This window comes from Sebastes fasciatus, chromosome 5 (assembly GCF_043250625.1).
Source record: "Sebastes fasciatus isolate fSebFas1 chromosome 5, fSebFas1.pri, whole genome shotgun sequence".
Taxonomy (NCBI): Eukaryota; Metazoa; Chordata; class Actinopteri; order Perciformes; family Sebastidae; genus Sebastes; species Sebastes fasciatus.
In genome coordinates this window covers 9,466,740-9,755,097 of record NC_133799.1, presented here as the reverse complement: position 1 = coordinate 9,755,097, position 288,358 = coordinate 9,466,740, and the positions used below count along the sequence as shown (strand labels likewise).

The 288,358-nt window shown below is 40.6% G+C and overlaps 2 protein-coding genes across 11 annotated transcripts in view; one reads left to right on the top strand and one right to left on the bottom strand.

Moving 5' to 3' along the window:
• Positions 1–5,180, bottom strand: part of dmrt2b (doublesex and mab-3 related transcription factor 2b) — a 6,075-nt gene extending 895 nt beyond the window's left edge. Inside the window, exons 1-3 of one of the 2 annotated variants that reach the window (XM_074634972.1) lie at positions 4,227–5,180; positions 1,512–1,614; positions 1–80 (exon numbers count right to left, since the gene is read on the bottom strand). The exon at positions 1–80 is cut by the window's left edge and continues 895 nt beyond it. In XM_074634972.1, the coding sequence (XP_074491073.1) occupies positions 1–80; positions 1,512–1,614; positions 4,227–4,646 (603 nt within the window). In that variant the 5' untranslated portion in view covers positions 4,647–5,180. The remainder of the gene's footprint in view (positions 81–1,511; positions 1,615–4,226) is intronic. The other variant, XM_074634973.1, reaches the window with a different exon arrangement.
• Positions 5,181–78,231: 73,051 nt separating this feature from the next.
• On the top strand, positions 78,232–283,757 carry lrp8 (low density lipoprotein receptor-related protein 8, apolipoprotein e receptor). 9 transcript variants are annotated; one of them, XM_074634971.1, is made up of 19 exons: positions 78,232–78,510; positions 79,505–79,630; positions 175,887–176,009; positions 203,120–203,248; positions 225,231–225,605; positions 229,528–229,650; positions 231,418–231,540; positions 233,726–233,845; positions 235,395–235,520; positions 244,172–244,343; positions 248,269–248,493; positions 249,129–249,247; positions 250,839–250,978; positions 257,753–257,894; positions 261,649–261,801; positions 264,264–264,677; positions 269,026–269,094; positions 272,767–272,939; positions 276,471–283,757. In XM_074634971.1, the coding sequence occupies exons 1-19, from the start codon at positions 78,444–78,446 to the stop codon at positions 276,507–276,509; spliced, it is 2,958 nt and encodes a 985-aa protein (XP_074491072.1). In that variant the 5' UTR covers positions 78,232–78,443; the 3' UTR covers positions 276,510–283,757. The 9 variants fall into 9 exon arrangements, 8 of the variants coding, with proteins under 8 accessions (XP_074491072.1, XP_074491067.1, XP_074491069.1 ...); XR_012593882.1 differs by having other exon boundaries at positions 78,233–78,510; positions 272,749–282,413; positions 282,514–283,757; XM_074634968.1 differs by having other exon boundaries at positions 78,233–78,510; positions 272,749–272,939.
• The last annotated feature ends 4,601 nt before the right edge of the window (positions 283,758–288,358 follow it).

Here is a 288,358-nt window from a genome sequence, read left to right as displayed (position 1 = left end):
CGTAAAGTGCATTTGGTCGCGTTGTGTCTGCTTTGACCAGCAGGAGGTGTCGCCCTCCGGCGGTGCCCCCTGTTTGAGCCCTGCACAGAAAGCAAAGCCACATGCTGCTGTTATGTATTCATATATTGAATTCACTTATGAATAATTAAGTTGTTCCAACCAATTAATTGTTATGTTTATGTTTGAGTAGTGTGTGTTCTTTATTATTTTAATTATGCTGTTGGTTAGTGGTGTCATTGTTGTTTTACTGAGAGCACAGAGAGGGCTATAAAGAAGACAAAGCCTCCAGCAGGATTTGACTGCAAGCCAGCAGGTATTAATACACACTCTGTATTACAGTAATGGCCTGTTGTTGTGAAATAGTGAAGCCACACAGTGATCTGGTTGGCTTAGATAAATTAAGTGTGTAGTGTGTAATGCTGGTTAATGACATTCAAGAAGAACAAGCACAGGCAGTGTGGGCCCAGGCAGGGCTTGAATATGCAGTTGCAGTTAGAGCATAATGTACTGTATATAATGCATGTGTGTGGTAAAGAGTAGAGTGTGAAGGTGTGTGTGTGGGGACAAATATGTGTTTGTTTAGTGACATTGTGGGGACCAACATCTGTATGGGGACCCACGAAGTCAACCCTTTATTTTGGGTTAAGACTTTGGTTGAGTTTAGAATCAGGATATAGCTAAGGCTATGATAAATGTTTGGGTTAGACATGGACGGATTACGGTTAAGGTTACAGTAAACCTCCAGGGAATCAATGTCCTAACAAATCATTCAAATATTAATCTGATTTAAGGTCTTTACACACCAGGGGTCGTTTTTTTTTTTCGTGTCATTAATTTGCACACACATACAGATATTTTTTCAAACTGTTGTTTCTGTCATGAGTACTTTCACACAGAACTCAAATATTACGTGACAAAAGGCGACATTTGTTTCCCGAATGAGGTCAATTTATCTGAGCTTTCACCACGAATAAAGGTATCGACCAATCACGTTGTGTAGAACGGACATATTCAAAACATACACCATAGAGCGATACAGGAATGAGTCCTAAAATGCAGAAATGAGTTAGCATTTCAGCACTCGCCGACACCCATTCCCGAATTTTGGGCAGTATTGGACGCATTTCCAATACTGGTATCGGTATCTGAAAAACTCTGTTTTTGTGTTGTTTATTCATCAGTCGTCACGCTCCCGGTGCGTAAAGGCCTTTATGTAGTTTTTGTGCAAGTGAATTTTACTGCACTTCTACTCAAAAGGAAGTTACTTGTGACTTGTAAATGTTTTTGTACCAATCACAATGCACTCTGGACAAGTAGTTTAATTTGATAGTTGGTCAATTTGTGATCTCTCATGGATTCTGACAAAATCAATGCATTAAAAAGCAATGAAGTAAAAAGTTAGAGTGGACTTTCAGGGTTTCATCTGATTTACTAAAAAAAAATGCACTTTCTATGCAGTCTAGGAGAGAGGAAGTATGTTAATGAGAGGAGAGATGTTAATTAAACTTTACCCTGCAGGATGCTCTTAGCCAGTATGCTCGGTTCTGCTGCTCTCGTGTAACGCTGATACGCAGTCCTCCGCAACGGACCTGCACACCTGACCCCCCTCTTACCCTGCAGAGAAACATGGGAACAGGAATTAGACATTTGGACATAATCACATTATACTGAGGCCATGCCCCAAAGGTAATTATAGGGAAATAATACATTATGTAAGAGGCAAGTAGAGCTCTTTGTGATTCTAAGATTTAAGAATGAGAGATATTTGGCTATTCATTAGAAGAATATAGCTGCTAAGTGTAAATGCAAGTCATTTTGTATAGGGGAGCATCTAAATATCCTTTTCTATTCTATAGCCTACTTGCTATCTTGGGTAATATTATGTTTTAATAAAATATAAACAACAATATTTATTTATATGACAAGGTGCTGAAATATGTATTTAAAATCTTAACACTTTATTATTTCACATTTTGCCTTCAGTTATAAATGCAAATTTATATTACAACACATTTTATTACTGGAATGAACTGCAAAACAAACTCACTACTACTTAATGATATTTTTAATATTTGTGAATGTTTTATTTAGTGTGTCTGCTTTGTGTGACTGAATTGTCTCGTTCTGATGATGTGTGTGTGTTTATAGACTGTATAGTACGATATTTCTTGTTAAAGATATCCTGATCTCAGCCAGACTTCCTGATCAAATAAAACTTAACAAACTAACCTAACAGCTTACTCCAGTCTTTAGAATAACACCCACTAGAAAATAACTTTGCTCTGCTAACTCTGCTAGAAATGCTGAAAAACATAACCATATGTGCTTTAGCCTTTAGTTATGTACATACATATATGCTGGTTTTAAAATATCAATCTGTCTTCTGTCCTGGCCATGAGATGATCTTTCTGAGTTGAAAACATTAATAATAGTGCAAATTCAGCCATGCAGCTTTATTTCTAAGCACTTCTATGTAAATTGTAAAGTAATTATCTGCGATTTCTCTTCATTAAATTAAATACAGCCAAGGATTATTTAGTGTTAAATATAAATATATACTCTGACCTTCAGTCATGTTTGAGTACTTTCAACATTCTTTTAAATATTTCATCAATACTTTATTTTACTCTTTGCCTGTTTATACCCCCTGGCAGCAGGGTTTCCTTTATATTACTGTAAAATTAACATTATTATACTGTCGCTGAAATTTACAGCGTTGTACTGTTAATGAAAAATATAGTTTGAACTGTTTTATTTAATTAATTTCACAGTATTTTACAGTTCATTTACTGTTTAAAGATACATTACATAGCTGTTTTTCACCTTTCTTTTACATTATCTTACTGATTTGTTTTAATGCACTATTTAGGTTGTATTTTTTACATACATTTTAATAAACATTATTTTTTGCCTAAATAAATAGACTTAGCAGGTTACAGACATAGGAATAGTCACACTAAATACAATTAAAGACACTTGTTAGGAAAAAGGCTATAATAGACTTGTTGACACTTTTCCAAAAATGTGTGTCTACAGCTGGCTACAAGCACAGAATGCAAACCATAACAACATGTGAGTGAAGAACAGAGCTAATTTACTGATTTTACATGTTTTTTAAGAATGCATTATAGTTCAGTTAAAAAACGGCCTATGAGCGTAATTTAATGGTTAGGTTAATACTGTTGAAATCTTGCTGTAAATTACCAGCAAGAAACAGACCTCCACTATTTATTTATTTATTTAAAAAGGATCCCCATTATCTGGTACCAATGGCACCAGTTAGTCTTCCTTGGGTCCGAAATCAAGTACATTACATTTATCACATACATACTATATATACAACATCATATTTGTGTTACACTAATAACATTCAAATTTTCCAAACATATATATAAATTTCACCTTCATACACATCTTCCACAACCATTTAGCTTCAAGGCCCATCATCAGGGAAAAGGAACAAAAGAAAAACCATACATGACCAACACCGGACTATCGTTCAGCTGCTTAGGTAATGTAGATATATGATTATCAGGGGGTATAAACAGGCAAAGAGTAAAATAAAGTATTGATACAATATATATTGTATATTTGTAGAAATACAATTTTTGTATCCTTACGTTTTATCTATTCTTTTGTTATTATACTGTTTACTTGCACCAAAAAAAAAAAAAAGAAGCAAATTCCTAGGAGAGTATTTATCTATATTATCTCAATCTTTTTGGAATTTTTGGAATTTTCTGACATTGTGAATATTTTAGTTCTGTATTGTGAGAAACACATTGCACACTTGTTTTCATGTGGTAAAACGTGAGACACCACGATTTTTGTGCATGACAGAGATTTTAAAATATCAATTTTTGGAGAACTTAAAGGGGAACTAGGTTTATTTTCAAGATTCATACATGTTATTAATATGGTCTGAGACAGTCAAACAAAATATTAGTAAACATGAACAACTTTTTTCCCAAATCCAAAAACTAGAGTACTAAAACTCAAACTTGTGATGTCATCACATCCGATTAATGTATTTATGAGTTTAAACTGTGCCACGTTTTGTTCCAATACAATGCCAACCATCATGATTGTCTTTTCATACAATTGACGCTGTGATATCTCACGAATATTTACTGTTTTAGTAGTGAAATTATAGTGTGGTTATCACTTTTATCCTCTATTTTACTATAGGTTTTCTTTCTCCTCCATCACTGACCTACCTGCCCCACCTGCCCCTCATGCTCTCTCCTCACCTCCGCAGCTTGCTGCCTCCTCAGAGCGACCTGCGCCGCCATGACGCGCTGCCGCTCCACCACCAGCAGACAGCAGGCGCAGCGGCAGTCCCTCCAGCGGCAGAAGCGCTTGTGGCCTTTCAGACACGACACGACGCCGTGGTTCCGACAGCGGGCGCATTTGGGACTCCGGGTCATCTTGCGCGGTTTCTGCTGCTGCTGATGGCGCTCTGGAGGAGGAGGAGGAGGAGGAGAAGACAGGGACACTTTTTTATTCTCCCCTCCGTCCCCAAGGCTGCTGCTGCAGCTGCATCCGTCAGGACTGGTCACGTCAACAACTTCTTCGGATTTGAGCACATGATGAAGTTTTGCTGTGGTCTCCAGCTGCAGGCCTCCTCCTTCCAGCTGAGAGGACATCTATGACTAATAACACCCACTTTTAATCCGTGGTGGTGGTGCACTATATGTTGAGCAGACTTTTACGCAAAAGATGGAAAAGTTAACTCAAATTAAACGTGATTACTTATTGTATTAGAATCAGGCCTATACTTTAAGAAATACATTAATAGTCTGCCAAAAAATTCCTGGGTAAAAAAGTCAAGGAGAACTGATAAATCACAACAGTGTTCTTGTTTTACGCACGGATTGAACTCTTCTGCACTAATTGAAATACATCTTCCATCAGACATAAACCAAAACGACGCATTGAGAGTGATCCAAAGAGGCTCTGCCCACCACCACAACTTTACTAGCAAACTAATAACACCACACAGCCTTGAGGTGAGGTGAGGTGTCCTGCTGCTCCAGCCTGCTGCTGCTGCTACATGACCATAGTGTGTTCAGGGTGGAAACTTTGCCGCCTACCGCCAGGCGTTTGAAATGTTAAGCCTCTCTCAGCTGCTCCTCTGACGCTGTTTCCAAGAACACAATGCTGAGCTCCTGACTCAGGACCAGTGCGTAAAGATTTGGGGGAAGCCTGTTTGCAGCAAAAGCAACTCCCTCTCCATATAAACCCTTTACACTGTACTTTAGCCTACCTGCCCTGCCCACCTTCATAGTGCTTCTCATCTTTCAAGAGATTTGGGATCTTGCCACACCCTCATCTCCAAATACTGCTGGGCGAGAGATCAGCATTTATGTAAAAAAAAAGAAGAAAAAAAAAAGAAAAAGCATTTAAAAAAGCAAAGCAAACATCTATTAGTAGTACCAAAGGTCAGAAGGAAACATGGTGAGGCTGCTTTTAGCTGCTACGCTGTTCAACTGTGGAACAAACTTCCAGATGAGATCAGAGATGCACCAACAGTGGCCACTTTCAAATCTAGACTCAAGACCAAAAACTGGTCTCAGACGCTTTTTTTTTAATTGATCAAATGCTGCACTTTACTGTCTTTTGATTGTTTTTATTATCCTTTTAATTTTTTTCTTTTAACTTATACTTTTATATTCTTTTATTCGTTTTTATCTTATGCACTTTGTGCTCCTTTATCTTGCTTTTGACCCTCATCTCAAAATACTTCTGGGTGAGAGATCAGCATTTATGTAAATTGTCATTTATTTGCCATTTGCACCTTATACATGGAATTCTGAGCAGTTTACACCGAGTCAGCTTTAAGAAGAAAAAAAAAGGTAGAAAAGGCACAAGGTAATTACAGAACAAAATAAGTAGCACATTCAACTACAACACAATAAATAAATCAATTATTAAAACATAAAATGCCCTCAGTGTAGTCAATAAATAAACTAAACTACCCTCTGCATAGGAACGATACCCCCAGAATACAAATATACTGTATATATGCTCCATGACCATGTTAAAAGAACTTATAGCTCTCATAAAAATATTTTAAAAAATAAATAATTAATATATTTCAGACAATTACACAGTGGGATGCAGCATATTGCACAGCATTACAGTCCATTCAGTTCAGGTGTACTGTGTCAATAATGGTATATGGAGGTGAGGTGTGGGGTATTTGTGTCCCTCTTTAACGTCCTTTGCCACCAGTCTTATTGTAGATGGGAAGAAGCTGTTGTGAAACCAGAGGTGCTCTGTGAGTGGAGATGCAAAAGCATTAAAAAAAATCAACACATTTTAACAAGGAGAGTCAACCACCATAACAATCATCATTATTATAATAATAGTTAAGGCGAGCTTAACATTAGGCTTGCTTTAAAACACACACTTCTGTTATGTGTCCGTTAGGGTGCATATATATGTGATCTGTGTGTTTTACCAGTCTGGTACAATATGGACTAATTACGCACGCGCCTTGGGGAGAAGTGGTGAAATGAGAGACAGACAGAGAGAGGGAGGAAGAATTACATTTTCATATTACCTAGGAGTCTTCTTCACACTCATATTTATTCATTATACTGTTAAATAATTCAATGATTTAATGTCTCTCTTGATGTTTCTAGTGTCACCAGTTCTGTGCCTAAAACAGAATAATGGAAACCATTGAAATACTCACATAATAAAGCTTGTTTAGATAAGTGTTCTTAACACCGGTTTACTAGGACTGAATTACTCTAATTCTCACCTTTATTTTGGAAAATTAATTGAATTGTGTACTGATGTCAGGTAATTCATTATGTTCATTATGTTAATATTTATAATTTTTTTATTATTAATACAGGCTGCCCTTAGACTGTCATGTGTGGAGCAGATTATGCATACAGTGAATTTCATTGGAGGTTGGTGATATGCTGCACTCACCTCCTCAGCAGAGTACACTTTATGCTAATACAGGCAAGGGCAGTGAGTGGAGTGTTGTGAGCCAAAATACAGTAGCATAGACTCCACTGAGCTGGTATGAAAAGTGTGCTCCCTACTGGTTCACTTCTGTAATTACATCCAGGGTAGTTCTTCCATTCAGGGTTAACTCATTTGTTTGATTTCCACTTTACCACCATCCAAGGCTACACAGGGATTAGGCATTTAAATAACTTGTAAATTAGATTTCCACAATGTGGCCCAACACATCATCATGTTGTTCTCCACCGGATGCTTCAGTGCTTTCTATAACCAGATCCTGATGGGACTATCTCAGGTGGTTCTTCACTACAGCACCTACAAGTTTAGGTCACAGAACTTTAGTTTCACAATTACCACTTCATGCTTCAGGCTAACAATGATTAACTCATTATGTATATATGGCTATACTAGTTAAAATATATTTTAAACAAAAAAAAAACAGAAAAAAAAATTAAAGGGACTGTTTGTAACTTTTTAAGCGTATAAATGTACCGGGTCGGGACACATGCACGCGCTCGCGTATGCGCGCTCGCATGTGGCTGAAGTCTCTCCTCCTCTGCCTGCTGCCTTCACTCACAGCATGCGCGTTCTCGCATACTCGCTCCACCTCTAGACGTGAACGCGCGCTCATTCCACACTGAAGAAGAGTTCGTTTAGCTCTGAGAATATCTATTGAATGTACAGTGGACGTTTGTGCAGAAATAAATGCTGCAGCTTCACCAGACCAACAGAGGTTTCCCGTGTCTTGTGAAGTGACGGAGCTCCGCAGAGAGAAACGTTGTTGTCTCCGACCGGGTGCTGGTGTCTCCCTGCGGGTGCAGTTGGGAGACGATAACGTTTCTTTTCCTGCTTCAGCCCCGGAGGCTGAAGCAGGAAAAGCCAACACTAGGATCAGCAGTGATTCATGGAGAGACCTCCGTCTGGTCAGCTAACATTACTGTCAAGCAGCTGAAATATAGAGTGATATTGTGGTTTTAGCTGACGTGTGTTGCCTCACTGTTTTGAGCGATGCTTGTTCATGTCTATTTAGAGCGAGCAAGCGCGAGCCCGACGCTGACTTTCGTTGACTTAACGGCCACAGGTGTCGCTGTTAACAAGCATTTCTGAAAGTTACAAATGGTACCTTTAAACTTTTAAAACATTTAATAAAAAAAATACAAATTTAACTTAAAACTGAACAAACTTAAACTTCATACATACATGAAATTTGACCTCTGCATTTAACCCATCCTAAGAATTGTAGAATGGGTTAAATGCAGAGGTCTCGCTCAAAGACACTACGACATGCAGACAGCAGGAGTCAGGGGTCGAATCGCCGACCTTGCGGTCAAAGGACATTCCGATTCTGTTATTGTGAAGCATATTTACTGCGAGTGTATCTGTAAATTAATTGACCAAAATAAAGACGAAGAATCAAACATACTGTGTGTGTCAAGGTCAATGTCTTGGCTGACCAATATTCATTCCATGTGTAAATTTAAAAGGTAAAACAAATGCAAATGGGAAGCAACCTGGGAGCTCACCGGGTAGAGTGTGTACCATTAAGGCTGAGTCCTTACTGCAGGTTTGAGTCTGGCCCAGGGCCTTTTGCTGCTGGAAGCGTTTTGAATATACCGTATATGGCTGACACTGTATATATTATTTCCACACAGCAGGCTCAGGGGCTCAGATGGCAAAGGCCCAGTCACTTGTGGTCCAGAGTTAGCCGTGGCCAGACGTGCCCTGCCATGAAATTTCAGGATGTTGTTAGCTCATAAAAGGTTAAAAGATCGGATATCAAAGACGTAGGCAGGAGCCACAGCCAGCTGAGCTTCAGAATATGGTCACCAAAGTGATTCAACCAATAAATGCAATGTAGCTGATGACACTTTGTCCTTTTCAATAATCTGGAGGTCTGACACAGTTTGGTACCACTGACATTAGAAAAAGGTATATAAGAGGTATAAAATCATCAGTCTTTGCAAATATTAGATAGATTCAATGCTTCTAGGGTTGTATAATAACACCTGGACTATCTTCAAATCTCTGGACAGGATGGACTTTTGCAGGGAAAGTATTAAGTATGAATAGAACATGTATTTTACAGTAGTATACTGTGTCTTGTCACTGTCAAACAGAATTCTGCAGCATAGATAGAGCAGTGGGGTAAAAGGAGCAAACTTGCCCGCTGCCAGGTTCAACTGGCGGCGGTGTACCTCCAGTTTTCCAGAGCGCTCCAGCTAACACTCAAAGGGAATCTGCAGCAGATACTGAGAGCATTTCACTCTTGGTAAAACTCCTCCTCGTCATGTGAAAAGCAGCAGCCATGCTGACCCCATATGTATGAAAGGACACAGTCAAAGGAAGCAAGGAAGGCAGTATCAAAGGAAGCTTCCCCCAGGGGACTTCAGTACCCACAGGGAAATGGTAATAACCAAAGGCCTTTAACACCAAGCCTAGAATTTTTTTCCCAATGAAAAAAAGATTGAACACATGGTGTCTTGCACACAGTCTCCACAATTCACCAAGAAGATGATGTATATTGCACTCTTTTTCTGCTGCAAATGTTTTCTGACAAAATTTGCACTGGATTTCATGTGAACATTACATATTCATTACCTCCACCAAGGCCGAAGGTCTAGGAAGGAGGTTATGTTTTCACCGGCGTTGGTTTGTTTGTTTGTTTGTTTGTCCATTACCAGGATTACTCCAAAAGTCTGCGATGGATTTGAATGACATTTTTTAGAAGGGTGGGGTGTGGCACAATGAACAATCCATTACATTTTGTAGATTCTGCGTTTTTTCACGTTAAACTCGGTGAAATTATAGTTGAGTTCGACCAATGCACACTTCGTGATTGTTGGAAAGAATAACGACGACGGTTTAGGTGAGTTTTAATTTGTTTCTGTCCAGTTTGAATGAAGTGTTTTACGATGCTCCGCTACGTGCAGCTGATCTCAACATAAACAAATAGAAGTCTGATTGTATAGAAGTCTATGAGAAAATGACCCTAATTCTCACTTGATTTATTACCTCAGTAAACATTGTAAACATGAGTTTATGGTCTCAATCACTAGTTTCAAGTCTTCTTCAATACAGCATGATGTTCATTTAGTAAATTATGCTCCCATTTAGAGTCCAATAGACCATAAAGCAGGGTATGCTTTAGGGCGTGGCTACCTTGTGATTGACAGGTCGCTACCACGGCGTTGTCCGGTCTGAGAGTTGTCCGTATTTTCGTCTTACAACTTTAACCCTTTCACAGTGTTTTCAGTTCATGAAAGTTAATAATAGCCTTTTTTTGTCGCCTAAAAATGTCTTATTCAGCGTTTGGTTGTACTTGGCTCCACCCTCTTGTGTCACTTCTGGTTGCAAAAAAATAAGATGGCGACAGACAAAAACCAAGATGGCAAACAAAATGATGAACTCAAGGCTTCAAAACGGCAGTCCACAAACCAATGGATATCCACTTCTTATGTACAGTCTATGTTGTAAATGCTAAATGGGAGACATAAAGTAAAATGTCTGTGCATGGCAAATACATTATGGTTGAACTACTTGATTGCAAAACAGGAAAAATTGTCTTCACGCTTGAATGAAACCAACTTTGACAGGTAGAAGGGGTTTCAAAATCAAGGCATCGTACGCCAAAGCCAAACATTTTGTACACTCGATCATTTGCACAAAATCCTTCTGTTTTTTGCAGAGGTATAACAACATTGTGCTACTGCTACCTGCGCTACTGAGAGGGAACAGTCATTACCTGCATAAGTACTTGTCAGAAAAACATAAACACAGGTTGTTCAAGGCCTTTAAGCAAAACGCAAACGCTCGCAATTTTCTGTTGAGAACAATCTACAGATGGATGAATGGGTGCTGGGTACATAATGGGTGGGACACACACATGCATGATGTTGTGCAGTATGTCCGTGGAAACCAGGTAAGTACCCCCCTTATTAATACCATCAGCTCTGTACTGCCTGCAGTGGAGTGCATCTCTCAAAGCCTGTTGACTCGCAGACAAATTGACTGTCATCAGCAGTGACATGGTGCTCTGGCATTCCCGTCACACGCCCTCCTCCTCGCCGCACTCGGTTGTACGTCCTGCGGTTGTACTGAGAGTTGTGTCCATCTACTTCGATTTTCATAGCAGAAATGGAGTTTGACAGACTCCTTGGCTCCCACCATTCGACCCGTCGGCGTGTCCTCCTCCATCTGCCTCTCCCTCTATGACTGACACCCTCAATCGACCTGCGAGGGAACTCAAACAAAACAGACAGACAACCTGTGAGTTACATTCAAGGACAAGAGCGCCGCTCCAACTTTGTGTAATGTGCTGAAGTTTAGAGAAAGAAAACAGAGGAGATGCATGGAGACAGGGTGCATTTTCAAACCAAATCCTGAGCTGAATGTCAATTTTACTTCAAAGAGAAAAATAAAAAGACACTAGGCTCTGTTTCACGGTGCCTTTACACAAAGGCTTTAGCACCTTTATCCACCTACTTCCAAAGAGCAGGAGACACCTTGGCAGTTATCAGCGTAAGGCAGGGGCCATTAAGCTGACAGTTTTTCCAAGGCAGGTTTAACCTGCACCTTAGAGAGTGTTTGAGTTTGTCAAGCCTGTTAAGACGGAACAAATGCTCGCTTAAATAAATGCACTTCTAACTTGTCATATAAGACACAATCAGGTTGTTTGGGAAATCTTTTTAAAATGCCGCGCACGGCATTAAAAGTGTTTCTGTATGCAACAAAACAAACAGTTACATGAACCAGAGGGAGGATAGTCTCTGCTGATACTGTAAAATCACCTACTTTATAGAAGAAGAAGAAGAAGAAGAAGAAAGGCACTTTATTAATCCCCAAGGGGAAATTCAATTTGTTACTTCATAGTTACTACAACAAACTTTTAAGTGGTTATGATACAGTCTCAATGTAATACTGATGCCTTTATATGACATACATACGCAAACAAGACCATCAGCGAGAAGATTGGCTATTTCTATATAGTTATTTTTAATGCATGTCACCATATGTTTACGTTTTCTCAGGTAAAGTTTCACAGCGAATTGTATGTTAGCAGTTAAAAGGAAGCAGGAGGAGATTTTTCTTTAGAGAATTTCATTTTTTAATGTTATACTTTGTGGTTATGGCTGACACCAGGGAAGGATCAGCAAAGAGAAAAATAAAAGAATTGACTGATAAACAAATAAAAGCTTGAAAGGGACTGTGATAGAGGACGGGTGAAAACACAGGTCAACCTTGGTCGCTTATTTTGACAAATGGAAAGAATTGCAGGATTTGAAAGGATTCAAAACTGATCCTGAATCATCCCTCCTCCTCCCAGACTGGTATCTAATATGTCTTTTTTATTTTGAAATACATTGCCAGTGTTTCCTCAGCGGAGGATAAGGGTTTTGTTGTAGCGCCAGGGGTCACAGTTCATGTAAACACTACTGCTTCTGTCCACAGAGGCCACCAAAATCAATACAAAATGAAAGTTCCTTGTAGTTCCTTAACTTCAAATAAGGTTTTTCTAAAAAATATTAAACTTTGGCAACAGATTAAATGGATCTATGTCTCAGGCTTTACTCTCCACAAGAGCTGCCAAATGCCTGGCTGACAGTACAGAGGGAAGATCTGTGTGAGATCAACTTGTGGTGAAGGAGCAGCATCTCTGAGGGGCAACAGTTTGCAGATAGACCATGATGCATCAGTGAGACCTGATCAGACTCACCTTTGGTCAAATTTCAGAACATTTCTAAAGCTTTTGAGCACTGATGAAGCTTTTTTACAGTATCATCACGCCTTTTTCTCTTTCCTCTTCTCCACCTTCTTCTTCTTATTATATTTGTATGTATTATTTATAATCAACTGATGCTACAGTCCCTATAACCACACTGGGTGGAGTTTAACTGGCTTGACAATCAGAGTTATCCACTGGTTAATACACTAAGTCCTGGACCTCTGGCACATTTCACAATTGAATCAATTGATCAATACATGTGTTTTGGAGACTTTAGTTCCACTGTCGTTGGGGGTTTTCGTTAGTTGTTTTAAAGTAGGTCTATATCATAACTAGATCTGGTGACAGCACAATGACAATGAAGAGATGAAGCTTTATCTAAAGCACAGAGTGTTCCTGATCTATCTTTTCAGATATATTATGTTTGCACAAGTGTGGGCAAGAGAGATGTGAACAGCAATCAGATAGTGAAGCAGAAAATATATCCGGTCAGAGATATTCTGATTTTTAAACAACTTGATAAAGATGTTATAGTACAAACAAGCTTCCATTGGATTTCCATTAAGGATTAGATCACAAGTCAGTCAGTACAGTCATGGCGATGGGTATGCTCCGGTTTTATTCAGGAGTTGGTGTATTCTGTAAAACAGAAAATATGAAAGAGAAGAGAGAGAATGGGACTCTGTCTTTAGATTGAGTCATGTATGAGGAAAGAACAGATGAGGGCTTTGGCTGCTTCTGTGTGTCTGGGTGGGTCTGTGGCTGTAGCTGTAAAGCTGTGTGACCATAGTAACAATTGCGTCTCCATGATGTGATGCTTGATGACCTGAAGAAAACCCTCCAGGAGCCAGAAGTTGCCCCCTCACGCTCCATTTGAGCCGACACTTTGCGCTGTTAGCTTCAACAACTCCGTCTGCCCTTAAGTCCATCCTGTGCTTTATTCTTCTATTGTTCTGCTTTTCTTTTTTATTTTAGAGCTTTAATTGTCTTTCTTTCTTTTGTAAGTTATCTTCAGCAACCACCTTTGTATCTTTCATGCTTCTTTGTCATTGTTGAATTGAATACAAATCATCAATGTAGTCATGCTTAATTGTTGAATTCAAGAGAAAGAAAATTGAGAAGCAGTAAACTGCATGGTGGATATAATTTTAGCAGCTCTCATTTCATCAGCCTCTGAGCCAAACTAACCAATTATTTTCTAATTTAGATGATACAAGAAGATGCAGAAGAAGAGCCAGTAAACACAAATTCTGATCATAAAATTAATATGTATTCATTATCAGTCAACAGATAATTTTTGATTGTCCTTTACAGAATGAGCTACAAGTTTCACATCTTCACATAAGGTCATGCTGTTTTATATTTGAAGCAGAATGATGAATTGAAAATTGGATTAGGTAACAAATTGAAGCTCTAAAGATAGAGGGGTTCGTATGTTAGTGATTTTGGGCCGTATGAATACAAATTATGACCAAGTATGCTACAACATGTAGTCATGGAGCAGAGACACAGTTTAGCGTTTCTCTTCATGGCAATACATAAATCCGTTTGCATGACTCAATCCAAATGAATCACAGTGTGCTGTCAAAGATTATGTATTCACTGGATCGCACTGCCGAGCAAATTAATGTAAATGAAATGAATGAGATGTGACAAGTTTGTCATGATCTCATGAACATAAATGAAGAGCAATAAGGCGGTGTAAAATAAACAGACCTAAAGCTCATGATAATAATAAATTGTCCACTCAAAAGACACATGCGTTCACCAACACGGCACTCTGAATTCCCCTTTAAGGTGACTTTCCGAACACAAACAAAGCTCCCTGCGGACCGTCAATGATCAGGGGACGTTCCACATCACACAAACTCACAGACCGTGATCAATGTTCTATTTAACACGTCTGGTTTCAGGCCAAATCAATGCAAGACAGGTGATCCCTGACCTGCGCGCAGCAGTTTGTTACCTCTGCTGAATGAATTTAACCCTCCTTTGCAGTTATATCTCATCATGATCCTGAAGTCTGCACAGGGAGCACCCTGAAATTCTTTGTGTCTCTGCGTTGGCTATCGATTTAGTCTGTTTTCAGGCTCAGGTTAATGAGAGCTTTTAAATAATGCAGACACAGCAACGCCGTGAACACAGCATCCCCTCAATGGATGCCCCTTTCTTACTTTTTTTTTCTTTCCTCACCTCCCTCCCTCTCTCATTATCATTCCCTCCTTTTCCCCATCATCATTTTCCCCTGCAGACAACATCTAAGCATCCATAGGGGTGAGTTGAGGAAGGGTATCCCCCCTCCACACTCCTCATCCCTCCAATCTCACCACCTCTGATCCATTGTCTTCGTGACTGGCGTGGGATTCAAAAGGCACACCTTACTCCCAGAGATGAGATATACCCCATGCTGCAATAACAGCAGAACATGAGGCTCCCAATTTAGTCGCTCCCCCTACCTCTCCGTATCAGATTGGATCTGTTTCTACAGGTTTATTGGCTCTTTTGTCTTCCACGTTGTCTCGGGCTATCTCACTGGAGGTGTGGTTTTATGAATTGTAAGCAGCATCCCCTCAGACACAGAGCAAAGCGCTGTATTGTGTAATTACTGTAGTGTAATGAGCCTCCAGATGAATAAGCTCTTTTAAACAGCATTTCATAAAACACAGTTCTGCGAGGCGTAAGCAAAAATGCAGTTGAATAAGTTTCGAACTAATTAAAAATAACGACAAGGGCTCCATTTCTCATGCTTATATACCTCACACTTTTCCCACAAGAGATGATAAATATTCAAATCCTCCAAATATTACTCCAATATATTTATGACAAGGTCTGAAAAGTAGAAAGAAATACACTCTATTTTTTGCTTGAAATAGCAAAAGGGAAATGTGAATTCTGAGTTATTTCTTAGTCAGGAACTCAGTTTGAATTTTGCTTACAGTGGAGGTGACGAGGTCCCAGATTCAGCAGAGGCCTCTGACAGATGCTTTGCAATGCAAATCACATCATTATGACAAAATGTGAGATTATTCTTGGATGTCTGTCGGCAACCGGGGAGCTGTAATAAATGGCTTCTAATGTCATTTTATTCTGGTGAGATGCACAAGCTACACAAGTACACGAAATCTAATAAAGATAATCACGGCTCTGCAGGCTTTAAAAACCAGAAAACACGGTCCAAAACATCCAAGTTGTTCACAAACAGATGGCCTTCATATATCTCTCTCTTCTGAAAGTGTCTTCAGCGACTTATTAGAGAATATTAATTGACATTTGGCTTTAAATTGCTTTTGACAAGCGAGAAAGCAGGTAGTGGGAAGACAGGGGAGGCTGTGCAGATGAGTGGATGCTAATTGTGAGCCGTGTGTTTGATCGTGAGCCGTGCGTTGGAGGCAGGCAGAGGTGGAGGTTTCTCTGCACAAGCTGCACTATTTTAGCGTCTGCCTTCGCTGCTCTTCTCAGATTGTAAAGTATAGTATCTTCTCGTCTCTGCTCTCTGCTGACTGCCTGTGACAGCTGGGGAGAATGTATGGAGAACAGTCGCTGGGGGTACATTATAGATGCTCTCACGCTTCGCTGTTTCTTCCATTAAATCTACTCATGAATCAAATTAGCTTTCTTTCCTCGTCCGTCACTTTTTGTTTTCAAAGCCCACCAAAGGCGCTATAGCCCCGTACCGTGGCCCCCGATAAATGCTATAACGGAATGAATAAATGGAGTTCATCATAAATGGAAGAAATAATAATAATATAGTGATATTTGGGGGGGAGAAGCGCAGCCTAATCAGCATCTAACTGTGGCTGCTGGAAAACATATTAGCATACAGAAATATTCGTTTCCACTTTATTGCATCCTAATTGTTGATTTCTCTGACTGGTTGGCTGTCTCCCCCTGGATAATGATGCCATACTGTCCTCCATATGGAAGAGTCAGTAAGAGATAGAGAGAGAGAGAAGGAGGCACTGAAAAAATGAAAACTATAAGCCGTTCATTTACACACACACACACCAACATCTTTCTTTTGACAGTTGAAAAACAAAGTGTATCCTGGCTTCAGTGTGTGAGCAGAAGAGGGTGAGAAGAAATGGAATGAATACAGTGTAAGATTGGACATCACAGTTCTTTACTTTGAAAACAACGACAGACGAGGCTCATCCGGAGCCGCTAGAATTCCTCCAACTTCAAAAAGCAATGAAGTCATAAATATGATAGACGTCAACTGAACCAAACCATCACTGCACTCCCACAATGCATAAAGAGAGCCACTGTATCATTTCAGTCTAGAGATGCTCTTTACATCATAATCTTGAGTCCCTTTCTTTGTCAAGATATGTTATGTCCAGTGTTTAAAGCAGCAGTAGGTAGAAGAAGTTATTTTTATAAACGGTCACTATATCCTGACAGTAGTGCATGAGAAAGGCAATCTGAAAAAAATCATGTACCTGTGTCCTCCGGTGCTCCTAATGGCATCTGCAAGATTTCACAGACCGGAGGAAAACAACCAATCAGAGCTGATATGGAGCCTGCCGTCTCTGAGCGGCTCTCAATTACTAGCAAACTCCGAACAGTCAAACTAGGCAGTGCTGATCAAATATGAATCAATATTATGTTACTCCAATGCCTATTTCTCGCCTAAAATGTTTTCAGAAACATCTTGTAGTGTACTGTTTAGTACTCCCGTCATAAGTACTATGACAGGGCTTTGTCTCTTGAATTTAAACATATGTCGATTTGAGGGACTTGCTGAAGCAACTAATTGTGTCATTTTTCTTGGGAGGACAGTCTCTCAATATTAGATGGGGCACCTAGCAAAGATTTTTTACCAGGTAAATGAGACAAACAAGAGGACCTTTAATCTGATTTATGAAATGTGTATTGCCAGCTTTGTTCTAAATGGATGCACATTCCAGGTAATATTTCATTAGCCAAAGTACATACCTATATAAATTGTATAGAAGGGCAGGCACCCGTCTAACCAAGTGATTTGAGACATCTGATCTCACATCTGGATAACTCAACTAAAACAGTAAACAGGAGGAAATTGTGTACAAGCAGCACACATGTGAACATCGTCCAGACCGGTCGCACGAAAAGGGCGTATGAATGACATGAAAATGTGCAAGGCAAAAGCATGCAATAAGAACGCTGTACTTGCTTGTGGCGTGTCATTTGTACGCCATGTAGTCTGTGCTGTCAATGTAAATGCAGTCGTGTAAATACACTACACTCCGAGTTAAGACTGCTTATGGTGGGCACGATGAGAAGTGGATGGGTCCAACAAACACAGGACTTTCAACCAGGAAACTGGTGTTTTGTTTAGTAAAGTTACGTTAGTGATGTGTGACGTGTTTTTAGTGACTGGCGTTTGTGACGTGTTCTCTGAACTTATAGTTATGTTGTTTCCGTACGCATTGTACTTAGATTATGTACTTATTTTAAGGCCAATCCTGATGTTTTTCCTAAACCTGAGTGAGTGGTTTTGTTGCCCCCTGCTCATACTGCACCTTTATACACACTTGTAATGCTGCATCACGCCTCAGCAACGCAAAACGTGACACTGATACGCTATCATCTGGTGTACAGGTGCGTGTATTACACACTTTGGTGTGATACAGGGTTGCATCATCAGGAATAGCAATGCACTTGCTAACAGCCACTGAACCACTGCTTTCACTCCTCTCACTCCTGCCTTCCTCTCAAGGCCTCGGCGCGCCCCGCCTGGCAGACGAACCCTCACCTGGGGTGCTGGGCTCGGCAGCTGCATGGGGGCCTTTGATGGATCTCGGTTTCAAAGACATCAAACTCTCTTGCTAAGTGTGGGATCATGTGGGATGATCCAAGATTCTGGCACATAAAGAGAAAATAATAATTTCATCATGATTTCATAATGTTTGAAGTAGTTGAGGTGAGCTTTATCGATCTTTCAAGACTCTTAAACTGCCTTAGGAGTGAGCACTTCAATCATGAGGAGAGATCAAACACTCGTTGTTTGTTATCGGTTTTTGATGCTGGATTTATATTCTAAACTTGCTCAGTCTCACTTAAAGAGATCATTAGGATGCCTATACATACATGTCCCTATCAGTTATTTCAACCAGGAGAGGCAGATTTATCACTTATTCATCACTTAATTCTGTATTTAGTTATGATAAAGACTAATCCTGCTCAGTTTTGGCTTTTAATAATGGAATAACGGTGCCATGCAGGTGCATTTATGTAGATAATAAACTGACTCTCTGTATTCAAGTTGAGACACTGAATTCTTGCGATTCTGTAGCAGAACCTGAACTCTGACCTCCTCAAAGAAGGGAGGGGTTAAATGAAATGCTCCCACAAGCAGTAATAGATCGTCACACAACAGATTTAAAGTCATTTTATTCAAATGAAGCCGCAGACAGACGGCCGAGCTGCCGCTGCAGAGTGAATCTACTGATTGAAATATCCCCGCTGTGAGCCAAGTCAAACAGTGGAGAACGTATTGCACCTGTGTACGTCTGCTAATCTGTCATACAGACATTAGCATTTAAATAAAGTTCTACAGCTTCTGTTGAGGGAGATATTATAGTTGATAGATGTGGCTTATTCTATCAGGAACACAGCAGGAAGGGTGGGCCACTCCTCATCAGGAGAGACACGGCTGGCTATTAGAAGTGACAGGTATGTCAGTTTGTGTGTATGTGTGTGTGCAGGAGTGTAATCCTACTGACTGTTAACACTCCTTCATCATCAAGATGATGCCAATGGACAAAGGGGCCAGGGAAGCTACGATGCTACAATGCTTTACTTTAACCCCCCCTATTTAGGATATACATATAAGCAGTATTTAAACATTTAAAAAATATTATTTTAGTTATAGCACACTATAATGTTGTTGTACATAAATTTAAGGAGTTTATTAAAGAGGACCTATATGTTTTAGTGCTTTTCCCCTTTCTTTAGTGTGTTTTACAGTTATATATACAGAAACGCTGCTCCTGAACTGCCTGAAACGCCTTGCTTGAAGTCCCACCTTTTCTTCTGTAACGTGGTGATGTCACCAAGTAACACATTTGCATAATACCTGCCTAGTGGCTTGTTTTGCACGCCCTCCTGCAGTTTGGCAGGAGCTCAAACAGTGCGTTTCAGACACAGGGTGAGAACAATAAAGCATTTTTGAACATTAAATCATGTAAACATGGTCTAGTAGAAACCCAAAATACAAGTATGCACCTGGAATTAAGCGTAAAAGGTCCTCTTTAATGCATTTGTCAACAAATATAACTCCTCTTTTTGAAGCAGCCATAACTGGTGCATTAACAGTTCATGAATTATTGATTACACAATATAGGATAGCTGTGATCCTATTGAATGATATATGAACAAGCGCACATGAACAAATCCTTACAGAGGGTTATAAAACATGTATTAACTGTTTATACACATGCACAAATCATTCACAGGCTGGTTTATGAATGAGTTCAATAATATTGTGTTAAATAATATTAATAAATAAATAAATAATATTTATTCTTGACCTCTGAAATAGTAGAAAAACAGTATTCTTTACTCAAAGTTCATTTTTTTCCCCAGATCTTTCAGCTGTATCATGTGGCCTTCATCAGTTGATGACATTTATAAATAAATACAAATGGCATTCATAAATATTATTCTCATTAACAAACACTTCATATTTCATATTCATACACAGTATGTCATTTTATATGATTACATCATGTAATCGTTCATTAACTGTGTATAGCAGATACAGATTAGTTGTTGACATTTATATTCACAAACACCTATATTTGCTTCCCTATGTGTTATAAACCATGTATCAATTTATTTGTTATTATTTATTTACCGCTTATAAATACTAAATAGGGAGGGTTCAACTGAAGTGTTACTCAAACATGCATGATTTTACTTGTGTATACTGTTTGATACTGTGTGTGAAACTGTGCATACATGTACAACTAAGAGTGTGCTAGTGTTACATGTGAAAGGATGTATTCATGTGCTGATGTTGCCTCAGCAGAGATATTGGACCAACTGATATATAGTCTTGATCCCATCGCAGGCTTTCTGTTTCATCTTTAATGCGCAATGGAAAAAAGAGAACAAAAAGCAATGAAATTAAGGCAAGAGCTATAAAACTGAGAGAGTAGCGGAGCAGGGGAAATCCACAGGGAGAGAAAATGATAAGAATGGAGAGATGAAGGGGCTCGAGGCTGCGGCTGGTGGTTGAGCTGCTCGAGGAGGAGGCTGTAATGGCTCGCTAATAACTTGGACAAGTTGGCGCTGCTGAAATATGGATAAGACAAGAACTGCAGTCCACTCATAAATACCTTTAGAAAGACAGGAACAGAAGGGAATAACGGGGTACGGATGAAATGAGGAATGGTGGAGGACAGAGTGGAGGATAATTACAGATGCATGGAGAACAGATGTGCCATGATGGGTTAAAGAGGCATAGATGGGGATAAGACTGTGGTAATACAGCAACTGCTGGTGTGGATAAAATAATACTGTAAGTCATAATATATCCCTCTAAATGGATTATGATTGTATCATATTGAATACTGGTAATTCAGTTAAATATCATATGAATGGGAAATTCCCCTACTTTTTCACATCAGGATCAGCTTACTGGTTTAATCACGGAGAGTACTACATAGTATTATGTCCTCTGTGGCTCTGGAGGAAGCTTTCTTAAGTCTGAGAAAACTAACCACAGTGGTTTAATTGGGATTATCCCGGTTTGGGTTTGCAGACGACACATTTTTAAAGGTCCTGAAAACCTATTTTCCACATCACATTCTTACTCTGAGCTCTGGGGTCCTACATGAAGAGAAACTGTGTTGGTTATTTCAATCAGAATTTAGTCAAATTTCAATCTGACATATTGTGGGTTGCGTTTGGTCACTGTTGATTACATCTGATCAAACCGCACCTTCACAGTCCTGATGAAGCTCATTGGCTGAGTTTTTGAGAGTCCAATAAATAATACCTAACTTTATCTTTGATCGTTACCTATTTTAGTCATAACTATTCATTATAAAGTGTGATTTAATGCTAATTTTTCAGGGGCTTTAAAAGAATATAATTATACTGTAATTATATTTATACTCTAAGTATACTATAAATTATACTGTAAGGATATATTGTTTGTATATTGTCTGTTTTTTTTGTTTTTTTTGCTGCAGATAAATCTCTCACGAGTCCCCAAACCTAATTTGAATGTAAAACCAAACTGTTTTAAACATTAACTGACAATAATAGGCCTTTCTCACAGCACAAGCATCAGGCTGTTCTCATCGTTCGTAGCTATACCTACAAAAAGTAATGCACTGTAATTTGTATATACCACAAAATCAATTTGTATCTTATACACGTAATTGTGAACCAGGAAATATAAAGAGCGACAAACGCCGCGTAGGAAGGAGGTCTGGGTTGATGGGCCAGTCAAAAAACACTGCACTTTCGCCCAGGAGCTGTTCTTGTCTCGTGTGAAACCAAAAGTCAACATTGATTTATTTGTCACATAACTTCCATACTTAAGTTACGCCACTTCCGCTGTTATTTTAACCCAAATCACGATCTTTTCCTAAAACTAACTAAGTAGTTTTGTTGCCTAAACCTAAGCAGGTTGTTTCCTGTGAAGATGGGATTTTATTTTGAAAAGACTGGAGAGGAAATTGACACATGCGTAACGTGTCGCTGGACAGATTGTAAGAAAATGCACGAAAAATGAGGAATAACTTTTCCTAAGAAATCATACGAACTGTTGAGTGAGGATACATCGGACATATTGGTCCATGAGTTACCGCATTGTAATAATGTAATAATTGTCCTGGATTTTTTTGTTCCAATACAAATGTGCCTTCTACATGAATTGTTACTATACATATATTTCATATTATAAGTATTAAAATGTTGAAAAGTAATTCCATTATTAGTTGTCACAATGGATAGAAGAGGGTTAGTTCAAGGAAAAAGTGTCAGGAAGCAGAGAATGGAGAGAGAGATGGCAAATAAGGGGACAAGAGGGAGGGATGAGGATAAAAGAGAGGAAGGTAGATTTGTATGTATTTGCATGTCTGTGTTTGTGTATGTGTGAAAAAGAGGGAGAGTGAAGGCAATGAATGCATGAAAGACTGAAAGTTGCAGGAACATCCATGACACTGTGTACCGGGCTGCATGTTTCTACAAGGTGACTCATTTTCCACTTCAGTGGTATGTCATGTTCAACACAGCACCCCTGCAGGCATGATCTAACACACACGCTCTCTCTCTCTCTCACACACACACAAACACACACACACATAAAGTCCAAACACATGTAGAATACACTCCTCAAAGTCTCAAACAAGGCTCACAGACAAATAAAAAAAGCGGAGTTACTGGGAAAGGAAAGACAAATCTGTCGTTTTCAACAAAGCTATTATTTCAGTGCTGAGTGTGAGATTGCCTCTGACTGTGATCTATGAGACAAAGTCCTGACTCTCTTACATCCCCCGGGACGTTTATGTCCAGCGTGCTGTCACTCTTATATTACAACATTTGTTGCCTGGTAATGGCCGTACTTCCAGTGGAAGCCTTCGATGTACTCATATTTTATCTGCACAATTTACATATTTATATCCTTTTTTTTGGTGCTGACAGGCTTACTCTAGGGGTTTCTCCCACTCTGTCTCTTCAGCTGACTCCATCTACCACTGCTGCCTAAGGCACAGTACAAAATTATTTAGGTAATTAAATAAATATAGGTAATTAGGTGATAATTAGCAAGTAACCTATTTGAAATTTCTTTGGAATGACTGCCAAATTAACCCAATATTTACCTCAAAATGTATCAATAATTACTTTATTATAAACATTATTTAATAATTATATGCAAAAATAGCATATAATCGTTAAAATAGGGCCTTTAGGTTTGAGAAGCGGCGGAGATGGAAAACCAGAACTAATAAAAGACACTTCTGATCGGGCACAAATCTCACCACTGTGTGACTTATTGTCTAAACACATATGTAACCTGGTAGCTAATGTTATGATTCAGGGAGTTTTTTAAAGAAATTTCAAATAAGTTGTTTGCTAATTATTATCTATTTATCAGCAGACATGGAAATAAAGCATATCAATTAACTTTGTATTCTTTTCCTGGAAATGTATTAAATAAATTACCAGCTATTTATGACTAATTAGTGAATAATGTTTATAATAGATTTAAAATAATAATAATAAAAGACCAGAGTCAAGTCCCAAGTCAAGACAGCCAAACAAAATCATTTTTGATTATTTTTGAGGTAAATATTGGGGTAATTTGGCAGTAATTCCAAAGATCTTCATCACTCAGTCACTCACTCAGTGACATACTTTTGCGTTAGTAGGGCTGGCTCCTCTGTGGTTCAGCCAAAAAAAAGGAAAAACAAACAACTAAATGAACTGTATTTTTATGTTGCTTTTATCCAAAGAGGTGTACAATTTGACTCTTGATGATGACAGATGCATATCAGTGAAGACGCTGCCCTAACTATCAGGAGCAACTGGGGTTTGTTGGAGGAGTCCACCAACTTAGCGTTAAATGAACAACCTGTTATACCACCACAGTCACCCCCACATATCAATTATAAAAATAGAGATATTGGAAATAGAGACACTGGTCATACAAATTTCTCTCTCCTCCTCCTCTGTGCATGCTTGGTGCGTATGTGTGTGTGCGTGTTTGTGTGCGTGTTTGTGTGTGTGTGTGTGTAAGTGTGTTTTAAATGCTAATTTGACTGGAGGCCTGCACAAAAAAAAAATCTTAATTTGACCAGTTAGCTGTGAATGTGTTTATGGCTCTGCCTCATCCCCTCCCACCCCAAGTCCAATTTAGTTTTAGATTGGTTCATTCTACTTTATGTTATGAGGGGTGCACCCATCACAGTTAGATGTCTAAATAAACATTTGTTATGGTGGGGGTTACAGTGATTTTGCAGTTTGGAGGTCACGAGGGAAGAATGAGATGACATTATTTGATAGGCAGACAGGGAGCTGCGGGGGCGGATGCTTTTGTTGCAGTTGTCAAATCAGAAAAATGGGGTAGGGCACATTTGCATCTGCAGGCATCTGTCACACACTCAGACGACAGCATAATTAAAAAACATATGCACACACATACACAAACACACACACACATGCCCAGAGTCAATTTGCTCACTAAGTTTGTACACTTCCTCCTCTGCTTCCTCCTTCTTTCATCTTTCCTTCACTACCTTCTACAACAACAACCTAAGATGTGTATGATAATGAAGGGCGTGTGTGTGTGTGTGTGTGTGTGTGTGTGTGTGTGTGTGTGTGTGTGTGTGTGTGTGCGTTTGCCCAGCATTTAGCCAGTGTAACAAGACACTAATAATGGAGTCCACTCAGGCCTGTCTGACACCATTGTTATTAGCCCCCTCCTCTCAATTACCAGCCACTAGTCACCGGGGTGTACACTTTGACACACACTGACACACACACACACACATGCTTTTTCACTCATGCGTGCACGGATGCAAATGAGAAACAAGAAGATGAGAATATTTCAAACGGGGAAATTGGGATTGGAGGGTAATCGCTGTCCAACAAAGTCAAATGTGACAACGAAAAACTCAACCTCCACTTTGGCCGCTGAGTGTTATCCAGCGTCGGCTGGCAGGGTGTATATGGGAAATTATGCTAATTAGGTTCAGGCGGCATTTCCAGATGACTGACAGGCTCCCTAACTGGCAATTAGCATGTGTTGGTTTCTCATTGGCCAGAACGGTGTGACTGTCTGGTGACAAGTGGAATGGATATACTCTCCTGGCTCTCGGGCATTTAATCACACCTCTCTATTTGTCTCTGTCCATCTTTCCCTCAGTGTTGGTCTCCCTCTCAGTGTCTTTCAGTCTTTCTCCACCTCCTGTCTTCTACCTCTGTGTCATTCCTTTTCTCTTCCTTTTGTCTTTTACATCCTCTTCTCACTCCTTACCCAAGTATGGGTCATTTTCCAAATACAACCAATAGCATCTCGCCACGCTTCACAATTTGTATCGCAGTTAAAAATGTGTATACAGTGTTCAAGCCAAAGGTTATTTTCTTAGACTTGACAAAGCTTCTCCAGAGCCACAGAAGACATTGTGCAACTTTTTTAACACGCTACTGTATAACGTATCCTCATACAGCTGTTCGTATGGTATCTAACAAAAAGTTATTCCTCATTTTTTGTGCGTTTTCCTTCTAATGTCCAGTAATATGTCAATTCCCGTTCGTTACATGAATGCACAGTTAGGTTTAGGCAACAAAACTACTCAGTTAAGTTTATGAAAACATTGTGGTTTGGGTTAAAATGAATCCGGAAGTGAAGTAACTTAAGTACGGAAGTTATGTGACAAATAAATCAACATTGACTTGTGGTTTCATACAGGGTACGAATACTGCTCTCCTGGGCGAAATTCTGTTGTTTCTTGACCCACCCATTCACTCCGACCTCCTCCATATGCAGCATTTGTCGCTCTTTATACTTCCTAGTTCACGGTTACATGGATTACATACAAATTGATTTTGTGGGATTTATACGAATTACAGTGCATTACTTTCCGTAGGTATAGCTACGAACGATGTATGAGAACAGCCTGTACTGTAAGTTGTAGTCCCCCTGATTAGTAAACTGACCTGAATGTGTAAAATCTAAAGTGCTCCTTTAAACCAGTGCTCTGGTTCCTCCTTAATGGTCTAGGTTAGAGCAAAAGGCAAGAAAAGTTTTACGATACAATACGATACGATATGATACGATACGATACGATACGATACGATACGATACGATACGATACGATACGATAACGCTTTTATTATTTTAATGTCCTGCTGGTTTTAAATTGGTCTTAGCGTTTTATTGTGTTGTTTTTTTATGTTTTTCTTGTTTTATTGTGCAGCACTTTGGTCAACTTTTGTCGTTTTTAAATGTGCTTTATAAATAAATTTGGATACGATACGATACGATACGATACGATACGATACGATACGATACGATACGATACGATACGACACGATACCATCGTAAAACTTTTCTTGCCTTTCTCTTTCATCATATTAATCATCATTTATATGTTGACCAATCACAAAATCACAATCGTCTTCAGTAACATACATAAAGTAAGGCCGTTTAATACAAAACTCCTGCATTAAATCCCACCTTCATCAAGGTTATAATGTTTAGTTTGTTTGAGATTCAACTTTATGGTCATGTTAGGGGGAGTAGTTTGTCTTGTGGTTTAATTGCATTGTGTTACAGAAAGACACTATGTTAATATTGTCTTCACCCACTGGATATCAATAAGTATAACCCACTCTTGAAGCTTGAAGCTAAATGCAGAGAATTTATATTACAAAAAATATATTAAAAATGTCAAATAAAACTAAGACTCGCAATGTCACCCTTAGGCTTAAAATCAAAATAATTAAGCATTTTCAGAATTTTTTTTTTTATTTGACTGAGATACTACACACTGCAATAGCATGTAAATGCAGGCTTCTGCAGGCCTAAACCCTCAGAGCTTAGAGGGTTAAGCATCATGCATACTTAATGTTTCCTTATAGCGTCCTATGGTTTAATATCATATACATGAATAAATTATTCATCACAATATGACCAAGTGCGCATCTGCTTCTTTAAATGGTCAAAGGAAAAGGAGGAGATAGAGAGGACAGAGGACACAGAGAGAACAGTGTGTTGCCTCTTCAGCGGTGAACATATTATCGAGGATAAGACATGCCTATGGAACACTGGATTTTATCAATGCAATCTAACAAGTCCAAAATCCTGTTTTTAGCAAGCAAGCCTAATAATTCACTTGAGCGTGAGTAAACATTGATTGTTGTAGCTGTGCTCGCAGTAGTTTGTTGGGAGCGTGCTGCTGCGAGCAAACATCTTAATCAGAGGAACAACACGATGTACTCCGTGGCCGCCGTCCTCCTCATCTGTCTTTATGACAATGGAGCAGATTCCATACAGTTGCAGCCCCGGGCTGGATTACAACACACTGAGTCTGCACTGGTGACTGTTGTCAAGTAGAAAATCTGAATTAGCATAATTAATAATAATCTGGATGAGAGTCACATCCAGTGAAAGTGAAGCACCGCTTATATGTGAGAAACTAGTTCCAGTGCGTGATTATTAGGACACTAACCGGTGACATGTAAATTGTCTCATGATATTACTGAGCATACAGTTTATCTGCATGATCAAGTGTTCACTTTACATACCAGCATTAATGGAAATGGAAATATTAGCGGATAACCGTGTTTCATGGACAATTTGAAAGGCATTTTAACGAAATCTACCACAGAAGAAACAGCAGGAAAATAAGATGTTTAAAACGCTTTTCACTCTTTGATTCTCTTTGATTCTGCAAAACATCTTCATCTCTCTCTCCTCTCTCTCTAAACCTCCATGCTTCTCTCTGTTGCACAACCAAACTGCATATGCAGCAGCGGAGTGTGTTTTCATTTTTGGTTTCAAGTTGCCTTCCGAGGGCTAAGCAGCATGCATTTCACACCAAAGTCTGTGTGCTTAAACTCCCTCTTCTATCAAATCTGCTGAATCTCCCCGAGCGTTTCAGTCAAATCCCCCAACGGCAAGAGCAAACATTTGGGTTTATGTGCAGTTACAGGCTCACCACCCTATGTCTAAGCCCACACACTGCATATCATTTCAGTGTCACACTCACTTGGAAGGAAAAGCCCTGACGCTATCTGTCCGTGGAAATGGTCGTGTCATGGTGGTAAATTGTGGGTTTAGTTTATATTATGTGAGAGAAACCAATGCAAGTTAGGATAGCAACTTTAGCACAACCAAAGAAGACACATTTGGTTTCTATACAACAGCAACTCTTTGTTGCCTATTGGCTGTGCTCCGGCTGGTGGGCGGTGCTTGGTATTTCCTTAACTGATCTCAACATGGCTGCCGGGTCACAAACTTTCTAATTTTACAGCTAAACAGTACACTACAAGATGTTCCTTAAAACATTTGAATTGAGAAATAGGCATTACAGTAACAGAATATCACAGAATATTAATTCATATTTGATCAGCACAGCCTAGTTTGATCGTTAGGGGTTAGGGGTTGGGGTTAGGGTTAGGGTTAGGGTTAGGGGGGTTAGGGTTAGGGTTAGGGTTAGGGGTTAGGGGTTAGGGTTAGGGTTAGGGTTTGGGGGGTTAGGGTTAGCGTTAGGGTTAGGGTTAGGGGTTAGGGTTAGGGGTTAGGGTTAGGGGTTAGGGTTAGGGTTAGAGGGTTAATCATGTGCCTCTGTGTCTTCGCACCGGAAGACACAGAGGCACATGATTTTTTTTCAGATTACCGGTCCCATGCAATTCTGGATATAGTGACTGTTTCATAAAAATAACTTTTTTTAATCATATTTGCTCCATTTCTACCCACTGCAGCTTTAATGATCCATATCTATGTTGCTTATAGCGACTGATAACGCCTATTTAATGTCCTGATAACAGTGGAATCGGGTGCAGCGATACTACTGAAGGTCAGTGAGAAACTGGCCCTTTAAGCATGACTTGATAATGCTTTGGATGTATACATTTTCAATATTGTTTGTAGCACAAACAGTTTATTCCTTACAAATGTTTTGGCAACATATTGTTTTTAGTCCTGCCAGTAAATTGTGTTTGAATTTGAATATATAAGACAAAGAACAGGCATTAAAGAGAGAGAGTGACCGTAGTGTCTGACACGGAACGAGAAACAGAGGATTGGGAGCTGCGGTACACAGAGATTGGCCAAAGCATAAGCCGATTTAGGACTTGTTGAGGTTAGAGATGGACCCGTTGCACTGGCGCGTATATATCTGAGAGGACAGTGCCGGAGCAGATGGAAAAATAAAATGAGATAGAGAAAATCAATCCTATCAGACAGCAGTGGTGGTCATGTCATTTCAAATAAGGATCATATAGGGTACTCTGCAGCTCCGCCCTGAGCCTCTTTCTCTTTATTTCTCCTCCATCTCTCCATCATATTCATACAGATGTATAAAATATGTGGCAAAACCTTTGTACTCTTACACATTCAAAAAGGAGATGGAGAAAAACGATTTCTGGGTTCTTTCTGTTACATAGAAAAGACGACAGGGTGGTCAAAATAACTGATCTTTTATCACTTTCCATAAAGCTCAGCAAAGATCACTTCATTACCGCGTATCACCTTTTTAGAGCCACTGCACTGTCCAGGTTGATTTATTGTGTTCAAAGGGATCTTAAACTGCTCAGAGGAAAATGTTATATATTACTGATATAAAAACTTTGGCAATTGGTTTTCAGGTAACTTTAAAGGATAAAAGAAATCCCGCATCAGCAATTGTTGGTCTCCCTGCTCTTCCTCTCTCCTGAAATGTCTTTAACGTCTGACTACATGTGTTGCTATACTGTCACTGCCAGGTCTTATACTTGAAAAAGCAATCCTTGATCTCAGTGGAACTAAATGGGATAGAGATCCATGTAAGCTTTAAAAACAAGCAGACATACAACATGAGTCAAGGAGGAAATAAAAAAAAAACTACATCTATCAACTGTAATATCTGCCTTAGATGTAAAACTTTATTTAAATGCTAATTTGTGTTGACAGATTATAAGTACAGTATATCCTTTACTGTTTGACATGGCTTGCCAGTAGCAACACGGTCTTCTATGACATGATTTGATTGCTTTGAGATACGTTGTTATATAAGATATATAGATAAGTTGTTTATGTCTTTGTTGCTGCTGGTATACATTGAAATATGAATTGATGTTTGGTGTCTAGATTCTCCACAATGCTATAACACACTGCACTTGTTATATTCTCGGGAAAGCAGAGAGAAAAGGGGGGGAAATGTGGAAAAAAAGAAACTGAAAAGAATAATAATCTCATCTAATGTTGCACATTACATATTTATCATGAATGTCTGTTTTGATCAATCATATACTGTAGATCCCATAGTCAGGAGTATTTTGCTGCACTCAGCGACATCTAAACAAAATAACGCAAAGCTATCCAACCTACAGATTCTAGATATGTGTGATGAATGGTTGTCAGTTTTTATAAAAATTGTCAGTGAAGCCCTTCAAAGTGAATCTGGTCCTCTCATCAGATCTCTTATCCACTGAGTGTAGGAGGGTGGCGTTTCATCTTTCCACTTTAGTACAATCAGCCTTCTGGCAATCAGACAAGCAGAGGCAAAGGAATTTAATTTATACTGTGAAACATTGACTTCTTTTACTTCAAATATTGCTGCAGTGGAGATGGATTTAGAGGAGTCCCAAAACAGACATCTGTTCAATGCAAGATGTCAAGTCCAAATCATGTGGAAAAGTTCCCCTGTTTGATTTTTGCACCTGTAACCTATAGGGCACCAGTCAAGATTGGCAAGATCTTCCTTGGAAAAGTAAAAGCAAAGAAGTCAGAGTCTCGTTAACATCATCTAAGTGTACCATGTGTCATAATCTAGTTTGAGCTCTCCATCCCAGTGACAATAAATAAAAGAAAAAAGGACAATAATTACATGGAATTATTTTATCTGAATTACCGCACCCTTGTCCTGGGGGTCTATAGTAAGACTGTCATGGAAAGTAACATTACTTGGTAAGTGAGGGACCTCAGCCAAGTTAATTGGAGCTCAATTTTGAATCTGTAAACATCTGTGTGTAGGACTGTGTCTGAACTGCACCCAGAACTTTAAAGTTTATATGTCAACATTTCCATAGATCAGAAAGAAAAGATGTAGTAAGAACACAGAGCTTTTTAAACTGTGAAGGTTGATCTTTGTCTACTGGAGGCAGCTGATGATCACTACATGAATAGTGGCTGCCCAAAAATAATGGTGAACCTTAGAAATAGCCATTGCTTCCAATAGCTTCTGAGAAATCCTTGAATTCTAGAAATTTCATTACAGCCTTCAATCTGAAAAATAAAACACACTGAAGACACTTGGGAAAATGAAGCACAAAGAATCAAAGACATAAAGTGGGAAGTCATCTGCATCTAAGGGCACTTTGTGCATATTTCCAGCTCTAGACATTTCCCTGAGCTTCAGTGCGATTTCGATTGCAAGGGATTTTAATAGCAAAAAGACTACAAAAAAGATGGGAATAATGGGTGTCCTTGCCATGTTCTGTGGTGGAGTAAATAATTAGTTTTGTCATTATTGGTTTGCAATGAGGAGGTTGTGAGACATTGTTGTCACTTTTTGCGAATTTAGTTAAAGGGTAAATCATAAATAGTCCCACCCACCTGAACCAATACTATAAGAGTTTTAAAGCAGCAGTAGGTAGATTTGGAGCAAAAATTATTGAAAAAAGTTATTTTTATAAAACGGTCGCTATTATTCTGACAGTAGTGCATGAGACAAGTAATCTGAAAAAATCATGGGCCTCTGTGTCCTCCGGTGCTCCTAATGGCATCTACAAGATTTCACAAACCAGAGGAAAACAACCAATCAGAGCCGAGCGCTAGCTTTGCTGTCTCTGAGCAGCTGTCAATCACTCGTGAACTTCGGTCAAACAGTCAAACTAGTCAGCGCTGATCAAATTTGAATCAATATTCTGTTATTGTAATGCCTATTTCTCGCCTCAAATGTTTTCGGAAACATCTTGTAGTGTACTGTTTAGCTGTAAAATTAGAAAGTCTGTGATCTGATAACCATGTTGAGATCAGTTGAGGAAATACCAAGCTACACTATAAGATATTTCTGAAAACATTTGAGGCGAGAAATAGGCATAACAGTAACAGAATATTGATTGATATTTGATCAGCAATGCCTAGTTTGAATATTTGATCGGAGTTCACGAGTGATTGACAGCTGCCTCTGTTGAATGAACAGCCAATAGGCACGCTGAAAACAGAGCCATGAGGAGGTGCAGAAGTCTTGAACACTTGAATTACAACATGCTGAAAGGTTATTATGGAATTTTTTGCGTAATGATGCCAGAAATATTCAACCTACTGCAAGTTTAACAAAGGGAAGAAATTCCCATGAGTAGGACGGTTGAGTGTGTGTTTGCTTGGTTTTTGTGTTTAGGCGACAGATAAAACTCTATATGTGCTTGCATGCGTATACTTTGGTATCAGATCTATATGCTTCTGAGGCATGACATTTCAGTGTTCGGGTATTTTTAGATGAAACACGTTTTTCATCCTGCAACACAGTAGAGCACAAATGAGCTAACAATGGTGGAGGTTTCTCTGGGAGAGCTTGGAAGTTGGCACAGCTACTTTTGTTCTTCTTCTGCCACACAAACACACACACATACACAGATAATTACATTATGTAGGATGGTTAGGAAGTAGAAACAAATAAAAGGAAGGAAAGGGAGGATGCATCCTATCATGGGAGGTGAGAGTTGGGCACCAGAAAACAAAACATTGGTAGAGAGGTGGAAAGTATTGAAGAAGGGAAGAGTGGAAGTGTCTTGTGAATCGAGTCATTGGTGGAAAAGTGGATATGTGTTTGTATGTGTGTGTGTGTGTAATTGGCTGCAAAAGTTGTGGCGTGTGTGTGTGACGTTAAGGGTCATCCCAATTCGTCTGCGGCTCAGTTAAATGTCAGTCGTTGACGAGTGCAGACAGTGCCGACGTGTCCTTTGTGGCTGTCACTCTGATGTGACATGCAAAGATCGCAATCTTGTTTACTCATCGACCTATACCGGCCCAGCAGTGTGTATGTATATGCATGTGAGTGACTGTTTGTGTGGTTGACGCAGATGCTTTTTGTCCCCACAACGCTGTGAAGTCAACAGAAACAAATAAATGAAAAAACAGAAAAAGACATCACACTGCTATTATAATTCAGCCTGCTGTCATAGCATGCTCCCGATGTCTCCGAACACTTTGTGCTGCTTCTCTGAGGCGAACTGAGGGGAGTCACATTCCCCCGCTGTATAAAGAATGACACTGGGGCATTTCATATATATGGGAACACATACAAACAGCATGCTGCGGGGGACAACAAAGATGTGACAAGGGACAAGGCCATCATGCTAACCTCAGGGCCCAACTACATATGTCAGTCACACACTCATGCTGTCAACATCAACACCATCATTTACTGGAGGAAAAGGGGTCACACAAGCCACAGATGCAAATGTGTCAGCTTGAGTCTATATGTGTAGAGTATACAAAAGCTGTGTTCCCATTTGATTAAAAAAAACATTTCGTGGTCATTGGTTAGGGTTAGGCAAGTAGAGGTTATGGTTAAGGTTAGGGAAAGTCTCCAGGAGATGAATGAAAGTCAATGTAACGTCCCCAACAGTGCACTAAATAACCATGCGTATTTGTGTGTGTGTGTTGCACACATATACACATATAAAGAGATAGCCATTCACCAATGTGACCTCCACAGCTTTTCCCCTTGCTGCTGAATGAACCATTGAATGGAAGTCACTAAAGCAGAATTGCTCCATATAAATCTTAGAAGATTAGGTTGTAAACAGACATATATGTTTAACATCTGTGTCCTTGTTAATGCATCTCTTTGTGCCTGGGGAACACTGCCATGCTTTGAGCAGTAGTCCGACTCAAAGCACAAAGCAAGAGGGATACACAGCCTCTGAAGTTGTCAGGGTCTTCCCTATGGGTCATCAATATATATATTTATGTGTGTGAATAAACACCCAATAGTGTTTTTGTGCGTATGATTATGTGGAGGAACTGTGTGCTATTTCACATGAGGTGATGTGTGGCTGTATTTTTCTGCCAGAAAACTCAACACTTCCCTAAGACAAGACCACAGCTGCATCTATTCTTTATTATAGCATGAATTATATTGGTGAATCACAAGAGAATCAGTTGTTTCAGGAAATGCCCCCAAATTAAATTTGTTTACATTCTAGGGACAAAGCCCTCTAGTGGCTATCTGACTTCTTCCTCATTTGCCCAGCAGACACTAGTCATGGCAATATTCGAAACCGCATACTATACTAGTACGTACTGTTTTTGCCAAAATGTAGCATGTAATGTGCAGTATACAAACAAAAGCAAAATCTACAGTATGCCAAAAATACCCAGACGTCAAACTGATTTGGAAAAATTCTCCAGTATGCATGGGACCATTCTACCTCGCCTACTGTAACCCACAATGCAACGCGCTGGAACGGTACAGTCTATAATCAAACCAACAGTGGCCAAAAATGGCAAGATCTGGTTTAAAGGCTAAAGCCTCGTCTAGCATAGTGCAAATACATCACTTTAACTGTTTCATACTGCATACTATCGAGGAACACAGTATGTACTGTATACTGGCTGATTAGACCTCTTCTCAGGACTGAGTGGGCGTGTACAGACTAATTAAGTGACATCTTCTTGCACCTGTTAGGGCGGGACATATTACACCTTTATCATTCTTATTGGTCGAAGAAGTGACCTGATCATTCCCATCAAAGCTCCAGCTCTCGTCCAACCTGAGCAGAGGACTAATCAGCCAGAATAACTGAAAACACCTGTGTGAGGGCGTTCAGAGGCTTTAAATTGGGAGACCGCTGTTCATTTCCTGTTTCCTATTGCCAGTGTTGGTTTCTCTTCACCACAACCACAATCTTTCCCTAACAATAACCATTTTGTCCTGAAGTGTCATTCTGGGGGGCATGGGTCAATGAATAACAACTAGACTGTTGGCTGTAAACAAAAACAAAAAAAGTAGTCCCGGAGTCACTGACTTTCTAGATAGTCAATAAGTTGTTACTTATTTTGCAACAATCTGGGTTCCCTTAAATGTAGTCAGTTAGGTATGACCATGACATTCTTCAGTTGCCAACAGAGAGTCCTCAATTATAATTCATGTTTCAACCTCTTGAACTAGACTACAACATGTAGCTAGACAACCCGTCATTCCAGGTTCTTCACACACAGCACAACATCTCTCTATCACCTACAGCTGTTTGGATTCTTGTGGCTGATTAGCCGTCTGCTCAGGTGAGCTATGCAAGCACAGAGAAGAGGTTTAATCAGGACAAGAGAATACACCTACACTGACGGCCTTAAATGTGATGATTAGTTGAGTTCAGCGGAGGCTGACTGGCATTTGTCCCCAGATAGCTGCAGTTGAGTTTTTAACAAGAACTGGTAAAAATAAGAGGCATAAAAACATGATAATGATCGCAGACTGTCAACTTGTGCAGTATACTATTTTCCTAAGAATAATGCAGCATTGAATGCCCTATGAAAAAACACTGGTCATTCAACTAACATCTCTGTTCTTTGTGAATGTGTAGAACTGATTACTTACTTACTTACTGGAGAGCTTGCTGGCACCATACTGTATCCTTTCCCGTTGCATCTTTCATGATGAACTAGCCAGCCTCTTGTTGACCGTTAATGAGGAACCTGATTTAAAATCAACCTGTTATTTCAAGGAAAGGCTGTTCTTTCACTCTTTGAAATGATAATAGGGCCATGTGGAATAACAGATGCAGGTGAGGAGGGAAGGATGGGAGGATGCAGACTGACTTGAGGATGCAGGAGATGGGCTTTTGGATGCAGAATAGGAGGATAAGTGTGCTGCTTGAAAAGGGACAGACACATTTAGGGAGTGATCGAAAGAGTAGAAGGACAAAAAGACAGATGGGGTGGACTGAATGAAGAGCTGGAGGAAAGAATCGAAAAGTCATTGGGGGTGGCTATAGTTAGAGAAATGGATAGGGTGCAGGAAAGGAATAATGAAAGAGATGAAGGGAGTGAGAATGAAAAGAGACGTGATGAGACGGAGTGGCCTAGAGATATTGGGAGGAGTGGACTGTGGACTTATTTACATCTACCCTCTCCTCTGTCTTGCTTTTGAAGATAGCGACTGTCTGCGTACCCAAACCTTGAAGGAGGAATAACAATTTTGTTGAATTTGCATATGTTATCATTTAATGCATGGCAGTACACTCAATATTTATGAATAAAAACAATTTTCTACCAAAGTTAGACATGCAACATCCAGTGCTTTCATCTGCTTTTAGTTTATAAGTCAGTAAGATAGTTTAGTTCACTAAACTCAACCCTACACTTGACCTTAGGGTCAACAGATCAGACAACATATGAGTCATATGTGACTTTTTTTTAGGGAGAACACAAAAGAACTATTTTGATGTATAGGTGTAATGATTGTAAGAGCCGAATCAGCTTGGACATGTACAGTACACAAACAATTACTTGATTTTAACATATGTTGAATGAATGTATCCTTACACGATACCTGCACAATTCTACTCCAGACGATTGCTATGGCTCACCATGCATTTCCTATCCTGCAAACTGGCCCTTTGATCAGATTCAGCACCACGGACAGCAGCCGCAGCATCAAATTCATCAACGCTAATTTAACAGCCTGCCCTGGACTCAGCAGCTCAATGTTGTCACAGACACAGATTAGGTGCACATTGTCCAACATTGCCATAGATTTAAATCCCTGATCCCACTCCATAATGACAAAGAGAAGCCTGTACGCATCCATTAAAAGTTCATCCTACGGGTCTTGTGCTCAGCAAAGTCATTAACAATGATGCTCAAGAAGACTGCGTGAAACGGCCAAATAAAGCTGTAAAAAATCACCTTCCTACATGGGACCTTGACAGCCTCTGGGCCCCTGTGCAGCTGCACCAGTTGCATTATTTACGCCATTAAGACTACTTCACAACTGTGTCTTTTAATATTTCTGAGGAACTTTTTTTGTAAGGGATATATCTTTAAATGGCTAAATGCAACCACATTTCAAAAGATCAGACTTAAACATGCAGTGTGTAGGATTTTGTGGCATCTAGCGCTAAGGTTGCAACCAACTGAACTTCTCCTGTGTGCTAAGCATGTAGGAGAACTATGGTGGTCGACGCGAAAACCTGAAAACGCAAAATCGCCCCATTTAGCCAGTGTTTGGTTTGTCCATTCTGGGCTACTGTAAACACATGGCGGCCAGCTCCGTGAAGAGGACCCACTCTTTATGTAAATATAGACGAAACACAACAATTCATATTTTCAGGTGATTACACACTAAAGAAAACATTAAACACACTAAACATTAATAATATCCCTATTCCATTTCTGTCAATATATCCCCCTAAATGTTACATATTGTTCCTCTAATACTTCAACATAATGCTAAATTTGGCTATGTACCAAAATGTGTTATTGTATAATAGTTATTGAAAACCAGGCCACATCCACAATACTGTTTTAGATAGTAGCAAGGGAGTATTGAATATTGTAACTTTTAAAAAAGCCATAAACTAGATAATTAAAAAATCTTGTGCACCTTGTTTACAGGTATCTGAGTCCTTCATGTGATGAGTTCTCCATGTCTTTGAATGTTAAGTTAGTGAGGGTTGCATTGTATTTCAAAACAGAAATTATTATTTTATTTTTTTTTAGAGATTCAAAGATGTTTTTCCCCAAAGGCTCTCCACTCTAGCAGAAGTGGAAAGCAGGCATAAACGAAAAATATTAAAATGCAGTTCAGGAGTTCTTGAGATACCACTCCAAAACATCGTGATGCAGGTTTTAAAATAAACACAACTCCAACTGAGATGAACTTTGTATGCTATTTTCTGAATGTTATGCAGTCTGATGTGGATGACAAAGAAGGTCACGAGTACCTTGATGGGATCCTCAACATGCTGCCAACACAGATGAGAGGCTTTGGAGTATGAAGGAGAGATGACAGCAGCACCACCCAGGTTTATATTTATCTCTATTTGGGCACTTGTACTGTACAACCTCATATCTCTCTCAGCACAGCACTACATCCTATTCTTCATGATTTTGAAAACGAGAGTTGTACGCCGAGCAAACTAAGGTCAAAGCCACCAAGTGGGCTACATTCAACTGACAAAGTTAAAGAAATGTTTACATCATGTCCGTTTGCAGCTGAAACTTTTTAGCTCCAGTGTTGCATTTATCACCATATTATAATTTAAAGCTGAAAACAGCCTGCCATGAAGTCAGACCAATAGATAAGAAATTTGGCTGTATCTAAATGTAATAAATTCTGTTATTAATTCGTCTGTAATTGGTCGATCATAAAATTGTGAATATATATTACAAGAGTCCAAAGTGCAACCCAATCTCACAGGAAGTCGTATAAATGATACAGCATTACAAGGACATTTCATGTGTCATAAGGACACATTTTAGGTTTTTCAAAAGCCATGTGTGCGCCGCTTTTCGCGTGTCAATTGTATGCCACGCAACAAAACTACTGTAACATCCTCAGTTAGATTTAAGCAACAAAACCACTTTGTTAGGTTTAGGGGAAAAAAGCATGTAAAAATACGTATGGAAACAACTTAACATAAGTACGGAAAACACGTCACAAACGCCATTAGCGTAACTTACAAAACAAAACACCGGTTTCAAACACTGATCTCCAGGTTGAAAGTCTTTCACAGACTACATGGTGTACAAATGACACGCCAAAAGCATGAACAGCGTTCTTTTTTCACGTTAAATGCCTTGCGCATTATCCTGTAATTCATACGTCTTTTTGTGCTGCAAAGTGACATCCTTAAATTGCTGACCAACAAAAAGTACAAAGGTACACTATTTGTAATAATATAAACAAGAAAAAAGCATAAAATCTCCATAATTGGTAAGCTGCAAACAGCAAATTTTTAAAAGTGTAGATAATTAAGTTTCTGTCGATCGACTAATCGATAAATAAAAAAAAAAGCTCTGGCATCAACTGGAGTCCGAAACCAGTGAGTCTCCCGAGCAGCACAATACCATTTTGGTGTTATGAGGTTTCCACAAAGCAAAAAAGAGGTCGGCTGAATTGTGTTTTTAACTATGACATTTTACTTTATCTATGTGAAGCAGGCACTCAGGCTCCCATACATTACTCTCCCCCTCCACACTTGTGCCCACTTCCACTGCTGATTTGCATCGACAACATATTCCTAGCTGCTCTGCATCCACTTTTCCCTCGGTCCCCCTCATCATCCCTCTGCACTCGGAATAAAGGAACTTTTTGCCCTCTAGTTGTGTGTCAGCCCTCGAAACGTGTCTGTGCCGTGCAGTCTTAATTATATCGCATTAGCCGCCATATCACGCGGAAAGGCGTCTGAGTAAAAGGAGTCACTAAACACATTTGGCCTGTAGCTTTAGTCCTGTGGGTGTTGGGAGTCTGGCTCCTATGCATGAGTGTGTCAGTGAGTCAGTGTGTGACGACGTGGAGTTGCATGTGAGCAAGTGAGAGTATAGGTATGTGTGTGTGCGGCTTCCTTTTTTATGATGTGACATTTGAACTGCATATCCGAGTGTATGCAGACAGTCATATAAATGCATATTACTTGGCTCAAGGGTGTGTGTGCGTGTGTGTGTGTGTGTGTGTGTGTGTGTGTGTGTGTGTGTGTGTGTGTGTGTGTGTGTGTGTTGTATCTCCAACCAAGTGCTTGCATATTGCCAGTCTGTTGGCCCATGATGTATAGCATTTGATCCACATTTCTCAGTCAAACTTATGCAGGCAGTGTCATACAGATGTGCATGGCCCAGAGGTTTCTATCCGGTCTCATCCAATCCGCTGCTGCCGTGCAGCTCTGTGCACAGATGTAAACCAAACAGCTCATCTGAAATTAATTTTCTCTCTGTCCTTTGAGATTTAGCCCAGCGGTTTTACAATGCTATAACTGATACGGTTTGTTTCAACGTATAATCTCCCCTCCTGTTAAAATGATCTTTCAAACATGCTGTGTAATCTTCCTGGGGATTATTCTTATAATAACGGCATGGATATATCCTGCTGCCTTCGTAACCCCGCTGCCACCAACTGTCCCCTCTCACACGGAGAGATAAAGGGAGACATACATCTTATGAAAGGACTACTTGTTCCAACTTCCCTTTTGACGTCATTCTGCATTATGTTGTTTTTGGGTCATTAAAGTATAGTTTCATGTGGTTTATTTCCCAGCGTGATGTATCCATGTGGATAATGCCCAATGATCCCGCCACTATTTTACATAGTGTGGCGGTGTCCACCAAGTGCGTGAACAGAGCCTTTCACACAGGGCTATTTATGTTTATGTTTGTTTATGGGTATTTGTTTCACACATATAAAAAGACAATAAAATACAATTCACATTAAAGGAATGTAAAAATATGTGTGAGGGTGTGTAGAAACTTCTAATGGCTTATATAAAAATCACACCCAAAGGACATACAATAGGTAAAAATACTATCATGACAAAAATCCCCAGTACATTTTAAATATTAGTGTTCAAAACATTTCATATATAAAGATATACAGTGTAAAGTGTTGGAGTAGAGTTCAAACAGTAACTGCCATTTTTACAGTTTTAAGTGATCATTTTTTTCCAAATCAAATGTTTTTTTCAGCAGAACATTTCTAAGTCTCTTTTTACAGAGGAATCCATTTAAATGGACATTTTCATTCCGCTCCATGAAATCTGATAGAAAACTGACCACGGGATGTTTTATACAAAGGAAGATGAAGATTCTCAGCCTGTCTGGTTGGGTAATTATGGAATTGAGAGTTGTCAAACAATGAGGTAAATCTGCATCCTTATATCTCGCCTTAAAAACAAATGTACAGGTTATTTTCTCCTCCATACTGTCTTTACATGCTGGGTCTGTTTTTGTAGGAGCAGCTTGGGTCTCTAGAGCTTGAAACACACTTGTAACACTTATATTTACCGACTTCAAATACATTTTTAATGAGTAAAGACCAACAAAGCATATGTTACCGCATCTGAATGAGCTGCAGATGTTAACTCAATATGCCCATGAACATGAAACATATAGGCAAAACTCCTCAAAACTATATTGGAAATGTGTCTGATGAAGACTGCTTTAGATACAGACGGTTCCGGCCTCCAAGTTATGCATTAATTCCTGATAATGGACACCTTGTCATGCATTATCGCTTACATAATACACTGTATACTGGACAGTCTCTGTCTACAATAACAATATTATCCCAATAAAGAACAGTTAAAATGCAAAAAGAACAAATGAATGCTCCTGGTAACTCCTGAAATCTTCTCAATCTATGAAAATTATGTTGAACAAAAAACATAGCAGATACAGTAAAAGACCTCTGACCCATTCTGGAAACACTATTCTACTCTATAAATAAGGTTTTAGTGTGTAGTACCTGCAGCTTCTGCACAAACTGACCCAGTCACAGTGTCACAGCCTTTTCCACCAGCCAACCCTCCTTCAGGGCCCGTGGAGAGATTTGTTAAAAATCTAAATGGAAGGCTATTCCAAGGGGTTTTCTGTTGAAAGTCATCTATTGTGACTGGGTGGACACATTAACGCTAAGAGGGAGATGTATGAATCACTCCTACTGCGCTGAAATAAACTCTATTCCAGTGTTTCTCGCTGTCTCTCTGCTTTTCTGCGTCTGCTAACAATGAGAAGTTTTCCTCTACTTCGCTCCCCATGCGGTATTATTAGTCTTAGTCTTGGCTCTTTCTGTTTGCACACAGAGCCCGCTGACTAATTCAGAGTTGAAATTGTACGCATTTCCATTCATGAATGTTCCCTCATTAGTAGAAAGCCGTGTACAGTTTTGAATGAACTGCTGTAATATTCTGGCAGCTGTTTACTTGCTTTTCTGCAGTTTATGTTGATTAGTCTCTACTGAGAGACAGACAAAACACTCTGGAGGATGTCAATTTGTATTTTTTTCTCTCCAACACAGACTCCTTAATTAAGCACAGTCAGTCTCCTCAGCGTTGATTTACTATAATAAGAATTAAGATCTTTATTCCATGAATCCAGGACGCCAGTGAATGCTCCTCAGAAATCACTCGGGTTGCCACCTGCTTTTGTTCTTGTCAAGATAGGTGTGATTAGAATCGCAATTTGGAATTGTCAAGTACCATGATGGAGAGGAAAGAGTGCCGAATAGTGTCAATTAGAGAGCTTCCATTGAGGAATGAAAATATTGACTTCTACATTTGAAAAGGGAACAGATAGACCTATTTTAGCATTCTTACAAAGGTTGAAAAGACATGTTCAGTTGCCACATATGAGCCCAAAGAAACAATGTTTCTTCTTAGATGTTTTTTATGGCTAAAATTAACTTGAATCACTCATTCTTTCTGGAAATGAAATGCATGAAAACGTATTTATTCATCTATCTTGTAAGAGATACTGTAATTAAGCACGTATTTGTATTTTGGGAATTGTAAATACTCATATTATTCATATTGTATGTATGATATGATATTGTTGTAGCTTATATATATTCTAAAATAGTTTTACACATCTTTGCATGCTAAAATAAAAGTACGTATTATTTCACTTAAAACTGCTATAATCTAACTGCCTTAATTTACATTTGGAGGGTTTGGACTGTTATTTATTTTGTTTTTGTCTTTGATTATTACTGGATGACCAACATGTGATGGTTTTGTTATTGTTGTTTTTTTGTTTTGTTAGATATGTCTTTTTTTACTTTACGTTTTTGTATGGGTTCAGTTTCTCTCAATGTATGGTATACTTTACTCCATATTGATACTTGAAAAGTAACTAACTGGACATTTGTGTGTTGTTGAAAATAATCAACACATTTGGGGAAATAATCTATATTTCCATAGGGGAAAATTACTATACGTAATATGTAATGCTTAAAGAACCCACACATTATCACCTGACTCTACCGTTTGGCTCTACGGAGCGTTTAAGCATCTTTCAGTTCATTGTTTTCAGTAAAAAAAAAGCTTTGATACCCACTGTACTTTACCTGCACCAGCACTAAGTAAAGTGAAAGAGTCAGATATTACCATCAGGAGCCAAACAACAGAGCTATAAGGAGAGCAAATGTTGGACATATGTTGGATGTGTAAATGTGCAGCTGTTTGCCAAATGAACTTTATAAGGTGATAATATGTCAGTGTTGGGTTTACAGCTTGTTCCCGTCCCCTGATGGCCAAAAAGGAACAAGTTTAAGTATTATCTATCTATTTATCTCTTTTCCTCTCCTCGACCTCTCTTCCTGCTACTCTGTCATTCCACTATCATTCATCTCCGAGAGGCGTCAACGTCTCCACATTATCTCAGGGCCGCTTGAGCTCCAGCTCAGTGATGGATGGAGGGAGTGTTTGTGCTGGCAGATGAGTGGAGGGCTAAGGTCTCCTTTGTCCATCTGCTACCTGTCATTCCTTCATCAGGCCTTTCATATGATGTTTCTTTCTCTCTCTCTCTCTCTCTCTCTCTCTCTAGCCTCCTCTCCCTTGCCGACTTGTACGCTTTCATTATGTTGTGGCAGGGTTAAAAGGTGAGAGCGCTCAGGCCTCCTTCATATCGCCCGGCGCTGCAGTGCGACTCATCATCGATCTGGCTTTTAAACGGACTCGCAGGCCCACCCGTGGGTTCTGTAACAATGACACTGAAGAGTCACATGGGGATCAAGAGATATGGTCAGTGTTGGCAAACTGATGGACTGTCCGAGTACTGTGGCAGCGGCCGTCTGTGGGGAGATAGCGCGGTCACGTCAACTCCAACAGACATGCCTCTTGACAGATGCTACTGTAGTGGCGCTCTGATTTTATTCTGTTTAATTAGTTTTTTATCTTTGCTGTAGGTATTTATGGGTGTCAACAGTAGAGGAAAACGCTTAGTGAGTAAAGTAGGATGTGAAAAAACAAGCACACAAGTGACACATTTATGTTTTTATTTCTTTATTTCTTTCACCATCTATGCATGGCGTTCATGATTGATCGCTGACAGCCTTTGCCGCCTCAAATACTCCCTGACTCCACTTTTCCTGACACATTGCGTGTTACTGTAGAATAATTATTCCAAATAAACTCCAGCATTGGGAATGCATATTTTATTGATATTTTGCAAAAAGCAAAAGCTAGTAGCATTTGCACTCTATCACTTGATGTGTGTATTGATCAAGTAAGCGGTTTCCACTGACTCTCCCTAAAGCCAGTTTCAACAGGCCATGATGCTGACCTGCCCGCTGGAATGTCCATCTGCCCGCTCTGCCCTTAACCTTGTTGCTTCTCTTCCATGTTTATGGATGAGACGTGCTAAAAAGAGACACAAACTGAATTTAAATCACCAGCATTCAACAGAAATCTTGTAGGCCTCTCTACGAAACAAAATATTGAAATCAGAAACATCAGTAACACTTCATTTTACAGGTCAATTAGGTGATAATTAGTAACCTATTTGAAATTTCTTTGGTATTACTGCTAAATTACTCCAATATTTACCTCAAAATGTATCGAAAATTACTTTATTATAAACATTATTACATTATATTACAACATTATTATGTTACCATCCATCCATCCATCCATCTTCAACCGCTTATCCGGGATCGGGTCGCGGGGGCAACAGCTCCAGCAGGGGACCCCAAACTTCCCTTTCCCGGGCCACATTAACCAGCTCTGACTGGGGGATCCCGAGGCGTTCCCAGGCCAGAGTAGAGATATAATCTCTCCACCTAGTCCTAGGTCTTCCCCGTGGTCTCCTCCCAGCTGGTCGTGCCTGGAACACCTCCCAAGGGAGGCGCCCAGGAGGCATCCGTGCTAGATGCCCGAACCACCTCAACTGGCTCCTTTCGACGCAAAGGAGCCAGGACTCTACTCCGAGTCCCTCACGGATGACTGAGCTTCTTACCCTATCTCTAAGGGAGACGCCAGCCACCCTCCTGAGGAAACCCATTTCGGCCGCTAACCCTAACCCTAACCCTATTATGTTACCGTAACACGTAAATGACCGAACGTATCCCAACAGAATCTCAATGTTCTGGCATCCCTCCCGAATCGGTGTGTAATCTCAGTTTACAACAAGTCCAGTAAACAGAAAACAGGCAATATAGTGGAGATACAAGATTGCTGCAGGTTGCTGGAAAATTAAAAACATGAACTGGTTGTAAGAGATGCAAGCTGGCTGACAAAATACTGAGAGTTGTTTTGGCCTGAAAGGAAACAGACTACTCTGTTACCAGCAGTTGAACATCCTGTTGCTAGTAGCAACCACTACTGACACAGTTAGAATTCATCTCCCTTGTTCAGTCATTCACAACTTCTCTCTCCAGCCACTTTCCCACCTCCCCAATCTTGTCCATTGTTGTTCTCTACCTGTCCACCAGATGCCCTCAGACTGCCCACCTGACACAGTTCTATAGCAGTTTGACATCGTTACATCCAGCCTTTTGTCCGAACTTGTCAAGCAATCAAAAAGTGACAAGTATGTTTTATTGTTATTATTTTATTGACTCCCCAATTGCTTTGTTGGAGCATTATCTGTAGGAGTTTTTTTCTATTCTATTCTATTCAATTCTATTCAATTATATTATATTATATTATATTATATTATACTATATTCAATTATATTATATTCAATTATATTCAATTATATTATATTCAATTATATTATATTATATTATGTTATTTAACAGTTCCCACATGTAATTTGATTGGACAAGAGGCATTCCATTAGTAGTGATATAGAGTACAACAGCACTGGGACTTTTAACTATGTATCACCGTATTTTACAGACGTTCTAATAACTGTTAATTACATTAAAGGTCATTATCTAACAAACTTTGCACAAATAACATTTGATTTAAATTATGAATGGTTGTCAGAAGAGGACGAAGGGAATGAAATAAGCCTGGATACTTCAGTAACAGCTGCGACAGACAGCTTCTGGTATACTGCTGTTCCCCTGGGAGTGAAACCAGCTGTCACAGATGTTACCCAGGGTGTGACACGTCTTACACCAACCACAGCCTGAGAGCCACTGCCATTTAGAAACTGTCTGATACAGGACTCGAGGAGAGGGAGATCATGTGGGCAGGTGAGATGCTGGCCAACACAACAGATGTTGAAAATGTGAAAGACCCCACACATAACAACATGTTATGTTAAATTTAACAGTTTTGTTCCTATAGTGAGCTGAGCAATGATTTGGCAAAAACAGCACACCACACACCAACAGATTTATTCATGAACAACAAGAGTCACAACAACAAAAATGGAAAACTCGCAAAATCTCTCGCGATCAAACGTGACTTTAGTGTAAACAAATATGGCGGACGACAGGCATGAAGAATTAGCCGTGTTATTTTTTGCACTACTTTGTACTGAAAATTCCTGAAAGGTCCTCGGGGGACCCCACATACAAGAAATATATCCGATCGTAAATATTGAAAATGTTTAACATTTACGATTTGAGATCTGTGCTGCCAGGATGGACTTCCAAGCCAATCGGGGATGTGAAAAACACTCTTAACATACCTCACGCCACACGATTATCTGGAAAGATACCATTTAGAACCATCCAAAAACCAAGGCTTTGCTGACGATCATGAGGAGGGGGGAATCGGGCCCAAAATTGGCTTGATTCTTATGCATTATATAAACATACGGAGACTACGATGTGAAGTGTGATTTATGAGTCGCGGAACATAAAAAATATAAACAAAAAACTTGTTTGTCTTGCAGATCTGAAAGCTCACTAGAATTTACTGGAGACCATCCATGGAGAGCAGCAAACAATGGAGCAATGTACTGTCTGATTAAGCTGTTAAATGGTCGGGATCACACATGCCACCAAAGCGACTGTCAGCAAACTCTTATTTCACTGATGGCACAATAAATGGAAACATATAACAAATAAAACGTGCTTGTAGAGCTGTTGTATAAAAGCAATATCACGCTCAAGGTCGTGCTGTTGTACTGAATATCAGCATGGTTGCGATTCGACCGTAGGTACGAGACCGCAGGCAGAGTGCCGAAGATAATAGCACTCCCTCTCGTGTGATATTGCTTTAATATTTCCATTATATATCTATTATGTCTGTTTTGTGATAGCTGATTTGTTAATTTTGCTTGTCTGCGATCATTTTGCTAGCTAACCATTATGCAAATGTTAATTAATATTGGGCTTTCACTTTTACTCTTGTGGACTCTGTGTTTATGTTTAGCGTACTAGATTAATTACTATGCTGTACTTCCTATGGGAAGTTAATTTTAGTGGTGATACTTGAGGGATAATTCAACTAATTTACACCAAACTCATGTTTATGGTCTCTCATATTTCTCTGATTTGTAATCACGATCACTGAATTTGTTGTCCAATTCACTGTTTCACAATTGCGTCTATTAAATACAGATACAGATACAGATAGCTTTATTTATCCCCGAAGGGCAATTCAGTTTCTGCAGTCCACCGAGACATATACACACATTCATACTGCACAATCATCAATGACAGAGGGAACACAGTAGGTGGCATATGGGGAGGTGCAGATCAATAAAAGTACAAGATTAAAAGTAATTCGCAATAAAAACAATAAATCCAAGAATAAAAACAAGACTAGATAAAAAAATAAAGGAATAAATAAATAAATAGAATAGAATAAAGTGCCAGTATTTGCACATTGCAAATTACATTCCAAGAATGTACCTAATTGCAAACACGGACAACCATTATGTGGTTAGTGCGAAATAACTGTACATTCAAAGTAAATCAAACATTTTTGTTGTCGTTTTGTTGTCGTTCATTCAAGATAGTTACTCTGCGTTCAGCAGTTTAATGGCAGAAGGAATGAACGACTTGGAGTAGCGGTTTGTCTTTCTGTGAGGCGGCAGATAGCGCCGTCCTGAAGGCAGTAGTGTGAACTCACTGGACAAGATTTGGTTGTGATTAATAATGTTTTTGGCCTTCTGGAGAACACGTTTCTCCCAGAGAGAGTTTAAGTTGCTCTGCTGGGCTCCGATGATTTTGGAGCAGACTTTCACAATGTTATTTAGGCAATTCCTGTCCTTCATAGACAGGAATTGCCTAAAGACGTCAAAAGTCAACTCCCGTCTTCAACCTTTACTGGAAGTGTGTTTAGTTTACTGCAGAACTTTTCACAGTTAACCACAGGCACCCACAGAGAGCAATTTCCTCTTTGCTGCTGTTATACAATGACCCACTGACTTTTGTAAGGAAAATAAATCATGTTAAGAAAAGATATTTTAGTAAATACAGTCATAAGAATTTTTTAAATATCATCCATAACAATGAAGAATGGCATTGTTTTAAAGGTTTTAGAGGAGTTTGGACTCCTGGCTCCATTCAGCAGTTTACACACAATCCGTGACAATTTTCAACAATAATGTTAACTACCCACATGTAGTGCTGTAACATTACATTATCAGACCAGACAACATGATGCTGGGGATGTGGGTGACATTAAAAGAGACGTCAAATGTCTGGTGACTTCCAAAACCAGTGCTCCCATAGCTCCACGCTTGAATATGAATGCAATTTGTATTCTATTGTCCTATTCATGTGTGAGTATTTGTATTTTATGTATATTGTATGTCATGCTAGCGCAGACAAGGGTTCATACTCCATGTATATGTATTGTATACATTTAGCCCGGATTAAATGAAAACAATCTTTCTATTCCAAACATAGGCAGGCTTTTTTTCCAGACTATGTTTTTCAATCTCCATATAATTGTCCTCGGTCAGCCCCGTCTCTGAATACACTCATATGCAGACGTTCCCATGTGCAGTACATACTGTATAATGTGCAAATGGTTGCTGTTGAGAAAAAAGGTCAATCTATTTTTAGATTTTCATTCTTAGAATTTATAGATAAGCCAGCAGAGGAACTTTGCACCATCACAGATAATTATTTTCCTAAAATGTGAGATCAATTTTTTTGATATTCACTATTTGCCTGCTGCCCACATTGCTGCGATGTGAGGTTCATGGGCTGCAAGACAAAAATGTTGAGAACCGTAGCTCTAATCAGACTGCTCTCTAAAGATGTCTTGACTCATTTCAGCTACAGGCTTTGAGTCCTTTGCATTTGCACAGGCTCTGGTAGTACAGTAACCACAACATGTAAACACACACCCGTCCCTAAATTGACTTCCTCTTTCTCTGTTTCATTCTCCCTCAGCGTTTTACCTTATCGCAGTTCCCCCTTTCTGCCAGCTCTGGCATGGCACCTATAAAATCTTATTATTAATGCACTTTTAATAATATGCAGTAATGTCTGTAGCAGCTTGCTTTTGTTATTACAGTATATACAAGTAAAAAGTTAGACCTAACCATATTGTAAGCTCCATGACAAACTGAGCTCTAAAACATTACCTTCCTGTGATGTTTAAGAAATTAATTTTGGATAACATACTCAATAATAACACATGATTATTATCAAAGCACTTTGTAGACTGCTTTTAAAATGTGCTATATAAATAAAGTTATTATCACAATATTGATCAGTTACATTAGTACCATTAGTTAACTATTTTATCTTTAACTAATGGTTTGTTGATGACTTACATGTTTGAGATGTATTCATTTATTCAGTAGTCATTTAAAAATGTAAATTAATTTGTTTTTTAATGATTATTTCATTAATACATAGTGGCTAAAAGATGCTGTGTAAGTGATCATAATTATAAAACAGTACCTCAGCAGCTCAGCAGTCAACGGCCAGACAACTTCATTAATATATCTACAGTGACAAGTCTACTTTTATGGGGGCCTGGTCATGTTAATGCATCATACCTCAGTGGGCTACCTCCGGGTCTGAAAAGTGAAGCCAATGCAAAAGTGCCTTAAACTTGCATTCTCTCTAACAGCCAGCAGGGGGCGACTCCTCTGGTTGCAAAAAGTCTAATTGTATAGAAGTCTATGAGAAAATGAGCCTACTTCTCACTTGATTTATTACCTCAGTAAACATTGTAAACATGAGTTTATGGTCTCAATCACTAGATTCAAGTCTTTTTCAATACAGCATGATGTTCATTTAGTAAATTATGGTCCCATTTAGAGTCAAATAGACCATAAAGCAGGGTATGCTTTAGGGCGTGGATATCTTGTGATTGACAGGTCGCTACCACAGGGTTTCCGGTCAGGGAGTTGTTTTTGTCTTACAACTTTAACCCTTTCACAGTGTGTTTTCAGTTCATGAAAGTTAATTATAACCTTTTTGGTCGCCTAAAAATGTCTTATTCAGCGTTTGGTTGTACTTAGCTCCACCCTCTCGTGTTACTTCTGGTTGCAAATAACCGAGATGGTGGCACCCAACATGCCGAACTGAAGGCTTCAAAATCGCAGTCCACAAACTCATGGGTGATGTCACGGTGACTACGTCCACTTCTTTTGCTGTATACAGTCTATGATCATATACCATAGTGCTGCAAAGGAAAAGACGTACATTTGAGTGACATGAGTTGCCAAATTTAAACCACCGGTTATGACTTTGCAGATCTACCCTTGTCTCTACTTTATAGCTTTTAGAGAGAGTTGTACACAATATTAATTAAAATATTGATAATGTGAAAAAATAGTTTACATTGAATTTTGCCTTTTGATTAAGCTCAAATGAGCATGTGCACTCTTTCAGGTTTGAGAGCATTGTGGGCAGACATGCGGCAGATTATTTATAGAAGAGTCAAAGCAGCTGGTTTGCAGCATGCCTGTACTGCTAATGAGGCCTCCAGTGTGTGTGTGTGTTTGTGTGTGTGTAGATTTGTAATGTGCTATGTGTTTAGGTGTGTCAGTGTTATTACTGAGAATGGTTTTGTCTGCATGTGCATGTGAAAGAGGAGGCCTGTGTGTTTACTATATGTCCAAGTCCGTGTGATTTGAAGGTAGTGGAACCAGTGTGTAAATATCACAATAAACCTGTAAATCTTGTTACTCTGTGGGACTATTTTGACATTGGTCGCTGAATTCATTCAGGACACACATAAAAGATTTGCAGAACTTGTGAGTTTTAAATGCAAATGACAAACCAAGGACTGTGTGAAAAAGGCCTGTATGAAATTCTAAAAATGTACTGGTTACATGCATGACAGCACAATGTCAGTGCAAAATGAAAAAGCTGTAACTCTTGCCCAGCTGTTTCTGCCAGGTGAAACCATGACTCAGACTGACTCATGGTATTTTGGATTCAGGGAAAGTTCTCTTTAAAGTAGTGTCAAAGCCTTGCATCCTGTATCCTCTGTAATATGTTTGTCAGTGCACCGTGTGAGCACACCTGCTGCTCCTTCACATGTCTGTCAGTGAATCCCTGCTCCGGCTTGTCATTGTGTCAGTTTGGTACTCTCTGTTCCTCTTTCTGACCAGCAACACAGCCAATTACAGCATCTCTCAGCCTTTTCTTCTCTAAGCTCCCTAGTCAATTCCCCATGGTGTGTCATTTTTATTTCTGTCCTAGATCCACCTTTGTTCTCCTCTCTCCGTTAATCGTCTCTAGGTCACACTCGGTGTTCTCTTTTTTCCTCTCAGCTCCCCTCCTTTCTCCACTTATATTATTATGGCATATAGCATAAGGACAGGGTGAAACTGGTATCCTGGTTTAGTTAAAGGGAGGGAAAAAAACATTTAAAAAATCCACTGACATTTAAATTCGTGAGCTTTAGAGGTGCTGGTATGCAGTTCTTTTAAAGCCTTTGGGCAAAGACAGGCGAGCTGCTAAGATAAACTAAGTTAAGCTTAACTAAGATAATTAGCTGCTGGCTGTAGTTTCATATTTGGTTGTAGAAGGTTTCCTTTCTTGATATGATGACATGACCGTCATATCAGATGGTTGACAGCTTTGGCTCATGTACGAAAAAAAACTCAATTTAACCGTCAAAGAAAAACAAGAACACTGCATGTGAATCCTGTTCAACAACAGACTTTTACATGTCTGTTTGTCATCTTAATCTTGTGAATTTTATTCTCCACAGAGATTTTAAGTCATGGATTATATCCGTGCCTCATCCTTCCTTCCCCACACGTGTTTCAGTGCAGGCTGAGGCATGAACAGATGGTTGGTGTGTGGGGAATGTGTGTGTGTGTGTGCAAAGATATGTTTGCAGTGTGTCCATGTGTGATGAAATATTTGTGAATATTCACACTGTTCTTTTTCCGCATTCTCATCTTCACACTTAAACTCCTTTTCTGCTTTGTCTGGCTAAAATCACTCTGATCGGGTAATAAAACACACGACAGAAGAACAGATACTGTGCGTCATGGTTTGCAACATTTCTGCCCCAAATCAGAATTATTTCTTATACAATAAATGGATTTGATAATTCCGTCACACAGAGGGTTCAATGTTTTAAAATATTTAATTGTGATTAATAGCATGATTGTCCATAGTTAATCGTGATTAGTCGCACATTAATCGCATGCTACGCTTGCTTTATGGAAAATGTATGTATACATTTATTATTGGAAATCAATTAACAACATAAAACAGTGACAAATATTGTCCAGAAACCCTCACAGGTACTGCATTTAGCATAAAAAATATGCTCAAATCATAACATGGCAAACTCAAGCCCAACAGCAACAACAGCTGTCAGTGTGTCAGTGTGCTGACTTGACTATGACTTGCCACAAACGGCATGTGATTATCATAAAGTGGGCATGTCTGTAAAGGGGAGACTCGTGGGTACCCATTGAACCCATTTTCATTCACATATCTTGAGGTCAGAGACCTCCTTGAAAATGGCCATGCCAGTTTTTCCTCGCCAAATGTAGCATTAGTTTAGAGCATGATTTAGCCTCCTTAGCCACAAGCTAGTATAACACCGTTTAGGTTTTCTAGTTTCATATGATATCATTTACTTCACTCTAGCTTTAGAACTGAGCCTCAAGTTGCGTTAATGCGCTAAAGAAATTAGTGGCGTTCAAAAAAATGTGCGTTAATGCCCTATGTGCAATCAGATTAAAATAAACATAACATATGGATTTCAACCATGCACTGTATTTCTGTAATCAGCTAAATACACTAACGCTGTGTAAACCAAGAGTTTGGGATTGTTGATACAAGAACATGACTGATTACAAGGCACGTTTTTTAGGTTAGTAACAATGCATTGATGGTGTTAAAAGGGGTATTTGTGGTCAGGTTTAGTGTGCAGTGTTACATTTGCAGAAGTGGACTGACGCTCATGAGATACAGCAGTTTCTTTGTCTTGATATTGTTTTATGTGGGTCAAGAATTCAGTGAGTATTTTGCAAAAACTTCATTTGTTTTTTTCCTTTTGGGGTTTGATGCTGTTTTTCAATGTTTCATATCCCTGAAAATAAACCAAATCCTTCACAGTTTTTTTGCCAAATGTCAAGAAATCATGTACCATCATCATTACAAAAAAATCCATCTTTGCAAAAGGCTTGAAAAGTTGACATTTGAATGATGCACGTTTTCTGGCGAGGCCTGGGTGATTTGGCAGCGGTTCTGGATCCATTTCCTCTGAGCCCTTATTTTCACATGATGATTTTATATCATCAAAATTCATCGCTTTTCAGAAAATTTCCTCCCGGCAATTTCTCAGTCCATCTCTTTTCATCTGACCATCAAATGGGATGGACAGAGACGGACTGAAAAGGGAGGAAGATGGAGCTAATTTTCGCTCCTCGGTCTAGATTTTAGTGGGCAAGAAGAGGAAAAAGAATTCAATCATTATGAGAAGATAACCTTTAGACTGGCGGTTTGCTTGCAGAGTAATTGTTCCCCTGAAAACTTGTTTCTCTGCTGATGCTTTGCGTTTTGTAGAATACAAACTTAGCACTTCTGTCTCTCTGTCCTACTATCCATCTGTCTCTCTCCTCAATGTATTTATCACTCCAGTTTTCCTCTCTCTTCCACTTTCTCTCCCAAAATGCTCACTTTCTCTGTCTCACACACTCCGTCTGTCTGCTGTTCAAGCATAATTGGGAGTTTTGCAAAATTTTGGTCACAGTAATGGCTGCACATATCTACTCATCGTTATCCTCTTTCTCCTTTTTCCGACATCGTTTTACTGTTAATCCCCAATTCTTTCTCTCTCTATTCTTTCTCTCTAAACATGACAACCTCTTTTGTTTCTCTCTCTGTTTCAACCCCTCTCTTTCTTACCATCAACCACCCTCTGCTCTCTGTCTTGTTTGATGATGCTTTTGATGGAAGAGGAGTCGGAGGAATAGCTGATGGCTTCCTCTTTCCTGTGAATGCAAATAGTTTCATCTGTTATGATGAAAGAAATACAGTGGTACTCTGCCATGCAACGCATTACTATTTTTATACTGATTTGAATATGATGACTGTCATTTGAATATAAAGCTGCTAAGCTGTTTCCCACACGCTGAAAATATATGCAGTAAAAAATTGTGTTTTGGTTGAAGTTCGTTTTTGTGATTTTGAAATTCGATAATTTTAGGCATTTTCATTCCCTTCCTCATAGAAATCTAAAGAGGAATCAGACTTCTTTTTGCAACCAGAGGAGTCGCCCCCTGCTAGCTGTTAGAAAGAATGCAAGTTTAAGGCACTTCTACATTGGCTTCACTTTTAGGTAGATGGTAGGTGCGGGACTTTGACATCTAGAGACAGGGGTGTTCATCCCACTAAAGCACTTTGAATAAAGTTATGGAAATTTATAGTTTTAGTTTTGCTGTTAGTTTCCTAAACAAAACAATAAAATGTTTATTGTCCTCCACTCAGAAATGTGCTTTGCTTATCTACCTCATTTGGATGTTTTTGCCCTTCACTGTGCAGAGTTAAACACTGGAGGCCTTTTTTCACATTGACATGTTGAAATTAAAAAGTTTGTTTGTGCTCGACTTAAATCTCAGTTTAAGACGTGCAAATATGAGCATGATATTGTGACATCTCAGCTAGTTTGGAAGCCAATCGTGGTCCAATATGCAACTTACATGTGCTGTGGAAACTTGAAACCACCGGTGCACAAACACTGAGGATGGAGACGTCTTGTGACCAGAAAAGTCAAACTTTTGAAATGAACTACATTTTGCATATTCATAGAATCTGGATTTTTCAATGTGGGAGAATGAGTAGGTTTAATATTAAGAATTTTTAATCACATCAGTCACAAATTATTATTGAAAGCTGTGCATGTTTATGTCTTAGAACATGCACGGAGGGGATCTTTAAAATTCTTTAATTACCACAAGCGGATATTGTAGGTAAACAAATTAGAGACATGGACGGTGAACGTTTTGCCGATCTTCAATATGAACATCTTGCAACACTTGCAACAAATTATAGATAGATAGATAGATAGATAGATAGATAGATAGATAGATAGATAGATAGATAGATTCCCGAATGGAAACTGAGGTGTTACAGCAGCAATTTACATACCTCACAAAAACATGCATCTCTCACACAAATGAAACGAGGTAAGTACAAAAAACACTGTATTTACAAATCTTTATATACATACCAACTACTCTACTTTAAACTAGATAAAGAAATAAACACAGTAAAATAGAATTAAAGATATAGATTTTATAGGTCATTAAAAACCTTTCCTCATTATGCTGATGAAAAACTTAATCCAATTGAAACTGTGTATCTTTCATAACATATTTGCTGTTGCAAATTAGTACATGAGTGTAATCTTTGGGAGACGGTATTGAAAGAGCACACCAGGAGGCACGACTTGCTTTTTGATAAAATGAACTAAAAGTCTTAGATCTCTTATTTCAACTCGTGAAAAAGTGTTGCTGACTCACTTTCCTCCTCCACTCTGAAACATCCATAATGTGACTAATAGAGGTCATTTTAAACCAATATGGATGTGTACCTTCAAAGATAACTCTGATAAGTGAGTCATTTTCAGAATATGGTTCTCAATTTCAAAGCGACACCTCAAGAGGCAGCAAATGCAAAGATTCAAAGGAAGATTATTGTCTCAGCGAAGCGAGATTAGCCTCCGGTCAATTTGTCAAGGAAAAATAAAAAAACACAGAAAACAATCAGCCAAACCAGAAGAACAGCATGGTGGGCAATCAATCTCTTTTATTTCTGTTCTCTCCACACTTGTAGTTATGTGGTCATTCTGTTCTCCCCCCAGCAGTATTAATGTATCACTGGACCCATGGTACTATTTTTCTTAGTTGTCAACGTTTCAGAAGTCAATAATGCCTCCACCTGCAGCAAGTGGTGCTTAAACACCCCTATCATGTATGTGATTAGTTAAACAAAGGGGCTTTCATTCATCTCCATCCAACATGTCATTAACAGTTTAGTTGATTAAGATGACTATGCTGTAAAAGGAGCAGTATAACACTATTCTTTTTAAACATATAGGTGTGTAAGTTATAGTGAACCACCATGTTTGCGGATCCACCGCTGCACAGAGGAGATACTGTGGCCCAATACGAGTAAAAATAGATTGCATCAGATGTCACATTATTAAGCTTCAATTCTGGGGCTGATTTTCTGCTGGTGTAGCGGTGGGATTGGGGCTAGGAGAGCTAGGGCACGAGGGTGGATACCTGGATCAGTGCCCTGGCTCAGTGCTAAATCCCATCGCTCATCCCTATCAGTATGGAAGAGACGAGAGACGGTCTTTAACCCCCCCTCCCTCCAGAGAAAGACACAGAGGCAGAGTGAGAATTAAATGTTTAAATGTGAAACGGGCTATTAGTGAACCACTAAAATACAAAATGGTTTAAGATGCATGCAGATTGAGGATGTCTTTGACGGACCAGAATGCGAGAATTGCATAACAATGGCCCAGCTTTACACAGCTTATAGGGGTGAATTTAAACAGCAGCCTGACCTCTGACTCCGGTCCACACTTCACAGATTCCTCTTTCCCACCGTTGGAGGGCTGAGATGACTTAGTGAAGAGCCAAGCTGCCAAAATGCTCCTCTGGTTTTAAATAGCTGGCTGAGGCTCTGGATAGCTATCTGTCAATCTCTCTACCTCCACTCCTTCGTTCTTTCATTGTTTCCTTCTCCGTTTCTTCCTCTTTTGCAACATTGGTCTGTCCCTGTTTGTCTGCCCTTTCCTTTCCTTTCTCTTTGCACTCTCCTCTTTTCATATGTGTCTCATTAGCGGATGTGCCCTGTTTGCCCGTGGCAACTTGATGCCATCCGGTGACTCTGTATCTCAGCAGGCATCCAATCAACACACTGCAGGTGGCTCATGATGGAGCACCGTGCTTTTCTTTCTCCCCATCCTCCTTCCTTCCCTCTCCTCCTCCTCATCAATTTGCACCATTAGGGCCTAACGTTGCCTCTCATCTAGTGTGCCACTTTTTAATAATAAGTATGGGTACACCTCCCCTGTTGTCACATTGAAATTAGTGAGATATGGTCGAGATGTGGAGCCCGTATGCAGCACTAATAACAAGATGAGAAGAAATCTGTAGCTCCTTTAGGCGACAGTGTTTAAATTTAAATGCAATTCTAGACCCAGAACCTATACTGTATGTGGCTCTTGAGTAAAATCAGCGTGGATGTTTAAAAGCTGCAGGACTTGTGATATTGTCATGCAATAATGAAAGTACCAAAGAAGCAGGACATGCAGTAATATCTGTGCCATATATCTGTTAAAGCAGCTTTATTTGGCTCGGTTCAGACAAGTTGCGGCCAAAACAAAGTGTGACAGAGACAGATTAAATTCATCAGCTACGTGGAGCAGAGGACCGTGGAAATCCCATGGTATTATTTTCAGGGTTTCGCCCAGGAGACCGGTGTTTGTGTCCCGTGTGAAACCAGAAGTCAACCTTGACTTACTTGTCACTTAAATTCATTACTTAGTTACGTCACTCCCGGAGTTATTTTAACCCAAACCCCAATCTTTTCCTAAACCTAACTAAGTAGTTTTGCTGCCAAAAAAAAATACACAAGCTCAGCTCAAAACAAGTCAGGTTCTCATACCTGTCTGCTTAACATTGTGCTAGCTACACTGCATGCTGTAGTTTTTGGTGTTAATGTATTGGGTGTGGTGGAGGAACTGACCTCTCTCCGTATCTGCTAATATTGTCGAGTGTTTCTAGTATTTTCTCCTCCTTAAATGTAAATACGTTGGACGAAATATGAGAAACATCTTCAAAGTACATCCTCAAAATCCACCCCAGAACTGAGTCAACACAAAACTTCTAAAGTCTATGTACATTTTCAGTAAGGTAGCATTTATTGCAGGGCTATTGCATTGCATTACATCATAATGCAAAATAAAACATCAATACATCATTTCTGTTTTATTTTTCTGGCCACCCAGTGTATATATTCACAGAGATCAAGAATAGATGGAACCTTCTTTCTGAAAGTGTTTTGCCATGATTATATTATTTTGTAGGACCTTCACAATAATGATAATAATGTTGATAATGTAATCAAGGACATTATCAGAAGTCCAGAGCTGGCACAGCTTGATTGACCAGATCGTTGCAAATTATAGCATTTTTGTGCAGCCAGTCACTGATTTTTCCTCATTACATGAATACACTGAACCAAGCTGTCTCCCTCTTTACAGCATATTTCTCTCACTACACTACATCTCCTCCTCTACCTCTCCAATCATCCAGCATGCACACACACACACACACACACACACACACACCTGTACAGTAAATACAGTTGTTTGAACCAGCGGAAACATTGCCCCACTTCAATCATTCGCATGATGCTCAGTAGAGACACACATGCAGGCACATCTGGCATCTGTGCTGCAGACCGAGCGTTGAGACTTTCAGGTGATGCTGCTATTTATAGAATTTTTTTCTGTACTGAATCTCTCTTAATAAGTTCTGCTGGCTGCATAACCCAAATATTAAGCCTGAAGCTGGATATCATGGCCTGTCTGCAGCATCTAGTGGCACTGACGTCTTTACTGGTAAAAGGTCTGCGGGTTCATGCTGCCAGAGCTTTGTGCATGTTTTTTTGATAGAATTTTACTGGTTCAAAAATCATGTGGCAAAAATTCTTGATCTTACTCAGTGGGCAACTCTGGGCTCTGAGAAGTGAAGCCAAAGCAGAAGTGCCTTAAACTTGCATTCTCTCTAATAGCCAGCAGGGGGCGACTCCTCTGGTTGCAAAAAGAAGTCTGATTGTATAGAAGTCTATGAGAAAATGAGCCTACTTCTCACTTGATTTATTACCTCAGTAAACATTGTAAACATGACTTTATGGCCTCAAACGTTAGTTTCAAGTCTTCTTCAATACAGCATGATGTTCATTTAGTACATTATGGTCCCCCAGTCAAATAGACCATAAAGCAGGGGATGCTTTAGGACGCGGCTACCTTGGGATTGACAGGTCTTAACCATGGCGTTGTACGGTCTGAGAGTTGTCCGTGTTTTCGTCTTACAACTTTAACCGTTTCACAGTGTGTTTTCAGTTCATGAAAGTTAGCATTGACATTTTGGTCATTTAGAAATGCCTTATTCAACGTTCAGTTGTACTTAGCTCCACCCTCTCATGTCACTTCTGGTTGCAAAGAAACAAAATGGCGAAAGCCAAAAACCAAGTTTGGGACGGCCAAAATGCCAAAGGCTTCAAAACGTACAAGACACCCTTGAGCGCCTGTATGAGATGCACTGGGCTTTCTATTTATTAACTACAATGTAAACCCATCCACATCAACATTAAACGCTCAGAGAAAGTGCTGTGGTGACGTAGTTTAAAGAACAAAAGAGACAGACAAGGAGGGTGGGAGTTGAGGTGGATGGGTCCAACAAACACAAGACTTTTATCCAAGAGACTACTGTTCATGTCCTGTGCATCACGTTACAATCAGCTGTTCGTTTGTGTCTCGTTTTCACAACGTTCAGGATCATTTTCACCGTACAAACGTAGTAGTTTTAAGCCCAACCATGTTGTTTTTTCCTAAACCTAACTATAGTGGATTTATTGCCTGAACCTAAGCAAGAGTTTTTGTTTAATTCACAGCATTAAGCACGTGTTTACTGCGACCGAAAAGTGACGCCGAGGCGTCCGACAAAGCGTAAGTATGTGACGAGTAGGGATGTGAATGTGTTGTATATACAGTCTATGATCTTACCCCCATAAGGCTGGTCATTTTAACAAAAATGAATGCTCTTGCTGATGTTTTGGATAAACTCTGTGCATGTAGGATTGTGTTCCTGTCAGTAAACTCTTTGTCCTTCCATTAATCCTGCGAAGGTTGGACTGTAATAAACCCTCATTGCGCACGACTTAATCTGTTTGGACAGTTGGCAAAACGATAATGATGTTGTTGTGCGATGTCCACTGGGTGAGAGGGACAATCAACAATCACACTTGTGAGGCTTGTTGAAGAGGTGAAGGACTTTTCAACCATGGTGCCAAGAGCTGAATTCAGATAGTGGTTATGTCGGCTGGGTTATTATCTCAAATTGAAGCAAAGCAAGTTGTTGGAAATGCTTTTAGAAACTATCTTTTTGCACCCATTAAACTCTCTCCGTCTTTCTCTCTCCCTCTCTCACACACACACACACACACACACACGCACACACACACTGCTGCCTATTTACTTGGGAGCTCCAAACTAAAGACAAAGCCTCTGTCAAGTGGGATTTAGCAGCGACATGGGCAGAGTTGGCTGGAACTGTGAGTGACATCATTTGGAAAGCGGCGCCTCTTCTGCATGAACAGGAGGGTTATAAAAGAAGCTGGAGGAGCAGTGTGATGTGTTAGACATGTTCAGTATGTGTGTGTGTGTGTGTGTGTGTGTGTGTGTGTGTGTGTGTGAGAGAGAGAGAGAGAGAGAGAGAGAGAGAGAGAAAGAGAGAGAGAGAGAGAGAGAGAGGAAGGTGTTTATATGCCCCGCGGTGCATGATTCTTGTCTGTCTGTCTGTGAGACTTTCAACGTGAGATAAGCCTGATGGATGCCGTTACAGTTGTCTAGCAGGTTTGTAATCATAGTCATTACTGAGAGTGAGAGATACAGAGAGAAGGAGAGAGAGAGAGAGAGGAGACAAAGACACCCAGCACATTCCAGGTTGTACACAATATTAACAGCAAAGCAGTGTCACCCTTGTCAGAGATCTCGCTGTGTTCTGTTTACCTATTATATCCTCCCTTCATGCTCACACTAGGATAACGCTTGATCGTGTCATTCAGTGGTTGACTCCTATGGAAGGATCCCACAATGCAAATATCCTGATATAAAACTATTTAGACAAAGTGATTAATTGCAATATCCCAGACTACTTGCGATAACAGTCGCTGTGGTTTATGCATGTGCTTTCAAATGAATTCCTCTCCACTTGAATTTTGCAGTGACAGACTCTCTTGTTTGAGATGAATGAGCTCTCTAAGACCTCAGAGTGAGAGGAACAGGAATAGACCGACTTGCATGTGCCAGTAAATGCGGCCAGCGCTGAATCTGAAGCCTACGTTCTGCCCTGTCTGTCATCTGCAATTCCACGGAGGCCCTAAAGTTGTCACAGTCTTTCTATTAATCTCAGTACACACAACACTTCCTGGATGCTCACTGAGCTGGTCCATTATGATGGAAATCAAACATGGCCCGGTGCTGCAGTCCATCAGTCAATATGCATAGAGGCAAATATGATGGAAATGCAAACAGCTGCAGTGTGATAACAGGTTATTGGGTTTCCCCCCAAAGAACTCAAACTGCATAAGCAAGGAGTCTTGTAAACATTTTTGGTAAACTTTTTTTCATTTTTTGATGATAATGGATAATAAAATGTACAACCATTTCCATAAATACATTCTTGTATGTACCACATTCCCAGTGCTAATGTTTTCAGTTAAATGATTCGCCTTTTTGTTGTTTTCAGATGCAAATTCTGCTCCACTCACATATATGAACTCTGCTGTACTGGGTGATTGATTCATTGATTGATTAGATGAATGAATGAATGATGGATGGATGGATGGATGAGTGGAAGAATGACCCTAAGGTCATAAAGGACAACCAAGGGCAGTTGGTCGCTCCATGTGTCTCTCATTGTTTTTGGTGCTTGTACACACAATGACCCACGTACAAGTGCAACACAGCGCAACTGAGTATTGATTGCCCCAGAGCAGATCTCACAAAAATACTGCTTGCCTGGAAATGTTTCACAATAAAGACATTACATAATCACAACAGAGTAACAGAAGACACAATGAGCTGCTGGACCAAATATTTTTAGGCTGAAGGAAAAGCAGCTTTCTCAAATAGAATTGCAATGAAATATTATTAATTTTCCTTAAAGGCAGAATGAGAAGGAATTTCTTAAAAATCAATGTATAGACTGAGACAAAAATAATCCCTCTCAATCATCATTTATGACCCTCTGCCTGTATTTCCTTATTCTCCCGTGTTTGGGACATTTGTGGCCGTAGTGACCAGACACCAGATCGTACTGTAAGCACGCATCCATGAGGAAGTCATGAAAATGGCGGACACAGTGCAGAAAAAACACAAATATAGCGAGACGAAACACCAAGTGGACAAAGCTCTTTCCAAAACGAGAGTGAATCTGGGTTTGGCTTGCATCCGGCGACCAGTCTAACCCTAACCCTAATCCTAACCACAGTCAGGTGATGTTGAATCGGGCAGGAGGGGCCATCTTTGAATGTTGTGTTTACAAACCGCAACTGACAAATCCTACTCATTCTGCCTTGAAGTTAAGCAATTTTAAGGGTGTCACACACATTAGTCACCAGGAGGAATCAGTGATGAGTACGTCTGGTCTCCAAATGACATTTCGTGACAAGAACACACGCAAGAGGTGACAAGGGAATGATGAACTACCATGCGCGAGACAAGATTTTTGTTGAAGCAATCTTGTAGTCATGCTTGTTGATATTGTCGTTGGAACAAATAGCCTGTGTCCACGTGTCTTCTTTATTTAAAGCCTGCTTCCTCTAGGTGCACCAACAACTTTGATCCATGTTGCAAATGCAATGTAAAGTTCCTATACCCCTCCACTAGGTTCGCCCTCATCCCGTGTCTTGAGCTCTCATTGGCTTTAGCTCCCCAACAGACTCCCGACAGGTCAAGATATTATTAGCATTCTAGATATGTGGAATGTGTCTATGATGCATCAGCGAGCGCACATAGTGTTCAAGCGCTGATTTGTGAGCGCAGAGCCAACGCTGATTTGCCTCTGATCTGGAGCTGCTTTTGTCGGGAAGCTTCAAAAACTGTCAAAAATATCAGGAAATCAGGGCTAAAGTCGTGTAGTGTGAGCTATAAAACACATTCAAGGCTCAGTGCCCTGCAGGCACTCTGGTTGGGAGTACCTGGTCCACAGCACCTGGTGACAAGTTAAGAGGATAATGGAGGTTAGGAGGGCAAAGCCTCTCGCATAGAAGGGAACTACCAATTCGATTCAACGATGTCAAAATCCTGAGATAAGCAACCAGTTTATCTCAGGATCTTGATATTGTTGAAAACTGCAAAGCCCAGGTTGAGGATCCCAAGGTTAAGTTACAACAATGTTTGTCTTTGCATTATTTAGATAAGACTCTGAGCCAAATATAGTTTTTGGATTCTGTCTGTAGTTTCTCAACGAGCTTTTTCCTGTTCATTATTATTTAGTTTTATTATGCGTCTCGCCTGCCGTTATGATTGATGTTGAAAATGAAATGCTGCCACAGGGAACACGCTTCATATTGTCTTTGTAAATGCAATTAATATTACAAGACCTGTTTATGATGGGAAGCACAAGCAGGTACAGCAGCAGCTCGCCCTACACCTCGCCATACTTTGTGTGTTTTTGTATTCTCTGCGCTGTGCAAACACCATATGGTCAGGAGTTTTCAAACCAAGAGAAATTTAGTCAGTCGTCCTTGGGAACCAATCTAATGAAACAAATGTCTTTGCTGTCACGTGGAAGACCCAGGAGGAAAACATCTCTGACCCATTTTTATGCTCCAGACCATTAGTTTAAGAAACCGGGGCATATGGTGTTGGTTGTAGGGTGTATTTCGTGTTTGGGCTGGAGAAAAGGGAGCTTGAGTTAAACAGTTTTGTTCAGAGGCAGATGTGTGCTGTGGTATTACGTGGCCTGGAGCCTCGGCTCCCTGACTCAAATGAGCCACAATTCTCTCTTATTTCCTCTTCAAATTACTGTCAAGGACAAGCCAACATGTGCTGCCATTAGCACCCCAACACAGACACTTCTGCTGCTAAAACCAAATATGATAAATGGAACATCTGTTTTAGTTTTGTAAGTTCAAAAATCAAGAGAAAACCGTTTTGGCTGTAGCAAACAAGTGGATGTTTACTGTGTTCTTTTCCCACCAATCTCCTTTCTTTAAGGTATTCAGACTGGGTTTTAAGGGTTGACAAAGGCCATCTTGCCAAAGCTTCACTTGACCTATTTTAATCGCCTCTTGTTGGGCTTAGGCACCATGGTGCCAGCACGTGGTGGTCTAAGCTGACCCCTATCATAGAGCACAGGAGGGACTCAGCAGAAGAACAGACCAGAGGCCCCATTCTCGCTGTCTAAGTCCTTCCACTTAATCCCCCAGGGAGGTTGTTTGTGAGCGATATCCCTACAAGAGTATAGCAAAACCCCCTGCGGAGAAAACCAACCGAGGTGTGTTTGCCAGCGCTTCACTGCTCTCGCTCTCCTTTCTTTTTTCTCACTTTTCTCTTTCTCCAATTGAAAAACTCCAATCTTTCTCCTCTCACATACAAACACACACACCTCATTGTCCGCATCACAAATACATGGCGTGTACATATCCACACTTTTACACAACCTCCATCAATCTACCTCCATGTACCCTTCATGCCTGGCTCATTGGAGCAAAACACACACACATAAGGATGCACGTGCATGCACACACACCTGCCACCCCCTGGTAAGTGACATCACTCAATTTTATATGGTCAGCTGAGTCAGCAGCTTTCTCTTTCACTCTGGCGTGTGTTCGACCAGAGAACGTCTGTGATTTCCTTTCTCAGTCCAGCTCTACATTTATCATTCTTCTTCTCTGCTCGACCATCTAAGAATGATTCAAAATACTCTGTTAGAATTCAGACCGAACACTGAGGGCAACAATATCAGGTCTTGAAATGTATTCCATTACAGATGTGCCACTAGCCTGCAAATATCCAATTGTAGTTCAGCTGCCCTGTCTCCTAAAAATGATGTTCCCATACAACTAAACTGCATTAAATTACATTTCGAGGGAAACGTATTTATGATTGTCTTTGACGTATCACAAATATGTTTGTAATGATAGTCTGCGGAAGGCCGCAGCAAGTGACGTAGTACAACGAGCGTCGCACAGAGCAGGTGACATACAGTACTATATTGGGCAACCTTTAATGAAAGTTATGTGGTATTATAACGAGTATAACAAGCAAGAAAGTCTACTACGGATGAGCAGGATGGGTGGTGGATGGGTCAAACAAACACAGGAGGCCGCTGTTTGTGTCCCGTGTGAATCTGAAAATCAGCATTCACTTACAAAGTCAAAGTTAAAGGGGCTCTAAGTAAGAATCAGAAATTGCTTGTAAACAATGACACCTGTGGCCATTAAATCAATGACAGTCAGCATCCTGTTGCTTGCACTACATGGACACAAACAAGCATAGGTCAAAACAGTGAGGCGACACACACAAGACTGATTGACGCCTAAAACCACAATATCACTATATATTTTACATGCTTTGCAGTAATGTTAGCTTACCTGTCCAATAGGAATTTTGCCATCTCGGGGTCCGTTTTGATACCCAAAATCAAACGAAGGTCCCTCCATGAATTGAAGGCCCGGCCGATGTTGATCCTAGTTTTCCCCGAGACGTCGGTCACATTCCTGTTTTGCAAGACGGGCTTCACTAGATATAACTTTGTTTTTTTGTGCTTCCGTGGAGTTTGTGTTGGAGTCTGAGTTGTGGTGGGGGCTAATCGTTTGTTGGTGTTAGGTTAGGTCACAAACTGTTCCCACATTGGCAATAAAAGAGATTAAAAAATGTTTATACATATAAAAACTTACATACAGTCCTTTTAAGCCAAACCATGATGTTGTTTAATAAACTTAACCAAGTAGTATAGTTGCCTAAACGTAATGAAAGACCTAATGAAATAGTGTTTATGTGTTTTTTTTTGTTTTTTTTTTCAATTTACAAAGTTGACCACGTTTAAAACTGTAAAACTACGATCGTAAATCAGGAGAAAATATGTTTCCCTCCAAATGTAATTGAGGATGCAGTTTAGTTGTACGGTAATAGAATTTTGTAGGAGACAGGGTTTAGTTCAGAGATAAAGGCTTAATTCAAAACAACACCCATTAGGGTTCAGTGTTTTGTTTAAGGACACCGGCAGAAGAGTATCAAGAAGTAAGGGATCCTCACATACCATTATAAACAATTAAGCTGTTTCAAGAGTCCATGGCTCATATAGGAAACTTTCAGCTACAGCGAGAGATAGGAAGACATTACACACAAGACAGGAAGGATTAATTTCTAGTACCACTTTTTTTTACGATGCTATAGAGAGAAAAGAGACTATTACTTCTTGTTTATTGCTCTTCTCCTGACGCTGTTTACTGCTTGGACAGAAGGATTAGGCCTGATCTCAATTTCCCGTCTTCATCCCCTTGTTCTTAATTCCATTTAAATGCTCGTCTGAACACAAGCCAGGTCGTCCCTATAGCCTACTTTCCATCTCACTTCATTAACATTGTTGCTGCTCTCCGGTTAAATCCCCGCTGAATAGCAAATAATTGGACGCCCCTGGTGTTTCAGTGGGCAAAGACACATTGCGCACTCATGGCATCATGACTTCTGACCTCTGCTGCATGTTCGCCTCTTCTGCCCTCTTGTACCAAAAACACAAAGACACAAGGATGTGCAAAGAAAAGAATCAACATGTGACATGTGGGTTTTGTTTGTGATATTGGGGTTAATGCATGAATTAAATGATTTCTTTTTACATTTACTGTGACATATCCAAAGATTCTGCTTTTTTTTTGGTGTTGTTGAAGTTCTTCCAGAGAATTGAAAAGATGTTTTACAGGAATGTGTTGACGTTTTTGGATTTTTCAAAATATTAGAAACGCTAGCAAATGTTTTTGAGCTACTGAAATATCAATATAAACTGTTTCCAATAATATGAAAACATCCTGGGGTAGATAATGTACAAACTGAAATTACCGTATTACACATCAATGTACCTATTTGGACGTAAAGCAACAAAGTTTCATGTGCGTACATGGAAATTAGGCACAGCGGGTTAGGTAAAATAATTGCAAATGTCATTTATGATTTGCATTTAGATGAGTAGTTTTTCATTTTGTACTGATATTATAATAATCAGGCTTGTGGGAAATAATAGTGCAGGTGAGAGACAGCCCTGCTGACTGAACAAGGTTCAGTAAAACAGAAATAAGAACGTGTTCATTTATATAGTCGTGCTTATAGATGACAATAATAGCTTTATTTGCTGGTGTCATTGTTAGTTAAAATGGTTGGAAGCAAATAGAGGTTCATAGGTAAATACACTGCTTGTAGCAAAAGCAAAAAAAAATGTGTGTACTGCTCGAGTATTGAGTTGGTTGAGTTGCAATTTGAATATTGACATTGGCATCTGATTGCTGTGGATGTATTTCTTATAATATTGAGTAACAGAGAGAAAGAAAGAAGTACATTCTTGTCAAGTCAACGTCAAAGTCATGTCAAAGAGTTCTACTGACAACAAATAAAATAAGTCTACCCTCACAAGGTAAACGTGGGTGATCTAAGAGTTTACTGAGCATGGGAAACGCCTGTGGGTTGTGTCTCAGTAAAACATGAGTCATCCAAGCAGTCAGCTGGATGTCTTCTTCTGAATACATGTCTCCTAATCACGCTGTTACCTCTAAGATTAAGAGTTTTTAAGTCCTGTTAGACATGACACGGGGATGTACAAATCAATATCTGGTAAGCCAGCTCAAGCTGTGAGAACTTTTCACTCCTCTCCTCTCCTCTCCTCTCCTCTCCTCTCCTCTCCTCTCCTTTCCTCTCCTCATCACTGATTCTCTCCTTTCCCTCTCCTTTTCTTTCCTTTCCTTTCCGCAACTCTCCTCTCTTTTCCACATCTCTGACTCCTCCTCTCCTCTCCTCATCACTGAATCCTCTCCTCTCCCCTCCTGTCCTCTTCTTTCCTTTCCTTTCCTTCTTTCCTCATCTCTGGCTCCTCTCCTCTCCTCTCCTTTCCTCTTCTTTCCTTTCCTTTCCTTTCCTTCTTTCCTCATCTCTGGCTCCTCCCCTCCCCTCCTGTCCTCTTCTTTCCTTTCCTTTCCTTCTTTCTTCATCACTGACTCCTCTCCTCTCCCCTCCTGTCCTCTTCTGTCCTTTCCTTTCCTTTCCGCTCCTCTTTCATCCACATCTCCTTTCCTCTCCTCTCCCTTCTTCTCAGGTTCACTGCTTCCAGACGACCCCCTGCCGTGACCTTTCACCTCTGCCTGCCTAATGATCTGACCTCTCCTTTTAGATCCCTCCATACCATCTCTCCATCTCTCTCTCTTGTCTCCCGGGGGATCATGCGGTTGAGGACTCAGAGGGAAGAGGGCAGATTGGGTCTGCCCTCCACGGCTGCTTTGTCTCCTTTCACCTTCACCCTCTGTCTACCTTTTCCTGTCGCCCTCTCTTTCTCTCTCTTCTCCTAAATATATCTTACCTCTATCTCTTGGTTACTTTTCTCCTCTTTGCCTCCCTCTATCTCCATTCAGCAGAGAGTCCAATCTGAATAAGCAATACCGCTCACTCTTTACCCTAATGTGTAGGTTGGGACCCGATGGAGCAGGTTATGTTGGAGGAATACTGATGGCAACGAGGGGAGAGAACTAAACTAGTCACACAGAGGCGTCTGGCAGGTGGACAATAGGGAAAAGGAAAGCAGTCCGTATTTAATTCAAACAGCCAAGAGCCTGAGTGTGAAATTGGCTCTGATGCTCCAAAGATAGAGGAGAATAAAGCTTATTCTCTGTTATCCTAACAACACTATTAACATTCATGAGGCTTATTCAATACCTGCCCTAAAAATAGGCCTCATAAATGTGAAATGTGTTGTTTACTCTTTACTTTTTGGCATCATTTTTGAAGCTGCGAATTAAAAAGCCAAAGAATTTACGGGCTTACCCTTTAACATCCGACCTATGTTTGCATCACGACGTGATCTCGCTCCTGATTAAATTGTCTGCGTCAAAGTCACAGCTCAGTCTGGGGGGTGGAGTAAACAGCCCTATTAGCTGTTAACAAAGCCTCCTAGATATGAAACCATGCCTGCGTTTGGTGCTGAAGCCAATGAGAGATTATCCAGACTGCAAATACATGGGCGACGGAGATGCCCTTTGTACCACACAACAGAGGGCATTTCATGGGCAGAGCGCTGATCCCCTTACTGGTGTTCAATTGAGGCAATGTAATCCCAAATTATTTAACCAGATTACTAGAGCATGGGAAAAAATACTGCCTTTGAATTATGTATGTGGGGGTTTATGTGGTAAGATATGAGTTCCAGTGTCAGTGTAATTATGTCCCTCTAAAGCCAGACACCGCTCTGCAATGGGAGATTGTCCTCAAACGTTATCGGCATACAGGTGAAGTATGAGAAAGCACATATATAGATGTGCATTCAGCATAGCAAAAACAGTGAGGGATACTGAGAGACAATAAAATGAAAACCGCAGTTTTCAGGAATATGATCATTACTTATTTGGCAGATACCAATCTCACAAACAAAGAATATTCTGGCAATTTCAACTAAAAAACAGAGATCATACTGCCAGAAAAATAAGGCAGCGAGGTTCAATGAACCCCGCTCATGTACGCTTTGAGCCATTACAGGCTGTTTGGCAAGAAACGGCGCTGTTGGGTTACACCCAGATCGAATTTGCCTGCCAAATGAACGCTTCTACATCCTGAAGAAAACAAGTGAAAAACAGGGCTTTATTTGTTCCAAAAAAATAGACAAAAATCTGAAGACGACATAGCACAATTGTTCTCAAACAGCACTGTCAGCAAAGTTCTTGCAGATTCCGTTGCACTCATTGTGGAATATGCCATCACTCTCAATCAGTTTGTCATATTGTGCTTTGTTACACTTATAGTTGTGTCTATTTTCTCTCCTCAGTGACTGGAGACAGCTGCTGACCCCTCAGCGTTTGATTGGAACACTAGTTCTGACAGCTCCAGCTGTGGCCTGGCTGCTCTCACTCATCCTGGCAGCTTGACCCACACACTTTTTCACCGCCCCGCCATCTAAATCCAGTGTGAAGCAGAATTAGATCACGAGTTAGGAGGCGACAGTGATGCCATTCACAACAAAACAAAGGAAGAAGAAGCATGGAATCATGTGAAAGTTTTACGGCAGCACACACACAGTCACGCTGCTTTTTCTAGGGAGGGGTTAAGTCCTTCAGCTGAGGTCAAGAGTTAATCAATCTCAACCATAGAAATTGTTTTCCATTGTTATTTGACTAGTACAAAAGAAAATGGTGTTAGATGTTATGGTGACAACAGAACACACATCAGTGGGGTCGTTAAGTGTGGTTGCAGCCACCGCCAGGAAGAGAACGGACACAAGTCCGACGATGGATAGATGGCAAGTTAGCTAGCTAGCAAATTCCACCATAATGCTACACTGGTTAGAGAAAATGAGTCAAACACAGTTGTCCCTCATCTGCCGATAGCAAATAGTCCGTGGAGGAAGCGTTAAGTTGTACTCCTTTACTCTGCTTAGTAAAGTTACCACTCCACTCCTCGTTTTAGTCATTACTGTAAAACCTAACCTCAATGAGTTAGTGATATGCCGTAAGTCAGTTAAGTTTATGCAGAAGTCAGCCTGCTACAGCGGTTGCAATGGCAACAGTACACATAGAAATGTCCGCTGCTTTGACCATCCTGCTACGTTGATTTGAATGGGAATGTCCGTTCTACTCCTATTCTATTTCTATGATCTCAGCCTTAACAAGTCTGAATACATAAAGCTGACATTTCTGAATAAATTGAAAAAGTCGGGCGTAACCCTAATATTTATTACTAAGTCATTGGGTGGGATCAAAGACAACTGATTGAAGACATTGGCGATGGCACAACAGTTATGCTTACTTGTTACTTAATCGCAGTAGAGTAATCTGATTACAACACATTGACTGTGACCCACACTGAAATACAGCACAAATATCAGATGGAAGAGTGGCACTTAACATTTTTATTGTGAGACTATGACCAGGAAGATATATTATTTAAACAATATATTATCTTATTAATGATTAAAGGGCAACACCACCCAAATTAAGAATTCTAATATGTTATTTCCATGGCCTAGGAAAGTTCATTCAGTATTTGTGAACATGAGCTTCTCTCTGTCAAAGCCAGAAACCAGAGAAATAAGTCTCAAACTTGTGATGTCATAGGCTATAAAGTCTGAAGCTGCTCCATAGACAATGAATGGGAGACTGATTTTGTGGGCCCACAAAAAGTGTGTTTTCTTTATACTCGAATTAGCTTTATTCTGTTGTAGAGTGGTCAGTTATGAAACAGAAAATGTTCACATATACTCAGATCATTCCTCTGGGTGCTCTCAGTGTCATCAATAACATCTCTCCCTATTTATTGTCTATGGAGCAGCTCCACACTTTATACCTGATGACATCACAAGTTTGAGTTTTAGCACTCTAGGTTTTGGATTTGAGAGAGAGTTGTTCATGTTTACTACGATTTTTTGGACTGTCTTAGATCTTAGGAATAACATTTTGAAAATGGGCATAGTTCCCCTTTAATATAATACTAATCATGTCCTGTATGATCTTGAAATAATAAAGTTTAGTACTGGGATAACAACATTATTCAAAATAAAACTCACTGAAGGAATATTTTAGTTTAATTAAAATGAAAGCAAAACGTAATCATACTAAATTGAACAAAGTCAAACGATTTGCATCATAATTGAAATGCCTCTGTAATCACTAATGAGCCGTGTGTAATGGAGTACATCTGACTGGAAGCTTCCCAACCCTGCCCTGCCGCTGCTGCCATATTGTCTGATGACGCAATGATGTCCAGATCTCATCCATCGCCTCTCTCCCTGCAGCAGGCACCTGGCCAGCTATCGACCGGACCTCACTCATGGTTTTTGGGTCACAAGCTGTGACAGGAAAGCGGATGACTCTCCTGTCCTGTATCCAGCACTGGGCCACACACACACACATACACACATACGGCGATGCTCCGCAGGAAAGACAGAAGATTTGCTGACCACTAGCTCTGTTGCAGCACTATCTGTCTCGGGGGGCCAGAGAGAGGGGTAGAAGAGTGAGAGAGGAAGCGTAAAAGAAAGACAGAGAAAGGATGGAAGAAGAAGGGAGGGAGAAAGGGATGATGAGGGAAGAAGAGAATGAGAGGAGAAAAGGCAGAGATTGAGATTAAAAGAGGAAGGGAAAACAATCCCGGTTACGGGCGCAGACAAAGAGAGGCAGAGAGAGAGAGAGAGAGATAAAGAGACAGAAGAGGAAAGTAATCATCTTAAAGGTCTGAAGGTCTCAGTCGGACTCACTCACTGTCCTGCGGCAACGATGAATGCAAGAGCTAGATCCAGCTGTGTGTGCAGGGATGAAAGATGAACACAATTTCAGCATTGACCTCCAGGGGTAAGAATCAGAAACAGTTGAATGTGAGTGTAGAAACACGATGACAGTGTGGTGCTGCGATGTGACTGCCCTGCTGCTCTGCCTCACCTCAGAGACACAATGACAGACCGCACACATGTCCTCCCTGTTGGACTGTCTCTCTATTTCTCGGAACCTGCTGAAGTCATTTTTCCTGACTGATGAATTCAGCAAAATCTGTCGCATTCATGCTTTTCCCCACTTCTGGGAGTGGAGAAAAGAATATGAATTCAAACAGCAATGCTGTAAGCAGCCTACAATAGGATGTTTTCATGTAATTGGCAAGAGCCACTGGTTTTCACTCATAAGTCATTTTACCACTGTTTACTTTACTTGATGCTCTATCTTCCTCAGCATAGAAACTCGAGATAATTGAATGATACTATGAGTTTTTGTTATGGCCATCGGTTTTAATACTTTTTTCTGAAAATTCATGTCTTTTCTGTCAGTTTGGTAGTTAATAAACAATAGCCTATGATACCCATGAGCCTCAACTGCTAATGCTAGAGAAGAAGCCAGTCAGAGGTGTGAATCAGAACACTTTGTTGTGAACTGATTAAAACATGCATTAACTGTTTTCTTGGCGACTTGGGGGGGAAAATACCCCAATACCAAGCACCGCCCACCAGCAAGCACAGCCAATAGAAACGCTCAATAGGAACGCTCTCTCTCTGAAATGACCTGTGATTGGTCAAAGTCTTCCGATTCCGATTAGATTTTTTAAAGCCTGAAAACAGAGCCATGAGGAGGTGCAGAAGTCTAGTTTTCTCTCAGAACACTTGAATTACAATATGCTGAAAGGTTATGATGACATTTTTTGCTCAATGATGCCAAAAAAATTCTGCCTACTGCAGGTTTAAGAAATCAATAATTTGATATAAAAATGGTCCGCCAGAGTCCAACATCAGAGGAGCCATCAGACAATGAGCAGTAGCACTCTTTTAGAGTTGTGTTTCTGTGTATAACAGTCTATCTGTAACAGAGGGCTGTACCACTAGTGTTGCTGAATGAAGAATCTGTATAGTTTCATTCAGACTGAAGTCCCTTGATGTGGTTATTTTCTAAATGCAAAACATTTCGCTCTGGCCTAATCACTAAGTGTTGATAAAGAAGAGGAAAATTACATTTTTGTCAGGATTGCTTGAGTTCTGTCACTGCTGGCAAGCTCATCACCACCTGATGATGGTAAGTCAAATATTCACTCTTCTCTTTGCTCTGTTTAGGATTTCACCAACTCCCGAGAGAAATATCTGGCTCTTCTGCTGCTAAACTCTCCACTATGTTCACCAGCTGGTCACTGACTTTGTCTGTCTGTTACTTGGTGCTGGGCAAGAAGTCTGCTGCATCTGAAAATGACACTGATGAGAATGGCGAAAAGTTAACTTAAACAGCTGCAGGCCGTTAAAGCAAAATAACAAGCTGAAAGATGCTAAACAGCTCCATGGAGCTGAAGAGAGCTGCAAAATCAAGTGTTAATGCTCTGTGTTCACATTACATGTAGTCATTTGACCCATTGTTCAGATAAAAAATATCAAAAAGTTTTGCTTTAAACTGCTGAATCTGCTATTAGAACCAGATATTTCCTAAAGCAGTTACCCGAATTATGTGCTGCTGACACTTCACACTTACATGTACCTAAATCTGCCTTGTCTATGCAGAAAATAACCATGGCTCCTCATGCTTTGCAACTCTATGGTAATGATGTTAATTATACTTAATTTGGCTTGTAAATCGAGGCACTCCTTCACTGTCAGCTGATTAACTCTCACAGTACATGGTGTTTCTCGTCTCTTCTAAAACTACTTGCTTGCAGTAAAAAAAAAAACAATACGTTATAATTTTTATTCAGGAAGCCGGTAATTTTATGCATCTGGCCTTTTTATCCAGTGACATACATTATGGAATTTCCCAGCAATATTTCAGCACGTTTCTGCTGGCAGCTGTCTAGCGAGTCTGGACAGACAACTTGCTCTCGCTCTTCTGCTCTAATTCATCCCCATCCCTGAGCTCCTTCTTACTGCAGGGCTGCGCTGCACTGTAGGTAGTCTACAACACACATGGTGTAATCCTCCGGGCTCGATGGATGAAAGATGACATGCCGGACACGTATAGTAGTTGTGCATACATGAAACATATTGTGCACAACTCAAAGATGTACAATAAAACTCGGGAGGATGTAACACCAGCTGTGCACGTTTTATTTTTTCTAGTTCATGTCACAGACCATATGATAGTGAATAGAAGCATATATATCAACATAAATAATGCATTCACAAAGTAGATTTTGCAAACATTTTGATCCCAATAAGACTCAGCAACACAGGCCTTTCCTTTTGTGGTGTATTTTTCCCTTGAGGGGAACTCTGCAACAACAAACATTACAGTCATTGTGAAAATGATGCAAAGACTTATTTGTGCACCTGTGCCAGCTTTTTAATGTTTCATTAACACTCTGTTTAATGAAGAGGCATACTGTATAAGAGGCAGAAATGCTGTCCCCTCCTATTTATAAGGTAGTTTTATTCATTATTCATGTGTTGATTCATGTATTAAAGTCATTTCATGCACATGAGCCATGTTGAACTGCAGCAAATCAAGGCTGAACTCTGGTGCACAGTACAGCAGTACAGACCTGCCCGTTCCCTTTCATTGCACACACTTTTCATTCAATTCAAATTCTCTTCATACTCTGAATATGTTCGGTCACTTCACCATCTTTAGGTATCTCTGCAGATGTGACTGTGCATGCCCCCATCATTAAATTATGGTCATTGGTTGCCTCGATGATTATGATTATTCTAGCCAACTGAAAATCTGCCAGCCGCACATCGCAAAGGATGTATGACACATGTAGTGCTTATGGATTTTTTTCATCTAAAGAAATGCCATTACAGTCACTGAACTGTTTAATAAGCCTCCTTTAGAAGAAGTGAACTGAAAGTAACCCTTATTAAATGCCTTCAAGGGTAAAAAAAGAAAAAAAAACGCTTCAGCTTGAGGCAATTGCAAACCAAAACGTGGATAATATAGCCAATGGTGCGTCTGTTTGCTGTTTCTCTGATAGTTCATGTTGTTTCCCATAGCAACAGATATAAAGGATGCTGGAGCATAAGAGCAGCAGTGCTACTGTTAATGTTTACACATATGATAGGATTAGGGATTTAAATTTCCTACATTACGAACATTTAAAAGGAATTTATGTAACATATTACGTGACTAGTCTAAACAGTGAGTGCAAGAACAAGATGGACAGAATGCAGGTGGAACAGCAAGACAGCTAAAGAGAAAAAAACTAAACTGAAACTTTATTTGGTACAATCTGGATGCATATGGAACATTTTTGCTTGCATGGTCAAGCCACAGTGACAGTTGCCTATCTTCATTTCAGAAATTTCATCACGCTTATCCCAGTCCCATTGCAGCCAATAACTGGGCTCTTTGGCAAAAATTCAAAATAGGATACCTTGTATAGTTAAAGATTTCACTTCACACAGTTTGACATTTTGGAAAATGCACTGAGGCCTATACAACTTCTGTCCGAAAGACAGACGAGATGATACCACTCTCATATCTGTCTGTTAAAGCTACAGCCAAGAGACGATTAACTTAGCTTACCATGAAGATGTGCTATGTGTTCCAATACCCATACTACCCAACTACAGTATATGCCAGAAAAGATTTAGTAGCTATGTCAAGTATGTCAAATGCAGTAAGCCAAAAATAACAGAATGTCCTACTACATCCAGTTGCATTTTGCAGCAAGCCAGCATGCTTTTCTGACCCACAATCCTCTGCGCAGCGGATATATGAGCAAGAGGGTCAAATTTCAAGGTGCAATGAATGACGAAGTAGTATGTCCCAATTGTAGGCATACTGCATGCAGTACGTACTCTGTAAGGACAGCTGCAGTACCTCGTCTGGAAGTTAATGGGTTTTTTGAATGGATTTTAGTTAGATGCCTGAAATAAGGTCTGTGGTTAACAAAAGCTTAAGAGATTTTAACGTTTTGTTCTACGATGTAAAATACGTCGGTAAATATCCCACGCGTGAATTTTGAAGCCTTTACGTGTCTTAAAAAGGGCAGTTGCTAACAAGTGGCTAAATGAGACTACTAAACGTCATCACGTCATCGTCCTCCTACAGCCTCGTTGTGTATACTCGCGTGTGGCTACGCTGTTCAGACAAGACTCACACAAACTACACGGAAGCACCAAAACCACAAAGTTATATCTAGTGAATCCCGCGTGTTGGCCGCGGTTGGAGGACGCGGGGGAGACCGTAGCTTTGGTCTCAAGGGCCGGAGTGTCTGCTCCTCTGCCTGCCTGCCTTCACCCACAGCTCTCTCCAATCTCACGTGCATGCACGCACACTACACACTGCAGAAGAGTTAGTAGCTCTGATAATATCTAGTGAATGGGACGTTTGTGCAGAAATAACTGCTGCAGCTCCTCCAGACCAACAGAGGTTTTCCGTGTCTTGTGAAGTGACGGGGCTCCGCAGCGAGAAACATTATCGTCTCCGACTGGGTGCCGGTGTCTCCCTCCGACCGCGGTCGGGATGCTGAACCAGGAAAAGCCAACACTAGGATCAGCATTGGTTCATGGAGAGACCTTCGTCTGGTCAGCTAACATTACTGCCAAGCAGCTGAAATATAGAGTGATATTGTGGTTTTAGCTGACGTGTGTCTCCTCACTGTGTTGAGCGATGCTCGTTCATGTCTATGTAGAGCGAGCCCGACGCTGACTTTCGTTGACTTAACGGCCACAGGTGTCGCTGTTAACAAGCAATTCTGATTCTTACAAACAGTCCCTTTAATGTTATTTAGTTAGTTAGTAATCTTTAGATGTATTTTTTTTTTACTTTGGACAGAGCCAGGTTTGCTGTTTCCCCCTTTGTTTCCAGTCTTTAAGCTGATTAGCTACTTTCTGGCTGCAGCTTGTCTGCTAACACTAAATAGCTAATTGACAAAAACACAGTAGCAGAGTAGGCATTGATGTTTTTATTCAACTCTCAGGTAAGAAAGTGAAAATGCCCCAAAATGTTTTCTATAACAAAGCTTTTTGTAGAAATGCATTGCAGGTTGACAGGCAATAGAAAAGTACAAAAAGTTTGGTACTCTTCTTCTCTGCAGAAATGACTCTCCTGGCTGGTTAACAACCGTGTTTTATGTGGTTTCTTCTAACATTACCTACTACATTAACCGCAGGGCTTCATCTCCATACAGCTATCCCGCCCATCAGCGTCACTGATTCAAATGTGCGGCCGAGGCAGCAGAGAGAGAGAGAAAGGAGCGAGGCTGCCTCTGATCACACACATCCACACTCAGTCAGGAGCAGCAGCAGAGGCACACAGAGAGAGAGAGGAGGAACACACTGAGCTGAGTGAGTGAGAGGTCGGGGATCCTTCACTGGTTTTTCACGTTGCATGAACACAACCCCCAGGATCTAAAGATGTGGACAGAAGTCGGAAAGCTTGTGCTATTACATTTGTTACTCATGGAGCTCCACTGCGCTAAAGGTAAGCTCCACTTGCATGAATTTGCATCGCACATCACGGACGCGGCTGCAACGCTTTGGGGATCTAATAACTGCGAGAAAACGGCGCTCGTCTCTCTCAATGTGGTCCTCCTCAGTGCTAATAATATGCCTTTCAAAGTCATCATAATGCATGCAATAGCTCACACCTGGATCGCCACTGTGAAGGCGATCACTGGTGGTGACATGAGGTGACAATACGCGGAAGAAAAGATCCGTACAACCTCCAGCACACGTGTCAAATGCAGTAGGCTGTGGATGTTATTGCGAGGAGAAAAAGGATGCCTGTGGTGATGTGGAAGGCTGCAAGGGTTTGTGTGTGTTTGGTGTTTTTTTTTGTAGCTGCAGCCAAAAAAATAGATTTGCTTAAACAGATCTGGAAGTGAAGTGCCAGCAGGACACTGGTGGTAGGCAGTCAGCACCAAAGATACATATACAATCATACAAGCCCATCATAAGCACATTATAATTAAGGAAAAGTGTAAATCATGTTGTGGGAATGTTGGATATTCAAGAAAAACACTATTATTATTATTACTGGAGGAAGCCTACCCACAGATATTGGAAGATTTTAGTGATATTTACCACTTTACAACCCACAATACTCAGGACAGAATTAATAACCTGCTTTATTGCAACAAAGGCATGTAATCTATTTGAGTCTATATTGCAATATACCACTTAAACCTCACAAATAAGAAACACAGCCATGTAAACAGTCGGTAGTCGAGCCCCCTTTTTGCCATAGGCTGGTCTTGATAAAGTACTCACACATCCTCTGTTCTCTAAACGTCTATCATACCCCCACCATGTGTCTGCTTCGAAATAGATTTATTTGAAAGTGACTTTTTACATTTTATCTCATATTCTGTTAATCTAACATCTACATGTATTCACTACATGTATTCTGATCTCTTAGTGAAACAAAGAAGTGATTGACCACGTGCTTTTTTACAATTTTTTTTATGACAACATAGGAACTAATACGGAGTCTGAGTGTGAAACCGGGCAGTTTCAGTGCAAGAACGGACGGTGCATCCCGACCCTGTGGAGATGTGACGATGACGATGACTGCTCGGACAGCAGCGACGAGGAGAACTGTCGTAAGTAGCCCAGATTCTCGTTACACTGGCGGATAAACATAACCTTTGCTTGCCGCCCCATGGACCTTGAATACACCTGCCGTCATGTATGCCACAAACATGATCCTCCAAACATGTTCATGTGAAGGATCTATAAATTTGGCACACATTCGGCACTTATTTGATGATGATCATGCATTCTCTTCTGTTTGACATGAGCTGGTACATAACTGGATAAAAGTATATACTTCAGATACCTGCTTAAATCCATGTAACTTTTGAATGAATGAAGTCATACTGAGAATAAGCTGCTTATCAATCTGCTTTGGGCCCCTCTGGAATCTCCCTTTCAGTTGTTAGTCTGCAGACGTCGGTGCAGAAGCTGCTGCTGATCCTGGATCATTGGTCAGGTCACATGGCTAGAGGAATTTAACTAATTTCTTACTAATTTCACCTCCTAAGAAAACCTCTGACACAAGGAGAGCCGTGGCCTCTCTGGGTCAGAGCGGGGCCATTTCATGATATTATTATTATTATTATTATTATTACTCTTATCTTGCTGTAACTGTGGAGATAATGTCAGTCCTGTTATCAGCTCACCCTGCTATACTGTCTCATAATGCTCTGGATATATAATAGCATTGTGTCCTATCTGAAATAGTATGATCAAATTGCAGTGTTATGTGTCATGACAACTCACTGCTGAGTAATGCAGCATGCTCTAATGCAAACACTGTGGCTCTTAGATATGGCTGATGATCTCAAATTTACTGATTTTCTGTTCTCAAGGGTGCTTCTGCTTCTGTGGGAAAGGGTGGGAGGTTGTAATTGGAGTTCCAAATGCAGAATTGCATATATATATGATATTGGGCAATCACATAATTCAGGAATGTGTGAAAAAGACCCGTTGTACGTGGTTCCGGTTTGACTGCCTCCGACTCTGTTCCGTTCAGGAAATTGCACGGACAACCAGCCGAGTAATCATCCCTTATAAATTTGTCATGGTGCTAATTGCTTGAATGGTTATATTAGCGGCCAATTGATTCGTCGCTTATCTTGGGGACCAGCATGCCAAACCTGTGATTCTCTCATCTCGCACGCCTACCATGAGGGTGGCCGCTGAATATCTCGGGAGTTCCCCCCCGGATGGATGCTGTGACATTTACAGGCACGTCTCATTCACTTGCAGAGCCTGATTGGGATTATTGGACGTTTAGTGGGCGATACTTGATGGAAGTGGAATTAGATTTTAATGAGCTCTCCTCGCCTCTAACAGGTGGGGTTTGTTGTTTGGTTGAAGAGTTGCTCAAAGAGAATTTGAAAATGGTACTTGAGCCACGAGGTAACGGACTGTTCTTTTAACTGAGCCACTTTGTCTGTGGCTGAAATGTGCTCTGCCTCTGTCTTCTCTCCTCACTCATTTTTGCTACATATCAGATGTGGTTATGCTTTCCTGTCACTCTCTCGATCTCTCCCCCTGCTCAGTCTCTACCCTTTATCCACTTTTTACCTCTTGCTGTGCCTTCTACTCTCTTTTGCTACCTCCATCCCATCGCTCCCGCTCTCTCGTCCTACCCACCTTGCCCTCTTTATTCTTTGAGTGCTCCCTCCAGCCCTCAGCCTGTGTTGGAAGTTGGGTGCTTCTTTCTAAAAAGCTGTCTCACTTCTCCAGCATTGTAGCACCCACTAAAGGGCTTTCCTCCCCCCCGTTTTTAAATCTCCTGTGGGCACCTTGGCAGTGCGAATGCCAAAGAGGCTATGCCCACTCGTCTTACGCCCACAAAGAGCATCAGCTGACAGGTTGGTAGGAGATAAATCCAACAGCGTGGCTCTGGTTGCCGGAGTGATGCTCAGTGGCTGGCGGCGTGCCAGCCCTTCGAGCAGATGCCAACGCTGCCACTGTGCCCCCCCTCCCCAAAAACCCAATATCACCAGCGGAGCTCAGCGGAGAGGAGGAAGAGGTTGAGGAGGAGAAGGAGGACCAGAAAAGATGGGACAGATTTGATTGAGAGGAACAGGACGGTGTAGAGCAGAGCTCATGAGGAAAATGGGAGCATTTTGGAGAATGGGCAGGGGGGGCAAATGGACACAAGAGATGAGATATTGCATAGTTGTGAAGAAAAATGAGGGTAAGGTTAGCCTTGTTAAGCCAACAATTTTCACCTCACTCATGGTGGTATTGCAAAGCTAAATGGGCTTGGAACAGGTGTTATTTAAAGTAGGCTGTGCATCAAATGAATGACATTGCTGTCATTTGCTAAGCATCCTTCCAAATGAATGATGTCCATAATGGAAAAAGCTGTAAAATGTCTCTAAATAGAGCTAAATGATAAGACCTCAAATCTTTATCATAATAAATTGTCATATTTACTTTAATAATTATACATTTTATAACATTGATAATGCATCAAAATATGATGCATTCATGTTAGGGCTGTCAAAGTTAACGCGTTAACGCAAAATCGTTATAACGCCATTAATTCCTTTAACGCATTAATGCAATCGACCTTTCGGAGGTTGTAGTGGGCTCAGTTTTAAAGCTAGTGTGAAGATACTTGTATCATATGAAACTAGTAAACCTAAGCTTTGCAAAAATCCGTTGGTACCAACCATGTCATACTAGCTTGTCGCAAAGGAGGTTAAATAACGCTCCGAACTTCAGCTACATTTTGGCGAGGGAAAAACTGGCATGACCATTTTCATCACACTGACAGCTGTTGTTGCCTGTTGGGCTTGAGTTTGGCATGTTATTATTTGAGCATATTTTATGCTCTTTCTGGACAATATTTGTCATTGTTTTGAGTTGTTAATTGATTTCCAGTAATAAATATATACATACATTTAAATAAAGCAAGCATATTTGTCCACTCCCATGTTGATAAGAGTATTAAATACTTGTCTAATCCCCCTTAAAGGTACATTTTGCACAAATAAAAAATGTGTGATTAATTTGCGATTAGTCATGGACAATTAAATATTTTAATCAATTGACAGCCCTGATTCATGTATTTAATTTTTTTTTTTAATAAAATACATCAGAATCCATCTTTCTTGAGCCGGCTAACTTCTGATGTTTGTCCTAACTAATTAGTTAAATATTCTAGACATCTTCACTAGACTGTGAGCTGATGTATCGGTTAAACTTGTGGTAAGCTGCAACTAGTTGTTGTTGTTGTTGTTGGAATTGAGGCAATGCATTTATAACCCACTTTAATTGGTGCTTCATTTGGTTTGTGTAGTGCAACACCTGCTTAGAGTACTTGTTGAGGATATTTTCAGTGCATTAGAACATGGCATGATACCATTGTCATTGTGACATTAGCTTCTGTCATCCTTCTCGTCTGTTAAGGCAACAATGCGCACGTAAACACGCCATAACTGTTTTGCATGTGTGATTATGAGCTATGAGTATCGTGCGCCTATCAGTCAGTAGGCACAACACCCATCTTGTTCAGGTCCCTCACTGCAAGGATTACCCCTATAGCATCCTCCCTTTAGCAGCTGTGTTAAAATAAGTCTTGGTAGAATTGGTTGTCTTTTGTACCTTCGCCTCTCCTTTCTGTCACTCTCCCTTTCTCTCTTCCTCCTCCTGCTCCTCTCCTCCCCTCTCCTCTCCTCTCCTTCATTCTCAACATGCCTCTTGGTAGATTTCGCTCTTGTTGCCCTGGGAGACAGTAAATTGGTGGTGATGGTGGTGGAGGGGGTTTTGTGCATGCATGTGCTTTCTTTGTAGTGAACACAACACTCCTGAACACATGTATGCTCACGCACGGCAACTCTCCACCTCTGCACGGCTCTCTGTATGACCTATATTTGGGTTGTGGAATATACAGAAAAAAGGCCTTACCGTTTTTCCAGCGGATTTAAGTGGATTTAAACATGCCTAATCCAAAGTGCCACTGTAAAAATCATCTCATATCTAAACCTCGTGTTAGCTTTCAATTGTTCTCCCCCTCTCACATCGCTGCACAGAGTCTTCTCTTTCAAATGGCCTTGGTCACACTGCACTGTAAAAACACTATCAGTGAGAATTTATTAACAAACATAGTAAAATCAGTCATGGTTATTGGTGGTGCTATGATTACTTAATTAATCAATGAGTTGATTGATGGAAAATTAATTGGCATCAATTTTGATAGTTGTTTAAGACATTTATTAAACAAAATGCCAAATATTTTCTGCTTACAGCTTCACAAATTCAAAGGATCTGCTTCCTTTCTTTGTTTGATATCATTGTTTATTGAATGTCTTTGAGTGTTTAACTGTTTGTTGGATAAATGATAATTGAAAGAATTGAATAATTGAAAGGGTTAGTTTCAGCCCTACTAACACAACAGTGCTAAACATCACATGACGTTATAGGAACACATTCTGAACCCTAAACCCATAATAAACCACGAAACCCTACTGTTTCACAACAGTTTTACAAACAAGGAGATGGAAAGAGAATACATAAGGGTGGGAAGAAAGCGCTTGTTGAGTTTAGTGTATCCATATGTGTGTGTATATGTGTGTGAGTGTGTGTGTGTGTGTGTCACAGCAGGACAATGAGTCTGAGCAGGTCTGAGAAGGGGAGCGTCTCTGCAGTCTGAGACCAGCTTCCCATAGAGAAGACATCACAACACATTTCACGCCACTGCTCTGTGTGTGTGTGTGTGTGTGTGTGTGTGAGGCCAGGCGTTCTCTCTTGTGCACACACACACACACACTGCACTGTAATAAGAGACTTCAGAGAAGCGCTTCAGGCATAAAAGGCATTGTACTGATAGGCTCACAGAAACACATTTTGGTCACCTGCTGTCACACTCACACACACACTGCTCGCTGTCGCACAGCTGGGGTCAGACTTTTAATGGGAGTATGAGGTCACTGGGACCAGTAGCTTAATCAATTGCACACACACACACACACACATACATACATACATACATACATACATACAGACATACAATAAGTGTGTAGTAGCAGGACTGTGTGGCAAGACTCGTATAAAATATAATTAGACACATACTGCTTCTCAAAAGGACAAAATACGTGCGCGCGCATACACACGAACACTAACACACACACACACACACACAGAATGAGCTGAACTAAGGGGTTCAACACACACATTGATCATGTTAATACTCAGTACTTCTTTCTGAGCTGGTATTATTTCTATTCTGCTGTTTCTAACTTCCATCAATCACACATACAGATAAGCATGTACATACTTCCGCCCATTAACAATCACACATACACACACACACATTGGACTGAGACCATAGTGTTGTTTGCTTGGATGTGTGTGTGCATATGAGGAGTGTACGCAGCTGCAGTGCTCTAGTCTCCAGAGAAAGAAACCCACTGCTGTGCTCTGTGACTACTGAGGCACTGTGGGACTCGGATTTGTGTGTGTGTGTGCATGTGTGTGTGCAAGCAAGTATGTCTGTGGGTTTCATCTGGTCGGCATTGTGTGCAGAGAGAAAGCATTTCACAAAACAGATGACAACACACAAGGCAGACATTTAACTGAAGAAAAGAAAAAGCAGTTTTTTGGGGAAATTGGCTCGTTGGTAAACTTACCAGACAAAGGATGATTCTGTTTTATACAACTTGGGTCTTATTTTCATAGTTTTGGACATGATTTTTAACTTCCCTGTGCAATGAAGAAGATTTCAAATATGCTCATTTTTGGTTAGCATGAATTTATTCTTCTTTTCTAGAGATGCACCAAATCCGACTTTTTCAGTCCCGATACTGATACAGATACCCGGGCTTTGGGGATCTGGCGACACCGAGTACCGATCTGATACCAGTGTTTAATTAATAAGCTGTGTGCCTCACTGTGTGGAAGTGACTGTTCTTTTATGTGTGTAAGGTAACATCAGGCTTGACTTAAACATTGTTTTCTTAACTTTGTAAAACAAAATGTAACTAATAAATATTTTTTTTTAAAATTTTATTTATACAAATTAAATTTGTATTTATTATTAAAATAATGAATCGTACACCAGCAACTTGTTAAAAAATCTGTAAAATTAACAGAATTTTTATTTATTATTAAAATAAAAAAATTACACCACTAACTTGGTAAAAATCTTCAACATTATCAGGAATTAAAATTCAAGTGTAAACCTTTTTAATGCACCAACAAATTGGTCAAAATATAAACAGGAATTCAAATTCCAGTATATAATGTACAGTATATAGTATATAAACATAGAATAGAATTGAATAGATCTGCCCCATTGTCACCGATACCCGATCCAGCTATTTGAGTCAGTATTGGCCGGATATCTGATCCGGTGTCGGTATCGGTGCATCCCTATTCCATTTGGGGCCTAAAGAAAACGTTGTTTTAAGTGATGAATACATAGACACAAACACCATGCTTGTGTCCCTTGATGCCCCATGCCAACACTTTAACTACACTACTGTATGTTTGATGACAGTTGGAGACTAATATTGAAGGAAATGAGAACTTTTGGCAGCCCTGAAGCTAAGCGCTGACGCTAAACGCACAGCGCTGCATCTGACAGGTCTGACAGCTCTGTGTAGGAGTTTTGAAAAAACGTTACATGTTTTTAATGATGGACTATTTTCTCTGCTCCCTAAGAAATGAACCGTGGTGGCTAATGACTAAAGACTGTCCCTCTGTTGACATATTAAAGGGTAAGACTGCCAGCTGGCCAATCCTCCTCTAACACATGATGCATTCCTTGAAGATTGAATATTAAACATAATCAAGTAGACATGTGCAACATTGCTAGCCTGACAGATGACAAGGCCAAACTACGGCAGGGCACCACCTTTGTCAGACACGGTATCATGGCTCTACGAGCTAACAATACCTGGTGTGCTGAATAGGTGTTGGGTGCAGCGGTGCAAAACAGCAGCAGGGTAATTTTAGCTGAGGTCAGTGCTTGCCCGAGGCGTTTGCTCTCTCTTTCTTTCTCCCGCTCGCTCATTTTTGCCCACTTTCAACCTCCTGCTCCCTTTTTCTATCTTCCTATTTCTGCATGTGTTACCCCTCTCTGTCTTTCTCCGGGCCTTTTGGAGTAATGGCTTTCTATTGACATGAAGGGCAAGGGTATGAAATGCAGCAAGCCTACAAGGAGGAAGCAGATGCTGTGAGAGTGTGAGAGAGAGAAAGTGAGACTGCACTTTCCATCTACATAGTTCTAATCCAATTAGTGAGTGTCTCAGTGGGTGAGAATCTGCACCGTGAGAAATGTGTGTGTGTCTGTGTGTGTGTGTGTGTGTGTGTGTGTGTCAGAGAAGGCAAAGATAGGACGGACTAGTGAGGTTGCCTCTGCCTGAGGACTCATTTCTCTTTCTCTCTGTGTATGTTGATACACGAATAATACTAAGGTAAACGCCACACTGTCCTCTTGTTCTCTCTCTAGTCTTTGTTTATCTCCCCTCACTGCTTCTTCCAAAATAAGGGCATATTTATCAGAACAAGGTTTTCTTAAAACTCAACTACTGGGTTATTTATGGGGGATATTAGTAAGTATCTAATCAGGAAGGCATAAAGAAACTGGATAACATTTCTTAAATATCAAGTTCTGTTTTTGATGTGTAGGTTCGGGATGGTTACTTCGAGGGATGGTTTAAACTCATTGCACAACAGTTCAGAAGCTGAAATACTTTGAAATATTGCAGATTTTCACCAAGTAACATTCAAAAGCACCAGTCATTAGTTGGCACACTGGAATGATGCCAAGTTTATTTTTTTTTTATTTTCTGCTGATAACAGAAAGCTCACATCAGCTACCGGCTCAAATTATTCTAATCAATTCCTGTGTGAAGGGGTCAGCTGACATGATGACAGGAAATTATTGCTTAACTGTGCAGTCCCCTTCCACCTTAAAAAGTCTTTCAGCTTGTTTTAGCTCATTGTTTTGTTTTTTACGGCCACAACTTTACCGTTTTGTCAAGTCATCGTTCTCAACCATGTTTTTTCCAGACACAGCATGCAGCTGTTTTCAGTAATAAACCCACACTGAATGCTACCTTCTCAGCACAAAAAAGGCAGACAGACAAAGTTAGTAACTAGCTAGTGACCCTAAACGTTCTCATCCCAACTCGTCACATACCGCCCGCTGTCACACCCCTTGGCGTCACTTTCTTTTTGGCATCAAAACCACTATAGATACCCTTGGTGTCACTTTAGGATTAGGCAACAAAACCACTAGGTTTAGGTTTAGGAAAGAAATACATGGTTGGGAAATTGTTTTTTTTAATGCCAGAATCGATATATTAACTTAATTTGTGTCTATGCAGAGGTAGAAGAAAGTTACCACTTTTCTTGTTGTGGTCTGAGTAACGTGACGTCATATCTGTTCTGTATCCGTCAACCAAAACAAACTGCAGTGAGCCAAAACGAAAAAGTTGAAAACGGTGGAGGGTCTATAGTATAACTTTTAAACCTTTATTAGAGAAACTGAACATCACACCTACGCTCACATCCACTTTCTCACAAACACAATAGCAAGAGTGCAGCAGACAGACGGTCGGGGCCTGCAGCATAGTCGTGGTGTCAAAGACCGTCAAGGTGCTTTTGTAAAAAAAAAAAGAAAAAAGGCAGTGTTCAGGAAATAATAGACGGTGAAAGATTATTGAAGGTGAAACATACAGTGTGGACAAAGAGGGAAGAAGTTTGTGAGAGGTTTCAATAAACTGGGACAAACTTTGTTCTGCTTGAGAATGAAGGGGAGATGCTGCTATAGCCTGAAAAGTGATATTCATCTCTTTGTTTCAGTAGTTTGTTAATTCTTGTTCCCTCTCTCTTTCTCTCTCTCCCTTTCTGTATACAGTACCCCACTCCCTCCTGTCTTTTCTGTCAGAATTAGCTCGTCAGTTTTCGACAGATTACCTTGTTGTGTTGTTTGTCTGCTCTGCCGCAAAGTCACTTATTGTTCAAAGTCAAACTCTGATAACGCTACAATCCTATTTCCGCACCGCGTGTGTGTGTGTGTGTGCATGTTTAGCTGTGTCTCATTCTCGTGTGTCTCTCTTTGTGCCGGTGTTGTTGTGTTTTGCTGTAACCCCCCCCTCCCAACCCAGCCGTGTCTGACAGGGTATCATGGCATTAATCCCCAGCTCAGATTAAGCGAATATCTTCATGTGCCTCCATTTTATTATTTACATTTGCTGTAATCCTGTTTTTCACCTTGCGCTCTGTCGCCCGGTATACGCAGCCAGAGAGCGGCGTATGAAACGACAACTAAGAATGCTGATGAATAAAACATGGCTGCTAATACCAGTCTGCCGGGCTGACAGCGAGATAGGGCCCTTCAGTGCTGCATGTCAAAAGTTTTCACGAGAAGTTTTACATTGAAGTTACAAAGTGGAGGAAAGACAGTTTAGTCTGGCTCCCTTTTCGGAGGATATTGCCTCGATTTCTCTTACTCCAGTTGCTATCCTTCACTCTTTCTCTTTTTTGTTTCCTTTCTTTCATTATATTCTAATTTTTCTCTTCATTTCTCTTCGCTCTGTTGCTCTAAACTCTTCTCTTCTTGTATTGCCTATACCTTTTTCTCTTCCCTGTCCTCTCAGTCTTTGTCTATGACTACAGTTTGATCCATTACATCCTACCCTGCTCCGGTGTCTCTCCTCAAATAAAACAGGTAATTTTGCAACCACCGCAGGAAATCAGTTTTGTAAAAGCCCAACTCTTGCTGAGAGAAAGCAGATAGAAAGAGGCTTTGAAGGTGTCATCTCACCCTTATATCATCAGCATCATTAGGCAGCAGACAAACACTAACTAAAACTACAACCGTACCTGATAATACAGACTGAGCTGTTTGAGGTTATACAAATCTGATGTGCCAAAGCTGAAATGCAGAGCTTTTATTCTTCTAAATGCAATAATTACAGCCAGTAAATTAAAGCCATCATAGTAATAATAAAGCACTTGTTCCCATTCATGTTGTGTTAAGATTTTTAAAGTGTCAAAACAAGTCTTTTTTGCACTGTGCTTTTGTCAATAAAGTTAAACAGTAATTTAAGTCTGATTTGAGCTCTTTTCCCATCGCCCCTTCACTGTTAATTATGACAGTTTATGCAGGCATAATTGCTTTTAAATAGGTTTTGTCAGTCACCCCCATTCGTTTGCAAAAAAAATATATCCATACATAATGCATTTCTTGGTCTATCTCTCCATGTGGTGTCGGCATACCAATTATCGCATAAAACGTTAGTAAAATATAAGGCTGTTGGCGATCTTGTATCAACAGATAACAGCAATCTACAGTGTGTTATGTGGCCGATGTTAGCTACATCACAAGTTTGTTCCTGTTCAACAAATACCAAATGTACTTTTCAAATGCTACACCTGAGTTCTGGTGGGTTTTGGACGAGCTAAACCATTGCAGATGGTGATTAGTTCAAGGTGCCTGGGACATTGGAACATTTTTAAACTTTTTAAACAGGCGGAGCTGAACCTGGCTCTAGCATCAACTGAATCACTTAGTCAATGAATTAATTAGTCAACTGACAGAAATTAAATCGTCAACAATTGTGATAATCAATTCATTGTTTTATCACAAAAAATACCAAATATTTTGTGATTGCAGCTTCTCAAACGGGACGATCTGCTGCTTTTCTCTGTTTCATGATTGTAAATTGAAAAAGTTTGGGTGTGGGACAGCTGGTCGACAAACAAAGCAAAGCAAGCTATTTAAAGATGTCAGCCTGGCGATCTGGGAACTGCTGATGGGGATACTGCTTGGAAAAAGTTTTGGGCCCTCAGTTATATGTAATGGTTAGTTTTGCCAGTAATCCAGTAATATACTGTATAAAATTCTGGGCCGATACCGATTGTTTAAAATAACAATTTGGCCGATAGCCGATACCGATGTTTATTTTGTTTTTGCTGTTATTTATTCGCCTTTCGTGCAAAGACCTTTTCAGTAGGCGAATATCAGCCAATACCGATGTTCAGTGGATAAATCAGTGTAACACTAATCCTAAATCGACTTAATTAAGGATGTAATCAGCAAAAAATTTATTTGAGGATTACCAGTTTGAGAAAGTTGAGTTGACATCCTCAACATATTTTCATATCTTTTTCTCTTCCATCTTTCTTCCTGCCTGCACCTTTCTCATTTTTGTCCTTATCTCACACTTTCTCTGTCTCGCTCTCTTCTTCTTGTCCCCTTCCCTCCATCTGGCTTTTGAATAAATCTGTTTATGTAGATTACACACACACACACACACACACACACACACACATGCACACAACGTATCTCCTCGATACACACGCCTTGCCAGCTCCTAAGCCTGGGAACGGTTCTTTTACCTTGAGGGGATTTTGCTTGTCATTCGTTGCAGGATGGGGGAGTCACTCTTTGATGATATAGCTGGCGCTCAGTAATACCGGTTATCAGAAGAAATGGCTGCTGTGACACAAAATCTCACACAAACAGAGCCTATGTTTTGGGGATGTACATATAATGCTAATGTAACACTTTTACCTGCAGCATGCTTTATTATCACAACACACTGTGACACTGTGTCAACATGAAGGAGCTGGTGGGGGGAGATTAAAGGGTGAGGAAATGGTGAAGGAATCGATTGTAAGGAGCACATTTTACCACTGCTGGTTGAGGAGGAATAAAATAAAATGCCTCCTGTTCTGATTATCCTCTGAAACTCCTGATAAAAAGTCTTTCCTCCTGGAGTTTCCGATGTGGGGATTATCGGAAGTGTGTTTGAAGTAAAAAATAAAATGCTGTAGTTGCCGGAGCAGCATCAGGAGTCTCTCTCAGGACGTATTGACGTTCAAAACGTACTTCAGCTATTTGGGATGTTGGCTTCTTTGCAAAGCTTTCAACTGGCAGTTTAAAGATGCTACGCCGCGTGGATGGATGAGCTAGATGTAGAGAGGGAGAGCAGGTTCTGAGTTTTTCTATCTGCCGTGCTCGTTACGTCGATTTTTTTTCCATCAGATCTCCTTTTTCCTGCTCGGTACTCTCGCTCCATCCTCGCCTTCTTCAAGATCTCTTTTCTGTCTTTCTTCTTTTCTGGCATGTGTTCACAGGGCGTTTAACCAACGACGACCCTCTCTCTCTCTCTGTGCCCTCCACCCCCACACACTATTATGTGTCATTGCAGCAGCGTTTGAATGAATGTTTTGGATGCAGGGTGACACCTCAATGGGTCCTGAGAGGCCCTCTCTCTCTCTCTCTTACATACACACACACCCTTGAAAAGAGGCATTGTTTTGTTTTGTGTGTGTGCGTGTGAGCATAATGAATAGTGCTGTGACCTTGCATGCAACATCTGCATTATCCTGTTTGGTTCAATACTCTTTGCAAGAATTTTCATACACATTTTCTTCCTTATTTTCACATGTTTTCATTAGCTTTTTACTTTTAACTGTGTCTATATTTTACAGAAACGCGTGTTTGCATATCATTTCCACGAGGAAAAGTGTGTCCTGAAGCCTTTTTTGTTTTTTCTGCTCATGCTGCTGTTGATGTTTGTTTGCATTGGACAGGTCTCAGAGGTTTAGTGTGATTAAATGAAGAAGCAAGATGATCGGCTTAAACATTTTACACTGGAATCTAGCAGGAAGAAGAGAGACTATAAATATAAATATAAAAGCACATGCAAATAATCATAGTGACACTAGCATATGCAGAAACCTGTACCTGTGCTCTCTTCCTCTTTCACTCTGTCTCTTTATTTCTCTCTCACTCACTCACACACACACACATGTGCATGCATGCACTTCAGCATCAGCTTCTTGGCTGCTGTAGCAGGTTGAAGAATGAATACCGTGACCTTTTCTTTGCCACACTCATAACAGAATAACCGGCTTTGCACAAAAATGATTTTCCCTTTTTGTCTGGTTTCTCGATGTTGCTTGATGTCATAGCTCACTAATGCTGTGCTCTTGCTAGAGATGATGATTCACACCTGACCCGTCTGTTTCATGGCTTTTGATGTAAAAAAAAATTCTTTTTATATGTCGGATCGCTTTTAAAAAGGTTTTCTTGGTGGAATTTTAGTGCTGTTACTGATGAGCAACTCTATCTTTCTCTGTTCTCTATTATTTTACTTCAATTATCGTTTAGTTTTGGTATAATATGTGGCATCACATCAATATTCTGTTACTGTAAGTGTCCCATCACGGGCTACATTTTCAAAATCCTGAAAACAGAGCCATGAGGAGGTGCAGAAGTCTAGTTTTCCTCTCCGAACACTTGAATTGCAATATGCTGAAAGGTTATTATGACATTTTTACCCAATGATGCCAAAAAACATTCTGCCTACTGCAGGGTTAAGAGTCAAGCGCATTGACTGTCACACCATAAAGGCAACCAGAATAGCGAGATAAGTCTGTTTAGCCAGAGAGACTAGTGAGGGGGTGAATCCACGGCTGCCACGGCCCATCTGCAAGCTTTCACGCCTTGTTGCCCATGAATTGCCACTTTGCAATGCCTGCTGCGCTCAGGTGTAACCACCACTAAATCCCACAACTGTATTTAAAAAGCCAACATTTGATGCCCACAAGTAAACATCCAAAATAAATTGCCCAAGCTAAATTCCAAGTACCTTCCACAGTTACAAAGCAGAGAGCCAAGAGTCTTGAGATGTGTATTTAAATTGCCTCTTAGGTGACTTTAAGGTACACAGATACTTTGGTTTCAACAGACTGCTTAACTTCTGCCTTTAGTTACTAAGAAAAACAGATTCTCATTGATGAAAAGCAGAAAATAGACATTTTGAGCTTAGTTATTTTCTGATGAACAATGAATATTTGCTTTCCCAGCAACAGAAACTGTTCCATCCATTAAAACTCTAACCTCTCAGGTATCTCAAGGAAGGAAATTATAAGCTCAATACAATAAACAAATGACTTCAAATGTGATTTCAAAAAGGAAAACATTTTGTTAGTATCTTGTTCTCTACCACTGAGCTTACAAAACAAATGTGTGTCCAAATTAGAAACACACGAAGGCGGGCGCCTGGGTTAGCTCAGTTGGTAGAGCGGGCGTCTATGTATTAAGGCTTGGTCCTGACCGCGGCGGCCCGGGTTCGAATCCGGCCTGTGGCCCTTTCCGCATCCACTCTCTCTCTCTCCCCCCTTTCAAGACTCTATCCACTGTCCTGTCATAAAAATGGAAAATGCCCCCAAAAAAATAGCTTAAAAAAAAAAAAGAAACACACGAACGCTACATCTGGAATTATTTTATTAAATAATGACACATGTGCAAACCAGACACTCTACGACCAGCATGCATACACTTACTCCACTCTGCATGGAGAAGACCCAGTGACCCAGTTGTGACAGAAGGCAGTAGTTAAGTATAATTGGCCCATGGTGTTATTACTGTGTTGCGTTTCCTCTCTTTATTGGCTTTATTCCACCTCTTTTGGCCCAGACAAGGCAGCCTTGGTCCAATTTTTATGTGTGTGATGATGCTTTCATAAATGTTCAGACAGCTTTATTAAACGCTGACACTATCTGGATGAAGTTCTTTTTGATTTGTCACTTTACATTGCACAATTTGCCCACTTCCTACGATCATTTTTTATTGGAAGGGAGACATCATGTTAGGCACTGCTGATTAGCCAACTATTGGGCTGTCATATTTAAAGTAGGTAAAACTACATGGTCTTCATCTAAGACTTTAGTTCATGATTTTACGCCTTAAAGGGATTGTTCGGGTGCTTTTGAAGTGGGTTTGTATGAAGTACTTATCCATAGTCAGTGTATTACCTACAGTGGATGACGGTCGGCACGTCCTCAGTTTGGAGAAACAGACGAGTACTGACACAAGAGCAAAGCAATGCACTGCTGTGGACGGGGTGGACCAGCCAGACTCCGTTGACAAAAACAGTATAGATAAATTTCACTTTCAGTTCCCTGTTGGAAAACATTCTTAATATAGCGTACACTTAAACTGATATTGATTTTTTTAGGTGAGCCTTTCTATTAGGTGGCTAAACTACATTTTGCTGCTGTCCCCGTCCACAGCAGTACATTGCTTTGCTCTGATGCCGGTATTCCTGTCTGTTTCTCCAAACTGGGGGCGTACCAACGTCATCTACTGTAGGTAATACACTGACTATGGATAAGTACCTCATACAACCCCACTTCAAAACACCTGAACTATCCCTTTAAACTTGATTCAGACTCTGAGGAAAGATTATGTGTTTTGTCAGAGTGGACCACCCCTACTCCCCAAACAGCAAAAGTCTATTTTGTGGGCAAAGACAATGTCCTTTTTTCTTTGAGAAAAAGTATTGATCGCCCTGACTGTGAAGGGAGAGGTGAGTTGCAATCAAAGGAGGCAGCCATTCGTTCTCCAAGATGACCAAAAGTCTGTTTTTCCACATTGCTCGACGGCTTTTTTCACTTGAGTGGCTACTTAAGCAAGCGGCTGTGTGTATTTGTTTGACACTGAACAGTACAGATAGAGCATGAGGGTGACATATGAGGTTCTGACATTTGCCTTTTTCAACAAGAAGATCCTGCAAAAGATAGTATTAATAAATGGCATCAGCATACCTTTTCTGCCGTAATAGAAATCCTCTTTCCAAGGTGATTTGTCACCACCTGATTTCTTTCTATCAAGTTTCGTCCATGTCCTTTGACATAACTCTGGAGGAGTTCAGATCTCACTGCAAGTGCTGAATAACTGTCATTTTATTGCAATTTGCCTTTTAATTCTGCCAGCGACGGGCTGAGGGGAGTGAAAGACAGTCTCAGGTCGCCTTCTCTAATTAAGACCCCTCACAGTTTGCCTGATTAATTCTATTCACTTCTAGCTCCCTTCTTAAAGTCATGAATATTGAAATGGCACAATGTCTTCCTGTCAAAAAGCCCAGACCTCATTTACCCATAATCCAATTTGTCAGATGCCATAAACGGATGCTTTTCACCCGTAAGGATGTTTTTGCAATGTTAAAAAACATTGAGAGGGCGATTGTGTACGAGTGTAGTCGTGTCTGCGAACACAAGTATGTTTTCCCAAACTTCAAAGAGCCTCAAAATGTTTTCATCTGAGTGCACTCGAGACACATTGATCCATTTCTAATGAAGAGACTCTTGCACCTTGTTAAAGAATCCAGAGGAAAGACAAACACTGCTTTTTTTTTTTTTCTCCACGCTTCAACTTGAAAGATTAAGTCGAGTAAAAATAAAGTTGGATGAGGTGAGTATAAAAGAGGATGAAATGGAGGGAGCAAGGGGAAATAAGAGGGGGTTTTGCAGGTGATGGCAGGATAAAATAGATTCAGTCTTCTTTCATATGTGCCTAAGGGATTGATAGAGAGATGAAAAATGAGTGTGGAAGGAGGAGACACCTAGGGATATCAGCTTTAAGATAAGAAGATGGACTTGTCCATCAAAATGCATGTGCCTGATAGATGCTAATAGATCTTATTGCAAGCTTTTCTTACTCTGGAAACTTATCACAATCAATTAAAGTGCAGCTCCTCATACATAACTATTCTCTACTTTACTTTATATATGGAAAGATTGTTTTGATTATAAATTCATGGAAAGGTTAATATTACGGCCAATCGGTTAGCAGGGCTTGAAATACCGTTTGAGCTGTGCTCGTAATTCTCAGCTCTACATGCAGCTGTTCAGGCTTTGACTGAGACTTGTGAGACACAAAGACACTTTTCACATGCTCTCATGCCAATAATTTATAACTGATAACGTTGAGGACACTGACAGCGAACGGACAGACAAGACACAAGCACAGCGCAACAGCAGCACCGTAAAATACTGTGGTCAAGTTACCTGTCGTTTGCGAAAACCCGGTCAAGCCAGCTGGTGCTTGGATTTTGATGCGCGTCTATTCCTGCTGTTACGGTACTGGTACTTGGAGTGGCCAAAAAGCATAAAGGAATTTGCATTTCAGCAATACTTTCTAACATTTAATATACCAAATGAAAATGACATTATATTACACATCATATATTAAGTAAGTCTTGTTGAATATATGAGAAGTCCTAATATGATGACACAGTTTTCATAATACTGTAGGTTTGCGGAGAAGCGTAATGGATTTCTGCTCAAAGTGTCCCTGACTATGGCTATAAGTAGTTTGACTGTACATTACTGTGCAGGGAAAGTCAGCTCAAATAATAGTTTAATACATTTAAAATGTCCTCATTTTTAAACCTATGAATTAAATGAATAAATGTTTTCCTTCAGAGGTTTGCTGAAATGTTCAATGTACAGTTTTTCGAGGAAATTAAAGGGAAAGTTAGATCAATGTATATTCATTAACATTCATAATTTCCTCATATTTGAATTGTCATAAAAATACTCCTTAATAGATTTGCTGACATTTTCAAATGAACAGAATGACCCCGACTATGACCATGTAATAGTGTTGAAGTGGTTTTACTATATCACAGTTGCCAATCCGGCCACAGCCACGGTGGATTTGCTGAGAAATAAAGGACAAATAAACCATATGGTGCAGTACAAAATTAAATTTGGTACAGGTAAAAACAGTTAGGTGCATGTAATTTTAAAAGTTGAATGTGCATGTACACCGATAAAAAGTATTTCAAACTCTGGGTTAGTCTGTAAAATGTCTGAAAAAGTGAAAAATGCCCATCAGCGTTTCTCAGAGCCCATGGTTACCATCTTAAGATTGCTTGTTTTATCTGACCCAAAGATGTTGAATAGACAATGATAATAAACAGAGAATAACAGGGGGAAAAAAATTGTCTGAGAAGGTGAAAATAACAATAATGGTCATTTAAAGTTTTTCTTAAATCAACAATTATTTGTCAAACCACTTTCTCTCAAATGCGATTGATCTATGATGATTCATCGACTAATTGTTTCAGCACTAGTTCTGTGTCTGTTATAGCATAAAACACATGTACATGTTTTCGTCATTTGGCAGAGCTAAATCTGCAATTGGCAGTATTCTACAATGTTAATTGGCTGAGGATGTTGTCAGCCAACGGCAGTTATAGCTGATCTCAGGTCACTTGGCAAAATCTACAACAAGCTGCTATAACAGCCACGTCTATTTGTCACCTTTCTGCTTTGAGTTTAGTTTCTGTTGCAATGCCATGTTCACTAGAGGTAAATAATGCAAAAATGGGTGAGATCTATAAGTTGCTAATGCAAAAAGCAATAGCAACAAACGCCATGGTATGTGTGTCTGTGTGTGTGTGTGTGTGTGTGTGTGTGTGTGTGCTGTTGACCTTAATTCATCACATTAGCACCAAGTCTCCGGAGGCTCTATGGAGATGTGTTCAAAGTTAGCAACCCCCGGCTAATTGATTTCAAAGAATGCCACATTTACAGTATATTGTACTTCACTTAGTAAATTACACCAACATGCAGCTGGGGGTGTTTTGTGTGTGTGTGTGTGTATTTATCTCTGTTTGTGTGTGTGTGGGGGGGGGGGGGGCTCCAATGGCAATCTGTACAGTCAGTTTTTTTAATGAGATCAATGCTTTTCCTTCCTGCATCTCCAGATGGTCACCTTAGTGTGTGCGTGTGCATGTGAAGAGGGAAGGGGCTGCAGGGACCTTGGGCAGATAAATCTTTAATCATGTGCTTGCTCTCATGTTTCATTTAATTGCCCCCCCTAAATCCATAAAAGGATGATGGCATTGTGGTTTAGAAACACGTACAGTAGTGTGTGTTTATGTGTGTGTTTATGTGTGTGTCTTCCAATTGTAGCAGGAGAGATTGGATTGTGTTTGATGTACATGTAGGTCGCTTTATGTGTATTCTTGTACATATGATAACAAGCATTACATCTCTTTTTACCGTGCTCTATTTTTTTCTGAGTGTTTGTGTGTCATGGTTTCTTTTGTGATGTACATTTATTATATTCTGTATATGGCAGAAATGACTTCAAAGATCTCTTTCAGGCTTTCACATTATCTATTCTTCCACTGTGTGTGTGTGAGTGTGTGTACATTTTCTTGAATATTCCTGTTCTGTATGTTTGTCAGTATTTCTATTCTATTGTGTGTGTGTGTGTTACATCATTTTAGCTCAGACTGGGCGATAAAACAATCTAAAAAATATCTGTAAAGGGCATGTCTGTAACGGGGAGACTCGTGGGTACCCATAGAACCCATTTTCATTCACATATCTTGAGGTCAGAGGTCAAGGGACACCTTTGAAAATGGCCATATCAGTTTTTCCTCTCCAAAATTTAGCACAAGTTTGGAGCGTTATTTAACCTCCTTTGCGACAAGCTAGTATGACATGGTACCAATGGATTCCTTATGTTGTCTAGTTTCATATGATGCCAGTATCTTCACTCTAGCTTTAAAACACATTTGAAACGATTTTGCGTTATTATCGCATTCACTTTCACAGCCCTAATACATCATATTTAGAAATTGCCCATTCACAGATGGATATGCTTGTGTGCATGTCTTCCTTGTCCTTCATTTTAAATCCTTTTCTGCCTCATCCCTCTCTCCCTGGTGCATGCTTTTTAATCAACAACAAAAGCTGTGCAGAGGAGGTACAGCTGTTAACATGTGGCAGCGAAGTAGAGAGCTGAAGACAGAGATGTTTAAATATGTTTCACTTTAAAAGTCTGCCTATGTGTGTCTGTGTGTGTATGTATGTATGGGTGCTCTTGTTTTCAGCAGCCCCAGCCTTTAAATACAGCTACCTAAAATCAATCAAACATTTGTGCAGCGATAGAAAGAGATCCATTGATTGATTAAATTGATAAATGGGGCTGTTTGCCTCGCTCAATAATGACATAAAGTGGAGGTGTGCGAGAGAGACCTTCGCTGTCTGTCTGTTTTCTTGCTGTCCATCTCTTTATCTGCTGTGATAAAAAAAATATAACAATTTGTTACGGCAGATATATGAGTTATGGCTTTATGTTTTAATTTTGTGGCACAGATGTTCATACTTGCCACAAGGGAGTCTCTTGAAGGAGTTGTGCAGAAAGTGTGAGACATTGTAAAGAAGCTTTAAATGCTATTTAGAGAGCTTAATGCTTCTGATAGTTTATGTTTATCTGTTTTAAACAAAGTTAACTGAGTAGATGTTAGTTTTTCTTTCGACATGACCTTTGATGTTCTGTATGAAGTCCAATCATTGCTGCCACTGGAGCAGGTAGTAGAGGCCATCTTCTGTGTGTAGTAAGCGAAGGGAAGATGTAGTTTCTTTTTGTCACTTTGTATAGTTCTGAATTCAAATGTTTATATGACGTGAGGAGGAATGGATGAACGGGAAATCTAGTTGGCAGTATCATCTACTGATTTGCACTGGGAAACTGTCAAGTAAAATTTATTGCAGTTTTGAGATTTTTGGCAATTGGTTAATCCATCATTTTTGAGTTTTTTAGGTTTTTATATCAATCTGTAACTTCCTAGTAATGTTCCTTATGTATTCCAATTCGAACATTCACATTTTGGCCAAAGTCTGTATGTTTTAGTGTCAAAATGCTATTTTCCTAAGCCTTTCTACAAACTTTTTTCCCACGTAACCTGACGTAGGATTCTGCATGATGACGCTGCTACATGTAAAGTATATATTCATTCTTATAGTCAGCGTATTAACGTTACATTCAGTAACTTAGATGGCGGTCAGCACGCTCCCAGTTTGGAGAAGCAGACAGGAGTACCGGCACGGAAGCTAAGTAATGTACTGCTGTGTGGAAGCCACGTTAGTTTGGATCCGAAAGTCGCACAATAACCCAAACAAAATAACTGTTCGATGCAGCGATAGACCAGCAACTCCTGTGTTCCTCGAGGTAAAATTACTGTTTTTGTGAATGGAGTACGGTCTGGTCTTGAAGACCGCGATATAACAGCTTCAGTTCCCCGTCTGAAAGGGCTGCCTGACGGCCTGGTAAAGCGGTGAAAGTGGCTAACATATTTTTTTCTGCTGCTCCCGTCCACAGCCACTTTACCTCGCCGTCAGACAGCCCGTTCCGACAGTAATTGAAGCCGTTTTGTCGCGGCCTTTTACCAGACCAGACTCAATTCACAAAACAGTAATTTTACATCACAGAATGCGGGAGTATACATACAACCCAGCTTCAAAAAAATCCAAACTAACCCTTTAAGTTATTTCCAAACTTAGCACAGCTAACTTTGACTCAGCTAGTTCTAGCTTTCACATTATTCATAACCTGATTGATTGGCTTACTTTGGCAACCTACATCACTGCTTTTTGCAATGCCTGAGTGGGCGTTTCAATTTGAAAAAAAAACAAGAAAAGAATACAGATGGACCCGCCCTTTAAATAGCTGAAATAGTTTTGCATGTTCACTGTAAATGATATCTCTTTGTGTCTGTGTTCTTCAACTGTCACTTCAACTGTCACTTTCCATACCGAGTGAGTCATTTGCATCATTTACAGTAAGCAGGTTTATCATCTTTGACGTGTTTAACATGTCAGTTCTTGTTGTCAAATACTGTGCACCAAAATGCATCAGGATAAAGACCATTAACATTGAGATACATTATTTTTACTGATGAAGCCATATTCTCTTTATAAAGTCACCGTGTTGTCAACATTATAATGTTGAATTTACAACAAAAAACCCTGTAAAGTTATGTGCATAAAGCCGAGGGCTGTGTCTGTGTGTTTGCATTTCTTGGGAGGCTCTTCATCCTGCATCCTTTGATATTTGTGTGTGACTCCGGTATGAGTGTGTACGTGCGACTGCTTCCTACTGTTCGTGTCACCATGATGAAGAGACTATAGATTGGTGTGTTGGTTAATGAGTCTCTCTATGTGTGTGCCTGCATATGCTTCAGAGATGTCGTAATGATGAAGAGTTTCCTGCCTTCTATGTATGTGTGTGTGTGTGTCTGTGTGAGAGCACATTACAGAGTGTGTTCCCAGAGATGGTCATTAGCTGTGAGGGACTGTAAAGCCAGTGACCCCACAGTCGTAAATGGAAGAGCCTGACCATTCCCCGTTCACCCCGCAGACCCCGGCCTTCTGTACTAATGCACTAAAGCAGCCATTGATGAGGGAGGGAGAGACTCATGGGGCAAGAAATGGAAGAAAATACACACACTGACACACACACAACCTCCTACTCAGCTCCACACTGATCCAAGAAGCTTTCTTGGATTTTAACAATAAGACATTAGTTTGTGTTTGTGTTGTTAATGAAAGAGTTTTGACTATTGGTGTAAACCTACCTGAGTCTTAAAGGTGAGAAAAACCCACATTATTACATGCCGACACATGTAATTTGCTTCACAACATGCCTGGAAACAGCGATCTGTAATCAACTTCCTCCGTGACTGATGGTTGTATTTTGATGATTGTGTGAGAACACTGGGTTTTTTGCAATTACAGCTAAATTAACTAAAGTCCCTCAGCTTGTAATAAGCGGGAGCGTTCACCTGCAGGTAGTAATCTAAAACATTCCGTGGATGGAGCACGCTTCGACAAAAGTTGACCGGGACCCGTGGAGAGCGATCGAAGAGCATAATCTGTTTTCTCCAAATCAGCCCAACTAACCGAGGAAGCATAGTAATGAGAAAATTATTAGATTTTCTTTTCTGCTGCATGGCTGCTGAAGCTCTCTCTTCATCTCTTTGCCTCCTCTCACTCTCTCTCTCGTGCCCATGGCCACTGTGGATTTGTTAAACAGTTTGTTTACCTCTTGTTTGGGCTTCTTGAATTCTAAATCACATCGTTACTCCATCTCTTTTTCGTTCATGTCCACACCTTTTTTTTTTCTCCCGTTGCTTCCCTCTCCTAACGTTATTGGGTTTATTTCAGATCTATTTCAGCACAGCTCAGATTAATTTAACATAATTTGTGGTACAACTTCTACTTCTCTTCTAAACCTCTGATCCCAGCTTCTCAAATGGGAGGATTTTCAGCTTTTTTTCTGGTTTATATCATTGTCAATTGACTGTTGGTCAAATAAAATAAGCAATTTGAAATTTGATTTACTAAATTTAGGGCTGTCAATCGATTAAAATATTTAATTTTGATTAATCGCTAATTAATTGCAAATTTTTTTTATCTGTGCAAATGTACCTTAAAGGAAGATTTGTCAAGTATTTAATACTCTTATCAACATAGGAGTGGGCAAATATGCTTGCTTCATGCAAATGCATGTATATATTTATTATTGGAAATCATTCACAATACAAAACAAAGACAGATATTGTACAGAAACCCTCACAGGTACTGCATTTAGCATAAAAAATGCTAAATTGGGGAGACTCGTGGGTACCCATAGAACCCATTTTCATTCACAGATCTTGAGATCGGAGGTCAAGGGAGCCCTTTGAAAATGGCCATACCAGTTTTTCCTCGCCAAACCCCCCAACCTCCGATAAATCAAATAGCGGCCGGGACTGACTGCGACCCATCAGATTTTTAAGAGGTTAATTAAAAATCGCAAGTTGCCTTAATGCATTAAAGAAATTAGTGGCGTTAAAACTCATTTGTGTTAACACGTTATTGCGTTAACTTTGACAGCCCTAACTACATTATTAATCCAAAAAATAACAAAAATGAAATATAATGATCTGCAGCCGTCGTTTTGTTTATCTTTGGAGTTGTTCTGACAACTGATGCTAATGATTTGAGGTTATACATAGTTACCCAACTCTTTGTTTACCTCTGTATTACTGGGTTATATTTGAACACCTGCAGATTAGATCAGCAGTACAAATGGCAAAGTGAGAGACGACAGAGAATAGAGAGGCAAACTTTATTATAAAGGATGTTTACTTGCTAAAAATGCTGATTGTAGTTTAACGTCTCTAGTAAATTGCTTTCACACCGCTGCGGGGTTTTGAATTGAGAAACAGAATTACACAGTCGCACATAAACTCGCGCACACAGGGTGGTGGCGGTGTAGAGAGAGGAGACCCAGCGTGTGTCTGCATGATGCTGCATTTGTGTGCTCTCAGTGTGGGTGCACCTGCTGCTTTGGAAAAAGGATGATGGATCCAAGAGGCGGATGAACACTGTGTGTGTGTGTGTGTGTGTGTGTGTGTGTGTGTGTGTGTGTGTGTGTGTGTGTAAGGCTAAAGGGAATGGGAGAGAAGGCGCGCCACAGATCAATTTCCTTTTTATTGTGGCGGAGTGGAGACTTGAGATGCATGGCCTCCTGTGACCCAGATTCATTCCTCCTTTCTCCCTCTGCTCCTCCTCGCTGGCACAGTGGCATAACATCAGAAGGAGGGAGAGACAGAGAGGGTGAGATGAAAGAGAGAGAGGGACAGAAGGAGAATGGGTGAGGGAGGAAAGGTGAGGTAGAGTGTGTTGGAGCTGATAATGAAAAAGAGAGGAAGCAGAGAAGAATGGAAGTACACGAGACAATTTGAGAATTGCACCCGAGTGCTGAGAGTTACACATGAAATGATCACTTGAGATGTCCTACATATGAAGAATGCATCAGTGAGGAGAGTGAGGGAAACAGTACTCAAATGCAGGGATATGGAGATTTAAGAAAGATAGAATAAAAAAGAAAGGAAGAAGGGGATGAGAAAGCAGAGAATGACTAATTAAAGCCCATAGTAAAGTGATGTAGACAGAGCTAGAGACGGTCTTTAGCAAACACACAGCTATTATCATTATAGACAGCCTATATCTGCTTCCTCTCCTTCTGTTTCAAAGAGTATAGGTTCCCGGCTCACATGTTCCAGGTGCTGATCCAACATATGGCTCTGAGTTGAGTTCTTGTTTAATGCTATTGTAACCTTCTCTTCTGAGGCACTTTTCTAACATTAAGAGAGGACAGTCTGTTCAACCTGCTGTGTGGCTTTGCCTGAGATTTGTGCATCATTACACATTGTTGTTGATGATGCCTGTATGCACATCAGCATGTACCCATGAATTATTCATTTTGTTTTGTTGTTGGAGAATAAAAGATGCAGCTGAATCAGTTTAGCACTTTTACTATGACCCACTGTAAATGGACAGATTGATGAAGGAGCAGTAAACTAATGAAATGAATGGATTTCAACACCAAAGTATATCTACAGGTCTTTGACACAGCTTACCGTAGCTGAGAAAGAGAAACGTATTTTGACAATATAACTCATAAGATAGCAAATTTTTAGGGCTGTCAAAATGTACCTTAAAGGGAGATCTAGACTTGACTATGACTTGCCCCAAAACTGCATGTAATTATCATAAAGTGGGCATGTCTGTAAAGGGGAGACTCGTGGGTACCCATAGAACCCATTTTCATTCACATATCTTGAGGTCAGAGGTCAAGGGACCCCTTTTGAAAATGACTGCCAGTTTTTCCTCGACAAAATTTAGCGTACGTTTGGAGCGTTATTTATCCTCTCCTCTCTAGTATGACACGGTACCAATGGATTCCTTAGGTTTTGTAGTTTCATATAATGCCAGTATCTTCACTCTAGCTTTACAACCGAGCCCGCTACAACCTCCGAAAGATCAATTGTGTTAATGCGTTAAATTAGTGGCGTTAAAACTAATTTGCGTTAACGCGTTATTATCGCGCTAACTTTGACAGCCCTACTAATTTTACTTATACAGTAGTTTGATTTTCCATCTGGGCTACTAATGTTCGAATTAAAGGGCAGTAAAAACCTCCTACAAAGCTGAAATCTGTAATAGCTGTTAATTCTATACAGGCTTGTACTGTAATTGTATCCATCTGTATAGCAGAGTGCAGTAAAACCTCTCCATACTCTGCTTCTGAGAAACGCTAATTGGACCTCACAGGTATGAAACCTGTAAATGCTGCTGCCCTCTATTTCATCACTTCTGAAAAAATAGAATATATTCATGTTCACATTACCTTGGTCAGTCAAAGACATTTTCACTGCATACCAGCAGCAATGAGGAGAAAGAACCTCTTAGGAGAGCCGTTGTAGAAGCTTGTGATGTGTAGTAGTTTGAACATGCAGAAGGTTATGGATTGGATCTCTGATAACCTTTAAACTAAATATTGTTGTGCGTTTGCTTCTCTGTAGACAGTTATAGATAAGAGTGACATGTTATAATGCAAACAGTGTAGCTCACAGCATTGTGAAGTACTCTATCAGAGGGTTTTGAGGCGGCTACAGCGCAGCACATTTCGACCGGCTTTTTCCAAAATTTGACAAAAAGACAACCGCCTGGTATAGCAGAAGCGCTAGCAAGAAACGGCACAGACGACGGTGTCCATTTGCCCCGTCCTTACCTTCTGTGGCTGCCATCTGTTTCCCCCCTTCCTTCCTTCACTTCACAAATTTACAATTCAATTTGGAATTTACATTCATTGTTAATTTTGTGCTTTATAAGGCTGGCAGTTGCGTTTGACACCGTATTTACCAAAGCAATTTACATAACATTAAAAAGCCATTCTCTGCACAGGCGTGTGGTCTGAAGCTTGGTTTTGCTTTGGCCCGCTTTGGCCCTATTTGGAACGGTTTTAGTGTTCCGACACCCAGGCGCATCCTGCCAATGCACTTGCGCAGATCTTGAGTCTGTCCAGTTCGACGGGAATCCTCTTCCATTCCAAAAAATTCTTGGGAGGTGTGAAGGTTATCCCATCCAAAAGTGACTTTCCGCCACCCCCATGTGAACTGCTACTATGGGAGCCCATCTGTCACTTGGAGAGGAGGCGCCATTGACACACACGGAGTCCCACGCACATACACACACAATGTCATGCTGAGGTAGGGGAAATGGCTGATTATCCCCTGTGTGTGTGTATGCACTGAAGCAATGCGAGGGCATAGTATGCAGCTGAGACTCCAGCTTTGTCTGAATTGAGAAAAAGTAGCGTAGCACCTGTCATCGCATATACACACACACACACAGAGTATAGAGAAACACACACCAATTTGCACACCTAAGCAGTATTTTTCTCACAAAGAAAATAGACAGCAAACATGGACACACAAGCAGATTTCATCCACGCACACTTCATCAGGTTCTTCCTCGCTTTGTCTGTGTAAATCGGAGGGGTTTGCCGCTCCTCGGTCTTGCTGTAATTGTGTGCTCTTCTTTCGGATTGGACAGGATTTTCACTGAGTCTTCCTAATCAGTCTTCTAGATGTAGCCCATACATCTTAACGTGCGTGTGATATGTGAGGACCAAATGCAGTATGTCAGCTACGGTCCTTACAAGTGCAGTAAAGATGTGTATGTGAGTGTGAGGAGGGGCGAGTGGGTATAACACCACTAAGTATATTAATCAGTAAAGATATCAAGAATAACTATTCCAAGAACCCCCTCGCTCCCATGTCTCTGCTACACACACAGCTCCTGTCCGCCCACACACACACACACACACACACACACACACACACACACTCACTAAAGTCAGCAGACCATGTAGCCCATTATTATAAGCCCAGTGACCTCCATCTAAACAGGCCTAAATCTGAATTGTACTGCTGATGAGAAAACACTCATCCTTCACTATGTGGCTGTCACCTCATTAAACAAGAAGAGATCCCAATCAGCTCCTCTCATCCTCTCTGAAGCTTTATGCACCTCTCCTTGTTGAATATTGCGTAGTGAAATGTCATGATACTGAGGAAAAGGATACGGACAGAGACTGATTCTGTTACCATAACACTGGATACTTGCTGATACCGACTCAGTGTGATCCAGTGCTTGTTTTTTTTCTTTTCTTTTATGTTTTAAGGTATCGTGAGGCTGTGAATACACTTAACAAATTGGAGTCTTTGATACCAACACTCTAAGCTTGTTCAAATACTAATTATGTTAAAACGTTAACCTTAAAGCTGCACTTATAAACATTTTTATTAGGGCTGTCAAAGTTAACGCGATATTAATGCGTTAATGCCAATTTGTTTTAACGACACTAATTTCTTTTAACAATGTAGCGGGTTCAGTTTTAAAGCTGGAGTGAAGATACTGGCATCACATGAAACTACAAAACCTAAGGAAAACATTGATACCAACCATGTCATACTAGAGAGGAGAGGATAAATAACGCTCCAAACTAAACGCTAATTTTGTCGAGGAAAAACTGGCATAGTCATTTTCAAAGGGGTCCCTTGACCTCTGACCTCAAGATATGTGAATGAAAATGGGTTCTATGGGTACCCACGAGTCTCCCCTTTACAGACATGCCCACTTTATGATAATCACATGCAGTTTGGGGCAAGTCATAGTCAAGTCAGCACACTGACACACTGACAGCTGTTGTTGCCTGTTGAGCTGCAGTTTGCCATGTTATGATTTGAGCATATTTTATGCTAAATGCAGTACCTGTGAGGGTTTCTGGACAATTTGTCATTGTTTTGCATTGTTAATTTATTAAATCTCCCTTTTAAGGTACATTTTGAACAGAGAAAAAATGTGTGATTAATATCGATTGTCAGTCCTAATTTGTATATCTTCAGTGGATCAAATGACCACTTGTAATGTGAAACGTGTTGCAACCAACAGACAGATTATTATCACCCGACTTTGCAGTTCTTCTCAGCTCTACTGAGCATTTTAGCCCCTTTCAATTTATTGTTCTGGTTTTACGGCCTTCAACTTTAGTGTTTTGGTGCACTGTTACCACTCTCATCAACCTTGTTTCCAGCGACAGCCGGCAGCTCAAATAAAACCCACTCTACGCTATCTGCCCAGCTGCAGATAGACAAAGATAGCGACTAGCTGGTGAAATTGGTGGAGCATCTAACAGCTAAAGAGCCAGATATTTCCCCCAGGAGTCTGTGGCAAATATTGGAATTACATTCATCAGGTGACCTGAGGCAAGACTCCACATTCATGCTAATGTTGCTCCGTGTCTGCAACTGGTTGCTAACAAGTTAGCCATATCATCATATGGTGATAATTCGTCATTGTTGTGTTTGCACACAGTTAATGCAGGTTTAATCAACTGGATTAAATTTAGAGATATGTTAGTAAAAGATCACCTCTATGGTTAAAGGTCCTATGAAATGCTATTGTTACTTTCACAATGTGATATATTTCCTTCCTTAATGTGGTGGTGGAATTAGTGAAAATTGTGTGCTGACTTTATTGGTTGGGAATTTTAGTTACACCCATTTGTGCAGCATGAAGTCATGACTAAAAACATACCGTTTTCCTGCGAGTATTAGTTTTCCATTAAGTCAAAGTGCCAGTTTCTAGGTATTTTTAAAAAGAAACCAATGCTGACTGTTGGTAGGAGACGCAACGTGAACCTTGGTCACATGTTTTGTACACCCAACTATCCCAGACCTGCTTCCTAAGACTATTTGCACAAGGTCACGGTTCCTCAGTTTGTGCTTCTAAGAAAAGTACAGTCATTTGCACAACCACTAGAAATCACGTAAACGCTAAGCACAGGACATTTTGAACAAATGGTCAAGGCTGTGGTTTTTCTGAGGATGGTCTTGTAATTGAGCCCACGGTGCATAGTCGGCGTTCAGTCAAAGCACACATGGCAATGATGCTGTAGTGGTGACACACACACACACACACACACACACTTGTCTCTGCATGTTAACAGGAAGGTCTGGCCACCGAGCCACCCTCTTCCTCCACACCTCCACATTCTTGCTATTCACACTCACCCACCAGCCATCACCACCTAACTGTCTTCCTGTCCCACACCTCTCAGCTTGTTACGTTCCACCTTGGCAGCAAGTATGCACATATCCCCGGTGTGTTAGTGCTATATTGGCACAATTCAACCCTGTGGGTCATTAAATGGTGGCAGTGTCCATCAGGCTCGGCAGACACGTTCACCCACAATAGGCTACAACTGAAGGTTTCAGACCAAGGAAATAAAGGCTCAAAACTTCCTTACAAATGAACTACAGAGAAACATTTCTTTCTCTCCAAAGTTCACAAATTTGCCCACCAGCACCTATAAAGCTTACTAATTAACACATTTGTTTAATCCAGTGCAGTGACTCTTTGTATGGATTAAACAAACAAGATATATAACATGTTAATTAGTGAGCGTTTAGATGTGCTTTAGGCATATTTTGAGACTTTGGTAAGAGACAGGCTAGCCGTTTCCCCCTGGCTTCAGTCTTTATGCTGAGCTAGGCTAATCAATAATCAGGTTTGGCTTCATATTTACTGTATAGACATGAGAGTGATATTGATCTTCCCCATCGAACTCTTGGCAAGAATTAAATAAGCGTATTTCCCACAATGTGAAACTATTTCCATAGTGGACATATAAAAATATGATGAACTATTCCTTTAAAGCTCGCCGCGCTCTACTTTGGGAACACCTGTCTGAAGGTGTCCTCTTTGTTAAACTTTTCCGGCCTATTTTTTGACTTCTCTTTGACACTCAGTGATTGCGTCTTCGTTCACAACCCCCATTTCCTTTCACACACATACACATCTTGTGCACTCCACCCACCGTTGCTCTTCTTATCCTGTCTAACTTTGTCTCTCCTTCGGATGGGACTCCCTCTATGACTGCCCTCCTCATCCTTCGCCTTGTTATCTCCGTCGCTCTGTCTCTCCCTCTCTCCCTCTTCCTCGTCTGATTTGGTTTTCATTAAGTCTTAATCTACGTCAGGGCTCCGGCGTGTCACACGGTGCTCATTGTGTAGGATTGATGTGTCGCTCGTCTCCTCCCCGGCTGGGCCCTTATCAGCCCAGACAAACCACAGGGCTCCTAATGAAGGCCGCCCTTCTTTCCATGCTAATTCAACACCGACTGCAGCCTATTGGCATTCGACTCAACGTCTGCCATCCGGCTCGATGAGGTGACCGCACCTAGGGAGGAATAGATGTGTAAGGTTGTAGTGTGGCTTAACTCCTATCGCTAACAAGACATTACTTTAGACTAAAGACAAACTTAATTTCTCCCAATGTGGTGAAATCTAGCTGGCACAAATTCAACAGGCTCATACTGAAAATGTCAAGGTGTAGCCTGAAGGCATCTTCCTGTGACCTTGAGATGCTCTGGGGCAGTATTTAATTGCTCATAAATGTCTTGCATTAATGTTAAAGAGCAGTGCTCGGTTGCATAAACTACCATAAGTTTTTCCATGATGCATAACATTTCCCTAAGCTCAGGAGGTTCATTTAGGAGCGTTACATAAAGCCTTTTAGCTCGTCTCCTCGACTAAGTGTTTAGGCTGAGGCTGTCACGGTAGTTACTGTCATAATACAGGACATGTGCACTTTAGTTACCGTAGTTACGCTTCGCTTGCATCAGCACCCTTTCATGTTACTTGACAGCATTATTGTCGTTGTTAGCTAGCTTCTCCAAAATGGACAACAAAGAGAATACAAAAAGAAACTGGACAAAAGATGCAAATGTAGTTCTCCTTGAAGAATATTAAAAGTGTAAGCACATAATCCAAAATTAATTGAACCCAGCCATAACAAATATGCAAAAGCAGAAGTTGTGGCAAAGAAGTACCTGACAAAATCAATGCAAGACATCTTGCTGCGAAACGAACCGTAGATGAAGTAATGTGGAAAAATTACTGTGACAGCACGAAAGGAGATCGCCAAACATCGACAGGGGTCGACAAAAACTGGTTTCAATAAAACGATATAGCTAACGTTAATAAATGGGACAGAGTTATATTAACGTTTGGCCAGCTTACAAAGTTGCTAGTGCAAACCTTAATCTTACAATGTTGACAAGAACTATAGCAGCTGTCAACGCTGGCGTTGCAGGAGGAGGGCCACCACGGAAAGACCTGTCTGAATCCTCCAAATCGGTTCAGGACATTTGTTGGCTCACAGTGTCCAGTTGGTTTTCCCTGTCCCCGAAAAATGCGTCTTGGTATCTCCTCCTCATCATCAATCACCATAACTTCAGCCATTGTCTTATGTTCCACACATTATGGCGGAAAATGTTTACTAAGGACCCTCAAGCAACGCATAAGAGAATACGGAAGTAGGTAATGGCAAACACTTAGAGATCAAAGGGTTTTCCCTTACAACACCCTAAGGATATCCTTATGGATGTCCTTATGGATATGATTTTATGCAACTCATACTTTCCAAGGCATTCTTAGATGAAACTCTAAGGTCAACCTTAGCCTAACTGGTTTTATGCAACCGGTTACCGATTATTACTAAGGGGATTTGCTAAAACATGTTTGACCCATATATTAATTTGATCAGGTTAATTATGCCGGACTAATGTAATGTATATATTCTCAGTCATACAAACCCTGTGTTAACCATTGACTCTTCTTTAAACTCTAATCTGTCTGTGTTTATCTGTTGGAAGCCAGATAGCACTGATCCATCTGCAGGTTGCCAGATTCTCTGTGACGTGTAGTTAGTGTATAGGAACTCAGGGATTTGTCCAATATACAGAGAGAGAGAGACAGAAATAGCAACTTGGGATTTATTAGAAATTCCCAATTTCCTGAGGTGTGACGTTAAGGATGGAGAGCATAGATGCCGTTACTACATGGATGGATGCATAATATTTATCCTCATATCAGTGACTTAAACACCTGGAAAACCTATTTTCTTAACTGGCCTCTTACTTTGAGCGACGAGTAATTAGTAATGAATATTTAATGTTATTTGAAACTGGGCTTTAACAACTCCAATGTCAGAGCTTATAAGCAGCACATGAAGGCAGCATACTGTCATGTCTCAAGCAGGTATTATCTGTGATCCAGCAGGTAGAAAGTGCTCACCGTTTGCAGCTCTAGGTCACAGAAATGCTTTGAGAGGGTACTGGAGTTATTTGAGGATGGATGAGAGAGACGAGGGACTTGAGGACAGCAGGGTAGGAGACAAACCTGGAAGTAGACGAGATGAGAATATGAGAGAGGAGAGGACAAAGAAGTAGAGCTGCATAATTACACAGCAGAATATATAGTAAATATATAGAAGAGGAAATATGATTGTGGCAGAGTGAAGGGCACCGACTGGATTACAGATTTGTATTCACCCTTTGTGCATACAGCTGCCAATATACTGTATACCACTGGACTTTTTGTGAATATTTCAAATATATTCAGTCTGAATATCCAGCCACATATACGGTTAGTTTCTCATGGTAATAAGTTGAATCTTGGAATCTTGTTTGCATGGTGTTATACCGGGACATCGGATTATATAACAAACTCACTGAAGTTGGAGGACTGTGCTTTAAATCAAACACTTGGACACTCAGCTTGGTTTTTGCACTGCTTTAGCTTGTTTTTATAAGATAAAGTGTGTTTTGAGTGTTAGTCATCTTCTTACTTTGTCTATAGCTTTGATGAGGGAGAAGGGTGCTGTATAGAAAACCAAATCTTGGTTTAAATAATGTTTTTGCTAGAGGATAAAGAAAGAGGGGAAAAAAAGGATGATTCAATATGATAGTGCTCAGGAATAACTGGACTATAACACTAATTATTATTATTGATTTTTTTTTCAAAAGGTTGCTTTAATCTTTATAGCTGCACTAATCAATATTTTTGTATTATCAATCGCTTACTGAATGAATTAGGCTACTGTGTGTAATGTGAAAGGGGTAGTTCAGTGTGACGAACCCACAGAAAATTATCACCCGACTCTGCAGTCCACCTCAGCTCTACGGCGCGTTTTAGCGTCTTTCAGCTCATTGTTTTGTTTTTTCAGCCAACAACTTTATTGTTTTTGGAGCATTTAGCAACTAAACATTAATATATTTGTCTCAGGAGTTGGTGGAGACCCAAACAGAGATAATAGCAATGTGCGTATTGGACTCAAACTCATCCAGGCTAGTTGCATGAAAAGGCGTGTGAATGACACAATAATGCACAAGGCAATAGCGCGTAATAAGAATGCCGTTCTTGCTTTTGGCGTGTCATTTGTACGCCATTTTTATTTTGTACTGACTACAATGTAAATGCATCTGCGTGAATATGCTATGCTCAGAGCTAGTGACATAGAATAAAAAGGGAGAAAGACTGTTGTGAAGAGGTGGATGGGTCCAATAAGGAGACCACTGTTTTGTAAGCTATGTTAGTGACATTTGTGGAGTGTTTTTCAGTGATGTTGTTTCCGTATGTATTGTACTTAGTTTCCGTACTTACTTTAAGGCCAACCACCCTTTTTCCTAAACCTAACTAGGTGGTTTTGTTGCCTAAACCTCAGTGAGTGTTTTTGTTGCCCCCTGCTGATACAGCACCTTCATACACTTGTGTAATATTCACCCCTCTGTGAGAGACAAAACGTAACACTGACATGCTATCCTCCGGTGGACGTTTTGCCGTGATATCCATCAGGTGGCCAGAAACCTGACTCCAAGTGAATGCTAATGTTGCAAAAAGACATTGTGTGACATTTCACACAACTTCATAAGGTGATAATGTGGTGAAAAAATCTATTATTATTGCTTTAAAATGTCAGAATACATAGCAAAACTGCCATCACAAATTCCCAGAGCCCAAGGTGACCTTTTGAAACTTCTTTCCTCATCCAACCAAGAATCTAAAACCCAAAGGTATTCAATTTGCAGTGATATTAAAGCAGCCCATATTCTCGAAATTGAAGAGGCTGGAACCAGGGAATGTTTGTTTAAGCCATTTATAAAGTATAAATACCAATTAATTGATTATCTTTCTTTGGATTGACTAGTCATTTATGCACTAGACTGTACTTAATGTTACCTGAATTTGTGAAAGTACATTAGATGTACACACCTCAGCTGAGTACAACGAAAAACAAGGAGATAGAATCATTTCATTAAGCCATTAATCACACGCTAATATACATCATGATCATGTGTAACATGGCAGCACAGACACATGGAAATGATGTTAAAAGAACATTTTATATAAGTTGCTTTCTGAATTCCAAATCTGTTGCCAAATGACTCAACATTGCAGGGTGGAAGGTGTCATCTCAAGTCTTATGTAGCCACTTAAATGACAGTGTATTGAACGAGACTCAAAAGGCTGTGTGAGTCATTTTGCTTTGGACCCATATCAAGTGTGCATTAATCTCTCCATTAAAATTTATATGCACACCATGCCGCATTTCCTGCAGTGTAGCGGGAGCGCTGCTGATACTCAGGCACTGACAAACGGCTGAACTTTTCGGTGCAATAATAGCAGGCTTTATGATGAGGATTAATGGACATGTGTTGTGTTAATGATGATTGTTAATCTTCACCCCACTGCCCCATCCCCAACACAAACGCACACGCGCTTTACATCCTTCCGTGTCTAATCATGGGGTATCAGTCTGTAGAGATTAGGGAACACACACTCAGTAATCCTGGGGTGTCAGATGGTCTACGTGGGGTCTCTCCTGCTCTCTCTCTCTCTCTCTTTCTCTGTCTCTCTCTCACTCTCTGTAATCCTGGGGTGTCAGTCAGTGAATGAGTCGGTGGTTTATGGGTTCAGTAATATTCAAACGTGCAGGCAACTGTTGATTAAAGACACAGAGATGATCTGCAAAATGAGAGAAGTTGCTCTAGCTGCGATGATAATCATCACGATGAGGAAGCATGTCTTTGTTGCAGGATTGCCTCTTTTTTTCCCCTCTATCCCGAGGGACCCGGCATAGGACTTCGCGAGAATATTAAAAGTGAGATTTGTTCCGTGTGGTTCGTTGCTCTTTGCACCTCCAGTGCACATGACACCACGTCCCCTCCCTGCCCCGTAGCTTTTGATGATCCGCTCATCCAGTTAATGCATTCTGACCTCTATTATAACGTCTGACACACCACTCAGCAACTTTTTTATCCTTTAACCCCCGGGGTGGGTTGCCATCTTTGTCTCTGTTGCTCTTCCTCTCTCCTTTTACTGCCATACAGCCTTCTCTTTATCTCAATAGTTGTCGATATATGATGCTCTGTATTACAGATACCCCTGTAGGCCACAGCAGAAAGGTTACACGTGCATTTGTATCTGCAATCCCAGGACACTGGTGTAATGATGGACTTTGAGACTTAACTGTGCTTATATGTGGAGGTGTGTATGTTAATGACATAGACTGTATGTAAAAGTGGACCTAGTCACCGTGACGTCACCCATTGGTTTGTGGACTGCCGTTTTGAAGCCTCATTCGGCATTTTGGACGTCGCCATCATCTTGTTGGCTCATTTTCTCATAGACTTCTATACAATCAGACTTCTTTTTGCAACCAGAGGAGTCGCCCCCTGCTGGATATAAGAGAGAATGCAAGTTTAAGGCACTAACATTGTCTTCACATTTCAGCCCCCTGAGGTTGCCCACTGGTTAACGGCTAAGAGAAAGTGCATGACAATGACTCTCTGTCTATTGCTATGCTTCATTTAAAATATTAAATATATTCCAAATTATTAATTACAATTAACATGAGAGAAGGACAGAACAGAGGCTACGACTAAATATCGGAGAGATTCTTCTAATGTTCAAACTTTCATTGTACATTTGCTGGCTTTCACCTTCTGATTTTCTATGTTCCTTGTAATATATCTAATTGCAATTGTGGGTATTGGTGAATCCTGTGTCATGGTTCCTAAGAAAAATATGCACTACAGAAAATCTAACTCAGATTTGTGCAGTTACTCCTCTGTGCTCCTTGTTATTTTACTTGCCACCGGTTTGTAGAGCTGACTCGTCTGAATCCTCCACCAGAGGATGTGATCAGTCAAGAACAGACTGTGCTGAACATTGCTAAAATTAGAAATGTTTTTTTTAGAAGATAAAATAAGTTCCATCAATAAGCAGCTAACACAAATTTTACTCCTAAGAAATGTTCTTTTAAAGTCTTGCACCTGCACGGTGAGCAGTGCTGACTCCTGCAGAACCGGCCTGTGCTGTGATCAGTCAAGGTCAGAGTGTGAGCTCCTCTACCTCTCCCGCATGGCTAAACTCATGCAGGGCCTCTCTGGTCGGTTCATATTTGTCCTCTGACGGACCAAAAATCCAATTATTTTTATCCTTGATGAATGGAGGAAGGACTTGTGGCCTGGTGATCCACCTTAAATTCATATTCAGTAATTTAATAACTGGAAATACATGCATAAAGAAAATCACCGTTGAAACATGGATGGCGTAAATTTTTTGAGTAGTTTATCACAATCTATGAATGAAAGGCATTTTTTGGTTAGTGATCAGTATAGAAAAATGCATTTAAGCACATTTGTATACAAACAGTTTAATTGAATGATTTTCATTGTAAAGTAAGCCGTCACTATCCTAATAGCCAGCAGGGTGCGACTCCTCTGGTTGCAAAAAGAAGTCTGATTGTATAGAAGTCTATGAGAAAATGACCCTACTTCTCACTTGATTTAGTACCTCAGTAAACATTGTAAACATGACTTTATGGTCTCATGTTCATATAGTAAATTTGGGTCCCATTTAGAGTCAAATAGACCATAAAGCAGGGTATACTGTAGGGCGTGGCTACCTTGTGATTGACAGGTCGCTACCAAGCCGTTGTCTGGTCTGGGAGTTGTCCGTGTTTTCGTCTTACAATTTATACCTTTCATAATGAGTTTTCAGTTCATGAAAGTTAATAATAATATTTTGGTCACCTAAAATATTTCTTATTCAGCGCTCGGTTGTTCTTAGCTCCACCCTCTCATGTCACTTCTGGTTGCAAAAAGTCAAGACGGCAACGACCAAAATGCCGAACTCGAGGCTTCATAACGGCAGTCCACAGACAAATAGGTGAAGTAGTGGTTTCTGGTTTGACGAATGGGAAAACTGATACCAGCTGCTAAAATGTCAGGTGGGGAAACTGGGAGAAAGAAAGCATACCATTAGACACAGGTGGGCGATACTCATAGGCCTGGCCAGGCCTGCCTGTATCCGTAGAGGCTGCTAATGATGCCACAGGGACATGTTGATAGAGCTCTCTCTAAGGAGAAAGTGAGAGGGAAAGAGAGGGTCGGTGTCTTTTAAAGTGTATGTGTGTGTGACAGAGACAGAGAGAAAGAGGAAGCCTTTATGTGTCAAGTGAAAATGTCAGCATCCTTGGGTGGAGCTCGCTGTCGAACCACCGCTTTACAACAAGACAGAAAAAATAAGTGTCTCTCTATTTAGCTTTATATTTTTCACTTCCTTCCTCTCCTTCTCGGGTCAAGGCTGTTATGACTCGGCCTCGAAGCCTCAAAGTACTTTAAACGTCTGCAGTGAAGAGAATGAAAAGCAAAAATGAAAAAAAAAAAAAAAAAAAAAGATTTCACAACATGGAAGTCTTTCCAAAAAAAGTCGACAGATGCCGACATGAAGTTGCTTTTTTTCCCACCAAAGTTTGTTGAGATGAGGGAGTTATTTTTAAAACTGTTTTGGCCTGGAAAGCAGCATCTTGGGAAAATATGCAGTTGCATTTCTCAGTCTTAAAATCAGTATATAAATCCTGAAATACCTTCAAATTGAAGTCTTAATATGTTCTTTAGCTTCAGTTCATAAAACCTGAATGAATATATAGGGTAAGCCAACTATTTAACCCCTGATGTTCAGTGGATGTGATTAACTAAGTGTGAATTGTGTAGCTTTTGTGCTTTTTTTTCTTGTGTCGGTAAAGTGTTAAATATATTTTTTGACTCGGCTTCCACAAAGCTTTGACAAATCGGTAAAACTCATTGGATGCTAATAAGAAAGATTTTATTGTGCGTTCAAAGTTGATAAAATAGCACAGTCGTAGATACACATTTAGCTGAAACATAAAACCCCAGGAACATGTTTTTTCTTTTCAGACAGACAGACAAAAGGAACCAAGTATGAGAAAGCCCACTAAGTTACAGATCAGCTACAACGAGAAGCTTTATTTCAGCTCTCTTTTAAAGTTACTTGGAACATTACAGGAAAACTCTACTTCTGTCATTCCTCTCCCTCGAGCTGGTTCATGGATAATTGATCAAAACACTGGCAGCACAAAAGAAATGTATATCTTTTTTTCTTTGCTGTACCAAAGTGTGCCTGAGGAACTTTTCTTCACTGTGACCAGTTTTTCATCTTAAAGAGCACCTTCAGGTCCTCTGTTCGTCCTTTATGTGAATTTAAGTTAGCAATAGGCTTTTGTGTCTATACTATTATACTGTGGGTTCTATTCAGGTAGATAACAATGAATACAATATAATGAACACAATATATTAAGTGCTATTCTGTCTGCTGGGTCTGGTTTAGGGTAAGCTATAATTACATCACAATGGTGTGTGGGTTTAAGCACAGGTATCGCCATTTATACAAATTGCCTTTGCCTGAAGACTAAATGAATGGTTTACCAGTCCTAGATAGGTGGCAGTAAAATAATGATGTTATTGAAATGGAAACATAAAAGATTTACTGTTCAGACACAACAATTATCTAAATGGATTTCTCTGGACTTTATTCACACCAGCAGGGAAAAACAGGAATTTGGCAAAAGCTTATCAATGCAAAAGCTACTTCTGTAAATAGTAAATACAGTGTGAATGAGCTAAAATGATTAGTAGATGAATTGATTTTTTTAGAAAGAGAAAATGAATCGATGACTGTTTTGATGACAGCTTAATGGTAAAGTACAATTACCAACCATTTTCTGAACACAGCTTTCCTAATCTGAAGATTTAGTTGATTTTCCTCATAGACTGTACATAAGAAGTGGACGCAGTCCCCATGGCGTCACCCATTGGTTTGTGGACTGCCGTTTCGAAGCCTCAAGTTCAACATTTCGGCCATTGCAATCTTGTTTTTTTGCAACCAGAAGTGACACGGGAGGGTGGAGTAAAGTACAACCGAACGCTGAATAAAACATTTTAGGTGACCAAAAGGTTACAATTAACTTTAATGAACTGAAAACACACTGTGAAACTGTGTTAAAGTTGTAAGACGAAAACCGGACAACAGCGTGGTAGCAACCTGTCAATCACAAGGTAGCCATGTCCTAAAGCATCCCCTGCTTTATGGTCTATTTGACTCTAAATAGGACCATTATTTAATGAACATCATGCTGTATTGAAGAAGACTTGAAACTATCGATTGAGACCATAAACTCATGTTTACAATGTTTACTGAGGTAATAAATCAAGTGAGAAGTAGGCTCATTTTCTCACAGACTTCTATACAATCAGACTTCTTTTTGCAACCAGAGGAGTCGCCCCCTGCTGGCTATTAGAAAGAATGCCAGTTTAAGGCACTTCAGCATTGGCATCACTTTTCAGACCCAGAGGTTGCCCACTTCTTTCCCCTCATTTATACTGTATCATTATATATTCAACATCAGTTTTTGGTTGCTGGTCAATCAAAATAAGCCAAATGCATCACTTTGGGCCTTTTTTTTATTGCTACATTAATCACTATTGTATTTGATAGTTTCTTCCAGTGAACTGCTGCAGAGCTGTGATAAGCCATTGCACTGCTGAGCCAATCCAGGTATTTTGTGGTAATTTGGCTGACGCGTTATTTGGCTGCTATAGAAGTTTTGATCAATCTTATTATCATAGAAATTACTATAATTTAAAAAGACCTGTCCCTCCTATCCATTTATCTATTTGCACATATAAGGGAAGAGAAGATCAATGAATGCAAAGGTCACAAGCAAATTTGATGTATAGCATATCCATCATGCCTAGCTCTCTGATCCAGTGAGGGCTGTTAACATCTTACATTGTCATGACGTTAACCTGATAGTTATTGTATTTCCTTGACTGTGCTTGTCCCGGCCTGCCATCATCTTCTCCAGTAATAGTTTTTTATATCATAATAGATATGTGAATATGTTACCTGTGCTTGCATCAGACTGGACTGAATTTAATGGCTCTGCAAGTCTGAAATGTGACCCAGGTGCAGCTAAACACGCGTGTGATCTCACCGAGGTGGAGGAGAGACAGTGGGACACTAAAACTCAGGGTGCTCATCCATGGCAACAACACCACAGATGCTGCATGTGCCACCATCATGCAGCTGAAATCGGTTGCAGCGGCTCTTCCTGGTGGGGTGGGCATCTGCTGTACGGAACATTAGAAGTCAGTGTCGTAGAACTTTTATCTTAAAAAATATTACTGTTGACGTGATTGTGTATTCAGAGCATGAGTACAAACTGTACGATAAAGCTGGCAGGGTCAGCGGAATGAAATGACGTGAAAATGAAACTTTTCCTCTGTATCACATTAAACATAAGTCTCAAACACTTTGCTGATGCCCCGTTTTATAACACACTGATAATCCCCTCTTTCCCTCCATCTCATTCCGAGCGCACCGGCCAAATGACCTCTTTTGAGAATATTGATTTGAATTTGAATTTGAATGGGAATGCCTGTTGGAGCCGTTCTAAATCTGTGGGCTCACCATCCGTGGAAGAAAATAACACGCTGTTCTGTCGCTCGCTGTGAAAATGTCATTACACCAGCTGTCTCAGGCCCAGTGCCCACCGCAGCCACTCAGCTGGCTGCTGAAACTCACAGAAACACACTGACACACACACAGAGTGACACAGAGCTGCATCTTGGGAGGATTTCTAATAAGATGTGTTGCGCTGATATTCCTACTTTACAGTAAGTAAGTCATAATGATAAATAATATGTAATAATGTAATAATATGTATTACGGTTTTAGTTTTGGTTGGGGGGAACTCAACAGCTGCTGCTGGTAGATAGAGATGTCTGGTCCATATAAACTACCGCATCTGCTTAATATGACTAATGGATTAGATTAAGCCGGGATGATATGCATGTACGCCATGTATGCGTGTGTGTGCTGGGATGGGATGGGGTGGAGCAGAGAAAGAGATTGTGTTTGTAAGCATTTTCATTCCCCGAAGAGTGTATGTGTGTGTGAGAGTCTGTCTGCATGCATGCATGTGCAATAAATCTGCATTAATTAGACGTGATTCAGCAGCCCAAAATTTGGCAGAGAAAATGTGATGTATGCATCGTGAAGGTGGAAAATGGCTCAAGTGATTCAGGGCATCTTGTTCTTGTTGTGCTTCCAACAACTTCATGTGTGAATTTATAACATAATGCACTTTTTTATTAGAAGGCGTAAACATCAGAGGACAGAATTTTTTTAAACTTTTTGTGAGTGAGATTTTGCTTATCTAATAAACTGAATGACCGAATATATGGAGGATGTAACACCGGGTTTAAAACAAATTAGGTGGCAGTATTACGGTTACCCACATTATGTTCCATCATTTTGAGAATGCTTAATGACACTGCAGAGACATAAAACACTTGCTGTTTTGCTAATGGTTCTAATAAAACTGCAAACAGTGTGATCTAATTCAACCTGAACGATACTAAGATAAAGATAAGATATTAGATAAAAAAGGTGCCTTCTTTTTGAGCTCTTGGGACATAAAACAAATCAAAAGAAACATTCCAAAATGTTCTGTAATGTAGTTGTTTGCCCTCTGACCTGAAGTCAAATGAGAAGATCAATATTAATTCAATCTGTATGTGCTCTATATGGAACTGAACATGTTTCGTAGGGGTGTAAGTAAATAGCGAAGAAAATAGAATATCGCAATATTATGTTTTGTGGTACTGTATCGACTCTCAAAAACACTATTGATTTTTGAATAATAGTTTACATGCAAAGATTAACTCAGTCAATACTTCATTTCATTTGCAAAGAGATGCACCCTCTTAGTGCATGTGCCCTCTCAAAGTAGTGCTATGATGCTGGATGTTACAGGGACTGTGATTCATGCAAAGACATGTGCATTGATTTCAGACGTCAACAACCAACTCCTGCAATAAATGGACAAGATGTTGAGATTGTTAAATTTTACAAGTATTTGGGCATCATAATTGACAATAAGTTGACATTTGAGAGGAATACAGATATGCTGTGTAAGAAAAGCCAGCAGCGTCTCTTTTGTTTAAGGAAACTAGCCAAGTTCCAGGTTGACAAATCCCAGATGACACTGTTTTATAAATCTTTTATTGAGTCAGTTTACACTTTTGCTTTTATATGCTGGTATGCATCCCTCAAAAATCAGTAGCAAAATCATTGGCACTCAGCAGAAATGTCTGTCTGAACTGTACAACAAAACAGCTGATAAATAAAGCATAATCCATAATTTTGGACAGTACCCAACCCCCCGCATTAAGAATTTAAGTTTCAGCCCTCTGGTTCCCGCCTCAGAAGCCATCAGTCAAAACCAACCGATATAAATTCTCTTTCATATCCTCTGCCATTTCACTGCTCAACTCAGTAAAGTATACAGTAAGTAGTATCAGCACTTCCACCCATGTCTGTTCTTTCTTCTTTTCACTAACTCATATGATAATATTGTAACTTTTAACATTTTTGTACTTCAAAGTTTCACCTTTTTTTAGTGTTTTAGTACGTGGGGATGTATGTGTGTATTGTCTTATTGTGATGAGATGTTGTTGTTGTTGTTGTTATTGCTTCTGCAGCAAACTATTTTATGCATATGGTGGTGTGTTCTTTACATATGACAGTTTTCCTAAAATTAGATAAAAAAATTGCAATATATCACCTTGCTTACAGTATCGCAATATATCGCAATATATCGAGTCATTCCCCCTGTATCATGATACGTATCGTATCATGATACGTATCGTATCACCAGTTTCTTGCCAATACACAGCCCTAGTGTTTAGCATAATGGACACAAAGAAAAACAACTTCAAAACTATCTTTTAAGACAGCAAACAAGCAAAAACATGTCCTCCTTGGATTTGTGTTTAAAATCCAAAGTTTCCATCTACTAGCCCGCAGGCCTTTTTCTGATCTGATGATGCCTGATGTTCAAAGTGGAGTCTAGATTTTAGATCCGTTTTCACTTAACTTCAGTCACATCGTGCGCCATTGTACGGCGGAGTGTAACAGGAAATATAGAGAGAAATGAAGTAGATGAGAGTAATGGACTGTGAGCCAGGCTTTAAACTCACAACATCATGAGTAGATGTTCTGTAGTGTATATCTAGCTGGTCTGCTGAACCTCAGGCTTTCCCTTTATGTCTTTCTTTTCTTGAGGCAAAGATTCCTCAGGCGATTTAGAAATGACAGCATATCTACAATCCTCAGAAGCCGCGGGCCAGAGCGGTGAGCGAGGCTTTATGCATGATAGCCTTTGTTAGCCACTGCTACAGTAGCTGTGTGTGTGTAAAGGGATGCCCTGGAGTTGTCACATGCTGTTGGGCTTATCTGCTCTGAACCTCATTCTCTTTCATCGCTCTTCTCCTTGTTATTGCTTGTACTGTTGAAAATACATCACAGTTAACAGACAGACTTCCTGTTACTTTGACCCTCTGTTGTTGTGCATCTACAAAAATTAACCGTGTCATAGACAAGGGGGGTGTACGAAAATAGCGATACACATGAGCATCACGATATGTTTTGTGATACTGTATCAATTCTCCAAAACACTGTATTGATGTTTGAATCACCAAAATCCAACGTGCCCGGTCTTTCAGAGGTTGTAGCGGGCTCACAATAACAACCACAGAGGTTGTAGTCGGCATCATATGAAACTAGAAAAAGGAATCCTGTGGTACCAACAATATCATACTAGCTTGTAGCAAAGGGGGATAAATAAAGTTATAGTTCAAAGTTATGCTATATTTTGGTGAGGAAATACTGGAATGGCCATTCTCAAAGGGGTCCCTTGACCTCTGACCTCAAGATATGTGAATGAAAATGGGTTCTATGGGCACCCACGAGTCTCCCCTTTACAGACTTTATGATAATCACATGCAGTTTGGGGCAAAAACCATGCAGTTTTTTGCATACAGTACAAATGTGTTATCTCACCTATTCTAAAATGGTGTATTTCTGGTGTGTTCTTTATACTATGACAGTTTTCCAAAAATTTGATTTAAAAAAATCGCAATAAATTGCTTTGCTCGTTTCCCTTGTATCATGATACGTATCGTATCGCCAGATTCTTGCTAATACACAGCCCTATCATAGGCTTTTATTCTTGTAAAAAAAATTAAATAAAAAAAGAATGGAGATGTAAAAGGTTATAGTTAAATCCACCCAATGATGCTTTGGAATGAATGAATTAATTTCTACTTCTCCTCATCAAGAATATAGTACAGCAAAATGTCTAAAAAGTGGGACTTGTACACCCTAGTATGCATCTGAAATGTAATGCGTTAATGGCACCCCGCATGCTCTCAAAGTGTACACACTAAGAATCCAAGCCCCCGAGGACGCCTCGCTGCCAGGATAACAGTAATTATGTTATGAAATATCTGTATTTATGAAATCTAAATAGAAGTGCGGCAAATGCAGCGGGCAGTTAAAAGCTTACTGTGGCTAATGGCTTTCAAGAGATGGAAAGAAATAACAGGTCATAGTGCCAGCCCTCCCTTCGTGCTCTCCTTTCCTTGCCCCAATTACCCAAGTGTGGTCTGCCATAATGACTTATCACCAAGCCTGTAGAGAGAAGAGGGGGAGTGACAGAGAGAGAGAGAGAGAGAGAGGATGAGAGGGCGATGAGGTGTAAATGATCTCTATCGCACTGCCATGTTGCTTGTTCCCCGTCCTACCTCTCACCCACATTCTCTATGCTTGTAGACTCAGCGGGGGGTTTACATTCGCTGCTTGAGGCTGCGTGTTCGCTCCTCGAGATGTAACGCATCCATAAACTCGGTATTAGTTGAATCGCAGGAGCTGCCATCGCTGCTTCTGCAGATCCAATGCGAAAGCTCATAGATCACCTCTTGCCCCGTGTTTGCCCTTATGTGATGCTATCTTCCCTTTCTGCCCTCTAGGCTTTGGGTTCACATCAGACCCCGCTCCTTTACCTCATCTTTATCTTCAACCTTGCTCTACTTCCTGCCCCTATTCTCTCTGATTTGTCTTATTTACCCTTCTCGTGACGGTATCCAACGTGTTTTTGTATTTAATTGGCTGAGCAGAAGAAGGTCATCAGTCCAGCGAATTAAGTCATCAGTGTGTAAATAACATCTCACGACTACGTTAAAGACATAAGCTTCAAGCCCACACAGACGCAGACACGCACTCGCATACCTCCGGGGCCACGCTTTAACTCCTTGTCTCCTGTGGATTACTGCCATTTGTTGGCTAAGTGCTCCTTTGTCCAGCAGCAATTCATTATGAAAAGGGATCAATTGAATTGTTCGGCTCCCCACTGCAGGCAAAGTGAAGGCAGACCACTAATTGTCACGACTGTCCACAAGCTCTGCAGGGAAATTCAACCCATCCCCTCTATTGTTGTAGAGTTTCCTTTTACAGTGTCGTTACTGATTGTCCAATTGGGTTTTGTCCTGCGTTTATTAAAATGGCCCAATTTAGTTTTTTTTTTAAATCCAAAAAATAGAATGTTTTTATGTGTCTATTGTGCTTTACGACGTAAGGATGATTCAACCAAGACAGATTAAAAGAAGAATTTTCAAAATTGATGCAAAATCAATCCAGACTTTTAATAAATAATAATAATGAAGCTCCATAAAATGATGGATGGAAAATGATAGCATCTCTTCATTAGGCCATCCCTGCCTGGTAAAACTCCACAACCCCAGTTTGTACTGCAGAATGCCTGTTAAAGATGCTCTATACGATATCCAGAGCATTAATATTAGTACTGTCAATCGATTAAAATATTTAATTGCAATCAATTGCATGTTTGTTAATGATTAATCAAGATTGATTGCAAATTAATCGCACATTTTTTATCTGTTCAAAATGTATCTTACAAGGAGATTTGTCAAGTATTTAATACTCGTATCAACATGGAAGTGGGCAAATATGCTTGTTTTATGCAAGTGTGTATATACATATAATTATTATTGGAAATCAATAAACAGCACAAAACAATGACAAATTGTCCAGAAACCCTCACAGGTTCTGCATTTAGCATAAGAAATATGCTCAAATCATAACATTGCAAACTGCAGCCCAACAGGCAACAACAGCTGTCAGTGTGTCAGTGTGCTGACTTGACTATGACTTATCCAAAACTGCATGTGATTATCATAAAGTGGGCATGTCTGTAAAGGGGAGACTCGTACCCATAGAACCCATTTTCATTCACATATCTTGAGGTCAAAGATCAAGAGACCCCTTTGAAAATGGCCATGCCAGTTTTTCATCGGCAAAATTTAGCACAAGTTTGCGTTATTTAGCGTCCTTTCTGACAAGCTAGTATGACATGATGCCAGTATCCTCACTCTACCTTAAAAACTGAGCCCACTACAACCTCCGAAAGATCAATTGTGTTAATGCGTTAAAGAAATTAGTGACGTTAAAACAAATTTGCATCACTTTGACAGCCCCGATTAATATAGTGTCAAACAACTATTTGCTTTGTAAAGATATAGAGGAGTAATGTCTACCTGAACAGAGAATGAAGTCTCTCTCCCTCTGTGTGTGTTGTAATCGGAGCTTCTCTGTGCTTTGTTGACATAGCCGGGCCGGCTGCGTGTGCTTTTAATCCATGTTTGTGCATGTGAGCGTGCCCCACTGGCTAGCTCACGGCAGCTGCTCTGCAATACTCTCATATGGCGGTTAAAGCCGATAACGCCATCCCGACTGACGCCGCCGTCACAGAAGTGTTCCCCCTCAGGTTAACACTGTTAGCTCTGTCAGCAGTGTTGCCTTTGTTTCCACTATTATCACTGTTAACACCGTTAGCTGCGAGCCGCCGACCCAGCCGTCGTCATGATGTGAGCCGTTGACATCATCTCAATCTTGCATTTACCACCTTTAAAGATTTGTTGTCTAAAATCCAGGCTGACATCACTCAGGTTATTTTCTTTTTACTTTGGAAAGCTCCCTCCAGAGCCACAGAAGACATTATAGTCCCTGCAACTTATTGCAGGAGATTTTGTGTAAATTTATGCAACTGATTTTGATGTGTTGAATTGGTGAAGTTTCCCTTTAATATGCAGATCTACTTCAAATTGTCTAGTTTGTATATGAAACACATATCTTGCTATTATGAAGCTGAGCCACAGACATAGTAAACATTTTATAGGTCTGATAGCATCATAGCATTGTTAAGTACATTTTTATGTGGTACTTTGGACTGTTATTTAAGGTCCACAGGCCCATTAAACCTGGCCACTTCCAAGCAAATGAAACATTCCACTCTCACTTGTGAAAATCAGCCACAAAATGAATGGCTGTTGAAGATTTGGGTCTGCACCAACGCAAACAGTGGAAGCTACTCAATTAAAGATACACTTTATGTATAGATCCTATGTAATTTTAATGTTCTGACAGACATTATGGTTTCAGCTACAGAGATAAGTTTAATGGCTGCAGAGTAATGCGTTTGTTCAGTTCAGTGCTAGGTTGTTATATTAGCAGCATTATATTACAGATACATAATTTCAGTGGGCGTAAAGTAGCATCGTTTGCCAAGCCGGCTTTTACCTTTCCACTGGCAGTCTGTGAACATTTGTGGAGTAATATCAGTGTGTTTATAGATGTGACATGAGTGCTCCTGGCTGCTTAATAGCAGCACTTATTGGGCGTCTTCACATTACCACCTTGGAAGAATGACTCCTTAGAAACGCGTTAAAGAGAGCTGTCACTCTGACACGGAGCTGGACGAGATGTCAAGGTAATAATGATGAACGATGCACCTGAACTGGCCTTTCAGTCCCTGTTATTGCACACACACACACCCAACAGCGTCTGGATATTTCAACACGATGAAGTCACTTAGCCCATGCTATCTGATGTGATGATATTCAGGGTGTCAGTCTGCACTCATCCATGCATGAATTCATTTATTCGCTGAGCGGCTGTGTTAAAATATTAGCATATTTTTCTCCTGCCGTGCGGCCGTGAAGAAGAGGGTTTAGTCATAGTCCAGACACGGTGGCGGTCCGTGCCTAAAAGTGTTTGCTGGGTGGGAATGACTGAGCAACAAATCCCCTTGCCTTTCATTCTGCTTCGGGGGCATAAAAGCCTTGTAGCTCAGGTGTTTCTGCTTTTTTTTTTTAGGTGAAGATTTCCCTCTATTCCACCAAGTACAAACCATACAGTCCAATGAAGCAAATTTGCCAAATCTTTTATTTATAGATGTATTAAGAATGGATACTGAAAGATATCAGATATTAATATTTTGTATCTGTAATACATCAGAATCTGACTTAAAACAATTTATCTCGCAGGTATCATATAATTGTTTAATCCCCTTTTATGGAATCACCATTATCATCAGCGTGTAAGTACAAGGGAAGGTATAAGAGCGGGTAGGAGATTATTTTCCCTCTTCCTTCGATTTCCAGTTAACAAGGGTAGATGAATTACTTATTCATCGCTGATTCAGAGGTACTACATCCCCTAACATCCTGTCTCTAATCCCTCCCCTGATTATCATATCCACCATTATCATGGTTTGCTCAGTTCAGACCTGCTGTTGGCTTTCTCTTTGAATTTTGCACACCCTCCCAACATCTCACAATTTTCTTTCATGCATGAGTGTCAATTTGTTTGTCAGTTTGTCATGTGGTTTACTGGCTACCTGTCCAGAGTGCACCATGTCCCTTGCCCAAATGGATGCTGTTTAAGGTTCTAGTTGCCTGCAACCCTTAACAGGATAATAGGGCTTTTCGTTCTGCACTTTTGGCCACGCTGAGTGAAATCATGCTGCGCTGATTGGCGTTTCCATTACCAGTCTTAGCGCGCCAAGTTGTGTCGCGCCGCACCCGAGATGGACCATCTCCGGAGTCGAGCCAAAGTGCGCCCTGACCTGCCTCCAAGTGGGTTTTGGGGACGTCTTGCCGACTCCGAGCCCCTTCCTCCTTCTCAAACAAGCATGTGTTGCGAGTGAGATTCACCTCTGTGCAGGAGATACTTTTAAAAGTCTGTGTGTTAAGCGCTCAGTACTTTTGTAGCTTCTAAGTCACTGAATCTCTGTGGTTTGAGGTTTAGTTTCTCTCCTACGTCGCTGTTTGTACTTTCAGATATTTGCTTTATTTTACCATTTAGTTTTCAGCTGTATAGGAGTCGCGTTAAGTTGCTGCTGATGAAGAGACAATGTTTCCTGATTTTGCTGATTAACTATAAAAGCTTTTAATTAACAAAATAACCAGGGACTTTTATTGTGAAGAATTTATAGGAAATTAAATGTTTATCTCCGAATTTGCGGAGCTTTGTTAGAGGCTATTCTTTAATAAAACAACATCCATTATCCACTGTTTTTCAGCCACTCCTTTGAACCCTACACACACACACCCTCAAGTGGGTAGACCTGTTGTGATGGAGACGCAAATCCCTGCCATGCTGGGTTGACGTGCCGAGTCAAACGGAGTCGAGCCAAACTAGCACATATACCCTATAAGTGGGTGTAGAAAATGGATGGACTCTTACATTATTACTACTTTACTCATGTCGACTGGTGAAAGAGAGAGATCCATCAAACATAACCTGTAAATTTCTGCCACTCTCTGAGGGAGATTCCTTCACAGCCTGTGTCACATGAAATGGCAATCTCGTGTTGAGCCAGCTGGTTGTCAAACTCTGGATTTCTACCAGCCGGTTAGGAGGAAACGGCTAGCTCAGTTCTGTCTAAAGGTAACACAATCTACCAGCACCTCTAAAGCACCGCCTCAACCTGATCCCCTTTTCCGGTGACAGTGTTGACTCGTGGCTGTCTTGCTTCGCTGCTCTCTCAGTGATGACAGCTTTTTTAGGTGCACTATTTCTAGCTGAAATTTTTGAATCCTCAACCCACCTTGTTCATATGCTCCATTTGCATCACTATGGATGCTTCCTCCTCCGCCTAAAATGCTACACAAACCTGTCACCTGTGAAATCCACCACTTGTTGGGTAAAAATGAGTTGGATTTATGTGTTATTTCTGAAGTCGACTTTTGGGGAAACAGGCTTTCATCTCCTTCTACTAGAAATTCTTCCTAGCTGGTGGCTTTTCCCAGGCCTTACAAGACAAGGATCTGTAAACAGCGCAAGAGCAGCTGAAGTGGTGGGCAGTCCTGCTGGTCAATGAGGAGACCTCAATGACTCTGGCACACGGGACGGTGGAGGGTTTCTTTCTTTCTCTCTTCCCTGAATGTCTTTCTTGCTTTTCTCATTATATTCTGTCGCTCACTACTTTTTGCACCTCTCTCCGCCTCCTCCTCCTCCTCCTCCTCCTCCTTCTTCCTCCTTTTTAAGTGGGAATGAAGGCTTATGAAGGCAATGACCCCAATACCAGTTCACCAGGGATGAAGAGTTGAATGGCAGCAAATGAAACACAAAGACCCCCCTGCCCTGCTGAAACCACACACTGTAGCACACACGATGCACTTCCAGATAATACGCGCTTATATCTCCAAGCACACCTGTGGTCCTCTTTTACAAGCATGCATGTTAGCGTGCCTTTGCTCACATTTTTTTGTATATGGGAGTGTGTTTGTCACAGCAATAGGGGTGGGAAAAAAATCGATTCACTTATGTATCATGATTTTTTTTTTGTTACGATTTTGAAAAGCCAGAATCGATATATTTGCTTCATTTGAGTCTATACGGAGGTAGAATACAAAAAAGTCGCAATACATATTGAATCGGCATCCAAGTATCATGATAGTATCGAATCGGGAGATAGGTGTATCCTCCCGGCCCTACACAGCAATAGTATATGTGTAAAGAACATGCCTCTATTAATTTCTGTGTACTGTATATGAGCGACTGTCCCTTTCACATCCAACCACAGGATGCACAGCGCTTTCTGCTTTCAAAGCCCAGTAGGAGTTTCTAGAAGGCGGCCAGATCACTACATACAGAACATAACTCAGTTAGTCAGTCATCAATCACAAAAAGCATTTCTCCATCATTTAGAACAAACAAAAACCAGCCTTACTGTTCCCCTCACTTTGGAGAGGACTATTTTGGGTTGAGGTCAGTGGTCCTCATCATGCAGCCTGCTATAATGTTAATTGCACTAATGACCTGAAACTTTTCCACATACTAATTTATGCATGCAGTCACACAGAACCCACTGTCTCACACTGTGGCTTTAATCTCACTCCCACTTGCACACTTTGAGATTGAGTGTGGGTGGCGGTGTGATTCCTGAAAAGATCAAAGTATGCTGTGCAAATTTTGAGAAATACAGAATAAAAACATGTAATACTCAAATTTGCTACAAAAAGGCCTGAGAATAACTGCAAAGAGCTTGTTTTGACCTCTGACTTTTTACTTGAAACACCTTCTTATTTTTAGTGATGGAGAAACGAGCTAAAATAGCTGACAGATCTGGAAGGAAGAAGCTGGTTAAAATGGCATATTTGGAATATTTAGTTAAAGTGACTTTTGCACATTAAAAGTGACTTAAAGTATTATTTATAATCCACAGTATGTGTGACTGCTGCCTCTTTCACTCAAACACGTACGCATGCACACACGCCATGAGCCGCAGTAATGAAATCCTTTGCTGTCAGACGGGCTTAGACCTGTTTCAGACGGTTTCCTTTTATATTCCCCTTTAATAAAAACAGGATTAGCGTGTCCCAGCCACAGCGTACATCTATGTTATATAGGCATGGCACTGACAGACTCATCCCTGCAACTCTTTGACCTATGGGACAAGCCTCCAGACAAAGAGACAAGCTCCTCGGTATTGATTTGTGCATGTGGTATCAGTCTTCAAAGGGGCTGGCTTCTGTCCTTAACTTCTATTTTCTGTAACTAAAAGAGGTTTCATCTTTAGGATGAACCACAGAGCTTCAAATGACTATTTAAAGGTCACCTACGGCCAAAACATGACCCAATACAGTGCATGCTGATGCTAGCTTGCCCTAAATGTATAGAGAATATAGTGTAGGTCGCTATTCTGTCTATCAGAGGTTGTAGCGGGCTCTGTCTTGAATCTAGTGAAGATACTGATAAATGAAACTAGAAAGGAATCGATTGATACCGACCATGTCATGTTAGTTTGTCGAGAAGAACGCTCCAAATTTAAGCTCCAAATTTACACTACATTTCGGCAAGTGAAAACTGTATATTATTAGATAAAACGGATATTGACTTGCAGTTGAAAAAAAGGTAATAAATCAAAATATATCACAATATATCTTATCGCAATACTCAGCATATCGCAAAATGTTTAAAATCATAATATACTGTATCATTCCCCATTACAACACAATAATTGTTAAAGATATTCCATTGTTATGCAAGGGAGAGTGCTCAAGGCAAGGCGCATGTTTTTTCCTGATGAACCATGTCGGGGGGGCTCCGGTGATTCCCACCCCTAGTAGAGAGCAGTAATTTTATTTCCTAAACTTCCAGAAAATTAGATTTTAATCTATTTAAAAGAGCACTCCACCCATTCTACGTGTCAACGTCAATTTGCTAGTCAAGGGGAATACTACTTAACCCTATGGAAGGCTGTTGTATAATGTATTTTGTAGCTATATTGAGTTGCATAATGGGAAGTGTGGGATCCAATTTAGTTTTTAGCTTGGTCCATTCTAGGGACTAAAGTCAATATATTTAGGTCTCTGCCGCATTAGGCCTAATTAAATATGTTTGTTGCAGGTTTTCCAACCTCATTACAATGCAGTACTAAATCGCTAGAGTACCTCGTTAATGTTGTGTTCATTTTTTTTATTCCAAAGTTACTATGAAGTTATGTTTACCATGGATGCAGTATATCTTTCAGGAAGAACAACACAATTTGATAAATATCTTGGTATTTATTACATCCGTAGATTCTTACAGGATGATTGAAGACCTCAACAGACATTGTAAACTTATTATTAGTGTATGCACCATGTCAAAAACAGTATTTGAAACGTATTCAGGATGAATCATTAATACAGACATCCTGAATAATAACTGCATATATTGTAAATGTAAACTACTTCGTCTTGCACATAAAATTAGGATCCCTGTTGTCCAATTTACATAATTTCCTTGTATCATCACAATGGTGAAGTTTATATCCGTGGAGATTTGTGTCATTATACATAAATGCGTATCATGCTGTGAAAACATTATCATTTTAGGAAAATAAACATCGAACAAAACAACCAGGGAACAATTTGTTTTGTTTTGTCAAATTGTAAAAAAAATAACTTTAAGGTTACCCCCCATCCAGTGTCATTTTATATCCCCACCAATAAAAGGTCACAGCAGCCCATCATGCATATGCATTATTCATCTCTACTATACACAGCAGTTATGAAATTCATTGTAATACCAACTCCAGGTAAATGCATTATTGATGATATTTAATGATGTTGAATTAGCATACGGGAAAAAAAAACTTGTGCTATGCCTTGAGCACTCTCCCTTGCATAACATTGGAATATCTTTGCCAGACGCCCCGTGTGTTGTAATGAGGAATGTGTTTATGCACTTTCATTTCCACTAGAGTAAAGTAAAGTGCCCCGAGGCGGAAGGCAAAGCACTGAGAGAGCGCTCACTTGGATTTGCAGGGACTGTCATTGTATGTGTGTGTATCGATTCAGTTCAGATCTGCATGTATTTGTATGTTTGTGTTAATGTGAGCTTATGTCGTTTTTTAGAATCTCCAGTGTGTCGAGACCATTGGTAAACTCAGGAGGTGGCAGGAGGGGCGACAGCCTCCCTTGATGCCCACATGTTTTTAAAAAATGCAGCGTCTTGGATGCCTCTATGGTAGATAAAACATGATGAAGTGCCCTCTAGGGTGCCCTTCCAGTGGAGAAAACGTGATAAAGTGTCCTCTATGGTGCCCTTCCAGTGGAGAAAATGTGATGCAGTGCACTAATTGGTGATCTTAAAACGGAGAAAATGTGATGCAGTGCCATATAGGCTGCCCTACATGCTAGAAAAGGGCAGCTGGTGCTGAACTTATATATTTTACCTATAAAAGTGGCGATGTATATTTTATTTATATCATTTTGGGAATTACTACATACAGTATATTCCATATAGAATTATTATATTTTCTTATATTGTGTTGGTAGGGATAACTATGGTACTTCATGTGTTGTTTGTATATGTTCATACCGTACCATATCTTTTGGCTACATATCGGTCTATTCTTTATTTTCATGCTTTTATAGTTTTTTTTCCATGCTGTATCCTGTTACTACTTGCTGCTCCAGTGACCTAATTTCCAAACACTGACCATTAAAATTTGATATCTTACTTATCTTGTGTATCAGTGTGCTTTTGCAAGATAGTGTGGATGTGTGTTTTTATCATCCTACTTTTATTTTTCATGTGTCAGTGAGGATGCACGCAAGCTTGCATTTGTACCCCTGACTTTGTTCTTGATGGATGCTGGCACATTTACAGTTTCAATCATTTATTTTTGGCACAGTGATTTTTATTCCAGACCTCGGCGCAGCTATTCCTGCCTCCCAAATCTTGCATGTTTTCCTGTTGTTAGGTGTAATCTTGCCAGAGTAATCAGAGGATAGGAGATCAGAGCCATCTCCTTGTTTGCCTCTCTTCTTTTGTTCTCCATTCAGGGCTTTGTAGAGGAGGAAGGGAGACATTGAGGTGTACAGTAAAAATCTGGCAGAAGGGAAATGAGGAGACGTTATCACCTACTGATCTAGATACAACACAAATTGGTTTTGCTAGGATACCTGCAATATACCACCTGTCTCTCTTCCCCTTCCCCCATGATCCTCTCCCGTTTGTATTGTATCTCTAATCATCTCTCTTCCTCTGTCTCGTCCCTTTCCCTCTCCTTTCCCCACATCCACCCCCTTCTCTTCTTCACCCTTCTCCTCTGAGACGCCCATAAACAGAGCATATATCGCTGTCGCTGCTCATTTCTTCACCCACCCATAAAGCACACTGACGGGTCATCTGTTTCCCTGCCAGATAATGTTGTCTTTGTTCATTTCTACCTGCGAGAGAGACGTGTTTATTACTGGCTGCCATTTTTTTTTTTCCCACTGCATGCTAGATTGTTGAAACGATGCCACGTTAATATTATAAATGAGGTGAGAGAGACGGGTAGCCTAGGAATTAAGATTGATGAAGAGCCAGAATGAAGCAAAAGAGGGTTGGAATGAGAAATGTCTTGTGTGTTTACTGGTTCATCTGAACATACCCTGCAAACATTTTCAATACAGCATCCAACAGCTTGCACCAAAGTTGAAAAAACACCAGCAGACATTCATAGCAGCTGGTTGTTTTAATCAGATTTTTGTCAGTGGTAAAGGCATCTCAAGCACACATGCTTCACGGTGTCATTGGAGCGCTGAGAAAACGTTGAGACCGGCTCGATTTTCATTTGTAGTGCATCATGCCCATCACGAGTGTCGGGCGTCAGTTTGTTGCTTCATGTCACCGACTTCCATTGAAAATGACTTGTACCCTGTTGTTGGGTCTCTCGTAGTGTGAACACAGCTTAACATGCTGCGTAAATCTGAGGGTTAACTGTAACAACGTTGGGTGATATTTTCTGTGGGTTTATAACTACAGGCGACCCCTTTCACATTATACATCGTCATTTCATTCATTGTTGATATTAAAAAGTCCCTTCTGTGTGGAGTTTCATGTTCTCCCCGTGTTCTCCGGGTTTTCCAGCTTCCTCCCACAGTCCAAAGACATGCACGTTAGGTTAATTGTTGACTCTTAATTGACTGTAGGTGTGAATGTGAGCGTGGATGGTTGGCTGTCTATGTGTCAGCCCTGTGATAGTCTGGTGACCTGTCCAGGGTGTACTCTGCCTTCGCCCAATACATCAGACCGGCAAAACGTCATCCTGAGTAGGCTTGCATGACTAAGCCCCCTTTTGGGGGGGAACAATCCCATGTCCCATGTAGACAGTAACAGGGTAAAGAGAAGTTGAAACATGTCTCCAAACTTCTACTTTAAACAAACCAGTAATAGTAATAACGCTCTGCCGAAGAGTTGCTGTGTAGTTGGTTGTACCAACAATAAATCCAAAAAGGCTGATCTCCGATTTGTTCCCCTGCCATGTCCTAACAAAGACATAATAGAGGGGCTTTTTTGGCTCCAAGCTATAGACCAGACCAGCACCGCGCCATCGCCGAGGCTGCGCTCCCTCTTGGGGGAAAGAAACTCGCTGTCGCAGAAGAGAAAAGGATGAAAAGCTGTTGTGTAGCAGGATAACCGAGCCTTTCACACTGAGACTTGAGGCACATAAGACATAAGGTATATCGCTAAATGATGCTTGTGACAGTGACTAGCGTTAGCCTAGACAATACTTAGCCCAACGTGATCCAATCAAATATGTAGAGATGTCGGGATAAGCAATATTCAGCCACTATGTTGGACGGGAGAAGACTGAAGGGACATGACGGCGCTCAATCTTAATTTATTAAGGTATCGCGAACGCTCAGTTTCAGGCAAGATCACATCATAATTAATAGACGTGTATTAAACAAATGTTTGTTTGACAAAAGATGATACGAACTTGTTAAAATTACAATCCAAACATACGTCAAATTGCATTGATGTCTGCGGATCTTCGTTTTGCTTTCCCCGAAAAGGGAAAGGCCATGACTTTTTACGAAGTACCCGTATGTGCTGTTCTGATGTGTGTCAGCTGGGATCGGCTCCAGTCCCCCTGCGACCCTGAATAGGATAAGTGGTTACAGATCATGGAATACGAGCAGCCTTTAGAAGTGTTAATGATAGTGAAAACACAGCCGGTTGTATTCTTGACATATGTGAAGGCCCTGCCATTGCCACTGGGTATCTTTCTGCAAGTGAGAAGGGTTTTGTGGTGACTGTATAGGAAGACACAAACACATATCCACTGACACTGATCTCTGCTGACGGGCACCACAATGCCAAGGCAAGGTCACGGCAGCTCTCTGTCCTGCCGTCAACCTCCTGGGCATGCAGAGTTCAAAGGCTTCTCCGCCTGTCTGTCTCTCGTTCGCTGGCTCTCTTTCCACTGCGCATCTCCCCTGTTTTTGTCACTTTCTGGTTCAAATATAAAAAAGCTTAGAAGTTATATTAGGAATGTTGTAATTTTACTGTAGTGCCGGATGAGCTGGTGATTAAATGCTGACTAGCGATGTTAGTCATTAGCCTGGTTTCTGCTACAGGTCCTAAGGTCTAACCGGCCGGATTTAGCCAGACAGTTCTTCAATCTGAATCTTTTCCAGGTTGTGTTTTTATTAAAAGAGGGATGACGATAACGATGACTCCCAACAAGTCCCGAGGGACCTAGTGGCCTACTAACGGCTGCCTACGCACACACACATTTAGGCGCTTATATATCCAAACACACTCATGCAAAAACAATCACTCTCTCTTCCACTAATATACCACACAGCTGTTCTGACCTTAATCTGGGTTGCTGCTGGCTGCCGTGTGTCACACCTTTTTTATATACTTGCACAAGAAATATTTGAATTTGTTTGTGACGATGAACCCATGAAGCCCTTTTGCTGTACATGTGAAGCGGTGTACATTTGCCTCGTCCTTTCAGTTTCCACTCAAAAATGCCCTCAAACTAAGACCTCCAGTCACGTCCAGAGTGCCGTCAGGCTCAAGAACCATCTAAATATCTTATTAAGGGAAATAATAGAGGAATTATCCTAGAATGTAGCTTGTCACAGGAATGGAAAGGGGATTTGCATTAGACCTCTAATCTCTTCATTTCTGAAATAATTGGACTTCCACCTTGGGATCATCCCATCAGAGATGTAGGGAGATTACCATTCACATGTAGACATGGATGGGAAGTGAATGAGGGATTGGAAGGAACACTAGGAATATTCTAACGAGACACATGGATGGACAGAGAGATTAGTTTTTGACTACAGAGATCTTTGATGACATTAACCCTTTACTTTACGGGAAAGCTGCAGAATTTTTGGTTTAAATTGGTATTCCTTTGGAGAGTTTGCCACATCAGTAAATGTTGTCCCTTTCTCAGACCTCAGTCCTAACAAGTGTGCTACTATAATGCATAAAGTTTGCTGTTTGTGGGTCCGATGTTTGCTTAACGCACATTTTTATGGGTCGGGCGGTGCGGATTGACTCTCATAGTGGGTCGTGTGGATGCAGGTAATAAAAAACAGTGACCCACGCATCACTAATAGCCCTATTGTACATTAAAGCTGACAATTATGGATTGATAATATGTTTTAACTGTTGCTAATGTTCTTAATAGTGCCCAATACAAAATACAGAGCATATCTATTTTCTCCACACGGCTCTCAACATGGCAATGACTGAGCCATTGGCTCACAGCTAACGGCGATGATGCCGTCTGTCGGGTCTGCGTTATCAGCTGTAACCGCCGTATGAGCGCAGTACAGAGCGGCGGCTTTGAGCTAGCTAGTGGGTCACGCTCACATGCAGTAAAAGGTACGCGTGACCGGCCCGGCTATGTCCACAAAATACAGAGAAGCTCTGATTTCAACAAACACAGAAGGAGAGCGACTTCATTCTCTGCTCAGGTAGACATTACTTCTCTATATCTTTACATAACAAATCGTGTTTTTTCTATATATTAATGCTCCAGATTCTGTATGTAGAACCTATAAGGAAACGCAGTAGACGAACTTAAGACTTACTACTCGTGGACGAGTCTTTGTTAAGTGAAAAAAAGGACTTTGTGATGTAAAAATAGGCTGCAAAATAAGAAGATTGTTTTAAACATTTGACTTTTTTACGGAACTTTTTATTGAATTGAAATTGTTTTGTGACGACCACACACAGATTACAGAACAAGAGTTTCTCAAGTTCCCTAGACTTTGATTAAATTAGATTGTGTGCAGGTATAAAGGAGTGATATGTTTCACTTCTGACTGATCTGAAATTGCCCCTTTATTCCCTCAGTGCCATCGGCAAAAGCAGACAGAGGCACCTATGGACCTATTTAAAAAGTGTGCTTACAGTTTTATTTACACCTTCATTGCAGTGTGGCTTAGGTGGTTTGAGAAAGGCAATTTTCTAAAAGGCTCTGTTGTGTATGTAATCCTGGTGAAGTGCAGTATAGATGAAATGCATTTTTTATCTGCACCGCGATGTGAGATTCAGGTGTCAATGAGACCTGTGTAATTTCGGAAGATTGCCACCATTTCTCGCTTTGGTAGGCGCAGTTGCCACTCTTTCAATGACAGTTCTACATCGCATCTGCTGATAGACAGCACTAGTCTCATAATGAAATATTAGATTATAGTTCAGGGTGCTGCTTGGCACATATTGTTAAGTTTTGTGTCTTTGTATTCCTGCCGAAAAGGATCAAATGTCTTCGATCTACAGTTGGATTGTAGTGCCAGTTGTAAATGGGCTCGAAATTGCCTTTCAGATCAGCGATGATCTCTGTATAGCCTAGATGGAGAAAGTCATCAGACAGCAGAATGCTGCATATTAAATGGTGAAATATGGAGCAGCATTGAAGCAGCTGAGGGGAAAGAGAAGATGGAGGCTAGTACATACCCCCCAATCACACACACACTCATAGTACAGGGGGAGGAGAAGATGTTATGGTGGGCTTCCATCCATCCCTTGCTCAGTACTGGCAAGAACAGAAGGCAACACACACACACACACACCCACAGAGTCATGCCCCCTAATAACCTCTCCTCTGTAAATCTGCTCACACACAGATTGGACTCCTTAGTCTGGTTCCTGGCTTCACTCACTGTGCAAATTGAAGCCTTCAGGAATCCCATTGTAACTGGCCAAAATGACTTAGACACAACATGTGTGTATGTTCTTGAGAATGTGATGCTACTTCTTGTGCAATATGTGGTCTGTGTAGGAAAAAGGCATGGGATGCTAACTTTCTGATGCCCCAGCGGATTTCCATACTCTACGCATATGGAGGTAGTTGCCCCTCGTACTTCATTCCCACACAAACTCTGTTTGCTCGCAATACCAAGCTGTGAGCTGCTGCTGTAGCAAATACCATTTACTGATTCAGACAAAAACAAAAGGGAGTCTCCTGTATTGTTTTTAGTATTACTGGAGTATTAGTTGAGTAGTTAGTGTATTATTATATGTATAAATCAGTTTGATACAAAGTGGTTTGAAATTGTTCCTGCCCAACACTCGGGCGAAGATATGTGACATAAATGTGATGACATGCTGCGAGATATGATCCAGCCCCATTCAGTCATGAATATCGGCACAGTTTAGTCCACTGCCAAGGCACTTCTCAGGAATGATTTCTCCACTGGTGAGCTCACACTAATCTCACTCCGCGGGCGAACAAAGCACACAGAACAACCGGGACACTTAACAGTAGCTATTAAATCACCACAGAGGAAGGGTATTATCACAGAGTAGTATAACTGCTGCTGGAGTGCCCCGGTGTCTGAGCAGGTTAACACACAGACTGTGTGCTCATTATAACATGGATTTAAATGATAATAAGATCTAACTCAAGGTGTCTTTATGTTAAATTTAAGATATTATTGCCTGGAGCCAGACAGATTTTCAAACCTCAAATCCAGGAGGTCTATTGCGGATTCCGTCCTGGTTGTGAAACATAGCTGTTGGGGAGGCGGCGGGGGGGGGGTCATGGGAGTTTCCCCATCCAGTCTACATGTGTTTTGTGGACTTGGAGAAGGCTTATGACCGTGTCCCCGGAGGAGTCATGTGTGGGTACTTCAGGAGTATGGGGTTCCGGGGCCGTGGTTATGAGCCATCCAGTCCTTATACAACCAAAGTGAGAGCTCTGTCTGTCTGTATACTTCGCACAAAGTCAAACATGTTTTCAGCGGGTGTTTCAGAGGGTTGTCACCAATTCTTTTTTTGATTTTCATGGACAGGATCTCAAGGCACATCCGGGGGAACCGGATCTCAGAAATGCGTCTCTGCTTTTTGCTAATGATGTGGTTCTGTTGGTTTCACTAGACCGTGACCTTCAGCATGCACCCGGGCGGTTTGCAGCCGAGTGTGAAGTGGCCGGGATGAGAGTCAGCACCTCCAAGTCTGAGGCCATGGTTCTCTGCCAGAAAATGGTGGATTGCTCCCTCTCGGTTGGGAGTGAGTTGTTGCCCCTAACAAAGGAGTTCAAGTATCTTGTCCACGAGTGAGGGTAAAATGGAGCTTGGGATCGACAGGCGGATTGGTGTGGCTGCAGCAGTGATGTGTGCGTTGTACCGGACCATTTTGGCAAAGAAGGAGCTGAGCCAGAAGGCAAAGCTCTCAATTTACTAGTCGATCTACGTTCAGAACCTCATCTATGTTCATGAGCTTTGGGTCGTGACCGAGAGAATGATATCGCGGATATAGGTAGCCAAAATGAGCGTCCTCCTTAGGGTGGCGGGGCTCACCCTGAGAGATAAGGTGAGGAGCTCAGACATCCTGAGGGAGCTTTGAGTAGAGCCGCTCCTCTTTCATGTCAAAAGGGGCAAGCTGAGGTGGTTCGGGGATCTGATCAGGATGCCTCCTGGACGCTTCCCTTTTAAAGGTTTTCCAGGGCCTTCCAACTGGTAGGAAACCCTGGGGTAGACCCAGAACACGCTGGAGGGATTATATATATCTCATCTGGCCTGGGAATGTCTCAGAATCCTCCAATAGGAGCTGTAAAATGATGCTGGGGAGAGGGACGTCTGGAATACATTGCTTAGTCTGACTTTGTTGAACGTGCTAAAAAGCTTTAAAAAAAAGAAAAGAGAAAGAATAGACAAAGTGGTTAAAGGAACTGTTATTGGTGCTTGGTCGGCAGGATTGAGTGGAAAGAACAACTGCTTCTCAGGTTGAGTGACCCGATCTCACTTGGCTTCATCCATGTGGATGGGGATGATTTTCACGAAGGAAAGCTGGATGCGTCGCCATTTCAATCAATAAGCTATTAGCAACCAAAGAAGCAGGCGCTGTCAAACGTTTGTCCCGGAGCCTCCACCCTCACCCCTGCCCGTCGGGTTTGCATTTGGTTAACTCGCTCACCTCTTTTGTAGATGTGTCCTGGACCCAGACAGGTTGAACTCAGCACCAGAGCCTCCTCGCAGCTATGTTCTGGATGTGCCTTCACCGATGCGGCTTTGCAAACATGGCAGTGAGTTGTGAAATGAGATTTCTCTGCTATCATTACCGGGCCGAGAAAGAAAGCCACATCTCACTCTGAGTGAATGCCTCGCTGCTCTTCCCCTTTGCCTCCTCTCAGCACAGGCATGTCTAACCATCACTAAGACGGATCGATAGAGCTGAGCTCCGTAAGCTGCCTGCCGCCAATACAGGAAATACTGTATGCTGTATTGAGATGGGGATATTAAGCAGTTAAAGAGGACGGTTTTAGCTAAGCAGTAGTAGGACGTGATTAGCGTAATAAAAAAAAGCTTTGTTTGCATAAGTTTTACAACAAGAGAGCCTTTGATCTCCTTAAGGGGATGGTAGGAGGAATAAAAGCATGAGGGACTGTGTATCTCCCTCCTGTGAAAATGTTCTGTGAGCTGAGATTTCTGCTGATCCGACAGTGTTTCCGGCAATATATTGAGCTCCATTGTTTCCACGCTGTGATTGATTCTTCTTTCTTTCTTTTTCAATAAAGTAAGTTAAATAAAATTCACAACATTTCTTTGTACAAAAGAAATCAATTAATAGCATGCATTGTTTTCAAAACACACTGGTTTTCAACTTTTCTACGATTGTATTGCGTCTTTTTTTCTCATTGTTAAGTATGGGTGCAGATGTCGAGGCGAATATCTGCTTGACATTCTGTATTGAAATGTTATAAATGATTCTGTTGGATCCCCATATGAAATGGTAAAAAACACTGTTTTTGTTCAGGGTAGAAATTCGTTTGAAGCCAAATCTCAATCAATTGAACATCACATCAGAGCATCAGCGGAGATCTTTGAACGTGTCATCCTCACCTTGCTTGTCTTTTTTTGAGGAGGATGAAAGTGCATGAAAAAAAGACAATTTTTGGATAATTTAGCAGTGTTCCCCATATACCCATATATTTTCCAAAGGGCATGTTTTGACATCAAAGGACCAGCTGTCAGCCTTGAAGGGTTTATAGTGATGGCAGATGACTGTGAATTGAATGACTTCCAAGACCTGATCAAAGATTGACTCTTACATTTGGAGACAGTTTGGCACTTTTCTGACTCTCCAAGGTCTGTAAAGGCCGTGCAATCTGCTTGTAAGAGAGTGAAGTTGATTTAAAAAAAATAAAAATAAAACCAATGATTCTTTTCTTCGAATTAAAACAAGCATTGAAATAAGCATCTGTAAAATCTCTCAAGACTGAACTATTTGAAATATACTTCAAATGAAAGCCATATTTTCGGGTCATTGTTCATCTATTCTGATTTAAAGTGTTCCGGTTCACGTCAGTCCAACCCCTTAAGGTGTTTGCATTTTGACAGAATTGATAGCGTCTTGGTGGCTGTAGAGGTCAGTGTAGCTGTTGTCCATGTTGTGCCAGACGCTTCCTGTTGCTCCCGCAGAATAACAGGCTGTGGTGCCATGCCAAGCTATGCCATGCTGTTTTTCCTCTGACCTGGTAAACTCCCCTGGGCTCCCAGTCTTTTTGCCCGAGGATGATCATCCATGGTGGATCAGTCTTTGTGTAATTAACAACAGCTTTGGCGCTGAATTCATTTAGGTTTCACTGGGGGGTTTATATGAATTTGGCTTTCAAAGGGTTAGTGGTGCAAAAACAGATTTTAATGGAGCTAAATGTCTGCGTCATTTGCCATAAGCTGAGTCATTTGACTCCAACAAGCTTTAGATTTAACTGCTGGACATAGCTTGTTTGCAAGATTAAGGCTTTTGAAAATCACGTTTTAAATGACTTATGTACTCAGAATAAATATTGCACTTTCTTGCATTATGGAGGTGAAATTTAATGATGATAAATTACTTCACATTCATTTTGCAGATGCCTTTGCCCAAAGCAACCTCTGCATTCAAACTTCATAAGAACAAGAGCTAGATATGAAAGATTCAAAGTGCATCCCTCCCAAACAAACAGCTAAAATCATGTTCGCTGCTACAGTACAAATGCTTAGATTTGATATAAACTGTTTGGATGGTAACACAATTTTTATTACCAGCAAAATGGCACTTTAGAGGCCTAACAAATCCTTGTTGAATCCTTACAGTCCTCTAGCATGTAATTGTATAGCCAGACTATTTGTCTGAAATCACTTTAGACACCTGTGCAAAGCTCCTGTCGAGGTAATATTCAGTAATAGGTTCAGTTGCATTCAGAGAGCAAGGCAGGAAATTGTCACCAGTGGCAAAATACCTTTTTTCCAGGAGGCAGCTAGGCCTAGAGATGGTGATGGGGAATTACAGGAAAGCCTGAATTCTCAACCTCATTCTCTTTGTTATGACTCCATGATACTGAATTACTCACACGTCTAACTCCGCAAAGAAAAGGTGCTTTCATGCCTTTGTAGTATAGATACAGGTTCACACACACCAGATGCAGTATGAAAGATTTATGGTGGACATCAAAACAATGTGTATCTTTTCATCTTGCGGTGTAAATGATGGCTGATGATGATGTGCAGGTAAAGTAAACTCAAACCCTACTTCAGGTTGTGTCTGTTCTTATCTTTAAAACATTTTTAAATAGCCATGGTTCAATCTATTACTATGAAAACACTGGAAGTCTTCATACTTTAGCTATCAAAGTTGTCTTACTGTACAAGCAACATATTGCAGACCAATTATAACAGTCAGCTGAATTAAAGTGAGACTATGTAATGTTTGCTGAATAGTGGTCACTGCGGCCTGAAGTGACCATTACAGGAGTACATTGAATGCTAAACATAGGGTTACAGTTGCACAAATGGACTCTGTTACATCTAGAGCGGCAATGATTTATTGATTAGTTGTCAACTATTAAATTAATCGCCAACTATCTTTATAATCAATTAATTGGTGTGAGTAATTTTTGATAAAAAAAGTCAAAATTCTCTGATTCCATCTTCTTAAATTTGAATATTTTCTGGTTTCTTTACGCCTCTACATTAAACTGAATCTCTCTCTCTCTCTCTCTCTCTCTCTCTCTCTCTCTCTCTCTCTCACACACACACAATTAGCTAACGTTCATACCACACCAAGTAAGCCTTTAGCTGTAAAAGCACCTAATATATTGCAATAGCAAGGGTGCTTTTCATTGCTTATGAATTCAACTTTTTTAAAGAGGAAGATTGTGTTATTTAATGAATTAATTAAAGTGGCAGTAGGCAGAATATCTTTTGGCATCACTGGGCAAAAATTCCATAATAACCTTTCAGCATATTGTAATTCAAGTGCTCTGAGAGAAAACTAGACTTCAGCACCTCCTCATGGCTCTGTTTTCAGGCATTAAAAAGTCTAGCCTGTGAGGGAAGACTTTGGCCAATCACAGGTCATTTCAGAGAGAGAGTTCCTGTTTTAATTTTAATTGGCTGTTCATTCAACGGAAGCAGCTGTCAATCACTCACGAACCCCGATCAAATGGTCAAACTAGGCATGGCTGATCAAATATGAATCAATATTCGGTTACTGTTATGCCTATTTCTCACCTCAAATGTCTTCAGAAACATCTTGTAGTGTACGGTTTAGCTGTAAAATGAGAAAGTTTGCTCCGGCTGGTGGGCGGTGCTTGGTATTTCCTCAACTGGTCTTTAAACTCTCAGTTTAAAGTTCAGCCTCCAACCTGCAAGTACAGTAAATACAGTCAGTTTTTAAAATAAGATATTTTTTTTCTAACTAATACTTCCTAATTTGAACTTGAAAAAAAAGTTATTTGGTGCAATCCATGAAACAGAAGAATCCTTATACAGTATAGTGCCAGTATACCTTCACAACGACATAATCCATCTGCCTCTCTCTCTCTCTCTCTCTCTCCAAACTGCCAAACTCTCCAGCTGATGAGACACTGTGTCAGTGTCAGCAACCTCTTCTGTCACTCTCTGAGGAATATTGTAGCCTTGTTGACAGGAGTTTGACAGGAGGTTAGCTCAGTAATTTTCAGGGCAGCTTGAATTGAAACAATCCTCCTTGCATCGGCTCACTGACGTCTAAACTATCATCTTCGTGATGGAATCCGATCCATACCAATCTAGTGCGTTTTTGTGTCTAAATGTCAATGTCGTACAATATGTCCGCCTCTTTGAATATTGCTGGCGGCATGGGGGCATTTACTATAAAGCACACATTTTCAGGTGCCATCTAATTGGTCTAATTTAGACAACATATGTAGAATAATACATTGAAATAGCAATAACAAACCGTTCTATCCCTCTCCTTTATGAATCAATTTTCCTCATAAATGTATGTATATCCATAGCGCTAAGTATGTGTTTATGTCTTGAGTGTTTGCGGTGGGGTTAGTATGTTTGCATTCGTCTCTCAGCTTGTGTGTGCTGTGTTTTTCTGTTTGTGCTACGCTATCGTGCATTCACACTTGTCAGCAAACGTTTCTGCCTCTGTTTGCTCCTGGATCGATTTAATTGCAGCAGTATATTTACAAAGCAAAACAAGCAATTCAAGCAGCTACGCCAAAACATCTAAAGCACTTAGCTAGCAACCAGCATTCCCTCCAAAAGTGCTCCTATGTTAACATACTCATGCACACAAACGCTGCAAGTATATTTGAAGAGGAACAAAGGCAGATGCAAGACGTCTTAAATCGCTATAATCCAGAAAGCAACAACTTCTCACTTAACTGCGGCTCATGCAGTCTCTTTTATTTTCTCACGTTTTCTTCAAACAGAGGTATTTTTTACAGGATAGTTCTCTGATTTCTCCGGATGAACTATCATCTCCCCAGTTTCAATCCGGAGTAATGGGAATTGAAATGAAATTCTACATGTTAAACTCAAAATCTGCTGTGTATTCTGTTTGGGATTCAGACCCAGAGGCAGTGGCAGTGATGTAAAAAAAAAAAAAAGAGGCCCTCTTCAGTACCATAGAATACAGATGCCTTCACGAGGCGCCATCAGGGGCCTTACGCTCGTAACTTCTGCCGCCGGGTTTTGTTCAATGGCGTCGGCCATTACTGCTCAGTCGTGGCTTGTCCAGCATTTGAAACTACATCCCTTACGCCTTGTTTGTGCTCGCCTGCCAAAGAGTTGTTGGGGAGGCTGTGTGTGTATGTGTGGATGTCTGGTCTAAGTGATGGGGAGGAGGCCTTTATAAAGTCCAGGGCCCATGTTAGGGACAGAGAGGGGGACAGCATTAATCTAAGAGTTCAAGCCTATAGTTGTCACCCTGTGCGGGATGGGAGGGGTGAGTGGGGTGAGGGGGTCTGAGACACTGACTTTAAGGCCTTTAGTCTGAACAATGGCTGCCCTGTGTTTTGGAAAAAAGGCGAGGAGTTCACAGTTCAACCCTCCACATCCTTTTCTTTCACTCGTCCCCCATGGCTGCTGGAATCTTTTATAACCAAGTGTCCACTTTTGACTTTTTATCTTGCCTCCTTTTTTTGGTCTTACATTCACCTCTTGCCTCTTTCCATGCAGTATCTCCACAAGAACACAATCTACCTTTCATACTGCTTCTTTTTTAGGATGAGTTGTGGTATCAAGTGTTTTTTCTCTATCGGAGAGAAAGGCAGTGAGACAAAAGGTACTTACACACATGCGACCCTTTTCTGTTTGTAGCCGCACTTTTCTGCTTAGATGTCATGTTTGACTAAGCTGCCTCAACATGCAGGCAAATCAGCTCTGCCAATTTGACAGCTCAAGTAATGTTACACTGAAAAAATGATGAACAGATGAATTTGACAGCTCAAACACACAGATGGGGCCAATTTCAGAGAATCCCTACAGCCTTTACCAAAAGATTCCGCTTTGTTTAATGAGTTTTATTTGTGAAAGTGTACAAAAGCTTTGCCTTGAAAGAAAAATCCACCAAATGTTCCTTTAAACCCAAGAGAGTGTTTTCTAAATGGATTTTAATTAGGCATTATGTTTTTAGGTTTGTCTGTACATACGTCCGTTCCATTCTCGTGAATGCGATATCTCAGGAAAGCCTGGAGGGAATTTCACCAAATGTGGCGCAAATGTCCACTTGGACTCAAAGATGAACTGATTAGATTTTGGTGGTCAAAGGTCAAGGTCACTGTGACCTTACATTCGTCCCATTGTTGTGATATCTCACGAATGCCTTGAGCGAATTTCTTCAAATTTGGCACATACATCCGAATGGACTCAAAGATGAACTGATTAGAATTTGGTGGTCAAAAGTTAACGTCACTGTGACCTCACAAAACACGTTTTTGGCCATAACTAAGAATCCATATGCTAATTATGACAATTTCACACTAATGTCTAATATGATAAAATTATGACATTTGGATGGATGTAATGGATGTAAACTACAATTTGACTGGTTGGCAGAGGCATACAACCGCCAGGTGGTAATTCTAGTTTATTCCAAAGAGCTAAAGACCCAAAAATAGCCAGAGAAGAAAAACAGAGTGTGACTAAAAAAATGCACAGTTTCAGTCGGTATCTCTCGGGTTGAAAAAAGCATTCTAAATAAGTTCCTAAAAAACAAAGAAAGTAATCTTCTGAGCTGCAGTCATATCTGGCTTATTTCATGTGAAAACAAATAAATTCACTCAATATAGCAAGAATATATTAAATGCTCTATTATAAAACATCTTTAAATAGCCATACAATGGATCATTTAAACATAAGACCAACTGCAGCGTTAACTTTCCTGGGGGGGTTGTGATGGACAGATGCAGACAAGATGTAAAAAGACTCTTTTCATATGTTATAATGAAATTAAACCATTCATTGCGCTGGTCATGTCAGGCCACTCATTAATAATTCAACAAGCGCATTTTCTCTTCCTTTTATCGTATACTTTTCTTCGTCGAATAAAAGATTTTCCACTTCAAGACAGCATAAACATGTCAGTGCGGAGGCAATTTGATCAAATTTGCTGTTTACATCTAACCGTTCTAATTTGGTACCATTTGCGCGGTAGTGCGGGGATGGAAATGCAGCTTGTGAAAAGACAGTTGCTGAATGAGCGGGAGTCATAAAAGAAGGCAGAAAGGGAGAGATAACCGCCACACTGTCAGCGAGGGATTATTCTCCTCTTCTGCTAAATCAAAATTCCATTTCTGTTCCGCCTTCAGCAGGTCTGAACGCTCCTTCTGGCCCCCGACGCCTCCCAGTAATGCAATTAAGATCCATAAGCTTTTCCGAGGAATAAAGGGACTGAAAGAGGGATTGCGCCATGCTTCACTGAATTTGGGAAAATCTGTGTGTGTTCTCGTGTGAGTGTGTGGGAAGATGGATTGATGGAGGGGTGGAGCAAAGGAAGGTAATAACAGCCGGGTCCCCTCTCCCCTCTACTCAACCATTCCTCGCAAACAGACATGAAGAAAGGGTTTGAGTTGTCTCTAACACTCACACACACACACACACACATACGCAGAGTCATTTCTCTCTCGCTGCCACCTCCACTCCCATTGAGATGCTATTGTGTTGCCATAGTGTCAGAGTGACTTTTTGAACAAAACTCCAACCATTCAAGCTTTTCCCTTCTCTGCCAATTCAAAGCCATCATGGCTTTGAATGGCACAGCAGATTGCTTGTTAGTTTTCTAAACCAAAAACTCCATTAAACAAGTTGAGCGCGTTGTAAACTTTTTGTTTGTTTTGTTGCAGATCAGTTTGTGAGTTGTTTACTTGCGTTTTAATGCCGAGATGAGCATTCCTCTGCAGTTTTTAGATGAGTGATGCCTTGGTAATTGAAAGTGAACGGGTAAGCAATGGGACCTAATGAGCCGCATTCCCTCAGGTCTAGAAGAGGTGTTAGAAATAGAACGATATGCCAGGGTGCCCAACTCGTTTTAAGGTCATTTGGGCACCTCAACTGCCATGTTTAGCCTCGTTTTTTTTTTCTCATGTGATAATTTTTTGTCTAAAGCAGAACGTCACCTTTGCACGGCAGTTTATTTACATAAATTACTCCCTGAAATGAAGAAATTCAACTCATGCATTTCCACATCTGAGCCCTGAAGGTGTGTATTACCATTTCTGGTCATAATTGTGCAGTCCTGATTCATCAAAGATGCTTGTTCCCTTTGCTTGTGTGCATCTATTTATGTAAAGGAAAAAGACATTGCATTTTAAGCTCATAATAAACCTGCATGGAGAACCAGGCATTTTACAGTGCTCCTGACATTCATTCAGTGACTTCGACATCAGGAAGTAGCAGCGAATACACTTTGTTTATGTTGCAGGTAGCATCCTCCATGTCTCCACCTCACCTACAGCAAACTAGATCCCACTCCATTTCTTCATCATCATGCTCAACCTTATACTATTGAATACAAAAAAATATTAAAATAAAGCAAAAATCAGATTTTGCTTTATAGGTCACTATTTAATATGATTTAGGGATGGTTAAAAATGTGTGGAAAATACAGCCACGCTCTCTTTGTGGTGGAAGAGTTCTGATTAAGGATGCAATTGGATTTTCCTCCCTTCTGTCGTCGTTGCATTCTGCCTCAGATTTGTCACTTCGCCAGCATCGTCGGTTGTTTTGTGCGTTCAGCAATGGCGTGGGCATTGTGTGAGCAGTGTTGTGGTGCGATTGAGAAGATACAGTAGTTTCACTGAAGCCATTTTATGCTGATGCAATTGAACCAGTGCTCGGCGTAAAGGTTAGGGCGATATTAGGCCCCATACAAATGAGAACAGGACAATACACACTGAGGCAGATGTCACAGCCGATCTCTTCTTTTAGCCTAACTGGAGGGAATTTGTGTCTGTGTATGTGTGCGTGTGTGTGTAGTTCAGAGGTTTGTGTACTCTGCTGAGATAGTTGGATTTTCTTTTACGTGGAACAAATGAATAAGTCAGTGGGGTGTTCAGTACATTGCAGCTGCTCACATAAGCATACTTAAAGGCGAAAGCTAATAACCTCACATATACAGTGTGTAAATGTGCACACAGACATATCTAAAATAAGTATTGAATTAAGCAATGGAAAATGAATCTAGAACATTTTGATAATTGCCTAATTACTTGAAGGGGTTTATCAAGTTCATATGCCAAACATTAGCTGATTCCAGCGTGTCATATGTAAGGTTTTTCTGCTTTTCTCTGATTTATCATTTAAAATTGAAAACCTATGTAGTTTTGACTGCGGGTGAGAAAAAACAAGCAATTACTGGTAGATTACGCTTGAAAATTTATTATTGAAGTTGGAAATAGCAGTTTGACAGCTGAAGGTCCTCTTTCTGGAAATATTCCGGAGCTTTCAGCTGGATTATATGGAATATGAGCATTGTCTTATTTTTTTATTTTATGTGTTTTAGCAGGTTTTCCTAAATGTATATATTCGTACATTATGCTAGCTAAAGTTAGCCTTAAGGTCTAGAATGTTTGCCGTTGACAACACCGTCAGCTGCTCCGGCTTTTCTCTCTCAATTACTATTATGGTCTCGCTCGGAAAGTACAGATGTAACCCTCCAGATTTTAACTCCTAAATATCAAATGTGTTTTGAATTAGTTGGGTCGGCCCTGATGAGTTTGCGAAAGGTTCAGGAGGTTTAACACTGGATCTACAAACTCCTCACATTACCAGATAATCTGGGCCAAACATCGGTACCGACCGAGATCCCAGACCAGTTTTCTGCTCGTATTCAGATCGTCGTGTGAATTGGGCATAAATTGGCCCAAAACTCCTGTGGTCAGAGCCCGGCCTAACACCGCCATTTGGTTCACACCCTCGCACACAACCACAACCCCCATCTCTCCCATTAGTGTACTGTTTTTGCCACTTTATAATAAATGTTCAATAATTCAAACCATTGCCTTCCTTCTCCTCTGCCTCTCAGCTCCTTTGTGTGTGATTGTATGTTGCTATGCTCAGCTCTCTGCCAGTGAGCTGCGGCGCTATGGCCGGTCTCTGAGTGCCTTTGGTTGTAGTAAGGGAAATCAACTGTGGCAGAGCTGTAAATTATTCCTCTGGAGGGCTAAATTGGCCGCAGCCCACACTCGCTCCCGTCCGCCATACCTTTATCAGGGCCCAGTCGGCTCCTATGGGGCCCTTATCCGTCAGGTCTGAAAGGCCCCGGCCATGCAACGCCAATGACATGGACCACAAAAAGAGGTTGTTTAGTGTGCAGGGAGAGAGAGAGAAGATGGACAGAGGGAGTGATATACAAAGAGAGAGGAGGGGAATGGAGGGCGAGTGGAGAGATCCTGTTGGGAATATTGCGGGGCCATTATGTGATAAATGAAATTTAAGGATGAAGGAGAGTCCAGCAATGGGAGGAAGTCGTCAGCTTTTTACATTTTCATTCAAACAATGAAATAAAATTGGTTAATGTTTTTTTAAAGATTTTATCTTGTTCTTTGAAGTATGAGGGCGATTTAAGGTAAAATGTCGTCAACCCTATTTGATATTTAAATGGATTGAATTGGGTCAGAGTACAGCATACAGTTTCAAAGGAAAATGTGGATGTATAGTATTTGAACTTCTGACATACGGTATGGTATGTTATCATTACAAAAGTGGATGTTCTGTAATATTAATACCACAAATCAAAACTGCAACATTTGCTTCATTAGCAAGTTCATTATATCTGAAACAAATAGACAATTAGCTGAGGAAATCAACAATTTGTTGATCAATTAGTTGTTAACATTCTCTGTTTACAGCTTCTACAAATGTGAGAAATTGCTGCTTTTGCTCTTTTTTTTATATCATTATAAATTGATTATCTTTTGATTTTGGACTGTTGTCAGACAAATAGGGCAAGGTGCAGAGGTCATCTGTTTCTCAGACCAGTTTCACTATTCCTTATGCTCCAGCTTACAAAGACTTTAGTGTCTGCTTTTCTTTACTCACTTTTTCCTGACTTCACATGCTTTGTTCCTACTGTCAAAACAGTTTCCTCGCATCTATTCGGTTCCGTTTGACACGTTCGGATGCAACATTTCACAGCTCTTATTCTTTGCAGAGAAACAGAGGGGTATTCAGTTTGAGGCACATGTTTACTCCATACCAAAAAAAAGAGGTCCATAAACTAATTTTTACTAAAGAGCTTAATCACACCTTAAAGAAAATGAGAGGGGAGACTTTCTCTTTGCTGTCTCTTCGTTTAAGACTGTGCAGCATTATAAATGCGATCTTTAAAGCTTTGTTTACATGGTAGACAGGCCTCTGCTGTCTCGTCCCCCTCACCCTCACTCCTTCACCGCCTGAAAGAGGACTTCCTTGCATTCTGATCGCGGGCCTGTCTGTCCGTACGGACTCTAAAGAATACTAATCAGCCGGGCCCTCCTCCGTATGCAGACTCTATTCAGCCGAGGGTGGTCGAAAATAACAGGAGACATATAATAAATGGTTGGTGCCATATTGCTATTACTTATTATCTAGTGAGAGCAGTGTTTTCACAATGGGATAGAGATGAGGTGCGTATTTATAGCATGCGTGTTGTGTTGAGTACAAAGTGAAGGGCCTGGATGGTCTTCCAGCGAGGAACTGTCAGTGTGGACTGGTTTCATTTAGACTGCAAGTGAGCTCTGATCGTTCCGTCAACCAGGGATGAGAATTTTGTTACTGACTGTTACATAACAGTTACATAACAGCCTACCCAACCTGTCTAAAAAAGAGAGATAAAAAATGAAATAGAAAGCAGAGAGAAACTTTAGTGAATCTAAACTTTTATTTGTCAATCATTTCAGTTGCAGTTAACAGAAAGGGAACCAGGGAAAACAAAACACTTCTGAGATCTGAAACAACCTTTCCGTTGTTTCTCTCTGCTTTTCGACTGTTACACTTTTGCTTTCCAACATCAACTTGAATGTCAGAGTTGCACAGACGTAAATAACTTAGATCAGTGGTTCCAAAAGTGGGGTCCAGGGACCACCAGGTGTCCTTGAGAGGGTTCCAGGGAGTCCCCAGCAAAGAGGGAAATACTTATATTTTCACTATAATTCCATCCATAAGTAACACGATGACAGAATGTATGACTATTTTGGTCACGGCGTTCATACACTTTCTGTAATAACACATCTAAACGCAAAAAAATATATATCTGATGGAGGACCGTGGGACAAAATCTTGTGGAGGTCCGTGGTCTAATGTGTCTCAGTTTAAGGGTCCTTGACGTGAAAAGGTTTGGGAACCACTGACTTAGATGACATGACAACCTCAGCCTCCTTCTTATTAACAGTGTTGTTGTCTCATCACGTGCAAAACCCTCGCTGTTGCTATCTGCCTAATTTGCCTAATCTTTGCCGTTCTTGTGAAACAACAGAAACACAAAGCAATGCTGCGTTCAGAGCTGTGATTGACATCACACCCGAGTTGACTGCATTCCAGTACAAGCCGGAAAACTTAATGGGGTTTGCTTCAGCCAGGTTAGCCATTGTTAGCTATTGTCTGAAATACCAGTTGATAACAATACATTACTCCGGTATTTTGTGCATACAAACAACGTAGCAACATGTCCACAGATACAAGTTGGGAATTTTAGTTCCTTAATTTTAGATATTAGAAATCCTGCTATAGTGAAGGCATGACCAGCCCTACTCTGCCTCTGATTGGCTTACCATGATATTCTTACCCTAACCATAACCAATCTCATTCCTCATGCCTAAACCTAACCACTCCATCCAACGAAGGCAGTGAGTACTAGCCAATCAATGGCAGAGTAGGGCGGGTCATGCCTTCACTATAGCAGGATTTGTAATTTAGCTTCCTGGAGCTCCTTAGTTCTTGGGACTGTCTGGTTGAAAAAGTCTATTAGTTACACACAAATGAGCTTCCAAGAAGAACCACAAGTCTCTATACTGCTGCTGGCCCCTGAGCATCTTGCTCCTCCTGTCAACTGTACTAAAACACCCCCCTCGTTCACATGAGAATGGACAAACTTTAACTCCCAAATACATCATGGTGTTTGATTGCAGTACTACCATCAATAGAAGCCTGCTGAATTCAGACTGAGAGGGGAAATTGTGCTGATATTCGGTGGCTGATATGTTCAACAACAACATCTTTAAAATTCTAGCGAAATTCAGTAGTTAAAATAATGCTAATGGGGTAATTTGTAGTACTAGGTGGGCATTTATTCCACTCACTTGCTCCTCCTTCACCCCCAGAAAGAATCCATGTTTAAAGCTTAGATCAGCTTACCCGCTAGCCAGGGCTTTTTGGGTGGTCAAACGGGTTCAACAAAACCCCCTAGTGCCTGGCACAAGCTGTACAGAACATACTTGCACAGACGCACACAGAGGAATTAGAAAACAGCATCGCCATCCAGGGAATATTTTCCAAAAATGCTAATGGGGTGTATTTGACCCGTTTGCTCGGCCTACGTTTTTTAAAAGACATCCCCAGAATATCGAAAGACAGTCCTGTATGAGGTTAAAGCTCTGCCGTTATCTCACTAAGCCAGAGAGTTCAGGCCATCTTCCCATTTCAGTAGCTGGCGGCAAAAAGAGAGGATGTGAGGAGGAAAAGAGAAGAATAAAGGAAGCAGCACCTGAAATATTAAAGGCATATCTTGTACACACACATGCGCACACCTAGTCACGCAACCGCTTCCTTTCTTTGTCTCTCTTTCCCACACATAGACACAGTCACACCCTTCTGTCTTACCTGTAAGGGGCCTCTGGGATGAGGCTGATCAGGTTTAAATACCCCTCCGGCAGGGATGTCTTTGATGGCCGTTGCCTGGTCTATTTTGAAGCAGCGCTCATAGCAGGCCTCCCTGTGGGATACTGGATCAAAAAACAGCCAGTAGAAAGAAAGGTGGGCCCCGGAGGTGTGTGTGTGAGAGAGAGTGTTACTGCTTGCAAATGACTGTGTTATGAGTATGCTACTGGATGTATGTGCTCACCTTGCTGTTCGCCTAAGAACCGCAAGTTACAAACAGTGAAAGAGGACAGAGGACGGGGGTGTTACTGACGGTGCTCGCCAAGGAGTCCAGCATTTCCATTTTGTTTGCTGGAAGCCGAGTGTGAAACTTTGATGAAGAGCAATTTGCATCTCTGGATGGCTATGAAGAGGTCGGCTTTGTTCGTCGCCATCGAAAAGCCGTGCCCGCACACTGCTGGCTCCGAAACCTGCCCACCCCACCACCAACCGGCAACCCACCCTCTGCCCTTCACCCTCCACCCTCCTGGCACTACTTCTCAGCTGCTTCGGCCAGCAGCTAGTCCACCATTGTGTTGTGTGGCCAAGAGCACCTGCTGGGAGTCCTTTCATCAACCCCCTCTCTGGGGTTTTTCAAAGCGATCCAAGGGCACCCCCCACCAACAGCACACACACACACACACACACACACACACACACAAACAAAATCAGACAGATAGGTGGATACACAGACGCATAAATAGTGCGAGTCCATCTGAAGCCAAGGCAGTTTTCGAAGACGTCATCAGTCTCTGCCTCAATGTACATTAAGGATGGGAGAAGAATCCGTACCGAATAGTATCGCGATATTTTGAGTGGCAGTATTGTATTAATACTCAGGTTGTCAAAGTTAACGCAATAATAACACGTTAACGCAAATGTGTTTTAATGCCACTAATTTCTTTAAGGCATTAATGCTTAATCGATCTTCCGGAGGTTGGACTGGGCCCAGTTTTAAAGCTAGAGTAAAGAAACTGGAAACCTAGTTTCATATGAAACTAGATAACCTAAGGAATCCATTGGTACCAACCATGTCATACTAGCTGGTCGTGAAGGAGGTTAAGTAATGCTCCAAACGTGAGCAAAATTTGGGAATTTGAAATTTTTGAAAAACTGACATGGCCATTTTCAAAGCGGTCCCTTGACATCCCATCTCAAGATATGTGAATGAAAATGGGTTCTGTGGGTACCCACGAGTCTCCCTTTTAGAGACATGCCCACTTTATGATAATCACATGCAGTTTTGGGCATCTCATAGTCAAGTCAGCACACTGACAGATGACAGTATCAATATTTTATTATATAAACTATTAACCTCCTAAAAATCTGACGGCAGGCCCGGCCACTATTCTGTCTTTCAGAGGTTGGAGTGGGCTCATTCTTAAAGCTAAAGTAAAGTTACTGGTATTATATGAAACTATAAAAACTAAGAAATCGATTTGTACCAATGTTATGTTAGCTTGTTGGGAAGAATGCTCTAAAGTTGCGCTACATTTTGGCGAGGAAAAACTGGCATGGCCATTTTCAAAGGGTCCCATGACTTCTGACCTCAAGATATGTGAATGAAAACTCTGAGATTAAAAGAGTGAAAACTGTATCTTATTAGATAAAACATGTTGACAAACTGCATAATTAGCATTTGAAAAACGGTAATAAATCGCTATATATCTTATCGCAATAATGTTTAAAATCACAATAAGATCATATCGTAACTTAAGCATCGTGAAGATATCGTATCGTGGGGCCTCTGGTGTTTCCCACCACTAATGTACATGGATGGGAGGAGCGGACAAAATGTGAATGACGACCACCTCTTGATAGCTCTAATGAACATAATGCAGCCCATTTTGTAAATTATGCATCATCTTTGAAGAGCAAATGAAAGAAAAGTTCCCCACTGTCCCGTTTATTATAACCGAACAAATAGTCCCCTGTGACTGTCTGTTGAAACGGGGAAACTGTTAATGAAGGGGGATGGTGTGGAACAGGAGAGAAGACAGCGCGGTTTAGGATTTGTGTGTGTGTGTGTGGTAATGGGGTTTGTAGTGTCTGGGTTGTATTTGTATTCCGGTGGCCCGGGGTATCCGTGGATACACCTAGGTGACTGGGAAGCATGCAGAAGGAGGAAATGGGAAAGCGCCTATTTCACAAACGTGCCCCTGATACCCACGATGATTAAAAAGAACCACACAGTGAGAGGTAACTTTAGGTCACTTCTGTCCAAAGCATGCTCATCTCATGGCTACATCCTCATTGGTGTGTTTCGTGTAACTGCTTTACGGATCATTTTTATGATTGGGATAAACAGCAGACATATCAGAGGCATGGTTAATGATATGCATCGCCTGAATTAATATATGAAAATCATTGTTGAAAACATCAGAAGGAAAACACTTTCCCAATTCCCGTGATGAATTTAAATGAATTACCCACAGGACAGGAACTTGAAAAAGAATAAAGCTCTCAAATTTAGTAAATGTCTGAGCTGTGTTGAATCAGCAGATACCTGTAGATATCAGAGAAGCATTTAGTAATATTATACCAGCTCTTTGGTGGGTTTGCAAGTATTGCTGATCAATGACACTCACTCCTCTGTTTCTCCAACGGCTGCTGGGATTTCAAGCTTTGTACACACAGTAAATAGGCTACACAGAGCCTATTGTATTTACTGGAGATGCAACAAACTCCCAGGTCCCCTGAACTAACCACTTTGTGTTCTGCACTTTTAGCTTCTTCAAAACCTGAGTGAGCATTGGTGTGGTGAAAGAGGCAACTTTAACCCTGGAAAAAAAAGCAATACTGATGTAGAGCTGGCACTATATTGGTTGGAATGGGAGGAAACAGACTCTGTAGCTAATGTCTGTGGTTTATAGTAGGGGTGGGAAAAGAACTGATTCACTTATGTATCGCGATAAAAAAAAAGTGATTTTTAAATTGATTTTTTAACCCCAGAATCGATATACTGTATTTGCTTCATTTGAGTCTATGCGTAGGTAGAAGGAAGTTACTGCTTTTATTGTTGTAGCCTGAGTAAAGTAACGTCATATCCGCTCCGTATCCGTCACCAAAACAAACCGCAAGTCCCTAGAAGTGTATGATTCAACTTTTTCCCATGGTTTAGTGTTAAAAAGGTTAACAAAAATCGCAATAAATCATAATATCGAATCGCAATGCTTGTAAAATCGCAATACATGTCGGATCGGCACCCAAGTGTCGTGATAGTATAGAATCGGGAGATAGGTGTATCGCCCCAGCCCTAGTTTATAGCATAGGATGCCTAGGCATTTAACCTTATATTAACATCCAGTCATTCCCCTTTTGTGTGTCGCCTCAGTCATTGTTTGTCACTTCATACAAAAATGTTATAATAATATAATAATAATAATATAATTATAATAATATTATAATAATATTTTGATGAAATACTTGGAAACTTGAGCTTTTACTTTTGGCTTGGGTGGTGTGGTACCAACTTAGTTAAGTCAATTTATTTATATACTATGAAAATTTTGTTCCAAAATGGCTCCATTGTAATGAAAATTCCTAACTTAGCATAAAGTTTTCTCTCGCCAAATTAAAATTGACTGACTGCGAACAGTTAGCATTGTTATAAAATGCCACCACAGCAGTGTGTTATTTGGTAATGTTGAGATTTGAAAGTCAAATTCCAATATGCATTTTGAATTAAGTCACCACAGGCCACTCCCAGCAGTCTCCCCTCCATTCAAAGTTGAGATGTCATGAGATTATACCCGACAGATGAGCTCATTTGGCCAGCTTACAAAGTGTGATGATTCATAAGCCGCAACAAAGGCTGTGTCAAACGGTTCCCTCCACATCCCTTTATTTCCTCCCTCCTAATGTTCCCAAATCAAGCAGCTTTGTGGGCCAATGAAAAGAGCTTAGTCATTGTGTAATTTCATTCATGCAGTCGATGATGATGGGACATGTAGGCCTTAAAGGGATTAGCAGAGAAAACATGATTACTTTGACAGTGTAAACCTGCTTGAGACACTAGTGGTGGAGAGGAAGAATCTTGCATTAGTGAGTCACAACGCTGACCGTCCTGCCTTTGGCCCTTAACCCAACGATAGTGACGTCAGTTCTGACTCATTTACATCTGATTACATTTTCCTGTTAGGTTTGTGAGGTAACATGCTTTTCTGCGTACTATTTCCTTGGTGGAGTCTTCTATTTCTTCAAGTTGATATCTGGTGATTAACAGAAAGCAGAGACGAATGTGATGCTCATCATGATATAAAGCAGAATCTGGAACAAAGGCTGCATGTTTTACTTTGACAGTTAATCTTTTTTATATATATATATTTTACAAAACTCCAGCAGAAGCAACTGGATTGAAAAAGACTTCCAGCCTTGCTGACATTGTACTTAACGCCTCCAGGAACAAAGAAAAGGAAAAAGATGATCAAAACAATCATTATCACTTATTATCCTCCAAGTCCATTTAAGACATTGACATCTTTAAACCATCTTAAAAGCTGTGTTTATTTTAGTTTTTCATTCCCTATTGCGTTGATTGGTCATTAAAGCCTTTGTACACCAAGTCCGTATTTTTCGTCCGAATTCATCGCACACCTAAAAATAAATGCGACCTCATGTAGTGTCAATCACGTTCACACGCCGACTCTGAAATCCAACATTAAAGTTTTTGGAACAGGTTCAATTTCTGCGGGTTTTTTGCATCCGTCAAAAGGTAAAAGAGGGTTGTTTGACCACTCAGAGCCACCGTCCGTGCAAACATCATCATCCAAACTGATATATGATGAACATCTGTCTGTCACACAGCACAAAGCACTTCACGATAAAGAAATAAAAGAATACAGAAATGTAGAATTTAAAGATAGACTGTGGCTGGCGTTTGCAGAACAGCTTGGAAACAGGGATGGTCACAAAACAAAGTATGTAGGAAAGATTAGACAATAGTGATTGTGTTCTAGGCAGCTAAACGATGGCTTCTTGCTAATGTCAATCATTCATTAGCCCCTTTTGGGACTAGTGCTATCCATTGCAACCCTGCGTTTAATTCAGTTTTTTCTCGTATTGCGAATATTTGCAACATATAGAATAACAAAATGCATCAGACTCAGTGTGTAAGGTTTCTGTGCATAATGTTTTTCATCGGATGACGGATTAAAAAAATGCATACTAAAAATACGGACTCGGTGTTCAAAGATCTTTAAGTAGAAATTAACTCAACTGCACTCAACACAAGTGGTGATCTTCAGTTCTTTATCGTGTTTTTATCTCTTAGCAATGCCCACAAGTGGTGAAGTAGTAATTTGTTTTCTGTTTATTGTCATATTGGAGTGGTGCTGTGAGAGAAATTAATACATTTTTATAATTTGTAAACATTGTCTATTTTTCATACAGGCGTTTTTCATCTATGTGCAGAATACAACCCCACACGAGGCTAAACCCTCGTCTCTTGTCCTGAGACTCATCATCTATTGCCATATTTAACATGTCTATAGACACAGACATAATATTTATCCGTCATTATTCTATTACAGCCTCTAATTTAGGTGCTTTCTGTCACATTGAGGTTTCTCCTGGTGGGAGTTTATCATTCCCTCTGAACTCAGGCCACGATTCTTTCATCCAGTAGGTGTTTATTTATTTATTTTCCTAATCAGCGATCACCCTTAAAGCAGACAAAGGAAGGGACAACTGGCTGTTTGCCAAAGGGGGAAAAGGAGGCGGGAGGAAGGGAGGGAAGGTGGGAGCGAGCGAGCAGGGGAAGGGTGGAGAAGAGGAGCGGATAAGGAACGTAGAACGACTGAGCGTGGCAGGAAAGACAAAAGACGGGAGGCTGTTTACAGCGTTCTGTTTTGCTGAGAGCGCAGCAGAACACGGAGGGAGGCGGGGTCAGTGTGTCACAAAAAATAATCACATTCCGCCATCGCCTCCGGAAGCTCTGAGCGATGCAAAGCAGCAGGTCGGGATTGTTTTTGTCTCTGTCACCGCGGCAAATATGAGCTCCCTTCTCTTGTCCCTTCTTTTGAACCAAAAAAACAAATAAGAATGCACAAACTGTACAGGTTAATCCACGCAGACAGGCGCACATGCTCTAACTCCTGCTGACCTTTGTGGGGCTCTTTGTTGCTTCTGAGCGGCATCCATTTGTAATTGAAATTAATTCTTTTTGCTTGTCAGCAGCGGGGTATATTTGTCCCTCTCTTTTGTCTGCAGATGCTCAGCAGGCTTTGTTGGAATCCCTACCGCATCCGTCCCCCCGCCCCCTACCCCCAACCACTCCCTCCGACGAGTGCTGATTTTTGATAGTAAGCCCAGTAGTAATTTGTCATGTGGACCGACCGGCAGCACGCTGCATGTGTGCGGTGTGGGACTTGAATGGCGATGGTGGAAGTGCAGGCCCGCGGGAGGAGAATTACAAGGCTCACAGTGAGCGTCGATTCATACAGCCAGCGGGAACGTTGTTTGCCAGTGAAAGGCTTTTTTGAGGGGGCTGCTGAAAAACTCGCGCGTTTCCGCTTGTCAGTCAGTCACTCGCTAGAAGAGTAATTACGGAACAGTGTTTATGAATTTCTATTTTGCCACTTGTGTGCGGCCGCCACAAGCATAATAATTCGGGGGTTTAGAATGTGCGATTGCTACTGGTTTGTAATTGAAAATGAAATTGTCATAATCATCAAGGTTATTAATCGTTTAGCAATTATGTGTTGATAAAGAAGAGCTGATAAATGGATTTTAAGATGTTTTGACTGTTATCCGCATGTTGGCACACATTTTTAGGTTTGATAAGCTGGATTCAATATCTACCTCTCTTCATGGTGTGTTTTCAAAAAAACATGTTCAGTATAGGCATGCACACACAGAGCACACGGGTGTGTGTGTGTGTTTCTACGTCTGGATAGCCACAAAAAGGTCGGACTAACTGAGGTTTCATATAGTACTGTTTATCCCTTCCCCCCGTGCATCACACAGGTTTTATGGCCCCAATGGGACATTTATGTTATGTGTCTGAGTGAGTGTGTGAGTTCGTATCCATTTGTGTGTGTGTGTGTGTGTGTGTGCATACCGTGCAAGGAGTCTCCTGACCTCTGGAAGCAGGCTGAAAGCTGACCTTGTTTACACTCTGTACTTCGGAAAGGAATCTCTTATTGTGTTGAGGTTTTGTTCTGATTTTTGTAACCAATATAATTATAGCACCTTCACACAAATACCTTATTTTCTTGTGAGTAAGAAAAATAAATGAAATGAAGCAAAGAGGAATTGTTGATGTATTATATTTTTGTAACAGAATCCTTTATTTATGACACGATTTAGCACGGGAATCCACTCACTAATACAATCAACACATATTTCTGAGTTAACAGTATGCATTCAACACAACGGACAGACTCGCGGTTGTGTCCCACCGCTTCACGACTTTCCTTCGCCCATGATGACATCAGTCAAACAGCATTGACAGCACCCCAGCGAATAAAGAGCCATATAGGTTTTACATATGGAGCGGGCTAAAGGATTGATAGCTGATATCATTAAAACGATGACCCTGTCTAGGAAAGTGAGCATCTGATGAGATTGGAGTGTCGGGGTGGGACATGGGGGAGGGGATGAAGTGTGTGTGTCTGTCCGTGTGTGTGTGTGCGTACGTGCGTGTGCAAGTATGAGTAACAGGGCTGGTATCAGTGTCTGAGTGTTTAATAAATCAATGCAGGTCAAGTCTGAGAGCCGGATGTCACCCAGATGGCCTGTTGTTAGGGGGATTTGGTGTGTGTGTGTGTGTGTGTGTGTGGTAGACATTACAGGAGCAGTGAGGTTTCACTGTGCATATGTCACTTCTAATGAGAGGTACTGAAGCAGAAGGGTATGACCTCATAGAGTCACCAGGCATCTTGGAAAACAATACCATCACACACATATTAGTACATTAAATGCACTTTTTGCAACTGCTTTTATCTGTTCTTAGTCAAAGAGATGATTCTTGTTTTTAATAAACTACACTGTTGTTACAGTTCTTGAAACAAATCTTTAAAAACCAAACTGCATCCACACAGGATTATTTTGCATCAATGTTATACTAATAGATACAACTTTGTTGATCTGAATACAACAAAACACAACAGTATATTTAAACATCTTATAGAAAAACGTTCTGTATTTCTTTATTATACACCTACAGCACAAAGTGCTCTTTCTAAATTGCTTGTTCCTGCGGCGGTTCTGCTCCGTACTTTCCTACAGATGTTTAATTAAACTTGTTCAGTCCTGTCACATAGTTCGGTATGGATTTTCTGTTGATGAAGCATTAGTGAACGAAGTCTAACTTTGTGGAAGTTTCTTTTTCTGGGAAAGTCCTATTGAACACTGCATGCAATGTCAGCAAATGTACCGAACTTGGTACATTGAGTGAAAAGCTGTAGCAGAATAGCAGAAACCGACAGTTATTTATATGGAAATGCGTATTATTACTTTAAATTCATCCTATTCCAAACCCTATTGAGCAGCCTCACTTTTTTTTTGCAAAGTTCAGATTTCCATATGATTCACAGAATCGGTATAAGATGTGACTACCTACACCGCAGTGCAGCTCAAAGCATTTGGCCGCCTGACGCCTTCATTTGAACGACTGATAGGCTTCATGGTGTGAAAACAAAACCAGGCTCCTGTTTCTCCGTCGCCATGTGCTCCCACAATGGCCTCTTTTGTGCTGTTACTTAATTAGCAGTCTCTGAAGCTAACGCGGCACGGCGTACAAAGAGACCGCTCTGTGATCTCTCTGACGAGATATCCACTCACCCTCAGAACAACAAATAACACACACACGTTTGTGTGTCTCAAGAGCTAGCTAAGTGCCTTCCGGGCATACGACGTCCAAAAAAAAATGAAAGAAAGAACGAAGAAAGGAGATTTTTTTATAACATTTTCTGAAGTATGTGTGATGACAGCGGACCGATATCTCTAATAATATGTTTCGGTGATAGGAGTGATTGCCTTTGTTGCTCATACGTTTGATTGATAAACAAAAGAATTAGCTTTGCAAAGTGGAAGGTTGGAAAAGAGAAAGAAAGGAAAGAAGAGAGATTAAGAGATAGATTATATGTATAGAGAGCTGTAACATAAAAGGAGAATACGGAAGGAGGCTTTTCTTTTCCTGACAAGCAATGTCTTCCCATTATGTCTGATTTGTTTCTGATTCTGTCTTTGATCATCACCGTGGCCCTGTATCTTTGTCTTTCTCTTCTTCTTCTTCTTTTCCTTTTCTATTGTCATGCTTGTTCCCTTCCACTTCTAAGCTGCTTTGCGGAGCTGTAATGCTCCGCTCATATAAGGAGGAATGAGGATCAGGGACCCAGGATGTGACAGGATTTGGGAGGTCTTAGGCTTTGGCATGCGGCTGATGCAGACGCCGTCGTTCTGGGAGTTCAAATCCAGTGATCTGGGAACAACACAGAGCCAAGAGGACAATGGTTTAACATGTCCAGAGTGATTTTTTTTCCCTTCAGCCAGCCAAAATGATGGGGAAACACCATAACTGGCCATGTCATTGGTAATGGTCTGAACTACTTTTTTTTTGCATTACAATCTCTGCATCCAACCCAGTCTCACAGGAAGGCATTAAATACCAGGACATTACCCAGACATTCTACGTGTCATCACTACGTATTTTAGCCTTTCACGTGTCATTTGTACTCCGCTTTTTGCGTGTCATTTGTACGCCATGCAAACATTCAAAGTTAGGTTTAGGCAAGAAAAACACTTAGTTAGGGTAAGGGAAAACGTCATTGTTGGCCTTAAAATAACTACGGAAACGTAGTAAAATACGTACGGAAACAACGTAACCCAACTACGGAAAACACGAGACAAACGTCAATAAAACACGTGACAAACATCAGAAACGTAACTTACAAAACAAAACACCGGTCGACAACGGTTTCAAACACGGGTCTCCTAGTTAAAAGTCTGGTTTGTTAGACCTACAAGTGGTCTTTCTCGCTTTTTATGCTACGTCACTGACGCCTACCGTGACATTTATTTACATTGCAGTCAGTACAGGATGCATGGCATACAAATGACATGCAGAAATCAAGAAAGGCATTCTTATTGCAGGCTAAATGCCTTGCGCATTATGTGGCATTCATACGCCTTTTTGTGCAAACGGGCTGCTGCATCTCAGACGAAATGATCAGGCTGGTTTGACAGTGATGTTCCCCAGATTCTTTGGATGTCAAATAGGTAACAGAAGAAGGAAATGTCCACTAGGACAAACAGCAATTAAGCAGTCATTTCAGAGCTCTAATATTTGTGGGGTGTCAGGCAAACATGGTTGACTCAGAGCGAGTTCTCTTTAATTATTCTTGCCAATGTGAGCAAAGAGAGAGCAGGTTGCAGGATAAACAGGGTGTTTAAAGTGTGTGTTTCCTATGCTGATTCTTTGTATGTATTTATTTTGTGCAATTCAATAATGCTGTTTTGAACGTATAGCGTTATTCTGCACAACAGCCTCTCTCCTCAGCTCCTTTTGTTAATCTACCATCACAGAAAAGTGAGTCATACAAAAGGCTCTTCACATTTCTCTGAAAGCTTAGAAGACAGAGAAAGTGTTGCAATCTGTTTTCTTGAAACGAGTAAACAGTTGCAGACTTAGATTCATGAGCGCTCACACACACACAGACACACAAACAGAGATTAACCTCTGTGAAGTAGTTGTGTATGAGTAGGAGCCGACAGGCGTTACTTCCATGAAGCGGCTGTAGTTGCCTTGATATTATTTTATTCCACTTAGAAGTCGGCCCTTTTGAAATCCTCTGGATATTACCGCTGCGTGATGTCTTTGCAGGATGACACCTGCTTGCCAGAGATTTCTTTAAGTGGTTGGAAAGTGAAGGAGTTCACCGTTGATAGACTTCTTTATTGGTCCCAGAGAGAGATGTTGTCGTTCCAGCAGTGGAGAATGAGTAATAAGATTGATGACGAAAGGACAAATCTTCCTCTGTACTATTGTAGCTATTTAGAATAGGAAGGCCAAGTACACTAGTATCATAAAACATTTTTATAACATTTAATATGAGGCATAGTGCAGCTGTAAAAAGTGGTAAACCGTCATAATATCCAGTTATGCATACTGTAACATCTAGGCTTTATGTTGTACATATTAAGAATATGAATCAAATCAGAACGGTGTGAACGAGCTACAGTGTGGCTCAATATTGTAACATGAGGTATAAAATAAATAGTGTGGTAAAAACCAGTATGACACAGTATAAAACAAACATCACAGGTGCAGTATGGGATGTGTATAGCATAGAGTATATACTGTATAATGTTCCTTATAAAGTTCTCATTCAGTCCAACACTATATCTATATGATATGAGCTTCCTTAAAGGACCAGTGTGTAACATTTTGGGGGATCTGTCAGCAGAAATATAATATGATATTCATAACTATGTTTTCATTAGTGTATAATCACCTGAAACTAAGAATTGTTGTGTTTTCGTAAGTTTGGAATGAGCCCTTCATATCTACATAGGGAGCGGGTCCTCTTCAGTAGCCCAGGACGGACAAACCAATCACTGGCTCTAGAGAGACAGCGTTTCTACGTTACCTGAAGGCCACCGCAGTTCTCCTACATGCTTGTGAAACTGCGGTAATATGAGCTGTTACCACGGAACGGCGTTACCACGGTTTTGCGCTCGGCGGCTCACGTTACCCACACCAACCACACCACTAGATGCTGCCAAATCCTACACACTGTACCTTCAAAAAGTAGAGCTAACTCAGTTTCTCACCTCAAGTTTCTCCCTAACTTCTAGCCTCTTTGAAGGTCCCAATGAATATAAATATGAATTAGAAGGATCTCAGTTTTCTAAAGTTTGCCTCCATCTCTTTCATCTTTGCCACATTGAGCTTCAGGTGAGTCCTCTTCACCCGCATGATGCAACCCTCCCCCTGCCGTCCCATTACTGATTCACTTGTGTTTTTGTCTCGAAAAGTCTGGAGACCGCGTCTTGCCCTATAGGCTCGACTCCCCTGAGTCCAGAGAGGGAGATCATGAAATGGTAACAAGGTTCTTTGAACTGGTAGGTGGTATTTGATGTGGTGTGAGGAGCGTAATATATAGTGCATTTGATCTGGCCAGCTGTCTGGATTGATGGTCCGTGAGTTCTCTTCACATCTCCGGCCTTTGTAGTGTGTGCATCTGAATCGCACAACTGTGTACACACAAACACACACAAATGCAGGTGCAAAGGCACTTTCTTCGATTTTCTCGCCTACACTTTATGCTCCCAAAAACACCAAAGATTTACAGTCATTATAGTTTGGCTTTGAAGAGTTTGGGAGACTTTGTATTTGGCAGTTATAAACGTTTAGCTGCCATTTGAGTTGCCCTTTTATTTTCAATCAGTCAATGGGCGGATCGTGTTTTTGATTATTGTTAAACTATTTCTTTGTTTCTCCTCCTTGTGAGTGGACTACTGTAGTTAGTATTCAAGTTACTCAAATCGAAAGGTCAGAAAGTTCAAACGTATTACAGATGAGCAACATCCAATCCCTCCTTGCTGTCCGTTACTTTACAATTAGTGTTTTTTTGTTTTGGCAGCACTGTGCTTTCATTGTATTCTGGTCCTTTTCTCCACGATATCTCTCTGTCTCCAGCTGATTATTGAGAACCGGAGAGGCCTTTAATCTCCTCAAAAGACCAATATTAAACTTGTCTACTTTACTCCATCCCTCTCTCTGTCTCTCGCGCTCACACACACACACACACACAGACACACATATACGATTCATGGAGTATTCGCCGCTCCCTCACAGTTGTGGTTCCGACCTCTGCTCGTTGATTAACGGCCTCCTTCCCTCTACTGACACGATACGTTCTTTAGCTCTTTAGCCGATCACAACAATGTAGAGGACCATCTATTTCCTCTCCTCTTTCTCCCACACTCACTCTCTCCATTCTCTCTAGCTCTCTTTTCTTTCTGGCTCTCATTTTTCTCCCTTCGCTCCGTGTACTTGCTCGCTCCTTCCTGGGTCCTCCTTAGACTTGTTTACCGCCGGAGAAATACCACGCTGTTTCCTTTTTCTCTGCTGTTTGTCTTTGACGTATGGTGTATTCGAGCAAGATGTGTGTGTACTACTCCCGGCTTTGCAGAGCATACAGTCAAAGTTTCCAGAAGTCCTTAACGTTTAGACTCTCCTGTAATTCTCAGAATAATGTGGGAACAAATACAAGTCTATACAATGAGCAAGAAGTGAACTCCAACTGAAAAGGCTGAGGCAGAACCAAGTTATTTTTCCTAATCATCAGTTCACACAGTCAATCTTTATTTAGCATTAACCAGGCTTCTCATCTTTACTCTACCGAGGTGACTGCAGAAATCATTTCAAACACTCAGTGATGAAAGTCTATTTCCGTCACCTGAATTTGGTTGGTTTGGTTATTCAAATGGACTTTTCTGTTACGTGCGACTAACACACTTTGATCACAAACTAAGTAATGGAATACCTGAGCAGTACGACGTGGTTGCCACAGTATTTTTTCTGGCTTCTCTCCAGATTTCATAGACACAGAACAGACTTGGGTCAGTTTTGGCTTTTGTCTTGTTTTCTCCTTAGTAGTGTGGTGAATTCCAACTGGGTTATTTTAAACCAGATTTTCACTGGCTTGCTGTATTTACATGCCTTGGTCAGGGTAAATCGTATTGTTTATTTTGGGTAGAAGTAGGGCCAGAGGTGATTTGGTAGGGTTTGTGTTCAAATGACATATGGAGCAAACAGAAAAGTGATATTTTGATGATTTTTGTGCATCCGCTATTCGATCTTTCAGTGGTTTGTAGCGGGTATGGAAGCTATAGTGAAGATACTGGCATCATATGAAACTACAAAAACCTAATGAATCCTAAATAACGCTACAAACTTGCGCTAAATTTTGGCGAGGAAAAACTGGCACGGCCATTTTCAAAGGGGTCCCTTGACCTCTGACCTAAAGATATGTGAATGAAAATGGGTTCTATGGGTACCCACGAGTCTCCCCTTTATAGACATGCCCACTTTATGATAATCACATGCATCTTGGGGCAAGTCATAGTCAAGTCAGCACACTGACACACTGACAGCTGTTGTTGCCTGTTGGGCTTGAGTTTGCCATGTTATGATTTGAGCATATTCTTTATGCTAAATGCAGTACCTGTGAGGGTTTCTGGACAATATTTGTCATTGTTTTGAGTTGTTAATTGATTTCCAGTAATTATATACATACATTTGCATAAAGCAAGCACATTTTCCCACTCACATGTTGATAAGAGTATTAAATACTTGACAAAAGGTCAATTTTGAACAGATAAAAAAATGTATAATTCATTTGCTATCAATTGTGATAACTACGGACAATCATGCGATTAATCACGATTAAATATTTGAATCGATTGACAGGCCTAGTATTTTGTCAAAGATGCTCAAGTTGAAATGTTGTCAGCCAGACTGAATAGTTTGTGGCTATCCAAAGTTGTATTACTTCACTTTATACATACATGTTTAGAGACAATAACATTACCTGCCAGAACTTCCTGGTAGGTTATGTGGAAATGTTTACTGATGATGATTCTCTGTATGACCAGTCAATTGCACACATAATACTGTGCAGAGGCACACTCCACACAAACAGCTGGTGTCTGGTGTTACAGCTAAAGTCTCTACTGTTAGTCTGGGAACACGTCCATTTGGTTTTGGTGGCCAAAAAATACAGACTGAAAAATCACTCCAGTAGTTAATTTGCTTGAATGCAGCAAGACGACTTTACATTGTGTCTGAATCTACTGTTAGACTATCAGAATAAAAAGCAAACAGAGAACCCAAACTGTCCTAAAATCAACTTGAAAATTGCCGTTTATACAGTATCTGAATCTTAACAAAAACAATCTGCTTTTACTAACTCCAAGGCTGGTGAGCAAAGACTGCCAGCTTTTGTTCTCTCACACTTGGAATTTAAGCAGATTAAAAGGTGTCAGTGTCTCTGACTGAACGTCGGTAAATAATCTCACTACAGCTCCGCTTGTCTGTTTCAAACCTTTGTTATTGAAGCAAACCAACATTTCCGGGGCTGCAGTCAACAAATCCTAATTAAAGGCGACACAGTGTTCCCTTAGCTATTATTGTGCTGTTGGATGTTTTATTTCCATTTCCCTTTTACTCTGTCGCGTATGTTTGTGTGTAACCAGGTGTGTAAATTGAGTGATTTCAAAGAAGACGCTGACCTTCACCTCTTCCCAGGTCGAACAAAAGCGTCCCGAATCATGTCGTCAGGAGTATGTGGCGAAGAATCCTAAGAGGTGTTCAGCGTGTGTGTGTGGGTGTGTGTGTTGAGTGGATGGCGTGGAGGTCATATGAACATGAGTGGGTCAGCGTAGTCACTCATTGATCATGGGGGTCTGCAGAGCGTGTCATTAGTTGAATGTCAGTGGAAGATTAACACACTCTGTCTATAGAAAAGGTGGACAGTGGTCGCACTTTGAACTTGCCCACATGGTCACCCCCATGCATCTCCATAATGGGCGTTATTTTAATGGTCTGGCCTTGCATGGCCCTATAAAGGTATAAAATGTACGTAGAGAATCACAGGACTGTATTGGCCATGATGAATTAATGAATACAGGAAAGTAAATTAGCATCCTCCAGTCATATTATACCAAGGATATTAACAGAATAAATCTCAGTGAAGTAAATGTCATTGTGCATGTGATGCTCAACGAACAGTACTGTATTCTGTGAAACATACGTCTAAGAAATCCAAAGTGGCATGATGGAAAAGAAAGGGGTGGGGGAAAAATCAATACAGCATATACATACAGAAGAACATGTCAGCCTGCTGCGCCGAGCCGCAAAGCTTCAAATACCTTCAAATATTTCCAACCGAAGCTTCGAAGCCCAAAAAATGGTATTCGGGACAGCCCTAGTATCGCAATATTTTGATCGGCAATTTTGTATCGATACACGGATGTCAAGTATCGATCTTTTATTATATAAACTATTAACCTCTTGACAATCTTGGACGCTATTCTGTCCTTCAGAGGTTGTAGCGGGCTCAGTCTTAAAGCAACTAGAAAACCGAGCGAATTGATGTTCATGTTCATGTTAGCTGAATTTTTGCAAGGAAAAACTAGCATGGCCATATTCAAAGGGGTCTCTTGACATCTAACCTCAATATATGGAGAAGATATGAGAATCTACAGTACAATTTAAAAGTGTACAGCATTAGTGATGCCTCGAGAATGTGGATAAAATAATCTAGTGAGGAAGCTATAGAGCTCTTCTGGTCTGTGTGCTATTTCACATAAATATTAATCACTTTTTCCCATCTGGGGATAGAGGACTAAAATAACATAACTCTTCAAATCTATAGAGAAGGGGTGCTTGGTTGGTAAGGCTGTGTGTGTGTGCATGCACAGTATGTGTGTGTGTGGTTACCTAGTATTTGCACATTCACTGTCACACCTCATAAGGCAGGTTTAGGCTGTTCCATATGGATGACACTCATATATACGACAGGTCGCGGCGCATCAGAATGTAAATGCAAGCGGCTGTTTGTGTGTGCGTCAGCAACTCTTGAGAGGCATGGGAAAATCTTTTTTTTTGTATGTGCTGATTTTTTACACATTTGCTTTAACGTGAGTGTACAAATGTCCACATTTTTCACAATTTGTGAAGGTCATATATATATATTCTTTTTCACATATTGTTGTTCATCTCTTTGTCTCTGTAGCGTTCATCATTCCTGGTGTTGCAGCTGAAAAATTACTTTTATTTGCATGCTTATTTCATTACATGAACGCTTCCTCTCCAAAGTGTTGGGCTGTATATTCATCTGTAGGACAATTTCCTCACATAAAACAAATCACTATTCATTCAGTATTCAAAACCCCAAATGACTGCACTCTCATAAATGTAATTCTCAGTTTTTAAGATGGATGTTAATCGCTTTCCATCATGTGCTTTATTGAAATACTACCATTTTTTACTTCTAGTGGAAATGTCATTTTCAAGTAAAATCTTCATACTGAACATATGAGCTCTGTTATTTCTGTCTCTTTTCAGCAGATGATTAAAAAGGTGCACTTATCAACATATATTCTACAAAAACCTGCCCTGCAGTTGCTCTATTGCTGAAGAGGTTCTCACATTGTTGTGTTTTTTTTTATCTTTGTCCAGAGCCACTGTTGAATAAACTGTGTGAGTAACATCGTTCATCCTAAAGTTAATTAAAAGCATATTTTATTTGCTCACAGGAGGGAAAAGGCGCTGCTCGATGCCTTTGGCCCCCAGAATAAGAAGGGGCCAAGGTGAATCGTATTATTTTCCTTTTTGTCCTCAAGATAAGAGAAATGCGAGTTAAGGAAAAGGCTTGTAGGAAATTGATAGGCTTACGCTGGCTGGCTTCTGCATTTTAATTAATCCTCCTGAGTGTGACATGGTGTAAACCGGTCTGTCACCATTTTGCATCCCCATCTGAATTAAACAAGCTGCTTTTGGAGGAGGATTATGATGACCAGTGATGGGAGATATGATATGAAGGCAAAGGAAAACTGTTATTTGTGGGGGGTGTCTGATATCAGCTTTGTTGTCATCTACAGTAGCATGTATGCTCTGTGTGTGGCTACAGCTTTCTTTGTTATCAGGCTGGAGGCAGAGATGGAGGGAGGGTGGACAGGAAGAGATGGGATTTATGCTAACATAGGAAGGAAATGGATTTATTCAGTCTTTTGTGAAGACAGATGCCATTACCTTAGACCCCATCTTAACAGCCTCTTCCTCTCTTGTTTTTCCCTTCTGTACCTCTAATCCATGTTCTCTCCCCTTTTTCTATTTACCTTTGTCTTTGGCTCTGACTGCTGTGATCCCTCGGGACCTGCTTTTCATTTATCCTAGGCCTCTTCCATTTCATCCCACTCTTTTTAAGATCCTCATCCTCATCCTCATCTGCAACCGCTTATCCCGTTAGGGGTCGCGGGGGGGCTGGAGCCGATCCCAGCCGACATTGGGCGAAGGCGGGGTACACCCTGGACAGGTCGCCAGTCCATCACAGGGCTGACACATAGAGACAGACAACCATTCACACTCACATTCACACCTACGGGCAATTTAGAGTCCACAATTAACCTAACCTGCATGTCTTTGGACTGTGGGAGGAAACCGGAGTACCCGGAGAAAACCCACGCTAACACGGGGAGAACATGCAAACTCCACACAGAAGGGTCCCAAGCTGGATTCGAACCTGCAACCCTCTAGCTGTGAGGCGCCAGTGCTAACCACTGCACCACTGTGCTTTTTAAGATCCCTTTTCTATTTCTCTCTACTTAAAGTCAATACTCTGCGCTGGCGAATTCGTAGTCGTCTCTATCTTTTCTCCAAATCCGCCATCATCCATATAAGTACATTTAGATATACATATAGGAAGCATTTGTCCCAGCTGAGACGCTGCCAGTTCCTCTAGCTAGCATGTACTTCATTATTATGGCTCCCACTTGTGCCATCAGTCATACCACTGCCTTTTACCTCGCACCGTACAGTAGGACATCCGAGGCTACACACATAAAACAACAGGCTAATAAGCTGGCTAGCTTCTCCCTTGCTAAGTGGAATGGGACTGTATATAATACACAGTGCCAGCGGTTGGACCGATTCCTTGTGTCGTTCAGCAGTTTAAATCAGTGCGCTAAAGCTGTCCTGCTAAATTCCCTGTAAAAGCAAAGCGTATGGCACTAATCATAGCCAAGCTAATTTTCAGCTGGTTTAAACTCAAGGTTGGCAAGGCGGTTTAAAACCAGGCTCAGGTGAAAGAGAATGGAACAGTAGCAGTCACGGTTACACTTTTTCACACATACACACACTTTCTTGCCATTTGTCAGCCCCCCCTTCTTTGTACAGTATATTTCATCACGGCGAGGCAAGGCATTGCTAACACGGCAAGCGAGTGCTTTCTCTTGTTCAGTGGCTCTCGCTGTCAAGGAGAGGGTTTTTTTCAGTTTTTTTTTTGCCTCTGCCCGTGACAGACTCAACTGCTTCAATTTTCCCCTTGCTTGAAGAAAGCGACTGCACAAAACCTTTTGGAATCCATATAGGATATCAGGAAAACCGCTAGACAGAGACAGAGCCGGTTCTGCAAAGACTGGGCTGGACCCTGAAGGTGGATCATGGGGAAGGTTAAACCTCTGAGCCGGTTCAGGCAGGTCTACTTGTGGAGATGCTGCTCTGATGAAATGTGACACGCTCTATTCACTGCACCATCATTCAAACTGAAAAATCACTGCTCCTCCACCGGAGCATCCACCTGCGAGCTCTTTCACTGGATATATTCTTCAGATAATACTTCAAATCTGTTCCAGGTTATCAAATATAATATGTTGCTATTCCCAAACCAACTTTATGAAACTTTAATTCTTAATGAGTCACATTTTACAGGTAAATTTATTTGCCTATAATGCTGAAATTACGTGACAAATCAGTTTGGTCCTCATTTCAATATATTCCAAAATGAAGAGTATCAGTTTTGGATTCAGCAAGAGACTTTTTCATCCATGCTGGATCTTTGTGGAGTGGAAAAAGTCTTGGTGTGGCGAAGAAACTTGCAAAGTCTCACCTGACTTAACAGACTTGAGACACTTATTCAACCTCAAAAACAAAGGCTGGCTAATAAAACACCTCTTGTTCCCTCATGCTTTGTGCTCCAAGTTGCACATGAACACACTGATAGTTAAAGACAAATTGGAACCACAAAATTAGTTTGGAGTTGGTCCTCAGGAGGAAGTTATATTTTAATTGCCTAGCCTTGTTGCCTTGTTAAGTGGATTATCAAACTTTCGACACGACTTGTGCATACATTTCCATCACTTGTTAGTCAGTGTTTCCAGGTTGTGTAAGCGATTCACTCATCACTTTCTGTGCTCCAGAGAATTTGTCCCATTAAATATATGTTACAATATCTAATAGACAGTCACTGTGTTAAGAACTTGGAATGAGTTGATTCACTATTCATATTAATGACCAGTACAGAGTCGCTTTACTAATTTGCCTTTCTTAGAGTCGTAGAGTAATGTGGCATGTCCCCTTTTTGTCTCCACAGCAAAGAAGACATGTGCGACCACAGACTTTGCCTGTAAGAATGGACAGTGCGTCCCGTCTAGGTGGCGCTGTGACGGAGAACCGGAGTGTGCAGACGGTTCAGACGAGGCTGATGCAATCTGCAGTAAGTAGCCGTGCAAACACAACCGCAGACAAACAATGCCGTCACCATGAACACACAGTGAGGGAGGTCAGGACACACACACATTTGACACATCTCAAATGTGTCACCAGCTACGTGTGTGTGTGTGTGTGTGTGTGTGTGTGTGTTCATTCATTGCATGTGTGCTTTTAATTAAATGAAAGTCTAAAAAGAAAATACAGATTTTCTAAAACACGTATACACACCAGCATGATTGAACTGTCCCGTTTACAGTCATGTAATGTGTGTTTAAAGTAGTTAACCTCCACACACACATGCGCACACACATTTCCTTCGGCATAAAGCTCTCCCAAGGTTGCTCGGCCTCAGTGTGTCACATTTTGCTGCGCTCCAGCCACTGAGCCAACCTTCTCTTTCTTGCACATTGCCTCAGAAAATTGCTTTTTTTGTTGTTGGCTGTTCCGTCAGATGCAGGACATCCATATGGTTTGATCAAGGCCATGGAGGGCGGAAGAGTGTCTGCTCCTTTCATTATTTCTTCTAGAGCATGCTTTGAAAAGTGAGAATTACAAATAGTTACTCACCCTTGAATCCGCTCCCTGTTTCTCACAAAACAGATCGTAACACAGGAAAAGATTTCAGTTGTTCAGTTAATCAGTTTTTGCATTATGTGCAAGTTCACATACAGTATTAAGCACTGATAAAAGATGTTTTGTCAGTTTATAGTTAGGATGTATTGCAATCTAACAAGTGTTTGCTGCAAATTACTGAATATAAATGTGACAAAGGAGTTTCTGTGGAGGGCGATGCAGCCACTGTAGCTTAAAAACTACAATGACCAATGTCTGTTTATCTGTCTTGGATATATCTTTATGACAAAAAAAAAATACATCACTTTGCAAATAGTTTTCTGACGTTGCTATATTAACTAGACTGTTTCACCAAGAATTATTGTGCATGAAGTAATGCATGTGAAGGTAATTATCATTGTTAGCAACCAGGAGACTATTAGTCAAGCACTGAAATACTCAAAAACACCAGCTTATGTGATTTTTGAAGCTCGTGTTTTCAGCAAACATTAGCGTAATTATGAAAAATGGTCAAAAGCCTGTAAACAGACCTTACCTGTTACACTCTTGTTTAAAAGGTTGGCAGGTGTTGAGGTTGCTTGCTGCAGCAATTATAAAAAATGGAACACTGCCCACTGTGATTAATGGAGTTTTTTTAATCAGCAGAGGTAACCCACTCTACCCAGGTGGGGAACTGAACCGCAAAGAGGTGTGATGATGAGCGTGCGGTGGGGCAGGGAGGTTATATGGAGCGTGTGTGTGTGTTTGTGTGCTCTGGTTAAAGAATGAAAGTCAGGAAGAGAGTGATGGTGAGACTGAAGTGTGAGGTGCTAAGCAGCGTTAAATGACTGACACTGGGAGTTTAAATGGCTGTGAGAGATGTGAACATAGAGGTTAATTTACTATTCTGACACAAGGTTTTTCAGGAGCTACATGATAGCTCTCCAAGTTAATGCACTTTTTAACCTTTTTATTTTAGTTTCAGTTTCATGGTAAGAAACGGGGTTTACATAAGATACCAGAACAACTCAAGGAGAGTTGGAGTCTTGGACTCCTCAGTGGCTTTGAAAAAGTTAATCAATGACTGAGTGAGAAAAGACTTGAGTGAGGTTTGGGTGAGTTTCATCAAACTATAGATCAAGGAATCTGTCTGTCTGTCTGTCTGTATGATGGGTATGTGTGTATGTCCTTCGCATATCTCGAGAACCGTTCATCCAATCTACTTCACACTTGGCGGGTGAATTACTGCGGACCCGAGGACGTGCAGTGTCGAAGTTGGTGCAATTTGGACAAGCCACACGTTCAGTGCTAAAGGTTCTTTATACCATATCTAGAGCATTAATATAGCAGCAAACAACTATATGCTATGTAAACATATAGAGGAGTAATGTCTACCTGAGCAGAGAGTGAAGTCCCTCTGTGTGTTGTAATCCAAGCTTCTCTGTGCTTTGTTGACATTGCCTTTGTTCCATGCCTTTTAGTGGCTCGCGGGCTGCCCTCAGCAGGCCTTTACCGTCTGCGGCTCGTGGACTTCAGTTAACTTTTGCTGCTGGATGCTGGATAGTGGATATATTAACGTTACAAACAAACTCTTCACTTCACTTCACTTTACTCAACGAGCGATGAGCTGCTCTCGGGAACGCTGCAAGCAGCACTTTCGGTGGCCAAGCTATCTGCCCGCTCCAAACGGGCACATGCTCCGAAAGGTGATTCATATTCAAGCTGCCAAAACTACGCTCTGCATTGATTTTGTCTTTTATTATCAGTCGATACATTGTCCCGTTGCCTTTTCAAAGCAGCCCAGGTTTCTAGGACTGAGCTTTTTTGAAGGCCACGTTCAGATCGACAAAAGCAAAACGCATGCTCCTCATTCAGACTACTGTGTTGGCACAGCCTGGGCGCCATTGAAAAACTAAAAAAAAGAAATCTGGATTGTTAGGTAAAGCAATCCAAGTAAAATACCTTATAGCACCTACCTTGATAATTTTGATGCCATGGTAGCTTTGCAGAGTTGTAAAATCCTGCCTCAAAGCAGCATAAAGAGGTGCTCAAAGTCGTCATGTCTGATGAGCATTCAAACTTGGTTTATATTTCATCTTCCAACCTGTACCTGTCTCCCAAATTAGTGCTGTTGTGCGGTTTGAAAGGGGCTTAACTGGTATATCACACTGAGCAGGTTGTCAGAGTTTGGAAATCCTCTCATTAGGAATCAGCAGAGTTATGTGGTGGTGCTTTGTAAACATCATGAACAAGTTGTTCAACAGCAGTTGAAACTGGTCAGCAGCTTAGGCAGGAGGAGTAGAACCCAGACATACCATTAAATTCTCAGGCATTTCACAGGGATTCACATATTAATCTCCCACATAACCAGTGTTTCCTCCAAAGATAAGTCACAGAACAGAGCAGAACTGCTAGAGGTCAGTCGTTCCACTTCTGTCTTATCACAAAACTTCCCATATGGCTGTATCTACAGGCCAGCTCCTATTTGCAATTTTTATTAAGATGATTTTCAAAGAGGTGATCAAAGAGCCCTTTGAAGATTCTCAAAGTAATAAGTCTGATTGGGATAGACCAAGGACATGATGTGTGTGTATGCATGTGCACACGCCTATAAGAGTGTGTGCGCCCGCATAAGCATGTGCGTATAAAGCTAGAGTCGATGCTTGTATTTAGTATTCATCACAAGTCATTTCATCAGATTAGTGGACTTGTGGTTAAGTCTCATTATGTCTAATCAAGGTCAGACGCTGCGAGTTCTCCAACTTTCTCAGCCACATTGATCCTCGCAGCTGTGTGTGTGTGTTTGTTTGCATGCAGCAGAATGTGTGCGTGCCTTTGCATGTGTCTGCTTTCATCAGTATAGTGTATGTGCATTAGGTGAGAAATTTAAAGTGTCACTAGAATCGAGCAAGGCGGAAAAAAAAATCTTAATAAATTGTGGTATATACAGTTTTAAAACACAAGATTGTTAATTATCATGATGAAGTACATTTTAAAAAAAATTCCATTGAGAAATTGTTCATAAATAATCCAGTGAATTAAAGGTGCTATTGATAACATTGATAACATTCAGCCACTAGATGTCACATTCTCCCTCCCCTGTCGCATTGCATTAACAACAAATGGTTGCCAGGCACGTACCGTCAAATGTTGTTATACTATTGGCTCACAAGCCTTGTTTTTAAGTGGAAACCAAAATGACAGCGATAAACAAAACATTCATTTTGGACCCATCAACATTTTTTAAATGATTAATTCACAATCATATATATATTTTTGTTTTTAGGAAAAGCCATACTTTTATTCGGCACCTTTCTAAAAGCTCTTTGGATGTATTATTATTTTTTTTTTTTAAATATTCGTCTACATAAAAATGTTATCAATAACACCTTTAAGTTGCTTCATCAATTTCAGGAGGTGATAATAAAGAGATAGCTATCTGTATAAATGGTGCAAAGAAATCACAAGGAATTCACAAGCCTCTTCCAAAATATATTCCCTCCTTCAGTGTTTTGATGATGGTGATGGAGACCACTGTGCAACACATCAGCCCATAGGTGCTGTATCATCCGATGGTCCAATTATCTGTATCAAAGCATCTGTATTTGTCTGTTTCGCCACTCATTAATTCTGGATTTTTCTTTGTTATTCATCTGTTTATCGTCATATCACCCTCATCAGGCTTCTCTTTTTGTTTGCTCTGTATCTTTTTCTTTGTTAAAATCTCACATATCTGTTTATGTTTCGGTCCCTTGCTATGTCCTTACAGCCTACCATCTTGTATCACATCCTCTTCTCTGTCCTCTTGCTCTTCCCCTGCCGTATGTCCTCCACTTTGTGATCTGAGTTCAGTTTAAGTAATGCCTTTGTTTGAATTGATTTCCCTGGGAGGGAATCGATGGGCTGATCCCCGAGACCTCTGGTCGACTGCTGATTAACTATGGACCTCCGATGACGCCTTTGAAACCACACACACACACACAGACACACACAGACACACACAGGCTCCTCAGGAGTTGTCTGTAATTACACATCTGAAAATGAATCTGGGTCTAGAGGGGATTCTAGAGAAAACGCTCAATCAGGTGATGCATGAAGGAGTGAGCGTGTCTGCATGCAATGTTCTGCCCCAATCTTAAGTGCAGATATCACCTCTTAGTAGTGGTTGCGGGATCATCATTAGTAGTATTAGAAGTACCATAAAGTCACTAGATTACTGAATAACTGATAGTTATTTATTGAGATAAACAACAACAAACAAACAGCCCACATATTTGGACTGGGTGTGGTTTACTTAGAGGTGCAGTGTGTAGGATGTGGCGGCATCTAGTGGTGAAGCTGCAGATTGCAACCATCTAAAACTTCTCCCATGTGCCAAGCGTGTAGGGCCGATGCGAAAACGTGAAAATGACCCTCTCTAGAGCCAATGTTTGGTTTGTCATTAATGTTACAGTATATTCCATTTCTGCCAATAGATCCCCCTAAATGTTACACACTGTTCCTTTTATTTATTGTTTTCCAAAACAGTCATAAAACAAAAACACCCTTCTAACTTGCAAACTTGGATACGTTGTAAATGTCAGAAACTTCTTTTTAATTAAATGTCTTAAAAACAGTAACACATGCAGGCAACACAATCATCATGTTAATATTTTTTATTCACGGTGAGACAAACTTTTATTTATGAGAAGTTAAGCACCAATTTTGACCTTCCAAGGTTTTACTCTCTTGAAAAATAATCATCCTGATCCATATGATAATGGATCCAATTAAAATATACTATATACAGCAGAAAAAGTTGTGAGGCAAATTAATATTCATTAATTAACTTCTTAAGCACCTTCATTGTTGTTTCACCACTGAATGGTTCATTTTAAGGGTGCTTTTTAGTAATCCAACGTATCCTCATACAACAGTTTGTATGATATCTTACAAAAAGTTATTCCTCAGTTTTCCTATGAATGCCCAGCAACATGTGATACACGTGTCAATTTCCGCTCCAGTCTTTTCAAAATAAAGTTCCATCTTCACAGGAATCAGCTTGGTTTAGGAAAAGATCGACTTGGTTAGTTTTAGGTAACAAAATTACTTAGTTAGGTTTAGGAAAAGATCGTGGTTTGGGTTACAATAACCCCGGAAGTGGGGTTACTTTTCGTCGGTATAGCTACAAACGGTGTATGACAGCAGCCTGACTAATCCATTAAATTATATCTGATAACAAAATGCTGAAGAATTACACAACTAACTGTTTTTTTTTTAAAAAGACTCATCGTAGCTTCATAACTTTTGAATTTACATAATGCACTATGCTGTAGGGCGCTTTTGGTCATAATCCATGTGCCAGACATCAAAGCTCTGATTTTCTGGAGTCTAGACTTTAAAATGTCAGCATCCATTTACTCTGAGTGGCATCAGCAAGATCCTGCAGTTTGACAATCAGTGCTGATTAGAGGAGCTGCGTCTCTCAAGCGTTGTTTAAACTCCATATCTATGTGCGCACGCTCTTTCGGCTCTCTGCCGCTGCATATGCTACACTCTAGGGATTAAAGAGAGCCCTCCTCGCCACCCAAGTGTCTCTGTGTAGATAAATGTTATTGAATTTCAACATCAAGACACTCAGCCAACCTCACTCAGCCACATATTGGACCAACATGTGACTCTCTCTTTACAGCCAGTCCAAGCGGTGCTTAAAAAATGTGGGATATAGAGGGAAAAGTGTTCAAGAGTGCTTAAGCTTGGTATTATTTTGAGGATGTTTTATATTCATAACATAAAAGTCTTGTATCATCAACGTAAGAAATCTCATCATTACAAGTCTACTCAGGCATGTTTCATAACCGAAGGCATGCTGACAAAGGCTGTACTGAAAAGCCTCCACACTCATTGTGAAACATAATGGGGGAAAAAAAAAGACAATCACAAATGAGAATTTTGATAAATTCGGAAGTCAAGTAATCTCAAGTCACACACGGTAGAGCATTTCGAGATAAAACTGAGAAAACAGCAGTCTTTCTATCCCCTTTGGGTCTGTTATTATGATATGAAAGCTGTTAGTTTTTCATTTATTTGAATGAAAAAAGGACCATTTGGTTCTGTGATATGAGCACCGGTATTTATTCCATTGATGTGAAAGTTGTGCTAATCCATAAACTAAACTCTGTTCTTTATCACACCTTTACACTCTAAAAACATTCTTGTATTAGTATAAGATAGAGCCAAATGAGTCAGTAAATGTTGATTTACACACTGATGAACGCTGATATGTTTAGGACTTTTTACTGATCATCTGATTTCAAACTTTGCTAATTATTTCAGTCCATCTGATGAAACCCATTCATCTAAAGACGCAAACTGTCAAAGCGGAGCCTCTCATCGCAGCATGACTTCACCCCCACTTTGTGTAGCCTTGATTTATAGAGCTCATATCCAATCGCTTCTGACTTCTTCGATTTCTTTTTCATATGGTAATTGAAGCACAACTGAGGAGAGAACTGTAGCGAATATATTGTAAGTGGACAACTACTACTAGCCTTGGTTCTGCTTAGTCAAACATGTGTTGAAACTTCTATATTCTTGAGCCTGCTGGATGGTTATATATGGAGGAGGAAGCCTGTGATGTTTTGTCAGTCATGATTATTGCAGGATGTTGATGATGAGGATATTGCTGATGACAATGATTGCCCTTTGACTACATGGCTGTAACTCAACACTTTCAAAACTGCTTGCTGGTGTGTGCTGTGCCTGTTAGTCATGTTTTATTATGTTTTAATATCTGCTGTGAAAATAGGTCTGGTAGTAATACTGCTATGTTTCAGCCATACTTGTGGCCTTAGGAATAGCAATGTCACTTTGTTTCAGACTGGAATATTTTATAAGCCAACTATTGGATGGATTTCCATAAAACTTTTGTACAGACAATCATGGTCCCTAGAGCAGTGGTTCTCAGCCTGGGGGTTGGGACACCTAAAGGGGTCGCAAGATCATTTCAGGGGGTCGCCAGATGGTCGTGGAGAAAAAAAAAAAAATAACATATTAAAAATAAAATAACAAAAATGTTAGAATGGGGAATGTTTTTTACATTACATCGCCTGTACCAGTGATATAATTTGCCTCAGAATGGATTTCCGGCGGGTCACGGGTAGAGAAAAGGTTACGGAATGACTCAACAATCCACAGTGCCTGGAGCACATTGAATAACGCCTAGCTGTACAAACTAAACAGAACTGGGGGGTTGCGAACGCCTAACATGCTATACTGAGATGGCGTTAGAGAGATTATATTGTGTTCATGTTGAAACATGTTAGCATGGTCATTGTGAGAATTTTAGCTTGCTAATTTAAGCAATTTTCTTTTACTTAATTTCCACCTTCACACAGCTGTGCATGGCTGTAGACCTGCTGTATTGAGGCTAGCTGTTACATTTATTTTGAAGAATTACTTTTTTTGCAACATGTTTAAATATGTAAAAAAGAAATACTCGGGCTGTCAATCGATTAAAATATTTAATCGCATGATTGTCCATGGTTAATCATGATTAATCGCAAATTAATGGCACATTTTTATCTGTTCAAAATGTACCGTAAAGGGAGATTTGTCAAGTATTCAAGACTCTTATCAACATGGGAGTGGGCAAATATGATTGCTTTATAAAATTGTATGTTAATAATCATTATTTGAAATCAATTAACAACACAAAACAATGACAAATATTGTCCAGAAACCCTCACAGGTACTGCATTTAGCATAAAAAATATGCTCGAATCATAACATTGCAAACTGCAGCCCAACAGGCAACAACAGCTGTCAGTGTGTCAGTGTGCTGACTTGACTATGACTTGCCCCAAACTGCATGTGATTATCATAAAGTGGGCATGTCTGTAAAGGGGAGACTCGTGGGTACCCATAGAACCCATTTTCATTCACTTAACTTGAGGTCAGAGGTCAAGGGACCCCTTTGAGAATGGCCATATCAGTTTTTCCTCTCCAAAATTTTGCGCAAGTTTGTAGCGTTATTTAACCTCCTTCCTGACAAGCTAGTATGGCATGGTTGGTACCAATGGATTCCTTGGGTTTTCTAGTTCCATATGATAGCATCTTGTTCACTCTAGCTTTGAGCCTGCTATAACCACCAAAAGATCGTTTGCGTTAATGCGTCAAAAAAATGAGTGGTGCTAAAACAAATTTGCGTTAACACGTTATTATGACAGCCCTAAAAAATACATATTTATGCATTTACTTATTGGTGGTAAGCAGCTCTTTATGCCAAGAAAAAACTAAAAAGAGAGAAATCTGATGTTTTATTATGCAGCACTGGCCCAGGTTATTAGTGTAACAGCAGCACTGTGAAGCCAGCTGTCCTTTGGTGACAATTAAAGTTGAAACTTCCTTCCCTCCCCCTCCATCTCTCTCTCTTTACCTGCTGTCATCAGTTCCACCTGCTCCTGTGTACTGAGCTGGGTTTTTCCTTGTCTGTGTGTGCCGAGACAATAGGCAGGTCAGCGTGTTATAGCATGGAGGCAGGGGGTTGTGCTAGTTAATTATTTGGGAATATGAACGGGAAGGATCCAGTGAGTTGGATTGTCGGACGGCTTCAATTTCATGCTTGAGGCAGCGGCAGCGCCGGGCGTAATTTCCCAGGTGCCCCCTCCTCCCCCCCTCTCTCTGTCTGTCTCTCTCTCATTCTTCACCTGTGTCTCTCATTTAACCAAGTAGAAAGTCAGTGACCCCGCCATCAAAAGAGACACATCTAGTAATTCAAACAGATGCACACAAACATTCAGGAACAGAAAGAGACTCACTCCTATGTGGATGTGAGTGTGTATGAGTGAGCATTCTGAGGTCACTCTACTTCAGAGTCAGAGTAGTCTAATTTGTCTCAGTCTCCTGCTACATGTTCTTTTAATGGAAAGCCTCTGTTGCCCTGAGCTGAATTTCACTCACTGGCCAGGATATACACACAAGTACCACACACACACACACACACACACACACACACACAAACACAACTGCACAAACGCAAACACACTTACATGTACCAACCTTCCTTAGTTTCAATCATTCGCTTTCTTTTTATCCATTAGTTTGGTCTGATTTTAAACTGTCAGAATGATCAAATAACGCACAACTGTTTCTGCTCAGTTACGGTCAGTGTCAATGGTGACTACAATCAGCGCGTGAATGAACATTTATAATGTAGAAAAAAATTTAAATTAAAAAAAATGTCCCTTTGATTGTCAGCTCTGGTCGTGAGTTACTGGCTCAACCAGTGAGAGCCATGTTTAATCACGGCAGCAGGCTTTGTGTGACCGACACCAAACTCAAGGCTCTGAGTTATTTGTATTGACCGAGCATTACTGTGACCGCATGTACTTCAACATTTCTCCCACTGTAAATTTTTCTTGTTGTGAGTTATTGTACACTTCAAGTTTGAATTGCACACTTATCTCTGAAGACTGTGATTTGTAAAGGGACAAGATCCTGTATTCAGCTACTCAATAATACCAGGATGAATGTACAGAATGTGCAGCTGTTTCATGTCTGTGGGCTGGGCTGACTAGTCTCATAGGATTAGTCCTATGTACACAGAGGTATATTTACAGGATGCTGGGCATTTATGGACATTCTGTGGTTAAGGTTTGGCTCATTTTAGACATTAAACTACTTTGTTTATTACTAATTTCATTCCATCTGATGGAACCCATCTAACTAAACTGGAAAGAGTCTCTGTATTAGAGCTGAGACCCAAAGAAGCGCAGTGTCGAGTGCGAGATCTTGAGATACGGGACATATTTAATAGTACATTATGTACACACTGTAGTGTTTCGAGAGGGGATTCCTATTAACTGTTACACTGCAAAATGTGTGAGCTTTTGCACCCAAATGACGCGTATACTCTAGCATTGAATGGATGCCACTATGTCATGGCAGGTTTATAGCCGAGGACCCAAGGAAGCGCAGTGTCGAGTGTGAAGTTGTTTGGATGAGCGGTTCTCGAGAAAGCTGCAAGCAGCATTACAGATATAGAACTGGGCATTGAATGATCAGAGTTTCATGGGATAAGAATGTGTCTATTGTACAGTCCTGCTCTGTTAACAGTAGACACCAGCTAATCATGGTCACAGTTGTCCACCGTCCTCACTATACTAAATCCAAATTGCACAAGATTTACTCTTCTATCTCCCCACTGTGTGACAGATGTCAAGTGACAGAGGGCACATTGTCTCACACTTTCTGGCTCTGCCCTTCACTTACTGGGTTCTTGTCCAATATATTCGACTAGTAATCAAAGGCCTATGAAAGAACCATCCAATTGGAAGCTGGACTCGCCATCTTTGGCTGCTCACAATCCACTCTGTGCCTTCCTACAGCCATGCAACAGTCCTTGATGCTGGGGATGACTCAAAAGACTCGTTTTGAGGGAATGGTATTCATCCTTTCCACTTCCTCCCAGAGCTGGATGGCTGACATGAGTTCAGTCATACAGATGGAAAGATTCAGGTTTTTGAGAAACAACGCTATTAAAATATTCTCGACTATCTAGGACCAATTTCTTGCTTAATCTAGACGAGGCAGAGGGAGGGTGAGTAACTCGGCCATCTAATTTCTCATGGTCCTTGCTCGAGTTGTAATGCATAGCACTCAGGTAGCCTTTTACTATTGTTTTCTTTCTTTCTTCTTTTTTTCTTTTTTGAGAGTATATTTATTGATTTCCAAAGGGTCGAACAATCAAGGATTAAGGAGCATAATACAAATATGTACCCTCTTTTCTAATTTACCCTCAACACAGAACACATTCTCCACACATGAGAGCCAAAAACAAAATAAACAAAATAAATAAAATAAAATATATAAAATATACATATGCACATACATACATACACAAAATTAAATTTAAAAAATGGGGATATATATATATATACATATTTGCTTTCATGCTTTGTTTGGTTAAGATTAGAGAAAGATGGCAGTCAGTGTTAACAGAAATCAACATTGAGTGTTTGGTGTGCAAACTGTGGTCTCTGGTGTCAAAGTCACAAGCTTTGTACATCCAACCATCCACCCAACTTCCTCCCTGATACCTTTTGTGGCAGTATAACAACATTACAAACTCATATTGCGTTTTGTGTTACACTTCTAAGTAGGTTTGCCGGGTAGGAAAATGTAGACATAATGAGTTTTAATCGTTTCAAAATAAACAACCAATGATTTTCTGGTGAGGACACTCTAAAGTGGCAGTGTCCACCATCTCAGTTATTAGTAGTTGTCTCCAGACGCGTAGTCTCATCACAAAGTGACAGAATCACGTATTTGTAGGTGTGTGTGTGTGTGTGTGTTTCCTTGCTTTAGCTCATAAATAATTGAAGATACAATACTGAGAATGAGTTTAATCTCATCTTAAAAGTTGCTTGGGAAAAAAAACATTAAAGGTCATCTCTGTCTGTCTCTCTCTGTTTCTTCTGTTATTGTAAGCCCATCATCTCAGTCCCTCATGTGCATTGTTCTGCTTGTCTTGCTATCTTGTGGCATCTCATTAACCACAAATGTCTTTACCTTGATTTATACCAGTAATAAGTGAAAGTGTATTGATCCCTTAAGGAAGATACAGAATAGCAACCTGACCACAACATACACCACAGGAAGTACCCTGGACATTAAAAGACAGACAGGTTGCATTTTAACTGCCATATGATAGCCATTCTGCAGTAATGACACAGAGAAAGCTCAAACTAAGAGGTCCTGTGAGAAACACCCAATATATAAGAGAAAAAAAAGTCATTTATCATAGCCTGTAAGTAGTCATTATCGATGTAGCTCCCATGAGCCACAGAGAAAATCTCATAGTTTCAGTTGTACAATAATGAACCAGTTCTGATATCAGAGATCATTTGGACCTATGTGTTGTGGTTGAAACAGCTGTTTACATCAAACTGGCTTCCATGTTTACACTGGACGTGGCAATCAAACAGAAGAAAACACCTACGCAGCAACCGCCACCATGTGATTTTTCTTTTTTCGTCAATTCCGTTCTTCCGTTCAATTAGTGACCCTTGCTCTTGGCTGGTTACGATTGATTGGTGGTCAATATGTTTTTGCTCTCAGAGGGCGTCTTGTGGAGCTGGAGCTGCCTGATGGGATTGCTTCTGCTAGTGTTTTGATGGTGTTTGTAAAGACCCATGCTTAATAGCAATTATGTTTTCATCTTCTTTTTTTTTCGTCCCCCGTCATTTAGTCGGGCTAAAAAAATGCAGCTTTTTTTTTTTATTTCAGTTTAATTTTCTCTTCCTTCTCCTCTAAGGAAATCCTAAATTGCATCACTGGAGCACAGATGTGGTAAACATAAACAGATGAGGGAGACAGGGCAGGTGTGATAAAAAGCAGTCTTTATTAGGCCAAAAGGCAGGTTAGCAACAAGAATGCATTCAGGCTGGCAAACCCATCCACTCCTCTAGGCTAAGGCAGCAGATGGTCATAAGAACAGGTAGAGTCATGGGGGAACAAATTAGACCTTTGTCACAGAATAAATTTGACATTTCATAGTCAAATCTGTGCCATTTAAGTGCCCCAGTACTCGCACGACTGTGGTCCTGGCACTAGTGACTAAATGGAGTGCAGCCATTCTTAATTTTAATAAGTTCGACAGAGCAAAAGCAAATGTCTGCCGTGAGGCCTGTAGCAGGGCTTCAATGAGGTCAAAATATAGGGAATAAAATACAGAGATTAATCCTATGAAGAAGCAGAAGAGGGAAGAGGAAAAAAAGATGCACAGCCATGCCAGAAGCACATGCATCGTCAGTGATCTTAAAGCCGCCTATACATGATCAGCGGTAAAATCGCACTGTGCTGGTTCTGCCATTGGAGAGCGGTGCTGCCTGACTAAGTGGAAGCGCTACCCTTGGCGTGACGCACCACGCGAAATTGCCACAGAGCGCCGTGCTCATAGTTCAAATTATTTCAACTTTGACCTCGGCTATCGCTGACCTTTCAAAGCACAACAGATGAGAGCAGCTGCAACTGTTGTTGCCTAGAAACAGTGAATTGCATTCCTTGCGCTCTTTTTGCTGACATATTATACCTGCTGCCTCTGCAAGTCTCTGCGCCCTACTTGCCAGTGAGTGAAGCTGCATGGTAAAATATAACATTGTATAAATCAACTGTATATAACAAAATTGGAGGCGGCAGGCATCAGTATAACGCTTCCTTTTTTGCCTTTGCACAGTTGATATATATATATATAAAAATATGATTCATGCAAAGGTTTTTATGGATGATACCCATAGAGGCATGCAAACAGACTTGTTGTTTTCAAACATTCTCCGTGGGGTTCCACATTGTCCTGTAAGTCAAATTAAATGTGCAGGAAATTGTTTTTGCCAGAATTAATCAAATCTCAGATGTTTTTGAGGCCAGTAAACTTGCTAAAGCGTATAATTTAACTGAGCCCACCATTGCAATGACTTTGAAAGGCAACTTTACACAGCCAGTAGCTGTGTTCTAATATTAGAAAAGTCCATCCAGAAGCTTTCAGAAGTCAACTACGCTCTCCACATAATTTGGCCGCCTGTTTTAATTTTCAGACCCCAGCCTTTTGAATAAACTGCCACAGAGGAAATAAGCTCAGAGTTCACCGTCAAGTTCAGCCCCTCACTCTGAACATCCCAAACTCTCCTTGTACCTCTCTTTCCTTTTGTCTGCCTCCCTCTTCTGCAATCATTAGTTGAGATGTGGCACACTAGCCACTGGCGGTGTTTTTAATGCCCAATGTGTCGTCTACTAAACAACCATTAAGAGAGGCCTGTTGGAAGAAAGTGGCAATTTTTCCTATGAGAGCGCTGGTGTCGCGCTGTATTTCTTCCCCCCACGGCACTGACAATACCCACAGTCCAGACTGTGCTAATGGTTCCACATTTAACAGGCCCCTTCTTCTCCTTCACACAGCCTAGAGAGAGAGAGAGAGAGATGGGGGGGAGGGGGCATCCACTCTAGTTTCACTTTGCTGCAGCATTTACTGGGCTGAAGCAATTTTTACATAGTGGCCAAACGGTGGTACTACAACTTTTGTGTCCCTCACGTGATGCCATTGTGCCCAAAAATACTTAGTCCCATAGACTTACATTGGGAAAGAGATGTCTCAAAATCAGCGGATAATGTTTTTTAGGTAAATCAACTTCCCAGTATGAACACTTTAATAGCCCTTATTCAAATCATTAGGTCCTAAAAGTCGTAAAATGCACTAATAGCCAAATCCAGAGTTATTTCCCTTCCTTCGTTCATGTGAATGAGACCCAGACCGAGGCTGGAGTGAGTGCTGGGAGGCAGGAGTTAAAGGAAATGATAGTATGCTTGTTCATTGCTTTGCACGATCTGTTTATATCATGTTTTTTTTCTGTTTATAGCTTATTTTGTATATCGTATATTAGCAGAATTTCCATTTTTTTATTCTTATTTTATTCTAACGTTTTTATCTATTCTTTGTTATTATACTGATTACTTGCACCAACAAAACCAAAGTAAATTCCTAGTGTATACCTCCTACACCTGGCAATAAACATGATTCTGATTCTGATTCATTGGGTCCAATGGATGCGGTCGATTGCCTGAAGATCCGGGGGATTTTATACATGGAAGTCAAGCTTTTTTTGCTTCATGCGCCACTAAGCAACTTTCATAGGAATGAACGGTAGCCCGCCTCCAACGCTGTATCCAGTTCTCTTTATACTTCCATACTTCAGACCCCATAAAAAACAAATTGTACCAGTTAAGAGACACATGAGAAACACCAGTAATATAAACAGACTCTTTAGGTACGTTTTGGGCATAAAAAGTTGTGCAGCCGAAGTGCCAGAAATTTGCGTAATAGTGGCAATATTGCAAAAGAAACCACTAGAATGAGCTGGAAAAGCTTATCAGAAATGAGAAGATGCAATGAAGACCTCTAATTTGCCTTTGCGTTATGGTACCTGCTTCTGCTTGTTCTATTTGTCAAGATGTCATGTTCATATCATGTTGCCACTCACTGTTACATGCCTCCAAGCAGAAAGCCCACAAGTAAATAATTAAAAGAACGGTCATCATGGGTGTACAGTATGTAGCCGCAGTGTCGTCAGTTTGCGTCCAGACCGGAGCCCCTGTAGCTTGTCTATACCTACAACAGCTTTTCAAAACCCCACAAGGTACTCATGGATCAGAGGAAACAAATTAATTAATAATAATTCACATATTTGCATAAAACCTGCACAATATTTTAACGGAAACATCATTTCCCTGTGTGTTTTTTTTTTCATGTCACTCCGTTGCATGGCTTTTATTTCCCTCTCTTGTTCTGTTGCCGTCCCACTACTTTCTCCATCCTTTCTCTGCACCTGCTTTCTCACTGATCATTTTTTCTCTCCTTTCTCTTGACTTTGATCTTTCTCTCTCCCCCCCCCTCTCACTACATCAGGGCTGCAGTAATAGGAGATCAGTGTTCCAATGAAAGCCACTAATCAACACTAACCTTCATTTAAAATGTAATCTGATATTAACCACATACGCCCTTTTCGTAAATTGGATTTCACATTTGAAGGATAGGGAAGGACACTCAAGGCAAGCTTTAAGTGGGTCTGCCTTGGCCTCCAAGTCCAAACTGCTCAGTGACATTCAGTGCCAACGGGTCGCCCAACTGAACCAAACTTAAGAGTAAAAAAAGTACATGAAATATTTGAAAAGGGACGTTATAACTTCCCTTTTCTTTGGAGACATCCCTGAATATTTACTACTTGTTTTGGTAGTTCATGTAGTTAATTAGCAACTGTCCCATCCTCAAACATTTCACCTTTTATTCCAGCTGAACTAAATATAAATTAAAACAATGGTATACCAAGTTATATTGGTTATTTTCCATCCCTTATTCTGTTAGGCAAATTCTGATTTCAGCCTCTATATGGTCTTTTTTTTTAACTCCCTTCCTCATTTGACATGAAATATCATGCTCCAGTTCTCGGTGTGCCATGTGTCAAAATACACACACTCGTGTCTTCACACATATATTATGTACCCATACTTACAAACAACCAAACATACACGTGCAGTCATGCATACACAAATATATGTAACCATTCTTACACTTACAGTACATACACATGCAAACCCATACCCACTTTAACTCATGCATACAATATTGCCTACTATTGCAGTGCATACTTACACACACACACACTTATTCGTCTCCAAAATAACTCACATGAAGTAATTGTGAGCACGAAGTGAGTGTCCGCTGGATGAACCATTCTTTTCCTCCACATTGCGAGCGACGCGTTGCTTTGTGGAGTGTAAAGTTGGCACTGTAAAAGGAACGAATTGTCATTGACCTGTGAAGTTAGATTTCCATGTCGTGGGTACATCAACTTGTTTTATCCATTTTCTTAACTTGACAGCTCACACTAACCCTCTTAGGCAGGTTTTGTGTCAAATGATGCATTTGCGGTGATGGTTCAAGGAGGAAAATCAGCCTTTATAGAAACTGTGTGCAGGACAGTGATGTTTTTATATTTATTTTTCAAAGTGTAAGTACAGTGGACATTCAGTACTGTTCAGTCAAACTGTTCTCCCTGTATAATATGAGGGAGGCAAACCACTGGACACAGCAATACTTTTGTATTAAGGCTGCATCTTATGATTAGTTTCATTACCAATTAATCTGCAGATTTCTTTTTGATTAATTGCTTAATCATTTAGTGTATGAAACGTCAAAAAATAGTGAAAAAGGTCCAAGGTGACTTGTTTTGTTCGACAAAAAGTCCAAAACCCAAAGATATTCAGTACACTACAATATTTGATAAGGACAAGCAACAAATCCTCTCATCTGAGAAGCTGGAACCAGAGAATTTCCACTACCTTTGCTTGAAAAACGATTCATTTATTATCAAAGTAGTTGATTATTTTTGTGTTTATTAACAAATTGATTCATCTAACTGATTGTTTCAGCCCTGTGTATTTAAAATATTATTTGCCAACAATTTAGAAAAGAAACCGTTATTGTTGTACTCTTTAAATTCTATATTGCCAGACCAGAAGTTTCTGTAGCTACAGTAAAACCAGCTGTTGATGGTCAGGGAAAGAAATAAACAGAAGGTAGCTGTATTTCAAAAATGTCTTAACTCTGGGAAGGTGCATATTCATACGCTGGTGTTTAAGGGCCATTGTAGGTAAAAAATAAAAAATAAATTCAGAGAACAAAAGATTAAAGTCGTAAATTTAAGAGAAAAAATCTTGGATGTTCTCTGAGATTAGAGCAGTAAATTTACAACAAAAAAAATCACACATTTCCGAGATTATAACGTCATAAATTTGTCAGAAAAAAACTCAGATTGTGTTTTTTTTGTCAAGGAACCACATTGCGGGAGGAGGTGCAACAGTATGGAACATGGCGATATCCTTGCGTCTGCCCATTGCATTGTAGTTTCTGATCCACAAAAGCTTTCACCTCATCCAAACCACTATGTTATTTTCTTCTCAATAGGCCAGATTCACGGCAATGTCTCTTCAAAGTCGGATGCTTATAATATTATCTCGATTCTGGGCTAAAATAGTATTAAGTAAGTAAGTATTTCCTTATTGACAAATCCAATTGCAAAGTATAATTTGACTAGGTCATTCTCTGCAGGCATAATAAACGGCAAGTGGAAGCTTCTATGGTGGGATGAGGTTTGCAAGGTGAAGCGATGTGGTTCCTTGACAAAAAAAAACTATTTTTCAGAGTTTTTTCTCGTACAATTTACCACTCAAATCTCACTGAACATCCAATTTTTTTCTTATGAATTTATGACTTTAATGTCGGAAATTCTGAGTTTTTTCTTGGAATATTACCCCCCTCATTTATTTAAATTTTTTTACATGCAATGGCCCTAATACGCTGATGTATATTCCTGATCGGCACGCACGCACACATACACACAAACCATTACGACCCTAAACTTACCTTAACAAGCCTGCGAAAATAAGCCCACTGTTTGGAACGCGGTTAATGAGCGTCACCATGACGATATGACCCACTGCAACCGATCAAACCGACATTAGACTTGCAAAGTCCTTACACGCCAAATAATTGGCTGATCCATACATCTCTGGTCTTATATGAATCATTGATGCATAAGAGAGCGCTGTGAGCTCAAGGCTCCCCAGCCTCCTGTCCTTTGTCTACTCCAGTTGTTTCTTCTCCTTTCATAAAGGTTACAGCACTAACAGAAAGGCATTTCATTCATACTGTATGCAGTGCAATTTAAAGACATTAATTATTCACCCGATACCAGATTCCATTTATTTTAATGATATTGCAGACACTGAAATTAGAACAACACATTCATTATGAAGTGCAACCCAGTCCACATCTCTAAACGGATTACAGCATAACCTGGGGAGATTTGCAGTACATCATTTTATGTTTGTGTGCTTTTGTTTGTGTATTAATGTGTATGTATCTGGTCACTTGGTGTAGCGTTTGTAGACATATTTAAGAGCCGAATAAGTGTGTGACCAAACAAGGACTTTATGTCTATTGTGTGTGCATTTGCATACCCTCAGGAGGTCACAAGAAGCCCCAATTTGATCAGATTCCAACCCAATAACCCCACGTCTCTCTCTTTAAGTGTGTCTCTGAGGTATCTTCCACTAATTGCCTTGGCCCCAGTTTGTCCCCGCTCTGATATTCTCCATTCAGTGACCAATATCTGACCCCACCTCCCCCTCTCACATCGCACTCTATTCCCTTTTTCTGCGCTGCCTCGTTCCCTCCTTCTTACCCATCTATCTCTTTATAATTATTGTCCATGAATCCAGGTAACCAAATTTAAAAAATAAAGATACAAGTCAATGTTAGTTGCCTGGCATTAAATTTAATCGTCTGAAATTAAATGGCTGAGATATTATATGGTCTCTATACAAGCAGATCAAGTCAGGCCAGTACACGGTTGTGTATTGATTCAAGGCCCTGTTTTTACTGCAGAGTAGCCAAGCGATAAAAGTTTACTGTTCTCAAGAAGCCACTCACCAATTTATGGTGCAACCTCATGGCTGAAACTTGAGTTTAATTATGCTATTTCACAGACGATCAGCTGTTATGGACCCCCTGTTAGTTGGACTTAATTGATGATGTGTCAGACACATGCAAAAAATTAGTTCAACATTCTCATTCTCACTTAATTACATACATTATTATCACACTCATTATTTGTGGTCATTTCTGGCACTCATAGTGTTCACGTTGTGTTTGTAGAGATCCTCCCAAGTTGATAGTTAATAAAGGGGAAAAATAAGATATTTATAAAGAAAGTGCCTGTGCTATTATATATATTTTTTTATGAAGCTATAACTGCCTTCATGGAATGCATTTTTGCTTTGCAGCACATATGGAGCCAATTGGTATTCGCGGCAGTGCAGAGTATTTGGGTATTCATAATATTCCACCGAAGTGATGCGACACGGTTCTCGGGTGTTTGCATAAAAAGACGTTAAAGCATGGTACTTCATCAATCAGCACTGTGCTGTCTGGGCTACAGGGGAATTCAGTGTACCTTTTAAGCATTTTAAATTCATGCAACTATAATGCTTAATGCCAGTACAGAGTAAATCACCCGTATAGCTTCCATTCAACATGTGCCATATTATCACATACGCTCCTCCCATGTGCTTTTTGTTTTGACGTGGTGGCAGACAGTGACTTATATTACCTACCGCCTACACCTCATGATAAATAAATTACCTTAGCATTAGCCTGCGGGGCTCCGGGCCGTCTGAATCAATCACCTGGGAGACTAGCTTTGATGCTAGGCAGGCAGCTGGAGAGTGGACGCGATGCTGTGCTACATTGCTCCAATCCCCTCCCTCCTTGTGAAGGGAAATTAAGAAGGTAGTTAATCAAAAGTTCATTAGCATACAGCGCCTCGCTCAGTCCACCCCTATACCCTGCTCATAATGGACATTGAGGCAGGCCACATGAGGAGAATAACAAGTCGGTACCACTTCTGGTTGTGGACTTGTTTGAATTAAAAGACTGCATCGTCCCCTATGTGTCAAATTAGTTTTCTGACCCCAGGACCAGCAAAGCCTATTTAAATTCCACTGCACAAATTCCCAAACACTAAGACCAAGAATTCTAAGGAAAAAAGGCTTATTTTGAAGGACAGAGTTTTTTCTCAAAATAAAATCCAATAAAACCATATAATCACACAAGATTTAATTTATACAGGTACAGCCGGCTCCATATCCATAAACTGACCAAATCCTCAACTGCATAAATGTTAGTATTTTTACCTGTAGCCAATGCAAATTCAGCTTGTGCCAGTTCACTTAAAGGTGTTATCGATAACATTCATAATTTTCAGCCACTATAGGTCACATTCTCTCTCCCCCGTTCCATTGCATTTACTTCACAACAAGTGGTTGCCAGGCACTTAACGTCAATCTCAGCCATTTATCTGTTTTTTCCACAGTAACTGACGACCCAGAAATACCACGTGACACCAACGTCGTTTTACTATTGGCTCACAAGCCTTGTTAGAAGTGGGAACCAAATGTCAGATATCTTCAATGGAGATAAACAAAACATTATTTTTGGACCAGCCAACATTTTTAAAATGATTAATTCACAATCATAATACTTTTTTTCAGGAAAAGCCATACTTTTATTCCGCACCTTTCTAAAGAATCTGTTGATGTTTGTTTTTTTTTTTGTTTTTTTTTTATATTCATATACATAAGAATGTTATCAATAAGACCTTTTAACTTTGTAACTATTCATGCTGATTGCTTAAGATCTTGAGGCTGCTCAAAAAAATAAGTTTGGTGAATCTAGTTTGCAACATTTAACTGACTGCATACCGTCATTTGCTGTTTCAAAAGCAGAAGACAGTCACTTTAGTGGGTTTTAATGTACACGTAATACAAACAAAAAGCATTACTAGGGTAATGGAGCATTGGCAGAGTATTCCCTGTTTTTCATGTTATGATTGTTCTGTGCATTTTCATCAGCGTCTTTCCACTGCGATCTCTTCTCCATCTTGTTTGGCACATTTATTAGAGAGATCTGATTCACTTTACATTTCTGTTTTAGGTAGCCCGATTTAACAGAGCCATAATTCCGTGAATGTAATGTGTGTATCTTATCTTTTCCCCTGCCACTTTCTAATGGAGTGTCTTACTGAGAAAGCAGCCTGACGTGCTGACAGGCAAATTACTGCTACCACAGGGCGACTGTGAAGTAAATATATGTGTAGGTTACGGTATGAATAAGAAGGCACTGGGCTGGGCTGAATCTGTTGAGGTTCATATGCCTGTTTATGTCACAGAAATGGAAGTTGAGGGAAAAGGTCTGACCCGGTCATCCAGCCAATTGTGTTTTATTTGTTTGCTTTACCTTTATGTAACCTGGATACATTCACTGACCACGCATGCTTGGTTTGACCCTGTTTCACACTCATTCGATAATGCATACGCCCACGTGGGAGCTGCTGTTGTCCAACTAACATCTCTTATTGCTTGCCACCAAGCAGCTCCACTGGAGCATGGAGGTAGCATCCGTTCCTCAGCTGCTATTCACTGTAGGCCAAGTTAGCTCGCTGCTAACAGCCCAGTGTTTGTCTCTGTGCCTCAGGAGTTTTACAGCCTATGAAATATTCATTCAACACAAAGTTGGGGTAATAGTGAATACAGTTAAACGCCTATGACTGGCAGCTGAGAAAAGGATTTATAGCTATAAGTAGTTCTGGCTGTGTGTGTGTGTGCCTGCCTCCATGAACATGTGTGTAGAATTGTGTTCACAAGCACCATCATCATTAGAGCATGTTTTTGTGTCTGTAAACATTTTGTAGAGATGCAACCTTTACATAGTTTTCTGCGGTGAGAGTGTCGGTCGATATTGTACTTGACCTGGAATGTGATCATAGTCTGCAATATCTCTGCAGGCACAGATGTGTCCCCAGCTTACTGTCGATAAGTCCATCAATGCTCCTCAGCGCCTGCTCTGCTGCTGGATACACCTGTCAGCATTTAGTGAGAGGGGAACAAAGAGAAAGAGAGAGAGAGAGAGAGAAAGAGAGAGAGAGAGGGAGGGCAAATCTGTGCTAAGCACTGACTTTCAAAAGTCTGGGGAAAGTACCTTTACTCCAACTTCATTATCAACACCATTACCATCTGGATTGGCAAAGTCAGACAGCAACAACCTTGATAAAAAATGCTTGAGATGATTCTCTTTCTTTTCTTTGCATTCTGGAGCAGAATTTTTAATACAGTGGTGTTTAAACCTGCAGTAGGCAGAATATTTTTGGCATCATTGGGCAAAAATTCCATGATAACCTTTCATCATATTGTAATTCAAGTGTTCTGAGAGAAAACTAGACTTCTGCACCTCCTCATGGCTCTGTTTTCAGGCTTTAAAAAACATCTAGCTCGTGACGGGAGACTTTGGCCAATCACAGGTCATTTCAGAGAGAGACTGTTCCTATTGGCTGTTCATTCAACAGAGGCAGCTGTCAATCACTCGTGAACTCTGATCAAACGGTCAAACTAGGCAGCGCTGATCAAATATGAATCCATATCTGTTACTGTTATGCCTATTTTTCACGTAAAATGTTTTCAAAAACATCTTGTGTACTTTTTAGCTGTAAAATGAGAGTGTGCTCCGGCTGGTGGGCGGTGCTTGGTATTTCCTCAACTGATCTCAACATGGATCCCACTACACTACTACGGTACACTACAAGATGATTCTGGAAACATTGGAGGCGAGAAATAGGCATTACAGTGACAGAATATTGATTAATATTTGATCAGCGCTGCCTAGTTTGACCGTTTGATCAGAGTTCTCGAGTGATTGACAGCTGCTCAGAGACGGCAAGGCTCCAGCTCAGCTCTGATTGGTTGTTTTCCTCCGGTCTGTTAAATCTTGCAGACGCCGTTAAAAGCACCGGAGGACACAGAGGCACATGATGTTTTTCAGATTCCCTGTCTCATGCACTACTTTCAGGATATAGTGACCGTTTTATAAAAAAAACCTTTTTGAATCATATTTGCTCCATTTCTACACACTGCTGCTTTAAATTGAATTTTTCACTGAGTTTATGTCTAGATGTGCAGACGTACCGGATTTTCTTTAGTTGGCATATTTTTTTCTTTGTCTGTGCAGACTTGGTGGCTGTTGTTGATAATGCTAATTACCTTCACTTGTGTTTATTCAGAACAGCCTGCTCTTGTGTCTGCAGGCAATGTGGAACACATCTCTTCGTTTGCACATACCAATTTTCTCTGTGAATGGTCTGCAATACTCCGTCTGACTGAGGCAGCAAATAGAAAAACCTTTCATAGACTTTATGAATGTATGGGTAGAAAGAACTGCTATTGTATAATATCCAAGGCCAATTGAAAGCAGCCGTGCAGACATTTCAATAGTCACAAACTATTGCATTAACATATAATAATAGGAAATTGGAACTGTGCCTTTCATTTGGTGAACATTATTACCCTTGGGATGAAAATCATCTAATTGATTTTGTCATAATCGATGTCAATGGAGTTCTCTGTTGTTCTTGCCTGTCTGTATTCAGTCATTTGATTGGCAGCTGATCCATGACTCCTCCCTTCTCGGCTACCGGGGCCCGAAATGGTCAGCCAGACAAATTACATCCTTTTAACCCAGCTGTCAATCACACACTTAGTATAGACTGAACCCCTCGGGGGGTGTATTTCTGCGTGGGTTCGTATTAGAGTGAGAAAGTCTCCGACAGTAGCCCTTGGACTCTGCTGGCCCACACAAAAACACGCACTTTAATAATGTGAAACATGAGACCAGTATTGTCTACAGTATATAGTAGAGTATCTCCAGTACAAACGCCAACACACATTGAAATTGACTGAACAGTAAGCCAGATGTCAGACAGTTCACGAGCCTGCTTCCTCACATTAAAGCCTCCCTTCCAGACAGTTTTACTTCCTGTTGTTTGGTTAACGTTCTTTCTCAAACAGAGAATGGGAGTAAGGTTAATAGTCAGACGTGAATCATTACCATGGCAACCAGATTGCATTGTTTTTCAACCCAGTTTAGATGAAACCAGTTGACGAATTTACTGTTCATCAGACCACAAATGAGACAAGAATTGGCGCAACACGCCGACTCTCTCTCTCTCTCTCTTCTTTACCGTCTCCTCCTGGCGAGGCGGTCGTCTGGCTGCTATGGCACCGAGGAGCCGCACCGACGCACGCCGGCCATAGTGCACCGGAGGACGAATAGACATGTTGCTGAGGTCCGCCGATTGAAATGCAGTTTCGGGACGTTTTGGAGGTGTATCGTCCACCAGCACCAGCCGCTCTCGCCTCAGCTCCCAGCACCGATACCGCACCGGGCTGCACTTTGATTCGTTTATTTCTCTGAGCTGAAAGTTGTGCGCTCCCCGTTATCACGACCTGTTGTCGGCTGCTTTCCATTAATTTATCTCCAGCTGGAGGAGACAGTAAAGAAGAGAGCGCGTGAGAGAGACGGTCAGTGAGTTGTGCTAACTCTCTTAACTAGCTAGAAGGACAAACTGACAGACAGATAAACAGATTTATCGGTTTGCCGCTGCTCACACGCAAACAAGCATGAACGCGCCTGCGCAGGCTTGGATGGTGACGTATGTCTTGCAGCTTCTACTATAGTCATACATCATATTCCCATTTCAGCAACAACCTTCTTTTTTTTTTTTTACTTTGAGCACAAAATTAAGTTATTTGTCAAAAAAAAAATTGGCAAACAGTGTGGCTAATCAACTTAGTCTGGAAAAGACTCATAAATATGGAATATCATAGAAATAACAAAATAGACTGGAGGGGTAGCTTTAACTCACCTCCCATTTATATTCATATTCACACCATCGCACTGAGCAGAAGAGCTGGATTTTGTGCATCAAAGACACACACATACGCGCACGGTGCTCGCTCATTCACTCTCTTTAAGGGGATTTGTTGGAGGCTTTTATTCTTTAAAGGCCAGGGGAGGTCAGCCAAGAGATTAACACCAGCAAAAGACAGGAGAAGAGAGGAATCCAAACCTGTCCAGTTCAAATAGACAAATAAAATGCAAGCAGCCACGTTTTCAATAACGTAGAAACCTGGCAACTGCACAGTTGGAGAAAATCCTGGCAATCACTACCGGCAAGGCTGAAAAACCCCCAGCGTCCCTCCGTGAGGGGCAGCGTTTGAATGGCAGCAATTTATTCAGTACTGTTAAAAAATAAAAGTAAGAAGAAAAAGAAAAAGGAGAGGAATAAATAGAGAATGAGACTGAAATAGGCAAATCCCAAAGGTGCTATTGATCTGTGGCTGTAACACACACACACACACACACACGTACAAACACTCAGGCTGGTTGCCAAGAAGCATGCTGGTGGTCAAATATGTATAATTGATAGAGTTGAGTTTGACACAGCGCTGTAATGTAATCTGGGGCTAGAGTCCCCACGGTGTTAGAGTGTGTGTGAGAGATTGAAGAGGGACGTGGGGGAGGGGGGGTGTAGTGGTTTGCAGGAAGAAGGGACAGGGATTTGCTGCGGGGACTCAGTGTAAATTTGATGTATTGGACGGCTGTATTTTTCCTCCCTGTACCAACCCCACGGGCTACACATGTAGGAACAATGCCCTTCTCTACTGTAATGGGCTTTCACCATGAGGGACCACTTTCTCACTCGCACGCTGTGTGTTTGTGTGTGTGTGTGTGTGTGCGCTTGACAAACTAACCAGTGCTTTCTCACTTCATTCACTTTATTTACACTCAAAAAATTCATTTTTATAACCCAAGGTTTCCCATGTGAAAGAAAACTAAGCAGTGTTTACAGCATATGCCGTCTGTATTCTAATGATTTCAGTTTAAACATTTTGCTCACTGAAGCGAGTGTAATTGCTTAGAACAATTTTGATAATTAATTCATTGTGTAAGTCGTTAATCAAGCGAAAATGCCAAACAGTCACTGTTTCCAGCTTTTCAGATGCCCGCATTCGCTGACTTTCTCAGTTTTGTGTCATTGAAAAGGGGAAAAGCTTTGGGTTTGGGGCTATCAGGTTGAGGTTGCTCAATCAAATCAAGTCAAATAATAATTGGTAGATTAATCTCTAACTAAAATATACAGGGCTACGAGTACATAGAAAATAGTGCTTGTGTTATTCATGTCTTGATTTGAATGTATTTTCTTGTTTGTGTGTTTCATGTCTTTTTTTGGTCTGTGTGTGTTTTCTGTCTTTGTGTCTGCCTGACAGTGTTCCTGCTTCTTTGTTCCTGTCACTGTGTCTAGTTTAATTGCAGGCCTTTGAGGGGGAATCGATTGGAGCAACAAGATAACTAAGTTATCAAACTGTTTCATTGACTGACTGTCCCTTCTCTCTCCATCTTTTGCCTCCTCCCTATTTCTTTTCTCATTTCACTCTCCCCATCTCTGTTCTCTATCCCTCTTTGCTCTCCTTCTCTTCCATCCATCCCCCCAAACTTTTTCATCTGCTTTCCATTCTCTTGCCTTCCCTTCTTTCTCTCTCTCTCCATCACTGTTTTTCACCTCCGCCCCCTCACAACAGGCCGACAGACCTGTCCACCAGAGAAGTTCGATTGCGGAGGGGCTGCAAGCAAATGCGTTTCGTTGTCATGGCGATGCGACGGAGAGAGGGACTGTGAGAACGGAGCTGATGAGGAGCAGTGCGCTGCAGGTAAGTTTGTTGTGGGTGGTGGAAATGTGGAGGGAGACAGGGAAGGATAGAGCAATATCTACTTTGAGCTTCACTTAAACTCAACTTTGGTTTCCTGTCACTCACTGTGGGAAAGTCTGAAACACCTTAAAGTATATGAAGCTTTGAGTAAACTGCTCTTTTGTAAGTTTTTGCCAGTTTTGCAGTAGGTTCAATGATCCTTGGTTAATCCGGTGTTCTCAGTGCAGAGTCCCCATTTGCCACTATATTTTAGTGCACGTCTTCTTTTTGATTAATAGACATTATCCTGTATTATTGTAGGACTTGTATTTCCCCATCGGCTCAACTGAACATGACTCGACTTATCATTTGTTTTATAAAGCTACGGGTCTTTCAATAGCTATTTCAATTTTTAAAATGATTTAAATTCAATTTTAGAAAGGGTTTATAAAGTGAAAAGTCTTTTGAAGTGCACTGAATAAACTGAAGACCCTGCAAACTATTTTATTGTAAAAAAAAAAGAAAAAGAAAAAAGGGTGAAGTGAAGATTTTAAAGGAGACGGTTTCACCAGAGGTGAACAGAGGGAAAAAAAAGATTAATATCAAAAATAGAAGAAGGAAAATGGTGATGTCGGAGGTGAGAACCAGAGAGAAAGAGAAAAAGCTTTAAGTGAATATTTCTAGCAGTTTTCTGTCAGACCCCGGGGTGATGATCCATACTTACTAAGATTTTAAAAAATCCTTCAAAAGATGTAAAACCTGGGGATATGTGACCATATATATTTTTTACTCAATATGAAGTATGCGTTGATGTTTTCTCTACACTTTCTAGCCGCTCACCTGGGTCATCACATATTTTAAGATTCAGTTAAAATCTCATCCAAAATGCAGCCTGAAGTATTTTATATCTTTATTTTATTTAGATCTGTTTTTCCTCCCCTCAATCTTGTCCTTGTTCTTGGCTGATGCTCGATGAGCTGGAAATCGGGGGGGAAAGCAGGTCACTCTGCAGATTGGGAGAGTTGGGCCAGTGGTGTTTTACGGAGTAGAAAACTGTTATGTATCTTGAAAGTGTGTTTTTCAAGACATGTTTGCTTTACAGTAGGTTGTCCTGTGTTTACCCTGACATTCAAAAACCTACTCGCACCTGGGCAAACACAATCTTAAACGTACAGTAGGGCTTTGTTTTTGTCAAGAGTACAATGCTCAGGCAAGTGCGTCATGCATAGTTAGAGGCACATGGTGCACCCGCGTTGTACGGGTTGCGATTAAGTATAATATTGCTAATATGAATCATGTGCAGGTTGTGTTAGGGGTTGGTTAGGGGCTGATGAATCGTAGCCAATCATATTTGCTCCTCTCATCTATCTCTAAAATGTGCTAGGACTGCTCGATTATGGCAAAAATCATGATTATTTTGGCCAATACTGAGATCCCGATTATTTAACACGATTAATCATTGACTTTGGAAACATCATGCATTTAGAAAGAGAAATATGTCGTGTACATTTTAAAGTTAAATGCATCAATCTGGTGCACTTTGAGAGCAAAATTAAGAGGCTAGATCTATGGAGAACTCTAGTAAACAATTTATTCATAAACACAGTGGTTGTATAGATACAAAAAAGTCACTCCCACAAAGCATGGTAAACAAGACGGGGTCCATGTTTCAAGTGGGTTGCCAACATTGGCGTATTACGAAAAAGTCTGCCTCATAGCGAGCACTAAGCGGTGAGGTTTGGGCGAGCGGTGCCTTAAACTGCCATCTTCAGCCCGGGTCTTTCCAAGCCGACCCAGAGGCGATCACGGTGCACCACCATGGAGAACGTGAGCCTGCCGGGGGAAAAGTACACGCCGCTGTAAAGGAACGGGGCGCGCTGGATTTATTAACACAAGAAAAAAAAAGAGAGCGACATTGCGAAACGGAATGCGGCACAATAATCGTTTCATGTTGATTATCTTGTTTTCATAACCTTTTGGAAGTCCACAGTCTCATTCTTAAACACAAATTCTCACACAAACATACCGTAATTTCCGGACTATAGAGCGCACCTGATTATAAGCCTCACCCAGTACATTTTTAAAGGAAAAAACATTTTGTACATACATAAGCCGCACCTGTCTATAAGCCGCAGGTGCCCACATTGTAACATGAGATATTTACAAAGAAAGACGGTACACAGAAAGAGTTTTCAAAGTTTTAATAACATACCTTAACTTTTCTTTCCAAACAGTGCCTGTAACGCGGCAGTAACACAGCAGCAACACAGCAGCAACACGGCAGTAACACAGCACTAACAGGGCTGGTTAAAAAAACATAAAAGTCACTATACTTCGCCACACACTTTCTCAGTCTCTCTTTCGTTGTCGCTTTCAGTGTCACTCTCATCCTGAGGCAAATTCACTCCTGAGCTTGTGCTGTCCTCTCCGTCACGCAGCAGACCGGCTTTTCGAAACCCGTTGGTGATGGTGGATTTTTTCACACTGCTCCACGCTGACAGGATCCACTGGCAGACTTGTGCAAAAGTTGCTCTTCGCATGCGGCCAGTTTTGGTAAACGATTTCTCGCCGCTGGTCATCCAAGCCTCCCATTCAACTCGGAGTGCCACTTTAAATGCACGATTCACACTAATGTGACTGGCGGCCGTTAGAAAAATGTATAAATTGGCCGCATCATTGCATAAGCCGCAGGGTTGAAAGCGTGTGACAAAAGTCGCGGCTTATAGTCCGGAAATTACGGTAATTATTCTTTAGTCACGGAGTAGCAGACATCAGCGTCTTTGTTGTGTTGTCAGAACAACAGACATGACTAAAGAAAAACAAGTTCACACAGATTTGTGTCGCAAAATGCACACTGCATTTATTTTCTAGATAACCAATACATTTCAACCAAACTACTGTCTTTTAAAAAGTACCAGACAGCATTTGTCTGTCTTGTTTTCAATCATTCTGCAAGATTGGAAGTCATATTTCAGCGTTGGATATCTCAAATGCTCGTCTTATCTTGCATTATAGGAGACCTGTAGAATAGCTTTGAGAACAAACACAAACTCACATTGCATCATGCGCAACTCTCACATCACATTATCTAGCCTACATCCTCATAGCTGGCATCAAAGCTTTAAAAAAGGGCATTGATTTTCATCAGTGTAAACATCTAGCCCACAGCATTATTGATTTCAAACCTGTCACACACACACACACATGCACACACAGCATTTTTCTAAGAATATAAATTGCATGTAATATTTTCCCTTCGCTAAACCTTTGTTCGGTTAGATTGAAAACGAAACCACTTTAAATGGATATGTACAGACAATTTCTGAATGTCTGTATAAACATCTGTATGCAGGTGTCTTTGTATGACTTTCAGACCTTCAGAGTGATTACATTTTTGTGGAGTGAAGGTGAAGTAATTCTGGTGTGTTGTAGTGAAAAGGAGAGAGTGAATGTAGCACGGGAGAGGCCTCACAAGAATAGAACTACAAGGTCGTGTGTGTGTGTGTGTGTCTAATACATCTCAGTTTCCATAATGTTGCCTTCATCCCTCAGGCACTGTGACATTCATACATTCTCATGCTGTAAGCGATGCACAAAGTGCATGTCTGTAGACTGTACGGACGTGCACATGCATGTATAATAAAGGACACACACATTGCTCCTGGACGCTGTTAAATTTGTTCAATCTTTCCCTCATGTGCTCAATCAAAGATGTGTAGAATAGTGAAAGTGAAACTACCATTTTTTAATGAACTTTACTGATTGCAGAGGCAATTTAGATAAAAAATTATATCCAAATGTTTAATGAATTTTAATTTCAAGTTGTGCAATCATCACTTGGAACACCCTGGGGGCAGCATGATAATCTAAGTTTCTACAAAAACACCCTCATTTATTTTTAATACTATTTTGCTGTTTACCATAATGTGTGTTCCTTTCAAACCATGAATATTGGCTAAATATCAGAAGCTCACCACACCTGTCACATTGTAAGCACATTGCATGTCCACTCTACGCTGTTAAAGGTGGGTTAAACCTTCATGGGTTGTCTCTTCTTTTTCATTTCACATCTAGTTATCTCTTTTTCTTTCACTTTCTTGATCTCTCTGTTAGGGATGATAATTTTGAATTTTTTTTCTTTTGCATTAACACTTTATTCTCCCTTTGACAGCCCTAGTAGAAACATTTTAGAAAGGTATAACTCCTTCCAACCTCTCTGGGTAACGAGTATCGCTATCACGAGAGCCCCAGCACAACATTTAACCATGAATAGCTCAAAATCCATAAAACCAGCCTGAAAATGAATAAAATCTGAAACGATTAAATGAGAGTCTATGGAGCAGAGCCGGATAGTTGTCAGACCCTGGTCGAAGCTGGTCGATGCTACGCTATGATTGGCCAGTCTGCGTTCGAGGGGCGGGACTTAGCGAAGGGTCAATTATTTTTACTTAAATAAAATGAAATAGGGGCACATTAAATTGAGTTTAACATGTGTCAGAAACACTTGATTTTTTTTATTTGAATCAAGATAGATAGCAATGGAAACAGAAATAAATAATGCACAATCCTTAACATGGCAAAAGTTGTAATATCGTAATAATAAACAGCTCTCGAAAGATGCCAGTTTTGCTAATATAAATGTTTTTGACACTCAGAAAATATATTAAGAGTATTTGCGTCAACCCAACTGATTCAAACACATGACATTTATAATTGATCTCAATTTTTCTACATTTCAAAAGTTGTTTTGAAATTTTCTTGACAGACAGAAACATGTCTTCACTCCCCTTCACTTCCTCTTCATATTCGCTCCCTCGGCTGTTGTTCCACACTTTTCTCTGAATGCTTCTCTTTGTGTCCTCCATTCATCTCCATTCTGTCTGTAGGTTGTTGGAGTGTAGGCCGCTAGTACACAGAGTGATCACATTAGGGAGTTTGTGGCCACGACCTAATGAAAACAACAGCAGCTGTTGAGTTAGTCATGTCACCTGAGCTGCCTTTTCTTTCTCTCTGATGTACAATATAAACTATCTGAAAAAAAAAGAGTGCTCACAGGCACCTGCACTTCTTATTCTCTTTTAATCCCTGCGTTGACTCAATCAGACATCATACAGTATCGTAGCCTTTCATGTGTCTGACCTGTGTTAGCCTCTATCCCTTATCGCTGTGGTGGGAAATGAAGTGGTTAATAGAGCTGTGAAATATTTCATGGGGCTCTTGATGATAATTGATTTCCTGCCTGACGCTTTGACTGTATATGTGCGCGTGTGTTATTGGAGTCGTGCTGCTATAATAACCTGTAGAGATCAGCTTTTGATCTATCATTTAACGATGAAGGTGGTAGTGGTGAATATTAAGTTCATCTGATCCAGGGCGAAAGACCTGCTTTATCTGAGTTCACACATGAATGTCCGCTTCAAAGGCCACACAATAGATCCATTAGCTCTGTCTTTTTTCTCTCCTTTTTATTAAAAGTTGAAGTGAATTCCCAGTAAGCTGTAGACAAAAAGGGTTTTGTGCTACGTGTTGGTATTTACCACTCCTGAACATCCAGTGGCGCTGTACCAAACGGCTCCACCTTAGCTGCAATGCTAATGTTATTTTTTTGTACTGTAACAAACCTGGTAGATTTTGCTGCATGCTGATATTTAACCACACAAGTAATATATCTTCTGTCTGGTCTCAATATGAAGCCAATTTGTTAGTGTACACTTGTGGAAATTCAGAAAGCAATTAGTTTTTTGTCCATCTTTCAGTTCAAGTAGTGGTCAGTGCAGCTTGGTTCAAAGTGCAAAAAAATGAAAGAGTGAAACGAATAATAACTTAACTGACTGGTTGATTAATTGAGAAACTGACGAACTGGATTACAAAAGTATTCCTGATACCATATAAAACAGATGGGGAAGACAAAAAAGTAAAGTAAGAAAAGTAAAACAGCACGAAAAAATATCCTTAAAAACATCTCCCGCTGCTCATGTAGTATATTATTAATATAATTTAAGTTATACTAATTCTTGAATTATTATTATTATTATTATCATTTAATTGCGTCACTTTATATGTTTATGCACATTTGTATTGATACTAGGGCTTCACAATTAATCAACATTTTATCAAAATAGCAATGTGGCCTACTGCAATTTTCAAATCGCAGGAGGCGAAATATTTGTTAAAGGCAAAATGTGTGTCAAATTACCATTTTAAATGAAATATTGTCATGGTGCAGAGATGTCCTGGCCTATAGTTTGGTACAGATTCCTGCAAAAATCACACCATTATCATGTTTTTTAATAAAAATGAGAATGATGATGTAAAAAATAATCATTCCCTCTAGTATCGCAAATCATATCTTAATAGAAATGTCAGTCAAAATAATCACAATTAGACATTTATTCAAAATGTTTCAGCCCTAATGGATACTTAAAGGTCACCTATTATGCAAAATGCACTTTTCCATGTCTTTTAAACATCAATATCTGTCCCCAGTGTGTCTACAAGTCACCATAGTATCATAAAAGACCATCCTCTCTTTTTCTCCTGCTCCGTTTGTCCGGAAATGGGTGTCGAAAAACGCTGCGCAGCTTTTCCTTCTCTTCTGACGTCGTTAGAGAAATGTGGTTTATAAACTTTATTCTAGCTCCTCACCCTCCACTCCTCTCTCCAGAGCTTCTCCGGAAGGGAGGGGGAGATAGTGACGCTGTGTTGTTGAGGACGTTTGATTGACAGAAAACGCTGACCAATCAGAGCAGAGTGGGAGGAGACAGGCTGTGAATCAGGGGTTTTCAGACAGAGGCTGAATTAGGCTCTGAGGCAGGCAGACTCAGGCTGCAGTATGAGAAGAATAAAGGTTTTTTTGAACATTGCAGCATGTAAACATGTTCTAGTGCAACATTAAAATACATCTATGAACCTGGAAATGAGCATAATATGTGACCTTTAAGTTGTATTATGCCTATAGGCTCAGTTTTCTGATAGATTTGTTTTGTTGTTGCAAAAAACAGATGGCTTTCTTTTTTTAATGCTGCTTTGAATGAGCCAAAAGTAATGCACTAAAGTAAGTCAGATTTTCCTTAATATTACTCGATGACAAGAGTTATTCTGAAAAACATCATATTTAGTTTTACACTGATAAAGCACAACAGTGAAGCTCAAACAAAGAATGATAATAATACCAATGTTTGCAAATGAGAAAACAAACAAAGAGATGATGTATCAGGTGTATCAATCTACCTCCGTCCGCTCCTGTCATTCTGCGCTCTGTGTATTTATTAAAACAGAAGAAGAAGCATAAATCCTAATCATGCTGTTGCTGTTACATTTATTATTCTTGGGAAATTGATTCATTCTTGATGTTACAGACATAACAAAGAAATGAAAAGAGTCTTGTATCTACAGATAACAACGCTAAGCTACGTGACAAAGCAGTCTGATAGCAGTTGGGCGTAGAATACTGTGTGAATAGCTCAACCGGACGGGCTTTCTGCTAATGTCAACATTTCTGCACCGCACGCCACCATTCAAGCAGTAACAAACAGTCATCTCTGAATGGTCTTTGGAAATACAACAGAAATAATGGGTAAGAAAATAAAATAAAATTGGTGTTTACTCTGCATTGTAGAAAGTGTGCATGAACAGCGCTATACCATCCACAAACACATTCATTCTATCATCTAACCCCGAGTAAAACATCTTTGAAATCGGCTGCTTTCGCCTCCAACCCACTTCCAATCCATCTCTCCATCCTCCCCACCACCTTCCTCCTCCACCCTCCCTCCATCCCTCCTTTCCTCCCTCGGCAGCTACAATTGGAGAACAGCAAGCGTTAATTAGGGCTGCTAATTGAGCATATCCCAATGTTGAATAAAACATGGATCCAGGAAGAGCGGTTCTTTATTACGTTTAGAGGAGGCCTCTGAAGAAAGTTTATGAGCCTTTAATTTATGTTAATGTGAAATCGGTGTTTGTTTAGGCACGCTGCTAGCTGTGTGTCTGCATGCTTCAGGGTGTGTGTGTGTGTAGGTAACACTTTATTTTTTATGTTTGGTTAAGGTGGTGCTTACATGACTAATAACGGCCTCCCTTTTGTTACCTGAATACCTTTTCTTTTCCTATTAGTTGAAGATTTTAAATCAAAACATAATTAAAACGTGTTCTTTGCTGTACCTGCTCACCAATCGACTTTAAATTTCAATACAGCATGTGTACTGAAGTGGGTGTGTGTGTGTGTGTGTGTGTGGCCTGTTGAAGTGCTGATTCAGCGAGAGCAGGAAATGATCCAGCGTGCTTAAGGTTGATCACCAGAGAAGTTTACATTTCCACAAACCTGATAAGATCACGCACACTTAAATGAGAACAGACGCTTGGATTAGCTGATTATCCTCTTGCCTCACACATGCCTGTTAATAGAAACTAAAAGATGTGTGTGAGTGTTTATTAAGAGGTTGAGTTAATTAAATTGTCTACAAGTGAGGGAATGAATTCCCCCATATATTAATTAAACGTTTGTGTCATTGCAACCTGGGGAACAAAAGAAAGTCTCTTAATGTGCTTTTATCCTCATAGTTTTTCTTCTGTCTTTACTGCGTCCTCTCTCTAATTCTTTCATCTGTGTGTGCTAACCCGGCGCTAGCGTCAGCTTAGATGTATCACAGTCAGGCTATTTTTCTTATCCTTAGAGAGCTATGAAAGTACTGTAATCGTGCATCCCACTATCACAGCAAAGTGTGTAATAGACCCACCTATCCACCAGAGGATAGCGTGTCAGTGTCACTTTTTGTCTCGCCAATGCGTGAATATTACACGCATGTATGAAAGTGTAGTACCAGCAAGGGCGAACAAAACCACTACCTTAGGTTTAGGCAACAAAGCCACTTAGTTAGGTTTAGGAAAAACCTCATGGTTGGGCTTAAAATAAGTACGGAAACTAGGTACAATACATCTGGAAACAAGGTCACATAAGTACGGACGTCGTCACTATGTCTACGGACAAATGTCATGAAAAAACACATCAAAAACGTAACTCAACCGGTCTCAAACACCTGGTTGAAAGTCCTGTGTTTGTTGGATCGATCATCCCGCACGTACACACAGCACATACCGCCGGCCTCTGACCTCATGACAGCCACAGCGGACGATAACGTTATGTTAACTATGATGAGTCAAAACTCTGCAACAGCTCAAATCATGTTACTAATGTTAACCACTTATTAACTGACTTACTCCTCTCTTCGTCTTCTACGGGCTGCTCTTCTCCCCATGACAGGAACATCTTGTCCAGCAGCACCTCCAACTTTAGGACGCGCAGTTAGCAGGGCCGGTCCTAACTTTTTTTGGGGCCCTATGCAAAATCTTGTTTTTTGACCAAATGTTACTTTTTATACATAAAAGAAATATTTTTACAATTTAAAAAAAAAAATGAAATTACTTTTTTTTAAATAAAAAAAGAGTTTTGGATAAATTATAAATATATATGAACAAAAATAAACCACTTTTGATGTTCGATTTATGTTAAAGGTCACTTTGAATGATACTAAAGATAATGTAGAAAAACAAAGATTTTACATTTGGGACGGTCCACACAGCTTAGGTTGTATTTCGAGACGAAATGTTTTCATACTTTCAATTTACAACAGACTCAGGTTTGAACCGTGGTCTGGAACCGTTCTGTATGTACGTTTTGTTTGGTTCTCCTGTTCAAAGACGCACAGTGATCTGGAAACTTTGAATAGATAGATAGATAGATGATCGACTTCCACTTCAGTGTAATTTTGTCTTTAGCTTCTCCAAGTACAGCAAAGGTATAGGCAATACACATAACACAACACAAAATCCACTGTAAGTGTGAATGTGATGGTCTTTCATAGCTATTCAAAGGACTGGTCAACTGTCAAGGCTGTTTCCCTCCTCTTGTACATGCTATCTTCTTTGGTGTCTGTCTTTGCTTTACTTCACTCAGTTTTCAGTCAGTACTCGCTCCACAGACAGACAGGAGGAAACACAGAGACACGGGCAGTAGTCAGAGAGGCTCCTGCAGGCCCTGGGGACCTGTTGCTCTTTTCACATCGGCCTGAGCTGCTGTGTTACATTACAACAGGCGACTGCTGGATCGATGCCCACCAGGGATATGTTAGTTGGTGTTTTGTAGCGGGGCAGAGGAGAGGGAGACATTCTGTATGTGTGTGTTATTCTGGTCGGAAGTAGAAGGAGGGGAGTAAATAAAGCTGTGCGTCTTAAGTGTTTGTACGTGAAGATACAAGTTTGTCTGTGCAGAAAGCTCAAGTGCTTTGGAAACCTCCTAAGTAAACACAAACTGTACACACGTGAATATACATAAACATGAAAACCCGCACATCCCCTCCTCCAGGCGTCTACACACATGCAATATCCAAACTTCTTCAGTCCAGCTCGCTGTAGGCTACAGTAAATGTAACCTCTATTCCATTATTTGATAACAGATCAAAAAGGATGAAGAAGAGTCCACCCACATATATATATATATATATATATATATATATATATATATATATATATATATATAAAAATAAAAATAAAAATACAGTATGTAGCAGGTGAGTGCGTGTGTGTGAACATTTGTGTTTATAGTGGTTTTGCCTCTTTTATCTTGCTTCAGCCACATTTCCACTAGAAGAAGTGCCTGCATACATAGACATAGAGTGGTAGCCTCTTGTCTCGGAGTTTCTTCCCATTACGTTCTCCTTCATTTATAATCCTCTGACTGCTCTCACTGTGTGCGTAGGTGTAATGTAATGGAGCGCCAACACACAAACAGGCTCGCTGCGCAGCCAGAGGCGTCTGCACTCGCTTCAGACTCAGGCACGCCGTTTCCTTCCAGTGAAAAACATTACTCACTCCTCTTTCACCCCCCCAAACCCTGTCCTTTCCCCTGCACACACACACAAAATTGACCAATGTGAAACCACAACTGTGCTCCGACCTAAGGGGGATGCAGCAGAATGTAAAAAAGTCAGAGAGGGAAAGATCTTTTAATGTTGCTGCTTTCCTGGCCACTAACCCATAAACACACAAACTTCAGAGTGTTCTTAAAGCCTGAATTCTCCCACAATGGATTTTTACACAGATTTTCTGTCATTATTGTGACTTAAATGGCTATTAGTTGTTAGTTACTGTACTAAAGCTAGTAGCTGGTAACTAGCCAGTAAAGGCTTGCTACTGTACTAACTAGTAAACGTAAAGCACATGCCTTTAAAATGTGACCACGTTCTCATTTTAACAGAATTATTTTGCCAACATCCCCCATTAGGGGTCGTGCCCACCAATGCATTTTTTTTTCCTGAGGCCAGTGTTTTGTTAAATTCTTTGCAATGGGCATCTATTCTGCGCCGAGTGCTGCACATTTGGCGTTTTTTTGTGGTCGCCTTGAAAAATGTTCAACCTAGGGTAAAACGCTGGGCTCGCCAGCTGTGCAGTCGTAGTGGAGAAGGGGTGTTACAAATATCTCAAAAACCAACCGTCACATAGGTCTATTAAAGTACTGAACAAGAACAAGAACAACAACAACGGAGAAGACATTAATATTGATAGAAATGTAATGTTAATTCCGTCCTCTCTTCCTCTTCTTACATGCTTCAGCCTTCCCTTCATCCAGAGCAAGTAGCCTACTCTACTTTGTACCGTCATGTTTATTTCTGTGGATATTCCGTATCGTAGCAACCAGACGCAACCAAAGCATCTCAGCTAAAAAATGGCTGCGCCTCCAAAGCGCTCTTGAGCGCTCGCAGCTGGGCATTTTCAGAAGAGAGCCTGGCGTTTCAAGCTAGGCAAAAACCCTTTGGTGGACACGGGCCCGTAGTGTTTTATAGTGTGCTTTTTACCAAAAGTCTATTCAGCGAACATAGAATTATTTTTTTGCCTCTACGAGCCTTCGTTACACGTTACTTGTTATTGCTGTATTTTGCTCAGGATTCTACACTTTTTATTGCTGATATTTAATATCAATCTTTAATCTCATTCATCATTTCTTCATATCTCCTTGTGTCTTTTTTGAATTTTGATTTCTGTTGGTTTTTTTTCAAATCAATAACAAAAAACTATCAATGTTACATAATAATACTTTTTATTTGCAATGATAAATTCTCTGTTTGATATTTTTAAAGGCTGATTACAGACACCATCTAAATGTGGAACAGACTGTAGCATCGTCTGGTGGCAATGTATGTCTCGTGTAAAGTTATAGCCATTATTACAAGTTACAAACACATTGTAATATGGAGGGAGAAACATGGTTTTAGCTGTGGAGAGTGATCAACATGAAAAACAACAACAACTCTATCATGATGAGGTCATCTCACATGGTAATTATGTCATTATCATGCATGGTAAAATGCAGGATTACATGTTTATTGTGGCGGTGTAATCATCACACTAAATCACAATGACCTATTTTTAATATATTCATAGATTTACTACCTCACAATTATCAGAGTGAATGCAATTATTCTTCAGACAGGCATGCAGAGTGTGTGTGTTGTGTGTTGTGTGTGCATGAGAGGGGATGTGTGGGGGTGTACTGGTAAGATTTAAGACTGTGTAGAGCCGCAAAGATGGAGTGATGGACATGTCACATTCTACATTTAATGGCTGAAATGATATGAAATATGACGTGTTTTTTTGACCAATGGCGTCCACAATGTACATTATGTCAATACACACACCTACATGTATATAGAGACACACAGGGACATTCATCACACACACACACACACACACACACACACACACATCCAGAAAAACATTCAATCTGTGATTGCTGGTGAGGCAGTTAATATTCAAGTCTAAGCTGCTGTCAGAAGGCAGCAGTGTGATTGTGCTATTCAGTATACCGTGTGTGTGTGTGCGCGTGTGTGTGTGTGTAATACCCACAGTCCCCACTCATCATGAAGGTGGTTAAGAGAAAGCCTCTCCCTGGTGTATACCAATCAGGGTTTCAGTCTCATAGTGAATTTTGTGCCATTTTTCTCCTCATCTAAGCTGCCATTTCCCTCGGATTCCCCAGGCTCCACTGTCACACTACATTGAGGTCTTATTTTCAGCGGCTTTTTACACTCAGTTTGACATGTTTTTACTCTGAGCAAAACAATCTAACCAGCATAGGTGCATAGAAAGTCTCTATTCGGAAGATGAAGTTGAAATACTGTGCAGGCTAGTTCAGTTTATTAGTTATAAAGTGATGCACTTGCACGTTGGCGTCAGAAAGCACAAGTGCAAAATGTGCTGTAAGTCTAGATTTGATTGAGCCTGATTCGGATAAAGGGTTTGAACAATTTACTGATGAAGATATTTTTGAATGAAAGGTCAGTTTGTTTCCATTTTGGATATGTTGAGATTTTAATATGTAAAATTCCAAGTGCAAAGCTAGACTGTAGGTTGCTTGGGTTACCCCTAAACCCAGAAAATGAAACAATAGGGTTTTCCATTGGATTTTCTCTCAATTTAGGCAATTTAGGTATCGCCAGCGACCATCTAGTACATGGTGTCATCCCTGATTATTGATTCAAAGGAACAGTGTGTAACATTTCGGGAGATCTATCAGGGGAAATGGAATATGATATTCATATCTAAGTTGTCAATAATGTATAATCACCTGAAACTAAATATCTCTCGAGTTTTTGTTAGCTTAGAATGAGCCCTTCATATCTACATAGGGAGTGTGTTTTCTTCACGGAGTGCAAAACCGTGGTACCGCCGGCCGCCGTCTGACTTCTGTTGCTGCTCAAGTAGTGTTATTATGGTAAGGATGGCCTCTTAGCGAGGAGTACGGGTTTACCACGGTATTGCACTCGGCGGCTCACGTTAACACAGTCTTGGAAAGGGAGGAGTGAGGGGAGAGGTACTCAGTTGGTTGCAATCTGCAACCACACTACTAGATGCCAGCAAATCCTACACACTGTACCTTTAAGAAAGCTCATGTCAACAACGGCCGACACCATCATCTTTGATATATTCAGGAAGCATCCAAACAGTTTTGTAGACTACTCGAGACAGCTATAGTCAGCTAAAATATGCACACCCACAGATAGGATGGAAGCTGCAGGTTATTGCAAATCCAAAACCACATTATAGCTCACCTTTCATCTCCGCAGATATATTTACTTCTGCATCTCCTTTCTCTCTTTTGTTTTCTCTCAGCATTTTCTGCTTTAGGTGAAATTGATTGGAAACCAAGTTACGTACAAAGTAATCAGCTCAGTTGCTCGCTGCATCAGCAGGCATCCGTTTGAATCCCCGAGGACTTGGCTTTGTTTCATTAAGAAGTTAGCAGATTTCACTGAGGAAAATTCAGCATAATGTCAACGTAAGCAAGTTAAGTCATAAAAGTGTTCTGGTATTACACGCTTGTGCTTCTATTGAATGTGCAGTGTGTAATAAAGTGTAAATATCTCTGTCTGAGCAGCATCTTGTATCATATTTCTTCATTTTCCCACACATTTTCTTACTGACATGTTAGATGACGCTTTTTCCGGCGATGCTCCCAACACGTAGTGTCGGCTCTGTGCCTCGTAAACCCCATTTGGCCAGGCTGTTGAATTTCTTCTGAAGCTGCCTTCTGCTTGTCAGTTACTGATAAATCTATTCTGAATTTCATCTCTCTCTGTCTGTCTATCTATTCCATTAGGAAAAGAGGATCACATTTATGTTACAGCAAGTCAAAGAGCTGAGGGCTCAGGGCCTGTCTGTCTGGTGGTGGTCATGAGTGTGTATGCATGTCTGTGTGTGTGCACGCTGCCATCCTCCCGCTCTGATGCTTCAAAGGTCTAATGTTGCCAAAGCACTGATAAACACTTTGTGAGAGCCCTGGAGAGAGACTGCATGTCAAGATGTCTATGGCTGTCTTCACACAGACACACACACACATACACACACCTTCTCCTTCAGAGTGTGTTGCATCAAAAGTATGATCTCAAACTGCCTCTCCTCCTCCCTCTTGTCCTCCTCCTCAGCTCCTCAGTGTTTAGTCCCCGTCTAAGTGGCAGGCTAACATTTCTAGACCTGCGCAACACACAACCATGTTGTTACAGACGCAGGGATGCCAACGCCTCTGGCGCTCTCCTTTCTCTTGAAGGTTTGCCTTTTTAATAATATCAAGGGTAATGGTGCCTCATACATAACAAATGCTACATTAGCTAACTATGCTAAAAATACTGACTCGATACATGCAGATGTAAGTGTGACATCTGAGCGCCGTCGAGTGCAAGAAAGATGATAGTAATTTCTAGGGCTTAATGCTTCGAAGCTTCGCCCGTTGCCATGGTATTCGACCTCCACATCACTATTCGAATGCTTCGTTTTTAAATTTGTTTTCCATTTTTTATATATACTCTAAGTATGTAATGATAGTAAGTATAATTCCCAAAATACCTAATGAAATAAGGAATAATCCCGCAACATTATTCATATTCAACATTAATTATTAGTAGTTACTCTCAGACGGATATCGCTGTTTGTTGTGTGTAGAGCTGCATGTGTGTACAGTAGTGCAGCAGCGTCACTGTCCCAGGCGCTGTAACGGGGGAGATGGAGACAAACAGACAGAAGAACATGTCAGCCTGCTGCGCCGCGCCGTGCCGCGCCGTGCCGCGCCGCGCCGCGCCGTGCTGCTCCGTGAAGCTTCGAATAGCTTCTAATATTTCCATTCGAAGCTTTGAAGCCCCAAAAATGGTATTCCAGACAGCCCTAGTAATTTCAACATTACCTTTACACAGTGTAAAATTTGCACTGTGTAATTGTGTTCGTTGGTACCCTTAAAAACAGGTGTTATCAAGTAATTGCACACTGATTTTACCTTAAACATTGTGTTTCCTGTAAATCTCCAGTATGTGTGGAGGTGGTGAAGTGGGTCAGCCATCAGTAGTGAGATCTTGACCGAGAGCTTGCTCGCTACTATTTTAGGAAGCAATGTTGCATTGCACCATTAGTTTCAATTCGTCAGTTGTCACTGCGCATGAAGAGGATTATCTTCCAAACTGACAAAAAGTACAGGTTCTAATAATTTGTACAAATATATGAATACATGATGCATCACCATCGCTCCTCTGCTCAGCCCCCTCTTTGTTTTTGTTAATACAAGATGTTGAAAAGGGCATTTAGCTTCTTTTTTTTTCCAAAGCACATGACATTTTGCCTTTGTTTTGGTGAGGGGGATCCTGCTTTATCAGGTTAGGTTTTTCAATGGAGAATGGAGTGTGCAAAGTGACAGGTCATGCAACAACACGACTCTCAAGTTACCCTCAAACCAGCAGAACTATGAGAAACTCCTCGGTCTGGTGCGCTGCCCGGCTCAATGTGAAAATAACGTTTTGAGGCACAGGGTACCCATCCTGCACAGCCCTGATGAAAACAAGCACTGAAGTGTTGGATGAGGTTTGGGATGGGATTTTAATAAATGGTGAATAATTGAACAGAACTTTCCCCTCCTCTTTTGGATTTTTATTTAATTTTTTTCTCCCATCATGAATATAGATGGTGATTTGTTGTGTATCCGACAGTACAAGGCATGCTCCGCTCAACACGGATTTGTTTTTTATTGATGCTCTCGCGTGAAAGATAAGGCATACATATTGATAATTCACAAAGTAGATGAACATGTCGCTTGTCTACAATACAGCCCATTAAGCCTAGACTCTCCACTAAAACGCCTTCAGCTGTTACCGTCTGTTTTTCAGCTGATTGTAGAGCGGACGCATTTCTGTTTCGGTTAAATGCAGCATTTTACACATTGCTGCAAAGTAAATTTCCATGTCTGGTTGTTAGTGCTGATCTTGTGATCTTCAGCTTGCTTTTCTGCTAGCACACCTGGTGAACGGAGGTTTGTGACAAGTGCATGTGCGTGGGCGAAAAGTGTGTGTGTATGCTTGTGCACATGTGTACTCGCTCCCACACCACGGCTCAGTGGCTGACATGTTAGACCAGAGTCTGATTGGATTCCACGCTCCAGAAACATTAAACCCAGTGACTCATAGAGAGGGGTTGAAGTGAGGTGTGTGTTGTGTGTAGTCTCTCCCTACACTCTCTTTGAATGCGTATCTAAGCCCAAACAGATCGGGTTTTAATGTCCACCTGTATGTTTGGGAGAGATTACATATCTGTTCCTGTGTGTGTGCGTGCGTAGCTGCCGTCTTTAGTTTAGTCCATGCTGGAGTTCAGTCGTCCTTCAGATCAAGGTCAATGAGCTGTGCCCTATCTCTCTGCTCCATCTATTAGCTGTCCAGCGGAGGGTCTGGGGATGGATGGACAGAAAGCTTCGACCCCGAGTTAAACACAATCACCTGCAGGTGGGGAAGGTTACTGTCAAGATGTAATCAGTTACAGATTACTGATTACCTTTTTAAAATTGTAATTGGTAGAGTAATCCATTGGATGGATGTGTTTAATTAAACAGTGAAGTGTCCAGCTCAGTAACCATGATTCCTCTCAACTCTTGGTTTGAGACGTTCATTATAGTTACTAACTCTTTTATTTTGAATTCCATTATAGCATGGATTATAATTAGAGTTTGTTGACTGTAATCCAATCTATTCCCTGTCACATCTGACCATCTATCCTCTCTGCCTTTATCTGCGATTAAATCTGCCTGCCTTCCGTTCTCGGGATGGGTCCCTTATGGCGGGAAAGGACATTTCTACTCTCAAATCTATCAGTGGATCTACCTCCCATATGCTCCTCTGAGCCTCTGTCTCCCCTCCAATCTCCCCCTTCTCTGTTTCTGAGGATTGGTTTTTGGTCGGTGTTAACTGAGAGACCGCCGGCCTTCACTGATTGATAGAAGTCTTCTTGGCATGTGTCAGTTTTGACATAGCCAGGTGATCGGATTGAAGGACTGAGGTAACACACAGCGGAAGTGACCCTATGCTCTGTAGGGGAAATAGGAAATACCAGAGCAGAACAGTTCCAGGGTTAATAAATGTCAAATATAGCATTTCAAGTAAATTGTGTCAGTAATTTAGAACCAATAAGGCTAATTTCCCCAACTAAAGTCATCTGCGCAGTATTTTTACATTGCAAACTGTCTGATTTAAAAGGAAATATTGTGGATTACCTAACAAGAAAAAGTCCTTTATGGCAAAAACAGGAAGATCATACTTTTTTTTCCAGCACAAACCGCACTAAAACTTTTACAGTTTCTGTAATGGCAGTGGATAGAAGAAGTGAAAGGCTTTAAATATGTTGATCTGGTTTAGTGAACCCATAGGAAAAATAAAAATAACTGAGACAGAGGGCAGGACTGCGGGGCTTGGACAGGTGGCATCATCTTCTCTGAAACAGAAAGCAGCAGGTTTATGGGATCCAATTAAAAGATACTTCACTTCAGTAACAATACCAGTGATCCCAGATACAACAGAGCAGACACTAAAAACAGCAATGGTCTATTTTGTTTATGAAAGTTTTAACAATTTGTCAATTGATTAGACCAGTCCAAAGACTGGGTTGGGTCCCACAGGTGGGTCGCAGGAGATTTTTTTTAGGGTCGCCAAATAAATTTGCAGAATTTCTTCCATAGTCTTGTATTGAACATTTACGCTGTACACTTTTGTGCCACATGACGGAGCCTGAATGTTTGTATTGTTCTGATAATTGTAGCCTACTTATAACATTGAATCTCATATGAAAGGCTAGCGTACATTCTGTTAGTTTGATTGATGAGAGGAAAAAAACAACCTGTTAACTCCACCTAAATGCATTTATTTGGTCTTATTTATAAAGTATTTAACATGTGTATGTTTTCAATAACACATGCAAAAAAACTAAGTTGTGATTTATCAAATATATTTCTTTGAAATGGCTGGTTTACCTATTCAAGATAATACAAGGTGCTGCGGATAGCAATACGAATGGTCAGGAAAATTAATTTACGCACAAATTTGCTCTTCTCACCATTTATAGATAAGGCCTATTGTGAATTAGGTCGAATTGGTGTGGTGTTTTTACAAACTGAATCCCCAGAAAAAAAAATTAAGAAAACACTTGATTACACAGTGCCACTGATTTGTAAAGAAAGAAAGAAAAAAAAAAAAAAGGGCTTTTAACATAATTGACATTGATTTCCTCCTCAGGATCAGGTTTAAAGTCATGAATGAGCCTGGACCTGGTTGTGCTATTAATGAATTATGCAAAGAATCAATCAGAATGATATGCCAAAACATTAAAAGTACCATAAATACAAAGTGTTATTGTCGAAAAAGCATTTTCTTGTCACAATATGACTTTTTCTTTACCTATGTATATACTGTATTCTGTTATCAGAGTGACAGAAACAAAGGAAATAGCTGAAATGTGTTGGGATCCAGCGATTCAGGGATGTGGGAAAGAAGAATAGATGCCTTCCCAAACCTCTTGTATCTCTTGTAAGATGTTGCGGAAGAACGGCTTTAATACAGCCTTTTGTTGCCCTGAATTTCAAACTCAAGCTAAAGTTGTTTTTATCCATGAGACTTAAATTCGATGAACTGCGAGCCCACCTGCCTGTTCCCGTAGCGGAAATAAAGCAATCGAGAGCGCACTATCTTTATCTGTGGCTCAGTGTCCCAGTGGGAACCATACTAACAAGCTTCTTATCCCAGCCACGCTGTTTATAGCCAACACACCTGGCTGACCAGGCTTTCTGCTTTAATAAAAAACTCTTTTAAGCATAAAAAACAAAAGGTGTTTAGTCTGACTATAGCAACACATCATCACCCTCAGGGATGAAGCAAAAATATGTTTATGATTTCCATAAAGCCTCTTGCTGTTTGCACGGAAAGTTTCTAAAATAATCACTTTCTAACTTTGCTCAATATTTGTTTGCACAAAACACCCGGCGTGACCCCCAAACCACCTGAGCGTCTGCCGGGATGCTGCTGATGTTGTTTACGTGCTCATGTTAATTAAATTACTTAGATCTGAGTGGGGATGATTAGCATGCTAGCAGTAATAGCTAGCAGGGAATCCAATAGCCTATTATCATAATGAGTCCCTTCGGCGCACTGTGTGGGTAGGTAGAGGAGAGAGAGAGTGAAGCGGTTATGTTGGTCGCCCAGAGTAGAGAGTTACATCAAAGTGTTTTTTTTTAGCAAAATACATGATTCAAATTGATTTGTCCAATCTGACTGGAATTAGATACTGTCAGTGCTGGGATACGGCGAAGAGGAAACACGCAGTTTGCCAGCAAAACACACAACAACACGCCCTCAGAGATGCATGAAAAGTTCAATCGTCATAGTTTCATCATTTCCCAGAAGTCTTACGATAATGCAGGAGACCAAATAAACACATCCAAACACACAGTCTCCACATGTATTTTCTCTGCAAACATTCCCACACAGATAAGCAGTCGTGAAGGGGGGTGAGAGGGGGTTCTGCACTGCGGCAGGCACCTGCAGCTGTGGCCCCACTCTGCTCATTATACACCTGCTTCCACACGCTGGACTTCTGCTGCACATATGCTCTCGACCTTGTGCTTTTATAATGGTACAATGTTACGTTTATCGTGTGTGTTTCAGTGTAATAGTGGTCGCATTCATTGTTTAAAGGGTTGGGATTTTGTGGTTGCAGTTGAGACCATGTTTATTTATGTTTAATAATTCATAATATGGGCTTTTTCCCATGAGGAAACTTTATTCCTTCTTTTTCGTGGCTCTTTATCTCTGTTTACTTTAACAATTACTGCACATGCTCTCTTTGCTCCGCCACCTGCTACACTTTTCTCTGTCTTACTTAAAGGGATGTTTGCTTTAAAGCGGTGCTCCTCAGCACCACAGGCGCAGTCAGCGGTTTGACTTTAGATCAAACTCCTTCTTTTACACTCACCAAACAGCGAAGACTGCAGAGCAAATGAGGAATTGCCCTCTCTTCATTAGCTCTAAATTTTAACAACGCCGTCTTTCATTCCGTCTCCAGAGAGGGAGAGAAAGACATATTGCTGCATATATTCCTACTTCCCCATGGAGTTAGAATATATGCAGTGATAAGTTATCTGTCCTCTGGCTCACGTTTTCTCTCATCGGCTCCAACGTGCAGTGACGTCTGCCTCCAGACTGAGCTCAAGTGGATGGCTTTATTTGACTGCTCAATTGAGTTTCTTAAATTCCATTTTCAAGACATTCTGTAATGAGATTTATAGTAGATTATATACAGTATAATCAATAGGGCTGTCAAAGTTAACATAATAACGTGTTAACAGCAATTTGTTTTCATGCCACTAATTTCTTTAATGCATTAACGCAACTTGCAATTTTTAGGTTGTAGCAGGCTCAGTTTTAAAGCCAGCTAGTGAAGATACTGGCGTCATAGGAAACTAGAAAACCTAAGCAATCCATTGGTACCGATCATGTCATACTAGCTTGTTGGGAAGGAGGTTAAATAACGCTCCAAACTTACATTGAATTTTGGCGAGGAAAAACTGGCATAGCCATTTTCAAAGGGGTCCCTTGACCTCTGACCTCAAGATATGTGAACAAAAATGGGTTCTATGGGTACCCACGAGTCTCCCCTTTACAGACATGCTCACTTTATGATAATCACATGCTGTTTGGGGCAAGTCATAGTCAAGTCAGCACACTGACAGCTGTTGTTGCCTGTTGGGCTGCAGTTTGCCATGTTATGATTTGAGCATAATTTTTAATGCGAAATGCAGTACCTGTGAGGGTTTCTGGAATATATTAATACTTGTTATGTGTTGTTAATTGATTTCCAATAATACATATATACATATATTTGCATAAAGCAAGCATATTTGTCCACTCCCGTGTTGATAAGAGTATTAAATACTTGAGAAAAGTATCTCTTTAAGGTACATTTTGAACAGATAAAAATGTGTGATTAATTTGCGATTAATCGTGATTAACTATGGACAATCATGTGATTAATCATGATTAAATATTTTAATCAATTAACAGCCATGATAATCAATCATGGTAATAAAATGAAAGAAACGTTGTCTCTCAAAAGGATAACCTCTATTTTTCATCCACCTGTCCCCTTCGTCCTGTAGATGCCAAGGCCTGCCCCTCCAAAGATTTTGCGTGCCGCAATGGGAAGTGCGTGGCGCCGATCTTCGTGTGCGACGGCGACGACGACTGCGGGGACGCCAGCGACGAGGAGAAGTGCACGGCCCCCACCTGCGGCCAACACGAGTTCCGATGCAACGACTCGGAGTGCATCCCCGCCCTGTGGAGTTGCGACGGCGACCCGGACTGCAAGGACAAGTCGGACGAGTCCATGGAGCGCTGCAGCCGGAGGACGGAGCCCCAGAAGCCTCGCTGCCCGGTGGGCGAGTTCCAGTGTGGGAGCGGGGAGTGTGTCCACATGAACTGGAAGTGCGACGGAGACGCAGACTGCAAGGATAAATCGGATGAAGCAAACTGTCGTAAGTCATCTGTGGATATATTGTATTTATGTGGATGGACTGATGAGTGGGAGAGGATGAATAAGTGAGTTAATGAGTGTGTAACTGAATGGACTTCTAAAGGATAATGCTGCTGTCATTTTAATTATTATCAAAAAACCCTGAAGAGACCAAATGTATTCTATCGGCAATAATTTTCTGTGTAGCCACAGCATAATCCCTATGCCATAGAACTCCAACGTCATTGTTGTCCAAAAAAACATGAGTCCATTGACATATTCTTTAATTAAAACAAACATAGTCAGTGTAGTTTTAGTCTAAAACCGCTCAATGACTGCATATTCAGTCTCCACAGAGTAGCCCTGACATCCCTGCACATGCTCAGGGACGCAGCTTTACATTTGCAGTGTTCATTGTAATGAAGGGTTATGTCATCCAATTGCAATGTAATGGTTCTTTTATGTAACGTATCTATTCCATGGCACAAAGACTACACACTGTACTTGTTTGGAGGGTAAATTCATTGTTTTGGGTTGTTTTTTTAATATAAATTTCATGATCAATGTAAAAAGTTAATACCAGCTGCAGGCTTTTAGAAGGCGATAAATGCATACCAACAATAATGCATGTAGTGTTGTGAAACAATGGTTCTGTGTGTGGCTCACCCCTGTTGAGGGAATATACTTCAAAGGCCGACATGCCGTGTACTGTGAAGAAAGACTGCGAGACAAATCTCGTGGTGCCACCAAATGATTGAAGGAGCATGATAACTTGATGATCCATGAGTGTGTTGCCATGCAACCATGTGATCTGTGGAAAGCAGAAGGAGAACTTCTGAGTGTGTTTGACCATATGCGTTTTGTTGTGCGAGTGTGTGCGTGCATGCGTGGGAGGTGAAGGTCCTTCATCAAGCAAGACCCCCCATCTGGTCTCCTCTTCACACTCCCACTCACCACTCAGGGAGATGACAGCAGCCTCGCACATACGACATGATACAAGCACGCCGCGCTGCCACAACATAACACACACTTACACACACACTTTAACAAGACTGAGGCAGAAGCAAGTGTTTTAACAGACACACGTTTACATAGCGATCATACCTGTGCTTACACGTACACACATACAGTATATGCAGATTTTCATGCACATACAAATGCAAATAATGAAATAATTATACAATCATGGAGGGTTTGGTACTTAAAGGCACTCCAGCCTGACGTAGTCACTCTAAAAGTGAATTGCCATACACAAGCAGCTGTGACAATGTATAGACCTTTGCACTTCAAAACCCTCCCATCTCTCCAGACACAATCTCTCAAAGTCATTACTGTGTATTGACTTTGAGGTCCAAATAAGTATGTAGGTAAGTACTGCATGATGGGATAGGTTTTGCCGTGAATATAATATGATAATAAGGTTAAAAACAATATGCAAATGAGCATCACAGTCATAGTATTTAGGGAAGAATCTTACAATTGTACTTTTCTCGTCATCGAATCTTTATTCTTTCTTCATCTTCGAATGTTTTCCAGAACTATATAACAGTTATTCATGGGTCTTCCAGATTTTTACTGCGACCTGAACTTAACTCAAATATGCAAATTTTAACAAGAGTAGGCTATCCTGGTCATTATCTCTTTATTTTTGCTTCTACTTATTGTTCAATATGTGAGATTGATAGATGACTATTAATGGGATAGCTTGGGTGTTTTGAAGTGGGGTTATATGAGCTACTTGTCCATTACAGTAGAAGATGGTCGGCGCGCCTCCGGTTTGGAGAAACAGACAGGAATATCGACACGGGAGCAGCAACAAAATGCATTTTAGCCACCTAAGAGAAAAGCTCACCTAAAAAAATCAATATAAGTTTAAGTATTCGCTATATTTAGAATATTTTCACCGCTTTACCTTGCCATGAGACAACTATACAGTCTATGTTTCCGACAGGGAACTGAAGCCATTATCTATGCTCTTGCCATAGCAACCAGACTCCATTGGAAAAAAAAAAACAGTAATTTTACCTCGCAGAACAAAGGAGTTGTTGGTCTACCGCTGCCACGATCGGTTAGGTTGTTTCTGTTATTGTGTGACTTTGTTTAGTTCAGCTTCACCAAAGTCACTCAATAACAGAAACAAACAAACCAATAGAAGCAGCAGTACACCAGTTACCCCAGTGTTCTGCAAGGTCAAATTTAATTTTTTTTCAATGGAGTCTGGTGGCTTTGGCGAGAACATAGATAACGGCTTCAGTTCTGACAGCAAGTTAAACCAAACCCAGGAACATAATTGAACAGTGATGACTTGTGACAGAGTGACAGCGAGTGAAATGGTCTTGCCTTGTCTAGATGTGCCAGTGGAGTCATCTGTCTCAATAACCATGTTCACTACTTCACAGATATGATGAGACAGCAGCTGCATGTGTACTATTATATGTATTCGATTGGGTCCGTGTGCACGCTCATCACATTGTGAATAAAAGTGGGCGGTCGGAGGTTTGTGTCAAACAAGATGTAATAGTTTTAGATGTCTGCGTAATGTAAATGAGAGAGCAGAGCACAGCTTAGGGAGGTGCAACATTTCAGTGTAAATTAGAAATGTGAGAATCATTGCACATCTCCAGTTTGTTCCCTCCTCCTCCTCCTCCTCCTCCTCCTCCTCCTCCTACTCCTACTCCTCCTCCTCCTCCTCCTCCTCTGTTCCGTCAAGCTTTGCTCATTCCCACAGACCCGTTCTCTGGTTATTATCTCCCATCTTATTTGAAACATCTGTCTCAATAATCCTGTGTTATTTCACAGACATGCTGAGACAAGTGACTGCGAGAAGGGGTGACAGGAGGTTAATGTAAATGAGAAATGGTCAAATCGTATCTTTAGTTGGTTCTCTCCTTTCTCTGCTGCCAACATATCTGCAGATGGCAATCCATTATTATTACTATTCCTGGGGATTCATCATAATTAGCTGAGCTCAGATCCCAATCATTTGGCTGAGAGAATCAGCACATTTTGTGATGGCACAGGATCACGCCTTCCACACTTTGCTGATTTTAGCATTAATATGTGTTTATCTTTGTTTTTTTGGTTTGAGCGTTAGAAGTCTGAGTCAGCTTATCTGTGTGTTCATGTAAATGCGCACACGTCTTGCTGCGTACATGCATTTCGGTGTGGTCGTTTGATGCGTCTCTGTGTGCGCTCACCTACAGGATGTGTACATTTGTGCTCACTTAGTGTGAAACAGTGTGTGTGTGTGGCTGTGTTTTATTCCACATTTCCTGAAACAGTGATTGTGTTGCCGCGCATTTCTGTGGCCTCCACAGCCATTGATCATGTCTGCCTCCGTTCCCTTGGCAGAGCCAGTCCAAAACACAACACATGAATAATTAAACAGCCAGTTAAAAAGATGAATGAGTTAAATAAACCTGCCCTCGCCGTTAGAGCGAGCACAAACAAACGCCCGTATACACTTGCACATACACACACACTCAATAGGTCACTGGTTGTGGGTTTTCCTCAGACAGTGAATGAACACCTGCCTGGTTTTCATTTCCATCGGGGCTTTTTCTGTGCAGGTAAGAGTTGCGTATGACTGATTACTGTTGGATTGGAATGCACTCCAAGTTGGCCTGATTAAAGAAGGAAAACAGATGCCGTACACATACACATCTTCATAGATACAGTTGAGGAAGAGAAATGATGGGTTGGATGTTGTTGTTTTTGCGTTTGTGTGTGTGTTGTCTTCACCTTTACAGGGACATCGCTTAAATTAGAATGAAAGTTGAATTAATGTTTTGGAGGGTTTATCTCTCCATCAGTGACTGTGTGTTCTTTTGAAAATGCTCTCTGCGTTATGAGCGTTGTATCTTCTCATGGATGAGACCAATAGATTCTATTTTCTGTATCAATAATGTAACAGGTCAGCTAATGTATGTGTTTTGTCCCCACAGCCCTGCTTACATGTCGACCTGATGAGTTCCAGTGTGGTGATGGATCTTGTATCCACGGCACCAAACAGTGTAATAAAGTTCACGACTGTCCGGACTACAGTGATGAAGCTGGCTGCATCAACGGTAAGTGTCAGACGAGTACGGGCCGTTCAGTGTGCAAACAACTCCCTACACACCTCTATTATATTAATTTTCACTTATGCACTTAATGTCAAATTTGGCTTTTTCTATCTGAATGTTGTAAGATTCATATTGTACTGCAAAATAAAAGTGGCCATGCAACCCTTACAAATGTAATCTCTGTTGCAAATCTTCAGCTTCATGCATTTTTTAGTCCTTTGTCATACTCGGTTCACCCTAAAAATCTATCCAATTATAAAACTACTAACAAGATTCACAGGGGATGTAGCAGAGAGTAGCACAGATGGCTGCAGTTGGCTGCACTAGTCTAATCTGCCCCATGAGAAACTTTAAAGAAGTAAATCTTGCACTGCTCAAGCAACAAAGACATAGAGGAGTGAGTGTAAGATGCTACAATGTCAAAGTATTCAAATTAGTTTGTCTTTGAAGTAAACAAGAAGTGTTCACAGTGAAACGTGATTGTGGAAAGAGGTTGGCGTGCTTCTCCTTTGCAAACAAGTGACAGTGATGTTTTTACTCAACCACTCACTGCATACGGCGTACACATCAGCTTGAGTTTACATATTGTGATACACAGAAGGACATCATCAGAAACTCTGCATGGCAGTGAACTTGATCTCGATGCCAGTGTTTTGAAGTGCAGCTGTGTATCTGAAATTGATGTTTTACTCTTCACAGTTTCCAAAAAAAGGCACAGTACAGTGAGTGCACCTGTACATGCAATGTTTTTTGTGAGAAGCTGTCATGTATGGCACAGCTGTGTCTGTTTGTGTTTCAATCACAAACCATGGCTGGTATGAAACATTCTGCGGTGACACTTATTGGAAAATAGTTTTCACTCCCTCCAAATTTGTGATGTTGCAATCATTAAAACACCATTTTTCTTATTATTTGTGGCAGTTATTTCCGATTCTTGCAAATCACAACAAACTCTGGCAAATCTTACCAATAACCATCACATTCTGTATAAAATGAGCCAGTTCTAAATCACTGTTGCAAACCAAGGTTAAATGAAGTTGAACCTTACCTTCAATAAATAATCGTCTTTGAAAAAATTTTTATGCTCGATAGAATTTCCAGCCGATTAGACAATTATCAGGCCATTAAATCTGCGTTATTAAGCGTGGGTCAGTAGGGGTAGGTTTTATCATCGATTCACATGGGCGATCACCAAAAGAAGGTATAAAAGAACACAACAGCGACCTCTAGCGACTGTAGTAATTAGGACAGGAGCAAAAGCGGAAGACATGCAAACTCCATATGGGGTTGAGTTCAGGGGCGATGGATGGGACACAAAACACAGGGTTTTCACCCAGGAGACCAGGGATCGCATCAAGTGTGAAACCAACAACATGCGTTAAGTTTGACTTTCCCTTTTGCAACGTAGTTATTTTAAGCCAAAACACAATGTTTTTGCCTAAACCTAAGTGGTATTATTGCCTAAACCTAAAGAAGCCTTTTTGTTTGTGTTCAAAACGTAGTTTCGCTTTCACTTTTACAGCGAAGTAAGCCCCTAATAATGCATATTTAATGGCCTGATAAAAGTCAAATCGGGTGCATCCTTACCTATGGGCTTATCTATATGTATATCTTTATTTATACTGTAGGTAGGTATAACTAATTATTTATTAAGCACTGGCTTATCTAGTTAAGTTCCTGAACATTACGTGTTCATAGCTGAAAAGAGATGTAGTTCGGTTAGTAAAAACCTGACCTCTAACTCTGTATTGTGTTTTGTCTCCACCACAGTTACAAAGTGTGACGGGCCGAGAAAGTTCCGCTGTAAGAACGGGGAGTGTATCGACAGCAGCAAGGTGTGTGACAATGTGAAAGACTGCAAGGACTGGTCTGACGAACCTATGAAGGAGTGCGGTAAGATAATTAGTCTCTGCTTCTCTTCATACATGCCCAGACACTCATTAGTTATATCACCACCTCAGGCATACATGGTTGCACACGCTCATGTCCAGACATCATCGACTAGCTTCTAATGTGGGTGGTCATCAGTCTTCTCAGTAAAAGGAGCTTCATTTGATCAAGGCAGGGTAAATCAGGACATTTCTCAGCTGCCTTGTTATGATCAAAGAGCCAAGCGACTCTGCCCTCTAGTGCGATCTTAGCCAGGGGAACGTGACCGGACTACATTACCCATAAGGAACCACACAGATTATCCACACACCATAGATAATTACCACTTAGCGAGCTTCAGTCACGGCTCTCACATCACAAGCAGTGCAATCCAGCTGCAAACAGAGAGAGGCAGTCGAGAGAGAAACATACCTGTTAATGAAATGTATCAAGTAAATATAACTTGTGTTGTATTTAATGAAATGTTACTCAAGTACATGTACAAGCAGTCTCAAGAGATTACTTAAGGGATCTGCACTTCACTCCTGGTCCTCCAGCTAGTCACATGGGTATAAAATGATATGCGAGAGTGCTGCCCTTTCGGCTGGCTCTGATCTCGAGGCAGATGGATATACACTGTAATGAAATTGCCTTGTAACCATATCATTAATGTGTTGATGTTCAGCGTGTCTCATAGCAAACCTGCACCTCCTCTTTGGTATAGCTGTAACTTACAGCTTGCATTATCTACAACATGGAGAAGGTAATAGTTCTTGAACCAAGACCAAAGCAATGTAAAGTGGTTAAATAATAAGTATATTTACATTCAGTGTTATACACCAAAACGCATCCTGTGTATCCTTAAGGCATAATAAACATTTTTAATGTAATTCATAACTCATAAAACGTTTGCAATAATGCATTTTTTTACATCCATATTTACTTTCTAGCAGTCTCCTACATCCCTGCATTTGTTGCTGCTTCTTGTTGCATTATCACTGCCAACTTTCACTCAGTGAAATAGGATGAACTAATGGTCATAGCACATTCTCTCAAATTTATGACTTTATATTTATATTATATGATGTTATTTTTCCCGTAAATTTACGACTTTAATCTCAGAAATTATGTTTTTTTTCTCTGAATATTACCCTGCATCTCTAATATGCCGTCGCACAGTGATTTCATCAGAGTTACTTTTTCTGCTTGAAAATAAGTTGTTACAAATGTCAACAGTGTCCACATACGTTTGTCCTATTGTATATTCTGTAGCTGTCCTGCTAGATAAAAATGAAATAGTTGAAATAGGTTTTCATGTTTTCACTTTATTTGACCTCAATACTATGTTTATACTGAGTTGATTTGTTGTTATCGGATATAATTCACTGACTAGACTGTAGATTACAACCGCGATTTTAGTTAAATGCCTCAAAGTCTTTACATCCCTCTTTCTCTCTTGTCAGTCTCTCTCTATTTTCTATTCTCGCTGTCTCTTTCTCTTTCCTCTCTGTCTCACAGCAGAACCTGTAGCCTTGAAGCTTAAATCTTTAATGTAAGCCGGTAATGAAGTACCAACTTTAGCTTTCTGCAGCGATCTCTCTCTACTCCCTGGAGGGTAGTTGAAAGACAAAGGAATAAATGGAGGTGCAGAAACAGATACAAAAAGGAAGCATGACTAAGAGGGGAGTCCAAACTGTTCTACTGTTCCAAAACACACACAAAAAAAGTGTGTGTATGTGTAACGATAGGCATCATACTGTAGTGGAGTGGCACCTGGTACACGTGGCCAAGCTCCCTGTTGGAGAATGGATTGATTCCAGGTGCATTTGGCCAAGACGGTGCCCATAGGCCATGAACACACACACACACACACACACACACACACACACACACACACACACACACACACACACACACACACACACACACACAGTCTCTCTTTTTCTACTGCTTTAAAGCTGAATGTCTTTTCTTTTTTAAAGGAAATTTGCACAGACACACTATCTTAACTGGCAGGATAATTAAAATTATGCACACACACAAACTTTTTGCGTTTGTCTTTCTGTCCAACTCTTTCTTTGTGTTTTACCCAGGCTGATTCTTTTTCTATCCAATTTTAGACTGCTGGAGTTATTTAATTAATATTCAACTCTTCTTTACTTCCCTCCTCTCTTGTGCCTGTCCCGTCCTCTGTCCTTCCTCTCTACAGGCCTGAATGAGTGTGCAGACAACAATGGCGGCTGCTCTCACATCTGCAGGGACCGCAGAATTGGTTATGAGTGTGACTGTCCCTCTGGGTACAAACTCCTGGATAAAAAGACTTGTGGAGGTAAAGAAAAAAGAAGTTATGCGACAAAACTGCTGCTTTAATGCAGAAGACCATGACTAATGTACAATCACAGCTTGTCTGAGCTGGTGCCATCTGTAGGGCTATTTTTTTCTGCCCTCTTCTGTTTTTATTTAGATCTGTGAGAAACCATGGGAGCAGCTCCAAGAGAGTTTCATAATGTTTCTAGCCCAGCTATTGGTCATATTCTGGTAAAAGGAACATTTTGGCATACAGTATTGGGAAATGTTCTTGTTTGTCATTATAAATTAAGTTAAGACCGTAGTCTGGGACATGACTTGAAGCAGGGATAAACTGGTGCCAAAAGGACCTCTTTAAACCACTCCAAAGCAGACGTATTGTCATGTTGTATCTACTTTATTTAATACACATAGAATTTGAGATAAATGGATATGTGAGCTGTTATAAGTTGGGTATCGTGACAATAATCACTGGGTGTAATTGAAATTGTAGTTTGGTACCAGGTCCAGATTCTTGAGTGGATCTACCGTACCTATGAGAGATAAGACCCTTTATTTAGCTTCTTTTTTTATTGAATTTATTGATTTAGGACAGTGCGTATTAATCAACATATCAGCAATACACATCAATGTAAATATGCTGGAATTAGCACAATAGCTAAATTATATATATATATATAATACAATATAATATAATTATATATATATATATATATATATATATATATATATATAATTTAGCTATTGCATAATATATATATACTGTATGTATATATATATATATATATATATATATATATATATATATATATATATATATATATATATATATATATATTATGCATGAGTACATGACTGGTTTGTTTTTAGCCAATATTTGAGTTTTAAAGGTTAAGTAGTGGTCACAGTCCCTGATATGTGCTGGTAACTTGCTCCAGGAATGTGTGCCTCTAACAGACATGGCATGTTTTTAAAACACACCTACATCCATGATGGTAATGAGGTTGCTAAATGGCCGGGTTCGGCCAACAGGCTGCCAATTGATTAGGCCTATCCTAAACAGACTAGCAAGGACAATATATCTGTGCAGTGGACAGGTGAAATGTTCTGTAGACACATTATCCATTCATATAAATCCATTCTAGCAGAACGCATGAAAAATGTTCAGTCCCCTAATCCTCTCTTTGACTTTGAAATTGTATAATATAGAATCATTTTTAAAGATTTGGTAAAAAATAACTTTTAATTGACTTAAAAGCAATGCTGCTCTCAGTAGTGATCTATGCAAACTGGGTTTCTCACAATTACACTTAACAAGTAATAAGCATGCACATTTTTCAAACCGAGATCTAATCCTGTCTGCTGGCGCTCTCAGCCAGATAGATATAAATCCTAGAAACTCCATTTGAAGACAGAGACTCTTCATTTGAAGTGAACATTCTTTTGAGAGAAAGATTGTTAACATGCTCGATACAGAAAATGTACTTCTCACTCCTAAAACATAAATGACTTTTGTGTGTCTCTCGTGTTGTTTTGATCTTTATGTCTTTGTGCTATGTTTCTCTCCACAGATATAGATGAGTGTGAGAACCCAGATGCCTGCAGTCAGATCTGCATCAACTACAAAGGAGATTATAAGTGTGAATGCTACGAAGGCTATGAGATGGACCCCGCCTCTAAGACCTGCAAAGCCGTGGGTGAGCTATTTATCACACACACGCTGGCACCCATTTGTTCAGGTTAAAGAGGCACTCTGTCATAGATGAATGTTCTCACCAAAACACAGACATGGGCACACATGTACTCGAAAGGAATCGCACGTAGAGACCAGCTCCTATATATATATATATATATATATATATATACACACACACCAATTACTCTCCCATTCCAGCACCCCTAGCTACTGAGGCGCATCCCACACTATTCTCACACTGTGGGATTCTGTGAAACGAGAGGATCGCTTTGTATGGAGGCCGTGCACGGCAATCTGTGCAAAGACAAATATTTGCCACCTTTTTCTGCGGTCCCCACTAATGAAAAGTTTGCAGCCAGCTGCCTCTGCTCTCCCTGGAGTGTCAAAGGATGATGTTGTGTGGGGAGGGGGGCCAGCCCACTCACTGTGGGACACAAGCAGGGTCTGTACCCTTCGTTGGCCTGGGTAAACACTCCGAGCAGTGGTATGAATGAAAATAAAATCTTGTCCTCAAAGTTGCACCAGGCAAGGTTGTTACTGGAAAATGGTCTGCCTTAAATCCTGAGGTGAAGATGCAACTGTAGCTTGTTAGCTGTACCTAATAAAGGCCTTTACTCACCGGGGGCATGACGAATAAACGACACGAAAATGCTAAATGCTCGCCTGCATATATTGTATGTAGCTTTTATTGTGAAAGTTAAGATCGGAAGGAGTCTGGTCTGCGCTACTTTTGTCAAGGTTGAAAGGAGTAATAAAGTTTGCTGTCTTGGTTCAAACTACGGAGCCTCCTTGTTGTTTCATAAATAAAGGCGAACCTCAACCCGTTCCACACAACGTGATTGGTTGATGCCTTTATTCGCGGTGCGAAAGCTAAGAAAATGACGCCACTTTTTTGCCGTAGAATATTCGCATTCTGTGTGAAAGTCCGATTTTCTTCACAGTATGGAAAAGTATGGAATTTGATTTTAGTAATTTCCAGGTCTGGATAAGTATGGAAAAAAAGAAAAGAGAGTATGGAAAAATATTTGTTCTGCTTTCTAAAATATACTGTAAAATTAATAATTTCTAAAAATAAATTGCTCGTACAAGCAGAGTGTTTTTCATGGAGTTAGGAGCAGGCGGTTAAATATTTACTACTGCGAAAGAATGCAACCAGAGTGAGCTTGATGTCGTCGAAAGCATGGCAAGAAGTATGGCGTGCGACGCAAAGCCAATGGACTTCCTCTTTTCTAGTCCCATGGTGAATTGTACATGAACATCGCTTCTGTTATAGAAGGGGTTGAAGATATACAGTTTCTTAAATTGCACTGTTTTAGCATTGCAGCTTCAACAAACAATGCTGTGCATTGAACTTGTTTGGGTTTGGTGTTAATTTATTTGTAAGAGCTGCAGTACCTAGGTGCAATCTTCTGGCAATTATTTGGCAACATAATAGTATAGGCTACATAGTCAGATTGTAACATACATGTTAACAGTTGGATTTTAATACCATTTATTGATTTAATAAACATCTAGCTATTTGTACTCAGATGTCAAATATAGTCTGGAAAATCAACGGAGAAGTCTGGAAATTTTAGTCTGTAAAAGTGGAAATGAATTTTTTAAAATGGAAAATAAATAGGAACTCTGGAAAGAACTCACAAAAACAACAGTTCAAAAAATTTGAATTAAGTGCACGAAAGAAACGCTGGCGGTGTGTAACAGCCTTTTTGAAAAGCTCCATGCTTATTCTGGGTGTTTTCAATTAGAACCCCCCATCCTCAGTCTTTTGACTGCTGGCTTTACCGATAACGACGCTGTCTGTCAAATACCATTCAAACACCAGCAGATAACGTTTCCTGACAAATTAGAGCTTCTGATGTGTCTTGATGTTATGATAAAAGTTGATATATTTTTTTACATCTGGCCGTGCTGAAAGCAGAATTTCAGTGTTGTCGGTAATGCAAAACTGTACATATTTTCCATTTAACAGAATAGAGGGGTGCCTGCAGACCTAGAGAGGATTGGAAACTATAATCAGTTTATTAGTGCTTCATCTACATTATAAATTATACAGGAAACATAGCCTCTTGCCCTGGCAGTGTTAATGCCTTGCAACTACCTCTTTATGGAACCTTTAACTGATTGAGTTACACAGCAAATTAACTTTTTTTTGAGGGACAAGAGAGAGAGAAAAGAGTGTTACTAGTGATTACCGCCATCGGTCTTAGGTTGAGTCATTATAGGGTGAACTGGTCTGGTAATGACGGAGCTTAAAGCAGAAAACAGGCCCTCACTCTTAAGCTAAGTGGCATAAAAACCACCATTGATTGCTTCATGCCTCTCTGTGTGAATCTTTATTACTGTTCGGCAGCGCAAACAGTCCCTGTCAGAGGCCAAGACATTTATTATAGGGGAGAAGAGGCAAGCAAGCAGAGGAGGAGAAAAGATAAATGGACGGATGGATGCATTGTATGAATATCTCTCTGCTCATTGAAGTAACGCAGAGATGCATCCGCGCTGTTGATTGTGGCAGATGTTGTTGCGTGCCAAAGGAAACAGCGTCAAGAGGAAGAGACAGGAAATGTGACAGGATTATTGTTTATGTTGAGGTTTATTTATTCAGAGGCACAAATAGATGGGACCATAAATACTGTACAGAGATGTTTGCTTCGTGAAGCTGACGTAATGTGGACTTAATGAAGCCTCATTTCGACTGTGAACTCATTCCTAGATGCACATATGTACGCCCAGTCACACACATGTACGGCCACAGACATCAGCATGCACTTTGGGGATTCCGGTCACATAAATGAACATGTAGTTATTTTGAGGAGTCAACGTTCGTACACAGATACCGGCCAGGAGAAGCGACGCATTCTGTGATGAGATGTGACATGTGTCAAGTGCCAATATCATTTGCACATATTGAAGTTAAGGCTGTTATTTGTGCTTCTATCTCAGGAAAACACAATGTCATCCTCAAGTTACACGCAATGGCTTTTTTTTCCTGCATTTTCTACGTGCAAGTTGAGCCTGTGCAGATGATTGAATGACAATAGCCAACTTCTGCTCTTTGTGTTCTCCAGCGTACAAAGAGTGCATTTCATTCTAATCCTGACATGTAGTTTCAGGCTCTGCAGATTAATTTCAGAGTAATATGCAACACTAGCAATGCTAATTAAAAGTAAAGTCCCAGATCGGAGTCGTAATGCGTTCCCTCCTCTAAGCTGGTGTTCGTGAATGTGTGTTGCGTGTTTGTATTAGTACGTGGCAGCGTCCATTAAGTCCCCTGAAGAAAGCCTTATTGCACTTCACTAATTGTATTCGTTGTTTCTGTGTTTTACACCTTTTTGGGTGTGATGCCACTCAAGGAGTCGTCAACTTGAGTTATTATTATAGAAGAGAGAGAGAGAGAGGAGTGTGGGAGTTACTATGCATGAGAAGGATGGATTCACAAAGTGGCAGTTTCTTGACCAGTTAAATTGTCTGTCTTACATAAATTATAGTTTATGCAAAAAGTAGAATAGAACAAGTATGTTTCTGTGGTGCTGTTCCTCATTATTACCATTATTTTGTCACAACTGACCATGTCAACACATAAACAAAATTACTGTAGCACCATTTCTAGAGAAAATGTTCTGCCAGTATCCAAATTTGTATTATTTTATCATTATATAATATGCTTAATAAAATGAAACAGTTAAAAGACGACCTATTATGCTTTGGTGCTTTTTCCCCTTTCCTTTAGTGTGTTATATACTGTAGTTTTTGTGCATGTACATGAACATTGAAGCATGTAAACAACCCATAATATAAGTATGCACCTGAAAAGAAGCATCCTCTTTAATGCTGCAACTATAACTTCAATCGCTGCAATAAAAACAAATTCATACTAGAATGGCACTCGGAGAGCGCAAACCTTCGCCAAGGTGCGCAACTTTAAAAACAGATCACAGCTCACAGCCGGCGGTAACGTGAGGTGGTCGGCTTATTATTAACACGGTGTGTTTCCGTGTAACGTATCGGCGGATGCCTCTCTCATTCAGCAGCCTTGTTATGTCTGTATGACGTTACACAATGTCGTCTCTCATCCCGTCATCTAGCGCTTTTGTCTTTCTCACCGCGGACGGCCAGCAGCTCCCGCGCACACATCCACACCATGGATGTATTAAGAGAACCCACACACGTATGTCTCTGCTCGAAGAAGGCGGGGCCATGCGTCATCAACGCTTCATCAGTTACACCGCGCATCTGTTATACCCTCTGGTTTTAATGCTCAGGCTGATTGGAATTCTTAAAAAAATTCATTAAAAAAAGTAATTTTTGATCAATTTTGAGGTAAAATTTGGCAGTAATTGGGCAGTAATAAGAAATTTCAAATAGGTTACCTGCTAATTATCACCTAATTACCATGAAATCTGAGGCCCTGTAAAATGAAGTGTTACCTAATATTTTAATAACGCAATTAACATCCACATACACACGACAACTAATTTACTTTTTAATGACAGTACATAAACTGAGACCTTTTAAGATAGTCAAATAAAAGTTTATGAAAAGTACAGACAGGAGTGAAGATGAGGAGGAGAAAGATGTAACAGCATGGAATACATCGCAGGTACATAAAGCAGGACACGCTGTCACAACGATGCAGAGGAAATTTACAAACTGCCTGTGGACCAAACTCTTGTTTCCTCCTCTTGTTCCTTGTTGTCGCTCTCATCTACAGTGCAGTGTACTGGAGGCTTAGCCACAGTGCCAAGAGCAATTTTTTTCCACACTTGACAGTTTGAGCACACACTTTTCAAAATGAGTTTCAAGCAGTGGTCAGATTTTCCCCATTGTCAAAATATTTTGCCATGGGACCCAAAGTGATGTGGAACACTGTCAAACCTCCTCTCAGAAGTTTTTTTCTGCAGTCTTAAGCTTTTAATAGACAAGCACAGAACACTTTATTCCGTCTGTCTGTAGGAATGTCGGTAATATTAATCCAGAATGTAAATTTGCACGTATATATTTATCATTTATCGTGTCTTTTATTCTTTCAATGAACTATCACGGCTTGCAATGGTCACAATTTTGGTGCGCAATTATTAGAAGGATTCTCTGGCCTTCCAGCAGAGACATAATGAAGCGTTATATAACTTGCTTTGTCATGAGGAATGCTAGCAAGTGGGATAACTTTTTGGCTTTTGACAGAAGGTTCATTTCTGTTCCCGGCTGCATCATCTATTCATCATTATATAGCATAGTGTGTATGACTTAACAAGCAAGGCTGACCCAGACATGTGTGTCTACCTCCAGACATAACATCATCCTAATAACCTCATCCACACTGGCTGCTCCTGAACATCCCCATCATCCTGCAGAATTTCATACCTGGCTTTGGTCTGACCTTTCCGTCTGTCTTTATGTTCTTACTTTGCACCTCCACAACATAAACATCTTCTTTGGTGCAAATCAAATCAATGTGCCCGCGGTGGCTGACAGCATTTCCCCAGCCCGTATTTATCTTTTCTCTGCATTATCTTAATTGGCTAACGGGGCAGAGCGGCCCCGAACTGGCAGTGCAGATTAAAATATATCTAGGGGACGCTGTTCTTGTTAAGAAAGCTGACTGTTGCTCTGCCGGGATACACTGAGGAGGGATTATGTTGCGCTTCTTTTTGATGACATCTCTAGTGTCATGCCCTGAAGAAAACAGTGAGTCAGCTTTTTTTCACTTTGAGGAGGACATATTGCTGCGACAACAGCAGTGATGAGGGATAAGAGATGTTGTCTCGAAAAAGTGAGTCAGGGGGATTGATGAAAGAGAAGTTGGATCCATCTCTGTTCTCATTATGTACATGCTGCAAAATGTTCTCTTTTTCTCATCCTGTCTTTCTCTCTCTTCCACCCTACCCACCTCACTTTCTTTCCTCCGCTGTCATTTGATCTGTTAATGTCTTTTCCTTCTTGCTTCCTCCCCAATTACATCCTCTTACTCTTCATTTCTCCATGACTCTAGCTGCATCCATCACATTTGCTTGTGCCTCTCTCCTTCTTGTTTCGTTCCTCCCTCTCTCTCTCTCTCTCTCTCTCTCTCTCTCTCTCTCTCTCTCTCTCTCTCTCTCTCTCTCTCTCTCTCTCCCTCCCTCCCAGCAGGTGAAATTGATGGTTTCAAACCTAGTAGTCAGAGGAAAATGATTGGATCCAAACAGTAGTAGAAATGTAATATTTTCTCCCTGTGCAGTAGCCCGTATTAAACCGGGGCTGAGGAAACCTATTGAGAGCTGGTTGGCTCTGTGTGAGTTTGTGTGTGTGTATGTACCTTGTTACGTACGTTTCTGCTTTACTGGTCAGTGTGGAGTGGAGAGCAACATGACAGATAGGAGAGAGAAGTGAAGATGAAGTAAAGAGAGATAAAGATAGAGAGGGAAACCGGCACACAGAGGTGTCTCTACCGTATGCAGCACAAATTAAGATATATTTTTTGTATCTGTGTGTACTAAAGAGGGAGTTGACCTTGTCAACTGCCTGACGATTATTCAAATGCTTGACTCACCTTCAGCCTGCTGAAAAAAGGTGCCCCAGGTAACTGATGTGCTCGTAGACAGCACGTATTATACTGTTGAAGAGAACCCAGAATCACACTTTTGACAAGCTGTTGTACTAAAAATAGAACGATGTGTCATGTCTAGTTGTTGGGGTACTTTATCCACTTGCACATTGTGCTTCGTTATTTCATCTAGCAGCAGGACACACACTCACATACATACAAACTATTTGAGTGGATGTGTCTTTTTTAAGGCTGCTTTGCTTTCAGTTAGGGCCACCTCGCATAATGCATGTGCTACTTTTCTGCAGAGCATAAGTGTGTGAATAATTAAGCGAACAGCATTATGTTGTGTCAAAAAGTACTCTGTGTGTGTGCAGAATATATTGTTTCTTTTAAAAGGTTAATTTGGATGATTTATTTATGCTCACATCATCAAAAATACATGTGTTAAGAACCTTAATAGTACAAATGCAATAAGAAAATAGAAATAAGAACCAACACTCAACACCGGCTATGGTATCTTTGTAGATGAGAGTATGTTTGGGTTTTTAACAGTGCTGCTGAAGTACATGTGAAGGGCAAAAAGAACTGGAGCACGCTTTTGCAGCCTTTAATTCGTTGAAATTCTTAGTTGACTAACACTTGTACGATTTTGTTGACTAATCGATTAGTAAAAAACTGAGTTTCTCCACAAAGAATCGCACAAAGAAATGTGATCATAAGTTTCTTAGAAATAAGTCATTCAGAATGAAAAAAAACATAAAAAACGACTAATTGACAAAAGAAATCTTATAGGACCAAAACAACCAATTAGTCAACTAAGGAGCCGTTTACATATAGTGTCTAAAAATGCGTGGAAAATGCCAGCCATGCCGCTTTCATCCTTTTATCCAAAGTGCTTGGGAGGTTGTGCTCCTGTCGCTTCTGCCGTTACTAAGCAACCAAAACATGCGTGCTGCGATGACAATAATGATGAAGTTGCCGTAATTTAGCAGCAAAACTGGCTAAACTAAACAAAGTGAAAACAAAGATAAATGCATTTCCAGCACTGTAAATCCCCCACAGTAGCTTTACTGCTCGATTTCTCTGTCAATTTGGCTGACCTTTCAACGGGATGTTGTGATGTCCTCGGACAGAAAGGGTGAAGCTAGTCCGTGAGACAGATGGTAAAGCTCTTGGTAGCCCTGCACTGGAATGATTGACTTCTCCTCCGTATTTTTACCGTAGACTGATCTGAAACCGTACGGAAGAAAGAAAAGATATCTGCTGGCAGTGATTGGTTGTTCCTCGTCACATGACATGCAGTACGCGCTGCTGTGTTGCAAAAGTATAACTATTCTCATCTCAAAAAACGCGGCATGTGAACGGCTCCTAAGAGGGGACAGGTCTAACTTTAATAGTGCAAACAGACCAACGTTTTGACACCACTGTGTCTTCATCACAGTCATGGAAAATACATATATAGCCAACAACATAAAAGAGGTGTATAATTGTCATTGGACAGTTGGTTGAACTGAATTTCAAATGAATTGGATAATGGATCCAAGGGCAGAAGTTGTCATGGCTAAGGGATATGTCATGTCAGCATCACTGTTTAAAACATATTTTTTATATCAAGTCAACATCTTTGATAATTTCCTGGTCTTGTTGATGTGGTAACACATGACAGCACGTAGTTAAATCAAGCTGTACTGCCAGTGAGCAGCAGTAGCAGGAAGTCAATGTGACCTTGTCTGTCTCAGGCTCAGGAACAGTGTGGATTGCATTACATTAACAAAGATGCAGGTATGCAGGTTCACCTTTCAAATACAGGTTTGGGATGTGTGCTACAATTTATGTGTCATTGTCAAGATCAGCAAATGTTTCCTTGTCACGTATACACTATAGCACACTTATGATTGACAGTGTTGCAAATGGCCTATGTCTAGTAGAGAGTGGTTTGAGAATGATAAATTAATTCTTTTGGGGGTTACTATTGTAGGTTGATGGCTGTCAGGGGTCTCCACATATCTCCTGAGAGTTGTGGCCTATCTAGTGTCCAATCTCGCCGATGTCTAGGTGTAAATAAATGGTTCCTTCGGGAGACGTGCTCATACATGATTGTGACGTGAATGTCTTTTCTGCTCCATCAGGAAAGAGTCCATACCTGATGTTCACCAACCGCCATGAGATCCGTCGCATTGACCTGCTGAAGAGTGAATACACGCAGGTGGTTCCCACGCTGAAGAACGCAGTGGCCCTGGATGTAGACGTGTCCACCAACAAGATGTTCTGGTGTGATCTGTATCATCGTAAAATATACAGGTAAACACACAAACACACACGCACACACACACACACACACACACACACACACAAACACACACACACACACACAAACACAATAAACAGTACATATAATTTGTGTGATGTTTGCCATAACATGTGATGCAAGTTTTAGGTGTTTGGAAAACGCTCTTCCCTCTTTCTTCAGCCATTCTGTCATTCTGTTTCTCCTCTATACATCCACCTTGTCTGCTTCAACTTGTCACACCTCTGGTAGAGAGACAGACACACCTGGGGGCTAGTGTGTGTGTCTGTGTGTGTGCGTGTGTGTGTGTGCGTGCATGCATGCGTGCGTGTGTGTGTGTGTGTCATCTGTCAGGAAAAGGTGGAGCTGTTTGTCCTTCACACACAAACAGTAGGTGCACACACACGAATACACAAGCTGTAGGTATATCATGACTGTGTGTGCGTGCGTGCGTGCGTGCGTGCGTGCGAGTGATGGCTGGCAGGTAGTGGGAGGGGCCCTCTATCATCTCAGCTGAGCCATATGCTCCCTCTAATTTCACTGCCTCAATAATCACCACCATTACTCATCTGCATACACACACACACACACACGCATACTTCCACATAAAACTCATGTGTGATACACTCAAGGGCTTGTGACAGAGAAAGGACAAATTAACTCATTCGTCATGATGAACTCTAAATTTGGAAGCAGCAAATAAACACAAACACAGACACTTTGAATGGTCATCAACAAGTGAATTTGTACAGTTAAATATGCTTAGAGTTGTTCTTGTTATGTTTTTTTTAAACATAAAAGTATACCATCGGCTCCGTGTTGCATGATATCATTTTAAAGGACTGCCATACAATCTAAAACCCTCAGTTTACAAGTACCTTTTAGATCATCTGCTCCTTTTCATAGTTCATCTGCTCCATAGTTTTAAAATCCTCAAGGCCTTGTTAAAGATACAATGCCCGATGCTACAGTACATAACAGCTATGTCACACACAAGTGCTAAATATGCATTTATATTTTGTCTGGTTCCATATCTCTCAATTGCCCCCCACATCTACCCATTTGTTCAGCGATTAGCACAGGTCTGGTGCTCGTTCACGGCTGTTTCCCCCAGTTAGAGAGACCAATCAGAGTTTTATCAGCAGCATTAAGAAAGGTGAAGTCATCTTCCATCATAGCTAACTTGCTACCAATCTACATCCATTAAAAGATAGTGACAGAAAAATGATGAGAGGTGGTAGGGGGATCTATTGGCAGAAATGGAATATAATATTAATAAGTATGTTTTCTTTAGTGTATAATCACCTAATAATAAGAATCGTGTTTTTGTTATCTTAGAATGAGCCGTTTATATCCACAAAGGGAGCGGATCCTCTCTTCACGGAGTCCAAACAAACAGACAAACCAAACACTGTTAACTTACCTGTTATGGCCGGAGTTGATAACGTTACTCACTCCCGTCACCGCCGCTCTCTCTCTCTTGCTTCACCAGTCACTTCCCATGTACAAACACACTCTACGCGCTGGCTCTGCTCCAAGAGAGAGAGGGCCATTCGCGTTTTCGCGTCGACCATCATAGCTCTCCAACACGCTTGGCACACAGGAGAGGCTTCAGTTGGTTGCAATCTCCTCACTTCACCACTACATACCACCAGATCTACAACACACCGGACCTTTAAATCGACATATTTCTTCAATGTTTTTGAAAAATATTACGTAAACTGCTCTTAGCAAATGCTTATTCCCTGTCTTTATTACTTGGTTTCTCATATATAATGTGTCAAGAATGCTTTCCTAAGGATGTGATTAATCGCACACTTTACTTAAGCAACTTACTCTCCAGTGCAGTACTTTTCCTTTGATAAGGAGCAGTGTACCAAATAGAAATAGCTGTGTATTTAAAAGTGATTCATCCTCATTGTCCCTCACTGCGACGGTGTGGTTTTCCAGACTAATTCATAGTGATTAGCAAGCTACGGGTCGATGACTTGTTAACTTCTCCCTGTGATGGAGATGTCTGTTGCAAACAATAATACAGCCAATTAAAGATGCAATCTGCTCAGTGGTCTTGGACTCATCTGTCTCTGTCTTATTCTTTACACCAGTCTGCCCTCTATTCATCCCTCCAACCTGTTCATCTCAGTCTATCTGAATATGTGTAACTAAAAACAAGGACGTAATGAATAATTCCAATACTCTGTGACAGGGTGGTATGTTTTGTATTTTTTTTTTATCCCACACTTGTCAGTCATTTGCAGTTCTTAAATAGACCACTGTTGCACTAATAACATGAGGGATTTCGTCCAGTTTGCTCCAGACCTCATTTTAATTTTCAGTGTGTGAGACAGGTGTTATAAACTCTGGGACACAAGAGAGATGCTTTAGATTATCCATCACAAGACAGCAGCAGGCTAACTTTCCCCCCATAGATGAAGATGTCTGCAAAGCCAATTAACAACACAAGCTGCTTACAAGTCCCTCACTCATCCATCTCCGCCTCATCCTTCGCTCTGACTACCTCATCAGCCTTTAGTTAAGCTGCTCTGCCCTTCCATACTTTGCTAGAGAACTGTAGGCTATAAGATAACAAAATAGGCAAAAGTATTTCAAATTAAACGATTTCAGTTAAAATAACATTTGTTACTTCATCTAGGGAAAAAGCTATGTTTTAGATGATCCTAGGTAGGCCTCGCTGCCGCCTTCAACCTGCTCCGGCAGGAGGTGGAGAGCTCTGTGCCTGACTGCATCATGGATGTATAAAGAGAACCGGATACAGCGCTCATTCTTATGAGAGTTGCTCAGTGGTTCATGAAGCCAAAACGGCTCGACCGCCGATTGCCCGGATTATCCAGCGATCTTTCACATCCATTGGGCCCATAGAGCAGGCGCAGTAGCGGCTCCTTTAACTCTGCCTCCCAGCTCTTGCTCCAGGGTCTCATTCACATGAACAGAGGAAGTGAAATAACTCTGGACATTTTTCAACTTTGAGGATTGAAATTAATTAATGATTTAAATAAGGGCTATTCAGGTGTTCATACTGAGAAGTTGATGTACTTCAAAAAGATATCTGCTGATTTTACTGACTCTTTCTCAATGTAAGTCTATGGGAATAAAATATTTTTGGGCCCAATGGCATCACGTGACGGACACAGAAGTTGTAGTACCGCCGTTTGGCCACTACGACAATTTGCTCTTCCTGGCGGCTTGGGCTGCAGCGGCTTCTCCTCTGGCCAGGAGCACAGCTTTGCTTTGCTACTCCGACAGCAACAGAAACAAATCCAATCACAAGGGCGTGTTGAGGCAATGTGTATTAGCCAATCACGGCACAGTAGGGTGGGACTTGGTGGAAAAAATTACGTGTATGGTTTGCCAACATGTGACGACGGGGTGCAAATCGAGACGTTGCGTTTCCCTAACTAATGACAAGGTTGTCTTATATTGTCTTGTAGTGAAGACAATGATGTGCTACGTCTGAAGATGTTGAGGAAGGAAGGGAAATGGGGACAGAAGCGTGGACAGAAAACAAGTGGGAAGCAAGGGGAAAATGGAGAGACATTGAGAAAACAAGAGACAGAAAGATACAGAGAGGTAGAGAGTGAGAGAATCCGAGAAAGAGGCAGGTTGTATTGTGAGCTCCTGATAGATAAAGACAGACTCTTTCTCCCTGGGAGGTGCTGTTTGGTGGGAGGCCTTAGGTTTGAGTGGCCCTGACATAGCATTATCTAGAGTAAAGAATACCTGTTCCCATCCATGTGCAACTAGTATCTAAGGCACATACACAAGTCTCTCTTCACAAGAAAGGGAGACAAGAAATCTAGCAAAGTACAACTTGTGTGATTGCCTCTCTTTTTCTGCCTGCTCCTAAATGACTGGGTATCTCATGATTTCCACAACGCTGATTGTCTTACACAGCTCTTCTTGTTCTCTACAATCCACCAGCGCCTACATCAACAAGGCCAGCGACTCGTCGCAACAGGTGACTCTCATCGACTCGCTCCACTCCCCAGAGGGCCTGGCCGTCGACTGGGTCCACAAGAACATCTACTGGACCGACTCTGGCAACAAGAGCATCGCCGTCGCCACGGGAGACGGCAGGAAGAGGAAAGTGCTGATAGCCACTGAGCTGAGCGAGCCGCGGGCCATCGCGGTGGATCCGCACCAAGGGTGAGTGGGATGAAGATTTGGACAGATGGACAAGTGTAAGAAGGTGGCAAAGGAGTGTAGGGAAGAATGGAGGCAAGACAAGCCTGTGGGTGTCATTGTCATTGTCCAAGCCAATGTTATTATAGAGAAAAGAAATTTTGTCTAAAAGTAGGCTTTTTACCAACGGTATTTGCAGTGCTGCGCCCATCTGTTAGATTAAGCAGCTTAACAATTATTTGCAGATACGACGTGACTATCTACTCTTTCTGCCTTTCTCTCGGGTGTCTTGTGTTCCCAAAAGGACCCTTTTCACAACTCTACAAAGACTACTGCAGCATGAAATGCATGCAAATGAAGCCTAGACATTTAAAAGTTTCCAGTACCAGCAGTTTTGCACAGTATCTTCTTTCCTTTAGTGTCTTCGAGGCCTGTTTCAGAAGTAAAACTATTTGATTTTGTGGATAAAATGAGATAGCGAGTCAGACAGGGACATTGTGTGATAGAGTAGATTCGGCTGCATATTAGTTGTCTTCTAAAAATTGACTATGACACATGAAAACCTGTTCACTGCTCCTGAAAAGGGGCTCTTTGCACCTGTTTTTTTTACTGAATTGTAGCCGTCCATGTCTAATTGGTTTGTATGTGTCTTTCCACAGGTTTATGTACTGGTCAGACTGGGGAGGTCAGGCCAAAATTGAGAAGGCTGGGATGAATGGAGTGGACCGACAAGTGTTGGTGTCCGAACACATCGAGTGGCCCAATGGGATCACCCTGGGTAAGGAAGGACAGAAAACAATTATCTTTGAACATGCATTGAAGAGGGCAGAGAAAAGTTTAGGATGATACAGGGACAGGAAAATCAATCAGCTCTGATAAACAAAGTTATAATGCTGATATTGTTTTGGAGAGAGAGGGAAAAAAATAGTTGAGTAACTACAGCACAAAGAAAGAGACAACTGCAGAGAGGGAAAGAAACAAAGAGACAAACAGCGAGAGCTCAGGGAAGAAAACAGTCTATGGGTGCTGCAACCCGTGAGTAGCTCTTATTGTTATAGCTCAGTTTGTGTCTGGCTCTCATCAATCAAGCCAGCGAACACGGCCCTCCGAATTAATAAGCCAGACGCTCCGCGCCGTCAATACCTCCCATCATCCCTTTCAACTCCCTCCGCGGCACCAGCCAATTTCTCTCAGCTGCCCTTGCCCGAGGAGAAAGAGAGGCACGCTGTTGCCACACTCTGTGGAATTGAGGTGTCACTACATCTGTATGAAAACAAATTATTTCTTAGAGTAAGGGGAATGAGAGAGTTGGAAGCCGCTGTGGAAGAAGGGGTGGATTATTTTCTCTTGGTCATTGATTTCATACAGAGGCTGTGAACAGAACAGTTGATTGTCTGAGTCAAGAGAGGTGAAGTTGTGAATGAAAATAACTCTGTGGTTTTTATGTTCTTCTTTTTTATGGCATGATGATGTTGAATCAGTTCCTTTATAAGTTTAGTCAGCTTACTTGCCTATTACTGTACATACTATGCATGTGATCAACATGAACATTTTTGGACTTCCTTATCATATTAAAAGGGAAATCACAGTGTTGGTACTGCCAGTATTGCGCCAATCTGGAATAGTTCCTGAATTTATATTTTAAAAAAATATATAGTTTCACCTGAGGATTTAGCAGCAGTTTGTCAAAAACAAAGTAATTAACCTTTTAAAAAGCACAGCTAGAAGATTTTTTTATTAACTTCAGATGATGAATTAATGTCCGTACTTATAACCATTTCATTTGAGTTTTATTTAATATATATAAAGCAGTTTTTTTTTAATTCTCCAGCACTGTTTTCTACTTAGTATACATTTACGTAGTAAATTGTTTAATAAAAATGCTTAATTTGAAAGGAAAGATGTGTAAAAAATGCTTAATTGCAATTCCTTATTCATGCACGCCTGGTAAAAGCAAAGTCATACTTGGATTGTGTCCCTTGCTGTTCCAAGTCACCCACAGGGTTACTTTGTGATCCATAGCAAGAGCACAAAAACGGAGTCCTAAAGTAAACAGCATTGGGGACCATGCCATGGTGATAGAAATGTAAAACAGCAAAGCGTTCCTTTAACGCAAGTCCAGCAAGACTAATCAATTTGCTCAAGGGCACGTACATTTTCCCCCGCAAAGAAGTCAACCGGCAATATTACAATCACATCTGTGGTTTCTCAGCGCATGTCAAAGAAGATTGATGGTGTGGCTACTGGGCCATTACATTCATATACCTCTCACCCTAGGCCTTTTCTCATGGAATGACCCCTCTCTCTCTCTCTCTCCATCTCTTCCTCCTTGCTGTTCTTCTCTCTCTCTTCCTCCTCCATCTTCTCAGACTTGTCTAACAGGCGTCTCTACTGGGTGGACTCCAAGCTGCACTTGCTGTCCAGTGTGGACCTGAATGGGGACAACCGCAAAGTGCTGCTGTCCTCCCAACACCACCTGGGACACCCCTTTGCCCTCACTGTGTTCGAGGTATGGAAATTAAAACACAGCCACAGAATCAGTCCAACCAGTGGTAGCTTTAAATCTCTCAGTATGCTGATTATTTGTTTGCACAAGAAGTAAAACTTACCTGTTACCCATGTTGAGATCAGTTGAGGAAATACCAAGTCACAAACTTTCTCATTTTACAGCTAAACAGTACACTACAAGATGTTTCTGAAAACATTTGAGGCGAGAAATAGGCATTACAGTAACAGAATAGATTTTTTAAAGCCTGAAAACAGAGCCATGATGAGGTGCAGAAGTCTAGTTTTCTCTCAGAACACTTGAATTACAATATGATGAAAGGTTATTATGGAGTTTTTGCCCAATGATGCCAAAAACTTTCTGCCTACTGCAGCCAAATATCCAATCTTGGATATTACTGGTTTATACCGGCAGTCAAGCGCAGTCTAACACGGTCTAACACGGTCTAACATTTTAGCATTTTAAATATGCAAGAGCACCACTAAGGTATTTGCCTTATAAAAATAGATTCACCCCCCTTGTTCAGCCAAATATGAGGTATCTTATTCCAAGAAAATATCAGGCTAATAAAAATAGAAACAAAATTTGGCGTGCAGGTAAAATCAGTTTAAAACCAGCTTGTTTGAACAGCATAAATGAAGCTGGGCACAATATTAAAAGCAAACAAGGGAATGAACCTCAAAATACAGGATAAATATATATTTATTTTCAATTTCCCACTATGGGACTTGGCATGGATCGCCTGCAAACACTTGGCAGTGTTTGTAGGAGGTCTTTACCTGAAAGGCAAACAAGATGCTAACGTCCTTATTTGACCTCCAAAGGTAGATAGACGCAGAAAAATAGGTCTGTCCTCACTTATCTCTGCCTCGTGGGTGACACTCCTCATATCCTGTTTGTTGATTTCCATCTTGGCAGTGTATTTTTAGATTTTCCCAGAGCCAAATTTAAGCATTGGACATGAGTTTTTGCTGTTATTTTGATCTGAAGTTGCTCGTAACTTCCTTGTGTGAGAGATTGACTGAGAATAAAAGAGAGATGGAGATGTTTTAGAGGTATCATAGCAAGATGAACCCAGAGAGGGAATCATCTTCTCAAGGGCTGACCAGTGTAGAGACACAGTAGAGCACAGCAATCGATGAAACTAATTTGGGTTTATTTATTGAAGCTGGAGTGAGTCAGTCTGTTAGAGCCCATCAAGTATGGATGATGTGGAAGGTGAAAAAGAGAAGCAGAGCGAGGAGGATGAGGGAGGCGAAATGCGATCAGTAGGAAGTGCTTTCTCCATTCCTCTCTTTGCTGCACACACTGTGATGATGAGGAGCAAAGGGAAGAGGGAACATCCATCATGTCCAGCTGAGTGTGCCTGCATGTGTGCTCGGATGTGTGCGTAAGAGGGAGAAAACCAACGTTTCAGGCAGGCAGTGAAAGTTCATCCCTGGAGATTAATAGCCCTCCGCTCTTCTGGTCTTTGTTCTGTTCTGGTTATGATACAGACCAAATTAAAAATCCTTTAGCGGTGCAGCAGATTGTCCCGCTCCCAACAGACCGATAATGGGAAGTTTGTTTCTTTGGAGTTGCCTGGTTCGAGTTGTGAACTGAAACACTGAACCTTTTTTGCCCGTTTAATAGTTTGTGTGGAAATGAGCATCAAGGGAGCCTTTTTGACTTGGGGTCCTAGTCTGTGTTAAACTCCTTACTGGGCCCAGTTTAGCCCAGTTGGGTAACATGCCATACTTTACACCAGATAATAGTGTAGCATTTGTTGACATGGAAATGATGATAAAAAGAATAATGGATCTATCAGCCCCTCATATTCCTGAGTGATACAGTGAATGTTAAAGTCATTCCACTTCAGCATATCCTCTGCGAACTTCACATCAGTGCTGATGTACTTACGTTTCTTAACACTGCAGAGGAAAGACACAAGTCTTCCTATATCAAAGTCTGAACACGGCGCCTCTAAACACACACATACAAACCCTTCCAGTCAGTGTCCACCCCCTGCTTCGACACCAAGCCCTGAGGAAATCTAGATTGCAGAGGCACGCAGAGAGTAATGTTTTTCTCTTTCTGTGGCTTTAGTATCATGGCATTACTTTCATTACTTTTTATCCCCCTCTTAGAGGAGAAGATGGGATGAGTTTGGCAATGGCAATAAACACAGCCAGGAAGAAAGAGACATAATGGTGCTCGTAAAGCTCCGAAATAAAATTCCAACACAGCAAAATTTGAATTATTTAGTGACCTTATTCAACATTGGACATACATGTTTCTCTCTCTCTGCTTCTGCAAGTTTGCTAACAGTCAGTTAGCAAACTCATTAGCATGTAAGCTTAGCTTAGTCACTAATGAGACAATGAGTTCACACTTGATTCAAAAGATGTATTTGTACCATTGACCTCCGTCTCATAACTGTCTACAAACCATTGCTCTTTTGTAGAAGATTTTTGCTGTGACACTTGAGGTTATATAAATATGAGTCTTGCAACTCCGGGTCTGAAGCCAATGCTGAAGTGCCCTAAACTTACTTCCTACTTACTTACTCCTACTTCTCACTTGATTTATTACCTCAGTAAACACTGTAAACTTGAGTTTATGGTCTCAATCGCTAGTTTCAAGTCTTCTTCAATACAGCATGATGTTCATTTAGTAAATTATGGTCCCATTTAGAGTCAAAGCAGGGTCTGCTTTATGGCGTAGCCACATTGTGTTTGACAGGTCTTAACCATGGCGTTGACCGGTCTGGGAGTTGTCTGTGTTTTCGTCTTACAACTTTAACCCTTTCACAGTGTGTTTTCTGTTCATGAAAGTTAATTGTAACGTTTTGGTCACCTAAAAATATCTTATTCAGAGTTCGGTTGTACTTAGCTCCACCCTCTAGTGTCACTTCTGGTTGCAAAAAAACAAGATGGAGACAGACAAAATGCTTAACTCGGAGGCTTCAAAACGGCAGTCCACAAACCAATGGGTGAATCACAGTGACTATGTCCTCTTCTTATATACAGTCAATGGCTACGACGCACGAATTTGTAAGTCAAAATTCACCAAAGATAAGTTTTGCCTCTCTGAACAGATCGTCTGATTGTGATTATTCCATTGAAATAAATTGATTTCACCACGAAATGTTGTCATCCTGATGCGTCCAGGCCTTTAAAGCCCACAGTCAACAAAATTGCATAGCACCCAGCACCGAAAAAGGATACAAAAAGTCTGACGTAAACAGTGTGGCTTTGCTTGTCAAAGTCAGCCAGAGCTGGTTGGTACTGACACCAAAACCCGGACACACATTCTCGAACTCAGTCAGTCAGACAGGGATCAATTAAATGAAGTGAATATTGAGACTGCAGCGTGCATGGCCACAGCTTTAACAGAATAGTGTGAGGAAAATATCGGTCAATCTGTCCACACTCACAGTCCAGATAAAAGGTCTAATCGGCTAAAACCACTGGAAACACCTGTGTGGGTGCACCACGCATGTGAAAAAGGATTAAATAACACTCGTCTGCAGCTTAGTGGAGATTAACACAAAATGTCTCCTAACGTCATTTGATTCCTACACTGATTCAACACCAACCTACATTATTTTTTCATAACTTGGGCTGATTCAACAAAGAAAATCTGAATCAAACCAGAACAATCAAAGGCTTCAAAAGTTGAGTGGGTTGGCTTTGTTTGAGCTTTCATTTGTAGTTTTCTGGCATGACATCTAAGTATGAAGGATGCACCCGAAGCGCATCAGTCAAAAAGGGCCCAGCATTTGTTGGAAGGTTCTTCTGGGACAAAATCATGACAAAATCATCAAGGGCTGTTCTCCCCTTGACTGTAAGACGACTTCACATCCATTTAGACGTAGCCTCATCCCCTTGACAATGGCAGACAGATGCTGACAGCTCTGACTGAAGTGATGCAATGTCATGTTCAGGAGAGTTTTTTGCGAGTGTGCATGTGTCTAACTTCTTTGTGTAGAAGATTCACCTTGATCTTCCAATGACCTTCTCGGGTCTCGCGGTGCAGTTTGAAGCTTTCAATGTGAGAAAAAGTGACAGATGCAGAGATTGACAGTAGAGAAATTGAAAGAGAAAAACAGACTGACAGAGACGGAGAAAGACATCCACAGAAACAGAAGGGCAAAGGGAGAGATGGAATGATAGATTTGAGTATTGTTCTATCAACACGGCTGATATTTGTCTTTCATTGTTTCAGCACTGCTGTCATATGAGTAAAGGTTATCTGAATCTGAGTGTGGGGGAGATGGAGAGATAGAGAGCTATGTGAAAGATGAAAAAGGAGAAGGTGGGAGAAAGGTTAAATCCGCTGATAACCCAACACAAATGGAGAGTGGATTACAGCACAAAGGAACACAAATACATATATATACACATACCAGACAAGTCTGTTGGACCCCTACAGGTCATTGCCCTTTACAAATACCATACAACTGATAACACAACCTCAAACTAATGAAAAAAACACCTATCGGAGCCGTCATTCCTGTTTCATCTTCCTGTCTCACACTCACCTCCTGAATTGTCTCTTCATCCCTTTTTTTAACCTTCCTGTGATCTCAACGCCTCTGTGTTTCCTCTCACTATCATTTATTGTGTTTTTCTTAATTGATGTGTGTCTGCGGAGATGGAGCAGTCTGCAGTTGCCATGGAAACCAAGTGCCATAACCACTTGTGCGGCGTATCCTGTTATACTGTAGTATCACTAAAGAGAATTGGGTGGAGGTGTTAGAGAGAGGAAGGGAAATCGAGAAAGAAGCTAAAGTGAATGATCTCACAGTTCAGGGCTTGCAGTATTTACTCCTTCATTTCTAAAGAAACAGTGGTATCTGATTTTTTTACACAAGGAGGGGGCGAATTCACAAAGAATAGATCCCATCCGCTGATGGCACCATGAAGTGCGTATCATTTGCAACCGTTATTGAAGCACAAAAGTTTTTTGTCTGATTACAATTATCTATATGGCAATGTATAAATGCTCCTGAGGCCAATGCGTCGGTTGTGAGGGATGAGAGTCAACAAGCCAGAACGCGCTGAGTCGGGCTCTGGTCGTACTCAGGCTCATCTTACCTCTCTCTTTTCTTTGTGCCCATATAGCACACATATGCGGGTGAAATAATACATCATTAATGAGGAAAATATTAATTACATTATCTTATTTTAGGAGATTTCTGAGACATTTTTTGAGTGTATTAAATACCTGCAACAATCCCACCGCAGCAGAAAAGATAGATGCGTCTTCAAGAGATTGAAACAAACTCCTTGTGTAGTACGGCAGCTTAGTCAGAACACAACTGTCAAGTAAATGATAAATGGACTTGCAATTATATAACTCCTTTCTCGTCTTCCAACCACTCAAATCACTTTACACTACATGTCAGCATTCACCCATTCACACACACATTCATACACTGATGGCATAGGCTGCCATGCAATGTGCCAACCTGCCCATCAGGATCTGATCTAAATCCTCATTCACTCACCAATGGCCTTCGGGAGCAATTTGGGGTTAAGGACACTTCGACATGTTGACTGGAGGAGCCGGGTATCGAACCACCGACCTTCCGATTGGTGGTGGATTTGATCCATTTGGTCCAGTAACATTTGGAAAATCTAGAAGAGCCGCATAAGTCTAAGACATGCACGCTCTCAATCGGCTTGGCGGCGAGAAGGACTTTAGTGTGCATGCTTCATTTGCCCAAGAACACAGAAGCGTGAGGAAGCCTGCGAAAGCTATTTTGGTGTATGCGCCCAGAGAGCAACATTCATAGGACTGAATGTGGTGCCATCTTTAAATGCGGTATCCACTTATCCTCAACACAGCCATGCTACTGACATATTGTACACCCAACCAAGTCTCACTACTTCCTGCTTTGGCACTGAGCATAAACTCAAGTTTATTTACCAGGGGTGTTTTTCTCAAGAGGACAGCCTCCTTGTGGGGTTAAAATATGTTTGTTTGTTTTTTTACTGTTTTTTTAAACGTTTTGGTGTTTATCCACTGTGCGCTGAGAGGTTATTTTGACTCCAAAAGATGCTTCTTCTGTTTCATTAAATTGGTTAAATTCAAATTATAATAAAGATGACGAAAAAAGTGGAAGCGGTATTCTCTGCTATTTGTATTTTTTAATCAGTTGAAATGCTATATCAGTGTTGTATGTCCGTTACTATATCAGAGAAAATGTTTTGTTTTCATCAATACAATCGTTATCCCTTCACAATCTTTAATTTCCAGCTCTATCGAGATTTCTCACAAAGCGAAAACTATTGCCAAAAGTATTATTGGCTCAGCATTAGATGATCGTCAGGATTGAGTGCTGGATGCTCAAAGTGTCAGAGGATACCGTTAAAACAAACAGCACACTCCCCATTACAATATAAGTTATTCAGTCTGTTTAAACCTCTCCTTGATTAAAATGCAGTGTTTTTAACCTGACTTCAATAAGTAATGTTGTAGCCTTCAAACCTTTCATTTCTCATATGCCTCCAATTCAAATTTAATTAAAGTTACCCCAGGCATAAAACATCTCTTTAAAATTAGTCTCTCCTGTCAAGCAAATTGTAAATCAACAAACATAAATATAATTAAATGATGTCTCTGAAGAAACTGATGAGTAGAGATTTGGTCTTTGGATATTACAGCTTTTCTCTTTTGACACTTGATCCTTTATTTTTTTATGTTTATAGATTAAGGAGAGTGAAGGATTCAGTGGCTAGAATGTATGTTTGTATTTTAGTTTTAACTCTTTCTCTCTCTCTTTTTATCCAGGATCGTATATATTGGACAGACCTGGAGGACGAAGCGATATACAGCGCCAACCGACTGACGGGACACGATGTGGCAAAGGTGGCAGAGCACCTCAACAACCCCCTGGACCTGGTGGTGTTTCATGAACAGAGGCAGCCCAAGGGTAAGACATGCAGCAACAACAATATGACGTGGACATTTATGGTGCTTTTTTTGTTTCTCGGGCAGTAACCAGGGCCAGCTCTAGGCCTTTTGGTGCCCTAGGCAAAATTCTGATGTGTAGGCCTCCCCCCAGCCAGCTCTAGGGTTTGGGTTAGGGTTCAATCCCCCACAACCAGCACCCTGCAGATGTTGGTGCCTTGGCAACCGCCTATATGGCCTTAAGCCGGCCCTGGCGGTAATTTATGAGGAGCTACAGGTGGCAGGCTTGCATTGCAAATTGGACATCATGGGCTCTGATCATGCTTGCTCCATGTTCCTTTCTCATTGGTGCATCCTCACATAATTCCCAGCATAGCTCCACCTAACTCCACCCTGAGCAGAGGTATAATCAAAACAGAATAAGTTAAAACCAGTGGGAAAAAACGGGTCTGAAAAGTGAAGCCAATGTTGAAGTGTCTTAAAGTTGCATTCTTTCTAACAGCCAGCAGGGGGCGACTCCTCTGGCTGCAAAAAGAAGTCTGATTGTATAGAAGTCTATGGGAAATGACCCTACTTCTCACTTGATTTATTACCTCAGTAAACATTGTAAACATGAGTTTATGGTCTCAATCGCTAGTTTCAAGTCTTCTTTAATACAGCATGATGTTCATTTAGTAAATTATGGTCTCATTTAGAGTCAGATGGACCATAAAGCAGGGGATGCTTTAGGGCGTGGCTACCTTGTGATTGACAGGTTGCTACCACGGCGTTGTGCCGTCTGGGAGTTGTCCTTGTTTTCGTCTTTTAACTTTAACCCTTTCACAGTGTTTCAGTTCATGAAAGTTAATTTTAACATTTTGGTGACCTAAAAATGTCTTATTCAGCATTCGGTTGTACTTAGCTCCACCCTCTCGTGTCACTTCTGGTTGCAAAAAAACAACATGGTGACAGCCAAAAGCCAAGATGGCGATGGCCAAAACGCCGAACTTGAGGCTTCAAAACGACAGTCCACAAACAAGTCATTGACGTCACGGTGACTACGTCCACTTCTCATATACAGTCTATGGTTTAAACATCTGTGTGAGCATGTGTGAATGTTTACTCAGTGTTGGTCAGTCAGGTATTTTTAATTTTTTTTACTTCTTTTTATTTCCTTTCAACAGGTACAGTCGTACAGCACAGTCACATGTTTTGACATAACATAGCAGGTTCAAGTGTCCTTAGGAGGTAGTCCGTGAGCTTGGTCAGTCAGGTATAATGAATTCTTGATCTAAGTGCCGACCCAAACAACAAACTATAACCAAAAAAAAATCCTTTCAACATTGTACACCCTGGTAACACAGCCCTGAATTATCCATGTATAGACCAAAGCATCCATTCATTAAAACTGTCTAAAATAATAAACAAATAATCCGATGTGTGTGATTAGATTGATGTGTGTGCTGTGCGTGTCAAATGATGTGTTTTGATCTAGTATTTTTCACAGGATGGATGCTTCCCCAGGTGTGCGAATGAACACCTGCGAGTGTGTGTGGTAGCTAAGCCTGTCTGTCTGTCTGTCTGTGTGTGTGTGTGTGGGCGTGTGCGTGTTTGACAGTGTGTACAAGCAATTTGCTGGTGTGAGTCTTTGTTTTCATGCTTTGTTTTCTCCCCTCGCTCACAGCTCAAAGCAGTCTTGTCTGAGTGCCGTGGGGAGCTAATTGCATTCTCTCATTAATAAATCAAAAGTTCTGCTCAAAGAGATATCACAGAATTAAGCATGTTTTTTCCAAAATGCCAACAAAAGCAAGACTGAGAACAAACCAGGCCTAACTAGGCTAAAGAAGATTTACTGAACGAACTAGCCGCCCTGTGAAGGCACTAGTAGTACTGATAAGTGAAATACTCGATAAAATGTGACCTTGAGTGAAGCAATTTGCGAGGTCCCTTTGTTGCAGTGTTTTATCTTTCTCTTTTGCTTTTTAAATCAATTTTTTTCCCGTCAGAAAATATGCTAATCCAAAGAAAACCTAAAAGGGAAGATCATCACTCAATGATTTGCTGCCACAATACACCTCCACACATGCTGGAGCCATATTTGTTGTGCCTTTTTTTATTACTTATCTATTTATTTTTTTGTCCATCCACCTGTTTTCATGTTTTAGTTGTTATTCTAGACCTAAGGGAGGCAATGCAGAAGAGGAGAAGGAGACACTGAAGCTATTGCAACTTCAGAACATTATTTTTTCAAAATTGAATCTCCTTTTCTTCTACGGTCTGTCCTCATACACTTCCTTCTCATCTTATTTTATTTCTTTTCCTATTGCTTCCTTTTCTCTCCCTCTTACAGCCTTTCTGCCCATTTCTTCCTCCAGTATAGAATTTAAATGAGTTGTCATAATGTGTCTTTGCATTTCAAAGACTTGCTTTTTTTTACCCAAAGAGCCTCATTTTGTTTTAATAATGAAGGCAGGTATATATAGAAGATATTTAGAGTTTAATTTAGACAGCTGTTGATATTACATACTTGATATACTGAGATACTGTACGCCGAGCACAAACGTATTCCCAGTTTGTTAGAGTCTCACTGTGTGTCGTGAGTGATGTTGCTGCTTACCCTGATGGCTGATGGTTCCTCTGATGTGCTGCTCTTTAAAACTACGCACAAGTCAGGAGGAGGAATCGATCGCGACCTGACCTATTTCTGCTGCTTCTCCCACATGACAAGAGTAGCAATATTTTTTCCATAACGCTGAGTCTCGGGTTGGGAAACTACATGTACATTTTTCATTTGAGTGCAGAGATTAAAAAAAAAAAAAAAAAAAGTTTAGACAACCCTGCCTTAACCTACTGTAAGCATTTCTTCACTGGACCGGAAAAGAGGTTGGGGAATAAATATAGGTCCCTAAATAACACTGTAAAAGGTGGTCCCTCCATCTATTTCATGTTGTTTTTCAGTACGGTACACCACTGTTTCCCAACCTGGGGGTCCCGACCGCCACTAGGGGTCGCCAAATCTTAACAGGTTATTCTTTTTAAAGTTTGGATTATTATTTAAGATATTAACTTAAAAAATATATATCAGGATAAGGGTACGGTGAAGACCTGAACACAAGTTATATTCACAGAGCCGTCACTCTCTGTTGAACAGCCTCGTCCTGCATTAGAAAAGTACGCAGTTAAAACAACGAAAGAGCTGATAGAACAAGCGTCGGGGAAAATCAAACACTGAATTTATCAAAAAAGAAAGCCTATTAAGTAGAGACGGAGAATTGTATTAAAAGATCCTAAAGATAACAGGAAAACTCATCTCTTATGATGCAATATTCACAGAAAATAATCTGCTCAAAATTCATCCAAGTCATTTGTTTTTCACAAACTTCCTGCAGTTATCGCTTTTGATTTGTCTTTGTGGTTTTCATAAGAATATTGTCCATACCAGTCACCAGTTTAAAATCAGCTCACTGTAACTTTGATGCTTTTGATGCTGACCGAGACCAAAACTGGGGCTCTGTCTTCAATTCTTAATAGCCTTTTCCTCTTAACTATTCTGGTCTACTGTACATGTAAACCGCTGTGCTCATCACCCCGGAGCTGACATGGGATTTCACTTTACAGAACATGTGGAGAAAGCACCAAATGTTTATAAAATGTCATTATTGACGCTTATGTAAGGCTTCAAAATGTGTAAAGTAAAAGAAATGTATTTAATTTATTTGTGAGGGGAAATCTATAAACTAGTATTTGCCCATCCCCTCTTTTTAATCCTATTTTTATTTCTGCTTGTGTCCCTCAAGCCCCAGATACCTGCAACATGGGCAGCCTACCTAACGGTGGCTGCGAGTACCTGTGCCTGAAGGCCCCGCAGATCACAGACCACTCTCCCAAGTACACCTGTGCCTGTCCTGATGGCATGGAGCTGGGACCAGACATGAGGCGCTGTGCTATAGGTAAGTCGGTCACACTCTGAGGCCAATAAATCACAGTGCGGGAGCGCCTCATCATTAAAGGGATTGTGCTGAGGAATGTCTCATGAAGTCTACAACGCTGTAATCACAGTGACATGATGGAGTGCCGAGGCCATACGGATATTAAACTGGGCTCACTCAGCACTGCTAAAAGGAGTCCACATCATGATTAAGTATTTATACATATCTTTAAATAAATGTTTCGCTTGAAACTATTTTATTGGTGGTATATATACATGGTTATACATGGATGGCTATGGGAAACATTTCCCATGCCATCACAGGCTGAAGGAAATACTAATAGGTTATTTATCAGTCTTGTATGATGGCTTGAATCTTGGCCTGTCATTTCAAATATGATTTAGGTTCTGCTCTCACCACAGCTGGACCAAGACCAACTCATATCTTTATAGGTTTCAGTAATAGAGTTGTAGCTTCCCATTTGGATATTCCCACATATGCCCTGAAGTGTAACATTTGAGGTGATCTTCTGAATCCTTTTAGCATTGCCGGTAAAATATATATACAGTTAATGCTAAATATCTCAAATACAAAAACTAATATGAAATGTGTATTCTTGCTAGTGGGGAATTTATCTGCTCTTATACACAATGAAGCTTTTATATTCACACCCATTCATATTTATATGTGTCTCAAATAATATCAGCACAGGCTATTGACTATTACAACTTTTATCCAAATCCAGTGTCACCCTTCAACAATGCAAAATGTTAATTATGATCGATTCAAAAGCCAACTCCTTCAGAGGTTTTCATACCTGTGCTTAATGTAGCACTATCTTGGGAAGCGGGTCGGGAATTTTCCCAGCACACCTCTATTATTTCACCGACCTTATTTCCCCCGCTCAGCCACGAGTCCCCAGCCTCTACAGTCACCACATTTGTTATATTGTTATCCTTAATAGACCTGTGCTGTTTTGCATTTCATGTTGGCACAGGTGAGGAGGAAGGAGCTGAGAAAGAGAGATGGTGATGTATGTAGGCCAGCATAACAGGAATTCCTCTGAGAAAGGACGGGAGAGGGAACATGGCCATTGAGCGTGCACACAGAGAGAGAGAGAGAGAGAGAGAGAGAAAGAGAGAGAGAACATTTGCACATTGTACTCACAATTTTTGGACTTCCTACTGCAGCACAAATATTCTGCTGAGCTCTTATTAAGGTTTGATAAAAATGCCCCCTTATATTATGTTCCTCTTGCTCTATGCTTCGTGACTCTTTTGGAGCAAAGCCTTATCAGTTTTGCAGCAACTATAACTGTATTTGTAAATGCCCAATCAAATCACAGTTTTTATAATGTCATTTGGTTGTCCTATGTCACAAATGGAAAGATGTCAACGGTGACCTTTGCATTTCTGTTATCTGCAGTATTGTGCACAAAAAGGTGATCAGAGACAGAGTTGGAGGTGATGAAAAGATGCCAGTTAACTTGAGCTAGACACCTTTTATACATCATTCTCCCTGTGCTACAATACTTATCATTGCTGTCCCTGTTTAATAAACACACAAAAAACATGAGTTTTTAAAAAGGTGGTGATAGCTGATATACCCTTACCTTCTAAGCGAAAGCAGGGGTTTATTAGCCGTGTTAGCCACAGAGCTACCTTTCAGTATTGAAAACTAGGACAATGAGAACCAAATGTTGTTATTGTTGTGAAACGTCTATTATCCAAGTGAATGATTCTAAGCATAACAAAAGTGATTATTGAAATTGAAGAGTTTGGTCTATCTAATGCATGATTGCTTTGAACATCAGTTTAATTACCTTATAGCACTGGTTCCCAACATGGGGGTCTCGACCCCCATTAGGGGTCGCCAAAGCTTCACGAGGAGTCGCACGGCCTTCTTGATTTTAATGGGTGTAAGAAGTTTTTAAAACAAATATACAGTTGGCCTCAGCATTTCATTCACAAATCTAAAAGTATGGATTATTATTTAAGATTAGATTAGACAACTACGCCCTTAAAACAACCAAAGAGCTAATAGAACAATGGCCAAGCGTCAGGGAGAAGAAAACAGTGAATTTGTCCAAGAAAAAAAGCCTATTAAGTAGGTGTGATTGTTTAAAAATTCCTAATAAAAATAACAGGAAAACTCATTTCTGATGCAATATTCATAGGAATAATCTGCTCAAATTCATCCAAATCACTTTTTCACACAAACCTCTTGCAGTTATTGTGTTCACTATCGGGTCAATTGTGCAGTTTATCAATTGTTCTGTGACATTATTGTTATGCATTGAATATAATATGAAATATCCATAAAATGTCACTTAGTCGGGGATTATCAGATTACTCAGTCGTAGGAAAAAGGTTGGGAACCACTGCCTTACAGTATATATGATTTTGCGTATAATTGCGAGTAAAACCGCAAATACTTAAATACTTAAATACTTAAATACTTATTGTCCTGTTTCTCTTGTGCAGTCCGACCCAGAACAACCACAACAACTGCTCCAACCACCACCATCACCACCACAGCTCCCACCACAACCACTACAACAAGCGCTACAACAACGAGCATAACTGTTAGCACCACCACCACGACTGCCCCTACTACCACCCCCACCACCACGACCGCAAGCTCCACTACCACCTCTGCTGCTACGACACTCAGGCCCACAACCAGACGCTTGACATCGCCCGCCCCTCCTCAGCCCCCCAGGAGAACCTCTACAGAGCAGCCTCGAACCCCCGTCGCCACGAGTACAGAGACGACCAGTTTCAGCAACACACGTCGGACGTCCACATCCACACACACGCCTCTACTGGGCCCGGTGGCCCCCAACAGCATTCAGAGAGAGAGCAACGCCAACCTCTCCCACAGAGGTAAGGATCACGGTGAGCAGGGTTTGTGCATTGCAATGTGAGTTTGTGTGAAGTGAGTATGTGCATACAGTGTGTGTGTGTGTGTGTGTGTGTGTGTGTGTGTGTGTGTGTGTGTGTGATGCTCCCCTGCCATCACTACCGCTACCACCTGCCATTAAAGCAGCAGGGAGCTGAAAACCACTACTTACATCATTTTCATTCCTCTTTCTGGCTTCTCTTCCCCTTTGTTTCTTTGTCTGACCATCTGTCTATGTACAGTACGTCCTCTGCTTTTCTGTCTCGTACACACTATACTCACCAGTGTATCTCTCGGTCTGCTTGCAGTCGGTCCCCCATGAGCAGCGTGTAACAGAGCTGTCAGAGCTAACAAACGACAGACCCCTCAATTCTCACCTTACACCTCTCATCACTCATCCTCACTTTCTGACAGCCTCCCTCTCTCTCTCTTTGTCTTTCTCTCCTGCTCTCTAAAACTGGCAGCGTTCTTCGTTCTCGCACCGATCGTGCTTTACTGACGCGCCAGGAAAATACCGCTTTACAGTTTGTTGCCCAGACAAATAATGACAGCAGAATATAACAGCAGCAACAAAGCTTTAGGAAACAACGTTAAGACTTAAATTGCATTTGGAAGAATCCTTTGCACCGCAAAGCGAAATTGATAAACCACTGTGCTGCACACCACATGCTGTTCATGATGTTTTTTGTTGTAGAATTCTGTGTTTCAAGCTTTCTGTTTAATACTTTGTGGCCTTTGCTACATAGACATTAACATGAGATAATGGTAACTGTCAAACTGCCAAGGCAGCTATTTGCCCTCAAGTCATTTGTTCCTTAAAACATTAAAACGTTAAAAATCCTCCAAATTGCCTTTTTAAGTACTGACTCTTCTTTTTTTTATTGAAAGAAAATGTCTAGAAATGTGGACGTGTGCATTTATTTTTCTATGTTCTACTTGCTCCAATACCATCAGACCAAAGCAGGAGACTAACCGTAACGTGAGCAGACCTCTTTTAGCTGCTTCTCCTCTAGAGGTTCGAGGTGTCGTCTATTTTTTCGCGGTTCACAGCAAAAATAGACGGTGAAAATAATCTTTTGATCGTATATTGACATCATTCCAGCAACATTACTACAATTTAAATGTCTATATCTGTAGAATATGTAAAGGACATGAAAAAAAATATTTTTTATTTTTAACTCTTTCCGTTTCCAAATAAATTCTCTCTAGCTTTTTTTTTTCTGGGGACAGAATGCCTTCATTTGTTAACACAAGACTTTTATTCTGAAATATTTGCAGGACAGTGTTGGTGAAAATGCAGTGACTTGCACTATAAATGAATAGAGTACCGGCGTTTAATCATGGATTATTATTATCATTTACAAATGAGTGCACGCTTTTAACCTTTTTCTGTCTAAAATAAATATAAATGAAGGAAATGGCCATTATGAAAAGCAAACTATGTAGAAAGAAAGGGCTGGCAGTAGCAGCAGCAGCCACACTGTCGGTGTGGACACCACACACCTGAGATACGCAGTAGTTTAGCGATGCAGTCGCCACACGCTGCTCATGCATCCAGCGTGGCCCGGGGCAAATGGTAAAATGTCCCAAAAATTGACTGATTTATACAGTTACTTCATGTCTCATTCTTGAATGATATAGGCTCAGTAGATAATTAAAGGTAGAATAGAAGAAGTAGAGTGCAGTAGAGAGTAGTGAGAACGATTGCAAGCTGCTTTATTGTGTTTGAACTCAGATTTGACAATATTGCATTTACATCAGAAACATTTCTCATTATACTGAGAAACCAGGAGAGTGAGGACTGAGATCGAAAAAGCTATACAGAGCGAAAGGAGAAAGGAAGGATGATGAAAGTGGATGTGAGAGTTGGAGGAAGAGTTAGAGGCATAGGGAGGACGGGGAAATGAATGAGATAAAGAGTGAGGAGTAAAACTAAGGATTGTTAAATGAGAAGCTACAGTGAGAGGCAATAAAGAGGCCATGGAGGGAAAAGAATGAGCAGAGCACTAAAAGGAACATGACAGTCCAGCACTTGAACAGGGAGGATGGGAGTTATAAAACGACACACCGTTGGGAGGGAAAACAGCATTTACAGGGATGGATGGAAAGTGATTTTCCGGGACTTAAAGAGAATGGCTGCTACAGCGAGTCTCATCACTTTGGGGGGGCCTGGGTTAGGTAAGAAGCAAGAACATGTTTCCTCTAGTCTCTGAAGTTGTCAGCCTCCTCGCCACACCACAAGTGCTCCAGATGAGAGGTGGAGCAGACACGGATGAGAAAATGGGGCATGAACGAGACGCGTCTCCGAACCCACGGGCCTTGTGTTATAATTTTCAACTCAGTGCACACTGTCAAAGTGTGCCGGCATCAGCTGTTCCACATGTGGGGCGCCGCGGCTGGCATGGTGGAGCGAGGAAGAACCAGGAATAAAAGATAAACCACAGCTGGTACACACAGCTCATGTGCATTTTATGCTCTTACTAATGTGAACCTTCACTCTTGATGCCAGTAATTATTCATTAACTGTTCAGCCACATTGGAGAAGACTGCAAAATGCTGTCTTGCACCGTTTTTTTTAAATTGGTCTTAAAACAATAATCAGGTGCCCATATGAACAGTGAAACAGGTTTTGGTTGCTATTCATAACAAGATCACTTTCTAATGCGTTGTCAATGTAAGTGAACAAAATCCCCAGTTCTCATTCTGTGCCAAAAAAAGCAATCCCAGACCGTATCTGAAGTTAATATAAGGCTACAGCAGTCTGACACAAATCAAGTGAGGGTTATTCAAAGTTGTTTATTTCCAAATTCAGATCATCAGTTAATATTTAAATTCATCTATGTTGACTGTAATATTATCTACTGTAGGCAACCCACGCATTAAGAAAAGGTTATATTTAAATACAGGGATATAAATAGGGACATTTTCACCGAGGCAAACGGAAAACTCTTTTTGAACTTGAAATCCCTCCAGCAATAATAGTCTGAATAAAATTGAGACTTTTTTTTCTCACTTTCTCTCTCTTTGCCTTCACTTTCCAAGACTGCTTCTTTCATAACTACTGCTTTAATAAGATTCTAATAATCCGCCTTTTTAGAGTCTTAGGACCCATTGGGTGTCACTCATACTTTAAGAAAAGCCAAATTCACTACTGCTGACTCAGGACTCAGAAGCTTCACTGCTCAGTCTGAAGTCCTATCACCTGCTGGGCCTCTTTATGTTAACAGTATGTCTTTGTCTGTCTGTCTGTCTGTATGTCTGTGTGTTTGTGTGTGGCAGTGTGCAGTGTATCCTCTACATGATTGCATTTATCAGAAAAATATGTCTTAATTGTACATCCCATCCTTCACCTCCCATCTGTGCCTTTCTACGTGCAAACCACTACACAGTCTCTTTCTAGAATGAGCCAATCAGTATGCAGGGCCAGCGCTGTGATCTTCTCTGTTAATCTTCCTCACTAGACTTCATTACAGCCATCTGATCACACTTTGGCTAATGGCTAGCCTGCTGCTAATAGGCGGGCTGGGAGCAGGATTAATGTCACGCTGCGCACCGACCTGTCGGGGGGGAGAGTTGAAGGGGAGTGGGGATACAAAGCATGTCTAGAATAAGTGTTGTATTGTGACACAACATGGAGACATGCAACACAAAGTCTCAAGGTCAGCTGAACGATCCACCATGTTTCAAACCTCCTTTGAAAGGTGGATTGCTTTCTGAATCCAAAATTGTTTTGGAATTGTGTTATTACAAATTCTGATTAGAGCTGCACAATTTAGAAAAAATATCTATTTGCGATTGTTTTGACTGACATTGCAATTGCGATATGGTTTTGGATATTAGAGGGAATGATCATTTTTACATCATTATTCTCATTTTCATTGAAAAACATTCAAATTATGATGGCAGGATTTTTGCGGGGATCTGTACCAAACAAATATTTTCTTTCGTCTGTAGACTATGATGTGTAGGCCAGGAAAAATAAAAAATTGCAGTAGGCCATATTGCGATTTCGATAATATTTTGTTTAATTGTGCAGCAATAATTCTGATACATTACCTCCTGGAATTGCATTTTTCTGCTCTTGTTTTAAAATGCATCTCATTGCATATATATTGCATCCTGCTGTGATTCATCCGCATTTCATTTACACATGCTGTTTTGAAAAAAGAAAAAGAAAAAAAGTCCAAAGTGGAATCAGATGGATTCTCTGCCCTTGTGTTATGCAAATACGTTTTTCCCAGCACATTGCTTCAAACTCGTGTTTCTCTCTAGCAAAAGCCTTTGGGGAGGGTGTTTTGGAGCAAAACTTTATATTTTTATTTCTCTTTTTCTTCTTCGTCTCAGCTGCGAGTGATCACTACCTCATAGGTAACAACATCACAGTAGCTGTTCTGGGGATAGTCATTCCTATCGGTGAGTACTCTTTACTTTCTCGCTGTGTTGCCTTCGCTTTCTGCCCGCCTGCTTCTCCCTCCTCGCTTCTCTCGCGTCTGCTTGTCGCTCAAGTCCTGCATGTTGTGTGATGATGTGGTGTTTTATGTGTCGTGTGTGTGTGTTCTTGCATGTGTGTGTGACTGGGTTTGTTTGAGAGTTTGTACTCCCACCTGACTGATTAAAATAGTAGTATATTTTAGATGTAACGGTAACAATTCGTCTCTTTTGAGCATGCATGTCCTTTGTCAGCCTCAGCTGATGTTTTAGCACAAAATAACAGTTTAGTAATTGAGGAAATGTTCTGAGCTGTGGTATTATCCAACAATAGCCTCCTGGCCTACGGCTAGAAAAAGCCATTATGGGCCGGTGAGCTCGTCAGCCAGCGATAGCCAAGCCTTTCTTTGTGCACATTATGTCATTATTAATGAGATTTGAACAAATGGGAAATTCAGTTCATGTTTTGTCATCACATTTGACCAGCTGTTATAACATTAAGCTCATGTTGCCGCTCTGGTTATATACAGTATGCTCACTCTGCAATCAATTCAGCGATCTGACCTATTTCACTGACCCAGTGGACTGAGAGCGGGTTACACAGCATCTGGAATCAGATTTGGAATAGGAGGAAAAGGGGCTTAATGAGATAAAATGGTGTTTTTGGCTCGGAGCAGTGGAAATTTTGACCTGGGAAATAACGTTATTGTCGGTGCAGGGTAGAAAAAACACTATTAGGCCACCATACTACAATACGTAAGGGATAATGCCCGACGATGTGTGCACCACACGTCGGACGGTTCTGGCCTCAACGTCGTCCATTCATTCCTGATTATGGACACCTTAAAGGGTATTATCCTGCTTATATCATGGTCACTTGCCAAAGAAAAAAAAAGTAAGACCATTAATTTATATTTTCATGCGTTTGGCAACCAAAGTCTTAAGTTTTTCCACAGTGCATTCAGTCTGTTCCCCTGGTGACCCTGAGGGTTTGCTAATACCTGTAAAAAATCATGACCATCCCATAAAGTTCTTATGCAATGGAAACGTTGTTCACTGCTCCAGTAAATAGGATGGACTTTATATACAACTTGGCAACGGGAGATACGTATTTCTAGTCCGCTCAGCTCATATAGAACCCTTTGGCTCAGCTACAAGTTAATGTGATGAGACTGAGATGATCGCTTATGTTGTTGCCTTCAAATGAAACTCGTGAGCTCGTGTTTACAACATTCAAAGTCGTGTACACGATGTGCTTGGCGTACAAGTCGTAAAGTCGCAAGGACACTGCTGCTAAGCAACATCAATGTTAGCGTTACTGTCGGCGACTAGGAGCCACAGACGCTAACAATTTAGCAAGCTGGTAACATAATGCAGGAAACGCAAAGGCATAATGACAGAGGAAAAACATTTCAGTTCGGAATATCAACATTTTCGTCAGACATATTATAAAATTAGAAAAACAATATACGACTAAAATTTCAATATATTCACTTATTATATACCGAAAAATTAACTTCCATGGCATCCATCAGGAATCAAAGGACACCCTGCATCCAATCAGAATCCAGTATTCACCCAGACCATGGTATAAAACTCCTATAAGATAGGCATACAAAGAAAGTTCTTACAATCAAACCAGCTTGGTGAAGCCAATCTATTCTATTAGCTTTCATTTAAATGATAATCTAATTTTATGGAAATATTTAATACGTTCATGCATAACCTAAGTGCGAAATCAGCTGAATGTGCAAATGACCTTACAGTAGCAGCATATGTCGCTAATTGAGATCTCTTTCATCCCCTAATATTGAATACTTTGATAAATTATGGGAGCTCCAAAACATCGCGAAGCAATTTTTTTTTTTCTCTTTTCATTCCCGACGATTGAGATATCAGCTCATTAAAACAACCCCCGAGACTGTTAACCCTTTCAATCCTTCATTCTGTCCGTCTGCCAATCACTGCAGCCATAAATCCCCACATTCTGCGTTTCTTGGCAGCTTTGAAACGTTAATTATTGTTAGAGGTCCGCAAGGGCCGGATTTCTGCACCCCAGTTCTCCGCTCGCATCCGTTAATGCACCACGCCCACCCAACGGCTCCGCGAGGGGAAACAGCCCAACAATGATTATCGGTATTTAGCCAAAGTCAGGCTGCTTTCTAATTGGAGTGAACATTTTCTAAATGAGACAAAAGCTGATGTTTTTTTTTTTTTTAAACCAGTGAGCATTTAGAGAAGAACAAAGGAGGATCTGGGGTTTCCAGCCCAGCCACACAGGGACCTCAAGTGCCTATCCAACAAAAGAGCAATTAAACGGGGCTTCCACAGGGGATGCAGACACAACCACACACACACACACACTTGTTTTATCTCTCCGCGTTGACACACCTCTGGTTTGGGCGTTGGTCTCTACACACACATTCATTTATACATGGATTATACACACACACAGGTCCTAAAGGGCAGCTAGGCAGCCATGCTGATATGCTAATGAGAGGAGAGAGACAGCGCGTATCTCAAATCCTCCATTCCCCTTTTCTCTCTTCTTCTTCCCCTGTCCATTCTTCTCTCATAACCCTCCCCAAAAACACATGAGTAGTAGTCTGCAGATTTGGTTTCCTTTTTTTTTTTTGCCCAGGCTACTGCAAAATCATAAATTATAGCCCAAATGTAGCACAAGAATAATGAGGTGATGACAGTTAAGCAACCTTGCGGGGCTTTTATTAAAAAACAAAATCTTAATTACTGGCAGGACCTGAATACTACAAGATTTAATAGAAAAGTGTGTGTGTGGTTCAGTCATTGTGTATGCATGTGTGATGTGCATGCAGGCGTTCATTGTTGCAAATTGTGCATGTACATTCATGTTTATATGTTTTTGATCATTCTGTAAGATTGAGACTTAGAAGGAATGTAATTGAATGCGTAAATATATACAGTATGAAGGCTCATTGTTTTCAGTTTTTACCAGTTTCATTGAAAAATACCCAGATTCTTTTTAAATAGCAGATAGATGTACAGGGTTTCCCACAGGAAATTGTGTAGCAGAGTTATCCTGACTGGTCTTGTGATCAATTTAAGGCACTTTCACAAGCCATACTCCGTTTGGCTAGTCCGAATCAAAATGAAATTCATAATTTTGGTTCGTTTTCTATTTAGTCTGGTTCAATTTCACGGTGCACAAATTAAAGCGGACCAAATCAAAAAATTATTTGCTATGGGGTGTGTACGAAGGAGTGATTTATGTTTTTCGTCTCCAGAGCACAGTACCTTATACAACCCCACTTCAAAACGTCCAAACTATCCATTTAAGTTAATTACAAACAAAATGATTTAAACAAAAGTGTAAAAAACAACATAATTAACTAATTTTATGCTTCCAAAAATTAGCATTAACAGTGTGTAGGAGTCCACCTTTGGTTTAATTCCCCTATAAACCTGTCTCACAGGTGTGCATTAGATTATACACCATGATTTGAAAAATAAAGACTAATAACAATGAGCCTTCAGTCCATGAAGGAAAGTGTGTGAGGCGTGTTTGTGCGTGTGAGTGCTTAAAGCGCCGCTCTGTGTCCCCTGGGCTGTGTTAACGCTCCCGCCGTGTGTTGTTGTTGTGTGTGTGTTAAACACATGCAGTCCCTATCCTTGCCACAGTGGTCATCGGCTTGCTCTGCACCGGCGGGTACCTGATCTGGCGCAACTGGCGGCGCAAGAACACCAAGAGCATGAACTTCGACAACCCCGTTTACCGCAAGACCACGGAGGACGACGACGACGAGATCCACATCGGGCGCCACAGCGAGTCCATCGGTCACGTGTATCCAGCAGTGAGTGGCAGCCACAGTCAGCCGTTCATAGCGCTTCCTCTAGGGGGCGGCGTCACAGACAGCAACTCTCACTGGTACTCAGGGGCGCCGATGCTCGCCAGCGGCAAATGAGAGGAGCCTCGGAGGAAAGGAAGGAGTTTGGAATATTTTGGGATACGGGAGGATGGGCAGGGGTTTGGTAACGCCCGTTTGTTGTACACGTAGGCCTGGTGGAAAGAAAGAACAGGCTTGCACACGCCCACAATCTCACACAACCATTTTTGCAGTAATCACTGAAAACACTAATCATACACACACACATAAGCCCTTCACGAGTACATCACATTTATTTCACCTCCATGGCCATAATCATACAGTACATATGTTCGTTGCCAACCTGCCATCCCATTTACTTGTACGTCGTGTTAGTTTTGGTGATTCAAGTGTTTGTTCCGTTACTGGGCGACATGTGTTTCTTATGAGGACCCCGTTTCCTGACAAAACTCCTTACACAGACACATATCATGTTCGTTTACAGAAGCAGCTGATGCAACAGAATTTTGTGGATGTTTCTTTATGTTTGCTGCTAAAAATGATAACAAAGGGTCATCCGGACAGTAGAGGGGCACTGAGACTTAAATAATTGCTGCTGTCTCTATGCAGTGCAGCTATATGAAAGAGAGATGCATGATGGGAGGGCCTTTGCAGTGGCGTTGAGATTTTAGTGTTTCGATGTCTTTGAGGGGAAAGAAAAGCTTTAGGGGCCGTGTCCACCAAAGCGTTTTTTCCTGAGGCCAGCATATTTTTTAAATGCTTTGCAAAGGGAATACACTATGGTAAGAACGCCAGCAGCATGGTGAGGCGCTAAACGTCTTTTCTGCGCCGAGCGCTGCACGTTTAAAAAAAATTTCAGGTCGCTGAGAGTTAAAAAATGTTCAACTTTGGGCAAAACGCTACACTGTCACTTTTTACCCAGCCGTCCAATCACAGTGGAAGAGGGGTGGGACAAACAGCATTTGTTATCAAATGTGTTTATTATTATCCGTTTGTTGTGGTCTTATTGTGTATGTTATGCTATTATTTTTATGACTTTATGTTGTCCTCATGTCTGGAGCACTGGACCACACAAACTTCCCCCGTGTGGGATAATAAATGTCATCTGAATCTGAACCAAACGATCGTACTCGCCCACAAAATCTCATGGACCCACATAGACTGGCAGGTCCATCCTCTCTCCCTATGTGCTTCAGCCTTCCCTTCATCCAGAGCGAGAGCCAGAGCAAGCACCTTGTGCCGACATGTTTACTTACGCAAATATTCCGTATCATAGCAACCAGATGCAACCAAAGCGTCTCAGCTGAAAAAAAGTGCTGCGCCTCCAAAGCGCTCTCAAGCACTCCCAGCTGAGCATTTTTCACAAGAGCGCCTGGTGACTGGCGTTAGCTTGGGAAAAATGCTTTGGTGGACACGGCCCCTTATAGGCACTGCAAATAAATTGCTAATTTTTAGAGTGGATTGTAACATCATGTCATTGCCCTCACAGTAAGTGGATTTTATTTTTGTCGTTACAGTGTAAATAAGACATGGAGGATAACAAGGGGAGCACAAATCAGAACCAAGGACAGTCCAAAAGAATTAATCTCATATTCTTTCTTGAGTACAGTTGCAGAAAATCTCCACATTTCATGAGTTGCGGACTACCCTGTTGAATTCCCATCGATGCATTTCTGATAATCACTCATCAGGCGTGGAGCTGCGTTTTCTAGAATCTCCAGGAAACAATACCAACTGTGATTTGCACAAAACTGCACTTAAACGTATAGGATGCTTATGACATGTATTGAATTTATTTGTTATTCTATGTATCGGAAAGCCAGCAGGGAAGGGCAGCCAAAACGGATTATACATAGGGGGGGTGGGAGTCTAGCGCTTTGATCGGTTGGCATGGTAACACAGATTGCTTTGTGTTGCTCCAGAGAGAACGGAGGCAAAGAATTCTGGGTATCATTGGCATGATGTCAGGCTGGAGACACACACTCACACACACTCACAGGAAACAGGTGCACAACTGAATCATATTAAGATTCAAGGTCGAATTAGCAACCAGCCTCAGTGAAGGGCTGCAGAGAGGGAACTATACTCTCTCGTCTCCCAGTTTGATTATTTACATCTGCACTAATCTCCTTTATTGTCTTTTACTTGTTTTCTTCCTCTCCTGTCCTCTCCTTCGCTCTCCTTTTGTGGCAGTGTGGCAACTCAGACAGCCAGAGGAATCAGGTTGGCATTATGTGGGCCAGACATTTGCAGCCGTAGGGAAGCATCCTGCATTCCAGAGAAGGAGGGAATGAACAAGGGAGGGAGGGGTTGGAAAGAGGAGAAGAGGAAGGTCAGGGAGAGGAGAGGAGGGAGAGGAGAGGACTGCAAGAAGGAAGCAGGAAAGTGGATTCTATATGAACCTGTCTTTTCTTTTCTGGGTGCCGTCTAAACGTGAATTTCGATTTCTTTCTTTATTCTCTGTCCAGGGTCTGAAATTAACTTTTTTCGTTTTTGTTTTTTTTGTCTGCCAATGAGAAATTGTATCTGCCAGTACTGTACAGTACTGTACTTTACTAGTGTCATCTATAGTGGTTATTTGCATAAAAACACACAATTCAAATGATTATGATTATTTGAATATTTGCTTTTTAATATATATATCTTAGCATCAGTAGTTTTAATGATGCATTATAACCTTCTAACAGCTCGTGTTAGGAAGTTCAACAGGTCCCTCACTAATATCTATTTTACATTGCTGTGAAACCATCTCCTTCAAACAACTGGATTTATTCAAGGTTTTCGCCAAAAGCTGCATTTTACGAGATTATTTGAACACATCATGATAACATTGTAATTTACCTACACATAAATACAAATTTTTATTGAACAGAGCATTAAAGCACCATAATGGCACCTCCGGTAACGTTACCAGCTCCGTTATTTAGCCAAGCAGGACTGCTGCACAGCGGTTTCTAACCGCTAACATTACTAACTCTCCTCCTGTTGATTTCAACACAGATTTGTTGTTCACAGTGCAGCATTTTCAGGGTAAAATAGGGTGCACCTCTAAGGTTTAGTAGCACCACGCTTTTGAGCGCTTTTGTTTTTCTCACCGCCGTGGCTCTGGTCCCAAACAAACTGAAACATGATACAGCGTGCTTATGCATCATTGTGCATGCGTAACTGTCAGAAAGCATCAATACAGAGGAATCGGTAGTCACGGAGGCATGAGATGCCAAGGAATCAGGCAACTAAACCAGTTCTCTATTCCCATCACTAGAGTTTTTTCCTGCCTGGCAAAGTGGCGGATGGCCTGATGATTTTACCTGCCACTGCCAACAACTTACCCATATTTGGCGGGTGGCGGGTGCTGATTTCAGACCCTGTCTCTGTCCATGTTACTCTGTTTTCTTTTTGTGTCTCTCTCTCTCTCTCTCTCTCTCTCTCTCTCTCTCTCTCTCTCTCTCTCCTTCACCAGCCTACCATGGTAACAGTCTTTTTATCTGCTGTTTGCAGCGCGTGGCACTCAGTCTGGAGGATGATGGCTATCCCTGATGGGGGAGAATGCAGCCTGCTCTCCCTCCCCAATCCCATCCTGGCCCCTCCTCTCACCACTACAAAGAGGCCAGTACAGCGCAGAGGAGAAAGAGAAGGATTCCTCATTTTGCCTCCCCTTTATGAGGAGCCGGGATGACATGTACATCTTGTATATCCCCTCTTCCTCTCCTACTTTCTCCACTGGAGTAACCTTACTACCACTACTAGCCACTACTACTTCCCTTTAGTGCTAGTTCATTAGTCTCCACTCCTCTCTTCTCTCTGCCTCTTGTTAGCTGTAGTGGTGTGTAAAATGCTGCTTGATGATTTTGTTCAAACTAACCTCATTTTGCCGTCTCAGTGCACATTGTAAATAGAAGGCTGTCTGGCTGCCGTACAGGGGGAAAAAGCCGGCATGCGTTATTTTTAATTTCCTCATACCATGACGTTTTATTTATTTGTATGTTTGCTGTTGTAAATATGTAATCAGCTCAGTGCTCCAGCACTACAGGCGGATTTGTTCAAGTTTGCAAGGATATACAGTAGCAGGCAAGGACGTTATTTTTCTTCATAGTTCCCTTTACATCTTGAGTTGACATGACAGATTCTTTTAAAAACAGTCATCCTTTTTCACACCCAGTCGCTCAGAGTCGCCCCTTGGCATACTGTATTGTTATGTAGGCAGGAAAAGCTAAATATAGCCAAGGGGAAAGGAGACAGAAAACGATGGGCTTGTCTGCGTGTTTAGAGGTGATTTCGGGGTGAAAGAGTTGGGGAGGGTTTTTTTTGTTTTTTGTTTTTTAGGGGAATAGGAGGGTTTGTGCCACCAGAGGGTAGTGCCTCAAGGCAAAAAGCAGCAGGGCAGAAAAGGCAAAGGATTATGGGTAATCCTCTCTCCTGGTATCAGAGGTATGCGTACAGTCGATAATGAACTTGGGATTGTTTGCTCATTTGGGTGTTAGGACTCACACTGTTCCTGACTCATTGTTTGTGTTTGTGTCTACTGCCATCAATATTTCAGAGGTAAAACTTCAGACGGTCACAAAACACCTTCCTGGGACTGTTTTGAGATATGAAAATGATGCTTTGAGTTCTATGACTTTCAACCCTAACATGGAGCATGAATACACAAAAATAGTTATTATCTTTTCAGCATTTTAGAAATTCAAAAGACGGGACAATTTATGTGGTTTCTGGAACTGTATAATGTGTAGTTGCACATATTGGAATCCTGTAGGAGTTACGTATGAGAAAGCAAGAAGCTGACTGATTAATTGACAATAGGCAGCTGCAAAGTGTGAGTTTTTGCAGTATTTTTGGCTCCAGTAGTCTTTAACACTACATTAATCTTGTGGGTATCACTCCCACAACATCATTTTTCGTTTGAATTGGCATAATGTGGCATAACGTGGTTTCATAAACATCAATCCCGGTGTTTCAGTGGCTTCACAGCACTGCTCCTGGTGTTTCTTAGCGTAGCATTTCTTAGTCTTATAACAACGCAGCTGTGTGTTTTCTGGATGAGATGCTGTAGAAAAAGAGCCCACGTTTGGAAGGAATCACTTTCCGCTGTCGCTGACTGCTCGGCGTGGTTGTTAGCGGCCCTGTTTTGTACGAGCAGATGAGTAATACGCCGAGGCTGACTGAGCCGAGCACTGATTTGATTTGAAAGCTGGATAGAGAGGCAGCGTGTAAACCAGCGTAAAGAGCTGATCTTCCATTGGCTTGCCACAGACATGCTTCCAGCCCATTGAATCAGATGGAATTCATGCCCCATGACTATCGCAATAATTGCTCATAATGCGTTGTAATAGTGAATTACTGTTGGCCGTTATGACAAGTTAATATGATCGCTGTTACAAGTAGTCATGGTTAATGAGCAGCTTTCCCATTATGGACGTCATTTAGTGTCAATAAAGGGCATCTTGGAGGTGTTAAGCACACTTATAATGCATTGTAACACCGGTCTTCCATTCTCAGAATAACTCATTTGAACAACGTTGCATTTCAGCTGAGCTGAGCTAAGAAATGCTTTTGTTTGTCACATCCTCAGTCTTTTTTAATAATAAGCAAAAACAAGTTTAGCATGCAAACATTAAAGTCTTCCAACGTCGGCTCAGGATAGACTCAGCATATGTATTCAGACAGTACGTGCATACAAACAAACAGTTGATTAATGGTAGTTATTATTCATAGTCTTCACTGTGTCCTGGAAGTGTTTGCTCAGTGTGGATACTTGGGTAACCACAGGGGAGGAGGAAAGAAACAGAAGAAGACAGACATAGGCAGGAAATTCAGACTAAACCGTACATGCGAACAGGTTTGTGCGTGGGAGATGAATAGCAGGCCATTTATTTTACCGGATTTCTGCTGATGTTGTGTCGCAGCACTCTGACACTCATTCCCGCTCGCTGCCCTCAGAAGGATCTGTACGTACTGTACGTGACAAGTGGCGTGCTAGACAGGTAAATTATAGTCCACCTCAGCACTGCACTCCCCTACGTCTATCTAATGAAGGAGGATTGAGCACAAGGGGGTGGACATCTCCCTTCATCTTAACCTTGCACAGATGAAGCAAGATAAAATGCATTACACGGTGGGGAAGACTTTCACTCAGCTCAGCATGATCCCGGACTGGTTTGGCCGCTACATGCAGTGTTTGTTTTTTTGGCAGAATGTAGGATTGACATGTTTAAATTGACTCAGCTGCATTTGGTTTAAAGTAGTCATTTTGTAATATTTTCAGTGGGTATGATGGCAACAATTGCATATTTTTTTCATAAAAAAACGATGTCCAAGTCCTAAAATAAAGATAAAGATGATGTAAAATGCCAAGAAAGATGAAACGGGTCAGATATCTTTGTGAATTTAAGTTTAAATAAATCACAAACCCGCTCCTGCATTGACCCCTGGGCTCAGCCAGCTCTGCACTCCCCGTAGTTTCCTTCATGTCCACGTTTGCTGCAGGTCTAATGGAGTTCCATACGGAGGCTTTGCAGTTAGGAGAATAAATTGCTTATTTATTGAGGTGACTGAGCGTGGCATTGTAGAGAAGTTATTATTGCAACAGTGTGAAGACAGATTGGCCGGTCCCCTTCGTGGCCACCTTGAGAGCGCGCGTCTCCACTGAAGGACGCTGAAAGAGTCCAGAAAGGGATTTTTGTCATTGATCATGTAGTAGGTAGTGATGGTAGTGGTAGTAGCGGACATGCTTTGACAGTATGCTGTCTGGACATTCTTGATTCAGGAATCATTTAGCAGCTAATCAATGTCCTAATGGCAGCACTATCATAGTTTACTTTCAGTCAACTCCATAAACTGCTGTTAGAAGGATCAAGTTGAGCACTCTGCCTTCAGGCTGAAGAGGTCGAAGAATAATTCATTGTGTGTGTTTATGTTCATACGTTCAGTTATTCAGTTGTTGTAGCACAGGTATGATGTGTAGGTACTAGATTCTCAGTCCACGTCAGTTTTTCAGTGTAGTTGCTGCAGGGTTGCATGTGCAACATAACATCTAGCACAAAGTTGGTCAACACCAGAAAATTACTATCTAAATACAGAATATTTCCATTGTAGACTGTGTCAGTCTTAACGACCAGGTGCACCCATGTTGAATTTAAGAGGTTCCTAATCTAAAGATCTGGAGCCGGTTGCACCAGCAGTTCGTAAATTCAGACGTTACCAAGTTGTAAGTGGAGATTCACACATCACTAAATGAAAATGAGGTGTAACCACACACTTGTTCTTACGTAGAGATTATTTGTAATTAAATGTTTACACCAGGTATGAGCTAACTGAACCAACAAAAAATGAAAACTTTAGCTCGCTTAAATATCATCAAATTAGCCTGACACTACATAAAAATGCTGATCAAAGGTGCTAAATACGGGATTGGGAGCATTCCTATTGCCTCTCAACAGCTCTCAAAATGGAACAGCGGCTTGCAGCTAACAGCGCTAACAGTGCAAACAACAGGGAAAGTGCTGACAGAGTTAGCAGTGTTTAGCTGAGGGTAACCAGGGGGTGGATGCTACGCTTCTGCGACGAACACCATCATGCAGCGTGGCGGCCAGCTACTAAAGGCATGCACGGCCAGCCTGGCTATGTCAACGAAGCTCAGAGAAGCTCAGAGAAGCTCAGATTACAACACACACAGAAGGAGAGTGACTTCATTCTCTGCTCAGGTAGACATTACTCCTCTATATGTTTACATAGCAAATGGTTGTTTGCTGCTATATTAATGCTCTGGATATCAAGTTTAGCACCTTTACTAATGATGTAAACTGGGAAGTTTTTAAATTACATTTCACAAAAAATAACACATTATACCTCAAATAACAATCGTTATGCTAATGACATGAGACTAAATGACCAAATAACGTCAAGTTAGTGTATTCAGATATTTTACACTCATTTGATCAATACCACTAAGTCTGAAACACATATTTCTCAACGCATGCTTATTTAAATAAAACAAACTGATTTACTCATTGCTTCAATCTTTACTCGCTGAGACATTCCTCAAGTTTTAATGGTGAAACCCAGTTCAGTAAATCGCTCGTAAAAGCTACAGTAGCTGGTTGTTACTAAGGATTTGGAAAGACTTAACACACAAACTTAGTGGTGGATTTACAAACAGCTGGTGCAACATAATCCTGGCTCTAGATCTAAATGTAGACTTTACCTAGGAAACAAATACCTGCTCAATAAAATTGTTGTTTTTGCCGATTCATCTATAGATTTAACTCACACATTCATAAAGCATATAAAGGATATTTCTACTGTTACAAACCCTAATGCATAATAGGCAGGTTACTATCACCATCCATCCATGACCAGGTTGCGTCTGGTTTATTTTATGAGAACGATGTTACGTTATTAGCTCATCATAACAAATTCTAACAGCCGTGATAACCCATAATCCATTATAATTGTATGCCGTAATTATAGTGTTGCTGATTTGTGCTCCCTGTTTTTAACTGCTTGTCCCTCTCTTCCTCTCTGCGATCCTCTAATTAGTTGCTTCCAGTCTTTTTCTGAGCAAAGAATCTGACCCAAGCTGCTTTTAACCCGGATGCACTGACTGCTTTAACATCACTCACATCTTTCCACCACTTCACTTCCTCATGCACCGCATCAAAAGTAATGCCAGCTGTGAGGCGTCCGTGGTTGTTATACTACTGAGTTTTAGTTTCGAGAGCAAAGTCAGCATTGCTGTCTCATTCTCTTGCCTTTCCATCTTCATCTGAGCCATCGACATCTTTCCTTTGGCAAGGGCTATCAGTCTTTGGGTAGACAGGCACACACTGGAAGAAAACACTGGAGGAAATAACCTGGAAACTCCAAAATAGCAAGGAAACCCCCAGAGTTGGAAAAAAAAAAAACTTCCGATCATGAACCAGCAAAGAAGCCCCCCTTCACCCCCAGCTACAGTTGTGGACTGTGGAAGGAGCCCTCATTGACTCTACTTGGCTGGATATTAGCTCTTGTTGACCCAGTGACTTTCCTTCACCAACTGCTTCCTCTTATTATCACGTGTTTTTGGACTATTAGTCTGTGAGTTGTAGTTGTTGCTCTTTCTCTCCTTGCCAAACCATTCATAGTTTCATATTTGACTTCTTGATGTTTGATTACTTGAAGGGCAATGTTCAGTCACCTACATTTTTCTACCAGTTAGTGTAAAACGAAGGTTGGGGGAAGAAGACAGCGATGGGGAATTATATCTTTTTATGGGGTGGGATGATGATATACACGGGCAAATATAAGAAACGATTGGCTCCGATGTCTGCAAAAACTCTCGTGAAACTCGCTGCCTGACGACCTATCCTAACCTTAACTAATCAAGGTCAATGCCTAAACTTAAGCATTGACCTCCAATGCTTAAGTTTAGGAATTGACCTTGAATAAACTTAACTATTGGAGGTCAATGCCTAAACTTAACTATTGGAAGTCAATAGTTACGTTTACTGACCTCCAAAAGTTAAGTTTAGGCATTTACCTTGAATAAACATTACAATTGGAGGTCAATGCCTAAACTTAACTATTGACCTCCAATAGTTAAGTTTGTTCAAGTTCAATGCCTAAACTTATCTATTGACCTCTAATAGTCAGGTTTAGGCACTGACCTCCAATAGTTACATTTAGGCATTGACCTTGAATAAACATAACTATTGGAGGTCAATGCCTAACCTTTACCATCTTTCGAGAGTTTTCCCAATTTGCTGGTTCCCTTCTAGACACGACCAGGGAGCGGGTCTTCTTCACGGAGTCCACAATGTTGTGAAATCTGTATATCTTTTTATGGGGTGGGATGATGATATACTGTACACGGACAACGTTTTGATAAATAACGGTAATGTCACAGATTTGGACATTTTACTTCCACAGTGATTGAGGTGGGAGAGAATCACTGCAAATATAAGAAACTATTGGCTCCAATGTCTACCTGCATTTTCTCAAAATGTTGCTGATGTGTCATTGCAAGGAAATCTCAAAAACCACCGGGGGCTCTGTCCATTCCACAGCCATACGACAGGCATTTTTTTACGCTGTTTGTTGCACAAAACTTTTCAAGAAGCCTTCTGCACTGTGTAAAGAGATAACGTTCTTAGGAGGGGGAATAAAAGGGAGGGGGGGTCCAATGGTACAGTCCAATGGTTTTGAATCATGACTTGTAAATACGTTTTCATACAGCAAAAACTTTTTGATAATGTTTTAAATGTATCTGTAAAAAATGATGTACATAAACCTCTGGGGTAAAAAGGAGTGTAGACTATATATGAATTTATTTGTACACAAGAGCACTGGATTTATTTACTACTTGATTGTAACTAAAAATTAATAATCTGCCAAAGTGTTTTTATTTTACGTTTTCTCCAGTCTGTTCCGTTTTTTTTTTTTGCTTTTTAACAGCATTGCAGATTTTTAGTGTTCATACTGTATTTAATTCTGTTGAATAGATTTTGTTGTGTGTTTCTAAAAAAGAAGAGGGGTTATCATTTTAATTTATTGGTGCCTTGTTTTGTGCTCCTGTATACTTTTACTCTTTCTGTTTCTCTGTGTTATGTGTCTGTGGGAAGGCGGGGGGGTTTAACTGGCGGGTTGGTGAGGGTCGGGGGCGGGGGGTGTTAAAAACTTAGCAACTTCTGTACTTACATGGAATATCTGTACTGTATGCCAAAATGGTCTCACTCACGTTTCTATGAAATCAAGCTGTTGATAAATATCTCTATATATTGATATATTAAATTTATAAAAACTGTCCAACCTATTTGTCTCTCTGTGTTACATCTGGACGCTGCCTTGTGTTTTTTTACAAACATGGAGCTTAAAGTAGCATTTACAGGACACATTTAAAGGAACAGTGTGTAAGATTTCGGGGGATCTATTGGAAGAAATGTAATATAATATTCATAACTATGCTTTCATTAGTGTATAATCATCTTAAAATAAGAATCGTCGTGTTTTCGTTAGCTTAGAATGAGCCTATACATCTACATATGGAGCGAGTCCTCTTCACGGAGTCCGCCATGTTTCTACAGTTGCCCAGAACAGACAAAACAAACACTGGCTTAAGATAGGGGCATTCATGTTTTTGCGTCGGCCACCATAGCTCTCCTACACGCTTTGCACATGGGTGGACTTTCAGTTGGTTGCAACCTCACCACTAGATGCCACCAGATCCTACACACTGCACCTTTAAGAACAGCCTAATCTCCTAAACATTATATTACTATACAACAAAACTGCATTTTTCTAACGGATTACGTTTATTTTTGACGCATCACAAATACGTTTCTAATAAGTCCAGGAGGAGGTCGGGGTGGACGGCATGAGCCAAACAAACACAGGACTTTAACCTATAGGAGACTGCTGTTCGTATCCCGTGTGAAACCAAAAGTCAACGTTGACTAAGTTTATTTTATGTTCGTAACTTAAATAACGTAACACATTTTAAGCCAGAACCATGATGTTTTACTAAACCAAATCAAGTAGTTTTGCTGCCTAAACATAATCAAGTAGTTTTGTTGCATTTTTATTTAGTTTTGTTTCAGTTTACAGTGATAACCACGTGTTTAAAACTGCGACCGTAATCTGGGAGAAAATACATTTTCCCTCGAAACATAGTTGAGAATGCAGTTCATAGGTTGTCTCGTGATTCATACATGATTCACTCACTGACACACTGTCATGTAATTCATATAATAAATATACTATAGCTTTAGCTTTGAAGCTGAAATAAGTAAGAAGTGATTTTGACATCTGTGTGTCCCAAACAGATCTTTCTGTGTGTTTGTTTGATGATGGATAACAATGTCCCCAGCACCCTGAGTCTTTATTTCCTCTTTGTTCTCATATTGATATCCAGAGAAAGAGACCAGACAATTTACAGTTAAGGGCAGGATAAACAGAAGTGTGAGGGTAAAATGGGCTGACAGTGTAACCAAAGAGGAAAGAAAGTACCAGGAGACGGGGGATGTGTGTGTGTCCTCCCTGGAGAGTTGGGAGGACTGACGGTTCCCTGGGGGTTTGATGGATGAGCTGGCGGTGGAGAGTTGGCTGAGGATATGGGTGCTCTGTGGCCTGCCCATTGTTGCAGGGGTGCTGTTGCTCTTCGTTGAAGATTCAGCCCGACCGGCATCTCCCCGGGCGTTACAGAAGCCAAGGGTTTCATTGAAGATTTATGATAACTGAGGGAGTCGTGGTGGATCAAAGGGTTATGGTGTTATGGGCTTTACTCTGGTCTGAGCAGACTGCAGCACGTTTCAGGCTATTCCTTTGAATCTCATCTTCCATCTTTGGTCAAGTTTATACAAGTTAATATAAAGCTGTGGCTTGAGCATTTTTCAGAGGGTTGAAGTAGAAATGTTGTGATGACATAGAGTCAAGGACAGGTGTTTGAAGTCAGAGTTCTCAGTGCAATCAACCTGAACATAGAAACAGAGTCCACAGAGAGGCCTCCAACAAGCAGCCAGCGCTACAGGCTGTTAATGGCCTCTGTCAGTGAGATGACTGTTATCCTGAAGAAGGCAGTGTGCAAAAACATAGATTTTTAGAATTTGAACTAAAACAAAGATTACAATTGTGACATGATTTGCTAGTTTTCCCATCATTAACATCAGACAGCACATTAATAGGTGTGAGTTTTCCTTCAGTCATCTATGGAGGACAGAACCTTCCAAAATAAAATGAATAAATAAATATGCCATTAAATAAACCAAAAATATAAAAAATAAAATATAGGTAATAATGAATTAATCAAATGTGAAATAAATTTCTGTTTTTATCTGCTTCTTTATTTATTTACCTTCGTATTACTTCCCTTATCTACTGTATCTACTCTTCTATTTAATTGTGTCTTTTAGTTTTTTTGTTTTTTTATTAACTTTTACATTTATTTATTTATTTTTGCATTTATTCAAAATGTATTTCAAATTTATTTTTAAATGTATTTATCAATTATTAAATTGTATGTATTTATTTAATTTGTTGTTTCTGCATGATTTTCCCTTTGCATTTCCTCCTATATTTATTTCACCCAACTTATTTATTTCTGTATTCTTTTCAATATACATTTAATTTTAAATGTGTTATGCATTTCTGCCTCTTTATGCAAATGAGGGGTCTGTCATTCAATATGTGTCACAGGGTCAGAGTGCATAGATCAACTTTCGACTCCACATCCCATCCAAAAACGCCTCAAAATTAAAAGGTAAAGAAGTGAAGTGCTGTCTCAGCACTGAACAAGAGGTTCTCTGTTGGTAGAGATCCACCTTCTCCCTCTCCCTCACCCTCCAACTAGTTCCCTCTCCGCTGCTAAATGGAGTTAATGTCCGACTCTATTAGTTAACATCTGGAGTTAGTGGGGCATCCAGGTGGCTGAGTGCAGAAAATCTCCACTCTGCACCTGTCACTTAAAAATGAATAAAATATTTTGTGAGCCCGGCACGACAACTCTACTTATGAAAATTATTTTTGGAATAGCACAGCTGACCTCGGTGTTCTCATCTCCTCCTCCTCATCCTCCCCAGAGAACAGCTCTGTTTTAGGTGTACATTTCAATTTGTTCTTCAGAGTGTAAAAGGTTTAACGACTATTAAGCAATAATGAGGAATAATAATGATCATTTAAATCTCATTTATAGTAATAATGATAGTGATTTATCACCTTAAAGGACAGCATTGTTGACTATTACTTTAAAAATCCCCCCTTTCCCCCCATACACTACACTATGAAATGCAGTTTTACATCACGCACCAGACAACAGATGAAGTTATCGAGTAGCTGCTGAACATAGTCGAGCATTTAGCAGCTAAAGAGCTGCTTCCTTCAGTATTGGTGGTGACTAAAAACAAAAGCTTAAAAGAGAGTGAACATTCGACTCACACATGGGGCCAGAGGCATGACTTCAAATGAATGCTAATGTTGAAAACAAAACCTTTTCCATTAATTTACCAAGCTATTTTTGTTTTGTGAGATTGAGCTGTTTCACCACCATCATTTTTTTAAGCTGTAAGAATCGTGTCTATTTCCTTTATGCATTACATCGTGGGACAATACAGTCTACATCAACTGCACACATTCAGTATGCAAATTACATTTGAACATGCTTAATCCTTTGTAAACGAACAAAAACCTGCATTTAATTATAGTATGGTATAGAGTGGTGCAGGAATCCTAAAACATGGAAATGAGTTAGTATTATAGCACTTCCGGTTGCCTCGTCTGGAAGTTAATGGGTCTTTCAAATTAGTGTTAGTTAGACGCCTTAAACAAGATCTGTGGTTAACACAAGCTTAAGAGATTTTAAGTTTTGTTCTAGGATGTAAAATACTTCAGTAAATACCCCACTCGTGAATTTTGAAGCCTTGAAAACGTGTCTTAAAAAAGGCGGTTGTTAAATGAGACCACTAAACGTCATCACTTCGACTCGTCCTCCTACAGCCTCGTTGTGTATTCTCACGCTCATGCGACCGTGGAGTAGTTTGTTTATAGCCTAACATTAGCTTTTTACTTCTGGTGATGCATTCACACTTCAAAAATCATAAAAGTAAAAATCAATAAATATATATATAGTCTATGTATGCACAAACACCAACAGCACACTTAAAAATCAGGGGTATTCTTTATGCAAATTGCATTTACATATGCTTAATCCTTTGTGAACAAATAAAAACCTGCACTGAATTAGTATGTATGTATTTAGAACAAAACAGTGTGATGCTCTGCTGCCCCTGCTGGTTGGAGTCCTCCACTACACTAATGTTACTGCCATCAAAAACTGTGAGTGCAGCAACACGCTGAAACCCAAACAGGCTGCCAATCTGCTTGGCTCTTTCATCCAAGAAAGATTAATCCTCCGTTTTGTTTTCAGGGCACAGCACTTTCTGTAAAGCACAGGGACACAAAGTAAAGTCTGTGCTTATGTTTGCTGTAGTAATTCCTTTTAATCATTCTCCATTATTGTCTCCTCTCTTCCCTCAGTTTCATTATTTCTTCCAGTCTCTCTCTCTCTCTCTCTCTCTCTCTCTCTCTGCCTTTGAGTTGAGAGCTTTGCAGAGGAGATGCAGGTTTACGGCGCTCCTGTGTGTGAACAATTTCACAGAATTAACAATTGAAGTGTTTCACAACCATTGCAATAAAGCGTGATTGTTAAAAGCAAATTAACTCTCCCTCCACCTTTCTATCCCTCCTGCATTTTCCCTCTCACCTTCTGTCTCTCTCTTGGTCCATTTCATTTTACCTCTATCAGCACTTTTTTTGCTCCTCCCTTTGTAACGCTTTCACACCTTTCTGTTGCAGCGATAAAATGTTTCCACTTTGTGAAAGGAGCCAGATCGGTTAATTCGCCGCATCTGGCCTCATAA

What these genes read in the sequence shown, in the direction of transcription:
- lrp8 (XM_074634964.1), top strand. Translation starts at nt 78,444, where the DNA reads ATGTGGACAGAAGTCGGAAAGCTTGTGCTATTACATTTGTTACTCATG. An exon ending in CGAACCTATGAAGGAGTGCG is followed by an intron (nt 231,541 to 233,725) that starts GTAAGATAATTA and finishes TCCTCTCTACAG; the next exon opens with GCCTGAATGAGTGTGCAGAC. An exon ending in GGGGATAGTCATTCCTATCG is followed by an intron (nt 269,095 to 272,748) that starts GTGAGTACTCTT and finishes AAACACATGCAG; the next exon opens with TCCCTATCCTTGCCACAGTG.